General features: G+C 41.5%; 1 protein-coding gene across 1 annotated transcript; it reads left to right on the top strand.

Moving 5' to 3' along the window:
• The first annotated feature begins 19,160 nt into the window (after positions 1-19,160).
• Positions 19,161-234,049, top strand: MUSK (muscle associated receptor tyrosine kinase). The gene is made up of 17 exons (XM_089674715.1): positions 19,161-19,368; positions 78,125-78,251; positions 87,803-87,954; positions 106,928-107,055; positions 111,038-111,179; positions 140,500-140,624; positions 140,890-141,049; positions 147,688-147,694; positions 148,994-149,257; positions 158,410-158,585; positions 162,570-162,593; positions 167,723-167,811; positions 169,843-169,993; positions 171,610-171,805; positions 185,991-186,182; positions 212,230-212,378; positions 230,974-234,049. Exons 1-17 carry the CDS (start codon positions 19,290-19,292, stop codon positions 231,651-231,653), a joined length of 2,841 nt encoding a protein of 946 aa, XP_089530841.1. The 5' UTR covers positions 19,161-19,289; the 3' UTR covers positions 231,654-234,049.
• The last annotated feature ends 54,309 nt before the right edge of the window (positions 234,050-288,358 follow it).

Here is a 288,358-nt window from a genome sequence, read left to right on the forward strand (position 1 = left end):
TTAGCCTTAATGTGTTCTCTGCAATAAGGTAAAAAACCTTCTGTATGCAGCTCACAAGATTGGGAGTGAGGTTTGGTGATGTCACCACTGTATTGCTTGTTGGAGAGGAATCTGTACTTCATGCAGGGGCGGACTGACAACTCATGGGGCCCCCGGGCAATAGGGGATCATGGGGCCCCTGTGTCCTTGCCCAAACTCAAAAAAGCCTATGAAAAAGGTACCAGGGGCATCTCATGGGGCCCCCTACTGAGTTTCCAAATGGTTAGTCCGCCCCTGACTTCATGCATCTTCCTGCATTTGCTTGATTTGCTCTGTGGATCTGAACTTCTCATGAACCTCTTGTGATACTTTTTGCATATTCAACCAACAGTTATCTGCTCACCTGTTGTCAAGAGGTGCAGCTATGAAATGAGGAAGCAACACATTGCCTGTAACAATATTGCTGCCTTAGAACATGGATACAAAAGCAGCACAAGACGCAGTAAGTCGTAATGTGAAAAAGACCAGCTATAATGATACCACGGGCAAGTTGGTGACTAGTCCTCTGCTCATTGCCTGCCTTTTTTGACACAATTTCTGCAATTTAGATCCTGTTCATCTTTTATTAAATATGTATTGTATAATCTATATCACATACCGAACTCTATTGACTGCTACACTGAAAACCAAGGGAGTACTTTCATAATCAAGAACACTTCTTTCAACATCTGCTGTTGCTCTTCTCTTGTTAGCTAAGCCATTCAGAGCTCAGAGGTGATTTAAGAAAACATCATTGCTATTTAAACAAAATTAAAGTGAGTCTTCTTTTACTATAAATTGAAATTCTGACCTAATTCTTCTTAAAGTTGTTCATGCTGAAAGCATACTTATTGGTTCAAAGTGATTCCCAGTTTCAAGGCCTAAACTAGGATGAACCTATTTATTTGCTCAAAGGGAACATTTGCAAATGTATTAGCTTGAAACAAAGTTTTGCACCATTTCTATGTTCTAATGTTATGTAACAGAGAGCCCCATGTAAGCTTGCATGCTCTCCTCTCTTTGGAGTTGATTTACTCAGGCTCCATGCACACCAGCTTAAATAAAATACTGCTCCTAGAGGAGTTTGGCATTTTGCTTGTTGAAGCAACTAATGTTATCCTATGCTTCCATGCACATTAGGTAGTCTAGAGGCGTTTTTAATGCTCAACGTTTTGAGGAAGAAAAAAGAAACCTTCTGTTTTGCAATTTTGAGAGTGTTTTCCTGGCAGAAAAAAACCCTAACTTTTTCTAAAAACTGCTAAATTCTCCTAAATACTTCTAAACACTAGTACAAAAAAACACTCACAATTAGCATTTTATTTCTGCCAAAAGCACTGGTGTTTTTTAAGCCAATGTGCATAGAACCTAAAACCGGAGCATGCAGAATCTAATGCAGTGCTGCATAGAAACCAATCAGCTTCCAGATTTTTTTTTGCAGGTGTTCCTTCCATATAATGAGGTTGAGAAAGGCTGTAATATACTGGTCACTGATGTAGAAGATACTGTCAATCTTCTACTTCAATGTTCTCCAAACTATGGCCGGTGAGCCAGATGCGGCCCTTTGCCTGCCCTTATCCAGCCCTTGGGGCACTGATACAAGACACTATTTCTCTCACTGACACTACCAAGGGGGCATAATTCCTGCTACAGACATCAACATGCACTATTCCCCCAATTGACACCTACAATGGGGCACTATTCCTCATGTTTACCCCAACAATTGGGCCCTATTCCTCTCACTGAAACAAACCATGAGCCACTAATCCTCCCACTGACACTAACAATGAGGCACTATACTTCCCACTGACACCAACAATGGGGCACTATTTCTCAACTTACACCAAGAATAGGGCACTATTCCTCTCCCTAATGCTAAAGATGTATTGTTTACTCCCAATGACGCAGGACAATATCTACTCCCAGTGGCCGCAGTCCAGCCCCCCTAAAGTCTAAAAGCCAGTAAACTGGCACTTTGTTTAGAAAGTTTGGAGACCCCTGTTCTACACGCAGATCAGAAACTCAGTTGTTAAACTGACAGTGTGGTCAAGTGACTTCGCACGGAAAAGAGTAAGAACATTGTAGGATGTACAAGGTAGGAGCTTAATTCAAGTCCTGAAGGGTGGACCTATATAGGGAGATTTAATAAAACTGGTGCACTAAGAATCGGGTGCAGCTGTGCATAGCATCGGCTTCCAGGTTTTATTGTCAAAGCTTAATTGAACAAGCTGAAGTAAGAAGCTGATTGGCTACCATGCACAGCTGCACCAAATTTTGCAATCTCCAGTTTTAGTAAATCAATCCCTTTGTCTTTTCCCCATCTATTCCTATCAGGAAGGGTTGTGTCCAAGGATTCATATCAAAGCATAGGAGAATTATTTGAGAACCTAACTGTAAGTAAAATTTCTCTAAAGTTGCATGATAAAAATAACTTTCTAAAATCCTCCAAACAGCAAGATATGTAAAATATGTCTTCAAAACAGACCAGGGTAAAACTGAATCCTTGCAAGATCCTTTTGACGAGGTTCTCTTGTGAGTTACTAACTACAAAAAGTACAATTTTTTTTTTTTTCTTTTTCTTTTTTGTTCTCTGTTAATGTGATTTTGTTTTATTTGAATGTTAGACTGAATACTTTTAGAGCAACTAGTCAACAGTGGCACTTCAGTCACTTTGCACTATGAATTGAATACATATTTGTAATAGTAAAATAATCTCTCAAAAATCTCACAAAGAGAACAGATGGATATGTAACATATAACTTGTAAATCCAGGCCTAAGACTCTGATTTTAAACTCCACAACTTGCAGAGGATTGTGAAGAGGATGTATCACATCTCGGGGCACTCCCTGAATCTAACAACACTATGGTTCATTAGTACATAACTGGGGTTCTAGTGCCAGCTGTCTATTGTGGAACTTGGAGAATGGATGCTCTAGTCAAGGAAATACAACCGTTGTAAAGCAGTTTTAATTAATACAACCTGTATCTAAAATATTTTTTTTCTTTTACAATCCCTGTCCTTTATTACATCAGTGTCATTCATCCAGTATGAATGCTTTACCCTGGGTGACTTCTATTCTTTAAAGCTACAGTTATATCTTTAGATGTTCTAAACTCTTAAAAGTGAACTCCACTTTTGCGAAAAATGAAAAATGGCTTTTCAAAATGGGCTTGGTCCAGGGCCCTTTGTGCAGTCGATGCTACAGGGAACATGGAGATTGTATACATCTATTGTGGTACTGTCTCAAACTTCATCTCTACTGGGAGGGAGTAGTGAATACCTTAAACAGAGCATTCACATCCAATATACAGGTTGACCCAAAATAGTGTATCCTGGGGATATCGGACTCTATTGCAGTGCAAGAACACCCTAGAGGGGCTATTTCTAGAGCCCTATTTCAGGCCGGTAAGCTCATTTTAATACATTGGAAATCCAAAAACCCACACACTAACTGAATGGATGCTGGTGATGCCCTTCAGCTAGAGCGCTATATATTCCAGCACAGAGGCTGCCTAGACATTGGCATCCCCCATTGGCTCCTGTGGGGTGAGGTCAAGCCATGCTATGTGTCTATAGACACATACAGCCCTGCTGGGAACCAAACCCGCAATCAGTTTGCTATGGGAGCAGACACAGAAAAGGGAGTCTTTATCTGATTATTTATTAATAAGCATGCAGGGCCAATTGTTTCAAAATGTTGTTTTTTTTTCTGTTCATATGTTATACATTATTACCTGCTGATCTTGCCAGTTTTTTCATTGCATCTGACTTTTTGTTAGAAGGTGACAACGGTAAATCACCAACTCCCAATGTAATGTAAGGTTGTCACCCTTGTGTGTATGCTCCTGCACTAAAGCTACAGCAGATGTACCCCAGTCCCACAGTCCATGCCCCTTGCAGTGTCCATCAGTGCTTAAGTGACAACGGCTGGCCAATGTGTATAGGGATTGACTGAATATTAGAAGAGGAGCCTGCTGACATGATTTTTAAATTGTCAGCCTTACCTTAACATTTTCATCAAAACTTAAAAATAGGAATGTGAATGGAGATTATAATTTTAAAGGGATAAAGCAGCATGCACATAAGGATAGTCTGGAAAACACATTTAAATATTTCAAGTATACAGGTGTACCTTGGTTTACAAATGCCTCAGTTAACATAATTTTTGGTTTACGAATGAAAATCCATTGAAAATAATGCAACGGTTTACAAATGTTTTAAGAATTTTTTTTGCAATACGAAGTGCATGTTGGTGCTGATTTTTAAATGCAATTGCCGGCTTTTTTTTTTTTTTTTCTTCACTATAGCTCACAGAATTAGCTGTCACTTTCCCTGGAGTTAAAGGAAATTTTTGTTTCTTTTAACTTGGGGAAATAAACTAAAAGGAAACGTTCTTTCTTTTAGCTGGGGGAAAATGACAGCTGAATCTCTGAGCTATAGTGAAGAAAACAAAAGCAGTAATTACATTTAAAAACCAGCACCATAATAAATAAAAAAAAAAAAAATGGCATGGGGTTCCCCCTCCTATCCATGCCAAGCCCTTCGGGTCTGGAATGAATTTTGAGGGAAACTCCCATGCCAAAATTAAAAAAAAAAAATGGTGTGGGTTTTCCCCCCAAAACCATACCAGACCCTTCTCCGAGCATGCAGGTCAGCCCCTCCCGAACCATGCCAGGCCACATGCCCTCAACAGGGGGGAGTGCTTTGGGGCAGGGGGGCTCCCCCCTAGCACCTTGTCCTCATGTTGATGGGGACAAGGGCCTCTTCCCCACAGCCCTGGCTGGTGGTTGTGGGGGCCTGCGGGCAGGGGGCTTATCGGAATTTGGATGCCCCCTTTAGCAAGGGTGCCCCCAGATCCCGCCCCCCCCATGTGAATGAGTATGAGGTACGATGTCCTCATATCTAAGTGGAAATACAGATGACCCCACTCCTGATGCATGAAGGTAGTGATGTTCTTTAGGGCATTTGTTAAACAGTGCTGTATAGCACATGGAAATGGGAGTTGTTTTCATATTGGCTTTTAATAAAGTTTCAAAAGGTTTTAATGCTATGCAAGCGTCTTCTTCCTTATATTTTCTTAGTTTCTACCAAAGTGAGAGCCTGTACACTGGAAGAGGATAAAAGAGTAAAATGAGAGTGGATCCAACTATAACGTGAATTTTAACCAACTTAGAGATAAGTGATCAATACTATCTGGTAAGTGCTTATCTCTAAAGCCAGCCATAGAGCAGCAGTGACCGGTTGAGATTCAATCCAGCTACAGTATGGGCAGTCCATCCATCAATCAACTTGGGTACAACCAGCTTTTCTGTCCCGCATCTAAATGTGTCCCATCCTTTTATCTGCAAACTCCACCCCTTCCTCTTTAGGCCCCACCTCTTCCTATTAGAGCTCCGCCCGCTGACAACGATGGGGCGCTATTCCTCCCACTGACACCAATGATGGGGCACTATTCCTCCCACTGACACCAATGATGGGGCACTATTCATCCCACTGATACCAATGATGGGGCACTATTCCTCCCACTGACACCAATGATGGGACACTATTCCTCCCACTGACACCAATGATGGTGTCCCATCATTAGTGTCAGTGTGTGAGGAATAGTGCCCCATCATTGGTGTCAGTGGGAGGAATAGTGCCCCATCATTGGTGTCAGTGGGAGGAATAGTGCCCCATCATTGGTGTCAGTGGGAGGAATAGTGCCCCATCATTGGTGTCAGTGGGAGGAATAGTGCCCCATCATTGGTGTCAGTGGGAGGAATAGTGCCCCATCATTGGTGTCAGTGGGAGGAATAGTGCCCCATCATTGGTGTCAGTGGGAGGCCCGGAGGCCCACTTGGGACAAGTGAGGGGCAGTGGGACAGGAGGAGCGCAGAAGGATAGGTGAGGGGAAGTGGGACAGGAGGAGCACAAAGGGACAGGTGGGGGGCAGCATGACAGGGGTCATGGGACAAAATCGGGGCAGCGGGACAGGAGGAGTGCAGAGGGACAGGATTGGGGCAGTCGAACATGAGGAGCACAAAGGGACAGGTGAGGGGCAGTGGGACAGGAGGAGCACAGAGGGACAGGTGAGGGGCAGTGGGACAGGAGTGTAGAGGGAGAGATGGGGGGCAGCGTGACGGGGGGGCATGGGACAGGATCGGGGCAGCGGGACAGGAGTAGCGCAGTGGGACAGGTGAGGGACAGTGGAACAGGTGAGGGGCAGTGGGACAGGAGGAGCGCAGAGGGACAGATGGGGGGCAGCATGACGGGGGGGAATGGGACAGGATCAGGGCAGTGGGACAGGAGGAGCACAAAGGGACAGGATCAGGGCAGTGGGACAGGAAGAGCACAGAGGGACAGGATCGGGGCAGTGGGACATGAGGAGCGCAAAGGGACAGGTGAGGGGCAGTGGGATAGGAGGAGCACAGAGGGACAGGTGTGGGACAGGAGGAGCATAGAGGGACAGATGGGGAGCAGCGTGATGGGGGGGGGCATGGGACAGGATCAGGGCAGTGGGACAGGAGGAGCGCAGAGGGACAGGATCGGGACAGTGGGACAGGAGGAGCACAGAGGGACATTATCAGGGCAGTGGGACATGAGGAGCGCAGAGGGGCAGGATCGGGGCAGTGGGACAGGAGGAGCGCAGAGGGACAGGATCGGGGCAGTGGGACAGGAGGAGCACAAAGGGACAGGATCGGGGCACTGGGACATGAGGAGCACAGAGGGACAGGATCGGGGCAGTGGGACATGAGGAGCGCTAAGGGACAGGTGACGGGCAGTGGGACAGGAGGAGCACAGAGGGACAGGTGAGGGACAGTGGGACAGGAGGAGCGTAGAGGGACAGATGGGGAGCAGCGTGACGGGGGGGGGGGCATGGGACAGGATCGGGGCAGCGGGACAGGAGTAGCGCAGTGGGACAGGTGAGGGGCAGTGGGACAGGAGGAGTGCAGTGGAACAGGTGAGGGGTAGTGGGACAGGAGGAGCACAGAGGGACAGATGGGGGGGCAGCATGACGGGGGGGCATAGGACAGGATCAGGGCAGCGGGATAGGAGGAGCGCAGAGGGACAGGTGGGGGGCAGTGAGGTCAGACGGGTGGTAGTGGAGACAGGTGGGACAATGTGGGGGACAGGAGGGGGAAGTGGAACAGGTGTGGGGCAGGGTGACATGTGGGGGCAGGGGGCAGTGTGATGGATGGGGGGGGGTGTATCAGGGGATAGTGAGACAGGACCGAGGGAGCACCAGTCCTCCAAACACTTACCTGTCCAGCAACGGCTCCTCCAGATAGTGTCAGGATCTCCAGGTGCCTGTGTCCCTTCTCCCCCAGGATCTGCGGCGGCGGCTGCAAAGGAGCGGGCGGGCTCCCCCCCCCCTGACCTTATCCTCTTTTGCTTCCTCCTTCTGGCCTTCCGGCACATCCTGGCACTTACAGCGGGCCCCGCCCCTCACGCGCTCCGAGCGCACACCGGGAATCCACCCACCACTCCGCTCTCCTCTGTAGCCGGTGACATGCGTAGATGCGTCAGGGGGACAGATCTTCATGGGGGGACAGATCTTGCTGCTACACCAGTCCCTCAGCCATGGTGGCCCTGCCCCTGTCCCTTTCCTATGGAAGTATCCCTTCCGTGGGAAAGGGGGGAGCGACACTGCCGCCATGCCGCCCCCCTGAAAAGTGCTGCTACAGGCAAATGCCTAGTTTGCCTCGAGGCAAATATGCCCCTGCCAGCAGCTATAGCTGCTAACAATAAACATTGTGTTCTCCCGGCAGGGATGGATCCCCACTCCCCCGCAGGAAGGATTCCCCCCTCAAAACTGATTGTGAGTGTTTTTCTTCCCTGCAACCCAGGAAAGAAAATTGTATAACCACTTGCCTACTGGGCACCTATACCCCCTTCCTGCCCAGGCCAATGTCCAGCTTTCAGTGCTCTCACACTTAATGACAATTACTCATTCATTCAACACTGTACCCATATGAAATGTACACCATTTTTTTCACACAAATAGACCTTTCTTTTGGTTATATTTAATCACCACTAAGGTATTTTGCGCTTAAAAAAAAAAACTTGTTGTTTTAAATGCGCTTTTCTTAGTTTCTGTTAAAAAAAATTTGAAATTAGTACTTTTTCTTCATAAATGTTAACAAAATGTATACTGATCCATTTCTTTGGTAAAAATAACCCAAATCGGTGTATATTATTTGGTCTGTGTGAAAGCTATAGAGTCTACAAGCTATGGTACCAATCACTGAAAATCGATCACACCCCATCACACCTGATGTATTGATGGCCTATCTCATTTCTTGAGACCCTAACATGCCATGACAGTTCAAATACCCACCGCACAACCCCTTTTTGGAAAGTAGACATTCCAAAGTATTTAGTAAGAGGCATGATGAGTTTTTGAAGTTTTATTTTTTCCCAAAATCCTTTGGAAAATGAAGAATTTTTTTTCACAATTCTCATATTAACAGGTTATTCATCACACACGGCATAGGCATAATTGCAACTACACCCCAAAACACATTCTGTTACTCCTGCTGAGTATGGTGATAAAACATGTGTGAGACGTTTCCACAGCCTGACCACATAGAAAGTCCCAACATGCAAGGAGCACCATCAGGTGTTCTAGGGACATAAATTGCACAGCAATATCTTGACTACCTATTACAAGTTTGAAGGCTCTGAAGCACCAGGTTAATGGAATTCCCCACAACATATATTCCTCAACATATATTCTATGAGGCATAATGAATCTTATAAACACATCATTTATTTCCCCACATGTGTTCGGAAAAAGTGGAAATCAAATGAAAACATTTTTTTGTACACAAAGTTGTCCATTTGTAAGATATTTCTAGCACAGCATGTAAATGCCAAAAAATACACCCCAAAAAACATTCTGCTACACCTTCTGAGTATGGTGTTACCACATGTGTGAGATTTTTTCACAGCCTGGCTACATACAGAGGCCCAGCATCCGAGTAGTACCTGGGTGCTGATGAGGGTGCACTGGTGGGTGCTGATGAGGGTGCACTGGTGGGTGCTGATGAGGGTGCACTGGTGGGTGCTGATGAGGGTGCACTGGTGGGTGCTGATGAGGGTGCACTGGTGGGAGCTGATGAGGGTGCACTGATGGGAGCTGATAAGGGTGCACTGATGGGTGCCGAAGAGGCTGCACTGGTGGGTGCTGATGATGGTGCACTGGTGGGTGCTGATGAGCGTGCACTGGTGGGTGCTGACAAGGCTGCTCTGATGTGCACTGATGAGGCTGCACTAATGGTCACTAATGAGGTTGCACTGTTGAGGTTGCACTGATGTGCACTAATGCACTTCACTGATAAGCTGGCACTGATGTGCACTGATGAGGAGCACTGACAGGGTGCTGATGTGGATCCACTGATAGGGTGGCACAGATGTACACTAATAAGATGCAGTGATGAGGAAGCACTGATGGGCACTGATGGACACTGTAGGGCACTGATGCACACTGTAGTGCACTGATATGCACTGATAAGCACTCAATGATGAGCACTATAGGGCACTGATAAGGCACTGCTGTATACTGATAAGCTGCAGCGATAAGGCAGCACTGATAGTCACTGATGAGCACTGCAGGGCACTGGTGGACACTTATTAGCTCTCACTGATGACCACTATAGGGCACTGATGACCACTATAGGGCACTGATGAGGCACTGATGAGCACTGGGGAGGCGCTGATGGGCACTACAGGGCACTGATGGGCACTATAGGGCACTGATGAGGCACTGATGGGCACTATAGGGAACTGGTGAGGTGCTGATGGGCACTATAGGGCACTGATGAGGCAATAATGAGCACTGTAGGGCACAGTACAGAAGAAAAGCTCACTGTGTAGCAACCGAGGAGAGAGCCACCCGGGGCGTGACCCTGCTTTATTTACAAAGTGATCACTCATCCATTGGACAGAGCGATCACATGGTAAAGGGCTGTGATCGTGATTGGCCATTTACCTCACTCTGTGATGTTTTTATTTAGCATATTAAGTAGGAAGCAGACCTTATACATCTTCCACTTGTGTCTACTCTCAGCCTTTCAATTAATTGCTTATATGACTCTTTTTCCAGTCTTGTCTTGAAGTGTAAAAATGTATGTACACATGTTCCAATCACTTTAGTTTACTGCCCTAGGGTTCCGCTACTTAATGGTTATTTTTTTTTTAACTTACATGTATTGGGTATGTATTTCCTGCATGAAAGCCTTTAATGGTTTAGAAGCTGTCTCTATTACTCACAAGTAGTTTTTATTATTATTATTATTATTATAATACAGGATTTGTGTAACGCTAACCATCTGCATAGTGCTTTACAATGTAAATGGGGACAGTACAGTTAAAGTTTATAAAAAAAAAAAAAAACTAAGTGGAACTTCTAATAACAGTAATAGTTATTTTTATCATATTCTTTCAAGTTTTTTTAATCTATTAAACCATCAGCATTTCTTGATCTTAACACACTGAGCACAGTAAATAACCATTATGAAACTATATGGTAAAATTCTTACCCCAGCTCTTGCAGTTTATAGCTCTCAATGTTGCTGGATTGTGCTCTCTGTGTTGCTTTCCTGAACTTCTGGTCTTCACAGCAAAGAGTTAACAGTGTCAGTCTGGTAGCTAATGGAGAAGGAAGAAGAGGATCAGGGAAGTGCCTTGCCATTCTAGGCTATGGGACTATGTGTTTCTATTGATGCACACAGTGTAGAAGACACAACTCTAGTTCCTGTACGCAAGATGGCTCCATAGGATGCTGCAATGAAAGGAAACACTCTGAAACAGGAGACCTTGAAAGACAATTATGGCAGCAGCTTAAACAAGAAAATAGCAAGGAATAAAGACACAAAAGATGCATCCAAAGTAAGTGATTAAATCAGCTGCTGAAAGTGTTTAAAAAACTGCTTTTATATAGCCACTATCATGATTTTATTGACTGCACAATTAACCACTTTGGGGAAAATGGGGCAGGTAAATCTTCCCAGTGAAAATGTGTTCATATACAGTGAATAGATCACCACCATAGAATGTTTGGTAAATATCACATGCACTAATTTATAAATGTATCCCTTTAGATTGCTAAGAGAAAATCATGCATGATCTCTCTTAAGCCCAGGGGCAGACTGACCATTTGGAAACTCGGGCACTGCCCGAGGGCCCGGGGTCAGTAGGGGGCCCCATGAGATGCCCCTGGTACCTTTTTCATAGGCTTTTTTGAGTTTGGGCAAGCACACAGGGGCCCCATGATCCCCTATTGCCCGGGGGCCCCATGAGTTGTCAGTCCGCCCCTGCTTAAGCTGTCTCTATTTTGTATTACAGATGACTTTAAGCCTGGGTTCACACTGATGCAGTGCGGAATTTGCAGCATTTTCTGTGCAAGTTCCGCACCGCATCACAATCGCACCTCCTTCATGCGAACCGCTGCAGGTGTGTATGTTAAGTTAACAACATCCTGAAATTGGTCCGCAAAATGCGGTGCGATGTGCAGAATTGTATTGCATAGGTGTGAATACCCATGCTATCTGATTCTAGTGCGGACCAAAAAAGGGTCCTGCACCTTTATGGTGTGGATGAGGTGCAATTTGAGCCATACAAAATATATGGCTCCAATCGCACCGCGCACAATTTGCATATAATTTGCACAGGGATGTGGTGCAGTTCCTGAGCGAATCACATGCAATACACCGCATCGCACAAGTGTGAACCCAGTCTGAGTGCACTCATACTCTGAATTAGTCCATAAAAATTGCAGTGATTTTGTTTAACCTCCCTAGCGGTATGATTATTTCAGATTTTTGGTGCTGAAAGCGGTACCATTATTTTGCAAGGAAATATGTCCTTTTTTTTATTGTAGGCCTGTAATTTTTAGGAATAACTCACTGAAATCTGTCCGAACAAGAGTCTAGTAAACATTCCGGATATGATAAAACTTGAAACACGAAATCATAAATTATAATTTAATAAATAATAATATAATAATTTAATTCAATAATATAATCAAACCAAAAACACTGAAATTTGAAATACAGCGCCAAGTTCGCACATCACTGAGCAAAGTCGCAGAATCGTTTTCAGTGTCTGATGGCAAATTTCCCCACGAATCATTATCACTCAATTCTGCAAGTGGTTCTGATTTACTATCGCTGTTCTCTAGCTGGTCTAAAACCGATTTTGACCTAAAGGGACGCTTTTTGGACGCCATGGACTTTTCCCAGTTTCCAGGCAGAAAGAACAGTAAAAATGAAGGCAGGGCACAGGACAAAGCACTAGGGACAAAATGTATGTGGAATGCTTTGAAACAGCAATGTTTTGCTATGTAATAATCATTTTTTAAAACTTTCAAATTTGCCGCCGCTGCCGGGGCCCGTACCTTCTGACGGCACAGGGACCAGAACACGGAAGCTGGATGCCGGCATTGGCCTGAGGAGATGGCCGGGGACGCTGCAGGGGGGAGTGAAGGACAAGGTAAGCGCTGCAAGGAATTCCTGAGCAACGCTGCATGGTAAGCCGGAGTGTAGCTCGGGGATACCGCTTGTGGTTCTGAAATTTTACCCCGAGCTACACTCGGGAATACCACCAGGGAGGTTAAAATATGTTTAAATGTATTATATATATGGCATGGGAATTGTACACATGGATATTTCAAGCATTCAGTTACCATAGATTAATAGCAGTGTACTTTACCCCTCTCCACCCCACAGCTTATACATATATATCACCTTTACTCCTACCCTCTCCCTATTACTGCACCCATCACCTCCTGCAAATACTAAATCCACATGCTGACCCAAACACCAGGACAGTGAGGTCTGTGCACTGATATACATCCCACTCCCATCTTACCATCCTCACCCTCCTTCTCCTAATCTCTGGGGACATTTCCCCCAATCCTGGCCCTCCATTTTCAAACTACAACAGGGGTTTGGAATTCTTTAAAAAAACTACTTGTCCAAGGACTAAATCGGGGTTCCAATCAACTTTTCCCTCATGACAATCTACTTGTCCTGATAAAAAAATTAATTAACCAAAAATGTATTTAAACCTTGAAATGTCTTTGCCGGGATGGAAAATACAAAGGGTTGATGTTTGTTATTAGCCAGAGGTGCTTTTAGAAATGTATGGGACTTTTAAAATTGAAAGGGGCTTTATAGTGACTTAAACTTTTAATATTCAACATTGTGATGTTTATCTCCTCCTCCCCTCCCAGCCTGGCTCTAGCACCGACCCCGGGGACGAACAGGGAGGGGAGAGCCCTTGCAGTATAATGAGCACCAATTGGGTACTCCTCAGGGAAGGGGAATGTCGGTGTCTCTTAACACTTAGCAGAAGTGCATCTTCTGAGTGAGTAAAGTACCCTCGCACATGGAGGCACTTGGGTGTTCAGTACAAGCGCATGCTGAGCAGAGCCGGACGGCAGCAGTGCAGGAGCGGGTTGCCGTTCATAAACGGTGCCAGCATTTTCAAGCTGTGCGCACTCCCTGGGAGCGTGCAGCACCACGATTCGGTGCCCGCTGTGTCCTCCAGACACAGCGGAACACTAATCGCTGTACAGGACCTCTGTGACACTATGGTGACACTGTACAGCTAGGGTGACAGTATGTTAAAAAAAAAAAAAATAATAATATTAAAGTTACTTTTTTTTTTTTTAATTTAGAAAAAGTATAATTTTTGGTTATTCTTTTTTTACTAAAAAGATAACCGAATAAATTTTGGCCAAGATTTATGAAGAAAGATTATTTATTTGCAAAATGTTATAAGAAAAACACTATTTCTCAACATTTTTGGACTTTTTCATTTATATAGCAAAAAAAAAAATCCCAGTGGTGAATAAATACCACCAAAATAAAGTTTTATCTGTCTCAAAAAATGCTAAATTCATATGGTACAGTGTTGCATAACCGCGCAATTGTAATTCAAAGTGTGATAGCACTGAAAGCTGAAAAGTGGCCTGGACAGGAAGGGGATAAAAGTGTCCAGACTTGAAGTGGTTAAAGAAGAATTTCATTAATATCAGCAACTCTTGGGACAATGAACATCTTAGACAGGTCTATGTACAGTATAGAGTACAGGGGTCAGGAGCAAGTAAAAAAACAAAACAACATATGGGATGCAGCAGTTAGGATTGGCACCATGTTCACACATGCTCGCCTCCAGGACTTCTCCAGAGCCTCTCCCATCCTCTGAAACTCCCTACCACAGCATGTCCGGTCATCCCCCACCCTGTCTGCCTTTAGGCAATCTTTGAAAACGCACTTCTTCAGGGAAGCCTACCCCACCTCCCACCTAAGAACTGTACTTGAATCACCTCCGCCAGATCATCCCCCGCAGCTATCACCTTTCATATCACCTCCCCCTTCCTTTAGATTGTAAGCTCCACGAGCAGGGCCCTCACATTCCTTCTGTACTGAAATGTATTGTAATTGCACTGTCTCCCTTATATTGTAAAGCGCTGCACAAACTGTTGGCGCTATATAAATCCTGTATAATAATAATGTTCACATCAGAGTCCTCCCTTGCATCAAAGTCCCCAGCATTACCTCTATACATTTGAGTGCGCCTTTACACCAGACCATGGCAGAGTGCGCCCTCACAGTTCAGTTTCTAACTGGACATGCAATGGTTAAGTGTCTGAAGCTCCTGGAAGAACAGGGGGAGGGAGATAGATGGGGAGAGAAGGGAGGAAGATAAGCTCAATTAGTGTAGATATCATTCACTCCAGGCTGCTCTCTGCAGGCTCAGACAGCGACATTAATGTTACAGCCAGATCGATCTTCAAAGTTCCCGCACACACATCCCCTTCCTAAGCAATCAGTGGCCAGGGTTAGAGTTTGGGTGGGCAGACACAGATAAGAGGGGCAGGAAGAGGTGGAGCACGACAATACCTCTCTCCTTTCCTCTCCCGTTTCTGTACAGGGAGGGAGAGGGAGGGACACTCACCGTGCACAGCTGCAGTTATTTTGCCCATGTTTACCAACAGCCTTGCTGCTTGCCCACAGCAGGACTAAGTGAAAGATGTCTGCCATCCCTCTCTTCCAATCCCTCCACTGACTTCCGATTGCCAAGAAAATTAAATAAAAATTACTAGCAACAACATAGAAAGACGTCCACAACTCTGCCCTGAGCTACATCACCAATCTGGTCTCCAAATATCACCCACACCATCCTCTTCACTCCTCCCTACACTTCCTATTCTCAAGCTCTCTTGCATCCTTCACCCATGCTCATCTCCAGAGCTTTTCCAGAACCTCTTCTATCCTCTGGAACTCTCTACCTCAATCTATCTAGCTATTTGCTATTCTGGACACGAGCCCTGAAAACTTGTCTCTTCAGGGAAGACTATCCCTCCCCAATTAACATCTGTACTTTTAACTCTTTCATCAGCTCATCCCTCACTGTTATAACCTTTTGTACCACTTGCCCCACCCTATTAGATGGTAAGCTCTCATGAGCAGTGCTCTCTTAACCCTTGTATTTTATTTTATTGTAACTGTATTGTCTCTCTTTATATTGTAAAATGCTGTGCAAACTGTAGGCGCTATATAAATCCTGTATAATAATATACAGCTATTACTTTAAGTATTCCTAAAGTCAAACATTTTATTTTAAATTGGGATTTTCAGATACAGTAGAAAATTGTTAAAGCCCCTGTAGGGTTTGTTGCCATCTTTGTGTCACTGGGGGGATTTCCCTTTACTTCCTGTCCTGTAGGAACAATAGAAAGTGAGGAGAAATCTCTCCAAAGTTAGTAAAATCTCAAAGAGTTGTTGTCATAAGAACGTTTCCCTTCTCCTTCTGTTCTGGTGAAAACTCAAAATTTGAAATTTTTCCTTACTTGTAGTCCCAGTGAGAGAGATAACCGCCTTCTGTCCACAAACTTTTACCATAAAGCTCAATGCAATTATTTTAAAAGCTGTACAAGCTTTTAATAAATCTTAATATAATCACCTGATTCAAGAACATGTTATCATGTTCCAATTCCTTCAATCCATTCTAAGAATAGATTTACAAATGTGGTGTAAGAATCACATTGCATGGATCAGCGGTCACTTTACAAGATAATAGCTTTTTAATACCTTGTACAGATTAACATTTCTTGTGGTCACCTGACAGATTTCCCTCATTGTCCCTCTTACATAGCCAGGATTGTGGTTGGGATAAGTCGAAATGTCACTTCTAGTGACATAATATTCCTATACTGGATTTCCAACCCAATTCCTTTACGACAGTGCTCACTGCCACAAGTGGAGCTTGTTGGAATACTGCTTCCGATTTCTGATGTTAGAAAAGATGATGAGGAGGGGCAGAGTTAGCAGTGACTGACAAGCTGTAAGTGATACACTGGATGCACTGGAGAAGGCGCTGGAGAGGATTATGACAATGCTGCAGGAATTAATATTGCCACCTTGCAGAGTTGTCAGCCCTCAGAAGGAAATGACCTTTTAGCTGAAATACTGGCAGGATCACCAGGTATGTTTATTAGAAAATAAAGGGGGCAGATTTTTTTGTGGGTTCACTGTTTAATTTCCAAAATATTGTTTACATTTTAACTTGTGGATGGAAGTTAGCATCATTCACAATTTTTTAGTCTTTTTCAGAGTACAACCTTATTCAATAAAAAGGCTTGGACTCTATTACATTCCTAAAACAGTGTCAGTAATTAAAGTCTATATAAAAACCTTAATAATAAGCTTCTCTTTTGTTTGCTTCTTTTCGGTTTGTTAAAATGGCCAAATTCTTTTACCATACTTTTATTTATTTTTATTTATTTCAGGTACTTATATAGCACCGTCAATTTATGCAGAGCTTTTACATATATATTATTCATTCACATCAGTCCTCTTGTGGGTCACAGTAGTGCACTTAGCTTTGCTCTTCTGTGACCCAGAATCAACAGACGTTACAGACCTACTCCAGGCTCTGGAACGATCCTTACCATATTGTCATCTTAGACTACAGGCTACGGGCTGGGCCTGCCCCTCTCCATTCTGGCGCACCAGTGAGTGCTGGAAGGGGCAGAGCGTAGAGCCGTGACTCTGACAGTCACCACTCTCTGCTTTAAGTAGACTTAGAAGCTGAGCAATCAGCGATCATGTGATTGCTCAGTTCTTTGGACGATGTTGTAGCATGGAGGTATGTTTGCAAACCATTGAAATCTTTCTGCCTGCCTCTCTCTAATTGATACTTGATAAACAGCTGTAAAAATTAAGGAAAGAAAAGAGCTATCCCTTCTGTTTATGTCATCTGTGTGCTCTGAATAAAACAGAATGTTCAAACAGTAGAAAAGCAAATTGCCTTGAATTCTGAAGCCTAGAATTAAACATCGCCAGACAACCCATTTCACTTCCCCTACACTGGACATTAAACCATATTTAATGGAGTCTATATACAACAGCATACAGCAATAACGTGTCCACCTGTTCAGTTTCCTGAATCCAGCATATGTAGGTCCTGTAACCTAATCCTTGGTCTGGTCTTTACTTCTCCTTTTCATCTTTGGCGAAAGACTGACATAAGATGTGAGATCCTTCACTGACAGGCCTTAGTGGCGCTCCTCTTTTGGCCGCTCTTGGGAGCAGTTAGAGCAGCATTTTTCTACGTGATCCTGTCTGGCAGAATATGGGAGATTTTAAAAATTGTGGCATTTTTTTCTATCAATAATCCTACACAGGGTATCTAATCTTATGTTTAGGCACTTCTGAAGAAGAGACTGTATGTGTCTTGAAACACGTCAAGTGCCCTTCCACAGATTGAACCCCACTTTCAAACTGTATATAATGAAATTTATGATTGATGTAAAATGTTTAACCACCTCCTTTTATTATTGAATTTTAAAATGTTTTTGTAATAATAAAATGTAAAAAATTTTTTTGATATATAGGAATTTTGCTTTTTTTCTTTATGTGCCTTTAAAATCCCACAAAATCCCAAAATGTTATGTACAACCCTGATGACATTTCATGAGATGAAATCACATCCCACACCAAGACTGGTATCTCCTCAATTACCCAGTTATATCCCTCCTCCCCCACCTCTCCACCAAAACCCCCCTAACTCCCCAAACTCCTCACCAAGGTTCATCAAATGCACACGAATACCTCTGATGATATTGCTAAACAAGACCAACACCTCATCTGTCCAAGGGGCGGAACCACAACAAAAATGATCAACCATATTTTGTCTATTGCAATATTGTATGATTGAACCATATCTCTTTTCCCTGTTTTTCCCTGTTTATCTTTGAAAAACTCAATAAAAATATTGAAACATAAAATCCCACAAAAAAGAGGGCCTATTTCACATGTTGTTGTCTAGGGATGATGGCACTACTTACTACCACACCAACAATGATTAAACAAAGTGCTTGTAGTCCTGTATGTGGTAAATAAGAAAACAAAATATGTGCAAAAACACCATACACTCATAAAATGTTCCCTCTCGAATTAAGAATATAAACATTAGCATAAAATAAAAAAAAGACTAGCTTTGTGTTGTAGATACATTGCAGGACTTCTCCAGGACTTCCCCCATCCTCTGGAACTCCCTACCCCAATCCATCAGACTGCCACCTACCCTCCTCACCTTCAGGCGCACCCCAAAAACCCATCTCTTCAGGGAAGCCTACCCCACCCTCACCTAACAATCTGATCTCCTCCACTTCTCCCACCACTCCATCCTCCACAGCCACTTCCTCCTGTACCACTATCCCCTCCCTCCTAGATTGTAAACTCGAAAGAGCAGGGCCCTCGAACCCCTTGTGTATTGAATTGTTACCGTCTTGTCTCATGTTCTGTCCCCCGTGCTACTGTACAGCGCTGAGCAAACCCTTTGGCGCTATATAAATACTGTATAATAATAATAAAAATCTAGTACACATTTTCTTAAATATAATACAAATTTAATACATTTATGATGAGCTTATTAATAAATTACCTTACTGGTGGTCGGTCATAATCAGGACTGTAAATCCTGTTATCATTAGCCTGCCAGTTTGGTATATTTCTATTTTCCACTAAAAAGGATTCTAGGCAGATTTGCTTCCTCTTGTTTTCTGAGCCCTGCGTACTTGCATTGACCTAAGTAGATGTACACCAGCTGGCCATGTCCATCACTCGAGCCAAGTCACAGAATTCCTGAATATACTTAGATCCGGCAGGGCCTGTTGCACAAACAGTCATTAGTTTGCAGGACCTGAGCAAACCAGGGCTTAAAATGAAACAAGCTTGGAATTTTTCCTGAAGAAGTCAGCTTTTTTGTGAATTAATCATGAAAGATTTACCACACATTCCACTTCTCTCTATCTTCACGGTGGCTGCTTTTGGCTATGCGGAGAGACTCACCAAAGGTTTGTTTCAACTGCTTCATTTTGTCGCTTGGTCATGGCTATGCATTTTAACTGCTGTGAAAGAGAGTGCAAATTTAAACATATAACCATTGTATATTTTAAAGTGAAATTCAATAAGCTTGACACGCTTTTGATTTTTCTTTTCTTTACATGCCTAACATATACATTGTTAAAAATTACATCTTATATTTACTAAAATTATAATGACTTTGAAATAGATTTTATTTTGTTTTACAAGCATTATACATTGATTAGAACTAGTTTCTTTTCTTTATGTTTCACGCTTATCCTGTAAAAAATTAGTAATGATAACAGCTATCTCATTGATCGCTGTTTCATATACAACATTGTAATTTTTTGTAATCGATTAATAAGTTATCAATAAAAATAAATATATATATATATATATACTGTACTGTATATCCAGAAATCTGTAAATGGTTTTATCGTGTGTACATACTGTACACGTGTATGTGTATAGGTAATAGGTAGCTAAGCTACATATGTGTATATGGGAAATTTGTAAGAAGAATGGAGGCTTCAGTCCTTTGTCTGTGAATTGTATGTATTGTGTAATTATACAAATTTGAAGTTTGGCCATATATGGCCTAATACGCACTAGGGATGAAATAAAGTACTCTAGTTGTAATTGGTAGGATGGGGGGTAACAAATGAAGAGGGTTGCTTGGGTCATTCCACATAAGAGATGCATTAATGTAATGCAATCAAGTCATAACATACAAATCACACAATAGAGAGTATAATATTTTGATGTGATTGGTGTAGATAGTCTAGATAGCTAAAATTAAGGTGAACTCTGCCTACGTATGAACAACCTTATTTTAAGGAATAACATCAATTAAAATAGAGAATTTTCATAATTATTTGTAAATGTCCCTCCGAAGTTATATAAAAGGGTACTTTTGTTTTATCCCATTACTTTTTTTATAAACAATGGCATCTTTGATTTATGTTTACCATTTTCTGATTGTAAAAACTGAACTCTAGAGAAAGATTCCTTTGATTAAATGATGGCCAGAAAGTAGTATTTTGTTCATTAGCCTATTGACAAATCAGAGATTTTCCTCTGTCCATATGATTGATGCGACTGTAAAAAAAAGTTACCTAGAAGTGTTCAGTGACAGATTTGTAACGTCACAAACTGGCAAATTTTCCTCATTAAATCTTCTGGGTTTGGTTGTTGCATTCTATGTGATTTTTTTTTATAGAATTTTATTCTTATTAATTGTTTTAGTACATGCTTATTTTAAACAATTTATATGTAAGATGAGCTTTGTTTGTAAAATGCACCTATCATTGTAAGTTTAAAAAAATGCAATTGTTTTATCCCACAGCTATATAGAAACATCAGTTAATAAATATGCAAACATTTGCTTGAGCCCTGAAATACAGCACTTCATAGTTGTTCTGACTCGTTTTAGTCACTGTGTACATTACAAATGTGAAGGATACAGGTCAAGGTAAGGTATGGGATCACCTGTAAATCTGTATTTTCTCTTTGCCACCAAGTCTCAGGCCTACCAAAATTTGCAAGTCATTGAACATGGCATGGAAAGGTTGTAAAGTAGTTGATGGCTTGCTCCCCTGGTGCTCTACAGAGCCAACGATACATACTTCAAAGAGGAAATGCTTTTGATTTCTTTGGAAATATTAAAAATATGAAGCAAAATTTAATTTAGTAATAGAGGAGCACTGGATAAATTAATTGTAGTCCTCAGTCCTGCCCCAAAGTTTTTTCCCTGACACTGTGACAATATTAGGGATGCAGTTTTGCAGATCCTGCCACCATATTATAATCTGTCTTCTTTCTGGATCACAGGAGGTGAAACAGCTTGCAAGGTGCACACCTATCCCAGAGCTTTCCATTGATGTAATTTTAGTGCTTAAATTATTATTACGGCTTCAGGAATTCTTCATTCTTGAATCTGACAGATGCTGAAAATTAGTACAGAGTGCATGTGCTGTACACTGGTGGCAGTTAAAATTGTCCATATGTAGGATGTCAAAAACAGAGGAATTAAATTTAAGCAGAATTATAAGAAAGAGATTTACATGGCAAGACACAATTTTATATTAATGTTCTGCTCTAAACCCTGAAATGTATTTAGGAATCACAGCCTACCTGCTCAGTACTTTAGTTTTCAACAGATACTGCTGCAATGCATAGGTCCATGTCATTCCCTTTTATCAGTAATGTGGTGATGTGAGAACCCCTGCTGGGGATGCAGCAGAGGAATTCCCAAACACACCCACTGCAGATTCCTTATGTCGCTCATACACAGAAATCTTGGTGTCAAAAATATAATTAAGTTTCTGCATAGTCACTAATGAAATTCTAACCTGCTTTGGAAGTTTGCTTTGGATGTTATTGGTGACAGGAGAAGTAGAGAGAGGAAGTTACTTAGCATAGGCCTCAAGAAGTAAACTCCCAGTGAACACTGAAGGTGACCACTGGTTGTAGTGAAAATGTAAGTTTGTGATTGAATGAACTGTGTGATTTTAGCACAGGTACAGAGTCTCTCAATTATTCACTCAATGGGGTTGATTTACTAAAGGCAAATAGGCTGTTCACATAGCAAGGTTTTTTCCCCTCAAAGATTAGTGAAATTTCACTTTTCAAAAAATACCCAATCACATGCATATTGGAAAAAAAAGCATTTTTGCTTGCATGTGATTGGATGAAGGAAGTTAGCAGAGCTTCATCCCATCTAGTGCTGAAAGGTGATCTACAGACATTGCTAGTCTGAAGCAAAACATACTTCTGCCATATCATGCACAGTTTCCAGGAAGCCTCTTCCAATGGATAGGAGCCACGGCTGTGACAGGTAAAAGTCATCTGGACAGGTTATCTTTGCTATATTTTACAAGCCATTCCTGAATGTAAATTATTCATTTTGTTAACCTGCACTTTTACATTATTATTATACAGGATTTATATAGCGCCAACAGTTTCCTCAGCGCTGTACATTATAACATTATAATGGGAGACAGTACAGTAACAATACGATTCAATACACGAGGGGTTTGAGGGCCCTGCTCCTTGGAGCTTACATTATTTTAAATAGTTGTCTATATCAAAGGTCAGCCTTAGTAATGCAATGTGTCAAGTGGTCCCTGATATGCATGGACCGCTAAGTTCTTGCAATGTACTGCTTGCATTATTACAGTAGTCCGGATGGAGAAGGTAGATTAGTATTTATTGAAAATGCTAGTATAGTCTGCACTCCTAATCTAACCAACGCTAACCCCTAGCAGTATGAGTGTACCTATACAGTGTATATATATATATATATCATTAAAAAATTACATAGAAAATGTGTCAGTCAGGATTGTGCCATATTATGTGTGACATAAATCATTAAAATATGCCAATAAATGTGCAAAAAGCTACTGCAAACACGTACATATCTCACTCTAGTGTGACTAAATACACTTTGGGGTTGATTTACTAAAGGCAATTAGACTGTACACTTTGCAAAGTGCAATTGCACTCTGCAAGTGCAGTTACTTTAGAGCCTAGTAAATGAGGTAAAGCTTCTCTTTGCCAAGAATACCCAATCACATGCAAGGAAAATAAAAAAAACTGTATTTTTGCTTGCACATGATTGAATGATGAAAGTCAGCAGAGTTTCTGCTCATTTATTAAGCTCTGGAGCAACAGCACTTACAGAGTGCAATTGCACTTTACAAAGTGCACAGTCTAATCACCTTTAGTAAATCAAACCCTATATTGATTTGGAGGGGTATTGGGACACCCCTCCTAATCATTGGATTCAGGTGTTCCAATCACCTCCATTGCCAAAGGTGTATAAAATCATGCACTTAGGCATGCAGACTTCTACAAACATTTGTGAAAGAATGGGTCTCTCTCAGGAGCTCAGTGACTGTGATAGGTTGCCACCTGTGCAATAAGTCCATCTGTGAAATTTCCTTGCTACTAAATATTCCACGGTCAACTGTTAGTGGTATTATAACAAAGTGGAAGCTACTGGGAACAAAAGCCACAAAGTGTTAGGCCATGTATTATGACAGAGCGGGGTCAGCGCATGCTGAAGCGTACAGTGCGCAGAAGTAGACAACTGTCTGCAGAGTCAATAGCTAAAAACCTCCAAACTTCATGTGGCCTTCAGATTAGCACAACAGTGAGTAGAGAGCTTCATGAAATGGGTTTCCATGGCTGAACAGCTGCATCAAAGCCTTACATCACCAAGTGCAATGCACAGTGTTGGATGCAGTGCGGTGAAGCAAGCCACCACAGGACTCTAGAGCAGTGGAGATATGTTCTCTGGAGTGACTGATCACGCTTCTCTGTCTGGCAATCCAATGGACGTGTCTGGGTTTGGCAGTTGCCAGGAGAACGGTATTTGCCTGACTTCATTGTGCCAAGTGTAAAGTTTGGTGGAGGGGGATTATGATGTGGGGTAGTTTTTCAGGGGTTGGGCTTGGCCCCTTAGTTCCAGTGAAGGGAACTCTTAAGGCATCAGCATACCAAGACATTTTGGACAATTTCATGCTCTCAACATTGTAGGAACAGTTTGGGGATGGCCCCTTCCTGTTCCAACATGATTGCGCACCAGTGCCCAAAGCAAGGTTCATAAAGACATGGATGAGCGAGTTTGGAGTGGAGGAACTTTATAGTCCTTACCTCAACCTGATAGAGAATCATTGCGATGAATTAAAGTGGAGACTGTGAGCCAGACCTTTTTGTCCGACATCAGTGCCTGACCTCACAAATGCGCTTCTGGAAGAATAGTCAAACATTCACATAGACACAATCCTATACCTTGTGGACATCCTTCCCAGAAGAGTTGAAGCTGTTATAGCTGCAAAGGGTGGGCCAACTCATTATTGAACCCTACGGACTAAGACTGGGATGCCATTAAAGTTCATGTGTGTGTACAGGCAGGAGTCCCAATACATTTAGCATTATAGTGTGTCTGATAAAAGATTGCTTCTAGATTATGTTTATTTCCTTAATATTTATTTGCTGTTATTTAGAATAAAGGTTATATTGTGGTAATTATGGGGTCAATGTGGAAAGTTTGTGTAGGAATATAGAAGCAATCTTTACCAGGCTGCATAGGGTTAATGAAGTATGGAGACTATGATAAACATGGTAATGGACATGAATGTCATGGTCCTCTAAAGGTTAATGTGTCTATTTAATCCTACGTACACCATGGTGTCTTGAGCATGGAGATGTCTACAATGAAATGATGTCACAACACTGGCTTGATGCACAAGGAGAGCTTGGTGTGGTGCACAGCTCACTAATGCTATAGAGCAATTGATTCCAGTAGTGCTGGCTGATACACTTGTGTCATGTAAGTGTTATTTCTAAGTGTTTTAGTAATAGAGATGTCTGCACTATGAAAGTCACTGTCTATAAGGGGTCACTTCTAATCAGCGAGTCTTTTTCTTTTAGGGGGGTTGTCCGTGGTGGAGGAATGAATTTCCAGCAAACACACTGTGTGCAACACAGGAGAACAGTTTATAATATAGAAAATCACTTTATTTGCACATTGGACTCTTGGAGCACTTTATCATAAAGGAGTTGATTTTGTATCACTCTTTGGATATATTATTTCTGGTATTTTATGTTCGTGAGATCTACGGTCACACTAGTGTCAGATACTGTATGTTTGTGACAGCTTTTTGCACATCTATTGAAACACTCAGGGGTGGACTGACAACTCATGGGGCCCCCGGGCAATAGGGGATCATGGGGCCCCTGTGTCCTTGCCCAAACTCAAAAAATCCTATGAAAAAGGTTCCAGGGGCATCTCATGGAGCCCCCTACTGACCCCGGGCACACTTGGTCAGTCCGCCCCTGGGCACACTTTTAATTATTTATTTCTGTCACACATATTATCGGACCATTCTGACTTATCTTTTTTTTTAGGACTGTATACATATCAGATTAGGATTCATGCGCAAATAATAGAGAGAAGGAAAACTAGAAATCCTAGCCCCAGCAATTAATAATAGCATCCTTTAATGTTTGACAATAAATGTGTATTTGGCGCTTCTACCCTCTACTTACAGCTGCAGTGCTATAAAAAGCTGACAGTGTTTAACCCTTTAATGCATGATCGCACTGTAGGATTAAAGGCTGTCATATAGCAGACCCGCTCGTCCTCTTCTCAGGTACCCCGCCATTTGCTCCTGGACCCTCCCCCCTGCTGATTTGCTTGCTCTGAGGGCACTTGTGTGTGCTCGCTCCCGAGCCGCCTCATCACACACAGAGCGTGGCTCAGTCCCACCCCCGCCCCAATCAAATGTAAGGAAAAAATACTCTTTGCTTAATCCTTCCATTTCTACTTTTTCAATAAAAAAACTGACAGCATTTAACCCTTTAAAAACTGACAGCATTTAACCATTTAGTGCATGGCGCTGAAGGATCAAAGGCTATCATGTAGCAGCCCCGACCGTCTTCTTCTTGGGTTCCCCACTGCTGCTGAGTGCCCCATAGTCTGATGGCACTTGCGCGTGCTTGCTCCCAAGCCATCTCAGCACACACAGAGCATGGCTCAGTCCTGCCCCCCACTCCCTCCGCACTGGCTGTGAGTGACAGCAGTGGTAGCCAATGGCTATGTCTCAGCCAATTAGGAGGCAGAAACCCGGGAGATCTTCTGCTCTCATGCATATTGCTGGATCAGAATAGGGCTCAGGTGAGTATAAGGGGGGGGGGGCTGAAGGGGAAGCTGCACACTAAAGTTTTTTTACCTTCATGCATTGAAGGTAAAAAACCTTCAGCCTTTAGAACCATCTTAAATATTGAAGACTATATTAAGATTTGGCTGAAACATCTACAATAGCTGCATTTATGGCAATATATGTTTATCTGTATACGGCTTAAAGCTGCAGTTTCAAATTGGCCTTATAATTCGCTAATCCAAATATTTTCTTTAAAATGTAGAAATCTCCTATTACATTTTTAACACATTTTGTGATAAACTCAGCTGTGAAATTGAATTACTTGATTATTTTTGCAAACCTTCAGCTTTTTGAACCATCTTAAATATTGAAGATCATATTAGGATTTGGCTGAAACATCTAAAATAGCTGCATTTATGGCAATATATGTTTATCTGTATACGGCTTACAGTTGCAGTTTCAAATTGACCTTTTAATTCACTGATCCAAATACAGCATTTTCTTTCAAATGTAGAAATCTCCTCCTATTATATTTTTAACACATTTTGTGATAAACTCAGCTGAAATTTAATTACTTGATTGTTTTTGCAAACTTTAAAGAATGTCAACACACATGGAGTATTTATAGGTGGCAAAGGGACCCAAAGGAGGATGTACAAATGATTCCCAAGGTTAACCATTTTCCAGATAGAACAATGAGGTTGATTTATGTAAAGAATAAAGGTTAGTCACCTAAGATTGTAAACTCAGTTTCATCTTGAATACCCAATCATGTACAGGCAAAAATCCTGTTTTTTTTTATTATACTCACACTTGAATAAGTATTCAAAGGGAAATACAGTTTCACACGTTTTCACTAGCATTAACTTTGTTAGGTAAAAAAAACCCAATTCCTCTAGTACAATGTAAATCAATCTGAAAACAGCAGGGATTAGATGATAATTTTCACTTAAAATAGCGAATGCTTATGTAGTTTAGATTATAAAATGACGTTTTATTTATATTCAATCAAATGTAAGGAAAAAATCCTGTCTGCTTAATCCTTCCATTTCTACTTTTTCAATAAATCAAAGGTACAGAGAAATAACTATACTGTCTACTTATAAAAACATTTGCAGTGTGGATGTCTCAGCATTTGTGCAATAGTCACAAATAATACTCGTAATGTTTGTAATATGCGTGAAATGTCAGTTTGCAGTTGTTACCTTTCGCAGGTGGAATGTTCGTAAAGCTATTTGCTCCTAGAAATAAATGTTAGGGAATGTTACATTAGCCCTGCGAAAGGCAACAGATCTGACCTTTCATACAAACTCTAAAACTTTTTTTTATGCATAAACCCCAAAGTGTAAGCAATATTGTAAAATTTAAGATTTAAAGTGTATGTATAGCTAACACTTTTTATTTTAGTTTTGGATTGAGCAGGGTATGGCTAAAACCCTTTTCCATTAATTTTCTGCTGTCTATGTCTCATTAGTGAGATATCCCTTTACTATTTGTCCCAAAGATGCAATAGGAAGTATATGGAAATTTCTGTAAAGTGAGGAGAATTCCCTTCTTAGGTAGCCGTCACCAAAACAGGCATTCCTATTGGAAGATTTATCTTCATGTCCAGTGCTGGTGACAACTGTAAAATGTTGGATTTCCCATGGCTTATTGCTTGACAAAAAGACAGCAGGATTGATTTACTAAAACTGGAGAGTGCAAAATCTTTTTCACCATTGGAACATTACCCCTTAACTCTGTCTGTCATGACAACTCTACAAATTATTACTTCTACAAATAGAGGGGTGAATCTTCCCAACAGGGATACAAACACCAATAAAAAGTTTAAATTGTGATAACACTGTGCCCACTAATGTGCCATTTGCATAAAAAAAATCAAACATAAAAGTACAGTGCCTTGAAAAAGTATTCATACTGCTTGAAATTTTCCATCTTTTGTCATGTTAAAACTAAAAATATAAATGTATTTTATTGGGATTCTATGTGATAGACAACACAAAGTGGTATATAATTGTGAAATAGAAGGAAAATGATAAATGGTTTTCAAAATTGTTTAAAAATAAATATCTGAAAAGCGTGGCATGCATTTGTATTCAGCCCCCTTTACTCTGATACCCCTAACTAAAATATAGTGGAACCAATTGCCTTCAGAAGCCACCTAATTACTAAATAGAGTCCACCTGTGTGTAATTTAATCTCAGTATAAATACAGCTGCTTTGTGAAGCCCGCAGAGGTTTGTTAGAGAACATTAGTGAACAAACAGCACCATGAAGGCCAAGGAACACACTAGGCAGGTCAGGGATTACGTTGTGGATAAGTTTAAAGCTAGGTTAGGTTATAAAAAAATATCCCAGGCTTGGAACATCTCACGGAGCACTGTTCAGTCCATCATCCAAAAATGGAGAGAGTATGGCCGTCTACCTAAACTGACAGGCTGGGCAAGGACAGCATTAATCAGAGAAGCATCCAGGAGGACCATGGTAACTCTGGAGTAGCTGCAGAGATCCACAGCTCAGGTGGGGAAATCTGTCCACAGGACAACTATTACTATGTTGTGCACTCCACAAATCTGGCCTATATGGAAGTGTGGCAAGAAGAAAATCATTCTTGAAAGAAAGCCATAGGAAGTCCCGTTTGCAGTTTGTGAGAAGCCATGTGTGGGACACAGCAAACATGTAGAAGAAGGTGCTCTGGTCAGATGAGACCAAAATTTAGGCCTAAAAGCAAAAAGCTATGTGTGGCAGAAAACTAACATTGCACATCACCCTGAACACACCATCCCCACCCTGAAACATGGTGATGGCAGCATCATGTTGTGGGGATGCTTTTCCTAAGTAGGGACAGGGAAGTTGGTCAGAGTTGATGGAAAGATGAATGGAGTCAAATAGAGGGCAATCTTAACCTCCCTAGCGGTCTGATTATGTCAATATTTCTGTGCTCAAAGCGGTACATTTTTTTGCATGGAAATATGTTGTTTTTATATTGTATGCCTGTAATTCTTAGGAATAATTCAATTAAATTCTGTCCGTACAAGAGTCTAGTAAACATCCCGGGGATGATGAAATTAGAAACACGAAATCATAAATTATAATATAATAAATAATCATAAAAAATAATAATATAATAATAATAAATTTAATTCAATAATGTAATCAAACCAAAAACACTGAAATTTGAAATAGAACGCCATGTTCGCACATCACTGAGCTTAGTCGCAAAATCGTTTTCAGTGTCTGATGACGAATTTCCCCATGAATCATTGTCACTCAATTCTGCAAGTGGTTCTAATTTTCTATCACTGTTCTCTAGCTTTTGACCTAAAGAGACGCTTTTTGGACGCCATGCACTTTTCTCAGTTTCCAGGCAAAAAGAACAGTAAAACTGCAGGCAGGACACAGGACAAAGCACTAGGGACAAAATGTATGTGAAATGGTTTGATACAGTAATGTTATACTATGTGATTTTAGTGTATTGAGTGAATGTCACTTTTAAAATTTTAAATTTCCCGCTGTTTCCGTCCCCCGTACGTCCTGTACGTCCCAACGCTCGCAGGGAACAGAACCCGGAAGACGGATGCCGGCATCGGCCGGAGCAGATGGCCGGGGGTGCTGCAGGGGGGACATTGGGGGAGCGCAGGACAAGGTAAGTGATCAAGGGAATCCCTTAACAACGCTGTAGTGTAATCTTGAGTGTAGTTCAGGATTACCCCTTTTGGTACTGAAGAGTCTGCAAAAGACTTGAGAATGGGATGGAGGTTCACCTTCCAGCAGGACAACAACCCTAAACATACAGCCCGAGCTACAGTGGAATGGTTTAGATCAAAGTATATTCATGTGTTAAAATGGCCCAGTCAAAGTCCAGACCTAAATCCAATCGAGAATCTGTGGCAAGACTTGAAAATTCCTGTTCACAGACGCTCTCCATCCAATCTGACAGAGCTTGAGCTATTTTGCAAAGAAGAATGAGCAAAAATGCCGCCCTCTAGATGTGCAAAGCTGGTAGAGACATCCCCAAAAAGATTTGCAGCTGTAATTGCAGAGAAAGGTGGTTCTACAAAAGTATGGACTCAGGGGCTCAATACAAATGCACGCCACACTTTTCAGATATTTATTTGTAAAAAATTGTGAAAACCATTTATCATTTTCCTTTCACTTCACAATTATGTGCCACTTTGTGTTGGTCTATCACATAAAATCCCAATAAAATACATTTACATTTTTGGTTGTAACTTGACAAAATGTGGAAAATTTCAAGGGATATGAATACTTTTTCAAGGCACTGTAAATATGAATAAACAGTAGTTTTTCAAAAAATCAACTGACATCAATCCAATCACAAGAGCAGCACTTATGAGTGGCCATCCAAAATGGTCACTATAAACAAAAAAAGTCTATTTATAAACATTAAGTGACCAAATGTGATGAGGTGTAGAGATTTGATTCTTGAAATAACAATCACCACTGGTTTATCACCTCATGGAAAAACACTCCCCAAATATGGCCTTCTAGATCAAAGGAAGGTCAAAGAAGCGTATATTGTTAGTCAAACTCATAAAGACTCCTATACATCATCCAACTCAATCAAGCCAATCATATACATTGCAAGTGATGTATTTTTAAAAGTGGCAGGTAATATATCAGCTCTGCTTCAAGACTTGGATTTGTGAACCGAGAAAAAAAAAACTCCCTTACAGTAATGACGTTGATATTAGGGCAGAACATCTGAATGAAAACCACTCACATTTATTAAGTGCATCAATAGCTTGTAATTCCCAATAAACGCATGCAGACTCTCATTCACCAGTTAGTCTAATTGGACCAATCTTATATATTGCTGGTACTGACTCCTCAGATGTCATGACCAATAAAGTTGTCCTGGCTCACAATAATGAATACACCCCCCAAAAAAATTAAAAATCTTCCATATAGAAGAAACGTTACTGTTAAGGCAGAAGAATCTAAAATAAACCACTCACATATATAAAGTACATTAGTTGCACTATACTTCTAAAAGCTTTGAGATATAACCATTGGATAGCAGTGATGGGCCGAACACCCCCCCCCCATTCAGTTCATGGTCGAACATTTGAACCTACCGAAAGTTTGAGCGCAAACTTCGAACATGGACATCTAAGTATGCAGTAAGATACCACACAGCTACTAAAATACTGCATGAGTTATATTATTAGGTCATGCGGTATCTTAGTAGTGAAAACATTCTTTGATGTTTCAGCTGTCAGTGGGGTTCCCTGCTGACAGCTGGATGTAAAAGAATCGCAGGCATTGCCCGGAAATTATTTTTTTTCCTTTTTAAAATGTGTGGGCCCTTCCCATCCAAAGCAATGGCTGAGACCTTAACAAGATGGCTTTCGCCTACAACTTCCATGTACCTATTGCTCACAATCATTACAACGCTCAGCTCTAGACGCTCCCGTCATCTGACAGCTGCACTGGGATGTCAGTTCCTAAATAGTGTGATGATGTCACAAGGGGGTGGGGTCACTCCTGCCCCCTTGTGATATCATCATGCACTGTGATTGGCCAAAGCATTGCACCTGACCTGTAGTCAGGTGTATTGCTTTAGCCAATTACAATGCACTGTCAGGGCGCAGTGCATTGTGGGGCACAGCAGGCGAACAGCCTGCCAAACGTCCTTACTGTTCATGTGTTTGCTGAACACACGAACTGCCCATGTTCGAGGCCAACTTATGTTCAACTCAAACATGAAGCCCAACCCTATTGAATAGCTTCTGAATGTGTACTTATACTGTACATTGGAGGAGAGCCACAGCTTTCACCAACTTGCATACAGTGAGGAGAATTCCTTTCTTACACAGTTGTCCCCAGAACAGGCAATACCATTGGACGAGTTATCTTTACTTCTTGTTCTTCTGAAAACTGTAAAATTTTAGATTTAACATTGATTTGTATTTGACAATTGTGCCAGCTCCCCAAAAAGAGACAGTGATTTTCCGTGGCAGCATCACAGGAAGCAAATCCGGGAGGGATGGTGTTGTCACCCTGTAAAATGTGTGTGTGGCCAAATCTTTTCTTTATTCTTTTAGTTTTGGATAGAATAGGGAAAGGTTGAAACCCATTTTAGTTTTTTTTTTTTTTTTTTTTAGCTTTGTGTGCCTTTGGGAAACTTTTGCTTCCAATCTAGGAGACACAACAGGTAATCTTTATATAATGAGGGCAGTTCTGATCTTAGACAAGTAATAATTGGGATGTTTTTCCCCATTGGAAGATTTCCCTTTGCCTCTTGCTGTCATGACAACTCTAAAAATTAGTACTTTATACGGTACTTTCTGTTCTGATGACAATGGTCACCAGGACAAATAGAGGGATGAATCTGCCCAACAGGGATACAAACAGCAATAAAAACTTGGCAAGGGGTCTAACTCTACTAACCCTACTTTTCCAAAGTGAATGAAAATAAAAATTTAACCTTGTATTTACTTTGAAGGAAGTTGAAAATAACAGATCTACTGGCCAAATCAATAGGTAATAAAACTATGTTACAGTGAGACTTAAATAAAACTGATGTGTTAATGCTAGTGACAGACTATCATTTATGGAATGTTTTCAATTCCATGTTAAAAATGTTTTAAACAAAACACCCTACATTGTTTGTGTCTGTTTCTGCTCTGGTTATAATTCATCGTGAGTCATAGGAAGCCATGCTGAATCTGTTCTGTACCCCTACTAATGACAGGCATCATGAGCAAGGGTCACACACAGCTCATAATATTTTGAATTCTTCTTCCAAATATTTCGGATGTGTCAATTGTCAAAGGCATGAGGACACTGTATTTAGAAAGTGCCCTTCAAAGAAAATGGTCTTTCTGAAGCCACATTTGGATTCTATAAAGTTACAATTTTAGATTTCAATGTATATGTAAATGCATATTCTCATATACATTTTCCTATGTTAGTGCTATTTCAAAAGTTATTTTCAGTGTTTTTTTAAAATAGGGTGACAACGCTGTCCATGCCTTCCAGTTATTCTCCCATGTTATCTTTTCTATTATGTAGGCATGGCCCACTGTTGTTAAACCAGAATGTCATGCAAAAGGGGAAGTTCTGCTTGTTTGCTTCGTCCCCCACTCCTGTTTAACTATTACCAATTTTTTTCGAGAACTTGGTTTTGACAGGTACCTGCTCCCAATTCTACTCAGGTTGCTGTAGTGATCTGAGCAGATGTTCACCCTCCCCTTTCTTCCCCTGCGGCCTTCTGGGACACATCACAGGTCCCAGAAGACTGCAGGACCATTTACAAAGCACTGCGTGGCTCACGCATGCACAGCGCGAACCAGCTGTGAAGGAGCAAGGCTTCACTGCTGGTTTCCCTTACTTAATATGCTGGCGCCAGGGACCTGAAGCCGATTGAAGAATCAGCTTGGTTGAGGACAACACTGGATCCCTGAACAAATAAATCTTTAACATTAGAGAACCTACCATGAAAAAATCCCATGTGGCCATCCCTGGAGTGCATTCATGTAGACAGGAAGGGACCTCAAAGAGGCTGCAGGAGTTCATTAGCACTAAGATAGACCAAGGCATAAAAAAATGGTGAAAATAAGTATTTTACAAAAAAACAAAAATTACAACTGTTTTATGCTATATAGTGCTTTAACAAGCTGAATGTCATTTGGTTAGGGATTACATTTACTTTACTAATAGTAAGAAAACTTTGCAACTTTACTAATTAGAAAAGTCCTTTAAGTGGTTGTTTGTTGCATTATTATTATACAGGATTAGATATTGCAAACAGTTTGCGCAGCACTTTACAACATGAGGGCAGACAGTACAACTACAATACAATTCAATACAGAAAGAATCAGACGGCTCTGCTCGTTAGAGCTTACAATCTAGGAAGGCGTTTCTTAAAGTACTAGTGATTACTATTTTACATGAAGCTATTGTAGGTAGAAATCAATTGTAGTTGAACCTCATACTGTATATATGAACATACCTTTCAAAGGATTTGTAAGTCTGTTCAGCCAGTCTTATGACTGAAAAACCCTTGCCATGCAACACCCAACTCTACTGCATTTATGGAATACACTTTGGTTAAACACTCAACCCAGTTTGTTGATCGCACAATGATGGAGCTGCAGCACTTAGAAGAGGATATATCTACAGTAAGAATGTTCTAATGGCTCGTTCACACAAGCCTTGTAATCTAATGCAGATTTTAAGGAGCATTCACACACCTATAGCATTGATGACCATTTTGGGCATGTTGCACATGAGTTTACGTTATGTCAAGAGATGCTCCTCAAACATAAGATATGTTTTTTGTTTTTTTTAGAAGTGATAGCTTTAGATGTGTTACAACCACAGCTTAACAACTTTGAGTGGATTTGATAGGCGGTTGTGAAGCAGTAAAAATGTCACCCAACCACCTCTTTTCAATGCCTGCATGAAAGAACCCCCAGTGTTAGACTGACGCACTGTGCAAAGAAATAGTATTTAAAAAATGATGGCCATGGTGGTTATTTACTAAAACTACATGATTCAAAATCTGGTGCAGCTCTGCATAGAAACCAATCAGCATCCAGGTTTTATTGTCAAGGCTTAATTGAGCAAGCTGAAGTTAGAAGCTGATTGGCCACCATTCACAGCTGCACGGGATTCCGAGCGCACCAGTTTTGGTAAATCTCTCCCATGCCTCTTCCAGAGTGTAGTTCATTTAATTATTGGAAGCTAACACTGACCTTGGCCCCTGTTACAGTGATCTTCACTGTGCTCCATCCAGAACCACACAGACTTTCTGGAGAAATCATCCCCACATGTCCCCAACAATACTAAAATAATGTACTCTGTATAAAAAAAAGTGTCTGTATTTTTAAGTTTGTGTTACTATGACCTGGGATCAGTGATGTCAATGGTTGACTAAGAATAGTGTTTGCTATTACATTTTGGGAGTGATAGTAGTCTCTGGTTTCTTTTACTGTGAGTGAATATGGGTTCATGAGTGATGCTAAACATTTTTATTAGGTCTGGTGCAGCTGAAGGCACCATTTTGCTATGTTAGGTTCCTGAAGCCTTCAGTAAAACATGTCACTAAAGTTCTAGTTTCATGGTCTTTCCTGTAATCTAGTTCATGTTTCCAAACCCTCATGTTTCCGAAGATTCGTGATTTAGTAAGCATGCATGGGAGTTACAGTATTTACTAAAGTAATAGGGAACTTTGCCTTAGCAAAGTAAAGGCTCGGTGAATGTAGTATATTTGAATAAAATGTATTCATTGAAATACCCAATCATATGCAAGTGAATAAAAAAGTAGCATTCATGCTTGCATAGATGAATAGAAGACAACTTGAAGTCAAAGTGGTTTATACAACTCTGTTCCTGGAAGCTGCAGAGAATTATTTAACAGTGCTGTGCTGTGACGGAATTTTTTATTAATCTGAAATCTTCATTGTACCTATACCCTATGCTGCATGTAAAAAAATTATTTTTGATATACAAATTTCTTTGATGCTAACGTCATAACTCCTCACAGTGTTGTGTGGGGTATTGAGTACAGTAAGGGCACTACTTACCTCAAAGTGAAAGGGATTTGCACTAGTGAAACAATGGAAGTATCACTTGACCTTGGATGTCAGAATTATTGCTGGATATACTGTATATACAGAAGATCTTTATATTGGTGGACCTTGTATAGAAATTGAAACTGTCATTTGTCACTTGGTTCACACTTTTTATTTGCTCATAAGTTGGAGTGTGAAGGATCACTTTGTTAATTTATTTTGTTTCGATATTATTTATATAGTATAAGATGTTAATCATATGAGTAATTTTTATTGTTCATGGGATATATCACATTTATTTTGGTGCTACAAATATTTATATACATTTCTTTAAAGAATTACTTTTATTATTCCTTTTGTTAGCAGCCTTTCCTGAAGTTTTTTACTGAGCGTAGACTAGTTTTATATATATTTTATAATATTCATATGGCTTATTTAAAAAATTCCATGAACAGTGCTTGCTCTACTTATGAGGGATAAGATGCACTATATAGCCAAACATTGAACACTTGACCATGACACTTATATGGGCTTAGTGGACATGCAATATCAAAATTATGGGCCATGTAGTCCATCCCCTCAGTTGGCCCATGGCCTTCAAACCTGCGATAATGCTTTCCACAAGATAGAGACCTGTGGCCTGTTTACTGTTTTTTTTTTCCCCCCATTTCAGCAAGAACACCTGTAATCTCACAAGATGATATTGGAAGAGAAGACCTGGCTCACAATCAGCTTCCAGTTTATCCCAAAAGTGTTCAACAGAATTTAGGCTGGGGTTACTGTTGCCACATGGCTGAAAGCTCAAAAGTGTCCTAAATATCTTTGTACAGTATACTGTACCTGTCATTGGAAACAACTCTGATCATTCATTTGATTGATCAAACTTTCACAAACTTTTGCCAAATAGTGTAGCAGAATGTTGGCAAATTGCTCATGGATTACACCTGTAATACACACATTCCACATTAGCTGTTCTCATAAAATACTTATATTCTTCAGAAGGCATTGTTCAGTTATGTAGGACATAGTGTTAATAAATAAATCTGAAGCTATGTATAAAAAGGAGAATAGCATTACAGTTTGCTTACAGCTGCCATTCTTCTAGCAGACGATGAAAAATCAAAGCTGGCATCTGCAAGCTGTTTTATCTGCAAGTCCAAATGTGTACACTCAAATATTAAAGGTTGTGTTTCCCAGTTATTTGATTCTTTTGTATCTGCTGTAGCTTTCTGATAGCTAAGGTCACAGCACTTCTTTGGTTTTGATAGCAATTATTGGTGTTCCTAGCATGTTATCTATTTCACCTAGAAGTTTCAGTGTCTGTTTGGGCAAAATTAAACAAAAAAAAAAAACACATATGCAGTACATTACTGCAATACATGCACCCTTTCTCATGTTATGTCACTTTAAAAACTGTAGTACAGAAAAATACCTGTTGATCTTGTCAGAAATCCAGTGTGCTTTTAATTTCCTCTTAATGGCTAACAGCATTACCTCTGTTGCACTGAAATCCCAAGCAGTGTTTTCAGTTTTACTGAGCACTCATTTTTTGGACAACAATATTATTTCCCCATCCCTCATCTCCATAACAAAAGGGGAGGTGTTCTGTAGACCAGTAAGGGATAACCCCATTGGTCTACCATACCGCATGGCTTGTTGAGGACGGACGGCGGCCATTTTTATTACTCTGTAAGTGCTTGTTTCATATGTGCATTACCATTATTAAAGGCTACTACACTATCAGAGGCTTTGTCTGGGGCTCTTTTTTGTATGGGAGCCCCTACGTCTTGAAGGTTTGCCTGACTCCTGCCTATCTGACGTCTGATTTTTGGGATGACCCCCCTGGTGGCTGTAATTGGCATATCTGGAGGCCTTCTATGGATCCCTAATGTGTGACACCTGGTGGCTGCAGTTTAGATGACTACTACCTATTCCAGCGTTCCATATCCAGAGTACCAGGAGTAGGTCTTATATACTCCATGAGCAAACACTTCTTCTATCTGGTTAGTGTAATCTATACTCAGTTTCACCAGCACAGGAGTCACGAATATTCTGCTTCATTACTCGATTGACTTTTCTGTAGTGTTCACTCTTTACCTTGCACCTTATAACTTACAGACTTATAAGAGTTGAATTATATGTTTTATACTGTTTTTTACTCATATGTGAGTTTAGAAACACCTGTTTGCTCCTAGGAACAGCTGGAATGTGTTGTTAGGGAAAGCAAGCTGTCTGTTTTAAATTCACATGTACTTTAATCTATACATACCAGGAACCAAAACAAAGGAGAGATGGTTTCATGTTTATAAAACTATAGTGAGTCTTCAGACTCCTCTCAACAACATCTGTGAATACTTCCACCTTTAGTTAATTTGCTTTAAAAAAGAAACACACTATGACAACTTGTAAAATTTGAGGCGTGGTGTCTGCTGCCATAGGCACTACCCCACAAATGAGTTAAATATAGCCTTTAGAGCATAATGATCAAAAGTTGATAAATAGAATTTTGTGTGTGGCCTTTAACATTTAGGTGTTGATTTACAAAAGGCAAATGTTTACTTTTTATAGTAATGTTCGCTTTACAGGGAAATTTTCCCTTAGCTTGGTGAATGAGGAAAAGCTATCCTACCTTCCATCATGGAATCACATGCCAGCAAAAATACTGTATTCTTTATATTCCTTGCACTTACCACATTCACCAAGCTAAGGGAAAATGCATATCTGTCTCTAGTATCTGTCTGAGCCCCATTGCTGCAATCACTGGCTTTATTATTCATTAGCAAGTCTTAAGTATATGACATTATTAATATTATTATTATTATTATTAATAATAATGATAACACTAATAATAATAATTTTATATCCATCAGATCTGCATGTACAGGAACATTGTTTCTTCATATGTATTTTTAAAATCATAGCAGTGTATTAAAGCTAATGCTGGACATAGACAAGTTTGCTTTGAGCCAATTAAACTAGGATCCAATAAATGATAGATAATAAAAAATGTCTGAAAAATAAAATCTTGCATTATTTAAATTTGTCTTCAATACTACATAAAGCAACCTCTGATTCAAGTAAATTACTATGCTGCAAATATCAGAGCATTTGTTAGTCAGCCAAATAAATCAAACATCTATGGCAAGTATAATACCAGATGTAACAGATGGAATTCTGATATAGAAAACTAATCAGCTCTGGAAGAGGACCTGCGTACTCTATATGCATAGTTACAAGCATAGCACTGTCTGACCTGGTTTATCTCATAGGTTTATTTTTTTTAGTAGTACAGCTCTGTAGCAACAATTTAAATAAATAAATGAATATATATATATATATATATATATATATATATACACTACCCCCCTAGGGGTTGCTGTTGATTTGTATAGTCCTGCACAGCCAGGAAATCTACATTTCCACACAAGCTTGCATTCAGAGTCAGTCCTTTTGTTTTGTTGTTTATTGAGGGGATTTAGAACTGGGGTAGGGTAAGGGGGTATAGGATGCCCAAGGGAACCAACAACTGAAGACAAACTTCCTGTAACTATTCACAAGCTTCTCTTCTGCAACACAGTCTCTGTTGGATAGCTAGCCAGCATCTCTTTGGTGTGCCACCCCAGACCGTAGATGAAATTCTCCTCTTCACCCAGTGATCTGAATGTTGTCTTGAGCAGGGGATCCTGTTCCTGTCCCTTTAAATGGATGAACAGCCACTAGTAGAGGGCTAATCTGGTTTCCCACCAGAGAGCTTCTTCCGCTACCTGTCCAGGGGGTGAAGGTGTACTCACTCAGATTCTCTCCTGTACCGCTTGTGGGTCAGCTGCTGCTACCAGCTGGGCTGCTCCTTCCCTCCCATATAGGGGGTCCTTGCTTAGGGGACCAGTGAGCGCCAAGTTTTCCTTCTTTTCCAGCTCCAGGCTCACAAGCAGGCCCTATCCCACTAGGCCTCCTGGCAGCCTTCTTCCTCCAGCCTCACATCTTCCTCCAACTCTCCACACTCCTCACTCCTCTCCTGCCAGTGAGCAGGCTCCAATACTTTGGACATTTTCACTTAGGGGTGTACTCACTTTTGTTGCCAGCGGTTTAGACATTAATGGCTGTGTGTTGAGTTATATTGAGGGGACAGCAAATTTACACTGTTATACAAGTTGTACACTCACTACTTTACATTGTAGCAAAGTGTAATTTCTTCAGTGTTGTCACATGAAAAGATATAAAATATTTACAAAAATGTGAGGGGTGTACTCACTTCTGTGAGATACTGTATACAGCAGGCATGTCCAAAGTCCGGCCCGCGGGCCATTTACGGCCCGGGGGTCGGTTTAATACGGCCATCCAACAGCCCTCCCTGCTCTGTGTAATGTGGCCCTCCCTTCTATGGCAGACAGTCTTCTGCTTGAGAGCAGAGGGCAGTGCGCATGCCTGACTGCGGCGCGTTCTCCCTGGTCTGTGTAAATGCGGCTGTCGCACGGCCCTCCCTTCTGTGGCAGACAGTCTTCTCCTTGAGAGCAGTGCACATGCGTGACTGCACCGCGCTGGGAGCGACAGAGGGCGGTGACGTCAGGGCCGGGCTTCCAGCGTGAAGTGTGTTTCTCTTCCCCTCCCGGCTGCCGAGCAGAGACTTCAGCTCCAGCTACCTTTTTCACCCTTCACATTAGTGCAGGTAAGTTTTTTTTAAATTTATTTTCAATACATTGTGAAAACTCAGCTGTCAATTGATCTTAATGTTATGAAATGAAAAGTATGTCGTTTGCAATTAACTTGGCATAAAATAATTTATTTGCATTTAATTGTAATGGTTCAAAGAATGTTCGGAAAAATGTTCGGCCCTCCACCATGTTCATTTCATCCAATCTGGCCCTCTTTGAAAAAAGTTTGGCCACCCCTGGTATACAGGCATACCTCGGTTTATGAATGCGGGACTTTTCTTATAGCGAAAAATTTGTAAACTGAAACACCATTCCCCATAAGAATGCATTGAAAACCAATTAATCCATTCCTGAGGTCAGAAAAAAGTAAACGCTACTAAAATACCGCATGAGTTATTTTATCAAGTCATGTGATATTTTAGTAGTAACAACCATGTGTTACTGTTTCAGCTGTCAGTGGGGTTCCCCACTGACAGCTGTATGTAAAAAAATTGCCGGTAATTAAAAAAATAAATAAAAAACGGCGTGGGGTTCCCCCTCCCATCCATACCAAGGCCCTTGGGTCTGGTATGGATTTTGAAGGGAACTCCCATGCCAAAATTAAAAAAAAATGCCATGGGGGTGTCCCCCAAAATCCATACCAGACTCTTATCTGAGCATACAGCCCGGCAGGTCAGGAAAGGGGGGGGGGGACGAGCGAGCACCCCCCCTCCTGAACCATACCAGGCCAAATGCCCTCAACATGGGGGGTGCTTTGGAGCAGGGGGCTCCCCCCCTCAAGTTCCGGTTCCATCCATCCACCTCCTTTGGGTCTTAGAGCGCAGGAGAGTTTGTTTTTATCCAGTGGTTCTGGGGGCCTGCGTGCAGGGGTCTTATTGGAATCTGGAAGCCCCCTTTAACAGATCATGGCCCCCCATGTGAATGAATATGGGGTACATGGTCCCGCTACTCATTCACAAAAAACAAAAACTGTAGTGTGAAAAAAGACAGGACACGGTCTTTGACAAGTCCTTTATTAACAAACTAACAAACTAAAACAATGTCCCCCGCAGTAGATCTAATGTCAATCCCAAAGCCAGCCACCACCGCCGCCTCGAAAAAAAAGAATTAAAAAAAAAGGCTCCACTTCTGATGATGGCTCCCACCGTCTGCCTGCTCCCGTGGTTTGACAATTCTTAAATAAGTAAGTGGCGGGGCCACCCCAGGACATAACCAGAGTGATCCCGCCCCATGTGACATCATTGATATTATGGTGCCGGTTTTTAAATGTAATTACCGCTCTTTTTTTTTTCTTCACTATATCTCAGAGATTCAGCTGTCACTTTCCCCCAGCTAAAAGAGAAAGTTTCTTTTTAGTTTATTTCCCCAAATTAAAAGAAACAAGGTCTCCTTTTAGTTTCTTAAAAGAAACAAAGCTTCTTTTAACTCTGGGGAAAGTGTCAGCTCTGTGAGCTTTAGTGAAGAAAAAAATAAGCCGGCAATTGTGTTTAAAAATCTGCACCGACATACACTTTGTATTACGAAATTTATTTTCAATATATATATATATATATATATATACACACACACACACACACCTGTTAAGTCATCAGGTTTTTGTGATGTAAAAAAATTAGACAAAGATAAATCATTTCAGAACTTTTTTCACCTTTAATGTTACCTATAAACTGTACAACTTAATTGAAAAACAAACTGAAATCTTTTAGGTGGAGAAAAGTAAAAATAAAAAAACTAAAGTAATATGGTTGCACAAGTCTGCTCACCCTTAAACTAATACTTTGTTGAAGAACCTTCTGCAGCGTTTCCATTGAAGTCTATAGAACCAAAAACACAACTTTTTGCATTAAAAAAATTCCCTGACCCTTCCAAAAAAACACACCTGGTGAAAACGCACAGATGTGAACATGTCCCATAGAAAATCATGTTAAATGAACTGTACTGTGTTTCTGCAAAATGCTGCGAAAAACTCTTAGGTGTGAACCTAGGGTAAGGGTGGCTTTATAACTTACCCCCAGGTTGGGGATCCTTGAAACCCTGAACTTGCAGAAAGTGATTTGAAAACCCCTGGGAAATATTCCTCCCAGAACAAAACCAATTTTGGGGCTTGAAACAGTGATTATAGTGGGGGCACCACTGGAAAGTGAATATTGTAACAAGAGCTACATTTCTATTTTAAACATTGCTGGCTAGTTGATTTTCTTTATTGTTATTATAAATTCAAGAATATATTTTAAAATGAACCCATTATGATGTAAATATGGTAGCTGCCATTGCCAACTTACTTTGTAAGGTGCAAGCTACTGAGCCATTATTTTACTGTCTAGTAAAGTATTATTGTGCATCATGCAGAATGGAGGTTAAAGTCAAGCTCTGGCCAAAAGTTTCTAAATTAGGGCACAGACAGAGATAAAAAGTTCACAAAAGCTTAAACCTCATCAAAACTGTCCAAAACCAAAGGGATCTTTTTGCATTTGAGCTTTAAAGTTTTACCGAACCCACAACAGTAAACTCAGTCTGTATATGCAGTAACACATGCTTGTTACTGTGGAACCAGAAGGTTAATCCTCTGCACTGTAAAATGGCTGTTTGATCCTGTCTTCTCCGATCTTCCCCTTCTTCCACAGTCCCCCAATCCATCTGCGTATAGTACAGAGCCCTAGGAGGCACTCTGTACATGATCAGATTGGTGTGTATTGCTAGAGAGTTTTTGTTTCTTTTTGAGAGGGCGCATATGATCAGCACAGGGCCAAGCAGCACTGTCCGGAAAGAGGTCTTGCAGCCTCATAGGACAAAGGTATTTAGCAGTTTATATTTACCAGAATAATCTCAATTCCATGTTCTGTGTACTGTGGAAGACTGGATATAGTGAATAGTGATCATTTACATGATCTGGCATTTCCGCATAGGGGGTGTGACCGCGCACCTCCCCAGTTGTGTTGTCATTTGCTACAGCACAAGCCAATCATCAGGTCCCAGGACAATGACCTGCTGTGCTGCCTATCCACAGTAAAAGTATTGTTGGCAGTCCACAAGGGAACTTCTGCTAACCAATATTTGGATATAAAATGGAAATGTAATGCGATCTCATGTAGCATAAAATTATAATACATTTAGAAAATATACAACTGTTTTTGTTTTTGAAAAACCAATGGCTGTGCTATAAAAATTTTGCAGTAATATTCCATCGTCTACACCTTCAAAGTCCTATCAGAAAAATTATGTAAAAATACAATAAATTGTAGCCAAACATTTGTGCAGGAAGTCAGTCTTCTGTAAATCCAGTATACTCAACTGTGGTAATGCTATAGACAGAATATTCATCCAAATATGGTAGGAATGCCCAGCAGAGCAATGCAGTGTTAATTAAAACAAACTGCAAACCATCTGCGGATAGCCTAACATACCAGGTTGTCATTATCACCTTGGATAGGCTGATGCAGCTGCACAACAGAAAGGGCATTTGTATCTGTCTCTATATACTTCATAGGTCCTGCACACTTTAAAATTTTACTAGCATAATCTCTGCTGGCATTTTGAAGTACACAAAACAGTGTAATTTATTTTCCATAACAAAACAATATCATGCTGTAATAACTAATTTAAACATTGCATCTATGAAAAATACTGAAACAGCAAGCAAAGCGTTTCAGATATATTTTATCTACATAGTTGTATAACATAAAGGGGGAGATTTACTAAAACTGGTGCACTCAGAATCTGGTGCAGCTGTGCATAGTAAACATATAAATACAATGTGAATATGGTATCAAATCAAAAAAACCCCTAAACCTACACTAATATCAAATTGGAAAAAAACTTTCAACCTCTGAAAGCTTGAAATCAAATAAATTAATCCAAAAAAGAATCTTCCCTCTTTTAACAAATGCTCTACCTATATATACAAAGCAAAACTTTCCCCATATAATTATATACGTGAACTACCACAAAATCATAAATTCCAGTGTCTCAGTGATCAAAACCAAAACATAAAAGTCCAGTGTCTCGATAATCAAAATAGTAGAGCTAAAAAAGATGTGTTTCTTGCAGCGTTGATTGTGTTCAATAATTTTTGTGAAAAACCTCAAAAATAAAGAAACTCACAATAGTGCATTACCATAACAAAATTACAAACAAAAACACACAAATAAAATAAATAAAAAAAAAAAAAAATATGGAAATATATATATATATATATATATATATACACACCTATATATACACATACATGCACACACAAATGTGTATCATAAGATTGTGCAACACTAAGTGATATAAATAGTGAAACACTTGTGAAAAAACCTTCCAAAAAGGATAATAAACACTCGTGCTCAAAAAATATAAAATCCTGAAGTGATTCACTCAGTGAAACTCCTACCCACACGTGACACTTCTAGTGAGTAAGGCAAATATACCCTTACCAACAGTAGAAAAAACCCACGCCTTTATAATATAATTTGTAGAGATCCTCCAAAGGAACTTTTCTCCTCCTCTCCTCCTTCACTTATTGTTAGGGTAATGTTGTAATGCCATCCACATTCACAGGTCTATGGTCATGGATTTACCAGGCTCCAGTATAATGGAAATTAACCATGACGTACCTCCATGTATATTCAGAGTAGTAACATTTTAATGAATCTGCTTACATTTAAAACTTGCGATTAGGAACAAAACCCCACTTTATGGGAATTACCAGGCAGTTCTCACAGTTTCCCAGGCAGTTCACACATGAGTATCCAGCGATTCCCCAACAAAGATGACCGCTGTAACACTTCCGGTTCCTTGCTCCTTACGTATGACGTCACTTCCTCTTGACGCGTTTCGTCACATCCGGGACTTAATCATAAGAGAGAGAGACGTCCTGACACCTGGCCGCAATAAATACCGCTCCTCAATTGACTGACGATACTCCGATCGCCATATTGGAACAGGGAAACATTGCCCTTACTAAACCGCACAGCCGACTAACAGGAAATATACTCCCTATACACTCACAAAATGGGAGCATCCCCAGTGGGACCGCATTCAGTATGGCAGCTATATCCAATAATCCAAATCAAGAAGATTACATTAATATATATCTCAACTAATCATGATTTCACATTGAATACAACTATTAAATTAAAGCATTGATAAAACCATTATTTAATTTAATATCCCCTACTTTGTGTATATCCTAGCAAACATCTCATATAGTAAACTATATCTAGACTAATATCTACTGTCTAAATGCCCCCTACTGGTCATGATAAATATTACCATCTCATCTAAAATATAAATATCCTAATAAAATACACATACAGTTATAATTAATTTTAAATATAAATTATTTCTTTTTTAACCTAAAAAGCCAGAAGAACATTTATTTTAAAATATTTATATAATTAACTAAGTTAGAACAAAAATAAAATAAAAATAAAACTACAACCAGACATTTATATTATTTAAAAATTAGAAATAAAACAATTAAGGTCTAAATCCACATTTAATCCTCTGGGTCTAAGTGTTCTTAATTGGAATATCCAAAATGTTTCATTTTGTGACAAAATTTTAATTTTATCACTACCTCTCCAGTGAGCTTCTATAGAGTCAATCCCACAGAATTTCAGGGTCCCCGGATCGCAATTATGGATATCCCTGAAGTGTCTGGAGAGACAGTGATTGTCAGGGATCACGGCGCCGGAATCCTGCATCACGGCGCCGTCCCCCCGCGCATGCGCACTGGCGGCGAGCCGCGGCTGACAGGACGCCGCGCATGCGCAGTAGAGAGTCGAGGGCGCGCCTCAGGCGTCCAATGACAGCCGGGGGCGCGTCCCAGCCAGCCAATGACAGTGCAGGGCGCACTATTTAAAGATGCCCTGCACTGTCACCCATTGCCGCAAGGTCTTATGTGATCCTGGATACCTGCTCCTGTTCTGTGACCCTGTTTTCGACCCTGACTACGCTGCCTGCCCCTGTGTTTGACCCGGCTTGTCCTGACTACTCTGCCTGCCCCTGTGTTTGACCCGGCTTGTCCTGACTACTCTGCCTGCTCCTGCGTTTTGACTCGGATATCCTGACTATTCTACGGACTGATTTACCTGGCTGACCCTGCATGTGACCTGACTACTCCTTGCCCGCTGATTTGGTACCCCGCTTACCCCCCACGGAACCACTATCCGTGCCACCCTGCTGGGGCCGTCATCCGCCTCATATCTGGCTCTCCCGGTACCTACACGCATCCCCGGAGGCCTTCCCAGCCGCTGGTGGGCCCGCCCAGAGGTCGTGACCTGGCCCGGGACTGTTTCAAGTCCATCCCCACCATCAGGGGCCCTGGTGAAGGCACAGCCCGGGCTTAGATCCCACGCTCTGGGTTGGTCTATCAGTTGGCAGCCGGAAGGCTCCGCCTGGCGGATCATAACAGTACCTTGCGGCCATGACAGAGCCAGGAGGTGGACCGGCGTCCCTAGAGGATATTTGCCAGCACCTGGCAACTTTGACCCAGGCCTTCCAGAACTTCCACAGTCGCTGCGCCCGACTGGAAGACGGCATGGAGACATTAGCCCCCCAGACTCCCCCTGCTCAGAGTCCCCCGTCTGTGGAACCTCCCGCTACCCCGACATCCGGAGCAGTTGCCACACCCTTAGCTCCTGAGCCCCGCGTTCCCCTGCCGGAACGGTTCCGTGGTGACCGGAGCCGCTTCCGAGCCTTCCGGAATGCTTGCACACTATATTTTGACTTGCAGCCCCGCACATTCTCCTCCGAGACCGTCAGGGTGGGGTTTATAGTCTCTCTCCTTCAGGATGAGCCCCAGGATTGGGCTCACCGTCTGATGGAGAGGCGTGACCCCCAGCTTGACTCCGTGACCAAGTTCTTTCAGGCCATGGCAGTATTGTATGACGACCCTCAGCGGGCTGCCTCCGCAGAGGCTACCCTATACTCTCTGCGGCAAGGCCGCCGGGCAGCCGAAGAATACGCGTCCGACTTTAGGCGATGCATGGGAGACACCAGATGGAACGATGCGGCCTTATGTCACCAGTTCCGCATCGGGCTGTCTGAGTCTCTCAAGGACGAACTAGCACGAGTAGGCCTACCAGACTCCCTGGAAAGACTGATTGAGTTGGCCATCCAGATTGACCGTAGGTTAAGGGAACGTCGGCTGGAAAGGAGCAGCCAGGGTCAAAGGGTGGCATGGATCCCACCGAGAGACACAGCTCCAACCCCGGGGAACCATCCCCGAGGCACGGAATCGGGGGACAACCCGGAACCCATGCAGCTGGGACTGGCCCGTTCCCACTTGTCGGTCGAGGAACGTCAAAGGAGACGATCGCTGAACCTATGCCTGTACTGCGGGGAAGCTGGTCACCAGGTGCGCTCCTGTCCTGCAAAGATGAGTAAGTCCGCTTCCTTTTCTTTTACCTTACCCGCAGGAAGGGATGATCAGTCCAATTACCTGGCCATACCTGTGTCTTTGCAGCTCCCGGGAAGAACACTATCGGTGACCGCAATCGTTGACTCTGGAGCTTGTAGTTGCTTTGTCGACCTGACTTTTGCCCACCGGCAAAAAATACCACTGCAGACCAAAGAAAGGGGGTTCAACATCTTCTTGGCAGACGGCTCCAGTATAAAATCAGGGGTGGTGGACCAGGAGACACCACCCATTTTTACCACAATAGCAGACCATCACCAGGAGTTCCTCCGTTTGGATGCCATCGCATCACCCCTATTTCCAGTCATTCTGGGGCTCCCTTGGCTGCGGGCCCATAACCCCCAGGTTGACTGGGAAAGGGGGACGATTCAATTTAGGTCACCCTACTGTTTGAATCACTGCCAGGTCACGGGATCCGTGGGTCCCCGGTTCCTCCTGTGCTTGGACGGTGATGCCAATCTATCCCAGACTATTCCCCCGGCCTACCATGACTTCTTGGACGTTTTCAGTAAGCGAGGGGCTGACGTTCTTCCCCCACACCGTTCTTACGATTGTCCTATAGACCTCCTACCCGGATCTGAGATCTCGTTCGGCCGGATCTTTCCCTTGTCAGAAACGGAATCGGGTGTACTGAGGGAATATATTGACGAGAACCTGCGGAAGGGGTTTATTCGTCCTTCCACATCCCCAGCCGGGGCCGGGCTGTTCTTCGTAGAGAAGAAGGACAAATCGTTACGGCCCTGCATAGACTACCGTGATCTAAACAAGATAACGGTAAAGAACCGTTATCCCTTACCGTTAGTCCCCGAGCTCCTCCAGAGATTAAAATCGGCAATGATATTCACTAAACTAGACCTGCGGGGGGCCTATAACCTTGTCCGTATCAGGGAGGGGGATGAGTGGAAGACGGCCTTCCGTACGAGATTCGGTCACTACGAATATCTAGTGATGCCATTCGGGCTCTGTAATGCACCGGCAACCTTCCAGCATTTCATCAACGATGTTTTTCGTGATTTCCTCGATGTCTTTGTAGTAGTTTATTTGGATGACATCCTAATTTTCTCCCCTTCACTGGAGGTTCATCGAGGTCACGTAGTACGGGTATTAGAACGGTTGCGTCAACACGGGCTATACGCCAAGGCAGAAAAGTGCTGTTTCGAACAGCGCGAAATCACGTTCTTGGGACTGGTTCTCTCTTCCGCGGGGGTCGCGATGGATCCCCAGAAAGTCACGGCGATCTTAGATTGGCCAATACCCGCCGACAAAAAGGGGGTACAGCGTTTCATCGGCTTTTCCAATTTTTATAGAAAGTTTGTTAGGAACTTCTCCGGTCTGGTCTCCCCGATCACGCAACTGACGAAACAAGGGGTCCGTTTTAAGTGGACTTCCGAAGCCCAGACGGCATTCGAGAAGCTCAAAAAATTATTCACGTCTGCGCCCATCCTCTGCCATCCGGATACTTCCCTCCCATATGTCTTGGAAGTGGATGCCTCTGAGAACGCGGTAGGAGCGGTTCTGTCTCAAAGAAATGGAACCAAGGAACTACTGCACCCCGTGGCGTTCTTCTCCAGGAAGTTGACGCCGGCTGAACGTAACTATGACATTGGAGATCGGGAGCTCCTGGCCATCAAATCCGCTCTAGAAGAATGGAGGTACTTACTGGAAGGAGCCACACACCCAATCCTAGTCTTCACAGATCACAAGAACCTGGAATATTTAAGAACAGCGAAACGACTGAGACCTCGCCAGGCAAGATGGGCTCTTTTCTTCTCGCGATTCACTCTCCATATTACGTACCGACCCGGTACTAAGAACACAAAACCAGACGCTCTGTCCCGCATTTTTGAGGACCCCGATGACACAGTGGTACCTGACACCATCTTACCTTCCGGAAGTTTCCTTGCTCTACAAACAGAACTTCGTTCCAGACTCCTCGACGCTTCTACAGGACTACCAGTTCCGTCGGGGTCACCCCTCCTGAACCACGGCGGGCTGTTTTGGAAGGAAGACCGGATCATGGTCCCAGAAGAGGTGCGAACCCTGGTCCTAGGGCACTGCCACGACCATCGAATGGCAGGTCACTTCGGGGTTGCGAAAACTCTGGAACTACTACGGCGCTCGTTCTGGTGGCCGAACATGAATAAGGACTGCGAGCGTTACGTCCAGACCTGCTCCACCTGTCAAAGGAACAAGCCCTCCAGGAGCCGGGCATGGGGATTGTTACGTCCATTACCAATACCCAAGCGGGCCTGGCAAATGATTGCCATGGACTTTGTGGTCGAACTCCCACCATCCCAAGGCTACACAGCAATAATGGTGGTCGTGGACCGCTTCTCAAAGATGGCACATTTTATACCCCTGGAGAAAACCCCATCGGCACCTGAAACGGCACGGATCTTCATTAAGGAAGTAGTCAGGCTTCATGGGGTCCCCGAAGATATAGTGTCAGATCGGGGAGTCCAATTCACCTCCAGGTTCTGGAACTCCTTGTGTAAAGCACTAGGAATCAAGCTGTCGCTTTCATCCGCCTACCACCCACAGACCAACGGCCAAACCGAGAGGACCAACCAAACGCTGGAACAATACCTGCGATGTTACACGTCCTACCTTCAGGATGACTGGTTGACGTTGTTGCCGTCCGCAGAATTCGCGTACAACAACTCGAGTCACTCTGCAACGGGGCAATCCCCGTTCTTCGCCAATTACGGGTATCATCCCACATTTCTCCCTGACCTGATGCCTGAAAACCCGGTACCGGCATCTCAGGACGTCTTAAACTTCTTCTCTGTCAATAACAAGACAATTCAGGAAGCCATCGCCAAAGCCCAAGGGGACAGTAAGAGGGCGTTCGACAGGAAAAGAAGAGGAGAATTACTGCTTCAACCAGGGGATCGGGTATGGCTGTCAACGACCAACTTGAAGATGCTGCATCCTTCGAGGAAGCTGGGACCCAAGTACATTGGCCCATTTCCGGTAAAGCGTGTAGTCAACAAGGTGGCCTACGAGCTTGAGCTTCCACAGACCTTCAGGGTACATCCTGTGTTCCATGTGTCTCTCCTGAAACCATCCAGACCGGATCCTTTCCCGGACCGTGAGTCCAGACCTCCCGAGGCAATCTCCGTAGATGACCAGGAGGAATACGAAGTGGAGACTATCCTCAGTTGCCGACGGAGGGGGAACCAGACCCAGTTCCTGATAAAATGGAAGGGTTATGGCCCTGAGGAGAACTCATGGGAACCCGCCCAGAACATTCACGCTCCCCGGCTCATCCGGGAATTTTTTCGTGGACTCCCGCGGTGGAGAGATCAGTGGGGCTCCCGGAGGGTGCCCATTGGGGGGGCAGTGTCAGGGATCACGGCGCCGGAATCCTGCATCACGGCGCCGTCCCCCCGCGCATGCGCACTGGCGGCGAGCCGCGGCTGACAGGACGCCGCGCATGCGCAGTAGAGAGTCGAGGGCGCGCCTCAGGCGTCCAATGACAGCCGGGGGCGCGTCCCAGCCAGCCAATGACAGTGCAGGGCGCACTATTTAAAGATGCCCTGCACTGTCACCCATTGCCGCAAGGTCTTATGTGATCCTGGATACCTGCTCCTGTTCTGTGACCCTGTTTTCGACCCTGACTACGCTGCCTGCCCCTGTGTTTGACCCGGCTTGTCCTGACTACTCTGCCTGCCCCTGTGTTTGACCCGGCTTGTCCTGACTACTCTGCCTGCTCCTGCGTTTTGACTCGGATATCCTGACTATTCTACGGACTGATTTACCTGGCTGACCCTGCATGTGACCTGACTACTCCTTGCCCGCTGATTTGGTACCCCGCTTACCCCCCACGGAACCACTATCCGTGCCACCCTGCTGGGGCCGTCATCCGCCTCATATCTGGCTCTCCCGGTACCTACACGCATCCCCGGAGGCCTTCCCAGCCGCTGGTGGGCCCGCCCAGAGGTCGTGACCTGGCCCGGGACTGTTTCAAGTCCATCCCCACCATCAGGGGCCCTGGGGAAGGCACAGCCCGGGCTTAGACCCCACGCTCTGGGTTGGTCTATCAGTTGGCAGCCGGAAGGCTCCGCCTGGCGGATCATAACAGTGATCTTTTTTACCTTTTCTAATATTATTAACATGTTCGCTCAATCTTTTATGAAGGGGTCTTGACGTTCTGCCCACATATTGTAAGTGGCATGAGCATTCTAATAGATATGTGACAAATGTCGAATTGCACGAAATGAACTTTTTTATTTCAACACTCTTTCCTGTATTTTGGGAAGTAAAATCTTTAATAGATCTGCTATTAATACCTGTTGTTTTACATATGGAACATTTTTTACAGGGGTAAAAACCTTTAAGATTAAACATATTTATCTTCTTTTTCCTGGGGGGAGAAATGACATTTTTTACTAAGATATCCCTTAAGTTGTTTGTTCTCCTATAAATAAAAGTAGGTTTTTCCGGTATTACCTGGCCCAAGATTCTATCCTTTTTGATAATTGGCCAGTGTTTGTTAAAAATAGATTCTATCTCTTTGTATTGACAATTATATCTAGATATAAACGCATAGTCCACCCTTTTATTTTTCTCTTTTATTTGTTTAGATTGATAACTAACTTTTTGATCTCCAATGTAATTCTTGCTAATTTCAAACCTAATTTTTTCTAACTTGGTAGAGTCATATCCTTTCTGGACAAACCTGTCCTTGATTATCTCTGATTGTTCTATATAATCCTTCAGTCTCGAACAATTCCGCATGATTCTAACAAACTGACTCTTAGGTATATCATTTATCCAAATAGGGTGGTGGCAGCTATTGGTCGGTATGAAGCCATTTCTGTCTGTTTCCTTAAAATATGTTTTAGTAAAAAGAGAATCATTTTCTTTAAAAATATTAAGATCTAAAAAATTGATCGACATAAAATCCACCATAAACGGAAAACCTAAATTATATTCGTTATTCTCTAAAATTGAAAAGAACTCTTTCAATGATTGTAGGGAACCCTTCCACATTACACTACAACAGGTATTAATAGCAGATCTATTAAAGATTTTACTTCCCAAAATACAGGAAAGAGTTTTGAAATAAAAAAGTTCATTTCGTGCAATTCGACATTTGTCACATATCTATTAGAATGCTCATGCCACTTACAATATGTGGGCAGAACGTCAAGACCCCTTCATAAAAGATTGAGCGAACATGTTAATAATATTAGAAAAGGTAAAAAAGATCACTGTATCTCCAGACACTTCAGGGATATCCATAATTGCAATCCGGGGACCCTGAAATTCTGTGGGATTGACTCTATAGAAGCTCACTGGAGAGGTAGTGATAAAATTAAAATTTTGTCACAAAATGAAACATTTTGGATATTCCAATTAAGAACACTTAGACCCAGAGGATTAAATGTGGATTTAGACCTTAATTGTTTTATTTCTAATTTTTAAATAATACTAAATGTCTGGTTGTAGTTTTATTTTTATTTTATTTTTGTTCTAACTTAGTTAATTATATAAATATTTTAAAATAAATGTTCTTCTGGCTTTTTAGGTTAAAAAAGAAATAATTTATATTTAAAATTAATTATAACTGTATGTGTATTTTATTAGGATATTTATATTTTAGATGAGATGGTAATATTTATCATGACCAGTAGGGGGCGTTTAGACAGTAGATATTAGTCTAGATATAGTTTACTATATGAGATGTTTGCTAGGATATACACAAAGTAGGGGATATTAAATTAAATAATGGTTTTATCAATGCTTTAATTTAATAGTTGTATTCAATGTGAAATCATGATTAGTTGAGATATATATTAATGTAATCTTCTTGATTTGGATTATTGAATATAGCTGCCATACTGAATGCGGTCCCACTGGGGATGCTCCCATTTTGTGAGTGTATAGGGAGTATATTTCCTGTTAGTCGGCTGTGCGGTTTAGTAAGGGCAATGTTTCCCTGTTCCAATATGGCGATCGGAGTATCGTCAGTCAATTGAGGAGCGGTATTTATTGCGGCCAGGTGTCAGGACGTCTCTCTCTCTTATGATTAAGTCCCGGATGTGACGAAACGCGTCAAGAGGAAGTGACGTCATACGCAAGGAGCAGGAACCGGAAGTGTTACAGCGGTCATCTTTGTTGGGGAATCGCTGGATACTCATGTGTGAACTGCCTGGGAAACTGTGAGAACTGCCTGGTAATTCCCATAAAGTGGGGTTTTGTTCCTAATCGCAAGTTTTAAATGTAAGCAGATTCATTAAAATGTTACTACTCTGAATATACATGGAGGTACGTCATGGTTAATTTCCATTATACTGGAGCCTGGTAAATCCATGACCATAGACCTGTGAATGTGGATGGCATTACAACATTACCCTAACAATAAGTGAAGGAGGAGAGGAGGAGAAAAGTTCCTTTGGAGGATCTCTACAAATTATATTATAAAGGCGTGGGTTTTTTCTACTGTTGGTAAGGGTATATTTGCCTTACTCACTAGAAGTGTCACGTGTGGGTAGGAGTTTCACTGAGTGAATCACTTCAGGATTTTATATTTTTTGAGCACGAGTGTTTATTATCCTTTTTGGAAGGTTTTTTCACAAGTGTTTCACTATTTATATCACTTAGTGTTGCACAATCTTATGATACACATTTGTGTGTGCATGTATGTGTATATATAGGTGTGTATATATGTATATATATATATATATATATATATTTCCATATTTTTTTTTTTTTAATTTATTTTATTTGTGTGTTTTTGTTTGTGATTTTGTTATGGTAATGCACTATTGTGAGTTTCTTAATTTTTGAGGTTTTTCACAAAAATTATTGAACACAATCAACGCTGCAAGAAACACATCTTTTTTAGCTCTACTATTTTGATTATCGAGACACTGGACTTTTATGTTTTGGTTTTGATCACTGAGACACTGGAATTTATGATTTTGTGGTAGTTCACGTATATAATTATATGGGGAAAGTTTTGCTTTGTATATATAGGTAGAGTATTTGTTAAAAGAGGGAAGATTCTTTTTTGGATTAATTTATTTGATTGTGCATAGTAACCAATCAGCTTGTAACTTCTGTTTGTTCAGTTACATTTTATTGATAAAATCTGTGTGGAGCAGTTTTAGTAAATTTACCTCAAAGTACACAGTCAGGGATTTGTTTTCTAAAAAAAAAGGTGCAGTAACATCCCCCTTCTGAATTATTTCTTTTCTATGCCCCCCTATCGACCTCCAAGAACCATCCCTTGCTTCCACCCCCTACCCACCTCCCAGCACTGTTCCTTTTAGAGAATATAGAACCAAGTATCATTTTGAGGTGCTAAACAATATGTATAGAATTTGTTAATGATAACAATAAAAGCAGTAAAATAGATCCCTTGCAGCCAGCAGCAATAGACCCCCCTGCAGCAAACAATAGATTCCCCCAAAAAAATGGAACTCCACAGCAACAACCCAGAAGATCTCCCAGCATCAATAAACCCCTCCTTCAACAGTAGATCCTTTGCAGCAACACAATACCTCCCCAGAAACAATAGATCCTTTCCAGAGGCATTGGCTATCATAGTGATCAGTCACTGTGCAGCCCTGCCCCTTGTTTTTTCTCTCTCCATTAATTGTAGAAGAGAGATACATTGTATCTCTCTAACTCCTGCCATAGGTGTCCGTTTTTATGACACAGAGAATAGCTGCGATTCAGAGGATCACAGCTATTCTCTGGTCATTCACAGTTTATGACACTCAGGAGATCAGCGGAGAACATGTTCAGCCCTTCACTGGAGATCTGTGTTCTCCCTCCAGATTCTCCAGCCCAGAGCTGGAGAATCGGAGGGACCGCAAACTAAGCAGAGATAATTTACCTCTGCTTAGTAAACTGATCTTTTACTGTAATCTCGCGAGATTATAGTAAAATCAGCCGTTTGTAGACCGTTATCCAGCATTTGTAGACCATTCTCCCTTCGCTCGGAGAACTGCTTCATAAAAGGCATTCACAGGAGAACGCCGGAGAACTGAGCAGCGATCATTTACCACTGGTTCATAAACGAACACCATAGAGAGATAAAAAAATGTTTGTAAAAAAAAAAAAAAGAAGATAAATAAATAAATATTAAAAAATAAAATAAAAAAATAAAGAAAAATACCTAGATCAAGGTTTGATCTAGTTCAGTACCAGGATTAGTACCAGGATTAGTGTTTGGGTTAAGGTTAGGGTCAAAGGTCAAGGTCAAAGGTCAGGATTTAAAGAAATTGGTATCAGTGTCTGTTAGCGTTAGTGTCAGTGTGTTTTAGGTAAAAAAAAAGATAAAAACAAAATGCGCACTATTCTTTCTGGGCTGTACTACGGGTACAAACAACAAATAACATACACATATATGGTATCGCTGCGATCGCCAAGAGCTGGAGAATTGATTTTGGGTTCTATGGAGGTAGGTTATGGTCGTAACAAGAAACACACAGCTAAATAAAAAAAAAACTTTTTTTTTTTACTATTGGGCCAGTTTTCCTTTGATAATGAAAAAAAAATAAGGCGATATCCATTATCATTTACCACCAAATGAAAGCCCAATTTGTCCTGAAAAAAACAAGGTATAATCCACCTGGACGTACAAAGTAGTTGTGATGATATGTACGGTTTTACTAACACATATCAACGTTGCAGAATTGTGCTTCGGCATTTAGATTTGTTTTACCCTTAGGCGTGAAGGGGTTAAGTATATCTATAGCCCAAATTTATTTTTTTCTTTAGTTTTTAGTAGTTTTTTCTTTTTGCTGCAACAGTTGTCAACAGAACAGGTGTCCGTGACGACGCCTTGTAGGAGGGGCGAAACACCTTGACGCAATTTCTGGTTCCGACCTATGATGTGTGAAGTCACTTCTGGTGAGTGGAATGCACGCTGTTGCGGCATTCTGCTGCCATCTTTTGTGTGGGGAGGATAGTTCTATCTCCCTACTGCTGCTAGTTCATTTCTGCCTATGCTGCTGTGATAGTAAAATATATTATTGGGAAGTCTCAGATGGGATCTTCTGTCTGCCCAAGGAGTTTGATCTATTAAAAGGCTTGTTTTTTATTCTCATGTCAACGCAATATGGGCATCATTTTTTAACATTAAAAAATATACACATTATCACTCTATTGGCTCTCCCTTTTTTTTGCATTGCCATCCATCCATGAGCGAGAGCTTGGAGGTCGCCAAGGAAGGATCACTGGAGACTATTTGGGAGGCTTTTATGTCCATTTAAGCTGGCTACAATTTCATTTAATGTGACTGCAATGATGGACATGTTTTTGTTCTTTGGGTTTCATGCAGTATTACACTATTGGTGTTTCTGTTTTTTTTTTGCATTTTCATCGATTCGTGAGAGATTGTTCTGGAAGGTTATTCAGTAAAGATTTGCTAAATAAGATACACCTGTGCAGGGGCGGACTGACAACTCATGGGGCCCCCGGGTAATAGAGGATCATGGGGCCCCTGTGTCCTTGCCCAAACTCAAAAGAGCCTATGAAAAAGGTACCAGGGGCATCTCATGGGGCCCCCTTTTAACCCCGGGCCCTCGGGCAGTGCCCGAGTTGCCAAATGGTCAGTCCGCCCCTGCATCTGTGCTGACTATTTCCCACCTTTAAGCCTGTTTTGATTATTAAGCCATATCAGCTTGAGAATCCACTTTATCTGGTGAGTGAGGGTGAAATTGAATATCACGAATGATGTGAGCATGCTGGAAAATTTATAACTTCTTTTCTATCATGTTTTTCTGCATTGGAGCACAAGACTTTATTTGGGACTTTTGGAATTTTGTATATGTTTTTTAATTTTTTTGTGCTGTGTTTTATTATAGAGCAGGTGTTCTGAATGGAAAGATTCCCCTGTATTTCTGTACTAGAGATGACTGTCAAAGTTTGGATTCTCATCACTTACCCCTGGTTCACATCTGTGCGGGTGGTGCCACTGCGGGACCCGCACAAATACCTGCGGCCACACCACCCACACAGAAGAACGCGGGACCCACAGATGGGTGCCATTACTTCTAATGGCACGCCGCCCGCACTGGAAATCGCAACCATACTGGGAACCGAGGTTCCCGTGCAATCTGCAGTTTCCAAAGTAGTGCAGGGACTTCTTCCCTGCATGTCCTGGGGTACGGGAGTCCATTCAAGTGAATGAGCTCTCGTGCCTGCGCAAATCGCAGCTGCATGATCGCACAGATGTGAATCAGGGCTTAAGTTGAGTTCATGCTGTTGCAGTGTGTTAATGCATGCACATTAACATGGATCACATTAAGGCAACCTGTCTTAGACACCAAAGTGCACCAAAACAGGTCCATGCACCATTGTTTGTATCAAAGCCACCACGATGAACATTAGTGAGTTACTGTGAGTTTTGGTCTGCTGCAATGCAGGTGCATTGGGGTGCAATTAACAATAAATGGCACCGCAGTGCATCAATGTGCATAACATGAGCAGCAGAGTTTTGCGGAGTGTTGCAGTAATGTGCACATTAACAAATTCAACAGTGTGAGCTCGGCTTTAATTCATTTTTAACATTTTTCGCAATCTTTCCAAAAACTAAAACAAAACAAAAACAGAGCAATAAAAGAATTTCAGCTTTAAATGCACTTCATATAATGTTATACATTTGCTTTCTGGTCCAATAATCTTTGGTAATGTTGTAGGGTAATTTACTTAGATTTAGAGCTGAGCTCTAAAAAGCTGAGTTCAGTGCCCCAATCATGTGTATAGGAGGTTTTTTGTCTTTTAAATATGTATCTACATAATTGTGTATTAAGGTTGAACACAGGTTTAAAATATATACTCTTTTTTTAGATTGGAAATTAAGTGCAGAAACATTTACGAAAGATAAAAACTTATCATCAGGTTGGGCGCTACCACTACGCAAACTAGGCAGCCTCCTGGGGCCGCCGATAGGGCAGTACAACCGGCCCTGCTGTAACATTGTAACCCAATACGCTGCAAAGACACTGCCACCATAGTATAGCAATAATGGCAGGGTGTTGTGTAAAACCCCCCATTGACGTACTACGGTGGCAGTGCCTTTGCATCATAATGGGGAGTGGTTGGGGGGCTGAGTCGCACATTTTTAATGTCCCTGAAACACAAGTGTAAATAAGAACTAACAGGAAGGTGGAAATTATCCAATAGCTGTGCAGTCACCAGATCGCTTCCACACCCCCCATGTGCCCTGGCATGCTTCCCAGGCTCTGTGCTTTCATCAGCGGACCTGGGACCTGCATGGTGGGTGCCACTGGTAGAAGGGAGGGAGATCAACGAACACCTGTTCACTGATCTCCCCTTCCTGTTTATGACCCGGAAGCAACATGTAAAATGTCACTTTTGGGACCTGGTGTCACTGTCCCCAGACAGGACTGGATGATGCTAGCTGGAGACAAAGACGTCTCCTGCAAATTTCAGCGAATCCGTGAAGAAGAGGTATCCAGCCAATGAGGTGCTGTGCAAGCCGTGCTGCACGCAACATCACTTTCTCCCAGATCCCTAGTCAATCCAATACAGAAGTATTGGGACACCTGCCTTTACACGCACATGAACTTTAATGGCATCCCAGTCTTAGTCTGTAGGGTTCAATATTAAGTTGGCCCACCCCTTGGCAGCTGTAACAGCTTCAACTCTTCGGAGAAGGCTGTCCACAAGGTTTAGGAGTGTGTCTATGGGAAGGTTCGACCATTCTTCCAGAAGCACATTTGTGAGGTCAGGCACTGATGTCGGACAGGAAGGCCTGGCTCGAAGTCTCTGCTCTAATTCATCCCAAAGGTGTTCTATCGGGTTGAGGTCAGGACTCTGTGCAGGTCAGTCAATTTCCTCCACTCCAAACTTGCTCATCCATGTCTTTATGGACCTTGCTTTGTGCACTGGTGCGCATTCATGTAGGAACAGGAAGGGGCAATCTCCAAACTGTTCCCACAATGTTGGGACCATGAAATGGTCCAAAATGTCTTGGTATGCTGACACCTTAAGAGTTCCCTTCGCTGGAACTAAGAGGCCAAACCCCTGAAAAACAACCTCACACCGTAATCCCCCCCTCCACCAAACTTTACACTTGGCACAATGCAGTCAGACAAGTATCATTCTCCTGGCAACCACCAAACCCAGACACGTCCATCGGATTGCTAGACAAAGAAGCATGACTCATCACTCCAGAGAACACATCACCACTGCTCTAGAGTCCAGTGGCGGCGTGCTTTACACCACTGCATCCCACACTTTGCATTGCACTTGGTGATGCAAGGCTTGGATGTAGCTGCTTGGCCATGGAAACCCATTCCATGAAGCTCTCTATGCACTGTTGCTAATCTGAAGGCCACACAAAGTTTGGACGTCTTTAGATATTGACTCTGCAGACAGTAAGTGACTTCTGCACACTGTGTATTTCAGCATGCGCTGACCCCGTTCTGTCATTTTACATGGTCTACCACTTCATGGCTGAGTTGCTGTTGAACCCAGTTGCTTCCACTTTGTTATAATACCACTAACAGTTGACCGTTTAACAGCTAATTTAGTAGCAAGGAAATTTCATGGATTGACTTATTGCACAGGTGGCAACCTATCATGTACCACACTTGAATTCACTGAGCTCCTGAGAGCGAGCCATTCTTTAACAAATGTTTGTAGAAGAAATCTGCCTGCCTAGGTGCTTGATTTTATACACCTGTGGCCAATGAGGAGATTAGAACACCTGAATCCAATGATTTGGAGGGGTGTCCCAATGCTTTTGGCAATATAGTGTACTTTGCTGTCTGCAAGCAGTGAAACTTGTACTGACTCTGCCTCCTGAAACTCCTCCTCTCAGCACCTCTGTAGTTCAGAAGGCAGGCTCTGTGAAATATGTGACACAGCAGTGCCTAATCCAACAGTAACCAGAAACCGGCGCTCAAATCTCTCTTGCTCCACTCAAAATGGAATCCTGCACTTGCTGAGGTGCCGCCTTTGGTAGATCGGGGAATCTTGATACTAGCAGAAAAGAACAAAACATTGCGCACTCTCCTTGTGCATTACCGTGATAATATGAAATTTATTATACAAATACAAAAACATACTCACAAGCCAAAAAGGTCATAAAAACAGAAACAAGGAGTCAAAAGATGCTAGTGGTGGACAGCATAAGTCCTCGGATAAAGTACTAACGTATTTCGGGAGTTGAACTCCCTTCCTCAGAGCAATAGATGAAACTCTATTTCATCTATTGCTCTGAGGAAGGGAGTTTGACTCCCAAAACACGTTAGCACTTTACCCGAGGACCTATGCTGTCCATGACTGGCATCTTTTGACTCCTTGTCTCTGTTTTTATGACCTTTTTAGCTTGTGAGTATGTTTTTGTATTTTTATAATAAATTTAATATTATCACGGTAATGCACGAGGAGAGTACGCCCTGTTTTGTTCTTTTCTAACAACAGTGCCTATTCACAAGGTATAATGAATATGTGTTACAGATTTAAAGGAAGTAAATGTGTGGGAATCTTCACAAAGTAAATTTACAGACTTCGAGAACATTCAGACTATTAGGAGTTGGCCAGAAATAATTGAAATACAATGTGGAAATGAATATATGATATTCCATATCTGCTTTAGATAAATCTGTATTGATTATATATTGATATGTCTCTATTAGTAATATTCATTTTGAATGAAATTCTACCAGTATATGGCCAGCTTAAGTCACATATATTCAAGTGGACCTAACAATTATTAAAAGTTATGGCTAGAAATACTCATTGATAACTTTTTTAAAGTTAAATGATCTGTATAAAAACTTTGAAACAACTATATTTCATTTATAATGGCATGGATTTATGTAAGAATAAAGTACTGCAGATCTAAGATGTCACAGAGCCAGCTAGCTTTGGGCCTTATTTATAAGTATGTCTCAAAAAAAATTTATTTACCAGTGTTCAAATGTGATTGGTCACTATGGGGCAATAAAAACAAACCTTGTTGAAGACACAATGATAAGTAAGGGACCTATTTTATCAAGGGATTTGGCTTAGATATAGAGGCACTTCTACTAAGTTGTATAAGGGCTGTTAACTACAGGAAGCATTTTCCCTCTGTTACATTCTTTCCATGGGACTTTCAGAGGACTAAGCCAAAAAGTAATTTGATTTCTGTTCAGATTACAACATGACTATTTTATCTCTGTAATGCTATTAAAGCATTCAAAGGAAAGTAAACTGCTTGTTCAAATGTATAGTGAAATCTGGTTATAGACAGAAAAGAGCAGTCAGTGCAATGCAGTTATATGCACCAACTGCTAAATAAACAGTACATTACTAAGATACAATAAGCAACATAAACACAAATGGGATACTGCAATATTCAAAGTGTAGTCAGTTCATAAAAGTGTTCCCTGCCCTTATAAGTCCAGGAGCAGTTGCACCATCCTAAACCCCTACTGTCATGCTCTAGGTCCCTTTTTTTTTCTTTTTATGCCATTCACTTGATTAGTTCAGCATAATTAAATTGGTTTCTTAACTGTAAGGTACCATTTACACCTGAGCGTTTTATAGCACAAAGCTTGAAGCTCCAAAATGCTCAGGGAGAATGAAAATCAATATTACTCTATAGGAATGTTTCACATCTCCACACGCAAAAATTTGCACAAAAATGCTATGCTCAGGTGTGAATGGGGCCTTAGGGGCCACACTAGTCCAGTGCGTTTTTCTTCTGCATCAAAAATGCATGCACAGTGTTTTCCATGTATTCCAATGACCCTAGTTCACACCAGTGCAGTCAGTTCCAGTCAGTTTCCGGTACAGAAAAAAAAAAGTAGAATATGTTGCATTTTTTTCTGCACAGAACCATACTGGAACATAGCAAACTGCATCAGAACTGCGGTGTGAACTGTAAGCAAAAATGTATCCGGAATGCATCCGGAGTGCATTTTTGAGGTGTGAACTGGCCCTTAACCTCCTTAGCGGTAATCCCGAGTGTAGCTCGGGGTAAAATTTCTATACCAAGAGCGGTAACCCCGAGCTACACTCGGGCTTACCATGCGGCGCTGCTCTGGGGGTCCCTGCAGCACTTACCTTGTCCTTCGCTCCCACGATGTGTCCCCTGCAGCGTCCCCGGCCATCTCCTCCGGCCGATGCCGGCATCTGGCTTCTGTGTTCCGGTCCCTGTGACGTCGGGACGTACGGGCGCCGGAACCGGTGGGAAATTTGAAATTTTTAAAAAATGTCATTTTTGCTGTCATTGCTGTTTCAATGCATTTCACATATATTTTGTCCCTACTGCTTTGTCCTGTGCCCTGCCTGCATTTTGAATGTTCTTTCTGCCTGGAAACTTAGAAAAGTCCATGGCGTCCAAAAAGCATCCCTTTACGTCAAAAGCGGTTTTAGAACAGCGATAGTAAATCAGAACCACTTGCAGAATTGAGTGATAATGATTCGTGGGGAAATTTGTCATTAGACACTGAAAACGATTTTGCGACTTTGCTCAACGATGTGAGAATTTGCCTCTGTATTTCAAATTTCAGTGTTTTTGGTTTGATTATATTATTGAATTAAATTTATTATTATTATATTATTATTTTTTATGATTATTTATTAAATTATAATTTATGATTTTGTGTTTCAAATTTTATCATATCCGGAATGTTTAATAGACTCTTGTTTGTACAGATTTCAGTGAGTTATTCCTAAAAATTACAGCCTACAATAAAAAACTACATATTTCCATGCAAAATAATGGTACCGCTTTCAGCACAAAAAATCGGAAAGAATCATACCGCCGAGGAGGTTAAAGAGGAACTTTCCCCTTATGATAAATTTTACAACAAAAGCAACTTTTTCCACCTCAATACTGGACACTTTCACCCCCTTCCTTCCCAAGCCAATCTTCAGCTGTCAGCGCTCTCACACTTGGAATGACACTTACACAGTCATGCAACACTGTAACCAAATTACATTTTTATATGCATATGGAGGCGGTGTAGCGTTAGATTTGCCCTGTCTTCTTTGTGTTCCCCTCTGACTAATGTCATATTTAATCCCAATCTCCCTGATAGTTTGGCTTTGGCTTGAGTGAGTCCCTGGGCCAAGGCCGAACAATTTCAATTGTGACACTTGGTCCACCCAGTGACTCGTAAGCTTAAACCCTTTTCTGAGATTCAAAAAGCTACCCTTGTGTCATCTCACCAGTATTATGTTTATCTACAGATATGTCACTTTTTCTCCTCCGAAGCCCCATCTCTAACTCTTGAGAAGCCTCTCTTCGAACACATCTGCATTCAGGGTTCATACCAATGGGGCATAATATCCTCTACTTATAAGCTGCTTCAAGACGCCTGCCCCCTTTCTTTTGATACACACCTTTATATGCGCAAATGGCCCCAAATCCTTCAACGTGATACTGCCTTGGATCAATGGAGTAGGATTTGGGAAGCTGCCTCCAGGCCTTCTATTTGTGTAGTATATAAAGAAAACACTTACACTTACACTTACTTTGGTATAAGACTCCTGATGTTCTCCATGCCCGCAGTCTGAGTGTTTCTCCTGTCTGCTGATGAAATAGGCACCCTTTTCCATATTTTTTGGACTTGCCAATACATTGCACCCTCTGGAGAGAGGTCCTTAACCTTTTGCAGCTCCTTTTACAGGCTCCGATTCCATTTGAGCCCATACACTTTTTGCTGGGCCTACCTATTCAAGACTTCTCTAAATTTGCCAGGAAACTTTCCTCCCATGTTTTAACAGTGCCCAGGAGAACCATTCCCATGCATTGGCTTTCTACTATGCCTCCTACACATTAGGAATTGGTGAAGGTTATAGTAGAGATCAGATGAATGGAGTACCTCACTGCCTTACATGCTATCTCTGTCACCATCTTTGAAGCAGTTTGGGAACCGTGGGATCTTTCCGTTTACGATTTGTCTATTCAACTGTCTGAAAATGACGGCTAATTCACTGCAATGCACTGACATTGTATGTACCTATATGCATATCATCGATGAGCCTGTTTCTTTGTTCGTTCATTGCCTTACGATTGTTATTCCATAATTCTATGCAACTTTTCTGATGTACTTTCTTTAAAAAATTAATAAAAAGTAAATTATAAAAAAAATGACATTTTTATCATTGTTTTGAGACAAATAAAGCTTTCTTTGGATGGTATTTAATCACCACTGGGTTTTTTACTTTTTGCTATATAAATGGAAAAAGACCAAAAACTGTGACAAAAAATAAATGTAGCACTACTCCCGTAAGGGTTGCTTAGTAAATTTTGGGTTCCCTGACAATCTGGACCTCTCGTTGAAAGCCCTGCTGACACCACCGTGCTCTTGTGAGCCAAATAAATCACACCTGTAAAATGGACTCACACACAGAGTAGTATAAACCAAATTGAAGTTTAAATTGGAATTGGAGGTAACTGAGTCAAGAATAACAAAATAACACAGACAGCAAATCTGACCACTCTTGGCAATTGTGAGCAAAAGTAACGACATTCACAATGAAGCAACAGTGACTATTAGCAGGCCTGCTTTCAGAAATAATCCACTGCCTCCAGTTTGTGGAGACAGTTGAATCCCCAGTGTGTAGGAATGACTATCAATAACAGATAAGCTCACTGAGGGTCCTCAGAGCTAGGTATTAAGGATTAGATGTGAAATAAAAAGAATTCCTATCAGTGAAGGAGAAAAATTATCTGTTTGCAAAATTTTATAATAGAAACCAAAAAAAACTTTTTTTTTTTTTTGCTCTTTGTTTGTTTAAAGTGCAGAAAAAGAAAACACCCAGTGGTGATTAAATACCACCAAAAGAAAGCTCAATTTGTGTGAAAAAAAGATAACATTTCATATGGGTATAGTGTTGCATGACTGCGCAATTGTCATTCAAAGTGCAACATCACTGAAATCTGAAAATTGGCCTGAGCAGGAAGGGGGTGAAAGTGCTGGTAGGCAAGTGGTTAAAGTAGAACTTTCTCATTTTGGATAGAGTAAGGAAGGGTTATAACCCCTGTCAGATTTTGTTCCGCCATCTGTGTCCTATTACAGATATTTTCCTTCACTTTCTGTCCAATAGCCAAACAGGAAGTGAGTGGAAATAGGAGAATTCCTTGGGGACTCCCAGGTTCCCAGAACTAGTATCCCCAATGGAAGATTTCCCCTGTATTACTTTTCTGGGGACATTTTCATCAATTTACGCAGTGCTTTACATATATATGGTGCATTCACATCAGTCCTTTACCCTCAAGGGGCGTACAATCTAAGGTCTTAGCACAGTGGCTAAATGGTTTGTACTTCTGCTTGACAGTACTAGGGTTGTTGGTTCAAATCCCAACCATGGCACCATCTGCCTAGAGTTTGCATGCTCTGCCTGTGTCTGCCTGGGATTCCTCCAGATACTCTGGTTTCCTCTCATACTTCAAAGACATGCTGGTAGGTTAATTGGATTCTGTCTAAATTGTCCCTAGTATGTGTATGTATGAATGTAAGTTAGGGGCCTTAGATTGTATGCCCCTTGAGGGTTAGGGACTGATGTGAATGTACAATATATGCATGTAAAGCACCATGTAAAATTGACAGTGCTATCTAAGTACCTATATTTAAATAAAATAACTTGCATTCATACATACACATACTAGGGCCTATTTAGACAGGATCCAATTAACCTACCAGCATGTCTTTGGAGAGTGGGAGGAAACCTGCACAGGGAGAACATGCAAACTCCAGGCAGGTGGTACTGTGGCTGGGATTTAAACCAACAACCCTAGTACTGCCCAGCAGGAGTGCTAACCATTTAGCCACTGTGAGATTTTCTTTTACTTTCACATAATGGAAAACAGGACAAATAGAGAGGATGAATGTCCTTAACAGGGGCACAGACAGCAATAATAACTGACAAGAGTTCTAATCACTCTACACTCTATCAAAAACGAAAAACAACGTTTTGCCTTTAGTTATCTTTTAGGAATATATACTTGATTTTCTTTTTAAACTAGAGATTAGTGTCACTTCAAGTTCATGTCATATGAAGTGACCAGGACATTGCATTTCTGGTACGATCAACAGATGTTTTTTGTACTTGCTTAGCCTGAACAATTGGAACTAATGCAGTTACCACATCTAAGGACTTGGGTTTAGTTATCCTTTGAACAGGAAGGATTTAATTGTGTTAATTTTTCCTAAGTGTACTTGTGAACATTTGTATTGAAGATTCGGGGTTTGTACAGCAGCAAAGTAATGTTGTTTCTTCTCTGAAAATGAAAGTAGAAAATTGTTAAAAAGATTGATCTGTTTTACATTTGAATCCATTACAGCTGGATAAGATCTTGGTTATGCAACAAACAGATTAGAGATAGATGAATCAATGCAGTGTGGATGCTTATTGAGGTGTTAAAATTGATTCTTCTAGGTTTTTCCCCTTGCCTATGCAATAACAATAAATCTTGCAAATCGCATAACAAATATATATTTACCCATTTCCAGATGCACAGTATAAGTCCTCTTATATAGCTGGTCCAGACTCAAAAATCTTTCTCTTTAAACAGATGTAATGTTTAAACTTCTAGTAAATTGATTTTAGAAGCAGAGATTACTCAAAGAGAGTATATAATGCATAAAAATATTTTGTTCCTGTTTTCTCCATTCTTGGAGGAAGCCAAATGGGATGTGGCCATAAAACTCAGAAGCGCACATAATGGGGTGATACTCTTTTTTTTTTTTTATATTAACAATTTTTATTGATTTTCACATATATATACAAAGAACACATTAAAAGAGAACAAAATAGAAAGATGAAGCACATCGATGGTGAAATCTGCATGGTTACAAACATTGGGGTGATACTCTTGATCACAAAAGTGTGTGTTTCTGTCCTTATCCCACCTTGCTTTCAGAAAGTGGGTACAAGGGAATTCTCCAGGGATCGCTAATCTTATCATTAGGAAAGGCATATGCCACTTTTACAGACTGCCCCAGCTTGGCACTAAATAGCCCTAGCCTCATATAATACTGCCCTAGCTTGCCACTTTACTGCCATGGTCTGACACTATACTACCCTAGCCTGACACTATAGAGCCCTGGACTTCCATTATACTGCACTAACCTGACAATATATTGCCCTAGCTGGATACTATACATCCCTAGCCTGACACTAAACTCTTCTAGCCTGACATTATACTGCTCTAGACTGCCACTATACTCCCCTAGCCTACCACTATACTTCCCTAGCCTGACACTATATAGCCCTAGTCTAACACCAAACTGCCCTAACCTGAAACTATACTGATCTAATCTGACCCTATACTGCCCAAGCAGTAAAATTCCACCACTGCCACCATATACTTGTTGGGCATATTGTGACTGTATAAGCAATCGCAGTGTGTGTAAAACAAAAATCCTGACCCCCCCCCCTTAGAGTGATACAGCGTTACAGTGTTACTATGGTGATATTGTATTGCTGTGAAGGTGACCTAGTACAATGGCTGGCTGCTCTGATATCACTGTATGTCAGTGCCATCAGCCATTGTCTTTGCTCCCCACCACAGCAGTACAATGTCACCAGACCAGTGCTGTCAGTCAGTGTTCCTAATTACTGCCAAACCAGTCACTGTCCCTAATCACTGCCGCCAATTCACAGTGTCCCTGATCACTGCCATACTAGTTACAGTGTCCCTGATCACTGCCCCACCAATCCTAATGTCCCTGATCACTGCCACACCAATCCTAGTGTCCTTGATTGCCACCACACCAGCTATAGTATCACCATAAGGACTGGTTCATATGTGCAATGCTCTCTGTGGAGCTATTTGTGTTCGATGCAAAGCATCACAGCCCCAGCATGTGTACATTCCTGGTGATTGCCTCTGCAACTAACAAGGTAGTGTTTGAGAGGCAGCAAAACCACAGCTCAACAACACGGTTTTAGTACCCCCCAACCTCATGTGTGAATGAACCCCACTAGTGCAGCCAGTGCTTCCGATCTCCACAACACCAGTCACAGTTTCACCAGAACAATGCATCAAACAACAGTTTTCCTGATAATCATGATGCTAGTCTAAGTGTCACCAGACCAGTGCATGCCAGCAATGGTGTCCCTGATTGTGCCACACAATTTTGTCACCAGATCAGTGTAAGCCAGCAACAGTGTTCCTGATCTCTACTACACAATTCTGTCATCAGATAGTTGTAAGCCAGCAACAGTGTTTCTGATCTCTGCTACACAATTCTGTCATCAGATAGTTGTAAGCCAGCAACAGTGTTCCTAATCTCTGCTACAAACATTTGTCACCAGATCGGTGTAAGTCAGCAACAGTGTCCCTGATCTCTGCTACAAAATTTTGTCACCAGATCAGTATAAGCCAGCAACAGTGTTTCTGATCTCTGCTACACAATTCTGTCACCAGATCGGTGTAAGCCAGCAAGTGTTCCTGATCTCTGCTACACAATTCTGTCACCAGATCGGTGTAAGCCAGCAACAGTGTTCCTGATCTCTGCTACACAAATCTGTCACCAGATTGGTGTAAGCCAGCAAGAGTGTTCCTAATCTCTGCTACAAAATTTTGTCACCAGATCGGTGTAAGCCAGCAACAGTGTTCCTGATCTCTGCTACACAATTCTGTCACCAGATCAGTGTAAGCCAGCAACAGTGTTCCTGATCTCTGCTACACAATTTTGTCACCAGATCAGTGTAAGCCAGCAACAGTGTTCCTGATCTCTGCTACACAATTCTGTCACCAGATCAGTGTAAGCCAGCAACAGTGTTCCTGATCTCTGCTACACAATTCTGTCATCAGATAGTTGTAAGCCAGCAACAGTGTTCCTAATCTCTGCTACAAACATTTGTCACCAGATCGGTGTAAGCCAGCAACAGTGTTCCTGATCTCTGCTACACAATTTTGTCACCAGATCGGTGTAAGTCAGCAACAGTGTCCCTGATCTCTGCTACAAAATTTTGTCACCAGATCGGTGTAAGCCAGCAACAGTGTTCCTGATCTCTGCTACACAATTCTGTCACTAGATCAGTGTAAGCCAGAAACAGTGTTTCTGATCTCTGCTACACAATTCTGTCATCAGATAGTTGTAAGCCAGCAACAGTGTTCCTGATCTCTGCTACACAATTTTGTCACCAGATCGGTGTAAGCCAGCAAGTGTTCCTGATCTCTGCTACACAATTCTGTCACCAGACCGGTGTAAGCCAGCAACAGTGTTCCTGATCTCTGCTACACAATTCTGTCACCAGACTGGTGTAAGCCAGCAACAGTGTTTCTGATCTCTGCTACACAATTCTGTCACCAGATCGGTGTAAGCCAGCAACAGTGTTCCTGATCTCTGCTACACAATTCTGTCACCAGATCAGTGTAAGCCAGCAACAGTGTTCCTGATCTCTGCTACACAATTCTGTCATCAGATAGTTGTAAGCCAGCAACAGCGTTCCTAATCTCTGCTACAAACTTTTGTCACCAGATCGGTGTAAGCCAGCAACAGTGTTCCTGATCTCTGCTACACAATTTTGTCACCAGATCGGTGTAAGTCAGCAACAGTGTTCCTGATCTCTGCTACACAATTTTGTCACCAGATCGGTGTAAGTCAGCAACAGTGTCCCTGATCTCTGCTACAAAAGTTTGTCACCAGATCGGTGTAAGCCAGCAACAGTGTTTCTGATCTCTGCTACACAATTCTGTCACCAGATAGTTGTAAGCCAGCAACAGTGTTCCTGTCAGGGACCCCACTGCGGTAGCCTCTAGCACTCCACAGACTGGATTCCCCCAAGGCACGGAATCTAAGCTCCGACCTGCTTGTTCACCAGGGCCCCTGATGGTGGGGATGGACTTGGAGCAGGCCGAGACCAGGTCGCGGCCCCTGGGTTCACCCAGCTGTGGTAGAAGCACCGTTGGAGGTGTATAGCAGGTGAGAGTCTGATGTGAGGAGGTAACAGGAGCAGCGTCAGGCAAGCCGGGTCGGTAACAGTGGTGGCGGCGTAGTACAAAATCAGCAGGCAGAGGGATAAACAGGTCACAAGCCGGGTTCGTTAGCAGGAGGTCAGAACGTACAGGGTTAAGCAGGAGAATGGTCAGACAAAGCCAGGGATCAGAGCAGGAGACGGACAGCAAATCAGGGTCAGGCAACAAACAATCTACTCACAGGAACTCAGGAACACAGATAAGACCATACGGCACTTGAGCATTGCAAGAGCCGGGTTTAAATAGTCCACCCGACTCCTGACAGGCACTCCTGGGTCCTAGTGCTTGCCTAGCCCGTCATTTGTGACAGGCACGCCTGGGTCCTAGTGCCTGCCTGCCTGTACGTTTTGTCAGGATTCTACGCATGTGCAGATTCGATCGCAGCGGCGATCTTCCCATTCCCTGACATTGCCCCCCCCTTACGGGCAGCCTCCGGATGCCCACCCGATTCCTCCTTTGAGGCTGATTACGTAGGAATTCCCGCATCAATCTGGGGGCATGGACGTTCTGGGCAGGTTCCCACGAGTTTTCCTCCGGCCCATAGCCTTTCCACTTAATTAAATATTGTACCTGACCACCCCTCCTCCTACAATCCAAAATTGCTTCCACCTCAAATTCCTCCTCCCCATTGATGTCTATGGCTTCTGGAGGTCTAGACCTGCGGTCTAAAAAGGGGTCTGCAACCACAGGCTTCAACAACGATACATGGAAGACTGGGTGTATCTTGAGGGATTCAGGGAGAGTCAATTTAAACGCTACTTTGTTAACCTTACGTTCTACCTGGAAGGGCCCCACAAACTTGGGTGCCAATTTTCTGGACGGTCAAGTCAGTTTCAGGTTGACCGTTGACAACCAAACCCGATCCCCAGGATGTATAGCCAATTCTCCCTTTCTCCTCCTGTCACAGAACCTTTTACTGTCCTCTTGGGCCTTAGCCATTGTCTCTTGTAGTAGCTTGTTATTGGCAGTGAAGAATTCTAAGGTGTCCTGGGCCGCTGGGACTGAGTTCTCAGGAACCAGGTCTGGCAGGAAGGTAGGGTGAAACCCATAATTAGCGAAAAACGGGGATTGGTTGGTGGCAGAATGATTCGCATTGTTATATGCAAATTCTGCCATTGGTAGAAGTGTCAGCCAGTCATCCTGCAGGAAAGATGTATAGCATCTCAGGTATTGCTCAAGCGTTTGATTAGTTCGTTCTGTCTGCCCGTTTGTCTGGGGGTGATATGCTGACGAGAAAGATAACTTAATCGCCAGCCCCTCACATAATGCTTTCCAGAATCTGGAAGTAAACTGTACTCCACGGTCCGAGACAATCTCTTTTGGCACTCCGTGCAGCCTCACAATCTCTTTGATAAATACTTGGGCTGTTTCGGAAGCTGATGGTGTCTTGGCTAGTGGCAGAAAATGGGCCATTTTAGACAGGCGGTCCACAACAACAAAGATCACAGTGTGGTCTCGTGAGGGTGGCAAGTCAACAATAAAATCTAACGAGATCATACTCCAAGGTCGGTCAGGTATTGGCAGTGGTTTCAATAGGCCCCAGGCCTTGTCTCTGGTGGGTTTGTTTCGGTTACAGACGGGGCAAGATTTCACATATGCTTCACAGTCCTTGGCCATGTTTGGCCACCAAAATGTGCGTCGTGTCAGCTCTAACGTCTTATGTATCCCGAAGTGTCCTGCTAGGGGATGGTCATGACAAAACCCCAACACCAGGGATTGGACCTCCTTGGGTACCACGACCTGTTCCCCTCTCCAAAAGAGACCCTCCTTGTTCAGCAGGGAGACCCCAGGCAGGTCAGGAAATCGGTTGGAGGCCGCCTGCAATTTAGACAGTAGTTCTGACTGTAGCAATAGAAAGCTACCTGCCGGCAGGATGGTGTCTGGCTGGGGCGTCTCCCTAGGATCCTCGAACATCCGAGAAAGGGCATCAGGCTTAGTGTTCTTTGACCCAGGACGATACGGTATGTGAAGACTAAATCTCGCGAAAAACAGTGCCCATCTGGCCTGGCGTGGACGGAGGCGTTTGGCTGTTTTTAAATACTCCAGGTTTTTGTGGTCAGTATAGACCAGAATGGGGTGTAGGGCCCCCTCTAGCAGATAACGCCATTCCTCCAGAGCTGTCTTAATGGCTAGTAACTCCCTATCCCCAATATCGTAGTTCCTTTCAGAAGGGGATAGCTTCCTGGAGAAAAAAGCCACTGGATGCATTAGCTCCTTGGCCCCTACCCTCTGTGACAATACTGCTCCAACAGCCACTTCTGATGCGTCTACCTCTAGTATGTAGGGTAGGGATGCGTCAGGGTGGCTCAGAATGGGAGCCGTTGTAAATAGTTTTTTCAATGCGTCAAAAGCTACCTTTGCAGCTGGAGTCCATTGGAAACGAACTCCTACCTTGGTGAGCTGGGTAATGGGCGCTACCAGGCCTGAGAAGTTCTTTATGAACTTTCTATAAAAATTGGCGAATCCAATAAATCTCTGAACTCCCTTCTTATCCGTGGGGGCAGGCCATTCCAGGATAGCTGAGATTTTTTGTGGGTCCATAGCGATCCCCGTAGTGGAGATTATTAAACCAAGAAATGAAATGCTTTCCTGTTCAAAGCAGCATTTCTCGGCTTTCGCATAAAGGCCATGCTGACGGAGATGTTCCAGCACACTCTTAACATGTCCCCGATGTGCTTCCAGGGAAGAGGAAAATATCAGGATATCGTCCAAATAGACAATGACAAAGATATCCAGAAAGTCCCTGAAAATGTCATTGACAAAGTGCTGGAAGGTGGCCGGTGCATTACATAGCCCAAAAGGCATGACAAGACATTCAAAATGTCCGAACCGAGTGCGAAACGCTGTTTTCCACTCGTCTCCCTCACGTATCCGAACCAAGTTATAGGCACCCCTGAGGTCCAACTTGGAGAAGATGGATGCCGTCCTTAATCTCTGAAATAATTCTGGGACCAAAGGAAGGGGGTAGCGGTTTTTGACAGTAATCTTATTGAGGTCTCTGTAATCAACACACGGTCTTAGGGATCCGTCCTTCTTTTCAACAAAGAAAATCCCTGCCCCGGCCGGGGATGTGGAAGGGCGGATAAATCCCTTCCGGAGGCTCTCATCAATATATTCTCTTAAAGCCCCTAGTTCCCGCTCAGATAAGGGAAAAATGCGGCCAAAAGGAATCTCGGAGCCCGGGAGCAGATCGATGGGGCAATCATAGGCCCGATGTGGGGGAAGAACCTCTGCCCCCCGTGGACTAAACACGTCTACGAATTTGTGGTAAGCTGCAGGTACCATCTGAGTTAACTTGGCCTCGGAGCTTACAGTTAATAAGGCCGGGGTATCTAGTGATGCCCTAGGTAGGCAATGTTCCTGACAGTATCGTGAGTGGAACTGGATTGACCCGGTCTTCCAGTCAATTTGGGGGTCGTGAGCTCGTAGCCAAGGGAGCCCCAGAATAACTGGAAATAGGGGGGACGCAATGGCGTCCAAGCGGAGAAACTCCTGGTGATAACCCGCCACTGTGGTATGTATAGGAGGGGTTTCCCGGTCTACCGTCCCCGATTTTATCCGAGACCCATCCGCCAGAAAAATATTCACCCTGTGTTCTTTGGCGAGCAACGGTATTTGGTGCTGGGTAGCGAAACCGAGATCGACAAAGCAACTACAGGCCCCAGAATCAATGATAGCCATCACCTGTGTGCTTCCTCCGGGAAGCTGAAAGGACACAGGTACAGCCAAGTGAGTGGGGTTGCCTTCACATACAGCAGATATATTAAAAGGAATAGAAGAGAACTTACAGTCTTTCTTCGGACAGGAACGCACCATATGACCCGCTGCTCCGCAGTAAAGACACAGGTTATTGGCTCGACGCCTCTGTCGTTCCTCAGTAGAAAGAGTAGGCCGCATCAGGCCGAGTTGCATAGGCTCGGCCCCCTCGGACGGTTCAGAGCTCCGACTGCTGACACTGACCCTTGGCATGACTGGTACTCTGGGCATCATCCATGAAGTTCTCTGCCCCTGGCTGGACCTCTCCTGTCTCCTTTCCCGCAGTCGGCGATCGATCTGTATGGCCCGATCGATTAAACCTTCCAAGGAGTCTGGAATTTCTGTTCTCGCTAACTCGTCCTTCAATGGTTCTGACAGTCCCAACCAGAACTGGTGGCGTAAAGCTGCATCATTCCACTGTGTGTCTCCACTCCATTGCCTCAACTCAGCGGCATAGTCCTCCGCTGCCCGGCGTCCCTGTTGTAATGAATAGAGAGCTGCTTCGGCCGAGGCGGCTCGATGCGGGTCATCGTACAGTTGTGCCATCGCCTTAAAGAATGTGGTGACAGTATTTAAATGTGGGTGGTGGGCCTCCATCAGGCGATGAGCCCATCCCTGGGGCTCCCCCTGCAGCAAGGATATGACAAATCCTACCTTCACCGATTCAGAAGAGAAGGTCCGGGGTTGCAGGTCAAAGTACAGCTGGCAGGAATTTTGGAAGGCCCTGAACTTCCCTCGGTCCCCACTGAACCGCTCAGGGGTCGGCACTCTTGGCTCTGGCGGGGGGATGGTAAATGCTGCTCCAACTGCAGACCCCGCTGCACCCATGGTCAGAGGCGCACCCACTGGGCCTGGAGTTGTGGGTGTTGGTGCGGCCAGGCTCTGGACCTGTCCCTCCAGGTGCTTGTATCCCTCTTCCAGGGTCTTCACTGCCTGTGTGAGTGCCGCCAGATGTTGGCACATCTCTTCCCAGGGTGAAGGTCCTCCTCCAGACTCTGACATGGCCGTATGGTTCTGTCAGGGACCCCACTGCGGTAGCCTCTAGCACTCCACAGACTGGATTCCCCCAAGGCGCGGAATCTAAGCTCCGACCTGCTTGTTCACCAGGGCCCCTGATGGTGGGGATGGACTTGGAGCAGGCCGAGACCAGGTCGCGGCCCCTGGGTTCACCCAGCTGTGGTAGAAGCACCGTTGGAGGTGTATAGCAGGTGAGAGTCTGATGTGAGGAGGTAACAGGAGCAGCGTCAGGCAAGCCGGGTCGGTAACAGTGGTGGCGGCGTAGTACAAAATCAGCAGGCAGAGGGATAAACAGGTCACAAGCCGGGTTCGTTAGCAGGAGGTCAGAACGTACAGGGTTAAGCAGGAGAATGGTCAGACAAAGCCAGGGATCAGAGCAGGAGACGGACAGCAAATCAGGGTCAGGCAGGTTCGGCAACAAACAATCTACTCACAGGAACTCAGGAACACAGATAAGACCATACGGTACTTGAGCATTGCAAGAGCCGGGTTTAAATAGTCCACCCGACTCCTGACAGGCACTCCTGGGTCCTAGTGCTTGCCTAGCCCGTCATTTGTGACAGGCACGCCTGGGTCCTAGTGCCTGCCTGCCTGTACGTTTTGTCAGGATTCTACGCATGTGCAGATTCGATCGCAGCGGCGATCTTCCCATTCCCTGACAGTTCCTGATCTCTGCTACACAATTCTGTCACCAGACCGGTGTAAGCCAGCAATAGTGTTCCTGATCTCTGCTACACAATTCTGTCACCAGACCGGTGTAAGCCAGCAACAGTGTTCCTGATCTCTGCTACACAATTCTGTCACCAGACCGGTGTAAGCCAGCAACAGTGTTTCTGATCTCTGCTACACAAATCTGTCACCAGATCGGTGTAAGCCAGCAACAGTGTTCCTGATCTCTGCTACACAAATCGGTCACCAGACCGGTGTAAGCCATCAACAGTGTTCCTGATCTCTGCTACACAATTCTAACTGTCACCAGATCAGTGTAAGCCAGCAACAGTGTTCCTGATCTCTGCTACACAATTCTAACTGTCACCAGACCACTACAGCCAGAAACAGGGTTCCTGATCACTGCCACTGTTCTATCTATCTATGAAGTGTTGCATAACTCTCATTCAAAGTGTGACAGCACTGAAAACTTTAATATGGCCTGGCAGGAAGAAGGGGAAACAGTTTGGTCATGAAGTGGTTTATATATAGTTTGTTCCACACTCATGTGGCTCAATATTCTTTATGTCCATCAGATAAAAGGTAATTCTATTCTGTCAGATTTAGATGTAAAGGGGAACTCTATGGATTCAGATGTAAATGGGGAACTTTGTGGACTCCAAGGAAATTATGGAGTTATTTACCAAAAAAAATAGGTTGTTTTACAAAGCATAGTGAATGTTCACGCAATCATATAATAGATAAAATATTTTTCTTTTATTTCCTTGATTTGATATTCAAAGGGTTACACAGGTTCACTTTATTTATTGTTGTCAGCTGCACAATCTGTAGTGAAAATAAAGTCTCATAACCCTGCTCTTCAAGACTGCTAAGGACTTGAGTGACTGCATTGCATCTTCAGTTATTATTATATGTAATATAAGGCACTGCTATTGCTTTAACCTCACATTTAGCCTGGGTTCACACATATGTGTGGGTTTCCTCTGGGTATTCCGGTTTCCTTCCACACTCCAAAGACATGCTGGTAGGTAAATTGGATCCTGTCTAAATTGTCCCTAGTATGTGTATGTATGAATGTGAGTTAGGGACCTTAGATTGTACACCCCTTGAGGGTTAGGGACTGATGTGAATGTATAATATATATGTAGAGCGCTGCGTAAATTGACGGCGCTATATAAGTACCTGAAATAAATAATAAATAAATAAATATGTGGTGCGGTATATCATATGTGATTTGCAAAGGAACCGCACTGCATTCCTGTGCAAATCACATGCGATTTGTGTGCGGTGCGATTGGAGCCATACATTTTATATGGATCTAATCGCACCACACCCGCACCAACAAGGTGCAGGACCCTTTTTTGGGTCCACACTAGAATCGGATCACATAGGTATTCACACCTATGCGATCCGATTCTGCACACTGCACTGTATTTTGCTGACCTCTTTCGGGGTGTTGTTAGCTTAACATACACACCCGCAGCGGTTCGCATGAACAGGGTGCGATTCTGATGCGGTACAGAAACACTGTGAATTCCGCACCGCATCAGTGTGAACCAGGGCTCAGTGTTTGAGTGTTTTAGCTCGAAGCTGCTCAACAAGCTAGTAAATAGTCCCTGTTCATATTTGAGCATTCAGGTGCACGTAGCTTAATGCCTGAATATGAAAAAGATACGTGAGTTACTTTTGAAGCAGAATGGGATGTTTTGGGCTCCAAATACTTCAATGGGAGCTCACAAAAAATTAGCAAGAACATGTGTTATGCTAATTTTTCAGGTGCTCCCATAAAAACGTCCATGGGGCAAAAAATACATGATCCTGCGCCAATAAAGCTCCTGTATAGCACTTTGCATGAAAAAGAAAGAAAAAAGAAAAAACTTAACATAGCCTACCTACGCTTTTGCTCAAGGGTGAACAGTGGCCAACGTATTTAAGTCTTTGGTGTACTGTTTTTATGCTCATTAGGTCAGTATCTTCTAGTTTGGTGTTCATGCAAGTGTGGTTATCAACAGAGTATCTGAATGACAATTATTCATATCTCTGCGTTTTACTGATACTGGATGTTTCTAGATATCTGCTTGAGTATGTGGTAATTGATTGTTATGTGTTTCTAATTTAGCTCCTTTCATCACTACTCCTCTGGAGACACTTGATGGATTAGTGGAAGATGTTGCCACTTTTATATGTGCAGTTGATTCATATCCGCCGCCAGAAATAACATGGACACGTAATAACATTCCTATAAGGTATGTAAAAAAGATTGTGCGCCTAAAATGTGTTTTTATATTGTGTAATATTTTACATGCACATAATATAATATGTTCTGTAACAATAAACAAGTAAAAGAGAATGAGTGGCAGCAATGGAATTCGTTTGCATAATATTAATAGGAAGGACTCATTTTCATTAATTAGCATGGATTACATCTCATCATTGCTATTAAATAAGTACATTTCATGCTTTTCAACACTTCAGTCAATACTGAACATCACATTTTCACAGCTTTCACCATAGTTACATCACAGAAATTAGCCTTGTCAGACTTAAAGTGATTTTAAAAGCTGAAGGTTTTTTACATTAATGCAATCTATGCATGAAGGTAAAAAAAACCTTAATTGTGCAGCTTCCGCCTCAGCCCCCCTAATACTCACCTGAGCCCCATCTCGATCCAGCAATGTGCATGAGAGCAGCGGCTCTCCTGGTTCTCTTCCTCCTCACTGGCTGAAACATAACAGCGGGAGTCATTGGCGCCCGCCGCTGTCAATCACAGCCAGTGAGGAGTGGGGCTGAGCCACTCTTTGTGTGCCTTATAGATACACAGAGATGGCTCAGGAGCAAGCATGCATGAGTGCTCCCAGAGCAAGCAGCTCAGGGAGGAGAAGCCAGGAGCACCTGCGGGGTCCCCGAGAAGAGTAGCATCGGGGCTGCTCTGAGCAAAACCATTGCACAGAGCAGGTAAGTATGACATATTGGTTATGAAAAAAAAGAACCCCTTTAGTATCACTTTAACCACTTGCCCTCCAGAGGATTTATCCCCCTTCCTGACCAGGCCACTTTTTGCGATACGGCGCTGAATTACTTTAACTGACAATTGCACGGTCATGCAGCGCTGCACCCAAATGAAATTTATGTACTTTTTTCCCCATGTATAGAAATTTCTTTTGGTGGTATTTGATCGTCTGTGCGTTTTTATTTTTTGTGCTATAAACAAGAAAATAACCGACAATTTTGAAAAAAAAATGTTTTTGACTTTTTGCTATTAAACATGTCCAGTAAAAAGTAAAAGTAAAAAAATCCCAATACATGTAAATTAATTGGTTTATGTGATAGTTATAGCGTTTACAAATGGTGGTATATATACTGGAAATTTTTTTTCTTAATACTAGTAATGGTGGCGATCAGCGACTTATTGCAGGACTGCGGTGGGCATTCTGCCACGGGGGGGAACTGACTTAGTGTCACCGACATCTCCAGTGGCACCAATAGAGTGATCAGTGCTAATAAAAAAACACTGACACTGTACTAATGGCACTGGGCAGGCTATGAAACATGTGGGGCGATCAAAGGGTTAACTGTGTGCCGTTTTACTATGGGGGCTGTGTGTGTGTTTCATTGTAAGCACACTGCTTTGTATGGCTCTGCTATGCAGAGCCATACAAATCAGTGTGCAGGACCTGACAGGGGAGAGATCTGTATTGTTTACATACAGGTTTCTCCCCAGTTGGAAACCCTCGGAGATTTCCGGGTGCCTGATTGACAGACAAAGCCTCAAACGGAGGTCTGGATAGGGCGCACATGCGCTCCCTACCTGGAACTGCAAAATCACGTATATATATATATATGTGATTTTGCACATCCATGCTGCCCTGTAGCAGTATGTCTGCTATAAGGTGGTGCGGATGCCGTTAAAGATGTGTCCAGACTATGAGCTTTGAAAAGTGTTTACATATTTTTAAGAATAAGTAATATGGGATATCATTTTTGACAAGAGCACACACACACCCACATAGGATGCACTGGATGGACTGGTGACTGTATTCCAACTATGTAACTATGCGTAAGAAGTATAGTTAGAAGAGTTTATAAATAAACCATCACTGGCCTCTCTAGCTATTTGTACTCTGAAGCAGGGGCGGACTGACCATTTGAGCACTCGGGCACTGCCCGAGGGCCCGGGGTCAGTAGGGGGCCCCATGAAATGCCCCTGGTACCTTTTTTACAGGCTTTTTTGAGTGTGGGCAAGGACACAGGGGCCCCATGATCCCCTATTGCCTGGGAGCCCATGGGTTGTCAGTCCACCCCTGCTCTGAAGTAATTTATCCTCAAAGATCACAACAAAGCCTCTAAAGTCAGGTTTTGGTCTGTTTATAACAGCTTTGCAGCGCCTGCTGTGTGTTATCATAAAAAGGCTGACATGCTACCAGGGGCGGACTGATCATTTGAGGCTTTTTTGAGTTTGGGCAAGGACACAGGGGCCCCATGATCCTCTATTGCCCGGGGGCCCCATGAGTTGTCATTCCCCCCTGCATGCTACCAATATGCTGCTTTGAAAGTATATTCACCGGAAGCCACTTATTAGATTGATCCATTTTAGCATGTGGCTGTTGTCTGCTGTGTAGGAGCAGTAATGAGAAGTGCCTTGGTACTGTCAACTTTTTTTTTTAGCAGTGATCAGGCTACGAAGTGCGGGGAGGAAAGATGCAGCATGTCTGCATTCCTCTACACCACACATCACTCCAGCATTGGAATGTGAATGGAGCACATAGAAACATATGTTTTCTGTGGGCCCTAGCAGTCTCCTGCGTTGATCCAGTGGATAAAAATGCAAGTCACCGCAGTAAGTGTGAATGGGCCCTAGTGGTAAATGAAGTGGAGAGGATTTGTGATTTATGTACCTCTATGTGAGCTTTAAAGATGAATTTCTCAACAATGCCTATAAATACAGAAGTGACTGGTGCTAGTTTTAATGTGCTCTTTTTGCTTATTCAATACATGTAAATACTTTAATGTGCATTGTGTGAGCACAGGTTAGCCCAACCTAAATACAGTAGATAAGCAGTCAAAAAGATAAAGTACTAAAAACCTCTATTTTCATAGTTTTATCCACTTTTCTGCAATAGACGTTGTGCCATGTGTCTAAATATGACTGCACAATCCAGGAGGCACAAGAGTTTGTATTTTAAGGTATTTCCAAAATTGGTTTAAAATTATAATATGAGGTAGTTCTGCACTACAAAGAGACTTCAGCTGAGCATTTTAATAGTAAATCTCCAGCATCAGTCCACAAATACAATGGACCTTAGCCCAGAACCCTATATTTAACTATACTTACTCTAGTGAATATAACTAGAGATGAGCGAATCGAACTTGGCGAAGTGGAATTCGTTTCGAATATTAGGAAAAATTCGATTCGCACCGAATCCGAAAATTAGCAAACTTCGGATGCACGAATCGAATTTTTCCCGATCGGCCGATTTTCATCCCTTCTACAGCCGGCAAAAAGTGTCCCTGCAGAGAGCTCCACTATTTCTGACAGTTCTCTGACAGTTCCTTCACATTTACAGCGGTTGAAACATTGTATCTATTTGTTTCCATTTAGGATACAGATGTTTTTATTCAGAAACAAATAGATACAATGTTTCAACCGCTGTAAATGTGAAGGAACTGTCAGAGAACTGTCAGAAATAGCGGAGCTCTCTGCAGATACACTTTTTGCTGTACTGGAATTCTTCTTATTTTCATCCTACTTCTTCTTCTTCTTCTTCATCCTCATCCTCATCCTCTTCTTCTTCTTCATCCTCTTCTTCATCCTCATCCTCTTCCTCTTCTTCTTCTTCTTCTTCATCATCATCCTCTTCTTCATCCTCATTCTCTTCTTCTTCTTCTTCTTCTTCTTCTTCTTCTTCATCCTCATCTTCTTCTTCTTCATCCTCATCTTCTTCTTCTTCTTCTTCATCCTCATCTTCTTCTTCATCCTCATCTTCTTCTTCTTCTTCTTCATCCTCATCTTCTTCTTCTTCTTCTTCTTCTTCCTCATCCTCTTCTTCTTCTTCCTCATCCTCATCTTCTTCTTCTTCTTCTTCTTCATCTTCTTCTTCTTCATCATCTTCTTCTTCTTCTTCTTCTTCTTCTTCTTCTTCTTCATCTTCTTCTTCTTCATCTTCTTCTTCTTCTTCATCTTCTTCTTCTTCATCATCTTCTTCTTCATCATCTTCTTCTTCATCATCTTCTTCATCATCATCTTCTTCATCATCTTCTTCTTCATCTTCTTCTTCTTCTTCATCCTCATCTTCTTCTTCTTCTTCTTCATCCTCATCCTCTTCTTCTTCTTCTTCTTCATCTTCTTCATCATCTTCTTCTGCTTCTTCTTCTTCTTCTTCATCTTCTTCTTCTTCATCTTCTTCTTCTTCTTCTTCATCTTCTTCTTCTTCTTCATCTTCTTCTTCATCTTCTTCTTCTTCTTCATCTTCTTCTTCTTCTTCTTCATCTTCTTCTTCTTCTTCTTCATCTTCTTCTTCTTCATCTTCTTCTTCTTCATCATCTTCTTCTTCATCATCTTCTTCTTCATCATCTTCTTCATCATCATCTTCTTCATCATCTTCTTCTTCATCTTCTTCTTCTTCTTCATCCTCATCTTCTTCTTCTTCTTCTTCTTCTTCTGCATCCTCATCCTCTTCTTCTTCTTCCTCATCCTCTTCTTCTTCTTCTTCTTCTTCTTCATCTTCTTCTTCTTCTTCATCTTCTTCTTCTTCATCTTCTTCATCTTCTTCTTCTTCATCATCTTCTTCTTCATCATCTTCTTCATCATCATCTTCTTCATCATCTTCTTCTTCATCTTCTTCTTCTTCTTCATCTTCTTCTTCTTCTTCATCTTCTTCATCTTCTTCTTCTTCTTCATCTTCTTCTTCTTCTTCATCTTCTTCTTCATCTTCTTCGTCGTGCCCCGTGACTGCCCAAATGAGTGAAGTGTGCGGTGATTCTAAGATCGACGGCACTCATCTGCATGTCATACTGACTGACAGTATTATTTCTCTTCCCCAGCAGACTCCAAGGGCATTTAAATTAAAGGTACAGTGTTCTGCACTAATACAAAGGCTCTCTGAAGCCTAGAAACCCTTTTAATAAGTTAAATTCGCAGCGAATAAATTCGCATCGAATCAAATTTATTCCGCAAATTCGGCGAATCAGCCGAATCGAATTTTTGAATAATTCGCTCATCTCTAAATATAACATTCTATTGGGGTTATTTCCAAATGTGACTGTAAAACTCCTTACTAACCCATCCAGTTACATATATCTATTGTGTGTGGGAACTATTGTGCGTGAAGTTTAAAATACAATTTCTTTCCCATTCCTGACCTAAGGTAAATAAATAGATTTTTGGGATTATAACTTATTACATTCCCAAACAGCCAAAACCATTTTATTAGCCAAGTGAGGACAAGTGACACACAGAAGGGGAGGTTTACTAAAACTGGAGCGTACAAATCTGGGGTGCTGTGTGCAGCTGTGCATGGCACCCAATCAGCTTCTAGCTTGAGCTTGTTCAATTAGGCTTTGACAATAAGCCCTGGTTCACATTGGTGTGACTTGTCATGCGATTTGACAGTTCCAAATCGCATTATGAGTTGCACCCTATTTGTGCCTTTGGAACCGTTCAAGTCAGTGTGACTCCAACTTTGTGGTGCTTCATCAATTTAGAAAAAAGGCTCCTGCTCTATTTTTTGCAATTTCATTTGCAACTTGCATAAACATCTGTGCATGAAGTCACACAGAGGTAAGTTGCACATGAAATCGCACTGACCTGCGGATTTGAAATTGCGCTACTTCAAGTGAATATATCATAATCCTGTTCTTACATCAGTGTCCTCAGTCCCCCACACATCGCAGTCCCTCACTTCACATCAGTTTCTACTTCACATTAATGTATAAATGATACCGGATTCATTAGATCCATAGTCATGACCTTTGACCCATAACATTTTTTTTTAATGGGTATATGTATATATGTGTTATTTTCATTAATTAAAGTTTATTAATGCAGTCCATGACCTCTGTCAGTGCTTAAATCATAGAGAGTTTTCTTGATACTCTAATTGTTTGAGTCTGAGATGTTGAGCCAAAGCCATTCTTTTTTATGTGAGGAATATTTTTGATATCTAATAAAGATGTGCTATGCTTTCCTATTTGGTGCTAGCCAACTGCCATTCTATCTTGTCAGGAGTGATCTGGTAAGTCCTTCGCAGCAACTGTTAGTTGCAGGGAGCCGCTTGGATGCAAACTTGATTTGGTTGTCCTTAATAGTGAATGCACACATCTCTAGTACAACCCTGTTCTCTTGTATAGTCCACAAATGTCAAACAAGGTAACTGTTTCTGATCTAGTCCACTAAATTACAACCGCTATAGCCTGCCATTCTATTTATACGTTTCCCAACAATAGATATTACTCCCATGGATTACACTAAGCAGCCACTGAACTATGCTAGCAGGGGATGAATATTTGGCAAAAGCCTACTCAAAGCCTGCACTCGGCTGTGTAATGCTGCAGCAATTAACACAGATCTATAATGAATCACACATTGGTTGGTTCTGGGAAACTGGAGATCTTAACATTTTCTTATTTGAAAGAAATTTGCTTTATAATTTCTGGTAATACAGTATAATTCCAAGAATGGGCTTCATGTCACAGTCTTGAGAATGCAAATGTACTTTATAAAGGAACATGTTTTTACATTTGTTGAAGAGATAGAAGAAATACTGGTGTCACCTCTGCAAGGAGGTGAAGCGAGTAAATTACATGACTGCCTAAACAGAGTTACAACTTTTTTGGCAGGTAATATGTTTATCTGTTAGCCTGGAATTATAATAAAGCTGAGATTCTTACAGCCAATGGTGTTCTCCTTAGGGGAATGCTTGTTGCCTGGCTATCAATTTAACAGCTTCACTGCAAGAGTTCCTGATCTGCATGCTTGTTCCAGTTTAGTAACTTGTTGTGTTAGCATGCCAGCTTGACAACCAGAAACTGAGGTCAGAAATGGCAGCTTCCATAGTTCTCACAGCACAGTATCAGATACAACTTCTCAAAGCCTTTCTATTTGTTAATGTAGAATAACTTTCTGCCAGGAGCTTTTCATCATAGTAATATTTCATGGAGTCCACTTTGAAATCATTGAGTAGTAGTATTCATTAGCGGAACATAGATAAAAGTGTAATAACAGAGTACATTTTGCTCCACTACCATGGTGCATTTCTCAGGCTTTTCCTAGAATGGAAAAATGAAATGAAATAAGGTCATCAAACACATTTTTGGCACTCGTCAGCACGTAGATGTGTTTCCAATGAGTTTATCTAAATTGTGCTTGCACAGAACAGTTAAGCATAACATTTTCCGTTTGCTTACCTTCTACTTGTCTAAACAGTTGAGTAGAAGTGTTCATATCGCTAGGAGCTGAGGGATGTGTGTAAATGTAAAGATGTCCCCTCATATTGTACTGTTTCCAATCATGATATATGCTCAGATCAAGCATCATATGTGTGTCAGTGAAACTTCCGTTAACCTAACCAACCAAACAGGTGAAAAAAGTGTTCAGCCTACTGGAGCATCAGTATACTTACAAAATATATAAATATATAACTAAACAGAACACATACATCCTCATTCTTACATCAGTTCCAGTGAACTCTTAGTTCTTTTAGAATTATAGATATGTCTTGCATGGTGAAACTGCCCATGATTAACTCCACCCACACACACTCTTTTGTCTATTTCCCAGCTCATACAGTTGTGCTCAAAAGTTTGCATTTGCATACCCTGGCAGAAATTGTGAAATCTTGGCATTGATATTGAAAATATGACTGATCAAAAGTGAGGCGTATCAAGGTCTTGTCAGGCATATTCTAACCAGGATTTTTTAAGGCATCAGTGCAGTAAAGGCTTCTTTGTGGTAATTCGACCATGCAGCTCATTTTTGTTCAAGTATTGTTGTATTGTGCTCCTTGAGACAACCATACCATTTTTTTCCAGAGCAGCCTGTATTTCTTTTGAGGTTACCTGTGGGTTTTTCTTTGAATCCGGAACAATTTATCTGGCAGTTGTTGCCACAATCTTTCTTGGATCTACCTGACCTTGGCTTTGGTATCAAGAGATCCCCAAATTTTCCACTTCTTAATACGTGATTGAACAGTACTGACTGGCATATTCAAGACTTGGAATATCTTTAAGCAGGTCTTTTGACAGTTCTTTTCTGATCCCCACGGTTCAGTATCTAGCCTGCTCAGTGCATCCACGTGAGCGCTAACAAACGTATTGAATTTTTACCGGTATACACAGACACTAATTGCAAATTAAAAAGATACAGATGTGGAAAAGTAACCTTTAATTGCCTTTATAACCTGTGTGTCACCTTGTGTGTCTGTACCAAGTCCAAACATTTCAGGGTATGTAAACGTTCGATCAGAGTAATTTGGGTGATTTCTGTTATTATGATTTAAAAAGGAGCCAAACAACCGTGTGGTCATAAATGACTTCACATGATCATTGTCATTAAATAAAAGACAGTTTTTTTGTATGATCAGTCATATATTCAATATCAATGCTGGAATTTCATAATTTCTGCCAGGATAGGCAAATTTTTTAGCACAGCTGTATATTTCCTTATGTGCTGTTTTTACTGTTCTATAGCCACTGTATAGATGCATAAATCCCCCCAAAAATAAATGTAAGACTGAACTGGAGACAAAACATTTTTCTATTTTGGATAAGGGGGAGTTATAATTTTACTTTCTGTCCCATGGGCACAACAGGAATTGAGAGGAAATCTCTACAAAGTGAGGTTGTTACCACGGACAGCAGAACTAGTGGGGATACAGACAGCGATAAAATCTAATCACATGGCAACTGGAAGTGACATTAGAGATAGATCTGGAAGCAACTCACTGGATGTGGCGCGTTAGAGGTCTGTATGAGGCGTCAATTACTCAGCCTGTACACAACAAGTAACGGCATTGATGGAGTTTGTGATTGCCTTACTGGGATCTTTTGGAATACACTTTGTTTTATATGACTGTGAGTAGGTTTTTATCCATTTTAAATAAAACGTTTATCTAGTATTACGCTATGGAAGTTCCCTCTTTTTCTTTGATATATGGCTGTTGAGCAATATGAGCAGAAGAGGAACTGGAGGTTTGTGTTTCTGAAGAAAGGTGGGGGATCCCACATTAACAAAAGCACTGCATGATGATTATTGCTATGAGACATGGTGAGCTGGTGAGTATCTTACCAGAAAAGAGTGGATGTGCACAATATACTTGTGAAGGTTTGCTTGGTGGAAGACAAAAAAAATAAGTGAATAACATGGACATTATTTATGGACATTATTTATGGACTTTATATGGCATCACCTTTTTTGTACATTTTGATGACACTGGGTGATTTAGTTTATTTACATAGATATTTTTGGTTGATTGTATTTGTTTTTGCTTCACTGCACCTCCTTAAATTGCGATTTGAATTCTAGTTTGATATAAGAACATTACCTTCAACTGTGTAGTTCAAGGGCCTGTTTTGGTTTGACCTCATATTATATGGTTTTGGTACATCTAATGCAAAATTGTACAAGAAAAGTGTATAAGCCTTAGCTAGATAACTTTACAAAGGGAAAACAGCTAAGTAACATTCACTGTACAAAGTAAAAGCTCCCTGTTCCTTTGGTAAATCACCCTCACTGAGTACATATTTGATGTTAGTATGCTAGCTTGAAAAATAAATGGTAGTAAATCTAACATTTTGCCCACAGGTTGTTTGACACACGCTACAGCATTCGAGAAAATGGACAACTCCTGACCATTCTCAGTGTGGAGGAAGGCGACGATGGTGTATATTGCTGTGTGGCTAAAAATGGTGTGGGAGACCCTGCCGAAAGCTGTGGAGCTTTACAAGTGAAAATGAGTAAGTGTCAATGATAATAAAAATGAGTTCACTTTGTGCCAACAGTTGTTCTCTCCTTTAAACCCAGTTAAGCAGGCCTGTCAATTTTTTTTCAGATGCTTTTAAAACAACTGATATAAATCCAGCATGTCAAGAGATAACCTTTGTTTAAAAATATGGGATCCTTATAATCAGTTATCAACATTGCTTGCATGTTGTCTATATAATTCCTTCTCCTAGAAGAAAAGCCTAAATCTATTAAAGGAAATATAAACATAAAGAAGAACTTCTGGAAGGCAAAAAAAATCACCCATTAGTAGACTCCCCTATACAAAACAAAAGCACAAAACAATAATTAAAATTTTGAAAATCCTTACCATTTAGGAGAAAAGTCTCATTAAATTTTCATGACCTCACCTCTGTAATTCAAAAGATTACAGCATCTGCTCTGCCAAGGAGAAGGTGTAACAGAGGGATTGCATCATATCCTCTCCTCTCTCTGCAGTAAAAGGAAACTATAGTTCCCATCAACCACAGAGAATTTGAGTGAATGTGGGCAGGTACACTAGGCCTGTACATGTTGAATTTGTCTGAGAGTCTCGGTCTGCCCACCATTGCAAGTGGGGCGGAATTACATCACTGTTTCCTGAAGAAAGAACTACAGAAGGAATGTGCCAAGACCAGAGGCTGGGGTAATATGAGGCATAGGAGCCACTGGCCTTACAAATAGGAAACTAAAGAGAATTAACAGTTTGATTTGAAAATGAATAGGCTATTTCAGCACAACTACTGAGCGAACCAAAAGATGAATGGCATATTCAGTGAAGGTAATAAATCAGCAACAAAGACATGTAAAGAAGTGTTTGCCCAGAGTTCTGCTTTAAAATGCATCTACAACAAGAACATAAAATTAATATACTGCAGCTTACCAGTTTTCAGATGTGGTGCATTCATTTTCCTTTTTTTCACCTGGTGATCCTGCCAGTAACACACTGCCTGTTTTAGGGTGTCAATGCTTACATACTATGAAGTACATAAGGATGAGCAGTGTTGCACTAGGCTGCTCTCCTGATTTAGCTACGAACACCTAATAGGACCCCCTCTCCTATTATCCATAACATTGAGGGGAGGGTTTCGGAATCCACAAAAAATTGTGAACAATGCTATCCAATAAAAGTGTAGCAGAAATAAAGTTAAAACTCACTAGGTAAAATTCAAGCAGCTCACTAGATATCTGGGAGGATCAGCGGCTATGTTTTGACAGATATAACAAAACACTGGTATATTTAACAGATCAAAAAGGAGCAAATAAGAAAAAGTCATTTATAGAGTTTACATACATTCTGTTGTTGTTTTTGGGCCATGGTACTGTGTTCACTCTAGATGGTGCTACCCAGGGGCGGACTGACAACTCATGGGGCCCCCGGGCAATAGAGGATCATGGGGCCCCTGTGGCCTTGCCCAAACTCAAAAAAGCCTATGAAAAAGGTACCAGGGGCATCTCATGGGGCCCCCTACTGACCCCGGGCCCTCGGGCAGTGCCCGAGTTTTCAAATGGTCGGACCGCCCCTGCTGCTACCTTAAACTCTAAGAAGAGTTCATAGCCTGACCTTATAGTATGTGTATTTAACTGCCATTTGTTTTCACTAAACTGCCACCTTGCAGATTTTTTATATAATTAAAGCATGAGCAGCCTACATAAGAAGAAGCTTAAAGTGATTCTAAAGGTTTTTTTTTTTTTTCTTAAGAAAAAATAACAAACATGTCATACTTACCTGCCGTGTGCAGTGGTTCTGCACAGAGCAGCCCTCTTCTTCTCAGGTTCTCCTTTCCCCTCCCTCCTGTTGGGTGCCCCCACAGTAAGCATCTTGCTAAGGGGGCACCCGCTGCTCCATGTGTCCGTTCACACACGGAGATGCTGCTCGGCTCTGTCCCCTCTCTCTTCTCATTGGCTCACTGGTTGTGATTGACAGCAGCAGGAGGCAATGGTTCCCACTTCTGGCTCAGCCAATGAGAAGTGGGAGTCCTGGGATAGCTCAGACTCCAGTGCACATTGCTGGATCGAGAGGGGGCTTAGGTAAGTATTAGGGGGGCTGGGGGGATGCTGCACACAAAAGATTGTTTACATTTATGCATAGAATGCATGAAGATAAAAAACCTTAAGCCTTTAGAACCACTTTAATGGTCACCTGCCCAGTGGGCGGCAAGTCAAGTCTTCAATCATTTTCATGAAATACAGACACGTGTTTATGTAGCAACGTAGTGACTGCATGGAGGAACCACAACAGAGCAGAGGAGGGTCAAACTATCCAACACACCCAAAAAGTGTTGAATGGCAATGGTGTATTTTCTTGAAGAATGGAAGAATTGACTCACTACCCACCAGTAATATAAGACTTGCTTTTCAAATGATTGATTAACAGAATGTATATTCACATGTGTGAATATTCTGAACTACTTTAGAAAACCAGCCTCACTTTGCAGCATAACCCAAAGACAAGACTAAAAAGACAGCAACCCAACTTTAAAAAAGTACCTACTCCTCCAAAGCTCTTAGAACAACGTGGTGGTGGTGGTAATAACAATCCAGTTTACCTCTCAGTGATTTCCAGTGATCTTAAAGCTATATGAGCACAACAATTTAATGAGTCTGTCTAGCCTGAGGTCTAATTTTTCACTTTTGTAAGTTAAGCCATCCATACACTATGCAAATGTTGGCCAGTTCCTGGTGAGAAGGCTGAAACAATTGAGTACTGTCCGTGATACTTTTTTTATTTGCACTAACATACAATTTTGAGGACAAGCTTTCGGGGAATGTCCTCTTCTTCAGGTCAAAGCAGTACTGATCACAATGTTTTAGCAGAATGTCGAAAGAGATGTAGGGGATGGGAAAAAAAAAGAGAACAGAGATAAGGCTGAAATTCATTATGACAGTGGCTCTGTCAGCCCCCTCTTTCCAAACATTTTCTAATAAAAAGACCTGGACTTTTTCGGCTGAACAGCTGCTGTCTGGGTATTCTGGCAGCTGCTAAAGGTGGCTGCATCTGAAATAGTTGTAGCAGGAGATTCATTCATCCATGCTGTATAGCATGGAAGGAGTAATTTGTTATTTTTTTTTTTTATTCAGTCCATAGGGTGCGTTCAACTTTAGACCCCAAAATCTGACCCTTACATTAGCATTGCATCTTCAGAAGCTAATACAAAGTTGATAACATGTTATAATTAAAGCTTTCCCATAAATCCCTTTGCAAAACCATTTCATTTAGACCGAAGCTCTATAAATTCTCTTTTAAAATTAAGAAAATCACTAAATGTTTAAATCCCTAAACCGGCATACAGAATGGTAATATCAAATAAACCCAAATGCAACGCTCATAAAACAAAAAATGCATATCAGTCCAGTATACTGTACAGTATGGGTGAGATTTACTAAAGCTGGTTCACTAAGAATTTGGTGCAGCTGTGCATGGTAACCAATCAGCTTCTAATGTCAGCTTGTTCAATTAAGTATTAGCAATAAAACCTGGAAGCTGATTGGTTTCCATGCAGAAGTGCACCAGATTTTGAGTGAACCAGCTTTAGTAAATAAACCCCTATGTGTCTATAGTAGAATGTCCATGTAAACAAAGGAACTCCACCGTGAATTGGATTCCTGGAAAATATAATTTTTAATAAAATATGTAGGGCTGAGCCCACACTCGTGACAACATGTATTACAAAATCCAGACGCGATCTGTGTATTCCCCAGGGGAGTTTGATTTGCACAGCACAGTCTTGGATTCTATTGATTTTATACTATGTGCAGCATTCTCATTTTAACTTGTACATTCCCCTGAGTGGCTGCTAATATATATGGTGGAGAACAAAGAACCCAAAGTTACCAAGCGGCTCTTTAGGGGTTTGGAAATGTCCCCTTCCTGTTCCAACATGACTGCGCACCAGTGCACAAAGCAAGGTTCATAAAGACATGGATGAGCAAGCTTGGGGTGAAGAAAATTGACTGGCCTGCACAAAGTCCTGACCTCAACCCGATAGAACACCATTGGGATGAATTAGAGTGGAGAGTGCAAGCCAGGCCTTCTCGTCCAACATCAGTGCCTGACCTCACAAATGCTCTTCTGGAAGAATGGTCAAACATTCCCATAGACACACTCCTAAACCTTGTGGACAGCCTTCCCAGAAGAGTTGAAGCTGTTATACCTGCAAAGGGTGGGCCAACTCAATATTGAACCCTACGGACTAAGACTGGGATGCCATTAAAGTTCATGTGTGTGTAAAGGCAAGTATCCCAATACTTTTGGCAATATAGTGTGTGTATATATATATATTACATTACATTACATTACATTGAGTTTATATAGCGCCAAAGGGTTTGCTCAGCGCTGTACAATAGAGGGGGGGACAATACATGAAACATTACAGCAGCTACGAACAGCACACGAGGGGTAAGAGGGCCCTACTCTTTCGAGCTTACAATCTGGGAGGGAGGGGGTAGTGGTACAGGAGGAAGTGGCTGTGGGGGATGGAGTGGTAGGAGGAATGAAGGAGAGCAGCAGTTAGGTGAGGGTGGGGTAGGCTTCCCTGAAGAGGTGGGTTTTCAGGGAGCGCCTGAAGGTGAGGAGGGAAGGTGACAGTCTGATGGATTGGGGTAGTGAGTTCCAGAGGATGGGGGAGGACCTGGAGAAGTCTTGCAGACGTGCGTGTGAGGAGGAGACCAGGGAGCAAGATAGAAGGAGGTCCTGTGAAGAGCGAAGGGTACGGGTAGGGTGGTACTTGGGAATCAGGTCGGTGAGGTAGTTAGGGGCAGTGTTGTGAATGGCTTTGTAGGTCAGAGTGAGTAGTTTGAATTTGATGCGTTGGGCGATAGGGAGCCAGTGGAGGGAGAGGCAGAGGGGGGTGGCAGAGGTGGAGCGGCTGGTGAGGTGGATGAGTCTGGCAGCTGAGTTCAGGATGGTCTGAAGCGGGGAGAGTTTGCACTGGGGTAGGCCGGTGAGGAGGGAGTTGCAGTAGTCAAGGCGTGAGATAATCAGGGAGTGCACAAGTAGTTTAGCGGTGTCTGGGGTAAGGAAGGTGCGTATTTTGGCGATATTGCGGAGGTGGAGCCTGCATGTGTTTGTCAGTGATTTGACATGAGGTTGGAAGGAGAGGTTAGAGTCCAGAATGACCCCAAGGACTTTGGCTTGCGGGGCGGGATTGATGGTGGTGATGTTAGTAGTGATGGATAGGATGGGGGGGGGGGCGCGGGCAGGAGGGAAGACGAGAAGCTCGGTTTTGGAGAGGTTGAGTTTGAGGAAATGGAGCGACATCCAGTCAGAGATGTCGTTTAGGAGGTGAGTGATGCGGGCGGAGAAAGTGGAGGTGAGGTGAGGGGTGGAGAGGTAAATTTGAGTGTCATCAGCATAGAGATGGTAGTTGAAGCCGTGGGAGTGTATGAGTTTGCCAAGGGAGGAGGTGTAGATGGAGAAGAGAAGGGGTCCAAGGACAGAGCCCTGGGGGACCCCAACAGAGAGGGGGAGGGAAGGGGAGGTGGCACCATTGTAGGAAACGCTGAAGGAGCGTCGGGATAGGTAAGAGGAGAACCAGGAGAGAGCGGTGTCTCTGACGCCAAGGGAGAATAGTTTATTAAGGAGGAGGGGGTGGTCAACTGTGTCAAAGGCCGCGGAGAGGTCCAGGAGGAGGAGGACAGAGTAGTCGCCTTTGGCTTTGGCGGTAAGTAGGTCGTTGGTGATTTTGAGGAGGGCGGTTTCGGTGGAGTGTAGGGGACGGAAGCCGGACTGTAGTGGATCAAGGAGGTTGTTGTCAGTTAGGTGGGCGCTTAGGCGGTTGTAGACTAAGCACTCCAGGAGTTTGGAAGTGAGTGGCAGCAGGGAGATGGGTCTGAGGTTGTTTGGGTCAGAGGGGTCCAGGGAGGGCTTTTTGAGTATGGGGGTGATGTGCGCATGCTTTAGGGGGGAGGGGAATACGCCGGTAGAGAGGGAGAGATTGAAGATGTGGGTGAGGGAGCAGATGAGGGAAGAGGGGGGTGACTGGAGGAGTCGAGAGGGGATAGGGTCTAGGGGGCAGGTAGTGAGGCGGGCTTCAGAGAAGACCCTGGTGACTTCCTCAGTGGTAGCGGGGCTGAAGGAGTGCAGAGCTGGTGGGGTTACGGTAAGCGGGGTCTTGGGTGTGGAGGGGGGCAGTGCGGTTGCGAGGTCAGAGGAGGGAAGAGATGAGGGGGAGATAGGGGGGGGGAGGCTAGGTGGGGAGGTAGATTGCGAGTTGACTATGTCCTGACGGATAGCATCAATTTTATTGTGGAAATGAGTGGCAATCTCGTGGGCGGTGAGTGAGGTACTGAGTGGAGGAGGGGGGGGAGAGAGCAGGGAGTTGAAGGTGGAGAAGAGTCGGCGAGGGCAGGAGGAGAGGGTGTTAATCAGGTTTACGAAGTAAGCCTGCTTGGCGGCGTGGAGGGAGGAGGTGTAAGTGAGGAAGGCAGATTTGTAGAGGGAGAATGAACGGGGGGACCTGGTTTTGCGCCATAGTCTCTCCAGCGCACGACTGCGACGTTTGAGGCATTTAGTGTGGTCGTTCTGCCATGGTTGGAGCGGTCTGGGTTTGATGTAGCGTGTGGTTAGGGGTGCCAGAGAGTCTAGGGTAGCTGATAGTGAGTCGTTGTACGTGTTAGTGGCTAGGTCAGGACAAGACAGTGGAAGGATTCTGTCGTGTAGGCGGTCGGCAGCTGAGTGGAGGGGGGCCGGGTTCAGGTTGCGAAGGTTGCGGCTGGTGATGGTTTGGCGCTCTGGGGGGGGGGAGTTAGGGGAAGGGGAGATGGAGAACGTGAGGAGGTGGTGGTCGGAGAGAGGGAAGGGGGTGTTAGAGAACTGGTTGAGGGTACAGAGGTGGGAGAAGACGAGGTCCAGGGTGTTCCCAATGATGTGGGTGGAGGATTGAGTGTGCTGTGTGAGCGCGAAGGAGGAGGTTAGGTGGAGGAATTGGGAAGTAGCCGGGCTGTTGTCATTGATGGGGATATTGAAGTCCCCGAGGATGATGGTTGGTAGCTCAGAGGAGAGGAAGAAGGGAAGCCAGGCAGCGAAGTCATCCAGGAAGCGGGGTATGGATCCGGGAGGCCTGTAGATCACTGCGATCCTTAGGGGGGTGGGTGAGAAGAGCCGGATGCAGTGAGCCTCGAAGGAGGAGAAAGTTAGGGAGGGAGGATTAGGGAGGACCTGGAAGGTGCTCAGCGGTGATAGGAGCAGGCCGACCCCACCACCTTTGTGACCGCTCAGTCTTGGTGAATGGGACCAGACGAGACCTCCATAGGAGAGTGCCGCAGGGGAGGTGGAGTCAGTGGCCTGTACCCAGGTTTCGGTGATGGCTAGGAGGTTAAGGGAGCGGGAGATAAAGAGGTCATGGATGGCAGTAAGTTTGTTGCAGACCGAGCGGGCGTTCAGGAGTGCAACCGAGAGAGGGGGGATGGATGCGGGGAAAAGGGGCACAGATATGAGGTTGAGGGGGTTACGGCAGCTGGCGGGAGCAGGGGGGTCCCTAGAGGAGGGGTGAGGTGGCGAGGGGCCAGGGTTCGGGGAGATGTCCCCAGCAGATAGGAGAAGGAGAAGGGTGAGGAAGGTGGCATGGGAATGGGAAGTGTAGGAGCGTGTGGGTCTGATAGTGGTGGCACGTGGGTCGACGGGGGAGTGGAGTAGCAGGAGGAGGTGGTGAGTGCCGTAGTGGGGAGAGGGGAGTAGTGAAGGGGCAATGTAGAGCTGTTTTGGGGGGGTAGGCGGGTAGAGGGAGGCGATTTTTGGGATGGTGGAGAGGAAAATGAGGAGGAGTGCAGGAGGCATGTTGGGGTGGGTGCGGTGACAGTTGGGTCAGGGGAGGTGAAGGGATACAGGTCAGGGCAAGGTGTGTGGGGAATCTGTGTTACCATGGGAGAGTCATTTGAGTCCTTCTGTAGGGGTAGAGTGAGGGTGGAGGGCGGCAGCTGGTTGGCAGCAGTCTGTGGGTGCAGTAAGCTGGCGACCATGGGTGCTGTGGCATGTCTTCAGTGGGTACGGTGGTTCGGCTAGTGGAGGGGTCGTAGGGTGCGATGGCTGGGGGTGATGGTAGGCACGGCGACTGGTGATGCTGGCGGCTCGGTGACTGGGGTTGTTGAGGCCAGGCGTCGGGTGCTGAGGGCTCGGCGTCGTGAGGCGCTGAAGGTGTTGAAGGATCGTCATCAGAGTCGAGCGGGGCGTTGCGGTAGCGATCGTCGGCCCTGCGTGGTTTGTGCTCAACCGTGATCTGTTGCGGCCGGTAGGAGAGACCGCAGCTTCAAGGGTCGTGGTGGGCCATTAGTCGCCGGGGCGTCGCCAGAGGGAATAGCGTGCCGGAAATCAGGGTGCTGGGCGAGCGTTCCCTGGTGTGGTGGCTGGCTGGTAATCCCAGGTGGGGTGGTGGGCAGGGGATCCCCGGTGGGATTGTGGCCGTGCTATCCCTGGTGGGGTAGTAGCGATCCCTGGAGGGATAGTGGCTTAGGGTCCCTGGTGGTTTGGGGTTTCAGGTGGATGGTGGGATCCCTGAGTGAGTGAGTCCCTGGAGGCTGGCGGTGTGATGGTGGTTGGGCTCCCTGGTGGGTAGTGGGCGCCCCTGGTGAAGTACCTGGTGTCCTGGAGCGTCGGTGGATCCCTCCTGGGTTAGCAGGACCGTTGGTGGTGGTGGTAGCTTCCCGGAGCAGCGGAGGCGTCCCGCCGCGGCCGCAATTCCCGCCGCGATTCCAGCCACGGCTGGCAGGAAACACCGCGGCTTCGGGTGCCGCGGTAGGCCTCAGGCTGCTGCGAACCGCCGGAGCTCCGCTGGAGGGACGGAGTGACTGTGGGTGTTGGTGGGGACCTCGGCAGCAGACACAGGGGCCCGGATGGGCCCTGATGGCAGCGGTAGGGGCGCAGGGGTGATCCCCTGATCGGCGGGGACCGAGGAGCGGAGTGGCAGTAGTCCGGGCTGATGTCCGGCGATCCTGGTCGGCCGCGCCAGAAATCGAGGCCGCGGCTTCAGGTGCCGGGTAGGCCGCAAGTCCCGGAGCTCCGGGAGAAAGGTCCAGTGGCCTTCCCTGGCTGGCGAACAGGGACCGGAGGGTCGTGGGGCCCCCGTCAGGGTCCGCTGCCGCCCAGATGGCAGCGGATTGGGGCCGGGGGAGCAGGAGCTCGCCGAGACACGTCCGTCTCGCCGGACGTCCGGATGTTTATTAATATATATATATATTATTATATTTATTTATTATTTATATAATAATATATATATTATATATATATATTATTATATTATTTATTAATATAATATATATATATATATATATATATATATATACATATCCCTCAAGGAGCTCAAAATCTAAGGTCCCTAACTCACATTCATATACTAAGACAAATTTAGACATGAGACAATTAACCTACCAGTATGTCTTTGGAGTGTGGGAAGAAGTTGGGGTACCCCGAGGAAACCCACGCAGGCCCAGAGAGAACATGCAAACTCCAGGCAGGTACTGCCATGGCTGGGATTATGAACTAATGACCCTAGTGCTGCTAGGTGGTAGTACTAACCACTTAGCCACTGTGCTGCTCTACATAAGTAGTATTTTTTTTTTGAAGATTAGTTTTTTGTTAGCTGATGATGAAAATAGCCATAGGTGGACAAAAGTAATAGCAAAAAATATGTTTCTTGCCTAAAAGACGTGAATGGGCGAAATCTGCTCGTACATTGCGGTTCGTTCTGATTTCATTGGAAAAACTGACAGATGGTTCCAGACCGAATGCCACTATGACAGGGCCCTAAAACTCCTAAAAACCTCATAAGCAAAGCTAATTTTGAGTGTGCCATAGTGTTGCAAGATTACTGAGTGTGTCCAGGACTACAGTAGCAGCAGATAAGGATGATATGTAACCAGGGCCAGTGCTAGACTATTTTGTGCCCCAGTCAAGACCATCTACTTGCAGCCCCCCCCCCCCCCCCTAAAAAAAAAAAATATTAAAAAAAAAAAACAGTAGAACATAATAGATCAACAAAACATGAAACTGCTAGATTTCTTTTAATTTGCAAAAATAAATGCCATAAGATGCCACCAGCACCAATATTAAAGACAAAATCAGTGTCATGGACAGACTGTATCTGTGGCTGGGTGACAGTTGCAGTGCGTGGAGGATGATGGATCCACACTCTGACAGATCCAAGGCTGGAGGTCCCCTGGCAATGGGGGAAGATAAAACTCTGTGACAGCAGGCAACTGAACTGAGTGATCCCACACAGTGACAGATTCAACACAACACACCACCACCAACACTGATACAGATCAGCAGGCCCAGCAGGCACTAGAGCAGGCTGTGGGATCATGATGATGTCATCACTCACCGACACATTGCACATGTGATGGATGTCCGGCCGGCCAAGTCACACTCACACAGACACTAGACATCCTCCGCTAATGAATGGGAAGAGAAGGGCTGGAACTTCACAGTGATCAGCAGCCACCAGCGGGCTTGCAGTAAGGGACTGAGTCTGAGAGGAATACTGGAAGGAGCGGCAGCTCAGCTTCTACACTGGCCCCAGACAGCCGGCATCTTCCTCTGTCCTTTCTTCCTCCCCTCTGCTGCCCTTCCTCTCAGCTGAAGGATTATTCATGACATGGCAGCATCCCACACAGAGAGAGTGCCGGGCTCTGCAGTGCCCAGATGCTCCTAGGTGGCAGTGCACGCTACGTGGCCGTCTGGTATGCCTAGTGCAAGCACCGGCCATGTATGTAACAAGCTGAGGAGTCCTTATGTCACATGAAGGCTTTTAGATTATACAGAGATGAACACTGATGATTGCTTTTCTGCTAAACAAAATGCAGACACATGTAAATGGCTATTCTCATGACTTACTTATTACTGACAGGATTCTTTTACCAGAAATTCTCCTTTAAACTAGATTGAACAATCAATTTCATGCATACTTGATTCTGTGTTTTGCACTAATTAGTAACTAAATCCCATTTCAACCATATAACATTTTTGTATTACCAGCGAAACAGCTGGCACAAGAACTATATGAGAGCAGAGCATTTCAGCTCATAAAAATACCGTAAATTCATCCATGAAGTGTAAAGAAGGACTTCAGTCAAGATTAAAGAATATGTAAACCCAACATTTCATATTCCTGATATGTGCCTGCTGTACCAAGTACTTGTATGAAAGAGTATCCTCTTCTCTTTGTATTTCTTCCTGTGTGAAATCCCTGGTGTTCCAGTCAGTCCCTCTGCTTTCCTATTAAAAATTGACCACACTAAGCAGAAGAGCACAGCTTGATCAGTTTTCTAGCTGTGCAGAGATCTCAGCCTGCTCTTCTCTAATCATCAGAATTGTCCTGACAGCACCCCCCCCCCCCAAGCTTTCCACTGGGAAGACCAGTGTTCTGCTGTTTCTCCTCTACTAGCTTCTGAGAACAGAGGGAACATGATCACTCATGAAAAAGAAAAAAAAGGTATTTATAATGTTTTTTATGTCTATACACAAATGTTTTTCCTTTCATTTCTATCTCAATCTGAATTGGAGTTGAGAGTTTACTGTACATATAATCTAAAGCCACCAGTGAATGTAGAAAGAAAATATGATCAATTTTATTTTTAAGTGTATAAGTGTTTAAAGAGACCCTGTCACTGGATTGCACTGGCTAAAACATTTGACAGGACACAGCTGATTACGGCTTATAAGGCTAATTATGTGGATTGAACACTTCATACAGCCCTGTTTGAACAGAGTAAACAGGGAGTGTGAATGTGGGCAAATGTGTCACTTCCCTGTTTCAGTTCCATTCCATTGTATATGTAAATGTTATGTTAAAATAAAAAATGATGCTACTGTGTGAAATCCAGCAGCTAGTACACCATTAGATACAAAATGGTAATATCGAGTAAACTCAAACAAAAGTGCAGTGCTGATAAAACAACAGCAAACAAAACTAAAATCAGTCCGGTGTGTGTCTATAGCACAATGTCCATACAAACAAAATAGCTTCACCATGAATTACTGATGAAAAAGGTAACACACTCAGAATGGTATACCCCTCAAACTGAGAAATCATTAAGAGCTTAAAATAGATCAGCTCAAATCCTTGATATACAGTTGCAAGAAAAAGTATGTGAACCCCTTGGGATTACGTGGAGTTTTGCATGAATTGGGCATAAAATGTGCTCTGAACATCATCTAAGTCACAACAATAGAAGAACACAGTCTGCTGAACATAATACTACACAAACATTAGATGTTGCCATGGTTTAATTGCACATAACATGTAAACATTCACAGTGCAGGGAAGAAAAAGTATGTGAGGCCCTAGCTTAATGACTTCTCCCAGAGCTAATTGGAGCCAGGAGTGAGCCAACCTTGACTCCAATCAGTGTGATGATATTGGATGTGTTGCTGACAGCTGTCCTGCCCTTAAAAAACACACACCTGTTTTGGGTTTACTGGTTTCAAGAAGCACTGTCTGATGTGAACCATGCCTCGCAGAAAAGAGCTCTCAGAAGACCCACGATCAAGAATTGTTGACTTGCATGAAGCTGGAAAGGGTTACAAAAGTATCTCCAAAAGCCTTGATGTTCATGTGTCCACGGTAAGACAGACTGTCTACAAATGGAGAAAGTTTAGCACTGTTGCTACTCTCCCTAGGCGTGGTCGTCCTGTAAAAATGACTGCAAGAGCACAGCGCAGAATGCTGCATGAGGTAAAGAAGAATCCCAGAGTGTCAGCTAAAGACCTACAAAAATCTCTGGCACATGCTAACATTTTTGTTGACACATCTACAATAAGGAAAACATTAAACAAGAATGGAATACATGGGAGGACACCACGGAGGAAGCCATTGCTGTCCAAAAAGAATATTGCAGCACGTTTGAAGTTTGCAAAAGAGCACCTGGATGTTCCACAGCACTACTGGCAAAATATACTGTGGACAGATGAAACCAAAATTGAGTTGTTTGGGAAGAACACACAACACTATGTGTGGAGAAAAAAAGGCACAGCACACCAACATCAAAACCTCATCCCCACTGTAAAACATGGCGGAGGGAGCATCATGGTTTGGGGCTGCTTTGCTGCCTCAGGGCCTGGACGGATTGTTGTCATTGATGGGAAAATGAATTCCAGAGTTTATCAAGACATTTTGCAGGAAAACGTACGGCCATCTGTCCGCCAACTGAAGCTCCACAGAGGATGGGTGATGCAACAGGACAATGACCCAAAGCATACAAGTAATTCAACAAAACAATGGCTGCAACAGCACAGAATACGCCTTCTGGAGTGGCCCAGTCAGAGTCCTGACCTCAACCCGATTGAAATGCTGTGGCATGACCTTAAGAGAGCGATTCACACCAGACATCCCAAGAATATTGCTACACTGAAACAGTTTTGTGAAGAGGAGTGGTCCAAAATTACTCCAGATCGTTGTGCAGGTCTGATCTGCAACTACAGGAAACGTTTGGTTGAGGTTATTGCTGCCAAAGGAGGGTCAACCAGTTATTATGTCCAAAGGTTCACATACTTTTTCCTCCCTGCACTGTGAATGTTTACATGTTATGTGCAATTAAACCATGGCAACATCTAATGCTTGTGTAGTATTATGTTCAGCAGACTGTGTTCTTCTATTGTTGTGACTTAGATGACGTTCAGAGCACATTTTATGCCCAATTCATGCAAAACTCCACGTAATCCCAAGGGGTTCACATACTTTTTCTTGCAACTGTATAAAGTCCCTACTGGATCCATTAGGTGTATAGTATTCAGGACTGGCTAATGCTCCCCCCCCCGGCTCTCTCGCCTCCTCCATTAGTGTCTTCAAAGACCTGGTTCTTAAGGATTTGGAAAATATGCCAGTAAAAAGGCCCTTTGAGGATAAGAGCAGGGCTGCTGTTAGAAACCACAGGGACCTGTACAGCCAACATGACAGCCCCCCCCCCCCCCTCCCCAAACAAAGGCACAATGTACTAGGCTTCAGTTAGGAATGAACACAGTGAGTAATTGGTACCAATCACTCATTTTGTTCATTCAGGAAAGGAAGGGGCTGGTAAATCCTGTATAATAAATGTAACGTATTTATCAGAACCTTCCCTCACTGTCCATGCTGAAGGATCCTATTTTGTGCTTGCAGCTGCCAGTGGGAAGGAGAGGAGAAAAGCTGGGGTGAGGCCACACAAGGGGGCCAGGGCAACAACAGGGGGAAAAGGTATTGTACACAGGGAGGGTGATGGGTGCAGTTTGGGGGGGGTCAATTACTGGAACCGATCCCCTGTATAGCTGTCTCTGCAGCAGCTGAAAGCCAGTGGGAGGAAGAAGAGAAGAAGTCTGATCTCAACTGCTGAAGAGGGAACCATACAAGGGATCAGTTCCAGTAATTGACCTCCCCCCCACCATGCCGATCACCCTCCCTCCCACATCTAAATAACCCAGCTGCCTGGGCCCCCCTGCTGGCCTGGGCCTCGTACAGTAGGACAGGTGGTACCCCCTTATCCACAGCCCTGGACCAGAGGATCAGTCAAGGTGTGAAATCATTATGTGAAACTAAGAATTTGGTTAGTCACTCTGGCAACGAGGATTGGGGGGGGGGGGTAATTTTCCTGCTTGCTAAAGAAGATTATGCTTGTGGAATGGGTAAGATTTTGAGTGATTGGGAAACCTATGTTCCTCTGAATGGTAATCCTATTGTGCCCTATAGTTACATAAACTAATCAACAAGAGTTACAGTGATGGCAAGGCTGCTGTCAGAAAACATAGGGCTCATACAGCCCACCTGGCAGCCCCTTTCCCCCTAAAATACACTAAAATCATTATTATAGTAGCGGACACTAACATAACTTATAAACAAATTCCTGCTCAATTTAAAAGATAAAACTGTATTGAGTTAATAAATAAAGTTCTGTGCATAAATGAGGTCTTTTAGACTCATTCACATAGGTGCTGTGGCCTGTACAGTGTTATTCACTGTTTTGTTTTGTTTTTTTATGTGGCTAATGCTGTTTGCAGGCAGCCTATGTTAGGCTGGTTTTATACTGATCCTAGAAAAAACACCTATGCGTTTTTACCACGATTTTTGCTGCAGTTTTGCCATGTTTTTGCAGGGACATGTGACTCAAAAACGCACCATGGGTGCGTTTTTGATGCGTTTTTGCCACGCTTTTCATTGATTTCAATGGGGAGGTGCATTTTTTATGCTTTTTTTTACTGCACCAAACCTGCACCAAAAATGCAGCCAGTAGCATTTTAAAAACCGCACGTGACCTGCAACGGATCAGTGTGAAGAGTGCCATACGAATACATGGTCACATGTTTTTCTTCCACTTTTTTTAAGGCAAAAGCGGAAGAAAAATGGATCAGTGTGAAATCAGCCTTGCACTGTGGGGATATAGCAGCTGAACAAACACAGCTGCAGGTTCTAATCTGACAGGTGTGTGGATCAGTGGTATATTTAGGTTTTGTGCTACCCTTGAGACAAAATCCACAGGGCCCCTGATAAATTCCTGTCCACCAAGGTCTTCTCCAAAGGCACCCAAAGATTAGTAGAGGTGCCAGTTCAATATCCAAACTAGGGCCCTGGCCTTGTAATACATAGCTATCTTAGGTAGGCCCACCCCGCCTTCCTGTTTTTGTCTGCATAAGATAGCATAAGCGATTCTCAATGGTTTCCCATACCATATGAACTTCAAAAATGCCTGTTTGATTCGCCAAAAAATAAATTGTGGTACAGAGATCATAATAGTGTATAATAAGTATATGATATGAAGGAGGATAGTCATTTTGAGTATGTTTATTCATCCAAACCATGTTAAAGGGTAGTCATGCCAGGATATCAAGTCCCCCAAAGTTCTGTCCAATAATTTACTATAATTAAGGTCATATGAGGTGCGTTGGTTAGATGAGATATGGGTCTCCAAATAAGGCAGTGATTCCACCTGCCATTGGAACTGGAAAGTGTGGTGCAACAAAGTAGCCATTTCCAAAGGAACATAGATGGGCATCAATTCGGACTTAAATCATTTTAAAGTTAGAGATACTTCCAAACCTATGTTCTTCCATTAGCACAGGGAGAGAAAGGTCTGGGGGCGAGTAAAAAAGGAGTTCATCAGCATAGGCTGATAGTTTATGTTCGACCGAGTCTATGGTAAGTTGGTAACCCCAGCTTTGTCCCGGTTGCTGTGGACCTGTAAAGGTTCCAAGACCAAAGCGAACAGTAACGGGGACAGTGGAAACCCCTGTTTTGCCCCATTGTGGACTTGGAAATGCTCACACAACATCCCATGGACCTTTACCCTCACCCTAGGGCCAATTTAGAGGGCTAAAATCTAACCAAGTATCCAGTCACCCAAACCTAGCATACGCAACAAGACTGTCAGAAAGTCCAATTAACCCGATCAAAGGCCTTCTGGACAGGGCCTTCAATCAAGACCATGTTGACCCCAATGTAGGATATGTAAAGTGCATATGGTATTATCTCGAGCTTCACTGCCCACAATAAAGCCTGTCTGGTCAGGGTGCCATTATAGGATCTTGAAGGCGAATAGCAAGAAGCTTGGCCAGGATCTTAGTGTCCGAATTTAACAAGGAAATCGGTTTATAGTTAGTGCAATACTGGGGATCTTTCCCCAGCTTAAGTAAAACAGTATTGTAGGCCAAAAGGGCCTAGGGAAGCAGGGCCTTGTCAAGCTTAACAGAACTTAAATAATTACACAGTGGGTCTACTAAGAAGGAGAACAGCTTTTTATCATATTGGTTGGTGAACCTGCCTGGCCCGGGATTCCTACCCTTTAGGAGATCTTAGATAACTGCCCCCAATTCTTCAGGAGTTATCGGGCACTCCAGATACGCCAACACACCTGATGGCAAGCAGATTATAGCTGATTCTTGCAAATAAGCCTTCACCTGGTCAATGGTGTTTGTGGAGGAAGGACTCTGCTGTATATTGTAGAGAGCCTCATAAAAATTGGAACTCCCACACAATGGAAGTAATATCCAGGGCTCTTCCTGCACCGTTAGAAAATTAATATGGAGTGAGGCCTGCTGCTTCTTCAGCATGCCAGAAAACAAATGGCCACATTTGTTGCCATGTTCAGAAAAAATGGTGGGCATAAAATTGGAGCTTATCCTTCACCCTACGCTCTAAACCTTGAGATAAAGAGTGCCGATGGGCATCCATGACTTTGGCATCGGCTGGGTCAAAGTGTTGTTTGTGTTTAAGCTTAAGGCCATGTATTTTATCTAGCAGATCTAAAACCTCCTGTTGTTGCTCTTTCTTCACCGTAGCCCTGTGAGCGATCAATTCTCCCTTGCATTGACACCTCCTCAAAGTCATACAGAGTAGTTTCAAAGTAATACAGCATGGAACGGAAAACAGATTCCAGGATGGCAGGGTCATCCAAGAGAGTCTCATTAAGTCTCCAAGTTCTCTCTCTCTCTTGAGCTTTGGGAAGGGTCCTCCAACTATCAACAAGATGTAACTCACTGAGCAGTTTCTTAATATGTTTCAGGGCTCTATATGAGAAGGTGGTTTTATCAAAGAAGGAATACAAGCTAAGGTCCGACTTTACGTTAAAAACACCCCCCCTCCCCTCCCAGCAACACCATGCCATCTCAGAAAACTGAAAGTTGTTTCAGAGTGACAGATAAAAAATCAACTGTCCATGTATTCAGGGCATATATAGCAGAAATGGTATTCCTCTGGCCATGAATTCCTTTGAGGAACAAAAACCTACCCTCAGGGTCAGATCTAACAAATAACAGAAGAAATGGGCAGGTTTTATGTATGGCAATGGAGAACCCTCTAGCTTTAGGGATAGGTGTAAAACTGTGGTACCATTGGTCCAATACCATGAGTAGCGTTGTTTTTATTTTTTTAATAAATATTGGATGCCATTGATTTTACATTATGTGGAGCATTCTCATTTTTCTATACGCATTCCCCTATGTATAGAAAGAGAATGTCTGTAAATATGATGTGAAATGGCAACATCATAGATCCAGGATTTGAGCTAATCTCTTTCAAGCGCTATATGACTTCTCATGTTGAGGGTCATACTGTTTCGGTAAGCCTTTGATCTGGGCACTGGCGTGGAGATTGGTGTGGAGTGGTGTTTTTTTTTCCACCTGAAGGAGTTTTTACACTATATGAAGATTATTTAAGCTATAATTCATGGTGGAGTTCTTTTGTTTGCATGGACATTCTACTATAGACACACTTAGTGGACTGATATTACTTTTTGTTTTGTTTTATGAGTGTTACACTTTAGTTTGAGTTTTTATGTACATTTTAGAATGAATTCTGTAAACAACTGACTTTTTTCAACAAAGAAAATTAAGTGTCATTAAATTCTGGATTAAAAAATATTCTCCAAATTGCTTTGAATCCTCCAAATCTCCAACTGCCTTCTGTTAAAGGGTGGCTACATTCATTCTTCATGGCCTCACTGTACATAGGAACGTAGCCACCAGCTGTTTGCTTGTTTCCATAACTATGGACTATGGTATTTTTAGGGAGCACTGTAATTAATGAGCATTGTTTGTTCTAAACAAATGGGGGGAGGGAGGAGCGATTTGGGAGCTCATGTAAGACATTGAAGGGTAGCAGAAAAACACAGTAAGAAATGGTTTCATGAAAAATAGATTACAGGGCTAATAAATAATATGGATTATTTTTTAAATATAAGGATATTTATTGTCACTTTAAGAATAGACAGATACCGTGAAATGTCACCTACTGTATAGTGCTGTCTGCTGACTGGAAATGAAAATACAAAATATGTATATGTAATTTTTTTTTTTTTTTTTTCGTAATATAATAAATAAAGAAATTATTTAAACAATACGCATTCCCTTTAATGTACCTGCACCATGAAAGAAGTCAGACATCATAGATAGTCTTACAGATATTTTATGTTTCATTATTAGCTTTTAATATCTATCATTTAATCACAGGAATAATACATATTTGGTTAGAAATACTTTCTTTTTGTTTTTAGAACCAAAAATCACGCGTCCACCAATGAATGTAAAACTTATTGAAGGTGTGAAAGCTGTCCTCCCATGCAATACTTTGGGAAATCCGAAGCCTTCTGTTTCTTGGTTAAAGGGAGAAAATACCATTAAGGTAATAGAAAAATTAAAACCTTTTTTATTGCTATTCAACTATCCATTGGCTCAAAGCAGCCTAACAAAGAAGAAGAAAACAAACATTCAACATAATTATTAGAAAAGAAGGGACTTTACACATGACATAAAAATATATATGAACATAAGATAAAAATTGTACAAAATGTTATTGATTATTCCAGATAAAACTCAACATAATCGGTTCATCGAACTAAGTGCCTTGTATTCACAGCTCATGACAAGTTCATATACTGTACGACTATCTCACATATACAGTTGTGTTCAAAATAATAGCAGTGTGTTGAAAAAAGTGAATAAAACTCAAAATCCTTCTAATTGCTTTTATTTTTATACACACAAATGCATTGGGAACACTACACATTCTATTTCAAATCAAAACATGAAGAAAAATATATCAAATTTGTGTTGTTCCTCTAAAGAAAATGAAAAAAAGTGAATATTAGACTGTTCAAAAAAATAGCAGTGTTTGTATTCTTCTTTACAAACTCAAACATTCACTATATAAACTGAAAAAATGTTTGAAGATTTTGCTTTCCTTTGAATCACTTAATTAATATTTAGTTGTATAACCACCGTTTCTGAGAACTGCTGTACATCTGTGTTGCATGGAGTCAACCAACTTCTGGCACCTGTGAACAGGTATTCCAGCCCAGGATGATTGGACTACATTCCACAGTTCTTCTCTATTTCTTGGTTTTGCCTCAGAAACTGCATTTTTGATGTCACCCCACAAGTTTTCTATTGGATTAAGATCCGGAGACTGGGCTGGCCACTCCATAATGTCAATCTTGTTGGTCTGGAACCAAGATGTTGCACGTTTACTGGTGTGTTTGGGGTCGTTGTCTTGTTGGAACACCCATTTCAAGGGCATTTCCTCTTCAGCATAATGCAGCATGACCTCTTCAAGTATTCTGATGTATTCAAACTGATCCATGATCCCTATATGCGATAAATAGGCCCAACACCGTAGTATCAGAAACATCCCCATATCATGATGCTTGTGCAACCATGCTTCACTGTCTTCACAGTGTACTGTGGCTTGAATTCAGTGTTTGGGGGTCATCTGACAAACTGTCTCCAGTCACTAGACCCAAAAAGAACAATCTTACTTTCATCAGTCCACAAAATGTTGCGCCATTTCTCTTTAGGCCAGTCAATGTGCTCTTTGGCAAATTGTAACCTCTTCAGCACATCTTTTTTTCAACAGTGGGACTTTGAGGGGGCTTCTTGCAGATAGCTTGGCTTCACATAGGTGTCGTCTAATTATAACAGTACTCATAGGTAACTTTAGATCTTCTTTGATCTTCCTGGAGCTGATTGTTGGCTAAGTCCTTGCCATTTTGGCTATTCTTCTATCGATTTGAATGGTAGTTTTTCGCTTTCTTCCACGTCTTTCAGGTCTTGGTCACCATTTTAAAGCATTTGCGATCATTTTAGCTGAGCAGCCTATCATTTTCTGCACTTCTTTATATGTTTTTCCCTCTCCAATCAACTTTTTAATCAAGGTACGCTGTTCTTCTGAACCCATTTTCCTCAGAATTTCAGAGAGAAATGCACTGTAAGCAGCATGTTCAACATTTGCTGCCTTCCTTCCTTAAATAAGGGTAATAATTGCCACCTGTTTTTCAAAGAATGAATGACCTCACTAATAGAACTCCACACTGCTATTATTTTGAACATGCCCCTTTCAATTAGTGATTCAATTACACAGAATCAGCAGCATGCATGTCATGACTGTTGGGTCTGTTGGATTTCTATTACTCTACTACACCTGCTAGTAAATTATTTGCCATGTAGAAATATATAAAAGAACCCCTGCGCTTAGATGACCCTAATAATAAGCTGCTAGCACCTACTATGTACCAGTGTCACATAAATTAAAAACTATAAAATGGTGCAGCGCTATTAATAAATGACATATGGAGCAAATAACCACAGGTGAATGAACCCCCTTAAGTGACAGTATAAATCAATCACTGGTGTCAAGATGCCATTGACACGCACTTAACAAGTGACTATGGGGTGATAAAGTCCAATATGAGCACACAGGTGAGGAACTCTTCACACGTGGATGTGTCATACGTGCCACAGGAATCCCAAAACAATCTGAGTGCCCCCTCACCTCCTTGAAATGACCTCAAGGGCCAACCAGCTTTCCAATGATAGTCAGGCAATCTCCTGTTGATCCCTTCAGTCTGACTGGAATGACTAGAATGATGGTAACTTTCACCAGACCTCTTTCCACCGCTCTACCGACACCACTATCTTCCACTCAGAGACATAACCAAAACAGGCTCCATAGTGCAATATGTCCAATTTATTAAGATAAAAACATAAATACCCACTTACATGTAGGCAAACGATCATGCACAGTACTCGGCAGTCCTCCTGACATGCGGCTTCATGGAGTCCCAATATGGCGCGGACGCCGGAAGTGACGTCACCGCGTCCCGGAATAAACAATGAACGTACCAACGCGTTACGTCACGAATAACACGTGACTTCATCAGGGTCATGAAGTCACGTGTTATTCGTGACGTAACGCGTTGGTACGTTCATTGTTTATTCCGGGACGCGGTGACGTCACTTCCGGCGTCCGCGCCATATTGGGACTCCATGAAGCCGCATGTCAGGAGGACTGCCGAGTACTGTGCATGATCGTTTGCCTACATGTAAGTGGGTATTTATGTTTTTATCTTAATAAATTGGACATATTGCACTATGGAGCCTGTTTTGGTTATGTCTCTGAGTGGAAGATAGTGGTGTCGGTAGAGCGGTGGAAAGAGGTCTGGTGAAAGTTACCATCATTCCAGTCATTCCAGTCAGACTGAAGGGATCAACAGGAGATTGCCTGACTATCATTGGAAAGCTGGTTGGCCCTTGAGGTCATTTCAAGGAGGTGAGGGGGCACTCAGATTGTTTTGGGATTCCTGTGGCACGTATGACACATCCACGTGTGAAGAGTTCCTCACCTGTGTGCTCATATTGGACTTTATCACCCCGTAGTCACTTGTTAAGTGCGTGTCAATGGCATCTTGACACCAGTGATTGATTTATACTGTCACTTAAGGGGGTTCATTCACCTGTGGTTATTTGCTCCATATGTCATTTATTAATAGCGCTGCACCATTTTATAGTTTTTAATTCATGTAGAAATATAATTTCTACCAAAAACAGTGATTGATCAGGTTAGTGATGTCTGACTGCTATTATTTCGAACACAACTGTACATCATAGATACAGATCAATATCTATGGAATTGTTTCAATGCAATTGGCAGTCAGGTTTGCTTCTTCAGGACCGGGTTTCCAGTTGTAGATATTAGAGTTGTTATGTAATGGTCTGTATTCCATCTAAAATAAATGTATACTGCAATATGAATTATACACTTTGTATGAAACTGGAAACACTCAAAGCTGCCTTCGGGTTTGGCAGATCATGAGTTCAGTCCAAAGCTAAGCCAAATCTAAGTTCATCCCTATTCACCAGCATTGCCTGTTGTCCCCATGCAGCTAATCTTTTTCCAATTACTGACATATCATGCCTTGTTCTACACGTGTTTCTTTGGGCTGGACATCTTGATAGGGATTTACTTCCTCATGTCAGAGCCTTCAGCTAGGAGAACAATGAGCAACATGGTACTAAGGTTACACAACCTCACTCAAGATCTCATGAGACTAACAGTCAGAGGCAGTAGTGCCTTAGGTCTCACACTGCAGTTACCTTCTATAGCTATGAGGCTTTACACACAGAAGTGCCTAGGCACATTCACATACCAAGAAGAGCACTGCTACTTTTCAGGAGGAATGCCAGATAAAAAGTACATTTTTAGGATACTGCTTAGGGACAAAATAGCAGTATAACAAATCTTCTGTTTTTTGAGTTTAGGTCCAATTTTCCACATAACAGTGTAAAATTTGACTGCTGTTCACAGACATGATTTATTTCTGTAATTAAAGGAGAATGCTCGCATCTCCATCTTGGAATCTGGAAGCCTTAGAATACAGAAAGCACAAAGGGAGGATGTTGGTCAGTACCGTTGTGTAGCCAAGAACAGCGTTGGTACTGCAATTTCCAAACCTGCACTGTTAGAAGTAGAAGGTAAGATTCTATTCAACTCTATATGTCTATGAAATCACATAATAAAGATGGGACCTAATCACTATTATTCATAACATATTATGCTCTATGCTTTGTAGTGTTTGTAATGTTTCTGTGATCCATATTGCTTCACTGGTATTTCAAATTTATAAAAATAAAAAAGGCAGCTTTCTAGTACCAGACCAGTGTTGCATGATGAGAATGGGTTTTATTATTTTTTTTTTTATTTCAGCATTTTACAAATTGCTGTCAGAATTGTAATCACTGATATACTATAGAATAGATTTGTAAAAGCGCTGAGCAAACTGTTGGTGCTATATAAATCCTGTATAATAATAAAAATAATTTGCACACTAAATATTTTCTGAAAATTTTAAGCTGAAGTTAAAGCGGAGCTTCAACCTAAAGGATAAGTTTCGCTTTAAGGACTGCTCCCCCGCTCCCCATTAAGGATTGGCACCTTTGGGGGGCGGGGGGGAGCGGGTACCCGAATTTGACAGGTACCCGCTCCCAGTTCCAGTTCGATCGCCTAGGCGACTGAAAGCGGAAGGTGTCCTCCCTCCCTCCCTGTAGTATTTTGGGACACGTGACAGGTCCCAGAAGACTACAGGACCATTCATGAAGTGCAGGGCTGCTCACTCATGCGCAGTGGGTACCATGCTGTCACAGTCGGGTGCCCACACTGAAGATGCTGGCCTCCTGGAATACAGGACGGCTGGTGAAACGGGCTGCGGGGCCACACCGTGGGATCGAGGGACAGGTAAGTGGCTGTTTTTTAAAAATCAGCAGCTACAGTTTTTGTAGCTGCTGACTTTTATTTTTTGACAGAGTGAGTGGAACTCCGCTTTGAAAAAATACCTATAATGTGAACTTGGGCTTTGTTTGTTTGTCTGATGTTTGGCGTTATGGGATAGGGTTAGGCTAAAGCTGGCCATACACTGATCAAAATTCATTTAATTTACCAGTGACCAGCCAAATTGAGATTTTTAATCAGGTTGTTTTTTTATTTTTCTCAATGCTGTCGCAGCTGTCAGAATACAATGTCCTTGCAGTAAGCAATCCTTCATCCACCTTGTTTGTAAGGATGGAGGAATCTGCTATTAAAAAAACAGTGTATGGCCAGATTTAGAATAAGATTTGTTTTCTGACACTTTGTTTGTACTGCATCTTCAATCAAGCCTAATGACCGTCCTTGCCTGAAATTCCCTGTTATACATTGACTTAAGGGGAATATAAACTCAGAAACAAAAATTTATATATTATAGCTTACTAGTCCATAGATGGGATGGCTGCATTAAGTTTCTTTTTTCAATCATATTCCTTTATTTTTATCTGATGATCCTGCCAGAGGAATTTATGAATGCTGGAGCAGTCACAATCTGGAGCAGTTGTGTATGGCAACCAATCAGCTTCTATCTTTCATTTTCAAAGCCTAACTGAACAAGCTGAAGATAAAAGCTGTATATTTAATGTGAAACTTTAGTCCTGACAGAGTACTTCATGTGGGCCCTACTTGCAGGTATAGTTAAGTAAATGCATGCTGACAGCCTAAAGATTTACTGCTGCTCATGAGTTATGGGCTTCAGCAAATGGCAGCCTCCTGCAAGAAGGAACAGGAACAATGCTGGAGGCAATTTACAGCACACGCTAATTTCAGTAGCATAATTATTAATGTGAAATGCATGTTCCTTGCTCCTTTTTTCAGTTGGAAGGAGCAGGTAAGAGTTAGAAGTAGAACACTGATTGCTTAAAGATGCAGCTGTGTGGGCATTACGCATACATGCTAAAGATGACTGACAAGCTAGCCTCATGATGGCTTCTGCACATGTTGAAGTGCCTTACATAGAAAGACAGTGCATGAGTGTTGCCTGCAACTTTGAAAATTCCTAAATAAATGGTTGAGAGCTATCCTGGCTATACTGTATATTCATGAGCCTGCAGGAGAAAAGAGTTTGGTGCAATAAATGTTCTGTGCAATATATATGAAATATGAATTTAATATATTGCTCTGTTGCTAAACACGCATAATATATCCATGTAATATACAATGTGAAATGTATGTATGATTCTTAATTGTGAGAAACAAATTCCAGTTCACTTTGAATACCCAGTCATGCTTGCCGCATAGTTGGATAATTGAAGTGAATATTCACACTCTTGTATGAGTGAAGACTCTTAACTCCTTTAGTAAATCAACCCATTTGCTTTAATTGTGCAGTAAACATGGAGGGGAAATAGTATAGGTTTAGAAGGTCAAGAACTGTTTGTATAAGTCTGTATTCACCAATGTCAATATATTTGCTTTGCAAAACAATTGACTTTATTCTGTCTATAGTTTGTGTTGTGGAAAACTCACCTTGCACAGCCACATCTTTCCCTTTTCTTTAATTCTTGTAATTTAATGCTCAATTCAGGGGTGGACTGACAACTCATGGGGTCCCCGGGCAATAGGGGATCATGGGGCCCCTGTGTCCTTGCCCAAACTCAAAAAAGCCTATGAAAAAGGTACCATGGGCATCTCATGGGGCCCCCTACTGACCCCGGGCCCTCAGGCAGTGCCCGAGTTTCCAAATGGTCAGTCCGCCCCTGGCTCATTTCCAGGTAACCTAAAAATTCCCTCTTGCATTGTTTCTTCACCCACATTCCAAGGGCTAACTGCTCGTTTAGTGTAGAGAACACTTACCACACACAGCACTTTTACTAATCCTCTGCTCTCCCAGAAAAAGTGGACTCTTCCTCAATGTCCTCTTATTCAGTACAGGGCTGTGGACCCTGATCAAGTATTGATGATGTCAGAAGGCCTTAGACTGCAAAAACATGGGGGAAAAGAGGCTGCAAGACCAGTCTAGTAGAAATGGAATTTTTAGGTTTCCTGGAGTTCAGCTTTATTCCACGCAAAGTTCTCTGTTTGTATATTGGGCTAATTGCTGTCTTTTATGCTACACTGTTTGTCAAAGATGTCAGACTGGAGTGGAGTTAAGTGTACCTTTCTTTCAACGGTCCTCGTCCCGCGTTTATATCTTCTGCTGGGTGCCAGTCTTCGGCAGTCTTCTATAGCCAATGCAGGATGGCAGCACAGGAGTCAATCATCCCGCAACACAGGGACTGTGCTAATGCGCAGCTCAGTTTACATGCTGGAGAAGACAGGGAGTAGGCAGGTAGCTGTGTTTTGTAGGAGAAGAGACATTAAATACTTCTTATGCAAAAAAAGCCCACCTGCTCACAGTTTGTTACAGTGGTACTTTAGTTCCACTTTAAAGCGGAATTAACACATTGATTTAACAATTTCCCAAAGCAGTTAAAGTCAACGTATGCCTTCAATATTAACTATCACATTTGCTTTTGCTCTCAACCAAACTGGCAAGCCATCAAATGGTTGGTGTCATAACTGATGACTTGTGTAGCACTATGGCAACTGCAGATCAAATAGAGGCTAAAATGGCAGCTTTCTTGGTTGTAAAGTATAGGAGGTTTAGTTCCGTTTTAATGTTAACTTTTAATGCTAAATGCCCTATCTTAGAGCACATCACCACCTGCTATGACCTTCATATAGCCAAAAAAAATCCAGGTCGCCCAGATTCTGGTTTCGCTTTGAGATTTCCATGCTAATCCTGAACTTTCGTCTAATGAGTGTCTCCTAGCAGCCATAGGGGTGAGTCTGGCTTAGCTTAAAGTCAGAGAAGTAAATTCTTAGTAACAAAGTGGAACCAGCCAACAAAGGCTAAAGCTTAACTAGCCCTAATGTAATAAAAAAAAAAAAAAAAACACTGATATGACCACTGCATTCACACAGGATATTGTTAATATTAACGTACTAACAATTCCTGTTATCACAAAGATATACAGTACAATGTTCTGCTATTCTATAACACAAAATAAAGTAACTTCAAAGTACTATGCCATTTTTAGCACATTTTATAGTCAGAACATTTTCTTAAACAAAATGTTCTGTTCCACTTTCAGCTGAATGTTTTCATCAGCAACAATAATGTTCGACAGTTAAAATGCACGTTAGTGAAAAGTGTTTTCTCTTATTATGGCATAAAAACTTTTCTCTTGTTATGGCATTAAAATATTTTTCTTGTGGCTGTCTGTAAACTCTTTGTTTTAATGATTTTTATAAGACGTTACGCTGCTTGCAGACATTGACAGCCAGAAAAAGGCTATGACATTTCCATAGAAGAATAATGTTTCAGTAAAGGTAGAACGGAAACAGACAGAAGATGCCACCCTGTCCTGGAATGACATGACCTTCCGCTTTGCATTGGAATCTCAGCATGCTGAATATAGCCCATGGGCCTTTATTTCTTCTGGATATAGAAGGGAGTTCTGTAGACGCTGGCTTCATAAAGGAGCTCCAGTATCAGCTATCTGTTTTCAATTTTCTCCTCACTTATTTGTAAAAAAAAATATCTATTTTTAGAAAAGTGACAAGGCAACTGTGATTGCAAACCATCATTACGAAGCAGATACTTTTGTAAATATGAAAAGCCAGTCTATGCCTAATTTGCATTGGTGATAAAAATATCATGAACGCCAACAAGCAAACTCTCCCCTCCCGTTTCTTGTTTCTCAATTTGACAGGCTTGAATAAATTAAAGTCTTTTTAGGAAGGTCTGGCTGAAACTTGATGAGAACATAGTACAGAGTATTTTTATCTAGATTCAATTGGTATAATTGGCAGACATGCTGACGTCCTACCACATGTCCAATGTGAGTGTTGACAATAAAATCATTATCACTTCAAATGCGTATTAAGTTACCATTGCTAGTAGTTTAAGGAGGCCCCTTTGATTCTGCTGCCCCAGCCCTGGACCTCTATGCAGTATGTATCTACTTTGTTTACAGCCTTGTCTATCATGACTTGACCTAGCTGTCCAAATAACATATTTCACCTTGAGACTTACTTGGACTACTTGATACATACAGTACAACCTATACTTATCAGAGTAACAGTAAAAGTGCAACAGCTGCCTGGACTGACTGGACCAATGTGAGCTGTATAGAAATTAGGAGAGATACTATCAAAATGTGAGATCTACCCTGCCAATATTAGTGCAGCCAAGTGGGCATGAAAAATGAATATGTATACTAATTATACTAATACATGCATGATATTTTTGGAGGACATCTATCTGGAATGAGATCTTTCTATTCTAAAATACTAGGGGTCCTGAAAAAGCTGTAGCACCAATTGAATAATACTTTAGTTAGGTGATGATACACATTGTGAATGTGAATGTAAAATGATAATTCTTTTAATGCTTCTAAAAAATCTTTTTTAATAATTTCATACCCATGTACAATGAATTGCTCATTGATACTCTCTTGGAGTATGGCTTTTAAAAAATTCCTTCTTGTTTGTTTCTTTTCGGTATAAGTAAAAAGTGAAATATAATCAATCATGTGAAAGCAAAATTTGTTTTAGTTTCTCTAAAAACTGTAGTTCCTCTACTGAAGTAACTCAAAGACGACTGTATAGTGTATAAAAAAGCATACATGATGAGAAAATATAATTAACATTTGCATATGTTTTTTTATTCTGCTTACAATGCTGTTTAATGCTGCGTGAGACTTAAAGACCAAATTCATTAGAAAAGAAAATTTAAACCCTAACTACAGAGAGCCTAAAAAAATTAATACTGCCTACCCTAGCTCAAAAGCAATCTGTATGTATTTTGCAATAAATTTTCTAACATATACTAAGCGGTGTATTTATAACAAATTTGACACGTACTAACCAGAGGCCAAATTGATGAGAGGACCATATACCTCCTGTCCTGTTTGTGCTCCATTGATGTCAGGGTTGGGCAGGACACAGAGTGGCATGGGCACCTATCTTAACTCCTAGCCAGCCAAAAGAACTGGGTCTTGCAATAAAGTAGAAGTTGATGAACAGGAACTCTTGCCAAATATCATCACAGGGCTTGCAGAAGCAGGAGGCAGCAAAGTGGTCAGACAAGCAGAAGTTGGCAATGTGTGTGCAGCAGAGGTACAGATTCAAAAGTTACAGTGTAAACAGGAGCCAGACCAAGGTCTGTATCACACAGGTTGAAGTTGAAGAGATAAGCATGTTTAGGAGTCAAGAAACAAGTAGTGGAGGGATTAAGATCAGGTATAGTAAGGGAGGGGCCTGAGTATGGCACCAGATGCCAAGGGAGAGGATCAGCTGCTGCCTTCTAAGGGCTCGTTCACACTAGGCTGTTTTGCCAACGCTTGCCAAACGCCCCTATAGCGTTTGGCAAGCGTTGGTCCGGTGTTTGCGGAGCGTTTTTAACGCTCGGCAAACGCTCCGCAAACGCCGCATGCGCGGTTTAGCGGCGGTTGCTAGGCGTTTGCCGAGCGTTAATAACGCCCCACAAACGCCTATAATGCATTTGAGTGGTGTTACCGCTCCGCAAACACCCCGCAACCGCGTCGCAACTGCACCGCAAACGCCAGCCGGGCGTTTGCGGAGCGGCACCATAGACGAGAATAGGAGGCTTCAAAGCCTCCTGACTCGACCAGAGGCGTCTGTTTTGCCGCGACGCGACGCAAACGCTCCTGTTAGAACAGCACCATGTGCTGTAATGTGCAGAATTGGCAGAGGCGTTTGGGAAGCGGTAAAAACGCTTCCCAAACGCCTCTCTGCCGCCTGCACACAAGGCTAGTGTGAACATAGCCTAAGAGGGATATCTGTCAGACCTTACCTCATGGCCGGGCATTGGTCTCTTCTCTGGATCCAGATCGGAAGGCTGTGAGAGGGGAGGAGAGGTGTTGATTTCCCCCCGTGGTGGAGCAGAGATGCAATGGTGAAAGGAGCCGGCAGGTGCCCACCTGACAGGCTCGGGAAAATCCCAGGGAGGTCCCCCCGTAGTGCTGGGGACGGAACGTCTGGGCTGCCTGTGTGTAAGACAGGCTGCAGAGTGACAGGTGAAGTCACTAATGAGTCACTGCAGAGTGACAGTGCTGGATATCCTGGAGGATAGGAGTGAGCCCTGTAGGTATAGAGTGGCTGAAGCTCTCAGCCTTGTGGTCCTGGAACGGATTGTTGGTCCCTGGAGCTACAGGAGGGAACGAAGAGAGTCTTTTGGAAGATCCTTGAGGAATCGCTGTGTAAAGGTCCTGTTACTATGAGGAAAAGACCTTGAGACACCTGATAAAGGGACTTGGAATTGACCGACTTCCCACCCAGAACATCCATCCATCCAACAAGGACTGGGTGAGTTGCCATGGACAACGGTTTAATACATATATCAATAGGGCCTGATTGTCATTGTAGGAAATTGGACAGTTGTGAGGTGGACTGAGCAGGTAAAAGAAGAAGGTGTTGGGTGTTCTCAGAAGGTCAAGTGTAAGCCAGAGAAACAGGAAACGTAACCATACCCTATTTCCATAACATATTTAAATCTGCATATATGATTCAAACTAACTTTCTCTATATTATGTGCGAATAATTCCATTTATTATGAGGAATAGAGCCACCAAAGGAGGAGGGGTAAAGACCCCTCAATCAAATAATAATAATTTGAGTACCATTAAGAGATACAGTATATGCCAATACAAGAAAAGAGCCCTGAGAGATAAGGTCCTGAAAATCAAAAGGAAACAAAGAGAAAGTCAGAGGGAGAACACTCTAGAATGTCATTTGGAATGCGAGCTGGCAATCAACCAGATGAATCTATAATTAATGAGAGTATAATAGAACAAAGTACAACGGAACATCAGAGAGTTATATCTCAAATGCCTATGAAAAAAGAGATGGAAGAAATGTTCTCAAAATTAGAATGCTCTATGAAATGGCCGTGATTCATAAGGACTGGGGTCAAATGTTATCTAGAGTTGAAGAAATAGAGGAAAAAATGGAGACCCAAGGGCAGGAAATTATAAATTTGGAAAAGAGAGTAGAAGAGATGGAAAAAGAACAGAGGAAGTTATCATATAAACTGGAAGATCAAGAGAACAGAGGAAGGAGAAATAATTTGAGGATTCGGGGACTACCAGAGGATAGAGGAGAAGAGGATTTGCCAGGAAAAATAAAAAATGTACTTAACCCTCTATTAGGAAGAACAGGCACTGACTTTAAAAATAGAGAAAGTACATAGAATTAAACGCCCGCCGGGAAGATCATTAGAGACCCCAAGAGATGTGATTGTGCGTTTTCATAATTATGAAGAAAGAGAGAGTATGGAAAAAGTTACGTGAAGTTACTGAAATAAACTTTGGAAAAACTAATTTGCAAATCTTCGCAGACATAGCTCCCGAGACTCTTTCCAGAAGACGAGTTTTGAGGCCATTGCTGGATCAGATGAAGTGAGTTCAGTATAATTGGGGATTCCCGGCATGCTTGATTGGGTGAAGAAATGGGAAAACGGCAAGTTTGAGATTCCGGAGGATTTAAGAGACTTCTATGAAAAATTAAAACTGCAGCATGTGGATACAGTAGGGTGGTCAGTGGAGACCAATGAGAGGTCAATTAGAAGTGAGAATTTGCAGCAAGTTAATAGAAGGAAAAGGTAGTTAGATGTGGAGTTTGGGGAATGGGGGGGGGAGGGAGAGGTGGAACGGGGTTATTTTTTAAAATTTTTCTTCTCTCTCTTCCTCCGCTCTCGCCACTCCGCCTGTCGGCCATTCCCGAGATCCTCCATCAGAATTTTGAGAAGTACAAGTAAGAATTGTAGTAGCAGAGGGCATCTGGAGCTCCCTTAGGCCTCGATATAGCTGAAAAGAAAGAAAAACACCCAATGTTGTGAATAGGGGACAAAAAATGGTGTACATACTCAAAGTCATACCCCAAAATAAGAATCGCCAGTGGGGGGGCCCCACGCCAGATTCTAGGGCAATACATAGGCCAGGAGGGGAGGGATGGGATAGGGAGGTAGGGAAGGCGTAGGGAATTGGGGAGGTGGTGGGTAGAGTGGGGGGCGGAACTGTCCATGAGTCAAATAGTTATGGTTTTCCTAAGTGTAAAAGTAGATTTAAGAGAGAACTAGATATCAGATATGAGTATGATTAATATTTTGATATATAATGTGAAAGGTCTCAATGCCCTGGCCAAAAGACACCAAGATACTGAGGGAAGTGTATCAACACTCTGTAGACGTGGCCTTTCTACAGGAGACACATCTTTCATATGACACCAACATTAAGTTATACTAGAGGTACTACCCAACATGGTATTATGCAGATTAACCTATAAAGAGGGCCAAGGGAGTGGCAATAGGGTTTGCAAAAAATTTGCATTTTGAGGTTGAGGAAAAACTGGTGGATCCATAGGGTCTGTACATAGGATTAAGAGGGAAATTGCAGGGGCAAAGATACACATTGGTAAATATTTATTGCCCAAATAAGAACCCTGAGGACTTCCTTATAAATCCAATGGGGAAATTATGGAATTTATGAGAGGTAGTCTAATTATGATGAGATTTTAACTGTTGTTTGTACCCACGCATGGATACGTCTTCATGTGCGCAGAAGGAAGGAGGGAAAAAATTAAGAAAGTTAAAAAAACAATTATACCAAAATCAATTAATAGATACTTGGAGAGTAAAACATCCTAGAGAAAGGGATTATACCTTCTTCTCTTCTGCACACAGATCATATTCAAGATTGGATGTACTAATAGAGCACAGGCATTTGGAATGTTTGGTGAAATCTAACATTGGGGTTATGTCCATATCTGATCATGCTCCTGTCATGGTTAAACTACAAATGGGAGGGGAGGGAAACAAGAGGGCCACGTGGAAATTAAATGACACTTTTTATCACATACCTGGTGTTAGAGGCCAATGGAGAGAGGGCTTCCCTTGAGGCTACGTTCCAGACTCCCCTGGATATGGGACAGCAGGAGTCGGGCCCAAAGTAGCACAGGTCGCCTGTAGGAGTGCTTGTCAGAGGTACACCCAGGAGCACAGCTGATGCACTGGAATGGAGTCTGCAGACAGGTGGTGCCTGTGAGAGGTATGCAAGCCTTCATGGAAACAGTGGACCACAGGATAGTCGGTTCAAAGCCAAGGTCAGGTGCCAGGTAGAGATTGGAGCAGACGTAGTCAATAGGATAGCCAGGGTCATACACAGAAGAGCAAGGGAGAATATCCATTAGCCAAGCCAGGGTCAGGAGTCAGGCAGAGAAGATAGGTCCAAGAGCAAGCCAAATCGGTAACAGGAAATCACAATAGCAAAGGAACACGGACAAAGGTACTGGGGAGCCAGAGATCAACCAGCAATTTGAGGGAGGGATAGGCCTCCTTATAAAGGCCGTCTGGTGCCAAACTGAGCCAATGCGTGCGCAACTATGCGCCAGTACGCATGCGTTTTTCCCGGCTCGCGTCCGTGTGCCAATGCGCATAGATTTTTGCCAACGTGCAGCCATGCAAGGTACTGGCAGGAGTGCCAGGTCTCCTAGTACCTCTGCTGTGGACAGAGCCCTGACACGTTTGCAGGACCCTGATATAGAAAAGAGGCTTGGGGAAGAGTTAGAGCAATTTTTTCTTATGAATGAAACAAAGGAACTATCGGAGGAGACTATATGGGAAGCTCATAAGGTCTATATGAGGGGAAAGTTGATATTTCAGTTATATCCCAAGATGAAATCAGGATGGCTATAAATGAACACGATGGGGGGAAAGCCCGGGCCCAGATTGGTATTCGGTGGGATATTATAAAAAGTTTAAAGAGATATTGATCGCTAAATTATGTAGATACAGTTGTGTTCAAAATAATAGCAGTGTGTTGAAAAAAAGTGAATAAAGCTCAAAATCCTTCTAATTGCTTTTATTTCCATACACACAAATGCATTGGGAACACTACACATTCTATTTCAAATCAAAACATGAAGTAAAATATATCAAATTTGTGTTGTTCCTCTAAAAAAATTTAAGAAAAGTGAATATTAGACTGTTCAAAAAAATAGCAGTTTTGTATTCTTCTTTACAAACTCAAACATTCACTATATAAACTGAAAAATGTTTGAAGATTTTGCTTTCCTTTGAATCACTTAATTAAAATTTAAATCTTCCTGGAGCTGATTGTTGGCTGAGTCCTTGTCATTTTAGCTATTCTTCTATTCATTTGAATGGTAGTGTTTCGCTTTTTTCCACGTCTTTCAGGTTTTGGTTGCCATTTTAAAGCATTTGCGATCATTTTAGCTAAGCAGCCTATCATTTTCTGCACTTCTTTATATGTTTTCCCCTCTCCAAACAACTTTTTAATCAAGGTACGCTGTTCTTCTGAACAGTGTCTGGAAGGACCCATTTTCCTCAGAATTTCAGAGAGAAATGCACTGTAACCAGCATGTACAACATTTGCTGCCTTCCTTCCTTAAATAAGGGCAATAATTGCCACCTGTTTTTCAAAGAATGAATGGCCTCACTAATAGAACTCCACACTGCTATTATTTTGAACATGCCCCTTTCAATTAGTGATTCAATTACACAGAATCAGCAGCATGCTCTCATGCCTGTTGGGTCTGTTGGATTTCTATTACTCTACTACCCCTGCTAGTAAATTATTTGCCATGTAGAAATATAATTTCTACCAAAAACAGTGATTGATGAGGTTAGTGATGTCTGACTGCTATTATTTTGAACACAACTGTATATGAATGCATTGGGTGAAGGAACAGAAATGAGAGGAGAATCATTGCACGCACATATAACAATTATTCTTAAGGAAGGGAAAGATAGCTATAGACCTATTTATTTACTAAATATGGATACCAAGTTGTTTGTGAAAGTACTGGCTAACAGGTTGAAGGAGGTGATGCCTGAATGGGTACATTTAGATCAGGTAGGTTTTGTTCCAGGAAGGGAAGGAAGAGATAACAGCTTGAGGAAATTACTTCTTCCACAGAAAGCAAAGAGAGGAAGGCAGTCAACAATAATTTTGTCGATAGATGCAGAAAAGGCCTTTGATAGGGTAGATTGGGGGTTTATGTTAAATACGCTGGAGGCTCTTTTACCCATTTCAAAAAATGTTGAAATGGGTAAAAGAGTTTTATAATGGCCCTTCAGCAGTGGTGAAGGTTAATGGGACTCTGTCTGGGACTTTTGGAATGCATAATGGAACTAGACAGGGATGCCCTTTATCCCCGTTATTGGTTATGTTATCTTTGGAACCTCTTTTGGTGGCAGTAAGAAAAAATATAGATATCACAGGAATTAAGATAGGAGCAGTAGAACATAAGGTAGCCACATACGCAGATGACATGCTGTTTTATATAGTGAATCCTAGAGTGGCATTACCTAACTTAATGGCACTGCTGAAACAGTGTGGAGAGTTATCTAATTTAAAAAGAAACCCTACAAAATCTGAGATCTTGAATATTAATGTGTTGAAGGTGGAAAGCAACAACTTACAAGAACAGTTTCCATTTGCGTGGAGGGAAAGAGATTTAAAGTATCTGGGAATAAAAATAACCCCTGCAACAAAGGACCTATATCAGGCTAATTATATCCCACTAATAAATGAAATTAAAGAGGAATTGAGGAGACTCTCAGGAGGGTGGGCTTCATGGATTGGGCGGATGGTAATAGTCCCAAAAATCCTATATAAGTTTCAGATGCTCCCTATAAACTTACCTGGATCCTTTTTTAGGATAATAAAAAAATTTATATCAAGGTTTATTTGGGTTAACAAGAAACCAAGAATTAAGTATGAAACTTTATGTTATCAATGAATGGAGGACTAAACTTGCCAAATATGAGGAAATATTTTTTGTCTGTGCTATTATCAAGAGTGGTGGATTGGACACATAATTCACAAGAAAAAAGTAAAACACAGTTGGAGAGGATCACATGGATACCACAAGAGTTTTGGGCATTAGATGAAAATAGTACCACATTGACACGGGATGTATTGAGAGTTTGGGATGGTTTACACATGGGATGGAAATATAATTCACTACAGATACCGTTGGTAGACATTTCGGGAAAATGGATTAAAGATAGAAATGCACGGTTTGGAGATACTGTATAGTAGATAAAGGGAAGTTATGTACTTTTCAAGAATTAAAGAATAAAAAGGATTTCTTTTTTGTTTTAGACAAATTGAGATATTGGCAATTGAGACATTTTTTCTCAATGCTCCCTCAGCCTCTGAGGACAGGAGGGGACATGCTCCCATTTGAAAAACTTTTGCATTCTAGGACGGAATGTGGACATATAATCTCTAAGATTTATAAGATCCTGGTTGAATTGGGGGAGCTGGATTCCCGTCGTTCTTGGAGGTTTGGGAAAAAAAATTGGGAAAAAAAATTAATGATCAGCAGAAGAGGAAAATGTTCAAGTTAATGCATGGGGTGATGAACACGAATATAGTTGAGATGAACTATAAATGATTATCTAGATGGTATTGTACACCGAGTGTGGCACATAAACAGCGAGAAGAAGTATGTTGGAGAGGGTGTGGGGCAATAGGGACAATGGCTCATATATGGTGGGAATGCCCAAAAATGCAGTTATTTTGGCAGGAGATAATACATCATATACAGGAGATTTGGGGGATGCCTATACAAAAGGACCTGTGGGTGTGTCTTTTCTTTAAAACAGAGATGCCAGTAAAACAATAAAAACAGTTTAGTATTGTAGCAAACGTGCACACAGAGATGGATGTGAACCTCCATTTTGGCAAATGCCTCCATCTTCTATAATTTTCTACTCCCAAATCAGATTCCTCTGATATCCCCCCTCCCTCTCTGTTGAGTGACATGTGGTCTGTTTGATGCAGAGATCAAAGGCATCAAGGCCCAGTGGGAGAGCTCATGGCTATAAACCCCAATTAGCCTGGCCCCCAGATGTCTGCGGGACTCTGCTTGGAGAAGGATTGTAAAACCAAGTCCTTCACTGAGCTCAAAGACATTCTAGGTAGTCATAAAACGGACTCACATTTAAACATCCCCTTTTCCCCTGTGATTACATATCTTGGACTATGAAAGACGTACATAAAAACCAGGCATATATTCAGATCGGTCTCGTTAATACAAGTTGTCTGATATATTACATCCCCTAGCTGGCATCAACAGGAGAGCAGAAAATATGTCATATTTCATATCTAGATGTTCAGCAGATGATTCTGCGTATTAATTTACTAGTGGCAAGGCTGCTAAATGCACCAAGAGTAAATTATGGACCATAGTATAATTTGTTAGTGCTTTGGTCAGAGACTGAGCTCCCCGCCTACAACTCCCTCCCCAAATGAGGCAATTGGTTCTCTGCTTTAGGGAGACACCCTGCTGAGATCCTAGAAAAAAGGCTGTTATGCTTGAAGCTAAGCTAAGCTGAGTTGAAGTTGAAGAAGCTCCCTTTTAACATTTGAATTAACTTTGGGAGATAAGGCCCTTTTGCTCAGAAAACTTTTGGCAAGTACTTTATCTCTCTAAACTTCTTTCTGTTATCTCTTTGCTGTGTTATTGCTCTCTGTATATTTATATATATATATATATATTGGCTACATCTTTTTCTGTAAATATTTTTATTGCACCTTTTTGACCTTTTAGTATTAAATCTTACTTTCTGAAAGTGTTGAACTGTTTCCAAAGCTCTTTAATGCAAACTAAGAATCCCCGCTTCTGAAGAGCGCTACTGTGTGTGTTTAAACCTCTATATATCCCTGCCTGCGGTGACAGTGGTATACAGACGATTATTCAAACATCATAGTGTTATTGCTAATATTGCCGAGTTTCCTCTTTCTCTGTACAAAAAGGAGGTGGTGGCAGTGTGAAGGGTTAATTGCGTAATTAACCTGACCCAGTAACAATCGCTCTCAGGCTGCAGGCACACAGATTGTGGTCCATTAGCTGGAAAATCTTTGTGCAGGGTGCAGCTGGGCGTGGCATTGTTATGCACGTGACAGCGTGGTTTTAGATTGGCTAGTCCTTCGGTCACAAGCTTGGTGAGAAGGGCTGGGGTCTGACGCCACGATCGTCACAGGTATACCATCTGATTAGAGCAGCTAAGGGTTTAATCGCTAAGTTTTGGAAAAGCCCAGGATCCACCAACAATGAGGGATTGGATAGACAGAATATAATATATTAACAGGATGGAGGAACTTTGTTTCATGGAGAAAGATGAAATGGAAAAATTCTGAAAGATTTTGGGTAGATGGAATGAGTTTAAAACATCAGAAAAATACTTAAAAATGAAAGGTCCCCCCGGTAGTAGAATAGGAGAATTTAAAGAGCTAAAATGATCTAAATATATGACTAGATCAATAGGAGCAGAAGAAAGGATAATGATGAAATTGGAGAGGGTCATTTTAGTGTGGGGGGGGGTGTCACGGATTCACCCACACGCCACGCCCACAGCGACTAGCTAAACGAGGCGCGCACGTGCGGCTCTGACTTGGGGTAAGAGGGGATAAGGGGGACTTAACTTTGAATATATAAAACCATATATAAGACCAGCCGTGATATACTTTCACAGCCCGCACTACCTCTTGGCCACCACTGGAGGGAGACTCCACTCCAATCCAGCTGGTCGACCCCACACACTGGTAGATACAAATCTTATATACAATCTGGTGCACTAATTAGAGTTGAGGAGCAGCTTAGCAATGACACACCCTTCTAGGATCCCTCCAGCTATCCTACAAGCCAGAACCCCAGTGCCCCACTCTTTCACTGTCCACACACCCCCACAGCAGACACACCACAAACGGTAGCTTGCCACCACCCAACAGCTTTACTGGCCTGCTGGGACATCACATACACACAAATCTCCATCTGGCAGACCTGTTACCTTTACAATCTGTGTACAATCTGCCAACACACAGTGCAATTGCATACAGACAGGCAATGAGCTTGACCGAGCATATAAAGGCACTAAAATACAATACAATCTAATCTCTCCGAAGATATGAGCCCGTGCTTAAATACCCAGAAGTCACTTATTAATTTTAAGATTTAATATCCCGAAAGTGGGCAGTGCATAAAATATGTACAAAGTATTAAAAGTTACAAAAAATATAAAAAATACAAGAAGACACACATAGACTATTCACTATAATATAAAAGGGAATAAAAAACAGAGATACAACTTTTACCAAGATTTACCCTGCGACTGGAGCAAGTCAGAGAGTCCGTAATCCGTTAGTCGATCAAAACAGCTCCATACGAATCACAATGTCCCAATGTCAGGGTCCTCAATTTATGGGATATGGACGTAGGTGGGACATTAGTTCTTGGCCAATTGACTCTGGGGGTGTGTTCCTGTACCCGCCCACAGGCTGTTCTGGGTGCTGAACTGCCCAAAGTCAATTGGACCAAGGCTATCTTGAATCACCAAGTCGGGGATTGAATTTCCAACACCAGCGCATCAGTCCGATCGCGACAGTACCAATCACTGTTCCGCTATCGCACTCCAGCACCACATAACCATTTCCTGCACTTTCCTGGCATTCTACATAATCCACAAATATAGTTTTTATATGCGATGTAGCCTACAGAGTGCCCAATCAGAAGGAAGTATTTTCATCTCTGCAACTAATATTTCAGCTCTTATGAGGGATGAAACATACTCCTTTGATGTATGTATATACTTTTAGAGCTCTCTAGACGGATCGAAGCCCCACTGGTGTCATGAAGCCGAAACGTCTGCGTTTCTCTCTTAAGCTTCAGGAAGATGGCAAAGCCTGATTACATATAGGTGACAAAATCTTATTAGCACCCAGGTGCCACTTCCAGCCTGAGGAAGCTCTGTCTCTTTTCAGATGCTAATTGATGACCATATGCCTCTGCCTTTGATTGAATATTTCTTTCATGATAAGGACTGAACTAAATTTACGATTACATTTTTCTACAGGTCACTTTTCAGGTACTCAAATCTGTACATTTATGTCACGGGGGGGTTTGGGGGAGGGATGGGGATTAAGGGAATATGTATGATGTAATAAGAATTTATGATGGTTTTGTAATGTATTTTTTTTTTTTTGAAAGAAAATTCAATAAAATATCGTATAATAAAAAAAAAGATCAGGTTTAGTCAAAAGGAAAACCAGGTATATCACAGAAACAAGTAGGGTTTGGTCACGGGTCACAAATGCTGATGACCGCTCAGCAATAAATCGAGTTTTACAGTGCTTTAAATAGGTCACTGGCTGGCAAAGTCCCAGACCTGATTCTGTGAAGATCTATGGACTATTCTGTGTGCATATGTTACAGTCTCTATTCTAGATACTCTATAAAGGTAGATGAAAAAAACAGGGAATCCATCCACGTGATACCTTCATAACTGTCTTTGGTGGGGACAACACAAATCTCTCTCCTTCTTAGAGTTCCTAAGAAGCCAGCAAGTGATTCAGCCCACTAGCACCATAACACCACTAGCATTTATAACAAAAATATCTCTTTTGGGTGGATTTGGGATTTGGGTTTTAAAGCTTACAGTAATATTATTATTATTATAATTATTTAGGCAATACCATGATACTAAGTCAATAGTGTATTTTAAGTACCGCTGAAGTATCAAATATAGATAGTGTCAATATAGATATTCAGTTAGATAGGCATTATACTAACAATCAGGAATATCCAAAGGGACCTTTAGGGGTACATCACTATTCATTCAATGATCTTATATGAATAATATTATTCTTACATTTTATTACTACAAAAAAAATGATCAAAAACTTTCCTCACAGAGAATAATAATAAAACATATGGCTGATTTAACATAATTCATGTTGTGTTGCAGACTAACAGATTAGACATCCAAAAACCAGTTAACCAAATCAAGTATTCTTTACAGCAGATGTATTGTAAGTCCTCCTGCGCTTCTATGGACCACCCTCCCCTTTCCCTAGTTTACAGCTGCTTACACTCCTACTGATACCAAAAAACAGTGCTCAAATAAATATTAAAATAGTGTAGCGCTAAATAACATAATCAAAGCAATCTATATAAAAGTGATAAATAAAATGTATTGACCTTGTGAGAAATCTCACAGTGCCTAAAGTATTCTAAGTGCTCATCACACGTGTTACTAAACTCATGAATAATAAGCCACATATATCATAATAGTGCTATATAAAACCATTAAACATAATTTTGTGTTAGTGCCACTTCAAATAAATATATAACATGTGATCGTGCCAAATCACTATAAATAAATATATCGTCCAATGTCCAAAAAACCAATATAAAACAGTATAATCCAAGTGATGCTTAGATGCACATGCAGTGTGTTATCATAGTGTCACTCGTGAAAAACACACTCTTCCACTTTGTCTGCAATGCCTCCTCACCTCCTTTCAGCGACCCCTAGGGGCCAACAAGCCTCTAGGATCACCTTGGATCCTCAACACTCCTGGATGGTACCTCTCAGGCTATCCTCCTGTTTGGCCTCCTCCACACCTTAACGCCTTATGGAGTCCTCTACAACGATCCTCTGTGAATTCTCACTCTCACAATAGTGAGTTCAAAAAAAGAGATCCTCCATAGTGTAGTAGTTTTCAAATCCAGCATTTATTTATAAGGCAAATTAGAAGTAACTCACATTTGTGTACAGCGTACAGCATGCAGTTTACCCATGCAGGGGAGAAGAAAAACGCTGTACACAAATGTGAGTTACTTCTGATTTGCCTTATAAATAAATGCTGGATTTGAAAACTACTACACTATGGAGGATCTCTTTTTTTGAACTCACTATTGTGAGAGTGAGAATTCACAGAGGATGGTTGTAGAGGACTCCATAAGGCGTTAAGGTGTGGAGGAGGCCAAACAGGAGGATAGCCTGAGAGGTACCATCCAGGAGTGTTGAGGATCCAAGGTGATCCTAGAGGCTTGTTGGCCCCTAGGGGTCGCTGAAAGGAGGTGAGGAGGCATTGCAGACAAAGTGGAAGAGTGTGTTTTTCACGAGTGACACTATGATAACACACTGCATGTGCATCTAAGCATCACTTGGATTATACTGTTTTATATTGGTTTTTTGGACATTGGACGATATATTTATTTATAGTGATTTGGCACGATCACATGTTATATATTTATTTGAAGTGGCACTAACACAAAATTATGTTTAATGGTTTTATATAGCACTATTATGATATATGTGGCTTATTATTCATGAGTTTAGTAACACGTGTGATGAGCACTTAGAATACTTTAGGCACTGTGAGATTTCTCACAAGGTCAATACATTTTATTTATCACTTTTATATAGATTGCTTTGATTATGTTATTTAGCGCTACACTATTTTAATATTTATTCTTTACAGCAGGTTGACTGAAGAGATGTTCTCTTTAAATTTTTTAATGCGTTTAGTGAATTTTGATTCACTTCATCAGGAGAAGATCCTGTTGACAGGGTGTCTACAAAATTAAAAAAATAAATAAAATCACGTGATAAAAATAGTATGTACTCTATATTTATTATTTAACTGTCCATGCCTACTTTTCTTAATATATAAGATAGTCATGGTATCACTTCAGTATCAGTCCAAATGAGAAATGGAAAAATCCAAGAGGAATAACACCAAGGCCATCTACCCTGAGAGCTATGGAGGGACCAGAGCCCCAAAACAGGAAGGCAGAACAAAAAATAAATAAATCTAAACATAATAGTTTGTATACAATAGTGTTATAAGGTCCAAAGTGTAAGCAATATGATCCCAAAATACTATATTGCATAAACATAATAGTAAATTAAAGACTAGGCAGGATAGCTCAAACATTATACTTTAAAACTTGTTCATCTTTACTGGTTCTTCTAAATAATTTTTACAATTAATGCTAAAAACATAAACTGCAACACATTTATCTTGAGGGAAGGGATGGTGTTAAATTACAAATTGCCTGCATTGCTGACTTTAATTATAATAGCACAGCAGATGTTTTATTTATTTACCTTGCAGGAAATGACTTGGGACAGCTACATAGAACTAAGTGACCTCATGGAACAGTTAGAAAGCTCTTTGGCACACACTAGTTGCACTGCTGCACAAGTTAATGAGCTCAGAAGTGTGTTATACAGAACATAACAGCATAACAATAACAGAAATTTTGACTTAAGCAGGATGTAAGATAAACTATTTAATATGTGTACACTAAATAACATATGTTGACAAGTAGTCTTGCTCATGCTAAGACATTTGCTTTGTCAGCTTTAAATAATAAGAATAAAATGGATTCTTGTTAATAAGTTGTAAATTTGCTGTAATATGAGCCTTTCACTTTGTATACATAATAGACACTTCCTTTTTATATTTGATCTGTTAGCTGCTTAGCCTCATTAATTTGTAACATATAAAGTTCCCACATCTTTGGTTTTCACTGTAAAAATGTTTCTTTGATAAGCATTCACAGAATTAAATTATAATTTTATATGTAACAAGGTGTCAATTTAAACAACTGGAAAAACTCTAGGTTATAGAGATGATTGGATGACCATCTGTATACCCATATATAGTTTCACATTTCTGAACATTACAGTCTCATTTAGCTATATATAATATTGTTACCTCTGGGGGCCCGTAACCTAATGTCCACACAGTTCTGCATTCCTCTGTAGGGATCCTGCCTTTACTGGAGCGTCTCTAACTAAATCTGTTTATGTTTTCTGTGTTTGTTGGGTTTTTCCTGAAGTCATGACATTGAATATTTCCGCTTGCTGATGTATAGTTGACTCCAATAGTTAGTGTGAGAGGTAAAATTGTATTGAGCTATGAATATTTATTTGCTTTGGCCAATTACTGAGGATTTTATACCAGTGATGTGAGCCAGGGGAGGAGGAAAAATATTTGGAGCAACCTTCTCAAAGAGTTTACTGTGCTTTCTGGGCTTTGGCCTGGTGTGAATACTACAGTGACAAGGTCTTTTATTGGGGGCTAGACCCAGCCGGGGGCTTGAGCCAAGGCTCAACAAATCTAAGTTGAGCTGTGTTAAGACCTAGAGAATTAAGCAGATGGCTACCAGTCTGGAGCATCTTTAAAGGAGTCTGCTATCTTGAAGTATGTTCAGGAGAACTTTGGGGAAACTACTGCCAGAGGGACTTGTGACTGAGCCACCAATTACTGTTTTTAAGGATCTGTCATTACTGGAAGGCTATTAGTGCCACTATCAACTTTGTTATTACTGGGAGGTTGGTACTTAAGAAATTAAAGCCACCATCAAATTTTTTGCTGACATTAGAAGGCCTGGGATATTTTGATGTTTTGTGGTTATTGTGTACACCTAACTCTCTCTCCACAAGTTTAAACTGATTAACAATAAAAAATTAATGTGGCTGGAACCCAATTGTTTGTTGCCCTCAAGAAAAAACAGAGACCCACCCTAAGATGTTAAAATGCTGGCTATACATGCTTTACTATTTATTTATATTTAAAACAAGCAAGAGTCATCAAGCATATTTTTTTTTCTGTCAATGTTTATTGCATTGTATTTCTCCATTTGGGAGAATTATCCTTATGGCCAAAATTTTCCCACTTCCTGTCTACTTGACTTGTGTCAGACACAACATAAAGTGACAGGAAATCCCACCAACCGGTATACAGATAGAAATAAAATACATATTCTAGTAGAATGAGTAAACATTAAAAATTATTGTTGCCTGTAGCCCCATGGGGGTGATTTCCTTTCACTTCCAACACTGATGAAAGGTGTCAGACAGAACAGGAAGAGAAAATAAACTTTCTAAATGAAGAAAGAAGCACTAAAAATTTAAAGTGGAACATCACCCAAAAGGGGAAGTTCCACTATTCCTCCTTACCCCCCCCTCCTCTGTCAAAATTGGCATTTTTTGGGGAAGGAGGGGGGGCCAGGTACCTGGTTTTGACAGGTACCCGCTCCCACTTCTGCTCAGACTGTCTAAGCAATCCACGTGGAAGTTTGCATCCCCCCTCTTCGCTCCACAGTCTCTTGGGACACATTACAGATCCCAAGAGACTGCGGGACAATTCAGAAGGTGCAGCGTAGCTCACGCATCTGCAGTGGCAATGCGGCTGTGAAACCACAAGCAGTCACAGTCAGATGCCCACAGTTTAAGTGGTAGTAAACTCCTTTTTTTGCTTTGTACCTACAGGGAAGCCTATAATAAGGCTTCCCTGTAGGTAATATGTATATCTTCTAAATGTGCACCATTTACATGTGAAGCAGCTGGTGACATCACCGGCCCATGTGCACTGTGCTCTCAATGGATGGCATGCTGTCCATTGAGAAAGCTGTGTGACGGTCGTGGCTCCTGCGAACATGCATGGAATTGACGTCATGGCAGCTTGTCCATTCAAGCAGCCAGAGCCAACAAACCCTGAAGACAGATTCCCTGTCAGCAGTGACAGGGCATCGCTGGAGGGATCTGTTTCAGAGGTAAGTCTGTCATAATGTGGTAGTATGAGGTGCATACTAGCACATTATGACATTAATTTTTGGGGGAGGACCAGTTTTTTTTTAAAAATGCGGTTTACTACCGCTTTAAGACACCAGCATCAGGGACCAAAGAGCGGTAAAGAAATCAGCTCAAGAGAGGACAGCGCTGGATACCTGAACAGGTGAGTGGTTGGTTTTTAAAAGTCAGCAGCTACAGTTTTTGTATCTGCTGACTTTTAATATTCACACATATGACTGAAGAACCGCTTTAACAGGAAATCTAAATCCCCACTTCTTAAAGTTTTGGCTGGAGTTGACAACTGCTCTTCTTCTTCCTTGTGTTGGAAGAATTTTGACTGTTTTGGCAAATAAAGTCCAAATGGCTAATTGCAGCTTAGAAGTCAATGTGGGTTACTAATTATAAAATGCTGAAATTGCTCACAGTTGTGTTTATCATTTGGCCATCCTTGTTTTGAATGAATGATGATTGTAGTAGCTGAAGAATATTTTTTTCAAGCAAAATAAGGTCTGGAAAGTTAATTGCAATTCTCAGGGCCTGTTTATAAAAGCGATAACCATATACTTCCATAGGAAGTATGAGTTCCAACTGTTTCTTCTGTTTGTAAAGCTACTTTTGGCAAAGCTCTACTAATTTTTTTTGCATTTCATGTCATTAACAGGCTCTCAGAAGCACAGTTTATTCATGGTTACTACCACATTCATTTGAAATTTGCTGCTTCAGTTGAATTAAACAAAACAGAGTAAATGATTGTGGTAATCTTCTTGGGTCTTTTCCTTCATGTATGCAGCCTGGACTCAATAATAGAGGCCGACTGGGCTAAGTTAAGCCATAGATTATGCGATTTTTTTGCTAGATCCCATGCAGCAAGACTGACTGTATTGATGGGGGAATCCCTCCTGTGGAGCTATTGTTTTCTCACGGTGGGGGGCACAGGGAGCTATCCCTGCCAGGAAATCACAGTGATTATTGCTAGCGGCTATAGCCACTAGAAATAATCACAAGCTAAAAATCTGACATGCTGGTTGTACTCAAGTCGATGGTCAACTCTGGTACAATCGCCTGCCATCGCCTACAATCGCCATAGATGATCCAAATCTCAGCCACTCACTGCTGAATCGGCCAAAATTTGAATCATGTATGGCCGGCTGGAGATAAGAAAACATTTGTATAGCTATTAATGCAAATCCAAAGCCAAGAAACATGAAAAAAGTGCAGAGCTCCACCTTTACTTCACAATGTGCATAAACATATAAATAACTTAAATATATACATATATAGACATAGATGCAAGCAACACCGGGCAATTTCAAACGAACGTCCAATTATTGATACAAAGAAAAGACTGCACTACTCCAAGTCCAATGCACATTCCTCTTGTCTCCCTCTACATTGGGTGCTAGTTTTGTAAATGTGCTCAACACATATGCAAAGTAGTAAATATGAAGGACAAAGCCACCCTTCCATGCCAAGCCCTACCATGAAGTTTAATTAAAGCAGTTGGCCTCTGATGTTCCCACAAACCATGCCCCTATGACACATTTCACCTTGATAACTTCCTAGAGGGCACAGAAGTCTACAATGGAGCCCAACTGGTGTGAAATACATCAGAGGGTGTGGCTCAACTCTAGTGCTCCAAAATGTTGTAAATACTGTAACCTCTGAGTGAAAAACATGAGACTACCCTCCATAAGACCCTTCACTTCCAAATGACCGGGACTCACCTTGTTTAGTGCTTCAAAATGCTTTGTATAGGATTTAAATGTTGTATACTGAGGGAATATGTAAAATCAAAGACTATCACTAAATGGATTTTTGTTTGAAATTGTCTGTTATTGATTACGTTTATGTCTATGTATGTACAGTCATGGCCGAAATTGTTGGCACCCTTGATATTTCTCCAGGAAATCATGTATTTCTCACGAAACGTATTGCATTAACACATGTTTTGCTATACACATGTTTATTCCCTTTGTGTGTATTGGGACAAAACAAAAAAAGGGAGGAAAGAAAGCAAATTCGACATAATGTCACACAAACCTCCAAAAATGGGCTGGACAAAAGTATTGGCACCCTTTCACAACTGCGGATAAATAAGAATGTTACAAGCATGTGATGCTCCTGTAAACTCACCTGGGGCAAGTAACAGGTGTGGGCAATATAGAAATCACACCTGAAAGCAGATAAAAAGGAGAGACGTTCACTTAACCTTTGCATTGTGTGTCTGTCTGTGCCACACTAAGCATGGACAACAGAAAGAGGAGACGAGAACTGTCTGAGGACCTGAGAACCAAAATTGTGGCAAAATATCAACAATCTCAAGGTTACAAGTCCATCTCCAGAGAACTAGATTTGCCTTTGTCCACAGTGCGCAACATTATCAAGAAGTTTGCAACCCATGGCACTGTAGCTAATCTCCCTGGTCGTGGACGGATGAGGAAAATTGATGAAAGATTGCAACGCAGAATAGTCCGGATGGTGGATAAGCAGCCCCAAACATGTTCCAAAGACATTCAAGCTGTCCTGCAGGCTCAGGGAGCATCAGTGTCAGCGCGAACTATCCGTCGACATTTAAATGAAATGAAACGCTATGGCAGGAGACCCAGGAGGACCCCACTGCTGACACAGAGACATAAAAAAGCAAGACTACAGTTTGCCAAAATGTACTTGAGTAAGCCAAAAGCCTTCTGGGAAAACGTCTTGTGGACAGATGAGACCAAGATAGAGCTTTTCGGTAAAGCACATCATTCTACTGTTTACCGAAAACGGAATGAGGCCTACAAAGAACAAAACACAGTACCTACGGTAAAATATGGTGGAGGTTCAATGATGTTTTGGGGTTGTTTTGCTGCCTCTGGCACTGGGTGCCTTGACTGTGTGCAAGGCATCATGAAATCTGAGGATTACCAAAGGATTTTGGGTCGCACTGTAGGGCCCAGTGTCAGAAAGCTGGGTTTGCGTCCAAGATCCTGGGTCTTCCAGCAGGACAATGACCCCAAACATACGTCAAAAAGCACTCAGAAATGGATGGCAAAGAAGCGCTGGAGAGTTCTGAAGTGGCCAGCAATGAGCCCAGATCTAAATCCCATTGAACACCTGTGGAGAGATCTTAAAATTGCTGTTGGGAAAAGGTGTCCTTCCAATAAGAGAGACCTGGAGCTGTTTGCAAAGGAAGAGTGGTCCAAAATTCCGGGTGAGAGGTGTCAGAAGCTTATTGATGGTTATAGGAAGCGACTGATTTCAGTTATGTTTTCCAAAGGGTGTGCAACCAAATATTAAGTTAAGGGTGCCAATACTTTTGTCCAGCCCATTTTTGGGGTTTTGTGTGACATTATGTCATATTTGCTTTTCTGCCTCTGTTTTATATTTGTTCCAATACATACAAAGGGAATAAACATGTGTATAGCAAAACATGTGTTAATGCAATACCTTTTTTGTGTGAAATACTTGATTTTCAGGAAAAATATCAAGGGTGCCAACAATTTCGGCCATGACTGTATGTGTTTGGGTTATTTATATGTATATGCACACTGTATTGAGGAGGAGCGCTACAGTGTTTTCATGGTAAATGTTTCTTGGCTTTAGATATAGTGTGGTGATATCAACATCTATGCTGGGAGAAATGCTGTGAGGCTAAGTCGTCATGCACACTGGATGTTTTTACAGCTGTTGTTTTTGGCTTTTGGTGTTCTTTTCTACAGCCAGTAAACCAACCAGCATGTTATTCTATGTGTCCAAGCACACATAGACTGTAATCAGCGTTTTTTGGCAGGGCGTTTTTTTGGCTGGAAAAAACCCCAGAACTAGTGGGTTTCTAGAGGAGTTATTTACCTGTAAAAATGCTCTAAAGTGGCGAAAGGTAGTAAAACGTAGCAACCCAGCATTTTTGAATTTTTTTTGAGCAAAAAAAAATGCTAAAAATGCAAACACGAAAAAACGCAGCTAAATGCTAATACAAAAACGCTAACAAATGCTGCAAAACTCATGTTTTTAACATGACTTTACACAACTAATGTTACCAGCATTATTAAAATGCTCAGTGTGCATGGAGCCTAAGACTTGCTGGGATTGCTTTGGGCAGAGAGTCTTTTGTTCCGATCCAGAATTTTTAGTGCCTGCCTTGTGAGTTTATCGTATTGGTTTTTAAATAAAGAAAATTTTAAGCAGTTTACACTATATGTGGCTTTGTATTTACTTTTCAAGTGATGTAACACTGTGGATGAGCTAAACCTCCAAGAATGATTAACCTTATGGCTTTTCTAATGTATGTTAGTTAAGTCTGTGTTAAAAAGTGAGTCCAGGTCCATTGGATGTGGAGGGTTTTACTGAAGATGGTTACAAGTTGTTTTACATACAGATTGCAACATTTAGATATATGCTTTTTTGCATGTTTTAAAGCACTGAATTTGAATATTCATGTAATACCCTGCATTAATACTGGTTGCAGGATGTTAAGTGAACACAAGATGGCAGTGGTCTATGGTTCAGTTATGCAGATGCAAATGAAGAAAAGCCTTGTTAAACTTGTATGCTGGTAGCAGGACTTCTACTCTCAGATAGGAAGTGAACAGACTACATTTCTCAGAAGTGGTGGCAAAGGGGCGAGAGCATTTACTGTATATTGAGAAGCCCGGGAACTGTACAGGAAGGAAGTAGATGGTGAGAGGGAAGGATGGGGTTTGTGGAGAAGGCCATGCGGGTCTCTGGAGATCCGGGCTGGATCGGACCCATAAGCAGAGAAGTATCACTGACAAGCAGGACGGACAACCCTGCAGGCAGGCAGATCGTAGTGCTGTCATTGGCATCGCTCTTTATCAGAGGGGCCCCTTACAGAGAAACTAACTGTTAGGCTGCAGAGGCTACAGATCGGGTGAGAGGGTTCCATACCCAGATCTTCACAAGTTGCAAGTGACTGTGTTAAATTCAATTGCTATTTTTCAGTTCAGTACACTTTACGCCACAGTTTATCACACTGAGGCCCAGACCGTCCAACCTATCCTGTATTGCGGCCTACTGCTTTAGTGCTGCATTAGCATCCTGAAATTGCAGGATTTTGGCCACAGCATATGTACATATTAGTATCTCATTTCAAGTCTCTTTCAACCACAAAGGAACCTGCTTCACCAGACTAGTTCACCATCTTTAGGGGGGTCAACCTCTGCTGAAGTCTGCTTCCGCCCCTCTCTACAACCTTAGCCACTTTTTGCCTTTATCCTTTGTGTTAAAGAGATTACCCCAAATTCAACATCACACAAAGGAAGGATCCTTAATGGGCTCCAACTAGGACCCTATCAAGTGTGCAGAAGATTCAACACCCTTATTTAAAGAATTACTCAAGGAGGACTTTATTACTCATAACAAACGTATTCAACCCAAAAGTGAGTTAGCCTGACAGCTTGATAGTTCACTACAGAGCACTTGGGGAAAGATGCCCCAGAGGCCGGAATTGATGTTTAAATTCTGATCCTGCAGTACATTTGGGGTTGCTTAAAGTAATACTGTGCTTTATTACTATGTTGAAATATTTAGAGTGTTTAACTTTTCCTTTATGAACACCTACTGTCATTCTTGTTGTGCCTACACTTGTAATATTCTGATCTCAACATAACCAGAATATCTGTTCATTCTAAACTGCTTGTGTTTATTTTGTGATTCAAGGCCAGGGGGTCCACGGGTTCACGGTGGTGACAGCAGAGGCTGTGCTTTCAAAGCAGGCTCTGGACAGATCGGGTTCTCAAAAATATAAATATTAGGCACAGAGCATAAAACATGAAGCAAAATAATGATGTGTCAAAAAAATATACATACTGTATATCTCAGTGCAACCAATATAATAATAAGCAAGAAGTCCTTCCAGTATAAATCTGTATATCAGTGATGTGATACTAATAATCAAAGCATACTGTGTTCGCTTCCACACAGTGCTCTGGAGTTCAATGTGCAATCCACCACCACTATGCGCTCACCAGAGGGCTACCTGTTAGGTAGCAAATATAACAAGAGAACTGTATTATCCACTCTCCGACATCTGTTGGTCCCTTCATATCCTAAAAGGAAATGCTCACCACACGGAGCCCTGAAAATGGTGTATATAGTGTAGTATTTATTTAAAATTATGCATAAAAGCATTTCACATGGAAAACATTAAGTATGCCACATACCAAGATGACCGCTGTTCCGAAGCATGGATCCAGCGGCGTCAGCATGTAGGCTCCACCCCACGCGTTTCGTGCAGATGCACATCCTCAGGGGTACCGTGCTTCATAATGGCAGCCATCTTGGTATGTGGCAAAATTAATGTTTTACTGTTTTTCATGTGGAAGGCTTTTATGAATAATTTTAAATAAAGACTACATTATATACATCATTTTCCGGGCTCAGTGTGGTGAGCCTTTTAGGATGCAATGGGACCAACATTTTTTTTTTTTTTTGACATATCATTATTTTACTTCATATGTTTTATGCGCTGCACCTCATATATGTTTGTTCATTGAAATCTGTTGTTACTATCTCTGGTGCTAGCTGCTCCTACTTGTATAGCACCCACCATTTGCATGTTGATTACTCAAAAATACTCAGTGTCCCTCAAGGGGGTAGCACTACATTTAGACAGGGAGAAGGAGGTGTTTGCAGTCCAAATTAGGAGAACAGCCTAGGGTGATAATTCTAGTCCTCCATAGATACAGCACAGTAAGAGAGCATTGTTACACTAGGACAGGTAGTGGTGGTATTGGCAATATCACCAGGTGTGAATAATGAAAAGGAAATCTGAAGGGAAACTAATGCAGCAACTACATATAAGGTCTGGTAATATAAATTTTTTTTTCTTGAGTTTTGTACAGTTTGAGTAAATGTAATGTAGATATGAATTTGTATTGTTATTTCCAGCTAGATAATATAATGTTCAGCTCAAAAAATATAATTTCCCTTTAATAACAGAGTTGAGGAAGTCAGGAAATGTAATTATAAACATATTTAGGAAAAGCAATACATATTTTTTGTGACCTTGTCACATGATCTCTTCCCAGTGCTTGCCAAGATCATAAAGGCACCAGAATCAAAGAACGTAACATTTGGTACAGAGGTGTCCTTGAGGTGCGCGGCAACCGGCATTCCAGTCCCTTCCATCAGGTGGTTTGAAAATGGAAAAGCTGTGAGTTCTTTTCTGATGCTAAATATTATAGAGTACCCCATAGTTCTGTAATGTATCAAGTCATGTTGTTGCAATTTTATAAATGAGTGATTATTTTATCAATAAAACAAAAATGTTTTAGAATAGAGAGGATGCATCTACAAAATTCTCAAAGTGTATCTCTAGCCAAGTTTTAGTTTTGGACAGAGTGTTCACTCTATCCAAATGTCTACTTTCATGAAAAGCAGAAAATGACCTATAGAAACATATTTTTGTTTTGCACAAGGTTTCACCAGAGTCTGTGGAGGATTATGTCAAAGATGGTATGATCTACTCAAAGCTGCACGTTACAGCCACCAGGCCAGGACTGTTTACCTGCATGGCGGACAATAAACACACTGGTAGTTTTGGTCCTGCCAAAGCTGCAGCAGCAATCAGCATATCAGGTTTGTAAAAAAAAAAATGTTGATCTGTGTGTAACGATAACTGTATACTAATAAACTGACTAGTATCTAATAGTTTTCAATGCGCTATACTATTACTGTATATTAACACTATTTACTTGTTCTAAGTCTGAACTCAAAAAATTAAGATTTGCTGACTTAGAGGTAAAATCTAGAAATGTTAATTGTGCCTAAGTAGTATGCCAAAAGATTTAAAAGATTTAACTTTGTCTTGAATTCTTCATCAAAACTAGCAGTGCACTTTCTAACAGTGCCCAGCCCTTGTTCTCTAGCCTAATGGCTGTAGATCTGCAGTGTTATCTCATGTAAGGCATCTAAGAAACTGCTCTCAATACATGCTAGTTTTCTGGCTTTTGGAGTGAGATTTGGTGATATTGTTGCGCTGCTCATCGTTCTTGCTGGAGAGAAAGCTGCACCCAGGGACCTGCAGTGGAAAGATAATGCTGTTCCTACTTCATTCATTCTGTGGATTTGTGGTGGCTATACCTTCCCTGCTGCTTCTTGAATATTATCCCATCAGTCATCAGATCAACAGAAATCAGGGGAGCAACACTAACATGAGAAAGCAAAGCCCTGTCTCTATCAAGATGGTTGCCTCCACACAGATACACAGTGTAGAAAAAGACATGGTAAGTCAGTAACAGGGAAAAGATCAGCCACAGGAAGACCTCAGGCAATACTATTGACTAGAGATTGATTGATTTTTTTTTTTTAGGACAACTTACACAGAATAAGTCCTGTTTAAGTGCTTATCTTTAAGGGGACATTGGAGATATTGGAAAGGAGACAAACAGAAATTGTATTATTTGCTTACACCAGTGGTGGGCAACCTTTTTTTTCAACTGAGCCAAATCTCGCCAAAACCACGATTGAAATTTATTTTGAGAGCCACATTTTTAAAACTGAAAATACATCTCCCATATAGTAATGCATCCCCCATAGTAATTCATCCCCCATATAGTAATTCATCCCCCATAGTAATTCATCCCCCATATAGTAATTCATCCCCCATAGTAATTCATCCCCCATATAGTAATTCATCCCCCATAGTAATTCATCCCCCATATAGTAATTCATCCCCCATAGTAATTCATCCCCCATAGTAATTCATCCCCCATATAGTAATTCATCCCCATATAGTAATTCATTCCCCATATAGTAATTCATCCCCATATAGTAATTCATCCCCCATATAGTAATTCATCCCCCATAGTAATTCATCCCCCATAGTAATTCATCCCCATATAGTAATTCATCCCCCATATAGTAATTCATCCCCCATAGTAATTCATCCCCCATATAGTAATTCATCCCCCATAGTAATTCATCCCCCATATAGTAATTCATCCCCCATATAGTAATTCATCCCCCATAGTAATTCATCCCCATATAGTAATTCATCCCCCATATAGTAATTCATCCCCCATAGTAATTCATCCCCCATATAGTAATTCATTCCCCATATAGTAATTCATCCCCATATACAGTCAGGTCCATAAATATTGGGACATCAACACAATTCTAACATTTTTGGCTCTATACACCACCACAATGGATTTGAAATTAAACGAACAAGATGTGCTTTAACTGCAGACTGTCAGCTTTAATTTGAGGGTATTTACATCCAAATCAGGTGAACGGTGTAGGAATTACAACAGTTTGCATATTTGCCTCCCACTTGTTAAGGGACCAAAAGTAATGGGACAATTGGCTTCTCAGCTGTTCCATGGCCAGGTGTGTGTTGTTCCCTCATTATCCCAATTACAATGAGCAGATAAAAGGTCCAGAGTTCATTTCAAGTGTGCTATTTGCATTTGGAATCTGTTGCTGTCAACTCTCAAGATGAGATCCAAAGAGCTGTCACTATCAGTAAAGCAAGCCATCATTAGGCTGAAAAAACAAAACAAACCCATCAGAGAGATAGCAAAAACATTAGGCGTGGCCAAAACAACTGTTTGGAACTTTCTTAAAAAGAAGGAATGCACCGGTGAGCTCAGCAACACCAAAAGACCCGGAAGACCACGGAAAACAACTGTGGTGGATGATCGAAGAATTCTTTCCCTGGTGAAGAAAACACCCTTCACAACAGTTGGCCAGATCAAAAACACTCTCCAGGAGGTAGGTGTATGCGTGTCAAAGTCAACAATTAAGAGAAGACTTCACCAGAGTGAATACAGAGGGTTCACCACAAGATGTAAACCATTGGTGAGCCTCAAAAACAGGAAGGCCAGATTAGAGTTTGCCGAACAACATCTAAAAAAGCCTTCACAGTTCTGGAACAACATCCTATGGACAGATGAGACCAAGATCAACTTGTACCAGAGTGATGGGAAGAGAAGAGTATGGAGAAGGAAAGGAACTGCTCATGATCCTAAGCATACCACCTCATCAGTGAAGCATGGTGGTGGTAGTGTCATGGGGTGGGCATGTATGGCTGCCAATGGAACTGGTTCTCTTGTATTTATTGATGATGTGACTGCTGACAAAAGCAGCAGGATGAATTCTGAAGTGCTTCGGGCAATATTATCTGCTCATATTCAGCCAAATGATTCAGAACTCATTGGACGCCGCTTCACAGTGCAGATGGACAATGACCCAAAGCATACTGCAAAAGCAACCAAAGAGTTTTTTAAGGGAAAGAAGTGGAATGGTATGCAATGGCCAAGTCAATCACCTGACCTGAATCTGATTGAGCATGCATTTCACTTACTGAAGACAAAACTGAAGAGAAAATGCCCCAAGAACAAGCAGGAACTGAAGACAGTTGCAGTAGAGGCCTGACAGAGCATCACCAGGGATGAAACCCAGCATCTGGTGATGTCTGTGCATTCCAGACTTCAGGCTGTAATTGACTGCAAAGGATTTGCAACCAAGTATTAAAAAGTGAAAGTTTGATTTATGATTATTATTCTGTCCCATTACTTTTGGTCCCTTAACAAGTGGGAGAGACATATGCAAACTGTTGTAATTCCTACACCGTTCACCTGATTTGGATGTAAATACCCTCAAATTAAAGCTGACAGTCTGCAGTTAAAGCACATCTTGTTCGTTTCATTTCAAATCCATTGTGGTGGTGTATAGAGCCAAAAATGTTAGAATTGTGTTGATGTCCCAATATTTATGGACCTGACTGTAGTAATTCATCCCCCATATAGTAATTCATCCCCCATAGTAATTCATCCCCCATAGTAATTCATCCCCATATAGTAATTCATCCCCCATATAGTAATTCATCCCCCATAGTAATTCATCCCCATATAGTAATTCATCCCCCATATAGTAATTCATCCCCCATAGTAATTCATCCCCATATAGTAATTCATCCCCCATATAGTAATTCATCCCCCATAGTAATTCATCCCCCATATAGTAATTCATCCCCCATAGTAATTCATCCCCCATAGTAATTCATCCCCCATATAGTAATTCATTCCCCATAGTAATTCATCCCCCATATAGTAATTCATCCCCCATATAGTAATTCATCCCCCATATAGTAATTCATTCCCCATATAGTAATTCATCCCCCATATAGTAAGTCCCCCCTGTGTCAATTCACTTACCTTTGCTCCGCGCGTTCCTCTCGCCGTGTTCCCGCGCCGTTCTGGTCTTCAGGGCGGACTGTGAGAGGAGAGGAGTTCGTCACGCTGCCCCGCCTACATCCTGGCTGCCCCGCCTACATCCTGACAGCTGCATTGTCCTGACTTTTGGGGCGGCCGCCCGAGAGGAGGGAGGGGAGCGGGCGCCCGGCACACAGAAGAGCCGCATTTAAGTTTGTAAAGAGCCGCATGTGGCTCGCGAGCCGCAGCTTGCCGACCACTGGCTTACACCATATGATTCAGATTTACTTATATTTGAATATGACCAAGCATACACATTCATATATTTGGAAGCTGACCATGCAACAGTCATCATCAAATACATTTGCACGTATCACTAAATGAATTGTTTTCTGTCAAATGATCAATTTATGCATGGGCCTATTAATACCCTGTAGACAGCGGAATTAAAAGGTGATACTTGGAGTTCATTCTTCTAATTTTCACCAGACTCTCCATGATCCCAGGCACAAAATGATTTATTGAGCTCTGCTCTGGCAGAAATGTTTCCTGTAGGCCAATATGCATGACCTGAAGACTTCAGGCTGCTTCAGTTGCAGTGCTTTTTCAGAGGATATTCCCACTGGTAGAGTCATGTATTGCAAGAAACTGAATGGTGCAGAGAATAGAAATTAGCAAGGACCCCAGTCAAGTTGCTTTAAAATAAGAACGCAAACAACACATGAAGCCAAATACATTTTTTTTTACTTTAATTTAAATGAGAGTACATCTAATACATATTTCAGTATCTGACAACCTGTGGTGTATTGCAGTGCCAATCATTTTGAATGTTACACTAACGCATTTTGTCATTGCCTTTTGATGTACATGCGCTTCAACACATTATAATATACAAATGTGAACACTGCAGTGCTGTGTTGAAAAAATAAGGTGGCATTTTTTTGTGTATTGAGGTGCACTGCCAGCCCATTCAAAAACAATGGGCTGCTTTCAAACATATTTAAAAACAAGCATTTAATATATTGCAATTTTTCCTTAGATGGGGTGACTACATTATTTTTCTTTTTTCAGTTTTTATTTCCTTTTTTTTTGGGGGGGGGGATTAGTAGCTTAGATTAGGTTCCCACCATGCAGGTGTGATTGAGTGTTTCCACCCAACATGTGTAGGGCAGCCCATTCATTTCAAATATGGAAAAGAAGTCCCTGACCCTTTTCCAAAAACACGGCACATGCACAAAATGCATTCATTTACAGATGTGCGGGGGTGACAATAACAATTAGAGGAGAAGTAGAGCCAAAGCTCCTGTGACCCACTCCTGTCAGGCTGGGGGAAGATCACAACCATATGGTCAGGATCCACCCTGGATCCTGCAACGGCACCTAGCTCAGTCTCTCATCAAGCCGCTGAGAGCCTGAGCCAGCTGCTTCTGCACAGTCCAGTGCTCCAGTGAGCACTGGAGGGAGCGGAGCAGACAGAGGTGACTGACAGTCACCACTCAGAGTGGCAGGAAGAACTGAGCAATCAGTGGTGGCCCCTCAGTTCTCACCCTTAGAGCTAGCGGGGATAGATGCAGCATCAGATCAATGCTGCATCCACCTAGGTAACTATCATTTAAAAAAAACAAAGCCATATTTCTCTTTTAATGGCACCACCACATGTCTGCTAAAGGGCAGCACATTTTTGTGAGTGTCAGGAAAGCATGCTAATTTGTGTGCATTCCCAGAATGCACAAAGTGTGAATTTAGCCTTGCACAAGAGAGAGGATTGTTTTGCTTTTTGCTTTTTTGTGCCTGAGTTTACTCATTTAATAATGTATTCTAATTACTGTAGTACCCATTAGGAGTGAGTACAAGCATAATTTGATAGTTGAAATAAAGTGGGAATTATGGTGGTGTTATCTTAGCACTAGACTCCATGAGGTATTTAAGATACTGACATGTAAATCAATACAAACCTGAAATAACTAGAAGTGGAAGTAGTTGGCCTTGAAATTGAGCCATTCACTGAAAAACATTGTGGTATCAAACATCAAGAAATCTAAAATAAACATCATAGGGCACAAGTCTATTTGCTTTTAAATTCTACTATAGGAAAATACCCCTAGTAAGATAAAAGTTACTTAGAGATAAGAGTTCCATAGAGAAGCACTAGTGAGATAATTAAACAAATGGCTGCACTGCAATTCAGATCAGCTATCTTGTGGGGAAGGCAAAAGCAATTTTTATACTTTCGGATCTCATGCAACAAACCAAATAACGTATTAAAGCTGAAGTTTCATCTGCTTATATTTTGCCTTCCCTGGTTTCTCCCTCCCATGCTCATTATCATTCCAATGAAAATTTTTAAATAGAGCAATTCTTTTTTTTATTATATACCTTATCTTAGACCAATATAAAACATTCTGCTCTATAAAACAAAACATATGAGTTCTTTACACCATGGCCACCTTACAAAACAGAGAACCAGATTTGCGTTGCTCTTTGGAATCACAAGGATGTGCTGTCACTCAAAGTGCACCTACGTGGAAGTGCAATGCTACAGAGCTATGGTTTGCGTGCAGATAAGCCCCAAGCAACTGAAAAAAAAGATCAAATGAAAAATAGTCCTGCATGTATTCTTTTAGAAAAATCATAATGGAAATGAAACAGTTTGGTCCTTCTGGGCCATGTCTGCAGATATTTTTTTTACCTTAAGTGAAGTGATGCATAAAATATTTTTACAATTCATTAACAGCAATGAAATTCTGAGGTTTCTTGAACTTTCCTGAACCTTTGCATGACAAGGTATTGTTCTTGGCTTTCTTTCAGCTTTTCACACTTCATAAATAACAAAAGTACCCCCTTATCCCTCCTGGAATACCCTCATCACCTACCCATGCTGAGTTAACTGGAGCTTCTCATAATGAAGACAGAAATATTGCCAACTTGTTATGCAGCTATGTTTATAATAAGCTCTACAGGCGGGGAACTGATGGCAGCACAGATATGCCTTGGCTAATTTTTCTTCTTTTATTTCTTGTTTCTACATGTGTTCCTGGGCTGCATACAACTTCACTGTAGAATGGAGGTAGGATACTTTTACTTGTAAATATTTTAATCATTGTCAGCACAAAAAAAGAGCCTCATGCCTGAATAAAACAATATACTGAGTTATTGACGTCATGTAATGTAGTTTGTTGACTATGACACAAGCTGCATTTTCTCCGTTATGAGCCACCTGGTTCTATAATAGTCCTACTGAAAACTGCTTTCATTGGATCATTAATTACTAATACATGGCTTTGTTTTCTCCTTTTAACCAGTAAAACAGAGCTATCCCATGTTTGGTACAAATGTTCTTGTTTGGAAATATAACAATAGCAGCCTTATTCATTTTCATATAAATATTTGCCCAGTCGGTGACAAACAGCAAAGATGAAAAAAATAAGGCTTTGCCTACCAAAACTAAACTTGTGCAAAAAAAGAGCTAAAATATGGAATCTGAAAATTGCATTTTCTAAGCACTGTAGCTGTTTACATTGGCTTTATAGTAATATACTGTATATGTACATGTTTGAAGTTTTTCTTTTATTTTTAACAAATAGTACAACTCCTGCTGTACTTCTGATCACCATTGCAGTTCCACTGAACACCAGTGCTGGTGTCATGTCTCAACCCCCCTCTCTATTCACTTTCACAAAAAGCAGGTTGTGTTTTGTGAATGGACCAGTGGAGAAGAGAACTGACACATGACACCAATACCAGTGTCTGACATAGTTGCAGGAAGGAAGTACAGGGGGAGATATGTATCATAATGTAATGAAATTATTGTGCTTGCAGTTGGACTTTAACTTCTTCTTTTGAGAAAAATACTTTACAATTGTATGACTACATTGCCAAATATACACACTTCACAAAGCAATTCTTTATAGCACTCATCCATTCTGCCCTCAAAATATATAAACAGTTCTCCTGACACCTTACACCCCCAGCGGGGTACCTCATTCTATCACAACCCGGATATCTTGACAATTACTACAGAGTGCACTGCTCCTAATTATACTCACACTGTCAATATGTATTTTGCAAAGCTGTATAAATTATGTTTTAGTGCACTTCATCACCTGCTTGAGTAATGTACACAATGCACTATGCAAGATGTAATAAACAAACACTACAGTGTATGTGACTTGAGATTACACTGTACCAGGATGGCCTTTGTAATTAATATTCTAACCTTTAAATGCATTTACTAAAATACATGATTTTCAAGTGTTGATGTAGTTTTAAAATATGATTTCAAAGGTAAGAAAACAATCAAACAAAAAGTGATTAATTTTAGTTCTGCGTTTAAAAAAAGTTTTTCAATTGTAACTCCCTTTCTCAGGCTCTACAAAGGAGATTCTGGCTACTGCAGCACCTACAGAGGGGACATTTGTAATACAATGCTTGCAAAAGACTCTTTGGTTTTTTTCAATACGTCTAACAGTGAACCAGAAGAGAGCCAGGAGATGCTTGCTCAAACTGCCTGGACAGAGCTGAAGACAGTCAGCCCTCTTTGTCGCCCAGCTGCAGAAGTTCTGTTGTGTAACCTCTTTTTCCAAGAATGCAACCCAACAGGAGATGGTCCAGCATCAAACCCAATATGCAGGTAAGATGCACTTGAATAAATGAGGCAAACCAAAATTTTGTAGCTTATATGTTATTATGTGAGTCAGCCAATTATCAGGATGATCAGAAGAAGCCACTGAAAGAAAACACCATAGTGCGGTCATTTGCAAATGCTATGTTCATAAGAGAGTCAATGATTTCTAGAATTTCTCACAGTTCAGTTTTGGGCACCGGTTCACAAAAAGAATATCAGGGATCTGGAGAAAGTGCAGAGAAGGGCAACCAAACTGATAAGAGGCATGGAGGAGCTCAGCTATGAGGAAAGATTAGCTGAACTAAATGTATTCTCTCTTGAGAAGAGGAGATTAAGGGAGGTGGATATGATCAACATGTATAAATACATAAATTTAAGAGCTGGTTCTGGCCAGCTCAGTAGATTGTTTAAAAAGGACCTGGGTTATTTCCTAAATGCACAGAATATAACTGGACACTAACATTTATAGGTAAAGTTGATCCAGGGAATACCCGATTGCCTCTTGGGGGATCAGGACGTTTTTCATTTCTCCTGCTGGAACAAATTGGATCATGCTTTATTGGGTTTTTTTTGCCTTCATCTGGATCAACTATGGGGATAACAAGTGCATATGGAGATTTTCTATTTGTGTGTGTCTTTTTTTTCTGTTGGTTGAACTGAATGGACTGGTGTCTTTTTTCATCTAGATTAACTATGTAACTATGTAATTATTTGATTCTGGTTCAGGATGTTTATCATTCGGGTCGCCATTCAATATTACAATATTATTGAACCTTTAAGAACTCTATGTTGCTCTCCAAAGCATATATTTTTTTTCATCGTCACCACTGCCGTATTCTTTAGCATATAATTCCTTAACTATTTTAAAGGCATTTCGTAAAACATAAAGCATATTTTTTTAAGCAAAATAAACTCTGAGAGAAAAGAGTGAAAGGAGAAAAATCTGAAAATATAGGTTATAAGATTACTTGTTTTACTACTGTGCTATGCTTGATGTTTTCAAAGCCAGCAGATACATGTAGCTGTCATTAGGTAACATACAGTAAAGTTGCATTGAACTTTTTTCTCAGTTTTCCTCTGAGAAGCAACTCTTTAACCCTTTGAGGACCAAGGGACGCATTTGTCCCATGTTTTTAATTGCCTGTATCATCTGATTAAGAACTTAAGAACTAATATTTTGACTCAAACCAAAAAAAAAAAGTATTTTATCAACAAATGGATCTAGCTTTTTGCCAAATATTTCATGAAATGGCTTAGTTACAGCAACTGAAGTGTACGAACTTTAAAAACAAAAAATTGATTCTTTTGGCGTTCCGAAATCTTATGGTCCTCAAAGGGTTAATCAGTTCAGGAAGTTCTTCTAGTGCCATCAAAACAGCGATTTCAAATATCACTAGTAGCCAAAACAAGAAGCCTTTAAGAAGAATTATTGTAATGGTGAGGGCATTTATATTTTAATGTTGACAGCTGCTGTTTGACCTTCATGAAATGAAGTGTTGATGTCAGTCATCGGCACAGTGGGCTGATTTCCATGAGCTGTTCACCTAGCTGGTAAATAAAGCACAAATGGTTTATATAGCAAAATCATTTCACTCTAGAATGCTGAAATGAATGATTGTTTGAAGAAGTCCCCAGATACGAACTTCACCCTTTGTTTTATTCTTGTTTTCAGTGCCCCTTTCCTTTTTGGTTGGGTTATACTTAATAAATATATTGACATGTTCAGTGAATCCAGCATTGTTCTGTTGTGACCTGCCGCACACCAGGTCATGTGCCTCCATCTTCCTTTCTAAGTTGTTGGGAACCAGCTGCCTCTACCTGGTTCTTACAGCTAGCTCCTGATGACGTGGCTCTAAGTCCTTTTTCCAGCGCTGTGTGGAAGCTGATGCTTCAGATGATGCCTATCCCAGGACGCTGCAGAAGCAGGGTTCATGTAATTCTTGCCTAAGTGAAAAGAGAGGCAAGTGGACTGTGAAAGAAGAAATAAGAAAGATAAACACAAATGGAGGGAAGAGGATTTCAATGACATAAAGTGATATTTGTGTGTGACGGTTGACTTTAAGTTCCATGATAATATACGCATCTTAGTATAGCTGATATTATCACTGAACTCCAACTTTAACTTAGTAGTTAAGGAGATTACTTTTATAAACCAATGAACAGCCTATTCCCAGCTGTAAAAGGTAGGTTTCAGAGTGCTCTAATTTCGAGTTAGCTGATCAAATTAGGTGACTATAAACCTTATTGCTAGATCATGCAACCCAAAGCAGTCCTGCACATAACATGGAATTAGAATGGGGCCTGATTTTTAAAGCACATTTAAACATTATGGAGGATACTGAGTGGTATGAGCAGTAAATCATGCATGTAGCATGGTTAAGATCCCGGATACGATTATGCTTGCTGTCTACTAATGTCACAAGCATTAAAATGAGTGGTACAGACCTCTGAAATAAAACCAGGCACATAATTATTCCCAGACCTGGCAAGTGAGTGAGACAATAAGCCAGGTCAAGTCCTTAAAAGATGCATATAAGCTAGGATTTTGGGACAGACAGGAGTCTTGTTATGGAAACCTTAAATGTTTGTGTAGATAATGGTCCTCAAGATGTGGAGATGTCCATTCCTGTAACTCAGTTGATCAAGGCTCAAAGTTTCCCAGTGTATCCCTTGGATTTATCAAGAGCAATTAATCTGGGCTTTTACTGCTGTCTCTTTATCCAGTTGAGTGGTTTTTCTTTTAGAGGCCCTTAGAGGAGGTCCTTTTAGAGGAGTGTTAGGTGCTTTGTGTCTATAGCATAGATATGAACTGGAAGCTTACTGGGACAGGGAATAATGTAAACAGTGGTAGATACACTGTAAATTGATCTGCAATATTCTTGTGCAAAAAAAAAGTTGATAATTAAAATGCACTGCAGATTTGGAGTTCTGTGTTATACTGAGAGCAGTAGAGTAAATAGCATCAGACCTTGATGTATTCAGTTTTTAAGCAAGTCAAACTTTTTTTGATGTATTGCCAGCTATTATAATAGCGTGGTTTTGCTGTGAAGTTCACATAACTTTAATAACTAAACCTTTGGAATTGTAATACTGACTGAAGCTTTCTCTGTGCTAGATAAATCTTGGCTTAAGAGCCTTCCTTGGCAGTAACAACAAATTCAGACAGAAGCCATCAAAGCGCTGGAGATAAAATCCATCATGAAATCCATATTGCATGCTGTGAGAAGATCAATATTTTTTTCAGCGCATATTTTTAAGCAGAATTGAGGATGATTGATCCTGACCTCTGGGCCTTGTAATATACTTGGCATTGTGAACACTGGCTTTCCACAACCTTTACTAGGAATTCCATCAGTCACCTGCAGTTTCAGAATTACACTGCTTGCCACAGAAGCTGGCATGGCACAACACGTGCATTATTAATATCAACAAATCTTTATGTAACAGTTTATTCCTGTTGTCGCTGTGATGAGCCTAGTTTGCTGCTGTCACTCTATCTGGATTTTCCAGGGTGTGATAAATGTGGCTCTTGGGTGTGAATTATGTATGAGAGCAGTTTGTTCTGTACAAGATTAACAGGTTGAAGTTATTTCCTAGACTTTATCATACTGGAGAGAAATAAGGAAATGACCTAAAGTATTTCCCTTTGGTTGTGAAATAAAGAACTAAGTCCCTTCTAGCTTGTTTTATGCGTCAGCTAGGATTGGAGACCCACTGATTTTAAGCAAAGTAAAGGTAGAAAACTGAGTAAACTATATTTAAGTAGGGTTGATTATTTCTGTGGTCCCCATTATTGTGCAGCTTAGTTGGGGACTGGGAGCCCAGCTGGATTCAGATAATACATAATGGTAGGTAAACTGCAGGAAGATGTTACAGGCTGTTTTCTTGGGGATAATAAGCTCATTATTATGTCATAAACTTTAATTTTACACACTTAGTGAACACTTAGAAGATTTTAAACACTTGGTGACCTACAACTTATTAAGAGCCCTAATGTTTAAAACTTTAAAAAGGAACTGCCCAAAAAAAGGCAGGTTCAGGTCAAAGGACTACTCATGATTATTGTCCTTGGCCTCCCTGCAGCTGAACCTTTCCCTATCACTGACTTGTTCTTCACCATGTCTCTATGTTAAAGCAGAGTTCCACCTAAAAAAAAAAAAGTCAGCAGCTACAAAATCTGTAGCTGCTGACTTTTAAAATACAGCCACTTACCTGTCCCTCGGTCCAACAGTGTCCTCACCACCGCTGTCTTCTCTCCCTGGTGCCGGCATCTTCAGTGTGGGCACCCGGCTGTGACAGCTTGCGGCTTCACAGCCAGGTGCCCACTGCGCATGCACAAGAAGCGCTTCGCTTTGTAAATGACCCCGTAGTCTTCTGGGACCTGTCACGTGTTCCAGAAGACTATGAGGAGGAAAGGTAGGAGGACAACTTCCACTCCCGATCGCCAGTGGAACTGTGAAATTCAGGTAGCCGCTCCCCAAAGGTGCCAATCCTTAATGGAGAGCGGGGGACAAAAGCTTAAAACAGAACTTCCCTTTCTGGGTGGAGCTCTGCTTTAAGGTACCCATGAGACTGTAGCACCCGAGTGCCTAGACACACTCACTTACCAGACACTGCTATTTTTCAGGTTGAATTTAAGATGTAAAACATACTTTTTCAGAGTACTGTCCAGGCACAATTATGCACTCTTAGGCACAAAATGCACTTACGTTTGCTCACCTGTTACTCAGAATCAGCTGATGTCACAGAGTCGCTCCACATTATCAGGATCTAACCAGCTGTCTGATTGACAGCAGGCTCCCGCTCTCAGTGTGTGGATGAGAGCCGAATCCAGCTGAGTTTGCCCCCTCTCAGTAAATGCTGGAGGGTCAGAGCAGAGAGAGGTGACTGACTAGTCACTGTTCTCAGCTCCGTGAAGACAGAGAGCTAAATAATCAGTGGTCATGTGATTGCTCAGTTCTCGAGCCAGTGGGGAACAGCTGCAGCATCACAGCAATGCTGCAGCATGGGAGGTGAGTATGTATGTTTGTTTGTTTTTTAATACACCCCAAACATCACCTTTAAAACTATGCTTACTTTTGAAACTTACAACTAATATGTAACACTGTCAATGCAGCAATGCAAATATGTGCTACAAAATATCAACAATAAAAATAAAAAGAGAATTCAAAATTACTGACATTGAAATTTCTGCATTTAAATCAACTCTGATCCAGCCTAGACAAGTCCAGATAGCAGATGCTAAACGGGTTTTATAGCAATGGAGCTTAAAGAAAAAGTCTATAAAAATGTTTCATTTTATATTTCATGCCCCAAAGGATATTAAATATTCAGCAGACAGAAGCTATGATTGTGCAGTGATAAGTTCTGGCAAGATTGACCCTGAACAACATACCAGTTCTTCAGACTTGTGAGGACAGATATAAGTGTCTAATGTCTTTGACGTCATATGACATTTTCACTGCACACCCAAGGACTTTGCATATATTATGGTTATTTAATGATAAGGGGCATCACATACAGCATTGTTGTATACATCAAACACAAAAATAGTGAAGCGCTAAAGTGAATCCCTATATACACACACAGTGCATATAACATTAGACGAAAAACATACCTCATAAATAAAATAAATCTGTGGTATAAAATAATAAATAAATCAATAAAAAAATCAATAAAAAATATAGAAAAAATATAGAGAAAAAATCTTTCCTTGCCCTTAAATGTTTCTTCAAATCAATCAGTGATAAAAAATAGAAAATCCATAATAATGCGAATAAACAGTGATACAAAAATAAAATCTGTGTTAATTAATATTCAAAAAAGAATATATATATATAAGTGATAATTCCAATGATATATGTGACAACCTAACAGAATATAAATAAAAATTCATAAATTGTGATTCTCAATCAAATAAACGTGATTAATATTAATTGTGAAAAAACCAAACATTAAACTATTAAATAAATGATCCACTAAATCATGTGATGTTTAAATATGAAAATGTGTCCACAAATGAACAAAAACAGTCCATGCAATAAGGTGAAAACGACACTCAGTGTTCTTCACTTCTAGTGCTCAAAACAGAAGAAATCCTCCAATGGCAGCAATGCCTGCTCACCTCCCCAACTCGACCCGCAAAGGGCCACAAGGCTATAACTCTCCTCCAGGTAATCCTTTGCTTCCAAGCAGCTCAGTAAGGAATCACAGGACCTCCACTCCACCTCTGTGGAACCTAAGGGGTTAATCCTCCAAATTGTGTAAAAAGGTAGTTTGATCCTGATAGCTCTATTCCTCCCCTTGTTTAAGGGACTACCTCTGATCTCCTTTATGTCAGTGTCCAGATGACAGCCATCTGGACACTGACATAAAGGAGATCAGAGGTAGTCCCTTAAACAAGGGGAGGAATAGAGCTATCAGGATCAAACTACCTTTTTACACAATTTGGAGGATTAACCCCTTAGGTTCCACAGAGGTGGAGTGGAGGTCCTGTGATTCCTTACTGAGCTGCTTGGAAGCAAAGGATTACCTGGAGGAGAGTTATAGCCTTGTGGCCCTTTGCGGGTCGAGTTGGGGAGGTGAGCAGGCATTGCTGCCATTGGAGGATTTCTTCTGTTTTGAGCACTAGAAGTGAAGAACACTGAGTGTCGTTTTCACCTTATTGCATGGACTGTTTTTGTTCATTTGTGGACACATTTTCATATTTAAACATCACAAGATTTAGTGGATCATTTATTTAATAGTTTAATGTTTGGTTTTTTCACAATTAATATTAATCACGTTTATTTGATTGAGAATCACAATTTATGAATTTTTATTTATATTCTGTTAGGTTGTCACATATATCATTGGAATTATCACTTATATATATATATATTCTTTTTTGAATATTAATTAACACAGATTTTATTTTTGTATCACTGTTTATTCGCATTATTATGGATTTTCTATTTTTTATCACTGATTGATTTGAAGAAACATTTAAGGGCAAGGAAAGATTTTTTTCTCTATATTTTTTCTATATTTTTTATTGATTTTTTTATTGATTTATTTATTACTTTATACCACAGATTTATTTTATTTATGAGGTATGTTTTTCGTCTAATGTTATATGCACTGTGTGTGTATATAGGGATTCACTTTAGCGCTTCACTATTTTTGTGTTTGATACTTTAATACTTATTGGTTAAGGCAGAGTGATAGCAGCTGTTAGGATAGGGACTTATCCATATTAAGCGCAGGAGGATATTCCCATTCTTCATTGTTGTATACATAGTAATGTAAATACCATGCCTTGCTATGGAGATGTTACTTAATACACAGCTAGAGATCCATAGCATACCTAAACATATTCTAAGTATCCACTCATCCATCTGTTACCTTTTATCCTTGAAACTTGTTTTCCTCATAATCAATGCCAAATGGCTATATTCCTACAACACCCTAGTTTTAATATTTTCAATAATTTTAATAACCAATTGGACATAGAAAGCAATATTATTGCATGGTATGAACCAGTAGCCTCAGCTCTCTTGTACAACACATCATTCTGAGACCCAAATTAAAGATGTTCAGTAAACAGAATATATTTTTATTAGGAAAACTTTTAGAATTTTGTAATACATAATTCTTCAGCTTAAGAACCTTAGCATGTATCCATCTAGAAAATGCCTAATTATCAGTTTCATCAAGAAAAACATATTTCCAGAAAACAATTTTATTTGAGTGGAAGAAAGTTCAAGTGCTTAGAAATGGTTGATTATAGAAATGGAGCTCTTTATAATGCAGATGTTCTTTTGTTGTTGCTTTAAAATTACCATGAAATTTAACATGCTACCCTGCGCTATCAGTCCTGAGCTGATAGAAACCATAGTCTTACCCTGGGACACATTATTGAATTTACCCAGGAGTCATTTCTATTTTTGTAAAGGATCATTTGTACTGGATGGTTTTAACAGCAAACTACAGTAGCTTTTGTGTCTATTTTGTTTTACATTTTTGTTTATAGGCATTTTGAGATATATGCATTTGCATTAAGGATGCAGCGGCTGGCTTCCCCGCCCTCTCCTTAAAAACCAGCTATTCCTCACACATAATTTGAATCAATCGATACATTTTCAAAGGATGCAAATGTGAATCATTCTGAAAAATTGGAATTCATTAGAAAATGAATAAACAAATTTAAAAGGTTTTATTCCTTATATGAAGTGTAACATGGATTTTTGCTATTCGTAGATTCAGATGTATCCCAATTTCCAAATCACAGTAGTAACAATTTTCAACTAATCCAAATTAGGAAAGAAATTATCTGAATTTGAAAATTAATTTGAATTTGAAAAACATATTGCAATAAATACAGTAAGGTATAAAAGTGAAATAAGATGATTCCTACTTGGGCTGCTTTATAGAATAAAGTAGAACAGAGCAGAACAGAGGGCTGCAGAATACAAAAAAAACAGAGTCCAATAGAAAATAAAGTAATAGAATGGAATATGAAAGAATACAATAGAATAAAAAATAAAGGAACATAACAGAATATAAAAGAATAGAATAGAATAGAATAGAATAACATAGAATATAAAAGAAAAGATTTGAATAAAAGGGATTAGAATAGAAAAGTAAAAAAAAATAAAATAGAAAAGAATAAAATGGAATAAAATAGCATAAAAATAATAGGATAGAATAGAAAATAGAAGAGTAGAATAGAAGAGGAAATAACAGAATAGGAAAAAAATAGAATAGAATTGCATAGAATGGAGCAAATATAGCCATATTCTGAAATTTGAATTTTGAATTCGAATTTCAAACCGATTTGAAAATAACAAATATATGGAACTAATCTGAATATACAAAAAACAAATTCTGATATTGAATTATTCTAATATAACGAATATGACAAACAAAATTATTAACTTAATGAGGGAATCCAAAACGAAATGAAAAAAATATTTCCATCAGGCAGATCTCTGTTTGCAACCTACTTTATAACATACAACAGCGCTGATTTTAATAAATGGCTTCCAGCTGTCCTTTAGTGCTGATAATGAAACGCAGTGAAGTGGAGTAAGTACTAAAGTACCAGCTTATGTGGCTAGTAAGTCATACTTGCTTTTTTTTCTGTTTTGACTATGCACATAATATCTCCTGTTTTTCAGAGAACACTGTCTTGCTGTTAAAGATCTCTATTGCTTCAAAGAATGGCTCTCAATGGAGGAGAATTCACGCAAGGGAATTTATAAGCCTGGCTTAATGTTGCTGACACTTCCAGAGTGTGAGAAACTTCCCAGCATGCAGAAGAATCCTAGGTCTTGCATTAGGATTCCTTATTTTGGTAATGTCTTTTTGTAAAATTGTATAATGTATCATCCATCTTTTTGGTGGCATGCTGTTTTATCAATTATTTTGATGTACGTTTTATATTATGATTGGGGCAATAAATCTTTCTTAATGTACTACACTATGAGTATTTTCTTGTTTCTTGAATGGGCTTGTCCTCTATGAGGATAAATCTTTTCTGCATGTTTTTTTCTCTGTTCAGTTTTTGGAGTTAAAGTTTGGAGCTCTACCAGTGTCCGGATCATAGCTAATTTTTGGAATTATCCAGTGTGTGTTTTTATTCATCTACCATTGGGGGCTAGTTTGATCCTTTGATGTTATTAAGTGTCCAGGTCCGTGGCGTGCGTTTGGATTCTGTATTGCGCAATTTGACCCAACCTTAACTGGGGGTCAATTTCATCTGGTAAGAGGCAGTATTTTTGGGTGTTGGTGATGGTGGATTCTCTTCATCTTCTTGACCAGATTTTTGGTTATATGTAGCGTCACACTTTTATGTTTTATTACTTCTTGTAAAATTGCAGCATTTTTTTCATTTATTTTTATCTCTTGCCATTTTACCAAATAAGAATGCCAGAGAGCTACATTTAATAATTTTGCTGTCTATAGATTATATGTACAGTTGTGTCCAAAATTATTCAACCCCCAATGCTGTAAAGGGGTTTAGGGACTATAGTGTACATTTGGAATTGTATTCAGAATCAAATCCTACAAGGACGTTGTAACTACCCAAATGCAACTAAAATGACATCAATTGTTTATGTAATACAGTAGTAAATGGTTCTTATGTGGTTTCTTCATTGCCACAATTATTCAACCCCTTAAAGACTACCACTCTGAAGAACAGAGGTTCATACAGGTGCTTTCCATCAGGTATTGAAAACACCTGTGGATGTCACCGAGCAGCAATCAAGCATAATAAGCACCAATTAGGCAGCTTTAAAATGACTGTGATACTCAGCTCCTTCTAGACATTTACTGGTGTGGTTACAAACATGGTGAAGGCAAGAGAATGGTCCAGGAAGACAAGAGAAGAGGTGATTTCTCTTCACAGGAAGGGCAATGGCTATAAGAAGATTGCAAAGATGTTAAACATACCAAGAGACACCTTAGGAAGCATCATTCGCAAATTCAAGGCAAAGGGCACTGTTGAAACGCTACCTGGTCGTGGCAGAAAGAAGATGCTGACTTCGACTGCTGTGCGCTACCTGAAGCGTAGAGTGGAGAGAAGTCCCCGTGTGACTGCTGAGGAACTGAGAAAAGATTTGTCAGATGTGGGTACAGAAGTTTCAGCCCAGACAATAAGACGCACACTGCGTAATGAAGGCCTCCGTGCCAGAACTCCCAGGCGTACCCCCTTGCTGTCTCCAAAGAATAAGAAGAGTCGACTGCAGTATGCCAAAAGCCATGTGGACAAACCACAAAAGTTGTGGGATAGTGTTCTGTGGACTGATGAAACAAAATTAGAACTGTTTGGGCCCATGGATCAACGCTATGTTTGGAGGAGGAAGAACAAGGCCTATGATGAAAAGAACACCTTGCCTACTGTGAAGCATGGTGGAGGGTCAATCATGCTTTGGGGCTGTTTTGCTTCTGCAGGTACAGGGAAGCTTCAGCGTGTGCAAGGTACCATGAATTCTCTTCAGTACCAGGAGATATTGGATGGAAACGTGATGCAGTCCGTCACACACCTGAGGCTTGGGAGACGTTGGACCTTTCAACAGGACAATGATCCCAAGCATACCTCCAAGTCCACTAGAGCATGGTTGCAGAGGAAAGGCTGGAACATTTTGGAGTGGCCATCGCAGTCACCAGACTTAAATCCGATTGAGAACCTCTGGTGGGACTTAAAGAAAGCAGTTGCAGTGCGCAAGCCTAAGAATGTGACTGAACTGGAGGCCTTTGCCCATGAAGAATGGGCGAAGATACCCGTAGATCGCTGCAAGACACTTGTGTCAAGCTATGCTTCACGTTTAAAAGCTGTTATAACTGTAAAAGGATGCTGTACTAAGTACTAAGATTGAATGTCACTTGGGGGTTGAATAAAACTGATAATGCTGTGAGCACAGAAAAGACATTTGTGGTTATTTCATTATAACTGTTATGTTATATTTGTCTGACCTACAAGTGCCTCTTTAATGTAAATGTAAGCAAGATGACTGAATGATCAAAAGCAATGTCAAACTGGCCAAAACACTCAATTTCAGTGGGGGTTGAATAATTTTGGCCACAACTGTATTTATGTTGGCTATACAAAGCCAGATTTGTTCAATCACTAACAAACACACCATTTAAAGGCTGACAGATGATCTGTGCTTTTCCACTCAATCAACTCATAGTGGTTAATGGTTAAAACAAAACAGTATGCATGCGTTTACAGCAGTGAGCATTAAGCAGCAAATTCATGAGAAGCCATTAGCAATTACTCTCGAACATCTGACCATTTTAGGCCTGCTGGGGGTTAACCTGGTCAAAGATGAGTCAAAGATGGCACTTTTATCAGGGCAGCACAAACTCTCATAAGTGGCTTGGTTAAACAGAGGATTGTGTTTCAAAAAAGAGATTGTAGAAGATGCATTTTTTCCCAGAGCATAGATATGGCCTTTGTGGTAGGCTATGGGTAAGCCAATAAGGTTGGTTCCACATTAGTCCATTACCAATCCCTGTAAGCAGGATTTAGAAGACACATGTAGAGGAATCCCCAGTAGGTCCATCATATAGTGCACTACTTCCTGCCAAGTATGAAGTATAGAAGGGCAAGTCCAGAAGACATGGAAAGGTTGTCCGTCCACCTCCCCACATCTCCAAAAAGTAGGAATGCTGGATTAAGCCTGGAGGTTACATTTTTTTTAATGAAAATAATAAACATGTCATACTTACCTGCTCTGTGCAATCATTTTGCACAGAGTGGCCTCAATCCTCTTCTTCTGGTACCCCAGCGGGTGCTCCTCCCCCCACCAAATGCCCCCCATAAGAAGCTGATTGCTAGAGGGGTACTGCATACATGCTCAATCCTAAGCCGGGCTGATTGTGTCTATTCAGAACCACAGCCCGGTTCAGGTTTTGACTGACAACAGCAGGAGCTAATGACTCCCACTGCTCTCAGCCAAGCCTTTGAAAGTGTGGAGAGGGGAGAAGATCCACAGCAGATGTGCACAGTGATGGACTGGGGTCAGGCTCAGGACAGCATTTAGGGGGGTTGCAGAGGTGATATTGTTAAAAGGTTTTTTACCTTAATACAGAGAATGCATTAGGTAAAAAAAAACTTTTTACAATAATTTTAAAGTAAGCTGTTGATAGAAATTTAAACTGTAGTAGCTTGTGTTTTATTGAGACTAGGCTAAGAAAAGAATAGATCTGGGTGATGTACAGTATGTACATGGCAAGGATGGCCGAGTCCTACCTGTTTCTGTATGTTCCATCCATTATGTCTTTGGAATACTTACTCCTGAATGGCAGTGTCTGTGTTTACTCTAATCATTCAAAGAACTTGCAGTGTTCTACAGAGGAAAATTGCAGTGTCTGCATCCCTTTTGAAGTAATTATCCCTTAGAAAGTACAGTATCTCACCAAAATATAAATCCTGTCACAGAAGATGCCTAAAATTGTACTTGTATCTTAGTGCAGACTTCTGGGAAAATCACACTGGCAGAAAATTATATTTCTGTTGAAGTTCTGTACACCAACTGTGTACAGAAGGCATTGAATTGCATTGAATTTTACAGAAAATTACAGCGCTGCAGATTGAATAGAAAAGGTAATTTCTAATAAGATTCAAATACAATATGACTTGTGCAGCAATTGTATATGCTATATCATTTTTTTTATTTGCTATATTATATAAAGTGGAGATACCTTTTTTTTTGTGCATTTATTCCAAGGGCTCTGTTTTAGTTTAACTTTACTTGTGTCACATACTTTATAAATTCCACATAAAGAAGAGTACATTTGAAAATCAAATTTCTCTACTTTTGTCTTCCAGAGTTGCATAAGGAAACCATTACTAGTAAGTTGAATTGGAAAAATCATTTCATCATTGCAAAATGTGTTTCATTTTCTTTCAGTCACATTTATTACATACTTTGTGACCCAAATCTAAAATTGTTCGGATCACTGGAAAACATTAAAGTAAATGTTTTAAATTTAGGGAATAAAGATATATATGTGTCAGGTTCTTATTGCCATTCTTCCTAGTAAGTGATGCACCCCACAAAGTGATGGCAAAGCCAAAATTTTAAAGTAGTTACCAGAACAGGAGATGAAGTAAAATCTTTCAAATGAGGGCACCTGATTTCCCCCCACTGGAGAGTTTTCAACTCACTTTCTTCTATGTCTCTAGGACAAAAGTAAATTCAGCTTAAGGAGACCCTGTAAGCAACATAAAACAATTCCAGGCATAATAAGAGCTCATTCACATGGTCGTGTAAGGCCGAGCACTGTTAAGGACGAGTGTAGATACAGAATATGTGCCTGGGAGTCACAGCTATTTACATACAGCTGCTTCCTGTCATTGATTTGCACAGGCTGCTGGCTGCTGCTGTATGCAAGCAACTGTGACTATCGGTTGCACATATGCTATAGTTCTTGACAGTGTATAGCCGTGTGAATAATCCCTAAAATAAAGTATTTTAAAAGCTTCTTGTATGTTTTCCTCTCCATAAATTATTTTTCATTCACTTGTAATATCTTAAAATCTTCTGGAGATTTTGACCAGTCAATGCCCAAACATAGCCCCCTCCCTCCTTGCATGTCATAGTCCTCTCCACTTCTGGAAATGTCTAATGCTGGCCCAGCATCTCTGCCCCTCCTCTCACCTACAGTACTTACATAACCAGACAGGAAGAGAGATTTGATTATAGGGTGTCACTTGAGTGTCAGCAATGAGTCTACTGGGGCCGCTGGCATCACAACTTAGATGGTGTCAGCCAGCAGCAGTCTTAGGGCTTTTTGATGTCTACACAAGGGAAGTTTTTAAAGGTAAATAGCATGCATAAAAATAAGTTCAATGCATATACATAATCTTGTAGGAATAGTTTTGTTGAAAAGAATGGTCTAGTTACAGGGTCTCTGTAGGATATAGTTTAAACAGAGTTGGAATATTGGCTTATAGCACATATTACTACATAGTACCAAACATCTGTAAGAGGCAAATGCTTCATTGCTGAAAAATAATTCCAATTGATGTTTTAATGAAAATCAATTCTACAAAATTACAGAAACATACACAGCCTAGAGTACTAGTTAAAATTGATTTGAATGGTTCCCACATACAGTACTAGTTCTGTGGCAGCATGGCCGGATCTAGGGGTGGGTTGTGCCCCCCATATTTCCCTTGTTCCCCCCCAGGCAGGCCACCCCATAGCCACTGAGCTTCCCTTCCCTATACCCACATTCAGGACAAAGGGAGGGAAGCCTGCTGCACGAAACTAAAGTGAAGAGTCTGGAGAGAAGTCACAGAGGCTGTGGTGTTCTCCCCCCACTGTCAGAACAGCTTTCCTCCATACAGCAGATGACACAGGATCCATGGATTGGATTGTACATGGTATGATTACCGCCCCCCATCCACATCCTGCTGCCGGGAGATGGACAGTCCTTGGAGGACATGGGGGGGGCTAGTAATCAAACCATATGTGTGTACAGCCCAATGTATGGATCCTGTGTCATCTGCTACTTGGAGGAGCACTGTTCTGACAGGAGGGGGAGAGCACAGCCCATACCTCCTCCCTGCTCTGTAGTAATTCCCACCCAGGGGCGGACTGACAAATAATGGGGCCCCCGGGCAATAGGGGATCATGGGGCCCCTGTGTCCTTGCCCAAACTCAAAAAAGCCTATGAAAAAGGTACCAGGGGCATCTCATGGGGCCCCCTACTGACTCCAGGCCCTCGGGCAGTGCCCGAGTTTCCAAATGGTCAGTCCACCCCTGTTCCCACCTGTAAGTTTTGGGGTGGATGGAACTTACAGGTGGGGGAATTGTATAGGGACCACAGTGGGGGGGAGAGTATAGGAATCATTTGTGCTTGGAATGGGATAAAAGGTTTGTGGATGAGGGATGGGGGAAGGGGGCTATTTGTGCTGAGAAGAGGAATGTGCTAGAAGGGGTGGAGGGATTTTGGTTAAGAGGGGAATGGGGGGATATGACCCCCTATACACTGCCCTACTGACTCCCTGTACAGTGCCCTGCTGACCTCCTGTCATCTGCCCTGCTAACTCCCTGCACACTGCCCTGCTGACTCCCTGTCCTTTGCCCTGATGCACCCTGTACACTTCCCTACAAACTAATGGCCTCTGTACATTGCCCTACAAACTGCTAACCTTGTCCTCTGCCCTGCTGATCTTGTGCACACTGCCCTACTGATTCCCATACACTGCCCTGCTGACCTCACATTGTGTACCCCCCTGACATTTTTTACTGTAACCCCACATCAGATGGTCTGGATCTGGTCCTGTGTGGCAAAGAATTGCCTGTACAACTTTAATGCTACTAATGCATCTTACTAGTAAAACTGTCAGCAAGGATCAGAGCTGGTCAATGAAGGCCTCTTGATCAGACATTTTGAAACATTCCCTTTAAGTGGATGCTCAACCTTCCTTAAAGTGTATGTAAACCCTAACAATAGCCTTCTCTTCTTCGTCCCCTTTGGCCTGTTAATTATACCATTTGATGTCTTTTGATATACTGTATATAAGGGTAAATAATTCCTCTCGATTTTATCAGGAATTCAATTGATTTTCTATCTAAACATCCTGTTTTACCTCAAAGAGCCCTCCTAGACCTTATCTTGGACTACAGAATGATTATACTTCATGTTTTAAAAATCTGAGAGTGGGATTGGTTCAGTGGTTTAGCAAAAAATACACTGCAGTACTCTGTGTTGTCAATCCACAACAGAGGAGAAAGGTAGATCCCTGGAAGATTGAAAGATATTTTTCTGTAGGATCTTTTAAGGCATAAACATGAGGAAACTTGCATGTTTTACAAAGATGTATTGCTTTTTTCTTTATCTTAGGTATCTTACAGCAAAATGTTTTTCGAAATTAAACTGACAATATACTGTATAACCATAGTAAAATGTTGCATCCATATCACTATTACCTCTCTTCCATTCTACGAAGTTGGAATACGGAGAGCTTTCTAACATATTTGTAAAGCTGAACTCAAGGCAAATAGATAAATACTCATATAAAATACAAATGTGGTGGCAGATTTATCTGCCAAAGGATTTGTATTTCATGTCCATCCAGTCCTGAGATTTATATAACCCAGCACAGCATTGCCTGGAAATGAAATTTTTTTTCTTTGCATTGATAATTAACACTTACAGGTCTTGTCCACTCCCCCATCCTGTGACTGGATAGTGATCCCTGCTGTTCAGTCAATTGCTATAGGCTGATACAGTGTATATTTTAAATCTTTTTTATCTGCCTGGAGTTCAGCTTCAAGTTAATTACATTTTGTCTTATAAAAGAATGATATTGGTAATGTGCATGCATGTTTGTATTCTTTTAAAAATGTAACAAAATCAGTACACATAAAAGTTTTATTTTAGTTACAGATAAAGACTGCTGGGCTGAGTAAGCCCCTGTCTTCTTACATCTTATAAACTCAAACAGTAAAGTCTTCCTGCCATAACACCCAAACCTGTTTCTATCTACTTGAGAGTTTTGGTGTTTCCTTTCACATCTTGGTGCTCTCAGGGCCAGTGCTAGGCTATTCTGTGCCCTAGACAAGATCAACTACTTGCGCGCCCCCCCAAAAAAAAGAAAGAAAGTTTAAAAACAGTAGAAAATATTAAATCAACATAACATGAAACTGCTACATTTCTTTTAATTTGCAAAAATAAGTGCCATAAGATGCCACCAGCACTAATATTAAAGACAAAATATATATTAACCAAATATAAGTTAACTGTATTAACCAATCACACAGAGAAACAAAAAAAGAGACAGAGTTACAAAATTCCACAGTGATCAACAGTCTCCAGTTGTCTTGCAGTAAGGGACTGAGTCTGAGAGGAACACTGGAAGGAGTGGCAGCTCAGCTGCTACACTGGTCCCAGACCTCCGGCATCCTCCTCTGTCCTTTCTTCATTCCCCTCTGCCACCCCTTCCCTCAGCTGAAGGATCATTCATGACGTGACGGTGTCCCACGCGATCAATCTGCATCAGCTCCCCTCACCCCGACAATTGTTCATCCCCCTTCTCCTCCTGTCACCTCCATGACTCGCTATCCTCCTAGGCTCACCTCACCTTGGATGGATCTTGCCAGGGTGTGGAGTCCAGGCTGATGTTCTCAGTGAGGACAGGTGGCCTCCCAGCACTACATCGCTTCCCTCTCATACACATCGGGCCCCGATCATCCTACTCACATAGTTTTAACCATGCAACCAGAGCACACCCTGCCCTCCCAGTGGTGGACACGCCCCATTAATTCACTAGCAGGCTCTCTGTTACAGCTGGAGGATGTACCGGAGATGTACTGACCTATCCTCCGATCAGCGACTGTTGGTCGCCCAGTATACTGGGCTAATGTCACCGCTTCCCATCCTAGGGGGATCCGACACTTCACTGCTGCATGGAATACTGTCACATGTGTGTGTGTATATATATATGTATGTATACTGTATATATATATATATATATATATATATATATATATATATATATATATATATACTCAATGGATGTGTGTGGACAGGCTGCTAAAGATACCATCATTCCCTCATCATTCCCTGTGTATGAGGAGAGGGGGACTCAGCAGAGAGATGAAGCATTCATACAAGAGGTCCATAGACAACAAAGAGAATGTGCTCAGGCACCCCTAGGTGGCAGTGCACCCTAGGCAGCTGCCTAGTTTGCCTAGTGGAAGCACCTGCCCTGGGTGTTCTATCACATAATGTTTAATTCTTTATATAAAAAAAAATATCAATATGAAGAACAGAAGCTCCTAAAAAGGGCCACAGCAGACGTGCAGACCCCGGAACACAAGCATGGAGATCTCACCAACAGAGTGCCAAGAGATATAAGAAATTGGCAGATGGCTTAACTCACCAGCATTTACCAAAACTGCTATAATAATTTTGGGCGTACTGACCTTTTACTGTCCAAATAATTTAAAATCTTTTTATGTATCCTAGAAACATGTTATAGAGGCAATGGAAGACATTACCAAGGAAATGTCAACACTACAGCTTCAGGAACGCCATGCCAGAAATGGAGTCAGCAGGTAACATATCTTACATAATATTATACACATAACAGAAGCAAGGGCAGCCCAGTGTCTATGACTTGAGTATTTGTTGAATTTGAGTTCTCTTGTCTCAGGAAAAATGTCAAGATCCAGTATGTTATCTTAATATGGGAAAAGGGCTAATAAAATAAATTCTTATCCAGTTGAGACCTTTGAAAAATATTTGCTGTTCTGCACAAGCACCTGCATATTCCTCTGTTGCAACAGAATGGGATTTTCTAATGCTTTATTTGGTTTTAAAATAAGTAACCTAAGATATAAACACAGACTCTATAACAGTCCTAAGAAATGATAAGTGGCTGCAGCTGCAGTTGTAATTGCAGTTCAGTTTATAACACTTTACAAAGAAAATCAGTTAGTGGTGGCTAGTTTTTCATGTGTACATAACCGATAAGAAAGGAACATTTATTTGTTATCCTTTACAAAATTAAGCAGTTGAACTTAAAACTATTAACACATGGTAAATTAGGTAAATTGGTCAATTTAAATTCAATGATGTGTAACAGAATGTGTGAGTTGGGTATCAGCATCTCACCTTTCTGTGCCCATGACCTGATTTACAAAAATATACAGTAAATGTAAAGAGTCAATGAATGAAACATCCAAACATGGGAAGGGTAAGTAAGAACAAAATGAACTCTCAGTTGTGATCAGCTAAATACATTCTAGGTACATCTAAACAAAAGGTGTGCCAACTCTAAAACGACCTTTCTCAACCAAAGTTCTAGGGAACCTTAGGGGGTTGATTTACTAAAATACAGTAAATATTAGCAGGCCTTCCCTGAGATTGGGAAGTTATATCAAGGGTTCCTCCATGTTAAAAAGGCTGAAAAATGCTGGTCTATGGGCTTGTTTATACATGTGTCACCCTCAGAAGAGTGATTCACAGTGAAATGCTTTTCAGAAGACATTTGACAGGTGGCCAGGAGCCATTAGGTCTGTTAAATGGTCAGATGCCATGGTTGATACATATGTGTATTTGAAAAATGCAATGGTAACTGCCACTCAAATCTTGTGATAAAACTTTACAATGTCCCCTCCTCATTGCCTGTTTTAACCACTTGAACTTTCTCCTGTACAAGACAGCAGGGATAAGCAGTGGTTGGGGGATTGTAAACACTCAGCTCAATTGCCAGTGTAATCTAGGCCTTGTAGCTCAATTTCTTTAGAAAGCAGCCACCTAAAGTGACACTAAACTCTCATTCACTAAACTAAATTCTATTCAAGTATGTATTCTTAATGCATTTGTAAAGGCACATTTTTTAGAAATTAATATAGTTATCATTTTATACTCACCTGCTCTGCGCAATGGGTTTGCACAGAGAAGCCCCAACCTCCTCTTCTGGGGTCCTCTGCTGGAAATGTTGTCTCTTCCTCTACAGTCTCTGCCTCTATAGCAAGCACTTGCTATGGGACAGACATGTGGGCTTGATCCCAAGCTTTGTTGTGTGTGTCTATTGACACACACAGAGCAGCTCAGCCCCGCCCCCACCCCTCTTCCAAGATTTGACTGACAGCAGCAGCCAAGCTTGTGAGAGGGTGGGGAGAGGAAAGAAGACGGGCAGGCAGTTACAGTGCTGGATCAATACAGGCCCCAGGTAAGTATATGGGGGGAGGGCACAGCAAATAGCAAAACATACCAACAACAGTCTATTGTGTTGAAAAATGTTATGTGTATAATTATAGATACACTAGGTCAAATGCGTTACTTCTGAAGTGTTGCTTGTGGCAGTCATAGTTAAACTTCAAGCTATTATTTTTCTATTGCAAGTTGGAAACAGGAGAATCTGATAAAATGGAACGACTACCATTAAAATTTCAGCATACATGTTATATACAGATTATTTTATTATTATTATTATTATACAGGAATTATATAGCACCAACAGTTTGCTCAGCGCTTTACAATATAATTAATTTTCATGACTACACTGTTTGTTAAGGTCTTTCTTTACCAAAATGTGCAACCATTTAAAATGCTAAAAGAGATTTTTAATTTTCTTGCAGCTACCTCACCTACACAGAAGGATGGCAGATGTTTTCCAGGAGCTAGCCAATTCTGAGAATTATTGTAGAAACCCAGGAGGAGAACATAATCGTCCTTGGTGTTATACAGCAGATCCCAGTGTTCGATGGGAGTACTGCAACATTCCAATGTGTAAGATGGGAAATGTGCTTTCTGAATCTGGTTTATGCTGCTTACTTTGATTTGTACAAAACATTCAGATGTTGCATGATAAATGATTAGGGTTGAATGTAGGATCATGGTTATAAACCATCTTCCCTTTAATTTTACCTAAAGCGTCATTTGATTACCTAGATTTTTTTATTATTATTATTATTTAAGGAGAAGAGACATATTATTATGTCCCTTCTCCTTAATAAATAAATAAATAATAAATAAATTAAGACTGTCCTGCTTTAAAAAATACTTTATATGCTCCACCTAGGAGTGGGTGTTATAAACCTAAAAATCTAATTGGTTGCTATACTTTACATCAGTGGTCTCTAAACCGGATGTGGCCCTTGGTTTGCCTTACACTGGCCCTTGGGGCACAATTCCACCAACTGACAATGTTGATGGGGCACTATTCTTCCCAGTGATACCAACAATGGGGCACTATTCCTTACATTCAAATAAATGAACGGGCAATATTACTTCCTTTCATAGAGCAGTGTTTATGGCCACTGATGCTGGAGCATCTTCTACTCCCACTGGTCACAGTCCCAACCCCCTAAAGTCTGAAGGATTGTAGAATGTCCCTTTGCTTAGAAAGTTCGGAGACCCCTGCTCTACATCCTGCCTACTGCCTTAATGAATAAGGCTACAAAAGCTATATATGACTTACAGTACGTTTACAAAACACACACTGTTAGCACTATATAAAGCCTGTTTAACAATAATGATTACTCACTCCTGTACAACTGTATTGTGCAAATATATAAAAAATAAATTTAATTCAGAAGAAAATAATTATGTACTAAATATACCTATGTACTATATACAGCTAGTATACAAAGTAGACATTGCCTACCTTCCTAGGGCTTATGTTGTCCATTTATATGTAGCAATGAAAGCTAGCCCCTACTTCCCAGTAATCTAGCATTCCAGTTCTAGTTCCAGTCCTAGTTCTCAGTACCATTCCATGCCATTCAACAAACTATCTACAGTCTGCTAAGGCTCTGGGATTGGGCTTTTTAATGATGGGGGCAGGGCTTAATGTATTGTTAGGAATAGTTAAGATAATTTTTGTAAGTGTTGCTTTAAGTTAAAGCTTTATTAAACTTTGCTGTAAAATGCATGTTGAAAATAAAGGTTTCCCTACAAAGAAGATAATTAATACTGGCCTCCCTGCTACCTGTACCACCAATCTCTGCTGCAGTAAAGAGAAACCAATGGCTATATTCTGGTCCCCCACTGCACTGGCCCTATGTCACTACTGTGTCCTGAAATAATTTAGGGGCCTGCGGGAGGAACCAAAGAGCACAGTGGGGGACCAGGAAACTGCCACTCCTGGAAGTGTTGGTTTTAAAATATTCTGAACATTTTTTGCCACTACAGCATTGGTAGAGGAAGAGGTGAGCACTGATTATCTTCTTTGCAAGGCTAATTTTACTTTGAACATCTATTTTAGCAAAGGAATTGCTTTCAGATGGACTATTTCTTCTATCAGTGCCAAAAATTCTAAACTGCTAGTTCAGATGGCTATTTAAAACACAACACACTATTTTTTACATATCAGTCTTACACTTGTATTGTATTACTTTTCAAAGGTGTACCTCATTTACCGGCAACTATCAAAACAGCATTTGAAGCTCCAGCTATACCATCATTGTCTTCGTCCTTCTCTCCAGCACACTCCATGACAGTTATCATATCTGCCATCTCCAGCTTTGCTGCCTTGATATTGGTGATAGCTGTTGCCCTCGTTTGCTGTCGCAGACAGAAGAAAATGAAAAATATAAGCAGGTATTTACTAATTATTTATTATAATTCAAGTATGAACAAACTATGCCTCACATTCAGCACTTGAGACAGACTTGAGAAGAATCTTTCCATATAGAATTAACTAGCAAAAATGTTTTAGTTCCTCAACTGGCAAGGTTGGGGCAGCTGTGGTGGTGACAGCATGTGAAATGAGGTGGTGGCAAGTAAAGCAGTGCTGGTAAGTTTGAGAAGGGTGCATACAGGCATGGCCATGTGCTGTGGAGGTGGGGGGGGGTTAAAAAGTGCTGGTAGAGTGGTCAGAGTGTGGGAGCGCAGACTGGTGATGCTCAGAGTGTGGGAGTGCAGACTGGGGAGAGTGTGGGGGCTGGCTACAGAGTGGAAAGGGGGGGGTGGAGAGTGGTAAGAGTGTGGGGTCTACAGAGTGGTAAGGGGGAAGAGTGGTGAGAATGAGTGAGCAGAGCACAAAGAGAGGGGGCATCAGAGTGGTAAGAAAGCTGGAAAGAGAGAAGAGATGGGTTGTGGGAGCAACAGCAAAATGGTGAGTGAGGTTGGAAAGGGCTAGCAGAGTGGAGAGAAGGTAGGGCAGCATAATAGGAGTGGAAGAGGCTGCAGACTGGGGGGGATGGTAAGAGCAGGGGTGGGTGGGTAGAGTGGTGGTGGGGAATTCAGAGATCAGCAGCATTTTACTTGTCCAGCTATTTTTCCCTTTCTTTTTTTGTTTACAAACGATTTTATTGAATATAAGTAGACTGTAAAACAACAGCACACTTTCAAGTGTTATTTTCAACGAAAACAAGGCACTTTTGAAATGTACAATACAGAAAAGTATATTAACATAAGAAAGAGAGAAAAAAAAAAAAAAAGGAAAAAAGTAAATTACGAGTGCATGAAATACGTGAACAATAAGATAAGCTAAAAGATACATCCGTCAACAGTACATGTCAGGCAACTTTTACTGAGAATATTGTTAAACATGCAATAAGTGTCTACAATCTCTCCATGACTCCCATTTTTTATCATATAAGTGCATCTTATCCAGTAGGGTATAATGAATGCGGTCCATGAGCATTACAGTATCAATTCTGTGTAAAACGGAGTCCAAGGGTACAGCATTGGACCTCCAGTGTAAGGCAATAGACCATAAGGTGGCAATACATAATGTATGTATCAATCTCAGATTGGCATCAGAGACCCCTGGGATATTGGCCCCCAATAAACAGGTCTGTATGGATAATCGTATCGGGGTACCCGACAGTGAGGTAGCCACCTCAGATATCTTACACCAAATCAAAGATATGGTCGGGCAATCCCAGAATATATGAACCAAAGTACCTGTGAGTCCACAGCCCCGGAAACATAAAGGGGACGTTTGTGGGAACAATACATGTAGTCTTGATGGGGTGTAATACCATCTGGTTAAAACCTTAAGGGCTGTCTCACGAACCGAAAGAGATCTAGAACTCTTGCATATATTATCCACCATGGAATCCCAATCCTCCTCTGAAAAAGTGATACCACAATCCTCCTCCCATTTTTGTCGATAAGAGGGGGGTGTATGAAAAAGGCAGATCAAAAATTGGTGATAAAGATCTGAGATAAGACCCCTACCCCTAGGAGAGTCACGGCTGATACGTTCAAAAAAAGAAATCGGGGAAGATGGCATAAGGCCAAAGTGTGAATTAAAAAAATGTCTAATCTGTCGGTAGCGAAGGTACTCGCGAAGAGGAACATCAAACAACACACGTAGCATATCAAAGGTAATATAAGATCCTCCTCTTTGAAAATCCGATAATCTGATAAAGGATCGATCATACCACCAACGAAACTGTTGAGGGGAAGAAAAAGCTACAACAAAAGTGGGGTCACCAAAAAATGAAACACCTGGGGGGGTAAGAGAGACTAGATTCAATTTAGATTTGTATTTGGACCAGAGAGTCAGCGAATGAGTCACTATGGAGTTATGAAAAGTAAGCGAGCGGGGGGAAATTTTAGACCATAGAATTCCCGGTAAATAAAATGGGCGTATTGATTGAGACTCAAACTTGATCCATGGGATTTGAGAATTAATAGTAGCCCATTGTGATAATTGCGCAAAACGAGCAGAGAGGTAATATAGCCAAAAGTTGGGGAGGCCAAGACCTCCCGTCCGTTGTGAGCGGTACAAAATGGATGAAGCAAAACGTGGATGCTTATTTCCCCAAATAAAATTATTAACAGTCCACTGAAAGTGATCCAAAAACGTTTTTGAAACTGGAACTGGCAGTGATCTAAAAAGATAAAGCAGTTTGGGCAAAATATTCATTTTAACCGCCGTGACTCTACCCAGAAAGGAAATATGATAACCATGCCAAATCTTCAATAGAGTAGAGAGACGTGATACACATGATAGATAATTAGCAGTAAACATATCCGAGTATCTAGGGGTGAGATTAATCCCCAGATAGGAGATCCTGTCCTTGACCCAACGAAATGGGAAAGAGCTACGGAGAGATGCACTTAGGGAGTCAGGAACATTAACCGGCATAATCACCGATTTGGTAAAATTAACGGTGAGACCTGACACTAAGGCAAAATCGTTCAATACAGCACATAAATTAGGCAATGAAGTCAATGGGTTAGTAAGAAAAAGCATAACATCATCGGCATACATGCTCATTTTAAAATGTGAAACTAATAATGAGTAACCAGAAATATCCGAATGTGATCTGATCGCCAATGCCAAAGGTTCCAACACCAGCGCAAATAGAAGGGGTGAAAGAGGACAACCCTGGCGGGTGCCTCTACCCAATGTAAAAAAGTCAGAGTTACAACCAGGAAGCCTTATTCTTGTTTTAGGAGAGTCGTATAGGGCGTGCACGCCTGCCAAAAACCCGTCACTAAAGCCCATTTTCCCTAGCAGGGAGAATAAATATGGCCAAAGAACACTGTCAAAGGCCTTGTTTATATCTAAACTCATCAACAGAACCTCTTTGGAATGTAAATTAGCATCTTGAATAACATTTAGAGTGAGTTGAATGTTATCAGTAATAAATCTGTCGGGAATAAAACCCGACTGGTCTGGAGAAACCAAAGAGGAGATGATAGGGGCCAACCTGTTCGCCAAAATACGGCTAAATATCTTCAGATCGTTATTCATTACTGAGATTGGTCTATAGTTTTGTGGCAAACAGTGGTCTTTCTGTGGTTTAGGTATTAGGGACATATTAGCCAATAGCATCTCCTCAGGGAACCTACCCCCCTGCAAAACATCATTGAATAAAGTTATCAAATAGGGAGCCAGCGTGGGGGCAAAATGCTTATAATAACTAGCGGTAAATCCATCTGGACCCGGTGCAGTAGAGCGTTTTAGCGCACTAATCGCACAAGTTATTTCCTCCAAAGTGCAGGGGGCATTAAGGGAGGCAATCTGAGAAGGTGTAAGAGCAGGGAGGGATATAGAATCCAGCCATGAGTCTGATGGAGGAACAGAATCTGACTGCGGAGAAGCTAGTAGATTAGAATAAAAGTTTTCAAAAATACCTAAGACTTCCTGAGGTAGAGATGAGATAGTACCCGAATTAGTGCGTAGTTTATACACGTGTGGGGGGCGCAAAGAGTGGTTCAATTTCCTTGCAAACATGGTAGATGCTGAGTTGCTATGTAATAGGAACGAGGCCTTCGACCAGCGGAGGGCCTTTTCAGTCTTTTGAGAAAGCAGGGTATTCAGTTCTAAGCGTTTTTGGGACAATAACTGTTTATTGAGGAGAGATGGATTAGCAACATGACTTCTATAGTGTGCTTCTAATTCTCGGGTAAGAAGTAGTACTTGCTGCCAATGTTTTCTATTTCTGGATGAAGCCATGGAGATAAGTCGGCCTCGTAGGACCGCCTTATGGGCTACCCATAGTGTGGCCGAGGATATATCAGGGGTTGAATTAGATTGAAAATATTCCCGGATAGATGTAACCACCTCTTGACGAGAGTCAATATCAGTTAGCATAGAGTCATTAAGTCTCCAAGAGAAGGGAGTAGGTGCCAATCCTATAAATGTGATAGATAAAGCCAAGATATTGTGATCCGACCAGGGGCTCAAGTGAATACAAGCTGTCTTAGAATTAGCTAGTAAAATCGGGGTACAATAGATATAGTCTAATCTGGCATAAGAGTCATGTGGGTGAGAATAAAATGTGTAATCCCTGGCTCCCATGTTGTGCGCTCTCCAGGCATCCACCAACTGGAGGGCATCCAGTTTCTTGGTAAGGGATTTTGGGAAAGCTTGGGAAGAGTGTGAGGAGGAGCTACGATCCAAAAGAGGGTTTGCCACTAGATTAAAATCACCACCCACCAATAGATGAGGGGATAAAAACCTATCCAGAGCACCAAAAAATTTAGAAAAGAAGGAAGATTGTGCCGAGTTCGGTGCATAAAGATTAGCAATCGTAAGTTCTCGACCGGAAAGGGTGCCTTTAAGAATGATAAACCTACTGTCCGGATCACGATACACATGTTGAACCTCAAAGGGGAATGAGTTATGTAGAAAGATGGCTACTCCCCTACTCTTGGAGGAATGTAGGGTATAATACCCCTGCCTATAGGATTTATGAAAATATGTTGGGTGTTTTGCGGCTGCAAAATGTGTTTCCTGTAATAATATAATTTTAGCTCCTAGACGCTTATATTGAAGAAAGGCTGTTTTGCGCTTATTTGGCGAATTGAAACCCTGGACATTATGCAAGATACATTGAATTACCATAGTAAACAAAGTTTGACACTATCAGCGTAAAAATACACACTGGAGAGATATCTCCTAAAATTATTTGGCTAGACATGATGACCCACAGGTCCACATCAGACAGATCTACCTGCAGCAGTACCAGCCTAGGGGACCCCCAGACCCCAACATGGGGGTCGTGACGTCCACAGACCGGCACAATACCAACGTCATACACTAAAGTTTTGTGAAGAGAATGAGCAAAAAACAATAGAAACGAAGCTTTAATAGCTCCTACAGTTGAGAGGGTAACTAAAGAACATGGATCAGGCAGGAAATTTACCATACCCGATAAAAAAAAAAATTCAGACATTAACGGGCCAAATGGGCCCAGACCCTGTCTCCGTAAAACATGGAAAACGGAGCCGTCACCCCTCAATCGGGCGGCAACACCTCCGGCCATGTCAGGAGGCAGGGTGGGGAAACGAGTCCAAGAGTTGTGAGACCATGGTTTAATGGGCGTAATTAAGAGGGCCCGCAGACCCTTGTAAAACTTAACTCGTCCAGCTATTAATACAAGGCACACATAGTTCGCAGAACCACAAAGATATCAGAGCAGTGACCACAAAAATGCATATCCTGACAGTGTAAGAGATAAAGAGCAAAATCCCTGTGTCCCAGTTCCTGTCAAAGTCATAATATACAATAGGCAGGACCAAGGACCGTCAAAACAATGGGTATCAGGCATGTGAAAATGGTCCTGTCAGCCCGGTGCTTGTCTGACTCTCCTTCTATCCCTTCGTGGAGATGGAGTATGCCAAATGGGAGAAACACGAGGGGTGGAGGGTGGACGCCGAGGTGACGGGGCATCCGCCAGGCCCAATTTGGCCAAAATTTCCCTACCTTCAAGAAGGGATGTGGCTATATATGTGCTCCCATTATGTGGAACTATCAGCTTAAAAGGGAAGCCCCACTTGTAGCGGATACGAGCTGAGAACAGGGCAGTGGTAACTTCCTTCATTTTTCTACGTTTCTCCAACGTGGCCGGGGAAACATCTGGAAAGATTTGTAGAACCGAGCCATCGAAGGAGATTGTTGGGGTATTACGAGCAGCTCTAAGTATGTCTTCTTTGGTCAGGAAATCCTTCATACACAGGACAATATCCCTAGGCGGCTTGTCATTAGGAGGTTTAGGGCGCAGGGCTCTATGGATGCGGTCACAGGCAAAAGACCCAGGGTCGCGATCCGGAAGGAGTGACTTGAATAACTTGGTTGTGGTTAATGAGAGGTCAGATATAGACTCCGGAATTCCCCCGATTCGCAAATTATTCCTGCGGTTGCGATTATCTAGGTCCTCTACCTGCGCCTGCAATTGTAAAAAAGCCATTTGTAGATGGTCATGCTCTCTGGAAAGTTCACCATAGGCTAAGCTAAGTTCATCGTGTTTGGTTTCTAAGCGGTCGGTCCTGGAGCCCAATGTGGCTATTTCCTGAGAGAGAACATTAGTGCTTTTATGCAATTCTGATTGGAATTTGGTGGCCAACTTGGTGTACATAGATTCCAGACAAGACTCCAGATCCCCCTTTGTGAGTTGCTGTGTATTTTCACTGACGAGGGCTAAGGAAGGAGCTATGGTATCCTGCGTGGGATCGGACAGGGATGCTCGTTCTGTAGTCACTGGAGACATGCTGCAAAGCTCTTGTGCCTTAAGTAGGTATGTCGTGAGGGACTTTTGAGCTTGTCCCTTTTTTTTCTTGGTGGACGGCATACAGGGAGTCTCCTGGGGGTGATCAGCTGAAAATTGGATAAGAAATGGAGAAAATAACCCCAGGAGACCTATAACGCCCAAAATAGATTAAAAGTTGTAGTTACATGAATGCTGTCGGGGTCATCCGCGAAGACGTTATATTGTAAAAATATTTAGCAGGCCGTGAAAAGGCAGAGAGGACACAGGCCGCAGTAACCACTTTATATCTTGCAGGAGCAGGGTCACAGCACCAGGTCCCACCCCAGGGCCTGAGAGGGATGCAGAGCGTGGAGCAGAGGGCCTCCAATATCAAGCACAGGGCCCTCCAGGGCAAATCCAAAAAAACACCCCTCGGAGCAGTATCAGGGCTCCAGTAGGCCACGGAGCCCGACAGGGGCCGCTGCAACGGAGGCAGATGGCGTCTGGGGCCGCAGCTGTGAAACCCAGTCCCCAAATCGCAATGGGGGGACCTGAGGACTGTCAGCCCGTCCCCCCTTACTCACTGTGACCGGATGAGAGGAAGGCCCCGTCAGATGGTGCAGGCCACAGCTGCCCGCCGCAGTGGGGAGTGGCAACACTGAGCGGCGACCCTCTCACAGATCCAGCTGATGCAGAGGGCGCCTCGGATGTCCCTGGACGATCCCCCACCACCCGGATGGCAGCGGGTGTGGATGTGAGGCGCCGGAGCCCCGGCCCAAGCGGCCGCACCAGGCCGCAGATATCCACCGCCACGGAGGGCAGAAATATTACCCGGAGCCCCTCTCCCAGGTCTGGGAGATGTCCCCAGGGATCTCCGCTGCCTCTCCGTGATTATTTTTCCCTTTCTCAGTGATGTATTACTCAATTTCAGTTTCCACAGGTTTATCTCTAAAATATAGCATTGAGTAGTTTTTGGTCTCAAACATTTTGTAATCTGGAGCGTCACTTGTTGTAGCTAGGATCGGCAAATAGTCTGAAAGTGATTCAGTTAGGGAAGAATGAGAAGTGTAGGGTCTGGATCCAGTGATTGGACAGAGGAGGAGAGTGAAGAGGGAGGAAAGGTAAAATTATTATGCTAATAGGAGTAGGAGAGTTATGCATGGTTGTGTCCATTTGTGATTGTGACCAGTTGAAAAGTGAAATCCCTCACACTTAATTCTCTAAGCAAATTTGTTTTGTTTTTTGGATAGAGTGGGGAAGAGTTAGAATGTCTAGCTTTGTGTTGCTGTCTGTAGCCCAGCTGGAGAGATTTACCATTTTATTTATCTTGGTGACCATTGCCACCAGGAATGAAATTAAGGAAAATCCAGACAAGAGGTAACTAGAAATCTTACAATGGGGACACTGTCCAGGGACCTTTCCCACTCCCCTCCCCCAATACATACACTTTAAATAGCTATAGGATGTTAAACCAGTTGTAGTCACTGGATGGCTACATAAGCCCCCCCCAAATTGTTCAAAGTACATAGAGCATATGTATAAATACAGCAGCTGTCAAAAAATAGTTATTCTGGCACAATAATAATATACAAAGAGTTTTAGAAACAATGATCTGATGCAAGATAGCATTCTTACTTTTGTATATATTCTGTGTCATTCATCTGAAGATCAAAGAGATGAGTTTTGATTTGCATATTATGTTAGTTAGGGACTCAATCACACCTGCCCTCACACATTTGCCCTCATTTGATGCTGAGCTTCTGTGGTTGAAAAAACTGAAATCCAGAAAATAAAGGGGGCTAGCCATGGACAATAAGGCTGGGAAAGAAATGTCTAGAGGATGCTGGACATCCATCAGCCAGGAATTGAGGTGAACTCTGTCTGACTTGCTGCAATTTCTATTGCATGATGTGAGAAGTTTACAGTGTGCTGTATAATCAGAGTAAGCAATTTCAATACAGGAGAGGAGACTGTACAACTATGCATGACTAAAGGTAATGTTGGAGTTCTGCTTTACGAATAAAAAAATGAAAGAGATGTGTGGGGATGTTCACTAGTCTCACTGGGCAACAATGGAAGCCATGGAGTCCCTACATATTACATCTATGGACAACTATACCCTGGCATGGACTCCCCTCTGGATCATCAGTAGAATGCAGCACCTCTCACCTCCTCCTTAAATGGCTCTGTGGGTGGTAGGCATCCGTATCTGTGCCACAGCTCAGAGATCACTTCCGGGGCGGGAGGTTTGTTCGCGGCATCTTCCCAGGAAATGTGTACGGATGCCTACCACCCACAGAGCCATTTAAGGACGTGAGAAGTGCTGTATTCTACTGATGATCCAGAGGGGAATCCATGCCAGGATATAGATGTCCATAAGAGGATCCAGCTGACCTACTGAGAAATTGTGTTCTCAAATGCGTAACGTTATTGCGCATCTGGTGAGTGCGCAATTTTATTATTTATATATCACTAGAAGATAGAAAGAGGATCACCTCTAAGATCTTATATTGGAACTTCACGTTTATTATCATTTATACATATGGCCTTTGTCACTTTATCAGTACTAGTAATCACTTTAAAGAGGATTATTTACACTGTGTCACTTTATATATCTATCAGTATTGATTTACCTGTCACTTTAATTAGCACTATCTTCACTTTAAAGACAAAAGTTGAAGAGTAACATCATTATTGTTTCTCGCTGGTTTTTGAATGTATTGCACTTTATTGCATTGTAGAGTTCATATTGATTTCAGCGCTGCCACCTATAGCACTCACTTCTGTGTTTTATGCCCAGTCCCTACATATTACTTTCTGAGCTTTGAGCTTTCATTAGGAATGTTAGTCATTTCATGCTGCAGGTCAAAGTAGGTGAAGCAGGTAGGACCCTTGTGTGTAATTCAAATCATTGCTCCTGACAGTTTTAGTGAGTTATTAGCACATATATTATATTTGGGCAGTTCTGCCATATCTATATTTCATAAAAAGAGTATTGTGTAAGCCTGAATACCTCTTTAAGATTTATTACTATCTGAATAGTTACTATACATTTGAGAAAAACAATTTTGATCATTCATAAGACATAGCAAATGCTGGCCATATAAGTGCTGTAATTACCGTAAATGACAGGAATGTCTGTTCCCAACTGCTTCACAACAAATCCGAGTCATTCAGTGAGCAGCTGGACTAAGCCCTTCTATGTGTGTGGTACATTAAAAGACGTGTGGCTCTGAAGTGTGATCCTGATATTACATAGGAGGAACAATATGTTTTTGTGTTTTTTTCTAGGACAAATAAAGTATCAGTCAGTTTAGGTGGTCATAGATTAATCAAATTTCTGCCAGTTCAGCAGGGAATGGCCTAGTTTTAATCAGTGTGTGGCCAGCCCTGTTCAACAGAATAACCAATTGGAAAACCTTTGTTGATCAGTGATTGCAGCCAATCGGCTTCAGCTGCTGATCCATGTATTTTGACAGTACCACTGTCAGCATACAATGTCCAGGCAGGGGGGATTCCTCCATCTACCATGTTTGTGTAAATGGAGAAATTTTCTTTTATTTTTTCATTCGGTCCACTGAAAAAAAAAAATCACCTATGGCCAGCATTAGTAACTGAAAAAAGGTTGCATTATTCCTAAATGTTTTTAGGTGTTTTAACCTTGATTTATAATCAATAAAGAGTTGTACGTTGCAACTCATTGCAAGTTTCTCCTTATCTTGAGGGTGAACATACGAGGGTTCTTCAAAAAGTTTCTGCACTTTTTTTAATTCTATTATATATATATATATAAAAGTGTGGAAACTTTTTAAAGACCTCTCATATTAGATAGATTAATTAAAAATATATTTATAAATTTATGAATACGTATTTTTGAGCTGTTGTAGTCACACAGTGATGCGTGGTGCATTCTTCTGTAATTGTGTCATTACCCAGAATCTCCATTGAGATGTTGTTCATAGTAATAAACTCATTGTTGGATGGGAATTATTGCTGATTATGTAATTCTTTACTGTCAGTACAGAAAAACATACAGTAGCATAATTATAAAGGGGTCATTTGTTTGTCATTTATTTATTGCCAGGTCTCCATCAGATCTTTTGTTATAATTTTGAGGTATGTTTGCAGGATTCCTTCATGTGGCAAATGCTACCATTTGGCACTCATCTGGATTTCCCATTTATTAGAAAACTGTATTTTGGTAGCTACAGTGGATATAAAAAGTCTACTCACATTTGTTAAAATATCAGGTTTCTGTGATGTAAAAAATGAGACAAAGATAAATTATTTTAGAACTTTTCCCACCCTTAATGTGACCTATAAACTGCATGACTCAATTGAAAAACAAACTGAAATCCTTTAGGGGGGAGTAAACATAAAAAACTAAAATAATGTGGTTGCATAAGTGTGAACACTTTCTTATAAATGGGGATGTAACTGTGTTCAGAATTAAGTAATCACATTCAAAATCATGTTAAATAGGAGTCAATGCACATCTGCCATCATTAAAGTGCATCTAATTAACCCAAATAAAGTTCAGCTGTTCTAGTAGGTCTTTCCTGACATTTTCTTAGTCGCATCCTACAGCAAAAGCAATGGTCCGCAGAGAGCTTCCAAAGCATTAGAGGGATCTCATTGTTAAAAGGTATCAGTCAGGAGAAGGGTACAAAAGAATTTCCAAGGCATTAGATATACCATGGAACACAGTGAAGACAGTCATCATCAAGTGGAGAAAATACGGTGCAACAGTGACATTAGCAAGAACTGGACATCCCTCCAAAATTGATGAAAAGATTAGAAGAAAACTGGTCTAGGAGGCTGCCAAGAGACTTACAGCAACATTAAAGGAGCAGCAGGAATATCTGGCACGTACTGGCTGTGTAGTACATGTGACAACAATCTCCAGTATTCTTTATATGTCTGGGCTATGGGGTACAGTGACAAGACAGAAGCCTTTTCTTACAAAGAAAAACATCCAAGCCGGGCTAAATTTTGCAAAAACACATCTGAAGTCTCCCAAAAGCATGTGGGAAAATGTGATATGGTCTGATGAAACCAAGGTTGAACTTTTTGGCCATAATTCCAAAAGATATGTTTGGCGCAAAAACAACACTGCACATCACCAAAAGAGCACCATACCAACAGTGAAGCATGGTGGTGGCAGCATCATGCTTTGGGGATGTTTTTCGTCAGCTGGAACTGGGGCCTTAGTCAAGGTAGAGGGAATTATGAACAGTTTCAAATACCAGTCAATATTGACTCAAAACCTTCAGGCTTCTGCTAGAAAGATGAAGAGGAACTTCATCTTTCAGCATGACTCAAAGCATACATCCAAATCAACAAAGGCTTCACCAGAAGAAGATTAAAGTTTTGGAATGGCCCTGCCAGAACCCAGACCTGAATCCGATCGAAAATCTGTGGGGTGATCTGAAGAGAGTTGTGTACGGGAGATGCCCTTGCAATCTGACATATTTGGAGTGTTTTTGCACGGAAGAATGGGCAAATATTGCCAAGTCAAGATGTGCCATGCTGATAGACTCATACCCAAAAAGACTAAGTGATGTAATAAAATCAAAAGGTGCCTCAACAAAATATAAGTTTATGGGTGTGCACACTTATGCAACCATATTATCTTAGTTTTTTATTTTTACTTTCCTCCACCTATAAGATTTCAGTTTGTTGTTCAACTGAGTTGCACAGTTTATAGGTTATTATTATTAATATACAGGATTTATATAGCGCCAACAGTTTGCTCAGCGCTTTACAAAATAAAGGGAGACAATACAGCGATGATACAGTTCAATACAAGAGGGTTAGGAGGGCCCTGCTCCTTGGAGCTCTAAGAGGGAGGGGCTGCTCCTTGGAGCTCTAAGAGGGAGGGGCTGGTGGTACAAAAGGTAATAACTGTGGGGGATGAAATGATAGGAGGAATAGAAGATTCCGGTATTAGATGAAGAAAGGATAGGCTTCCCTGAAGAGATAAGTTTTCAGAGATTGCCTAAAAGTGGGCGATAGTTGGATACATTGGGGTAGAGAGTTCCAGAGGATGGGAGAGGCTCTGGAGAAGTGCTAGAGACGAGCATGGGAGGAGTGGAGAGGACGGTTTGGGTGATATTTGGAGACAAAATTGATGATGTAATTTGGGGCAGCATTATAAATGGCTTTATATGTTATTGTTAATGTTTTGAATTTTATTCATTGGGCAATGAGAAGCCATTGGAGGGATTGGCAGAGAGGGATGGCAGATATGGAATGGTCAGTAAGGTGGATGAGTCTGGCAGCAGCATTCATGATAGACTAAAGAGGGGAGAGCCTGCGATTAGGTACGCCAATGAGGAGGGAGTTACAATAGGTTACATTAAAGGTGGAAAAAGTTCTGAAATGATTTATCTTTGTCTAATTTTTTTACTCCACAGAAACCTGACATTTTAACAGAGGTGTATACACTTTTTATATCCACTGTATCTCAGCATATAAAATATAATGAACATTAAGGCTGCTAGCATCAATATGTTTTTAACATTTGCTTTATTCCGATTATTAATTGTTGACTTTATCAGTAATTTGTGAAGATCCTGCTTGCGCTTGCTCATTCACCACTATATACACTGCACCGGAAGTGAACATTTTAATCTGAAATATTTGTTTGCCTATGCCAGCATTTGCATTTGCTAACAAGAAAATGCAAATCTTCTTTGAATGTATAGAGCAACTGCAGACTGCAAATGAACCCAGGCAAAAATAATAAGCCTAAATGTGCCTGCTATTAATAAACATGCCCTATGGGTATAAATCCACACTATGCAATAGTATATCTATTGGCAAAGGGGCTTACATGGACCCAGAAACTCTAATTTAAACTGAATTTGCACTTTACCCATGAAGTGCAAAACATCAGGCTCACTTTGATGACACCCCTGTAGTTACTTACTCACCTTTTCTTTGCTTCATCATCACTCCCTTTGCCTGGGGAAGCAAAAAAAAAAAACAATACCCAGTATTTTCTGCCATGACAGCACTGATGCTTGGTGATTTGGTGCACCCAGCATTGTTACAAGGAAAAAAGAATATGTCCTCAGCCCTATATGACCATCTTCTTGCTTCAACAGGTGAAGAGATTGGTGCAGAGTAAAGTGTAGGTAAGTATAGGTAGCAGAGTGGACTGGCACTAATGTGAAATGTTGCTCTGCATAACCAAACACACAGGTTCACTATAAAGAGCTATTATTTTTGCAATACTGCAAATGCTAGCAAAATTTTAACACTTGCAGTTTCCATGTATCGTGAACTTTTGGGCAACAGTCAACAGATTCCTTTGTTAGATATGAGTTCATTTGAAGGAAACCTTTCCTGAGAGAACATTAAAAGCTTGATGTCATCTCATTCTGCAAATGCTAGATGTCTGGATATCATGCTAAACCTCTGACCTAACCCAGAACAAGTAAGCAGTTAAGGACTGCTGAATTTACTATACATTTCTGGAACTGTATACTTTATCCGGATCATTGTTTCAAAGTACTGAAACTAAAGGGTCAGCATAACAGTCAGGCAAGTAGCATGGTCAGAAGCTCAGAAAAGGCAGCCTCCATATTTATTTTAGTAGTTTAAGTTTAGTTAAAGTTTACTTAGAACAAAACTTTAGATTGAAGATCACATCAGAGGTCTGCTACATATTTAAAAGCCTGTGCGGCCTTGTGTTTTATACAGCCACAAATCCTCTTGATTGCTGATATCTCAATACTTTGCAGGATGTGAAGATTTCTTCTAGAATTATTTTGTTCCTCTAGCTACACATGAAAATTTGAATAAATGGTTCTTTGTTAATGACAGTAAATTTCATTTATTTTTAGGGAATCCGCTGTCCCAACTCTAACAGCCCTTCCTTCTGAGCTCGTCCTGGACAGATTACATCCAAACCCAATGTACCAGAGAATGCCTTTGCTTCTTAACCATAAACTCATAAGCCTTGAATATCCTAGGAACAATATAGAATATGTCAGAGACATAGGAGAAGGAGCATTTGGGAGAGTCTTTCAAGCCAGGTAACTATGCATTCATTGTTCAGTACCTATGTATCATGTGTTTCCATACTCTATCCCTTTGAATGAAGTGGATTTTATACAGGGCATCACCTACTGTTCCCAACCACAAGGATACTTAGCAAAAACTTGACTTATTGGAAAATAAGTGGTTTAGGATACACTTTTTCAGATGTTTTCTTTTTGTTACCATTTATGTAAAATATATAACAGAAAGCAAGTTTTTTTTTTTGTTTAATAGTAAAAATTCTTATTGTGTAAGCAAGACAGTAAATCTCACAGCAAAAAAATAGGAATACCGAACACAGAGGTACAACTCACATTACAGTTTTTGTAGTGAAGAGTTACAGCACATTGTACGTACCAAACAGCAAATAAGGAAAAATCATACCTGGCATGAGATAAAGAATAAAATGAGATTGAGACTGCCTACCCAGAGGGAGGGGGGAATCCCTCTGAGAGAGTAGCCTGGTATAGCTGTGCACATTGATATTATGATGTAATGTAACCTCTTGGTCAAGGTCCTGTCTATGCACTTTTTTTCTTTTCATTTTCCAAAACAGAACTTTAGCATAACTAGAAAAAAAGGATAACCTGGTTTCACGACAGTGATCCAGGTACTAGTAGTAAATAGCTATCTGACTCATGCCAAGTGTTACATCCTACCATATATATGTAAAAGTTGCAAAGAAGTAAAGCAGGGTGGAAGAAGGAGAAAAAAATGGGGGGATGGAGGAAGGAAGGGGAGTTAAAAAAAATTCTGCAGCTGGGTCCCCTGTGCCTGGGCCACCACGCCACAGCCCATATAGTCCACTCCAGCTGCTCAGAGCCAATGCAGTCCCTGATGGCTGTTGCTAAGGAAGTGCAGAGGACACATAGACATTGTAGTCACTGGAATATTGGAATTTGTGCCAATAATACAGTACAGAAATTTTACAGAACTTTTCTACTTTTTGCTAAGTTCATTCACCACAGTGATCCACAGAGTTTTGCAGCATTTAGTAAGTGTATCAGAAGAGATTTCTTGTATCTACGCTGCGAGAGCGAGGTCAAATGGAGTACACAGTTCTCGGGTTTGTCTTCCAAGCATATATTGGTCAATTTGAAGATAAGGTCCCGAATCGAGTCCCAGAAGTGGAGGATGTGGGGACACATTCAGAAAGTATGTAGCATGGTTCCATTATCTTGTTGGCAACACCAACAGTTCGGAGAGACTGTGTAAAAGGGTAGGTACCCTGTACCATCGAGTTAGCACTTTATACCTTGACCCTTGGGGGTTTATTTACTAAAGCTGGAGAGTCCAAAATTAGACTCCCTTCTGCATAGAAAGCAATCAGCTTCCAGGTTTCATTGCCAAAGCTTCATTGAACAAGCTGAGGTTAGAACAGGGGTGGGCAAACTTTTTGACTTGAGGGCCGCAATGGGTTCATATATTGGACCCGGGGGCCGGACCAAGAGTAGATGAATGATGTGTATGTGTCATCCATAGTAAGTATAGTAATATTCCCCCATAGTAAGCATAGTAATTAATCTCCCATATAGTAATTCATCCCCCATAGTAATTCATCCCCCATAGTAATTCATCCCCCATATAGTAATTCATCCCCCATAGTAATTCATCCCCCATAGTAATTCATCCCCCATATAGTAATTCATCCCCCATAGTAATTCATCCCCCATATAGTAATTCATCCCCCATAGTAATTCATCCCCCATATAGTAATTCATCCCCCCTATAGTAATTCATCCCCCATATTAATTCATCCCCCATATTAAGTCCCCAAGTCCCCCCTGTGTCAATTCACTTACCTTTGCTCCGCGCGTTCCTCTCGCCGTGTTCCCGCGCCGTTCCGGTGTAGCATGAAAATCTGTCTCCTATGAGGATCTGTCCCCCTCGACGTATCTGCACATGTGCCAGTTTCAGGCATTAGCAGCCGATCGGCGATCTCCGGCACATGCGCAGATACGTCGAGGGGGACAGATCCTCATAGGAGACAGATTTTCACGCTACACCGGTCTTCAGGGCGGACTGTGAGAGGAGCCTAGCGGGAGCCTAGCTCCGTGGGCCGGATTAAAAGGTCCTCTGGGCCGTATACGGCCCGTGGGCCATAGTTTGCCCATTGCTGGGTTAGAAGCTGATTGGTTTCTATGCAGAAGGGAGTCTGATTTTGGACTCTCCAGCTTTAGTAAATAAACCCCTTGGAGTCTACTGGTGATTGAGGAGCAATGTGCAAAGTCACAAGATCCGTTTTCTCTGTGGATTTGTAAACGACAGATCTAAGTCCCTTTCCCATCTTTGTATGAAAGGTGTACATAGCCTTCTGGTGGTTTACACAGAGTGGAATAAGTTTTGGAGAGAGCATGGTGCAGAAAGGATGGGTCCAGACAGTAACCCTCAAAGGTTGTGACTGAGTATCTAAGTGTTTTCCCACCAGGAGGGGATGTTAGAAAACTGGGTCACAAAAAATGGGCTCAGATGCGCAATAGTTATACGCATTAAGTATCACATCCAGGGTTTCCTCATCAGATATGGGTCTGGTCAGGGTTAAGGTACTCCTCCCTCAGGATAGTAGTCAGCAAATGCCCAGTAACAAATTACTCGGATCCAGGTAACCAGAGGTCCCTTTAAGGGATGGGTAGAAGAGGCTGCCTGCTTACAGGATAACTTCCTTCTCTGGATAAGACTGATGGATAGGCAACTGGATCACAAAAAACGGGCTCTCAGGAGATACCAGCACTCAGCGCCCGTTTTTTGTGATCCAGTTGCCTATCCATCAGTCTTATCCAGAGAAAGAAGTTATCCTGTAAGCAGGCAGCCTCTTCTACCCATCCCTTAAAGGGACTTCTGGTTACCTGGATCCGAGTAATTTGTTACTGGGCATTTGCTGACTACTACCCTGAGGGAGGACCACCTTAACCCTGACCAGACCCATATCTGATGAGGAAACCCTGGATGTGATACTTAATGCATATAACTATTGCGCATCTGGTGAGTGCGTAATTCTGCCATTTTTCATGGAGCACCACCACTGAATTTAACCAGTCACCTGGCACCTTAGAATCACACAGACTGTCATTTATACTGAACTTTTATTACCAGTTTATCGTCATTTTTATTTATTTATTTATTTCTTTGATTGGAATTATAATTTTAGCGCTGCACTAACTTATCTATTCTATTGTAAGGTCTATGTTGGTTGCCTTAAGTGCTTAGCTGCTGATTGGATAGCGCTCACTTTTACTATTTTACTATAGAGTTTACAGTACAGCCCGTGTTTGTTTTCTAGTAAACCAAGTGATAGACAGAGGAACGGAAGAATACTCTTTTTCTGACTTTCTTTTTACACACAAGAAGGGTGTTAGTGGGCCAGTGATAGACACAACTTCCCTTGCTTTTTGCTACAGTAAATTTTTAGAAGGAAGAAGGACCTTTGAAAAATCTTACCAACGCTGCCTGATAGTGAAATCTAATATCATCTAATCTAACATCATAATGTCACTTATGCTCCATGGGCAGGGTCAAGAGGAGACCTCAGGATGTGATGCACCTTTCTGTAATAATTTGGAATCTTCTAAATCAAGCAACCCCCTTTAATATGGAACTCAAACTTTAAATAGCTCTCCTAGTATATAAAACATCTGGTGTATTATTTAAACGATGGCAAGACATACATTTTACATTTTTCTCTTACATATGCACTATGTCTATCTCAGATTTACATTTTAATACCATTTGACCATATGTTCATGTCTATAAAGTACAACATCTATCAGCATAAGTCAAATCATCTCCTTCTGCTCCTATTAAAATATTTGTCTTGTCTTACTTTAAACACATTCTTGTTGCTAAAGTTAGCAACCTCCTTCTCTCCTCTAGTGCAGCATTTTGCCTCCTGAGACGTAATTCTGAGTTAAGTGCCAATAATATGTCATCCAGCAGCATTCTGTTAATGCTGTTTGCAGCCTGCATATAGTCAAGAAGCTTGTCAATGCAGGAAATAAGGGTCATCCCATTTATTAAATCTCTGAAGGGGAAGTACTAATTGGCCAACATGCAGCTGATAAACATATACTGCTTAAAGGCTCAGTCACAATTGCCTGTTCCCATGTATTGTGTTAAAGTGTTACTAAACCCAGGAACCTGCATTCACTCTATCTGGTCTGTAGGAGAAGTTTTCTTTCTGCTCTAGGAGGATGCAAAACCCCTGACCCTCTGTCTGGACAGTGCTGATTGGCCTTGTGCTGATCACATGCACTCTCCCCAGTAAAAAAATAACCCCTCTAGCAATACACACTAAACTGAGCATGTGCATGTGGCTACGGGTTCAGTCCAGGAACGGACTGGCCATTCTAGCACATGGGCACTGCCCGAGGGCCCTGGGTCAGTAGGGGGCCCCATGAAATGCCCCTGGTACATTTTATAGGCTTTTTTTGAGTGTGGGTGAGGACATAGGGGCCCCATGATCCCCTATTGCCCGAGGGCCCCATAAGTTGTCAGTCCGCCCCTGCATGTGTCTCTCTGTATTTAAGGAGGGGCGAGGACATAGGGGCTCCATGATCCCCTATTGCCCGGGGGCCCCATGAGTTGTCAGTCCACCCCTGGTCCAATCTGTCTTATCAAGTGGACATTTGAACAAGAGAAGGGGTAGAGAATCAAAACCAAACAGCCTTTTTACACAATGCAGAGGATTAACCCCTTAGGTTCCACAGTGAGTATAACAAGCATGCTTTACTGCATATACAGACTGCATTTACTGTTGTTGGTTTAGTAACACTTTAATGCATGTACGTTAACACACAATATGTCATTTGCTAACATGCATTGTGTTAGGGAATCATTTTGAATTAGCTTCCAACACATATAAATTGTCTAAAAAATGGAAATTCTTCATTTTTTTTGGTGCAGCACACCATGTAGTGATATTGTGTTACCATGCGTTATGCTGTAGTGCTGTGTTGCCTTAAAAATGAATGGCAATGCAACATGCTAACACCCATAACATGTGTTATTACTATTATGTTTTAAGTCCAGGCTTGTAAAATCCATGACTCTCTCCATAGATACACTAGAGAAATGAATGTAGACACAAAGGGACAGGAAGTGTGTTATTTGAAAGATTACCATGTATAGATGAAGGGAAAAGTCCGAAAAATGAAAATGTATGTAGCCACTACACTTTAGTATTAATGGCTTTATTTGCTGTTCATTTTTTAGAAATAGGATGAAAATAATTGATCTTGAATAGTACCATCCCAGCACACCAGCCATAATGACTGATATTCTATGGCAGAGGTTCTGCCATATTGAAACCAGCCCTAATGCCTTTCATATTTGGGCAGATTGGTGTCCTTTTTCACAACACCATCCCAATGTTGATGCAGGCTTGGCTTCTAGCCAGTTCCTTTGCAGGTAGTGTGAGAATCCTGGGCAGAAAGATAACTCAGTATTCCTTTCTCTGATCCATAACATACATGTATACAGGTTTAGGGTTCTTTCACACGGGCGTTCCGTATGTCTGTTTTTCATCTGTCCGTTTTCGGATGAAAAATGGACCCCCATGTATTTCTATGGACTTGCGAATATAAACAGATGAACATCTTTTTACATCTCTTAATGTCTGTATCCGTCAACATCTGTTTTTTTGAATGGAAGAGAACCCTATTTTTCTTCTGAAAAAAAAAAAAACCGTAACGGACGAAAAACGTATGTCAACGGATGTAAACGGACCAAAAATGGATGTAAATGGATGAAAACCGATGAAAAACAGATCTAAACGGATTAAAAATGGATGGAAACCAATTTAAATGGATGAAAAACGGATGAAAAAATGGAAGAAAAATGGATGAAAAAATGGATGAAAAACGGATGAAAAAACGGATGAAAAAATGGATGTAAACGGATGAAAAAACAGATGTAAACTCATCAGTTTTTTCTTTGAAAAAATGTGACTGAACTGATGAAAAAAAAAACGGAACGCCCGTGTGCAAGGACCATTATAGTACAAAGTCTTTAGTAAAAACAAACCAAACCTTTAGACACTACAGTAGCACAGTAAGGGCACTCTGCTTTATTAGTCCCATGGTTGACCTCCTCTTCCTCCAGAAACTCTGACAAGGATATCAGTTGGGAGAACAAGCCTCTGTATCAATTCCAACATTAGGATGACTATCTAAAATAAATTTGCTGTGATAACTGGACCCTTGAACACGTTTCATTTAATCTTATTTTATGCTTTGGGCTGGAAGTGAAATTACTTTAAAATTCCATATGATTTTCACAGTATAAATGTCAAATCTGAAATAGAAGTTACCTCTATTTTTTCTGCACTCTCCATAACATTTTTCCCAACGCCTTAAAGACTAGAGATAAGTGAATATATCTGGGTTGGATTTGCAGGGGTTCATCAAACCCAACTTGCAGTCCAAAAATTGAGAATCCTGTGTAGAAAGATAACTCATTATTCCTTTCTCTGATCTATAACATACATGTATACAGGTTTAGGGTCCTTTCACACAGGCGTTCCGTATGTCTGTTTTTCATCTGTCCATTTACGGATGAAAAATGGACCCCTGTGCATTTCTATGGACTTGCAGATGTAAACAGATGAACATCTTTTTACTTCCATTAATGTCCGCATCCGTTAACATCCTTTTTTTTGAATGGAAGAAAACCCTATTTTTCTTCCGCCAAAAAAACCTGGAATGGACGAAAAACAGAGGTTAACAGATGTAAAAGGCCCAAAAGGGATGTAAACAGATGAAAACGGACATTAACGAATGAAAAACTGATGTAAACAGATCTAAACAAATGAAAAACGGACGTAAACCAATGTAAATGGATAAAAAACGGACGTAAACAATACTGAGCTCAGTCGGGTTACAGTGCACACCAGTCGCTGGTGTGAACAAGCACTAAACCAAATACTGCTGAAGTCTTTGGAGGCAAATCCTAAAGCGTATGTAAGGCTTAAAATTAATACGTAAGTACTTGTTATTTTTTTTTAATATAAACTAACTACTACATGTATCACCTTATGCATCTACACTCTCTTTTGCTAGGAAATACCTGGTGTCCATTCCCCTCCCTCCCTGTTGCTTTCTGACTACACTTCGCACAGAAACAGATCTGTCCTAACATGGTCAGTTTTCCCCTTTCAATGTGAGAGCTTCAAGATGGTGTGGTAAGGGAAAATGGGGGAGGGAAATGCACCAGGGGTGTGTGGATGTGATTGGGCAGTGTACACCTGATTGCTTCCATTTGACAGATGACAGTCAGCTTGTCAGATTTACACACTGTACATCTGCTGCTGCCTACTTATGCCATGTCAGTGGCAGTGAAAGGGTTAAACCGTTTGTGATGTTATAGAAAAGTACAATTCTCATGGAGAGCATCAGTGACACCGTATTCTAGCATCAGATAGTTTGGATGTGTACATTTGGTTTAAATGCAGCAGTGGCAGCGCCCCTATATGATTAATTACAACGGATTGACTTATTTAGGTTTATTTAGATTTAAATTGAGTTTTGGCTATGATACCTGATTAATTATTTAGCGGTAATAGGCCTGAATTGAATGGTGGAATTGGGAGCAACAACAGATCTAAAAGCTAAAGAAAATTTTACTCTTAAAAAGAAAAAGCTAAAGCCCTTAACTTCATACAAATTGGACAATGCACAACAGGTTTTTTTTCTTTTTTCCCAAGCAAAGTGCTGCTAATGAGCACTTTTTCTCCTTCTCAAGTGCTCATAGCAGCCCTTTTTTTCATTTCTTTGCTCTGTATCCCCTCCTATATAATCTAATAGAATGTTTCTTGCCCTTTTCCTCTTACTGCTCCTCAACACAAAGCAGTCACATTTTTTGTGCTGCTCATGTGCCTTTTTCCTCCTTCTCTTCCTTAAGGCTAGGTTTACACCTATGCAGTTTGCGTTTGATCCATTTCTGCAGTGCTTATTTGCAGTGCGTTTTGCAGTTTTGCACATGTGTTTTTGATGCGTTTTGTGTTTTTTTTCCAACTTGTTGCTGGGCAGATTAAAACGCAAAACACATCAAAAACATGTCAAAAACGCACTACATGCTTATCTGCAACATCTTCATTGAAGTCTATTGAACCAAAAACGTCCCTGACCCTTTCCAAAAAACGTACCGGGTGAAAACACGGAGGTTTGAACCTGTCTCATAGAAAATCATGTTAAATGGACTGCTGTGCGTTTCTGAAAAATGCAAAACACAACCGAAAACGCATAGGTGTGAACCTAGACTCAAAAGGAGCTATAATATTAATAATAATACTCACATTCTCTCCAGCACTGCGATGTCCCAGAGCTACCTGCCAGCTGCTGACATCTTCAGCCTGGTGGTTTCCGGGTATTAATCCCTGGTTGTTTCCATTGGTAGGAGCAAGATGACATCACACTGATGTTCAGTCATCTTGACATTATCAAAATTCTACACTGAGCTGCGCACAGTGTATAGTGCAGACAGGCAGGTAAGTTTAATGCATGGTATGTCTTTTCAATTTTTTTTAAGTTAAAGTTCCACTTTAAGGGTTCATATCAATCCTTTTTTTTTTAGTTAAAGTTCCACTTTAAGGGTTCATATCAACCCTTTTTTTTAAACTGTTAATGCACTCTTTCCAGGGAGCATAGCAACTTTTTTTTGGACTGCAAAAGCACCCCTTTTTTTGTGACCTGTGCTACACCACAGTGGCAGGTGCCCAGCTGTCATTATCTTGACCAGGTCAAAGTCAACACCATTATTATACACAGAAGGCCATAACCTGCCCTCCCCCAACATGTAGATTGCCCTATGACTGCAAGAGGTAAGGCAAATGAGGAGAAGGGTTGGGGTGCTAGCAGTGAGGAGGGGGAGGAAATATTTAGAGATGCTTCAAGGGGGATGTCTCACTCCTCCCTGATACAAGGTGAAAAGTGAAGCCTTGCAGCTAAAAAAAAAAGTGGCTAAATGCCTTGTACATGAGAGTAGAGAGAAAAATGTCTTTCCTAGATGATGGATCTTCTGAGTTGTCTGTATGTTGATTAGGGTCTGAGACCTTAAAGATTAATTAAAAAAAGAACAGTCTTATATATTTTAATGTGAAAATACTTTTCTTTACCTCTCTAGTAAAAAGCTAATTTGTAGGCATTACCATTGTTGAGCTCAAGCAATCATCAGCTGCTCTATTCAGTTGTTCATTGACATTGACTTACAATTACCTTAAATTGTTCACGGCCTGATGCACATGACTGTATAACCAGCACCCAGTTCTCCTTTTCCACCTTCTTTCTGTCTCTTTAGGCAGTGACAGACTCGGTGATCCAATACCATTGGTTTCTAGGATGCAGGTGACCAGACAACACATCATGCATGCCATTGTGTGGGAGGGATGGCCAAACAACATTATTGGTTCTTATGGTGCTGGTGGCTGTGCCACTCACACCGTGGAAACACATAAGGCTGCGTGGCTTAGCTATATGCATCCTACCAACCAATGACGCTGAATCACCAGGTGATGGATCTAACTGAGCCTGTCACTGCTTTGAAAAGACAAATAGGGGGTGTAACAAAGGAAATGACTGCAAGTCATGTCTTTGTGTCTGGGGTCCAATGGGGAGGATGCAGTGGCCCATTACACTGTAGAGGCAGGAAGGGGGGATGAATTGTGTCACTGGGAGTAATCCCTACATGCCTGAGTGAGTGAGTACTTGATTTGAATTGAGTGAGGAACACAGGCACAGCTTTGCTGTGTGGGTGCCTGCCTTTGATAGATTATTTTTCCTTCCTAGAAGTCTAGCTGACATGCCTTCTCTCCTTGCATGCCTAGTGATGCCACTTGTCATGGATATGTGCCTAGGGCCAAAGACAAGTGCTTTCAACCAGTGTTCATTTCCTATTTGTCCCCTTGTAAGCAGTGTGGTTGAAAAGCCTTTGAGGGGGCATGCTACCAACCTTAACTCAACATCCACAGCACCTAGGAAAATGAGACAGTGTTGCATGCACTTTGGCCCCTGGAGGATAGGCACTTAGAAAATGTTTAATGGAACCAGGCGGTACACAGTTGACGGGCTATATCAGAAAGAGGGACAGGCAAAAGGTCAGAGCAGGATGTGAACAAGCGTAGTCAGATACAACATGGATTTGAGCCTGGTGCTAGATAATGGACCTATTACTCGAGCAACAGGTGTACCTATTGAATGACCTGACAATGACTCTGCATCAATAACTCAAACCAAACTGAGCTCCAGATTTTAAGAGATGTGAAGGCCAAAGCAAGCATATTTCTTTCCAGCTTATCACATGGAGCCCAAATAGATCAAAGCTCAAAAGTATTTTCTAATTGCCAAAGCAGAAATTACTTCTTTGACTGAGAAAGATAAATAATTTGATGAGAATACACCAGCTGACTTTGCTTAATCAATCCAATGCTTTTTGGCAGAGACACACTTTTTTCAACAAAAAAAGAAGGAAAAAATATGTTATCTATTTATGCAGTTTATTGTATAAGGCCTAAGCGTGTTGAGGCAGCTACTCAGTAACATACTGTTTAGTGAACGATTTATACCTAGTTACATAATTTTCTATCTTGTCTTGTGAAGTCCTACTCACTGTTTTCATTTACTTCTTAGTAATTGCATAAAGATTTTAAAATAAAAATATAAATAAATATAAATATAAAAGAGAGAACATAGCAATGTAAAATTGGCCAACGGCAGGAAAGTTTTAATAAGGATAATGTGAGTGATATAATATAAAAAAATAAGGGAAAAAGATACCAATACAAAAAGGTAGCCTAGGGGTTGACAAAATAATATATAGCTGTCAATTGGTTACTGCAGACAGATACTGGTCTCTAAAAATATTTTTGGGTGTACAGATCTATGTGCACAGTCCAGGCACATAAGAAAATGTACCCAGTTTACCCAAAGAACATAGTTTGTTAAACTAGGTATAAAACCAACAGCTAAAAATCTCACATAAGCCTTAAAGTGGTTCTAAAGGCTCAAGGTTTTTTACCTTCATGCATTCTATGAAGCGCCCCCCCCCCCCCAGCCCCCCAATCCTTACTTGAGCCCCCTCCAATCCAGCGATAGTCACAATGGCAGTATGGGGACTCTTGAGTCTCATTGGCTGAGATAGAATTGGTAGTCCATTTGCTCCCGCTACTGTCAATCATAGTCAGTGAGCCAATGAGAGAGTGGGGGGGGGGTGAGCCGTGGCTCTATGTGTCTTATAGACGCATAGAGCAGTGGCTCAGGAGCTAGTAGGCAGCGATGCCCCAGGGCAAGACAATTTATCTGGGGCACTGCTTGAGGGGGAGGAACCAGTAGTGTCAGCTGGGGAGCCGAAGAGGAGTGGGGCTGCTCTGTGCAAATCTACTGCACAGGGCAACTAAGTATGATGTTTGTAGTTTTGAAAAAAAAATAAAGCTTTAGTGTCACTTTAACTGTTCGTGATACTGGTCATTGTTTAGGCACTTTAGGAGTTATTTACTAAAACTGAAGAGTGCAAAATCTGGTGCAGCTCTGCATAGAAATCAATCAGTTTCTAGGTTTTATTGCCAAAGCTTAGTTGAACACAGGGCTGTAGATATTTTTTTTCTGGGGGGGAGTTCAGCTCGCAGCTGAGATGCATTGTTATTGCCCCCCCAACTTCTCCCCCTTGAAAGAATGAATAGAGGGGTGGAAGGAAGGGGTGGGTGGAAGGAATGAAGGAAAGGGTGGATGGTAGGAAGGAAGAAAGGGGTGGGTGGAAGGAAGGCAGGGATAGGTGAAGGGAGGGGTGAATGGAAGGAAGGGTGGGTGGAATGTAGGAAGGGGTGGGTGGAAGGAAGGAAGGAAGAGAGGAAGGGGTGGGTGGAAGGAAGGAAGGGGTGGGTGGAAGGAAGGAAAGAAGGAAGGGGTGCGTGGAAGGAAGGAAGGGGTGGGTGGAAGGAAGGAAGGGTGGAAGGAAGGAAGGAAGGGGAGGGTGGAAGGTAGGAAGGAAAGAAGGAAAGAAGGAAGGAGGGAGGAAAGGTTACATGGGTAGAAGGAAGGGGTGGGTAGAAGGAAGGAAAGGGTGGGAGGAAGGAAGGAAGGAAGGGTGGAAGGAAGGAGTGGATTGAAGGAAGAAAAGGAGGGGTGGGTGGGTGGAAGGCAGGAAGGAAGGGATGGATGGAAGGAAGGGGTGGGTGGATGGAAGGAAGGGAGGGGTGGGTGGAAGGAAGGGGTCGAATGAAGGGAGAGGTGGATGGGTGGAAGGAAGGAAGGAAGGAAGGAAGGGAGGGAGGGGGTGGAAGGATGGAAGGAATGGAGGGGGGTGGTGGAAGGAAGGGAGGGGGGGTGGAAGGATGGATGGAAGAAAGGGAGGGGGGATGAAAGGGGGGGGGTGGAAGGATGGAAGGAAGGGAGGGGGAAAGGAAGGGAGGGAAGTGGTGGAAGGATGAAAAAAGGAAGGGGGTGGAAGGATGGAAGGAAGGGAGGGAGGGGGTGTAAGGAAGGGGGGGTGTAAGGAAGGGAGGTCAGACTCACCATGACTCCTTCAGAAGCATTAGAGCTGTCAGCTGCTGTGTTCAGTTTCCCGCCCACACATCCTCTGAAGCTGCACAGACTGGAGTGTGGGCGGGCACAGGGGGAGGCAAAGCAGATCCAGCCTCTCTCCCCTCTTCTCCTATTGGTGCAGATGATGGAGGGAGGGGCTTGGCACTGAGAAGAACACAGTGGCAGTGGGAGGGGGGGGGCAGAAAAAAAACTGAACCGTTCTGTGCAGTGGTAGGGGCGACAAGCAATGCCGGGACTAGGGGTGTGTAGGAGGGGTGCCGACAAGCAGTGATCTCCTTTATGGCTTTCAATAAAGCAGCTGGAAGCCGCATCTCCTCCACTCCCTCCTGCGGCTTTCAGCTGCTTCATTGAAAGCCATACAGGAGATTGCTGCTTTTCACCACCCCCACCGCCACCCCTCCCACACACCCCTTGTTCCGGTGCTGCTTGACACCTCCACCTTTGCCCATGACTGGAAATTTCGAGGACTGCAGCCTGCAGGGATAGTTGACAACTCTCCTCTGGGTGGGGGGTTTCATACCCCCCCCCCGATTCTCCTCCCTATCTACGACCCTGATTGAACAAGCTAAAGTTAGAAGCTGATTGGGTACCATACACACCTGCACCAGAATCTGAGTGCTCCTGTTTTAGTAATTTTTCCCCTTTATGTTGTGGGGTGACAAACCTCTGCTGCTGTCTGCTCAATGATCTCTTGCCTGCAGATCATCCAATCACATGCCTTACCAAAGGTAAAATAAGCTTCTGTGCACATTGCCAAGGAATATTACACCGTTTTAACAAATGAAAACGTTCTTTAAAAAATTGTAGTCAGTTGCAGTTAAGAAATATGCCCTGTGAAAAACACATGCAGCTGTTTCTCAGTCAAGTGCATGTGGACAGAAACAGACTGTGAGAAAAAAAAATTGCAGCCAGCAAAAATGTAGAAATACAGTATGTCCTGTGAAAAAACAGCCTGCTACAACTGCTGTGCCTGTGGACAGGGACAAGCATGTGGAGAGGCTGTAATGACGCTGCCAGACATATTTACATCTTTCTTCTCCTTGCCATCAAATTTCCATAAATACATTTTTATATTTAAAGGACATTCAGTAAGGGCTTGCAAGCCCTACACAAATCTTTTTGCATGCACTTTATCAGCAGCACTCCCTATGCTTTCCCCAACCCAACTCAGCACACGGTCAGTATGGCTGCTGGGAACCCACCCTTTTTATAGTGAGGGAATTGCCACGCAACAAAGCCCCCATTATTGATGATTCTTGTACTTGGTTGCTATAGCAGTGAATGGTCGCATTAGTTTGCCATTTTCCTGAACTGCAAATGAGTTGGATTCCCCTCAAACCCATACTCGACCCAAATCTAAGCTCCTCCCTATTAATAACTGTCTGTCTCTACTTACATTTAATTATTCTATAAGGACATACTCTGCTCAATTTTTGTTGCAAGTTGGTAGCCTTAACAATAGTAATTTTCATCCATATGACTGACTTTCCAGTCTGATTGGTTGCCATTGCTGAAAATAACATCTATTACAGCAAATAATTGCTGTTGCTTTCTAACTTGAGTTAGAATATTAGTGTGTGGAAAACCATTGCAAATGGGCCTTTTCAGAAAATTAACCACATATAGAATGAATGAAACTGGAAACTGAGACTGCAAGAAATATAAGCTGTATGGATATTATATGAATTGTCTATTAATGATAAGATGGATCAAAGATCTGAGAAAAACTTTCCAGGAAATTTCAACAAAATCTAGAACAGTCACTTTCCCTTTGCTGGTTTTGACTTTGGACTTGGACAAATGATAAGCTTCTGGTTCATTACACGTGTGCTAAGCAAACATGTCTAGTGGTCTATAAGTTTACTTTCCACGTTTCCGCAATTCATGCTCTTAGCATATTTCTTGCTGTGTGATTCCGGAACCATATTTGTCTTGTCTGTTCCCATTTCTAAGAAACAGAATTATGCTGGGGGTTGAAAGTTGTTGCCTCATTGACATTCAATTTGTATATCACCATATTATTTTCAGAAAGAGTTTATATAAGTATTTGTTTTAAAAATCAGTGCCTAAAAAGAACATTATATGAGTACAAAGAATCAGGATTTGCAAACACTTGCACCTGTTAATAATTGAGTTATAAATTGTTATGATTGAGCACCATCATGTTGCTTAGCAGCTTTGCGCGAACAGTAAACACACATATGGTATTAACAATTAGGGCTGAGCTGCATGTAGCTGGGTTCAGTTTGAAGCAGGTTTGACAAACATTACAAAATTTGAGGTGTCAAATCTGAATCCCATTGAAGTCAAAGGAAGCCAGCTGTTAAAAATCAGTTCTGACCATTTTATAGGCTAATGGAAAAGAATTTGTCAAACAAATGACTTTGATAGATGAGCACTGCCCTGGGGAACATGTACCATAGCAAAAAAAATGTAATTACATTTGACATGGTGCAGCAATTTTAATAATGCTTAAAATGAAATACTACAATTACAAAATTCCTTCATATAACAGCCCTTAACCTGCCTGTGAAGTGGTGCATGTGTACAATGTATACAACTTATTGCAGCAAAACTGACATTTACAAAGAAAAATAGCTATTTAAATTGCCAGCAATTGGCAAATCAGCAGCTTTAATTATGCCTGTAAAGAAACAGCCAGGAATTCAATCCATCTATTCCAGACCCTTGTCCTAGATTTGAGTCTGTTATAGATGTTAATTGGAGACCTCAAAAAAGGGCTTGTGATTCCCACATAGCTCATGCCAGGTTCTTCATATTTGATAAAAAAACAGGCTACTTTCACACTGATATGCCGCAAAAAAAACAGCAAAAATGTGCAGGCCGCACTTTGGTCGCACTTTCTGAGCATTTTTTAAAGGGCACCTGACTTAAAAACTGTACCAAAAGTGCTTCTCAGAGGTGTTTTTGAGGCACAGGTGTTTTCTATTGATTTCAATGGAAAGAGGTGTTTTTGGGGCATTTTTTTAACTGAACAAACATGCTCCAAAGATTCTGCAAGCAGGAGTTTTTACACTGCCTCAGTGTGAAAGCATACATAGGGAAGCATTTTTGTTGAGATTTTCAGGTGCTTTTTTTAACACAAAATCGCTTTTAAAAACTCCTCAGTGTGAAAGTAGCCTTAGAGGTACCCAACTCACAAAAACAAAACAAATTGTGTGGGTCCCCCTCCCAAATGTTCTTGCACAAAAAAATGATTAAAAGAACATTGGGATGCCTCACCAGGATAATCCCCAAAATGTGGGAAAATCTCAAATATTATAAATAGAGATGAGCGAATCGAACCAGGCGAACCGGAATTCGAGTCGAATTTCAGGAAATATTCGATTCGCGGCGAAACCGAAATTTTGCCTACTTCGGGTGCGCGAATCGAACATTTCCCGATCAGCCGGCAAAAGTGTCCCTGCAGTGAGCTCCGCTATTTCTGACAGTTCTCTGACAGAAGGAACACATGTTTAGCGGTTGAAACATTGTATCTATTAGTTTACATTTAGGATACAGATGTTTCAACCACTGTACATGTGAAGAAGCTGTGAGAGAACTGTCAGAAATAGAGGAACTCTGCACATACACTTTTTGCCGGCTTGGAATTATTCTTCTTTTCATCCTACTTCTTCTTCTTCTTCATCTTCATCCTCAGAAGAAGAGGATGAGGATGAGGATGAAGAAGAAGAAGAAGAAGTAGGATGAAAAGAAGAATAATTCCAAGCCGGCAAAAAGTGTATGTGCAGAGTTCCTCTATTTCTGACAGTTCTCTCACAGCTTCTTCACATGTACAGCGGTTGAAACATCTGTATCCTAAATGGAAACTAATAGATACAATTTGTATCTATTAGTTTCCATTTAGGATACAGATGTTTCAACCGCTGTACATGTGAAGAAGCTGTGAGAGAACTGTCAGAAATAGAGGAACTCTGCACATACACTTTTTGCCGGCTTGGCATTATTCTTCTTTTCATCCTACTTCTTCTTCTTCTTCTTCATCCTCATCCTCATCCTCTTCTTCTGAGGATGAGGATGAAGAAGAAGAAGAAGAAGTAGGATGAAAATAAGAATAATTCCAAGCCGGCAAAAAGTGTATGTGCAGAGTTCCTCTATTCTGCAGATACACTTAGAGGAGCTCTGCAGATACACTTAGAGGAGCTCTGCACATACACTTTTTGCCTGTTTGGAATTAATCTTATTTTCATCCTACTTCTTCTTCTTCTTCTTCTTCTTTATCCTCATCCTCAGAAGAAGAAGAAGAGGATGAAGAAGAAGAAGAAGAAGAAGAAGAAGAAGAAGAAGTAGGATGAAAATAAGAATAATTGCAAGCCGGCAAAAAGTGTATGTGCAGAGTTCCTCTATTCTGCAGATACACTTAGAGGAGCTCTGCAGATACACTTAGAGGAGCTCTGCACATACACTTTTTGCCGGCTTGGAATTAATCTTATTTTCATCCTACTTCTTCTTCTTCTTCTTCATCCTCATCCTCATCCTCAGAAGAAGAAGAAGAGGATGAGGATGAGGATGAAGAAGAAGAAGAAGAAGAAGAAGAAGAAGTAGGATGAAAATAAGAATAATTCCAAGCCGGCAAAAAGTGTATGTGCAGAGCTCCTCTAAGTGTATCTGCAGAGCTCCTCTAAGTGTATCTGCAGAATAGAGGAACTCTGCACATACACTTTTTGCCGGAAACCGCTGTATGGAGGGAATGTCCCAGAACTGTCATAAATAGTCTATTTCTGACAGTTCTGGGACATTCACTCCATACAGCTGTTTCAACCGCTGTATGGAGGGAATGTCATAGAACTGTCAGAAATAGACTATTAATGACAGTTCTGGGACTGTCCTTCCATACAGCGGTTGAAACATTGTATCTATTTGTTTCCATAAATGGATCCATTTATGGAAACAAATAGATACAATGTTTCAACCGCTGTATGGAAGGACAGTCCCAGAACTGTCATTAATAGTCTATTTCTGACAGTTCTATGACATTCCCTCCATACAGCGGTTGAAACAGCTGTATGGAGTGAATGTCCCAGAACTGTCAGAAATAGACTATTTATGGCAGTTCTGGGACATTCACTCCATACAGCGGTTGAAACATTGTATCTATTTTTTTCCATAAATGACATTCTGCAAATACACTTAGAGGAGCGCTGCAGATACACTTTTTGCCGGCTTGGAATTAATCTTATTTTCATCCTACTTCTTCTTCTTCATCCTCATCCTCATCCTCATAAGAAGAAAAAGAAGAAGTAGGATGAAAATAAGAATAATTCCAAGCCGGCAAAAAGTGTATCTGCAGCGCTCCTCTAAGTGTATCTGCAGAATGTCATTTATGGAAAAAAATAGATACAATGTTTCAACCGCTGTATGGAGTGAATGTCCCAGAACTGTCATAAATAGTCTATTTCTGACAGTTCTGGGACATTCACTCCATACAGCTGTTTCAACCGCTGTATGGAGGGAATGTCATGGAACTGTCAGAAATAGACTATTAATGACAGTTCTGGGACTCTGACAGTTCCATGACATTCCCTCCATACAGCGGTTGAAACAGCTGTATGGAGTGAATGTCCCAGAACTGTCAGAAATAGACTATTTCTGACAGTTCTGGGACAATCACTCCATACAGCTGTTTCAACCGCTGTATGGAGGGAATGTCATGGAACTGTCAGAAATAGACTATTAATGACAGTTCTGGGATTGAAGCGGTTGAAACATTGTATGTATTTGTTTCCATAAATGGATCCATTTATGGAAACAAATACATACAATGTTTCAACCGCTGCATGGAAGGACAGTCCCAGAACTGTCATTAATAGTCTATTTCTGACAGTTCCATGACATTCCCTCCATACAGCGGTTGAAACAGCTGTATGGAGTGAATGTCCCAGAACTGTCAGAAATAGACAGAAACTGTCACAGAACTGTCCTTCTTCTCATCCTTCTCCTTCTTCTCATCCTTCTTCTCATCCTTCTTCTCATCCTTCTTCTCATCCTTCTCCTTCTTCTCATCCTTCTCATCCTTCTCCTTCTCCTTCTTCTCATCCTTCTCCTTCTTCTCATCCTTCTTCTCATCCTTCTCCTTCTTCTCATCCTTCTCCTTCTCCTTCTTCTCATCATCCTTCTCCTTCTCCTTCTTCTCATCCTTCTCCTTCTCCTTCTTCTCATCCTTCTCCTTCTTCTCATCCTTCTCCTTCTCCATCTTCTCATCCTTCTCCTTCTTCTCATCCTTCTCCTTCTCCTTCTTCTCATCCTTCTCCTTCTCCATCTTCTCATCCTTCTCCTTTTCCTTCTTCTCATCCTTCTCCTTCTGCTTCTCCTTCTCCTTCTCCTTCTTCTCATCCTTCTCCTTCTTCTCATCCTTCTCCTTCTTCTCATCCTTCTCCTTCTTCTCATCCTTCTCCTTCTTCTCATCCTTCTCCTTCTCCTCATCCTTCTCCTTCTTCTCATCCTTCTCCTTCTCCTTCTTCTCATCCTTCTCCTTCTTCTCATCCTTCTCCTTCTCCATCTTCTCATCCTTCTCCTTCTTCTCATCCTTCTCCTTCTTCTCATCCTTCTCCTTCTTCTCATCCTTCTCCTTCTTCTCATCCTTCTCCTTCTCCTCATCCTTCTCCTTCTCCTTCTTCTCATCCTTCTCCTTCTCCTTCTTCTCATCCTTCTCCTTCTTCTCATCCTTCTCCTTCTCCTCATCCTTCTCCTTCTCCTTCTTCTCATCCTTCTCCTTCTTCTCATCCTTCTCCTTCTTCTCATCCTTCTCCTTCTTCTCATCCTTCTCCTTCTCCTTCTTCTCATCCTTCTCCTTCTTCTCATCCTTCTCCTTCTTCTCATCCTTCTCCTTCTTCTTCTCATCCTTCTCCTTCTTCTCATCCTTCTCCTTCTTCTCATCCTTCTCCTTCTTCTCATCCTTCTTCTCATCCTTCTCCTTCTTCTCATCCTTCTCCTTCTTCTCATCCTTCTCCTTCTCCTTCTTCTCATCCTTCTCCTTCTCCTTCTTCTCATCCTTCTCCTTCTCCATCTTCTCATCCTTCTCCTTTTCCTTCTTCTCATCCTTCTCCTTCTGCTTCTCCTTCTCCTTTTCCTTCTTCTCATCCTTCTCCTTCTGCTTCTCCTTCTCCTTCTCCTTCTTCTCATCCTTCTCCTTCTCATCCTTCTCCTTCTTCTCATCCTTCTCCTTCTTCTCATCCTTCTCATCCTTCTTCTCATCCTTCTCCTTCTTCTCATCCTTCTCCTTCTTCTCATCCTTCTCCTTCTCCTTCTTCTCATCCTTCTCCTTCTTCTCATCCTTCTTCTCATCCTTCTCCTTCCTCTCATCCTTCTCCTTCTTCTCATCCTTCTCCTTCTCCTTCTTCTCATCCTTCTCCTTCTCCTTCTTCTCATCCTTCTCCTTCTTCTCATCCTTCTTCTCCTCATCCTTCTCCTTCTCCTTCTTCTCATCCTTCTCCTTCTTCTCATCCTTCTCCTTCTCCTTCTTCTCATCCTTCTCCTTCTCATCCTTCTCTTTCTTCTCATCCTTCTTCTCATCCTTCTCCTTCTCCTCCTTCTCATCCTTCTTCTCCTCATCCTTCTCCTTCTTCTCATCCTTCTCCTTCTCCTTCTTCTCATCCTTCTCCTTCTCATCCTTCTCCTTCTCCTTCTTCTCATCCTTCTCCTTCTCCTTCTTCTCATCCTTCTCCTTCTCCTTCTTCTCATCCTTCTCCTTCTTCTCATCCTTCTCCTTCTCCTTCTCTTTCCTCATCTCCAAGGGCATTTAAATTAAAGGTACAGTGTTCTGCACTAATTTAAAGGCTCTCTGAAGCCTAGAAACCCTGTTTATAAGTCATCTTCGTAGCGAAGAAATTCGCATCGAATCAAATTTCACACTGGAATTCGCCGAATCAGCCGAATCGAATTTTTGAGAAATTCGCTCATCTCTAATTATAAATATTAATAATGATTAGGCCGACTCACCAAATCTTGCGGTGGTGTCCTCAGGACCAGAGAACATGCAATATAAAGGAAAGAAACTAGGGGAATAGATGGAAAGAGACCCACTGGCACAGAAGTCCTAATGAAAACAAACAGCGGCTGAAAATATAATATAATGTTTACTAACAAAATAGAACAAATTGGAAAAAACACAGATGGCCTCCACCAAACACAGAACTAAAATTTAAAATTAAAATGACAACGTTGTCATATGAAGGACAGCCCACTTTCCGGGATCCTGGCCACTTTGAAATACACACATGCACACAGCTTTCACTGAGAAATAGAATAATGGACTCAGATGGAAAGGATGGAACAATGAAAAATGAGAACAGGAATAGGCCAGGAGAGAAATAGAATGAATATAGTGGAAAAATAAATGAAGAAGGAACATGTGCAGCAAATTCAGTACATAACATTGGCTCTGAATATGAGATATGATGCAAGGTCTCACAGAGTCAGACAAAATTGTCCAGTGGTAGAGGTAAGATGGATATAGTGCACTTTGACTATCCAGTTGGTGGTACCAGATACCTACCAGATACCATAACTAGAGATGAGCGAATTTCTCAAAAATTCGATTCGGCTGATTCGGCGAATTCCAGTGTGAAATTCGATTCGATGCGAATTTCTTCGCTACGAAGATGACTTATAAACAGGGTTTCTAGGCTTCAGAGAGCCTTTAAATTAGTGCAGAACACTGTACCTTTAATTTAAATGCCCTTGGAGATGAGGAAAGAGAAGGAGAAGGAGAAGGAGAAGGATGAGAAGAAGGAGAAGGATGAGAAGAAGGAGAAGGAGAAGGATGAGAAGTAGGAGAAGGAGAAGGATGAGAAGGAGAAGGATGAGAAGAAGGAGAAGGATGAGAAGAAGGAGAAGGATGAGGAGAAGAAGGATGAGAAGAAGGAGAAGGAGAAGGATGAGAAGAAGGAGAAGGATGAGAAGAAAGAGAAGGATGAGAAGGAGAAGGATGAGAAGAAGGAGAAGGAGAAGGATGAGAAGAAGGAGAAGGAGAAGGATGAGAAGAAGGAGAAGGAGAAGGATGAGGAGAAGAAGGATGAGAAGAAGGAGAAGGATGAGAAGAAGGAGAAGGAGAAGGATGAGAAGAAGGAGAAGAAGAAGGATGAGAAGAAGGAGAAGGATGAGAAGAAGGAGAAGGATGAGAAGAAGGAGAAGGAGAAGGATGAGAAGAAGGAGAAGGATGAGAAGAAGGAGAAGGATGAGAAGAAGGATGAGAAGAAGGAGAAGGATGAGAAGAAGGAGAAGGATGAGAAGGAGAAGGATGAGAAGAAGGAGAAGGAGAAGCAGAAGGAGAAGGATGAGAAGAAGGAAAAGGAGAAGGATGAGAAGATGGAGAAGGAGAAGGATGAGAAGAAGGAGAAGGATGAGAAGAAGGAGAAGGATGAGAAGAAGGAGAAGGAGAAGGATGAGAAGAAGGAGAAGAATGAGAAGAAGGATGAGAAGAAGGAGAAGGATGAGAAGAAGGAGAAGGATGAGAAGAAGAAGAAGGATGAGAAGAAGGAGAAGGATGAGAAGAAGGAGAAGGAGAAGGATGAGAAGAAGGAGAAGGATGAGAAGAAGGAGAAGGATGAGAAGAAGGAGAAGGATGAGAAGAAGGAGAAGGAGAAGGATGAGGAGAAGGAGAAGGATGAGAAGAAGGAGAAGGATGAGAAGAAGGAGAAGGAGAAGGATGAGAAGAAGGAGAAGGAGAAGGATGAGGAGAAGGAGAAGGATGAGAAGAAGGAGAAGGATGAGAAGAAGGAGAAGGAGAAGGATGAGAAGAAGGAGAAGGATGAGAAGAAGGAGAAGGATGAGAAGATGGAGAAGGAGAAGGATGAGAAGAAGGAGAAGGAGAAGGACGAGAAGAAGGAGAAGGATGAGGAGAAGGAGAAGGATGAGAAGAAGGAGAAGGATGAGAAGAAGGAGAAGGATGAGAAGAAGGAGAAGGATGAGAAGAAGGAGAAGGAGAAGGATGAGAAGAAGGAGAAGGATGAGAAGAAGGAGAAGGAGAAGGACGAGAAGAAGGAGAAGGAGAAGGATGAGAAGAAGGAGAAGGATGAGGAGAAGGAGAAGGATGAGAAGAAGGAGAAGGATGAGAAGAAGGAGAAGGATGAGAAGAAGGAGAAGGAGAAGGATGAGAAGAAGGAGAAGGATGAGAAGAAGGAGAAGGATGAGAAGAAGGAGAAGGAGAAGCAGAAGGAGAAGGATGAGAAGAAGGAAAAGGAGAAGGATGAGAAGATGGAGAAGGAGAAGGATGAGAAGAAGGAGAAGGAGAAGGATGAGAAGAAGGAGAAGGAGAAGGATGAGAAGATGGAGAAGGAGAAGGATGAGAAGAAGGAGAAGGAGAAGGATGAGAAGAAGGAGAAGGAGAAGGATGAGAAGAAGGAGAAGGAGAAGGATGATGAGAAGAAGGAGAAGGAGAAGGATGAGAAGAAGAAGGATGAGAAGAAGGATGAGAAGAAGGAGAAGGATGAGAAGAAGGAGAAGGAGAAGGATGAGAAGAAGGAGAAGGATGAGAAGAAGGAGAAGGATGAGAAGAAGGATGAGAAGAAGGATGAGAAGAAGGAGAAGGATGAGAAGAAGGACAGTTCTGTGACAGTTTCTGTCTATTTCTGACAGTTCTGGGACATTCACTCCATACAGCTGTTTCAACCGCTGTATGGAGGGAATGTCATGGAACTGTCAGAAATAGACTATTAATGACAGTTCTGGGACTGTCCTTCCATGCAGCGGTTGAAAACATTGTATGTATTTGTTTCCATAAATACATAGAGCTCCTCTAAGTGTATCTGCAGAATAGAGGAACTCTGCACATACACTTTTTGCCGGCTTGCAATTATTCTTATTTTCATCCTACTTCTTCTTCTTCTTCTTCTTCTTCTTCTTCTTCTTCTTCTTCATCCTCTTCTTCTTCTTCTGAGGATGAGGATAAAGAAGAAGAAGAAGAAGAAGAAGTAGGATGAAAATAAGATTAATTCCAAACAGGCAAAAAGTGTATGTGCAGAGCTCCTCTAAGTGTATCTGCAGAGCTCCTCTAAGTGTATCTGCAGAATAGAGGAACTCTGCACATACACTTTTTGTATCTATTAGTTTCCATTTAGGATACAGATGTTTCAACCGCTGTACATGTGAAGAAGCTGTGAGAGAACTGTCAGAAATAGAGGAACTCTGCACATACACTTTTTGCCGGCTTGGAATTATTCTTCTTTTCATCCTACTTCTTCTTCTTCATCCTCATCCTCATCCTCTTCTTCTGACACAGCTTCTTCACATGTACAGTGGTTAAAACATCTGTATCCTAAATGTAAACTAATAGATACAATGTTTCCACCGCTAAACATGTGTTCCTTCTGTCAGAGAACTGTCAGAAATAGCGGAGCTCACTGCAGGGACACTTTTGCCGGCTGATCGGGAAATGTTCGATTCGCGCACCCGAAGTAGGCAAAATTTCGGTTTCGCCACGAATCGAATATTTCCTGAAATTCGACTCGAATTCCGGTTCGCCTGGTTCGATTCGCTCATCTCTAACCATAACACCAACAGTAAATATAAACACACACACTGTTTTTGATGAGTACTTTAATACTAAAAAAAAGGCCCCTAATGTAATTCACCTTATCCAGTGATGCAGATCCATGCCAATCATGATGAATGCCACATGCCAACCTGTCATAAGAGAAAACCTGAAGACCGCTGACACAATTTGATCCTGTTCACTGTCTACCTACTAATTATAGTTCCAGCAGATGGCAGCTCATATAAACCAAAAAGTTGGGTCTTCTGGGTGACATGTTTGAGCAAATATGGACATGTCCCCCCCCTAGTGTGGGTGTTAGTGGATACCTAAGGGTCTAGTGTGGATGTTAGTGGATACCTCTTGTTTTGTTTAGAATTTGGAGAGACTCCAAGCTTTTTTGTTTTTGTAGTGTGGGGGTCCCTCTTGAAATGCATACCTAACCTAAAGGTTCTGGTATGAATTGGGGGGGACCCTACATCACTTTTTAAACTATTCAGCTTCATTATTTATATAGCTGTGGATTCCCAGTCAGTAAATTAATTGGGCCAGTGACACCACTGGTTGCTAAGGACATGGCGGGTGCCATCTTCCCCTGCTACCTTAACAACCTTAGCAGCTGTAAAATGAAGCTGTCACATATAGTAGCAGGAGAAAAGCCTACTCCTATATATAAGGTTCAGCTAAACAGTACAGGAAATGTGATATGAGGGCCCTTCTAATTAGATCTTAATAGGATTTGAGAGTCAAAACACTAAAAAAGGAAATCAGACTGATAAAAATTCCATATAAAAGGCAGCCTACTAAAGAGAAAAGCAATCCAAAAAAATAATGGCACAAAGAAAAAAACAAATCAATATGCATAAACAGTAAGGTGCTGTCCCTTTAAATAAATCCACCGTCTATTAAATAAACATCAATACACATAAATATATAAAGATCAATAATTTGTTATCCAGTGTATATTATATGAAAGTGGCCATCTAACAAGTGCATAAGAATAGGTCCCTTATCACCAAGGTTCTGTGTATACAAATCAAGAATAAGTGACTGGTTCTTTTCCACGAAAGAAAGGACCCACAACAAATGACAAAGTGCTCCACCACATGATCAGCTAAAATGCTAACTTACCGAAACAACTTGGCCACTAAAACAGTAGCCTAACCAGCAATGAGGATAAATTCCTGGTTTTATGCAGTTTTCTTTTCTTCATATGAGGTATCCATGCTTCATATGTAAATGCTGATAATCTTTCATTCACCTTTTCAGCTTGAGATGAAAGTGTCATCCCTTTCCGGGGTAGCCTTCTTCTCACGAACACCTTCATGAACACAGGAGCATCGCACAGTTTCACAGCTCCTACATTGGCTTAAAATTGATTGGATGGGATTGATGGGAATATACTCACCTTTGTGAAATGATTTCTATAAATATATATAAATAGTTCTTACAGAAAATTTAGAGGACAGCTGTAGACATTAGATAAACACAAAGGTCACTAGGGAACGTCTTGCGACTGGAAGAAAATAAATTTAGTCTTTGCAAATGAAAAGGTTCTTTTCTGTAAAAGCTGTAAAAATGTGTGGTCATTTTCTTCAGAATCTGTTTCTAGCAAAATAATTAAACTGCTTGATAAAAAGAGCTGGATACTTTTCTAAAAAAAAACACATAATAGTAAAATTATCTGTATTCATTCTAGTTTGCCATCTCTACTGCGCTATATTGTATGATTATCAGTTTTATTATTTTTACATAGGAATCATTATGATCTTAATTCTATACTGCAACCTCAAAAATGGGATATAGAGATGAACAGAGTATAAACACTGAGAATATACTGGGGCTATAGTAACAGTACACAAAAATAAACAGGAGATTCATTGTGAAAAGGAAAAGATACTTTGCTCAGCCTAAGAGATGTTTGTTAAAATGCATTCAGCTATTTGTTCCTGCTAATTTATGTGATACCTAAAAAAAGCAAAACAAAAACAAAAAAACTGTAACATATTATTTAATGTCCTTCAGGGCTCCAGGACTGCTTCCATATGAACCCTTCACCATGGTGGCAGTAAAGATGCTGAAAGAAGAGGCGTCAGCTGACATGCAGGCAGACTTCCAGAGGGAGGCAGCACTCATGGCAGAATTTGATAACCCACACATTGTAAAACTTCTAGGTAAGGTGTTCTTCCATAAAGAAACCAGACAGTTCTGAGCTGCTTTGCTTTTTTTACATAGCATGATACCAAATTGAAATGCTCCAAGGATTTCTTATTACTAAACGTATGTTTTATAAAAAAAAAATACTGGGAATCTACAAACACACTAGTTACACTATGAATTACATAACCTTTCTTTAACCACTTGCCTACTGGGCACTTATACCCACTTCATGCCTGGCCAATTTTCAGCTTTCAGCACTGTTGCACTTTGAATGACAATTGCACGCTCATGCAACACTGTACCAATATGAAATGTTTATAATTTTTTTCACACAAATAGAGCTTTTTTGCAAATTTTTCAAACAGGTAATTTTTCTCCTTCACTGATATGCGTTGATGAGGCTGCACTGATAGACAATGATAGGCAGCACTGATGGGCACTGATAGGCGGAACTGATGAGGTGGCACGGATAGGCAACACCGATGGGCACTAATAGGCAGCACTGATAGGCGGCACTGATGAGCTGGCACTGATGAGGTGGCACTGATGATGCTGCACTGATATGCAACAATGATGGGCACTGATAGGCAGCACTAATGGGCAGTACTGAAGGGCACTGATGGGTGGCACTGTCTGATGGCACTGACAAGAAACAAACCGTGATTCTGCGTGTAACCTGTTGTTTAGTAGTCTCTTTCTTTGGGCACGAAATGGTAGAGGTGCTACCAACTGTTGGACTCATCTTGGTAGAACTCTTTACTCATGGTTTTCAAGAATTCTTTGTCTTCTATGGTAGCTGCTAACTCATTGTCTTTAGTATTTACTAGAGATGAGCGAATCGAACCTGGCGAAGTGGAATTCGTTTCGAATATCAGGAAAAATTCGATTCGCATCGAATCCGAATTTTAGCAAACTTCGGGTGCACGAATCGAATTTTTCCCGATCAGCCGGCAAAAGTGTCACTGCAGAGAGCTCCGCTATTTCTGACAGTTCTGACAGTTCATTTACAGCGGTTGAAACATTGTATCTATTTGTTTCCATTTAGGATACAGATGTTTTTATTCGGAAATAAATAGATACAATGTTTCAACCGCTGTAAATGTGAAGGAACTGTCAGAGAACTGTCAGAAATAGCGGAGCTCTCTGCAGATACACTTTTTGCTGTACTTTAATTCTTCTTCTTTTCATTCTTCTTCTTCTTTTCATTCTTCTTCTTCTTCTTCTTTTCATTCTTCTTTTCATTCTTCTTCTTCTTCTTTTCATTCTTCTTCTTCTTCTTTTCATTCTTCTTTTCATTCTTCTTCTTCTTCTTTTCATTCTTCTTCTTCTTCTTTTCATTCTTTTTTCATTCCTCTTCTTCTTCTTTTCATTCTTCTTCTTCTTCTTTTCATTCTTCTTTTCATTCTTCTTCTTCTTCTTTTCATTCTTCTTCTTCTTCTTTTCATTCTTCTTCTTCTTTTCATTCTTCTTCTTTTCATTCTTTTTTTCATTCTTCTTCTTCTTCTTTTCATTCTTCTTCTTCTTCTTTTCATTCTTCTTTTCATTCTTCTTCTTCTTCTTTTCATTCTTCTTCTTCTTCTTTTCATTCTTCTTCTTTTCATTCTTATTTTCATTCTTCTTCTTCTTCTTTTCATTCTTCTTTTCATTCTTCTTCTTCTTCTTTTCATTCTTCTTCTTCTTCTTTTCATTCTTCTTTTCATTCTTCTCATTCTTTTTTTCATTCTTCTTTTCATTCTTCTTCTCATTCTTCTTTTCATTCTTCTTCTTCTTCTTTTCATTCTTCTTTTCATTCTTCTCATTCTTCTTTTCATTCTTCTTTTCATTCTTCTTCTCATTCTTCTTTTCATTCTTCTTCTTCTTCTTTTCATTCTTCTTCTTCTTTTCATTCTTCTTTTCATTCTTCTTTTCATTCTTCTTCTTCTTCTTTTCATTCTTCTTCTTCTTCTTTTCATTCTTCTTTTCATTCTTCTTCTTCTTCTTTTCATTCTTCTTCTTCTTCTTTTCATTCTTCTTTTCATTCTTCTTCTGCTTCTTCTTCTTTTCATTCTTCTTCTTCTTCTTTTCATTCTTCTTCTTCTTTTTTTCATTCTTCTTCTTCTTCTTTTCATTCTTCTTCTTCTTCTTCTTTTCATTCTTCTTCTTCTTCTTTTCATTCTTCTTTTCATTCTTCTTCTTCTTTTCATTCTTCTTCTTCTTCTTTTCATTCTTCTTTTCATTCTTCTTCTTCTTCTTTTCATTCTTCTTCTTCTTTTCATTCTTCTTTTCATTCTTCTTCTTTTCATTCTTCTTCTTCTTCTTTTCATTCTTCTTTTCATTCTTCTTCTTCTTCTTTTCATTCTTCTTCTTCTTTTCATTCTTCTTTTCATTCTTCTCATTCTTCTTTTCATTCTTCTTCTCATTCTTCTTTTCATTCTTCTTCTTCTTCTTTTCATTCTTCTTTTCATTCTTCTTCTTCTTCTTCTTTTCATTCTTCTTCTTCTTCTTTTCATTCTTCTTCTTCTTCTTTTCATTCTTCTTTTCATTCTTCTTCTTCTTCTTTTCATTCTTCTTCTTCTTCTTTTCATTCTTCTTTTCATTCTTCTTCTTCTTTTCATTCTTCTTCTTTTTCTTTTCATTCTTCTTCTTCTTCTTTTCATTCTTCTTTTCATTCTTCTTCTTCTTCTTTTCATTCTTCTTTTCATTCTTCTTCTTCTTCTTCTTCTTCTTCTTCTTCGTCGTGCCCCGTGACTGCCCAAATGAGTGAAGTGTGCGGTGATTCTAAGATCGACGGCACTCATCTGCATGTCATACTGACTGACAGTATTACTTCTCTTCCCCAGCAGACTCCAAGGGCATTTAAATTAAAGGTACAGTGTTCTGCACTAATATAAAGGCTCTCTGAAGCCTAGAAACCCTTTTAATAAGTTAAATTCGCGGCGAATAAATTTGCATCGAATCGAATTTCTCCCGCAAATTCGGCGAATCAGCCGAATCGAATTTTTGAATAATTCGCTCATCTCTAGTATTTACCTCGAACACTGTGTTGCCTATGTTGTCATCCCAGAGATTAAGAGCTTTCTTATTGTCTTGTATGATGTGCTGTTGTGCACCTTTTTCAAACAGGCTTTCGTTCACAATATATTTATGTGATGATTGTGCAGAACAAGTTGTTGGTCCATTTGACAGGAAATGTGTTTTAAAGGAAGAGACTGAGTAGGACCTCCTGTCCTTGTCTAGACAGACATTGCCTATGATGACTCATCCTAGATCCAGACGCTGAGCATATGGTGCATTGTGTGGACCGTTGATTTGATGACGAATTTTGTGCACCCTTAGGATGTCTCGACCAAGTAACAGCAGGATATCGGCACTTTCATCGAGGGCTGGTATTTGGTTGGCTGTGTGCTTTAAGTGAGAATGGTGAAAAGCAGCTTCAGGAGTAGGGATCTCCTCTTTGATGCTTGGAATCTGGTTGCACTCAGTGATAGTGGGCAAAGATATTTCCACATTGTCGCTCAGAGGAGCAACTACAAGATCATTGGCTCTACTACCTAAGACTTCTGTAGTGGCGGAACAAGTGCTTAGAGTATAAGGCAGAGCATCTCCAGTTACTGTATGTTCAACAGTTCAAAAAACTGTGTTCTTACAAGAGATCTGTTACTCTGATCATCCAGAATAGTATACAGTCTTATGGCCTTTTCAGGTTGACCTTTGGGGTATACACAGACCAAGCATATCTTTGCACAGGATTTGTCGCAGAATCCTTCTCCACAGACCTCTGTACGTGTAGAGAACACTGGGGTGGTAGGTGCTGCTTGATCTAGGCGCTCCCCGCCTTGCTTTGCCTCAGGAAGATTGGTTGTGAGCGTAGTAGAGTTGTGCGAATATTGATGAAGAGCTTGCACATGGTCATCACTGTCACACTCTATACATTTGATGATTGCTTTACAGTCCTTTGCAAAGTGTTCTGTGAAAGTACAGCATTTGTAGCAAACCCCAAATTTCTTGAAAAGTTCCTTACGTTCTTGGAGGGTTTTCTTTCTGAAGCCGATACATTTCTTAAGTGGATGTGGTTTGTTATGTATTGGACACTGGCGATTTGGGTCCTCAATTCTCTTATTTTGATCAGTCTTTTCAAGAACTGTAGCAGGTGCAGGTAGAACATTAATCCTGTTCACTAATGCTGGACCTCTACGGTCTGCGAAATACGTGTGTTCGTAGGTCTTGGAGAGAGTGTACTGAGAATGTTACAGTCCCCTTATGAGAAATTTGGGTCATTCTTAGTGTCTGCAATTCTTTTGATGAACTCGCAGAAGTAGGAAAAAGGAGGAAAGGCAACTCTATGTTCTTCCTTATACTTTGATCCAAGCGCTGCCCATCTTTCTTGAATTCCATATGGTAGCTTGAGAACAATAGATTTGATGCCATGAGAGGTGTCAAGATAACTGAGACCAGGTAAGTTGATGTCATCCTTAGCAACTTGAAGCTCTAATAGAACATTCCTGAGTTCTTGAAACTTTAGATTGTCGCTAGCAGAAATCCTTAGGAAGCTTTGCAACCTTTTGAATAAAGCATCTTCAATGGCCTCTGGGCTGCCAAAGGTATGTTCAAGTCTGCCCCAAGCAGAATTAAGGCCTGCAGCAGGGTTGTCAATATGAACTGCTTTGAGTCTCTTGATGCGTTCAGTAGACTGGGGACCTAGCCATCTGATGAGTAGATCTAATTCCTCTGTGGCATTGATGTCTAGGTTACTCATTGTGGCCTTAAAAGTGGATTTCCAGCCTCTGTAATTTTCAGGCTTGTCATCAAACTTGGTGAGGCCTGTCTTAACAAGCTCTGTGCGGAGCATGTATTTAGCAAACTGTGACAGGTCCGTGTTTTCAGATTTTAGGTGCATGAATGCAGGTGGAACAGAGTTGGTTGTGACGGTTGGTGGACTTACGTGGAGTGATTTGGGAACATATGTTGCTGCCAAGGCATTCAATGCCGGAGCTGGCTTAAAATTATTTAGCATGTTGGTTTGTAGAGTAGTGCGTTTGCTAGGAGGTACTCTGTTGGTGCCAAAGTAAGATGGACGGTCTGTTAAATACATACCAGTGTCTGTGGCTAGCTGAGATGTTGCAGTCTGATCTATTGGAGGATATAAGGGCAAATTGTCTTGAGGTACAGTATGTGCAAAGAAGAGACTTTGATTGAGTACTTTGGCTGTTGTGACAGGGAGTTGATGTTCTGGAGAGATGTGTAAAGAATCTAAGACATAAGATACAACTGAGTGTCTGGAACTGTTGTCTCTTTTGTTTCCACTAGCTGCTTGCTCTAAGACCCTTAACCTTGCCATGGCTGTGACATGCTCACATTGTTTTTCCAAAACTTCAATTTCTGCCTTTTGGCATGTGGCTTCAGCTTCTTTTTCTGCTTTCTTTTGGGCGAAAGCTGCCTGCATTTTAGAAGTTTCAGCATCAGCACGGGCCTTTATTAGTTGTTGACTGAGTGTAGAAGACCTTGATTGTAGGGATTTGGAAGATCTTGAGGAGCGTCTAGTAGATGCAGAGCGATAAGATCTAGATTCATGGAGCTGTGTTATTCTCACTTCTGCCTTTGTCTTTGTTTGCACCACTAAATTGTTTCTTTCAAGACTGAGCTCCTCAAAACTCCTTAATTCTTCCAATGACCCTTGAGTGTTGTTCCGCTTTAACATAGAAATATATTTAACACACAGTCTTTGATAATTCTCATAAGCAACATTCAATTGCTGGATAGCGCCCTCTAGTTGTATTGGCTCATGAGATTGTTGGGAGAGAGCAGACATGCATTTAACAGTATTAGACCATAAGTCATTAATATTAGTCAGCAATTCTTCTTTATCAGTATTAGAATTTTCTTGCACTCTCTAGGTTGGAATTCTTAAGCGTTTTTCTCTTTTATCTAAATCCTGCTCTGGATGAAGCTCTGATTGTGGTTATGTATTAGTTTCCCCAGACTGTATATTACTTTCCTGAAACATCATGTTAGCAAGAAGAGGGGTTGATAAAAGGTTTACAGAGAAATGTGTCACTTTTCCTGTGGGTTAGCAGGTTTCCTAGGCAATGGCTGCAGGAAGATTTTCTTTTTCTTTCTTATAAGTTCACAGGCAAGCTATGTGCTAATGTATACAGATGCAGGGTATAAACTTGCAGTTGTAAAACATTCACATCAATAATTTATCCTGACACTGATGAGTGTTATGCTGGGAAATACTTGGAGACATGTACAGACTTGTGTAGAGGTGGCTGCTCTTGATATAGCTGTTATATCCAGTATCCATGTAACATCTCACTGTGTATTCTGACTAGCAAGGATTGTTATAAAAACATTTCACTGACCCTTTGATTGGCCAGGTTCATATGAAGCATTCCACAGATCTTTTGACTGTTCTGTCTCTCCAATCTAAGCATTGATAGTGTGATCTCTGTAACTTACAGTTGTGATGAGATAGCGATAACGTCAACCTCAGCTGGATACCACAGTCAGTGACTCAATCGATAAGACATCTAGTAGTTCTTGTGAAGTTTATTTCATAAACTGAGAGAATCTCACAACAATGAACATTCGATAGGTCAAAAGATCATAATGTTTCTGCTCTATGCCATGAGGCTTGCTGCAATGCATTCCTGGGAAAGGGGGTGGGATATCTATACAGCATTAACTAAACCAAAGGAAAGGGAGGGGCAGAGATAAGATATAGAAAACACTTAAAGGCATATGACAGTCAATATGGCAGTCATGTGAAACATGACAGACCTGTCATCCCTTATATCTATCATAAGGCATGTTTACATTCCTTGTCATACGAATAAGGCCTCATGCACATAAGGCATTTTTGCAGCCACTTTTTAGGAGCGTCACATTTTTTTTTTTTACTGCTTCCAAACGGTCCTCTATGTTATCCTAAGTGTCCATGCACACATAGGGGTTCATTTACTGAAGGCAAATAAGCTGTGCACTTGGAAGTGCACTGCAAGTGTACTGAAAGTACAGTTGCTCTAGATCTGAGGGGAACATGCAAGGAAAATTAAAAAAACAGCATTGTTGCTTGCACATGATCGGATTAAAGAAATCAGCAGAGCTGTGTAAATCCCATAGACTTTTAGTATTAGTAGCGTTTGCCAGCAGGAAAAAACCCAAGGCCAGAGCATCCAGGAGCAGCAGTGTTTTGGCAGAAAAAACACTTGACGCGTCTAATCGCTAGGCACGTTTAGCACTTGAGTGTTTATTCATTTTATTGGCCAGAATGATAATTTATTCTGGTCATTGAAATGAATTAACACTCAAGCACTTGACGCTTGTAAAGGTGCCTAAACGCATGTAAAAGTGTCATATGCTTTTACAAACGTAAGGCGTTTTTTCTGCAAAAACGCTGCTGCCCGGAGGTCAGCTTCTAGGAGAGTTTTTTTTTTATGTCCTGTGTGCATGAAGCCTAAAAGTGATGAAAAAAATTAAAAGGATGGTGCAAGAATAATAAATAAATAAAAGAAAAAAAAATTAAAGTGCCTCCATCCCTCCATGCTCACATGCAGAAGCGAACACATACTTAAGTTGCCCGCGTATATATATAAACAGTGTTTGCACCACAAATGTGAGCTATCACCGTGAACGTTAGGGGGGGGGCAATAATTCTAGTGCTAGACCTCCTCTGTAACTCTAAACAGGTAATCTATAAAACATATTTGAGTGTTGCCTATAGAGATTTTTAAGTATCGCCATTCCACAAGATTGTGCATTTTAATGCGTGACATATTAGGTATGTATGTTCTAGGTGTAACATCATCTTTCATATTTTATAAAATAATTGGATTAGTTATTGTGTTTTGATTTTTTTTTTTTTTTTTTAGTCATTAAAGTATATTTTTCTCCCCAAAACAATTGTGTTTGAAAAACCTCTGTGCAAATACCATGTAACATAAAACAAATACCATTTTATTCTCTAGGGTCTCTGCTTCAAAAAAAAAAAAAAAAAAATATATATATATATATAAAATATTTTGGAGTTCTAAGTAGTTAATACTGATTTTTACTTGTAAACAAAAAGTGCCAGAAAAGGCTTGGTGTTCTGGGACTGTAGCAGCTATTGCTACTATACTATGACATTTGCCATAGTACACCATAATAACATAATAAACTTTGTTGGGGACCCAAAGAATCATAGTATGCTGGTCTGTGTGCTCAGGCTTTAATTAAAGAGTATGACCAAATGATGCCCTTTCCAATTATAATACGAGAGGTACAAATTGGTCCTGCAACAATTGCTGAACTTTCTCCCACTATATTCCAGAGACTGCCTTTAGCTTGTTCAATTAAGCCTTGGCTAAAAAATCTGAAAGCTGATTGGTTTCTATGCAGAGCTGCACCAGATTTTGCACTCATCAGTTTTAGGGCTCTTGTACACTACCGGTTAGGAGCTGTTCAGCATTTTTTTCAGCAGCCCCTGAACTCACCCTAAAGTTTTCCTATGTGTCCATGTACACATCTTCGTTTACAGTTGTTTACCGGCAGTTGAGTTTACAGTCGTTTTTTTAACGCAACAAACTTGCACTCAGACGTCAATTTTATCAGCGTTTCAACCGCAAAATGCTTGTAAACGTGGCTAAACACGGCTAAATGCGGCAAATCACGTTTATAAGCGTTTGCGTTTGAAATTTCTTTTAACTCTTCCAGTTCCCAATGCTGTCCAGAGCCTTTTTTAATCATGAAAAATGCATGAAAAGAGTTTTCAAGGTGATCAAATGGACAAAACACCGAACACAGGATGTTCCTGCCAAGCTTGTCACGCATTGTAATGACCAATTCACACTTCAGACCTTTCCCACCCTTGGAAACAAAAGATATGTTAATGACCATTCACACCTCAAATTCCTCATGAAGACCCCCTACCAGGTGACCTTAATGACTCACTCCAACAGTCATCTACCCACCCTTGGTAACAAAAGAAATGTTAATGAGCAACTCACACCTAATTATCTCAACACATACTGCTGTCTCTGCTTCTACTCTGTGTATTTCTCTAAACCAGTCTGAAATAGTTCATAATTTGCCACTTTTCAGTGCATTCTGTGCTTATCTTTAAAAAACGCTTCTAAACGCAAACACACATAAACGCGTTATGAAAACGCGGCTAAACAGACGTTTTTTAACCTACCTTTTCCAGCAGTCAAGTTTCCATCGTTCAGAAACGTCCTGTGTATATAGTGCCTTAGTAAATCAACCCCAAAATGTTTTGTCTAAAGTCAATGTAAGTTTGTTGCAATTACTAATCCAGTGTTTTATAAACTTTTGGTAATACTAAATCTGCCATTAGCAGTGTTTCTGAATGCTGGTAAAGTGTTACTAAACCCACAACAGTAAAATAAGCCTGTATATGCAGTAAAGCATGCTTGTTATACTCACTGTGCAACCTAAGGGGTTAATCCTTGTGTAAAAACGCTGCTTGATCCTGTCTTTTCTGATCCTCCCCCTCTTCCAAAGTCCTCAATCCACCTGCTGGTAGAACAGAGCCTTGGGGGCAAGCTGCACATGCTCAGTTTGGTGTGTATTGCTAGAGTTTTTAGTTTTTCTTGAGAGGGTGCGTGTGATCGGCACAGGGCCAATCAACACTGTCCAGACAGGGGGTCCATCAAAGGAGAGTGAAAACTCTGTCTACGAGCTTTAACCAGTGCTCTGCTGGACACTGATAGAAGTCATAAGACTGCTCTAACTGCCGATGAGAAAAGGTATTTAGCAGTTTATATTTACTAAAATAATTGCATTTCCATGTTCCGTGTACTGTGGGAGACCAGAGTTAGTGAATGCAGGGTCTTGGGTTTAGTAACACTTTAAATGTTGTGATATGTTTCAACTGTAATGTTTTATTGTAGTCTGTATGAGGCTTGGCATCCAGAGACAGGTCATAGGAGACATGCTTGGTATATCAAAACTATATATTAAACATCTAACAGAAGTAAAGGTACTTATTATTATTATTATTATTATTATTATTATTATTATTATAATACAGGATGTATATAGTGCCAACAGTTTGCTCAGCACTTTGCAATATAGATTATAGACTATCCAGATGCAGGGTCCAAGTCATTCATGATTCGGTTATCCATTTATCTTTATGACAGAAGATTGTACCACAAACATGCATGTTTGAATTGGGTGAACATGCTTGCTTGTACTATATATATTGTTCTTACTACTTTAGGAGCTATTGAATTATGGTGTTTGTTCACAGGGGCTAGAGGCTAAAGCGGGTCATAGATCAAAATCCCTCCATTTCAGCAGGAACTGGCCAAATTTTGATCCATCGATGAGCAAGCTGATTGTACTGAAGTCATCTGCCGAGTAACTTCAGTACAATCAGCTTGTCAATTTTTTTTCATGCGATCACTGCCAGTGGCTAGAACTGCCAGCAGTGATCATTGTGTTCTGCTGCTGGGGAAAGCTCCCTGCACTCCCCGCTGGGAGAGCACAAAAGCACTGCGGGAAGAATTCTCCCATCAACGCTCACTGTTTTGATGAGAGAATCAAGCAATTTTATTTTTCACCTTCCATGACTGCCTTTCACCCATGGTGAAAGGAAAGAAAATTGCATAATCTATGGGCTGCTTAAGTGTCAGGGTTTGTAGATTAAAAATTAGGATATAGAGGTTGGGTTAGGGCCAGAATGCATTCTATTCACTACTGAGCTATCAGTGTATATTTGTACACAAGAGAGAGCTTTGAGACTAGTGAGATTTCAGCAGTGTCATGAACACACACCAGAAAAAACAAGCAGCAATCCATTCTAAACACCCATAGCTAAATGCATCATTACTTAAGAGTTATGCTTTAAAGCTACTATAGATTGAGTCTACATTTGTATATTCTTATTATAAACCAGTTTAGTGGGTTAAACGGGAAGTGTGATCCACAAGCTTGCCTTTTGTTTGTGCTTTCTTCATGCGTGTTTTTTTACTGCTTTGTAAGTGGTTGTACAGGCTCAAGTATTTTTACCTTCTCTGTGCAGCAGCCCCCCCAGCCCCCCTAATACTCACCTAAGCCCCCTCTCGATCCAGCAATGTGCAGTGGAGTCTAGCCCGGGACTCCCTCTCCTCATTGGCTGAGACAGCAGAGGGAGCCATTGGCTCTCGCTGCTGTCAATGACAGCCAGGGGGCAGGGCCAAACTGTGGCTCTGTGTGTGAATGGACACACGGAGCAGCAGGTGCCCCCATAGTAAGCTGCTTGCTGTGGGGGCACCCGGCAGGAGGTAGGGGCCAGAAGAGCCTGTGGGGGACCCAAGAAGAGGAGGATCCAGGCTGCTGTGTGCAAAACCACTGCATAGTGCAGGTAAGTATGACATGTTTTTCTATTTTTAGAAAAAAAATGTAAGCCTGTAGTATCACTTTAAAGGCATTATTGATAAAGCAATCACTGTTTTAAAATGGGCTTGGAGAGTAAATATCATGGCACTAAAAAAGAAAGGTCAGGGGTCTGATGATTACACACTCTCGGCCTTACCTTGTGCAGAGATTTTCCAGCTCATGGGACAGCAATATGAGCATCAGCAGACTGAATTTGGCCATCACTTGGACATGTCAGCTGAGCAGTTACACAGACGTGGTAGGCACCACCATGTGTTCCAACAGAATTGTCTGTTTCACTCACTGGTCTCATCAGACCAGAATATAACAAAGTTACAGCGGTAGCTGTTTCAGAGAGGCAGAGTTTTTAATTTTTAGTTAGAACATACAGAGATTCAGCTTAAAAATGAATTCCATGTCTGTTTTTTTTGCATAGCAAGTTGGACCAATGTAAGCATGCATTTTCCATATCTGACTGATTCCTGTAGAAGTGGAGGAAGACTATATTAACCTCCAGTACTATAGTGATAGTTATATTCTGGGTCCCATGCTGAGCATCTGCTATGCTTCATAGTAACCATAGAGGGGGCCCGCATGCTCACCACAGGTGCCATTCAGAGAATGCTTTGCATTTTCTCAAGTGGGTGACCCCGTGTGGTTACTATGCAGCAGGGAAATCGCTTAGAAGGGGATCCAGGGGATGAAATATGCATACTATATAGTTGGACCAATATAACATTGAAAAAATGGAATACAGCTTAAAGGTTTTTGTTTTAATTTTGTTTTAATGAAAAAGAAAAGAAAACTGTTCAAGAAATAATTACAGAAAAGATTTTACAAAACAGACACCAGCAACAGTAAAATATAAAAGTGAAGAAACATAGAAGTTGGGTCTGTCTGGTCTTGGTAAAGTTCGGAGTTCAGATCACCTAAAATGGTAATAAACCCAATATATTGCAGCTTACCAATCATCAGATGTGGTGACTGTATTAGTTTTCTTTTTTAGGCTTTTCCCCTGTTTTCCTCTAGTGATCTGGCCAGTAACACACCTCCTGTATTAGAGTGCCTCCACTTTGGATGAATGAGCACAGATGGCACATTTGGACATGTTGCAGGAGCCACTGGCCCTCTTAAAATGATCAACATTAATCTTTAATAGTTCTCATGGTAAACTATTGCAGCTGCTGGTACAGCCATCTTTTCTTGTTCCTAGAAAGGGACAAGAAATCAAAGGGTCTGAGGGGTGGATAAGTGTGCTAAAGCATTTATTATGCCCAGCAGGCACGCTTTTAATGCCTAGTGTCCTGAGTTCATTTATATTTCCATATGACAAGGCTTCACAATCCAAACACAAGCATATTATTTAGCAAAATTACATTATGATTGGTTAGACACCGAATACGACAGGTTTATGGTGTGTTTTCCTTTTAGAATGTCTGATGTGTTCTATTAGCCTTCTGAACCTTGTAATATAGGCATGTTTGGTATTTGAGTGGTATCTACTGCTACATTAGTGTAATATCGTATAACTACATTACAGCAGGAATGGAAGTTGAGAATTTGAGATGTATAGGAGTTCAGCTATAGCTCAATATACTGTATGTCCCTACCCTAGTCTCACAGATTCATAATACCTAAATTGCAGTTCATACCATTTACCACTTGACCATTTACAGTAGGGTCTCATCAGTCCTTTGAAGACCCTGTCTACTGTAGTTGAGGTTTACGATATCTCTGCATTTCATAGCTTAGACTGTGTTTTGTCAAATGTGTCACCTTCCATGACTGCCTACAATAGACAGGAGAAATTGATTTGAACATTTTGTTAACAAATTCTAAAATCTGAGGAAAATGAGGGTGACATTGTATTTAGTATCACTCCCCCATTCTCTCCAAACAGTTCTGGATTCATCAGACTTCACTATCATCATGAGGGAGTTCCTAATTTGTGTCTAAGTTGCAAACACACAGGTTCAGCATTTCATGCTCCACTAGGTTGTACTCTTTAATAAATCATCTAACTTTGTAGCCTGGGCATACACCGTTTTTCCTTTCAATGTCTCATGGCACATCTCTTTATGTACCTCTTAGATACACCAATGGACAGTGGGAGGGCAGAATGTGTGTCAAAGATGAGTGATCTTCCATGCTTTTCCATTGTTTAATCAGGGTGAACAAAGTCATGAGTTTATTTAGAGGATTGTCAGGTTGATTTTGCATGATGATTTTGTTGGTCTCAGAGAACTCCATGGTTGAATTGCTGCTATTTTAAAATGAGTAATGCTCCTTCAATGAGGGTGTTTAGGCACGCTATAATGAGGATGGTGGGTAAAATGTAACCCATTCTCTCCAGGTATTTGTAGAGCTCTTAATTTGTATGACTTATAACTAAGATCAATTCAACAATGTCACATTTCATGGTGCACATAAGAAGCAGAACAAATGAAAAAGTCATGCTGAAATTTGATGATTATGCAGCTGTCACTTTTATAATAACTCATCAACAAAGGTCAACAATAAGGATTACTACTCAATCTGATCAGGCACATGTTGTTTGTGGTCAGCTGTACTTTGTACTCATATAGTTATTCTTGTCAATCCCCTTGAGAACAGTAAAGAGTATCTAATGAGGTATGTCCTATACTTTGGCACCATCTCTGGTAATCACACAATTTGGAACAATGTAGCACAGTAAAATTCTACATATTAGTTAACTACTTTGGCCTTAGAACCTTTGCCCCCAGCTCCGTGGAAAGTTTTTCCATTCAGAATTGTGTTTTGCATTAAATAACTATGCTGACCCTACAACTCATACATTTTTGAAGGGGACAGAAAGAGCTTTTATTTGGTAGAACATCTGAATTTACAATATACAGTAGTTCTCCTAAACATAAAGTTGTATTATGCAAGTCTTTTTATGAAATGTAGCTTAGTCTTATAGAACAAACTTAAAGTGCAGTTCCAGTGAAAAAATAAAAGTTAAAAACTGCAGCTGCTGACTTTAAAAAACAGACACTTACCTTTCCCTCGATCCCATGGTGATCCCCCCCCCGCAGCTAGTTTCACCGACCTCTCTGTGTTCCCAGCGCCGGCATCTTCAGCGTGGACACCCGGCTGTGACAGCTTGCTGCTTCAACTTTGTTTCCGCAATTGCAGCACATTTGCCGTGGGGAAAGACGCACCACAATCATGGCAAAAACACCTGTGCATTTTCAGGTGCCACTGAAATGAATGGCACCTGAATACGCGATCACGCGTTTTCACACTTTCACATCACTTCACTTGAGTCCTGAACATTATAACCAAGAAGGCAACTTTCCTGATGTAATATGAGTGTCTTTGCTGTCTGTTTGATAGCCAGTCTTACTTTGTGTATCATTAGTGCTGTTTATTCCATTAAAATAATTTAACTACCTATTAACCCTAATTAGTTGTAATAACCTATTCCTCCCCTTTTTCCCTTAGCTATTTTGTTTTTACTTTTGGCATATAATGCTGGCCACAGATGACTCATTTGTTTCAGCAGGCTGATCGAAAAAAAAATGAACTGGGTGCTGAAATGCACATTCCACAGTACCATGCGATTTGGTGCGGCTCATTTTTCAAAACTGCTGCATGCCAAATTGCGCTGCAGGGGAACGCACAGGAATGCTGACCACATTCATGTGCGATTCTGGTGTGAACCGGCCTTAAAGAAAACTACAAAATATTTTTGAAAAGCTTTTATTTCATGTGTTAACTTCACTAGGTGCCAAAAACATACCTCAGTTACATACACCAATCAATATTATGCCCACTGACAGGTAAACTGAATAACAATGAGTATCTTGTTACAATGGTACCTGAGAGTTGGTGGGATATATTAGGCAGCAAGTGAATATGTTGTCCCTGAAGTTTAAAATGGGCAAGGATAAGGATTTGAGTGACTCTGACAGGGACCAAATTAAAATGGCTAGATGACTTGGTCAAAGCAACTCCAAAACTACAGTTCTTGTGGGATATTCCCAATCTGCAGTGGTCAGGACCAACCAAAAGTGTTCCAAGGAAGGAAAACCAGTGAACCAACAACAGGGTCATGGGTTACCAAGGCCCACTGATGTATGTAGGAAGCGAAAGCTGGCCCGTGTAGTTAAATCCACTAGAAGAGCTACTGTAGTTTAAATTGCTGAAAAACTTAATGCTGGTTCCAATGGTGTCAGAACACAGTGCATCACGGTTCGTTACGAATGGGGCTGCAAAGCTGCAGACCGGTCACAGTGCCCATGCTGACCCTTGTCCACAGCAAAAAGTGCCTACAACGGGTATGTGAGCATCAGAACTAGACCACAAAGCAATGAAAAAAGGTGACTGGTCTGAATCACATTTTCTTTTACATCACCCTCTTTCTGATAATCGCTCAGTTTTGTGCAAATACATTTAATATGTAAAAATTTACTGACTGGGATTACATCCTTTAACCATTCAGGATGGTGGCTGTTGGCTTGAAGTATGGTTTTGTCTGCTTTGTCCTTACGAAAAGTACGCATAACCAGTAAACCATCCTCAATCATTATCCACAAGTTCAAGAAAGAAATCTGTAGTTGGTCAAAAGCATAAGTGAGGTGTATATTGAGCTCGTTTTCATTCCATTGTCCTACGAACATAAGGAAGTCCTGAATATCTCCTTTCCACATGAGCAACCCGTCATCGATATATCTTAGCCACATATAAATGTGACCAAGGTACAACGGTGAAGTGTGAAAATCTTCTTCTTCTCAGAGTCCAAGATGGAGGCAAGTGTAGGCCAGAGCCCACAATGCCCCCATCAATGTACCCTTGATCTGTTGGTAATACTTAGTTGAAAATTGATAAAAGTTGTTCCTCAAAGCAAATTCCAACAGGTCAACCATATATTCACTCTGTGGGCCACATTCAGGGCAACGGTGGTCCAGAAAGAACTTAACTGCTTCCAAACCACAAGAATGCGGAATTGAAGTGTAAAGGGATTCCACATCTACCCCTATTAACCATACATCTCTCACCACCTTTATTTCTGATACCTTGGCCAATACATTACGTGTATCTTGCAAAAAGATTTAAATTTTGTTACCGTCTCTTTGAGTGAAGAATCAAGATACTGATCCTTTTTTGACCCCCTTTAGTACAGACGATTTTAGTTACTATATATGTTTGTTTGTTTGTTTGTCATACATGCACTTTCTGCGCAGTCTTTTAGATCTGGTGATTTCTTTTTTAGCTAGTAAATTATGATATGATATATTATAGATTTTGTAAGAGATCACTTTTTGTACTCAATAAAGCATATTTTCTGATTAAACCCAGCCACAATTATTGCTAGTGTATGAGCCTTTTATTCTGGCAACTATTTTCCCAGGAACCATTTCTCTAGTTGTGTCCATGCATCGATAGGTTAGGGCTGTTTTGGCAGAAAAGGGGGACCTACTCGTTGGGTAGTCATAATGTTATGGCTGATTGGTGTATTTAAAAAAGACAAATCACAGAATACAATTTGCAGTTTGGATTAGTTATTGTATAGACAATCTTACCCCCATATAGAAGATGAAATTTTGGTTATCATAATGTTAAGGAATCTTTGAGCTGTGTTTCACTATATTTATTATGATTTAATCACATTGATTCCACCCCATAACAAATCCCTCCAGCACAGTTAGTTTTTCATTGATCAAATTAATGGCTGGCGGTTAGTGATTGTCATTTCTGCTGCCAGCCCAGCCATTGCACATGCTTAATATATCTCAGCTTGGGGAGAGGATTGCACATAACAGCTTTGTATTAGTTGCTAAATGACCTTGTCTTGTCACTTGCACAATCCTCTTAAAGTAACTTTGCCACAGTGATGCTGACATTGATCTAGGGATGGTCTCAGCTAAATGAATGAGCTGTAGATATGGAGAAGTTTATTAACCAATTTAAAACATCTTTTTTTCTGTCTGATTTTTCCAAAGTGGTATTGCTCTGGATTTTGTAAACACCATACAATACAAGCTCTTTTTTTTTTAAGAAGATTCTTTCTTCCAGAATGAATATGAGTATCATACATATCTGTGTAAATAGTAGATTTCATGCATATTTGTGAACATGGATTTCACACATATTTCTGCTAGGTTGCAGACAGATTAGGCAAGTAGGGTGTTCTGTCTCTACATTCCTAAACTAAGTCATCACACTAAAAGTCTGAGGTCACATATTTGTTCCTCGTTAGCACACTTTGTAATTTTTCTGTTAAAACCACAGTGGAATGCAAATAGCAAAATATGCCTCTGATAAATTCATTCATAATGTAATATATTTAAAGGAAACTTAAAATACTAAAATAATATAGAGGCTGCCATTGTTGCAATCTCCTCCTGGAAGTGCTAGTAATAATGTAAATTTATTTGGGGGAATTCATAAGGGGTGTTGTAAGCACCCTTTAGAATTTAGTCGGGTTACAGTACCAAAAGTGTCGATGCTTGCAGTCAGTTCTTGTACTTGTCACAGACAGGTACATGAATTTGTCTATGTCTGCATCGGGGAAGGAGTGTCCACACTGGACAATTCTTCCTTGGTGCAGTCACTCCTGCCTTCCTCCCATGCCCACTGGGATGGTACATGGCAGAGGAGTTCTATACTAGGGGCGGGCGAAGTCTGATGGGGAACTGAGAGACTAGTTCACCATCAGGTCCACTCTACTTTTGATTGACAGCTCATGGGAGTGTGTGGATCCGTTGCCAGTATTCAGTGCAATAGTAGCTTTTGAATCCACCAACTGCTGTTCACTGTTGCTCAAAAGTGAAGTGGACCTGACGGGGAAATTGTCTCCCAGTTCCCCACAAGGCTCTGCCCACTCAGTGACAAGTAATTTCCCTAAAGTGGGCACTGCCCATATTTGGGTAATGGCATCACGTGCATCAGCTGTATCCTTAGCCCTTTTGATTACATTTAGTTTTAAGCCAGGGAATCTCCCGGCCAACAGTTAAATGTCATACTGACCTATGTGATTTGATCACATACTGTGTATATACAGTTGAAAGCTGATCTCTGGTTGCTATGGCCCACTCCACACAATTATATTTTGTTTTACATTTTAAAAAATGTATAATACATTTATAGCATTTTCAAGTAGTGTTTGCTTTCTTTTTTTATCTAGTTAAAATGTCTACAAGAAGTCTATACCTTTATTTTACTATACCAAGAAATAAGTTATAAAAAAGTTGCAAAAATTTGGTATGAAGACATTACTAATAACTTGCTTTTTTTACTTTTCAGGTGTGTGTGCTGTTGGCAAACCAATGTGCCTTCTTTTTGAATACATGGCCCATGGAGACTTAAATGAGTACTTGCGTCATAGATCCCCTAGAGCTTTAAGCAGCTTAAGTTATAGCAGCCTTGCTACAAAAGTTCGACTTTCAGACATGAATCCATCTCCATTATCTTGCACAGATCAACTACACATTGCCCGTCAGGTATCAGCAGGAATGGCCTACCTATCAGAACGGAAGTTTGTCCATCGAGACTTAGCCACTAGAAATTGCTTGGTTGGCGAAAGCATGGTAGTTAAAATTGCAGACTTTGGTCTTTCAAGGAACATATATTCAGCTGATTATTATAAGGCCAATGAAAATGATGCTATACCTATCCGATGGATGCCTCCAGAGTCCATATTTTACAACCGTTATACAACTGAATCAGATGTCTGGGCATATGGTGTTGTCTTGTGGGAAATATTCTCATATGGTATGCAACCATACTATGGCATGGCTCATGAAGAAGTCATCTACTATGTAAGAGATGGAAATATTTTGTCATGCCCTGAAAACTGTCCATTGGAGTTGTATAATCTAATGCGTCTCTGCTGGAGTAAGATGCCTGCCGATCGCCCAAGTTTTGCTTCTATCCATCGTATCTTAGAGCGCATGTATGACAGAGCAGTTTCTGCTGAAGTGTGAAAGACACATGTAAATTACCACCTAAATTTACTCTTGCATAGTGTATCTTGGTCTCCTGTGACCTGCCGTGATATGTGTAATTACAGTGGTACCCAGCACATACATGAGTAGGCACCAGAAGGGAGGAAAAGGCTCCTGTACTTATATCATAACTGAATAACAAATAAAAGCACTCAGTGAGGTCAATGTATATTCTATTTGAATAAAAAACATAAAGTGAAAATGGCAAAAGCTTAATTTTTAATATCACAGTGTAAACTTGCAACATATGCGAATGAACATTGTGGACATTTCAAGCTAGCACTCATTTAGAAAAGAACAATACTCAGTTATAGTGCATTTTCACAATAACAAAAATATGTCATATACCTTCTAAATCACCCAATTCATTCCTGTTATTTCAAGGACAACACAGTGTTTTCCTGAAAATACCCAAGTGCAGGATATAAGTACTTATTTACATAACTATAGCAATGTAATTGTATGTTTCAGTCATCAAAATACTAGAATTTACACATGTCAAAGAATTATTGTTACACGCAAAGTGAATGTTTAAAGTCAGACAATCTTTGGGACCCACTCACCTCCTCTTGGAAGTCTATATTGCGGATCTTGGTATCTCAACTTTTTTACAATCTGCTAGCTGGAGGTCTGAAGAATTCTTGGAATTTTCTGGGTCCAACATTGTGGGATGCATTTGTGAGATGAGTGAGTGAAATGCAAAATGGAAATTCTAAGAATTGTCATCAAGAACATATTTGCATCTTACTACTGCCAAAGACACAGGTGGTCCAATATCCAAAAGGGTGACTGTTGTTTGATGAATGATTTAATAAAGCAAAGATAATATTTACAGACAGTACAGAAACGCAACCAAAATGTAAAAAATCTGTGATTTTGAACACTAAATTAAACTAAATTTAAACACTAGATGAATGTGGACAAAATGAGAATGTCCTTTTGTTCTGGAGTGCACAGATCCTGGTGGCAGGAATGGAGATGGACCAGGCCCTGTAAACATAGCATTTACTGGTCCATTCCTACACTGAATTACACTGGCTGTCTCTTTCTTGGAACTTTTGATCCACATTTAATTGACAAACATTAGGAAGTACCGTTCTAATGCTCCTATCACTGATATCAGCCAACATGACACAAAATGAACTGTTGGAGATTGTATAAAACAGCTTGTCAGGCTACAATGTGCTACAGAAAAATGGCAGCAGTCTCAACGATTAGGCTCACTATGGAGCTAAATGCATCTGAGGGACCTGTTCAGTGGATAGAGAGAAGATCTGATGCCATCCTACACAACCTGATTCAGTTTTGGTCACAGCGAGTCAGTGTCCTGAGTGCAGTCAGTTGCCATTATTATGTAACACATTTAATTGAGCTTCATATCGTTGGAGTTTCCAATGATGTAGACTCTGAAGCAAGGGCTCAGGATTTACATATAGAAAATGTCCAAACACAATACCAAGAAAGAAATCCTATGTAACAGGGGCGGACTGACAACTCATGGTGCCCCCGGGCAATAGGGGATCATGGGGCCCCTGTGTCCTTGCCCAAACTCAAAAAAGCCTATGAAAAAGGTACCAGGGGCATCTCATGGGGCCCCTTACTGACCCCGGACCCTCGGGCAGTGCCCGAGTTTCCAAATGGTCAGTCCGCCTCTGCTATGTAAACATAATGCCTAAAGCAGATTTAAATCCTGACTGAACGTATGTTAGTTTGCCAAAAGAATTGCATATCACAATTGCCATGTTGTAGAAAAGATTTGTTTTTCTTTTTTCTTTGATTGCGGGTTTCCTGATGGTGAAAACAAAGGAACATAAAGGCGCATGTTAAGGGGCAAAAGAATGGCTTATAGTCCCCACTACAAGTGCATCTGATAACAATGCAGGAGAGTGGTTAGGAGAGTGTTGTCACGCTATAACAGTACGTTCCTAAACAAGGATAACCAGGTATTATTTTAACAAAAACTGAAAACTTAAAAGATAATAAAAATGACTTTTGAAATTACATTAACATTTTAAAGCTTATATGAGGTTTTGTGATTGGGTTTACATCTACTTTAAGGCTTTTTTCACATGCTTTCTCAATGGCATGCATTGCATATCTTTACAGTGGTACTATTGATTCATAGCAATGTGCAATTTGTACTTCCATTAACAGTGGATTCTGTTGTAATAAAATAGTACATACAGTAAATCTAATGAAATAAAACTTTCAAGTCAATTTCATGGCACCTACCAATTTTGTTGATTTCTTCAAGAGCAAACATTTTTTTTTATTAACATTTTATTTTACTTTTTTATTTCAGCCAAATGCAAACGTATGTCACTTTCAAATGTATTTTTTTTATTGTTATAAATAAACAGTGGATATTTAATGAATTATCTGTAGTATTTTTGTTTGGAATGAAGCCATCATAATCAATCACAAAAGCATTAGTCTACGTATAACTGGTATTGTTAGTTTTTGGTAAATGCTGAGGAGGAAAATCACCTTTCTTACATTTCTACAATCTTGTGTCTATGGCTTTTTAAAGGAGAATACTCAGCATGCATTCCTTATATCCTTCAAGTGCCACATTGTTTTTAGGGAGAAAGACTGCATTCAGCACACAGCTTAGTACACACCAGTAACTAGGGAGGAGTTTGTGTAGCTCCATGTTGCGTCACACTACCATAAACATTGCTTATTTCAGATATTGTTGACATTTCAGTTCTGTCTCAATAGTCAGCACCAACATATAAAGTCACTCAAAGGTATGCAAGTTAATCCAAACCTATGTGAACTAATCTATAAAATTATAGTGGTGAGATCTGTGAGTCTGAGGTCTGTAAACCTGCAATGGCAATTACGGTATATAAAGCAGAATTTAGTGACCTTTTTTAAATCCACTTCACAGACAATTCACCAAGTTGGCCTTTTAACCATTTCAATACCGGGCAATTTTACACCTTCCTGCCCAGGCCATTTTTCACGTTTCACCCCTCTCACACTTTGAATGACAATTGCGCGGTCATACAACATTGTACCCAAACTAAAATTTTATCATTTTCTTCACACAACTAGAGCTTTCTTTTGGTGGTATTTAATCACCGCTGGGGTTTTTATTTTTTGCTAAATTAACAAAAAAAGACCAAAAATTTTGAAAAAAAACACGTTTTTCTTTGTTTCTGTTATAAAAGTTTGCAAATAAATAATTGTTCTTCATAAATTTAGGCCAAGATGTATTTTGCTACATGTCTTTGGTGAAAATAACCCAAATTAGGATGTATTTTTTAGTTTGTAGGAAAGTTATAGAGTTCACAAACTATGGTATAGATCTGAAAATTGATCAATCCTGAAGTACTGACAGCCAATCTAATTTCTTGAGGTCCAAGAATGTCAGAACAGTACAGATATCCCCAAATGACCCCTTTTTGCAAAGTAGACAGTACAACGTATTTCATAAGAGGCATGGCGCGTTTTTTGAAGTTGTATTTTTTTTGTCATCATTTTTCGGAAAATTAAAAAATTAAAAAAATTGTTTTCACTATTTTTTTTTTACATACTGTCACCAATGCAGTGCAGCATCATCATATAACTGGCATGGCGGTGAACAGGGACACTGACTGGTGACAGTCTGAAAAAATATATATATATTTTTTTTTTAATTTATTTTTATTTTTTTATTATTTTAAATTTTTTATTACATTTTTTTATTTTTTTTAAGATTTTTTTTTTTCATATTTTACTATGACCAAAGTAGTACAATGTTACCATAGTAACATTGTACTACTTTGGGGAAGTGATCAGAATTTTTTTTTTTTACACAATTTGCTTATAGCAAAGAATTACTTTGCTATAAGCAAGCATTTACCAGAATGAAATCGATTCATTCAGGTTTTTTTTTTTTTTTTTTTTTTGTGCTTAGCTGTGATTTGGCCACAGCTAATTACATGACATGTGCATGTGACCTGCTGTGACCATTCACAGCTAGGCACTAGTATACATTGGATGGCATGAATGAAGCCATCCATTGTATACAACTGTCATGTGACCTGCTGTGATTGGCAACGGGGGCCGGTACTCAGATCTGTCATCGGCCGTGTCCGAGGTACACGGCCGGTGACAGATCGCGCCGCTGCGCGGCTCTGCAACCGCGCAAACTGCGCATGTGCGGGAGCACGCCAAATGGCGTGCACCCGGAAAGGTGAAGCATTTTTGCCGCCGCCAAACGGCTATAGGCCGGGCGGCTAATGGTTAAATTCAATTTACTGCATAAAAATCTTCTGAATAATTTGTCCATATGATAATTTTATATGGTGAAAACTGTTGTTATTATTATTATTATTATACAAGATTTCTATAGTGCTGTTTGCTCAGCACTTTACAATATAAAAGGAGATAATACAGAAACTGTGTTTTAGTACTTTTTTCTAAATACTTTTACTTTTTGTATTGTAAATATCAAACATGTAAAGCTGGCCATACACTTGTAGACTTTCAGACGAACATTCAAACAAAAATTCACACGAACATTCTCAGTACGTCTTGATGACTTGACGAATGTCATTCGAAAGTAATAAACATTTTTTTTGCTTTTAACATTGGATTTTAGAAGGAATATACTTTCCTGAATGAAAACCACATACACTGTTAAAAAAATGTTTTGTTTGAGAAACATTTTTCATTCTGCTCCTTGTATTCAAGTATGGTACTGTGATACGTTGCCACCTGTGCAATAAGTCCATCCGTGAAATTTCCTTGCTACTAAATATTCTACGCTCAACTGTTAGTGGTAATATAATAAAATGGAAGCAAATAGGAACAGCAACTCAGCCACGAAGTGGTAGGCCACATAAAATGACAGAGCGGGGTCAGCGCATGCTGAAGCGCACAGTCCACAGAAGTCACCAACTGTCTGCAGCTAAAGACCTCCAAACTTCATGTGGCCTTCAGATTAGCACAACAACAGTGCGTAGAGAGCTTCATGGAATGGGTTTCCATGGCCAAACAGCTGCTTCCAAGCCTTACATCACCAAGTGCAATGAAAAGTGTCGGATGAGTGGTGTAAAGCACACCCCCACTGGACTCTAGAGCAATTGATACGTGTTCTCTGGAGTGACGAATCATGCTTCTCTCTCTAGCAATCTGATGGATGTGTCTGGGTATGGTGGTTGCCAGAAGAACAGTACTTGCCTGACTACATTGTGCCAAGTATAAAGTTTGGGGGTTTATGGTGCGGGGTTTGTTATTCAGAGGTTGGGCTTGGCCCCTTAGTTCCAGTGAAGGGAACTCTTAAGGCATCAGCATACCAAAACATTTTGGACAATTTCATGCTCCCAACTTTGTGGGTAGAGTTTGGGGATGACCCCTTCCTGTTCCAACATGACCGCGCACCAGTGCACAAAGCAAGGTCCATAAAGACATGGATGAGCGAGTTTGGGGTGGAGGAACTTGACTGGCCTGCGCAGAGTCCTGACCTCAACCCTAGAACACCTTTGGGATGAATTAGAGAGGAGACTGCAAGCCAGGCCTTCTCATCCGGCATCAGTGCCTGACCTCACAAAGGCGCTTCTGGAAGAATGGTCAAACATTCCCATAGACACACTGCTAAACCTTTTGGACAGCCTTCCCAGAAGCGTTGAAGCTGGTATACCTGCAAAGGGTGGGCCAACTCAATATTGAACTCTACGTACTAAGACTGGGATGCCATTAAAGTTCATGTGTGTGTAAATGCAGGTGTCCCAATACTTTTGGCAATTTAGTGCATATGAGCTGTGTAGCCTACCAAAGAATTTGCATTTCTGCCCACCCAGTTCTAATTTATACATACTTTTGACAGACAGCAAAGCTAGAATGGTGACCTAGCTTTTCTCTAGTGCAGGCATGCAATACAGTTTGGTCACCTCTCTGCCCTTGGCCTGTCATTGGACAGTGAAGCAGATGGTCATCCTGTCAGCATGTTCCAGGTGCTACTCAGAGAATTACAAGAGACTGAAAGCAAGGCAGATTCTTGTAAATACTCTAAATTGCATTTAAAAATATTTAATGACTGTTTAATAAATACTGTCTATAATTGCTTGTATTATTTTTGTTATATCTTCTCCTTTATTACAGCACAATTTCTGAGAGTTTCCTTGGTTGCAGCTGTCCTTTGAAGAGTATGTATTGATCTAGGCTTAGGGCATGCCAGTGCATTTCCTGAAAATAAGTACTATATGGCAGGTGCCAGCTTTATTTACATGATTAGTTCTTTGAAAAGCCCCAGTCTTGTCATAAGAAATATTACACCTACCCCTGCCATCCTTTTAGAGGTTTTAGATTCTTTACAAGTATCTCACTAAAGATGACTGCAGAACATCAATGAGGACGTAGTGTGTCATCAAGTGCCTCACCAGGTTTAGAAAACAGCTGCAGACTAAGATGGAATGGCTTTTGTAGAAATGATGTATATCTCCATTTGTTATAGTTTATGTATATCTAAATTCAGATTAAAAAAAATAGATTGGGTACAATGGGGAAGGGTTTAAACCATGTCAGGATGTCAGGTTTTGTTTTGTCCTTTGTTTCAATGTGAGATTTTCCTTCACTTTCAGTCTTGCAAACACATCAGGAAGTATGAAAACCCCTTGCTCAAAAGGTGAAACAACGTTTCCCTTTTATTACTATTCCAGCGATATCTTAAATTTTTTGGATTTTTCCATAATTTTCAGTAACAATCGTAGCTAGAACAAATACAGTGAATATGTCACAGACAAACAGGTGAAGAAATAAATAATCTAAACAGTTTATAACCCGCGCTAAGTTAAGTTAAGGTGAATGTGAAATGAATCCCAAATAATTTATGTATTATTTATTTATTTATTTCAGGTACTTCTATAAATAATTGACTAGCATCAAAAAAACAGACATGAATTATAACCAAATGTAAATTGTAAATGATAACAAAGCAGCTGTTTTAAATATTAATGTATATAAGGTTGTATGAGTATAACTGATCATCCTCATAAACAGCACTCAGTGCTAAATGACATTGATGACATAAACATAAATAAATATAGAAATTCATAAATAAATAAAATAAATTAATCAAATTAATTGAATGGAGAATAAAGAGAAAACGAGAGTTCCACCACAGGGATTCAGTGTGAATGTAAATACAGTCCAGTCCACCTGATACATTTGATAATTCTTATATTAGGAAATCCAATACACCTCCTTTGTGATCCTACAGTGATTAATACCCCATCAAATTGGACACTCACCAGATACTGGTGAATAACCAGCAATGGAAAATAAATCCTCCTTAAGGATAGGTAATGCTGAGGAACCAGCAGTGGAAAACCTCCTCCTCAATACCAGAAACCATGGTCACCATCCAATAAGGAAAAACCATTAACCACTCTCCTTCTGGACTCCGCAACACAACAACTCTCAATCATAATGATCCAATTCCATAGGTGTGTAAAAACATGAAAGAAGCCACATAGTGTAATTCAATTTAAGCCTCATTTATTAATTCAAAACCCCTTTAAAATGCACTCACATTGGATTAAAAGATAATGCACAAAAAACAGGCAAACTCCCGGTAATGATACTACCGCATCAGCGGTGAGTAGCAGTAGTATGAAGCAGCAGTATCATTACCGGGAGTTTGCTTGTTTTTTGTGCATTATCTTTTAATCCAATGTGAGTGCATTTTAAAGGGGTGGAAGTCTCGTCTTCTCTTCGTTCTCCATTCAATTCATTTATTTTATTTATTTATGTATTTATATATTTCTTTATGTTTATTTCATCAATGTCATTTAGCACTGAGCGCTGTTTATGAAGATCGTCAGTTATACTCATACAACCTTATATGTCACAGACAAACACAGATGTCAGTGAGAACCTGACCCTGATTATCTATCTACTGAATCTTGCTGTATCCAAAACAAAATAAAGGTTTGGCTTTAGTGACCTAAAAGGTATTTCATTCATAACCAGATGAAGAATAAATAAATGAATGAATTAATTAAAATTACATTTATTCTTAAAGTATGTCTTAAGGAAATAATACAATTTCCAATGTATAATTGTTTATTTTAGTATTTGAAAAAATTGGAAAGCTAAACATTTCCAACTACTTTTTCAAATTTCTTTCTATTTACTAAAACAGGAAAAAGAAGACTGAGCAGGATTAGGATCAGCTGTGTGATAACATTAACACACTGGAAATGAAAAAAGGAAAAAATGAACACCACAGTGCACCAGAACGCATAACACGTTACCTCAACCAGTAGTGTGAATCCAGCCCTAATGTTTGCATGGACAAATAGTTCAACAAGAAAGATTGCTTAGAATTACTGTTTCTGTCTTTTGACAAAAAAAAACAAAAACTGAACTTTGCAGTAAAAACCAAGGTCCCATAAATATATCAGCACCCCCTATCTTGTAGTAACCCAGATGGAAGAAAAATATATTTGAAATATATTTTAAAAATATTCTTCCCAAATATATTTCCATATATTTGAAATGCTACAATTTTGGCCATATTCAATGTATTTCAATAAAAAATGTATTTATGTATTTTTATATATATATATATATATATATATATATATATATATATATATACTGCATGTTGAAATGCGTTTTTATCACAAAGTATATGAAAAATATTTTTAAAAATACATTTCAAATATACTGTATGGCTTTAAAAATATAAATCTACATTTTTGGAATGCATTTACAAATATATGTAAAAGTATATGTTAAAATGAATTTTTATGTTAAAAAAAATTATTTTTAAATACATTCTTCAGATTTTTTTAACATATAAAAAAGCCATTTTAAGTAATGGAGCGAAAAATACTGTATATTTGATATATACTTATAAGCATAAGAGAGGGTTTTTTCATGTATTTTTGGAACTTTTGGAACTTTGTGGTGTGGTTAATTGACCACTGTACTTGGTGAACATTGTTGTTATCTCCTAAGCGGCCATAGTTCAGAAGAATGTATTTTTGTGTATTCAAGGCTTGCACCAGGGGCGGACTGACCATTTGGAAACTCGGGCATTGTCCGAGGGCCCGGGGTCAGTAGGGGGCCTCATGAGATGCCCCTGGTACCTTTTTCATAGGCTTTTTTGAGTTTGGGCAAGGACACAGGGGCCCCATGGTCCCCTATTGCCCGGGGGCCCCACGAGTTGTCAGTCCGTCCCTGCCTTGCACATATATGCCTCTATAGATCTGAAGGTATTTGTGTAGCCATAGTGGAGGCATCTGCTACCTCTTGTCTTGCTGTACAGAAGAATTGTTTTACTTTGCAAAGCTAATATCTTCATGTCATGCACCTTTGTTTGGAGGCCGAGTTGATGAGAGGGCTTCCCTTGCGGCTCTGGTCCAAGTACAACTGAATGTGGTGACAGAGGTACAAGGCTCAAAGAAGCAGGGGTGTCAGTAGCTTGATAGCAGAAATTCCCCTACATGTCAATGTACGCTGGCTATTAGCCTGAGCTTGTCTGTGTGCTGGTACAACCTGCACGAGCATTAGTTGCACAGGAATGAGCAGTAGCCTCATGAGCTGTAGAAGATTTAGTGTGAGCTGTAGAAGAATTAGCATGAGCTGTACTAGTTTCCTGACATTTCATTTGTTACGAGGCAGAGTTGGTTGGTATACAAGCTGTTTTCTGCAACTAGAGGCCATTCTGTTCCTAAACAGCCTACCAGCAATGCTGTTTAACTTACTTTAGACTACCCCAAAATGGCTGCCACAAGTCAACTCTATGGAACAGCTTCTGAAAAGGGAAACACATGTGTCAGCCTGAATAAAGAGTTATCTATGATAGAGGACTGTCATATTTGGTCAGTGGCATCACCCAGGATCCTTCCCTGGCTTGTTTACATACAGAAGCCAGCAGGCATCTGTTGTTTGTGAAAGGAGTAGCAGTGGGTGAAGACTATCAGGTGCAGTGGATAAATGTGGTGGTGGCTCAACATCATTGGGCAGTGCTCATTATGAATCATTGTAGATCTGCATCACTTACCAACTTGATTGCTGGTGGATTGACATTGTGGGACTTTTTTTTTTAGTATAGGAATTTTTCAATAATGTGTTTTTTTTTTATTTAATTTTTAATTTTGCTTATGTAAATGAGTAACAAGGGGTACTATGCACCCTGTATTAATTCACATAGGAGAGGCTCCTTATTCTAAAGGATGCTTCCTTCTGATAAGTTCCTCCCCACAGAACCCCCGGGAATGAGGCATTTGTCTCCATCAACATGAGAACAAAATGACTTCCTAGGAGGAAGGATTCTCCTCCACCCATCACCCTTGGAAGGTATCTTCCCAATGTTAAGTCCACTGTTTCCCCCCTTCCCTGGCCACTCAGGCTGCATGTCTTGATAAGTGACTTCCATGAATCTTTAGGAGCTCCACTGACCCAGCACAGCATATAAAAACATGGGCAAACCATGTTGATGAAGACAATGGCCTCAACCATACTTCTTGCCCCTATAAAGGATGTGGAGGAAATTGAGGAATATCTGGAAGCTCCCTTTAGAACAAACCTTAACCTATTTGGTTGTGTTTTAGTCATATCTAGCCTCTATCTTCATAACTAGAGGCTAAATAGGCTAACAGTGATAGATGCTACAAAAAGATCTTGATAAATGGATGTTATAAAAAGATCTAAAATAATAACATGGATAGTTGAAAGGCTCACTGGCCAATGAACATAATCGCTGAACTTGGGAGTATTGGTAAGCATACAGTAAGTTTAGCAGTAATATTCTATGCCAAAGAGCATCTGCAAAACCAGTTAAAAACTTAGGATGTGCACAAAATAGTATACACCGATATAATTAGTAAATGTTCATATTTTGATTTGGGGAATTAGTTCAATTGCCTTTGCTTAGTTGGTCCCTCACCATTCTGTAGACTTACACTGCTGTAACTTGTAGAAAAATTAACAATATGTATTTTTTCAAACAATTTGTATATGAAAAATAACAGAATTTTTACATGTATCAACATTTGATTACATGAAATTTAACATTGTACAATTGTGTAACAGGTTTCTATTGGGTAATGCACATTATGTACCTATTCAATGCATTATGGTTGACGCTGGCATATTTCATTCCTGGGTAGCAAGAGAATGGAAAACAAATTATTACTGGAGCTGAGAAAGCCTCATGACCCTACACCTCAAAATGCATGAGCAGAGACATTCACACTTAATCACTTGTGTATCTGTGACGTTTTATAAGATGTTTTTTCCATTAACTCACTGGAGAGTGATCTGGATTTTATGCTCAGGGAGGTGGAAGGAACAAGACTCAGTTTTCAAAAACCTATCCAAAAAAAGCCTGCGATCACTAAAATCATAATAGTATTTATGGGCTTCCTTGGTATGAGTTATTGCTGCATAGTATCATGAATTATCAACAGATGGTAAAATGTATTGGACAAGCTTAACAACTGTATATTTAACTATTTCCTTTAATATTGTAACAAAAAGCAGAACATGATTACTATGTGTTTACTGTAATAGTTTGTCATTAGCGTGTTGAATTGTATTGTTTTTAATGTAATTACTCATGTAACAGATAACATTTGTTCTGTAGCAATACATTTAGCCTGCCTGCACTGTAATATCTTGAGGAAATTGTCTTGTCTAGTAAGCGCCCTGGGTGAATGAAGGATATTTGGTTCAAGTACTAGTGAAAACAACTCAGAACTGCCAATCAGCAAATGCATGTTAGAGGATGGATGAGCTCCTTGTACACTCTCAAAGTACATGGGTGAAAATGTGAAAAATACAGATGTTGGCTTTTATAAAAGTTAGTAATGAGCAGCACCCCGAGAGCTCCATGCAAAGCAGGGCATCAATGATACACTGAGAGCCATCTGTGTTGCATTGTGGGTTAGGGCCCCAGTAGCTTTGCCATTTCTAATAACAGGAAATGGCATATGTCAGTTTCCCTCAGATTTTGGGGGCCTCTAATGTGCCCTGCAGTAATAGTCTTTACAGAGCGCATAGCTGTGGGAAGGAGCCAGCAGGCTCCACCCAATACAGGCTGCCTGCAGTGAACTATAGGAAGGATGGAGACCAGTCACACTGCACAAAGAAGGAGAGCAGCAGTGACCAGTCTTTCTTACAGGAAGCTCATGCACAGAGGCAAAATTTGCAACTAAATTACTGCATAGATAATTACATAGTTACATAGTTAGTCTGGCTGAAAAAAGACAAAAATCCATCCAGTTTAACCATTACAAAAAAAAATAAATAAATAATCCTCTTGTAACGGAACCGACCCAGACTGCGCTTGAGTACTTCTGTTAGAATACCGCTTCCCTGTCTGAACACCGACAACAGACACCACAGCCGACCATACAAGACTAGATGACACCAGTCTTGAAGTAAGCCAGGAGGTAAAGTAGTTTATTTGAACACAGATACAAGATATATACACTCAGGGGACAATCCCCCCTCCCTGTATAATGACACAGGGCAGGGCAATCTACATTTAGTAACAAGAGACATACAGGTATTCAAACTTCACACCAGCAGACAGTCCCATCAGGAGAGAGGGCTGCTGGAGACCCCCCCACTTAGCTAATACACATAACATTAAACAATCAACATCCCCCACCTATCTCCTAAACATGTCTACACAGTCTGAGACAAAGCCCACACAATATTAGGATAGATCACTTGTACCTCTAACAGGCACAGGGTGATTTACACATAAGAGGGATATGGGGAGCTGAGACAGGGGTCTCCCCACTTCTCCAAAGTGAGCTGGGTTCCATGGGCCCCCCACCCAATGTGACTCCTGTCACATCTATACCTACAGTTGATCCAGAGGAAGGCAAAAAAAACCCCAGCAAAGCATAATCAAATTTGCTCTTGCAGGGTAAAATAATCCTTCCTGATCCCCCGAGAGGCAATCAGATATTCCCTGGATCAACTTTACCTATAAATGTTAGTATCCAGTTATATTCTGTAGATCTATAGATCTGTAAGAAATTCACAAATCACACCAAGATTTAATAATAATACAAATGCCTCTTTTATTTAGACAATGTTGCAGAACTGGAAATAAGCTTTAATTATTTTTAGGTACTTTTATTCTTCAAGAACATTTTTCAGCAAGTACAGAAAACACGTTTGTCTTGCCAGAAATTCATTGTCCTTTCCATTTCATGTGAGCTGAAATGGAAGCACTAACCATGACTTCCTTCATACATATAATGGAAGGACAGGAAGTGTGCTATGTACAGGAGTAACAAATAAAACAAATGAAAAACTGAAAAAAAACTAATGCAGCCACCTCATCTAAAGAAAAGTAAGCTGCGATATATTCCATTTTTGTTTTGGGGTTGAAATACACTTTGGGGAAGATTTACTAAAACTGGAGAATGAAAAATCTGGTGCAGCTCTGCAAAGAAGCCAATCAGCTTCTGTTTTTTATTGCCAAAGCCTAATTGAGCAAGCTGTAATTAGAAGCTGATTGGCTACCATGTACAGCTGCACCATTTTCTGAGTGTTTGGGTTTTAGTAAATCTCCCCCTTTATGTTCAGTTGTGGAGGTGCCACGTTTGCTTCCTTGGACACTACATAACAGACACATTTAACAACTAAAAAGGGCCTACATACCAATGTGAAAGCAGCGAGCATCAATTCCTCTTCCATTCTGGAAGCATATTTATACACAGATAGAATAATGATGACATTTGGAATGTTTGGAATGCTTTTTCTTTCTCTAAATATCTTAATACAACAAAAAAAAAGGCAAAGAAAAACTTCCACGCATAGCTTCTATGCTGCATCCTTTACAGTTATCAGTAAGATACTAATTCTATATAAAAAATACACAAATTTTACTTTTTGTAAACACATTTAATTAAAAAGCTCTCGTAAATGTATTTTAATAAACAGGTACAGTTCTAAGCACTGCCATATTCTCTCTTCTTCTTTTATCTTTTATCTTCTTTTATCTCCTTTCTACAGTTGACATCTATCTCCATACTGTATACAAAAGGATGATCAGGTTAATAGCACAGTTTAGTAATAGTCATAACTGCTTTTAAGACATTTTGAAGTTCATGTCTATTGTAAAGCTTGCCACAGACTAGTAGACGTTTGTACAAAAATTCATATGAAAATTCTTGTCAGGACATTCTTTCAACCTTCTTTCTTGCCATCATTGAGTCAACTAATTTCTTTCAATAGCTCTTACAATTTGGTCCAGATTTGCTATTTGAATGCAATCCCAGACAAAAGGTTTCATTATAATACGTGCAATGTTTTATTTATATCAGGTACTTATATAGTGCCGTCAACTTATGCAGCACTTTACATATATATTGTACATTCACATCAGTCACTAACTCACATTCATACATACACGGGACAATCTAGACAGGAGCCAATTGCCTACCAGCATGTCTTTGGAGTGAGGGAGGAAACTAGAGTACCCCCATGCAGGCACAGTGAGAACATGCAAACTCCAGGCAGTTCGGTGCCATGGTTGGGATTTGAACTGATGACACTAGTACTGCCAGGCGGAAGTGCTAACCATTTAGCCACTGTGCTGGTAGATTGTAAGCTCCAAGGAGCAGGGCCCTCCTAACCCTCTTGTATTGAACTGTATTGTTGCTGTATTGTCTCCCTTTATATTCTAAAGCGCTGAGCAAACTATTGGCGCTATATAAATCCTGTATAATAATAATAATATTTTTTTTTAACCAAAGACATGTTGCAGAATACATTTTGGCCTAAATGTATGAGGAAATTTTTTTATATGATTTTTTCCTGATTAGACATGCGTGTTTCGTTTTGTTCCGAATTGCAGTTCGTACAAAATTCCAAATACAACAGTAATGAATTTCAATGAATCCGAATTAAACATTAACAAAATTAATTTATTAAATTTGGATGTTACAAGCATCCGAATGAAATTAATTATTTGAATTCAGCAAGTGACCGCCCCCACTCCCCCCTCTTGAACGATACCAGGCCACATGTCCTCAACATGAGGAGATGCTTTGAGCAGGGGGCTCCCTCTCCAAAGCACCTTGTCCCCATGTTGATGGGGACAAGGGTCTCTTCTGCACAACCCTGGGCAGTGGTTGTGTGGTTCGGCGGGTAAGGGGCTTATCAGAATCTGGAAGCCCCTTTAACAAGGGGGCCTCCAGATCCCACCCCCCCATGTAAAAACAAAAACCACAGAGACAGTTTTTGACAAGCTCTTTAATAACAAAAAAACGCACAGAAAAACAATTTTGCCCAAAGAAAATCCAGTGTCCATCACGATGAATGCCGCCACTGCCCAGAAAAAATTTAAATAAACAGGTCCGCACTCGTTCTTTGCCTTCTGGTGTCTGACATCTCCAACGCTATATAAACAAAGAGGTGTGGTCACTGGTGACAGTGGGTGACCCAGCCCATTTGTTTATTTAGTGTCACTAGGCATCCGCCAACTGAAAGTTCCGGTACCCAGTGCAGACAATAAATAAAAAAGGGGCGGGGCCACTAGTCATCTTGGGACCCTACCCCTTTGTTTACTTACCATCAGTGGGAACCGGAGATTTCAGATGTCGGGAGGCAAGAGACAAGTGCGGACCTGGGTTTTTTTCCAGTCAGCGATGGTGGCATTCATCGTGATTGACACTAGATTTACTTCTTGTCCCATTTTATTTTATCCTATTTATTTATTAAATAAATGACTTTTCAAAAACTGTATCTTTGTTTTTATTTAGTTTTGACACTTTTTTTGTGAATGAACAGGGGTACACTGTACCCCATATTCATTCACATGGAGGGCCAGGATCTGGGTGCCCCCTTATCCCCCCACCCCAAAGCCTCCCATGTTGAGGGTATGTAGCCTTGTATGGTTGAGGAGGGGGGTGCTCACTCATTCCCCCTTTTCTTGACCTGCCAGGCCGCATTCTCGGATAAGGGTCTGGTATGGATTTTGAGGGGGGACCCCACGTGCTTTTTTTTAATATTGCCATAGAGTACCCCTTAAAATCAACAGCCTTTTTTAACTTGGGTTGCTGAATCCAATTATCAATGGGGTCACACTGCAAACATGAGCCAAATGTTTAGCTTGCAATTGCAGCACAGTCCCCCAATGTAAAATGATAAACAAAATAAGAAAAAGCAAATGAAAAAAACAGGAGGCAGGAATATAATAAAAATGGGAGCTGCTGCTTTGCCTCTCTCTGAAAAGAAGTCGACCACGGATTGCTTTTCAGAGGACACTAAGCGTACCGCCTGTATGAAAGAATTCTTAGTGCTTAGTTCACTTCTTAGTTCACGCTGCCCCCGCTGAGCAGTGGATCAGTAGGAAGTGTATAAAAATGCAATAGAGAAAAATCTGTAGCCCTAATTAAGGCTGGGTAGACACTTGGTTCAAATGTATGTGTTGCGTGTTGGTGGGATGATGTGCCATACATTCTTAATGACACTTCGACAATGCCTGCATTGCGGATAATGGACTACCGGGCTTTGTAGTGTGCTGTGTTACAAAAATAGTACATGCATCATTTTCGGTGTGATTTGGTGCTTTAACGCAAGGCAATAGTGTGAGCCCAGCTGAAGAGATTCATTTCAAATAATTTTGTGGTGATCATTCCCTTAAGGCAGCCCCTTCTTTACTAGCTGTGTGTGCACATGTAAATCTACACGTGTAAGATATTTTTGCAGACTTTCCTGGCTTTTTGGTTCCATCTGGATTAGGCAGAGAACAGCTTTGTCGTAAACGTATTTTTACTTGCTTGTTTTCTGATACAGACTTGTCCTCCAAACTCTCTTGATGAAGCAGAATTCCCTGATCAGTACTTTATTGGCACCTGCACTACACAGATGCTATTCTTACTATTCCACCATCTGTAAGAAATAAAGTTCAGGCAGCCTCTGAAAAGGAAAGAAAGGATAGGTCAACAAAATTGGCAATAGCTATTCATGGATTTCAATAAATCTCACTACTATTTAGGCTCATAGAAAAAATGTGTTTTGTTGACATCAGTAGTATGTTTGAATTATTCAATGCTTTAATTAAATCATTAACCTCCTTAGCGGTATTCCCAAGTGTAGCTCGGGGTAACATTTCAGTACCAAGAGCGGTAACCCCGAGCTACACTCGGGAATACCATGCGGCACTGCTCCGGCATTTGTTCTTCACCTACCTTACCCTGAGCTCCCGCGATGTGTCCCCTGCAGCGTCTCTGGCCATCTCCTCCGGCCGATGCCAGCATCCGGCTTCTGTGTCCTGTCCCTGTGACGTCGGGACGTACGGGCTGGCGGCGGCGGGAAATTTAAAAATTTTAAAAAATGTCATTTTTTTATTTTTACATTTTACATAGTAAAACATTGCTGTCTCAACCAATTTCACATACATTTTGTCCCGAGTGCTTTGTCCGGCGCCCTGCCTGCATTTTGTCTGTTCTTTCTGCCTGGAAACTGAGAAACGTCCATGGCGTCCAAAAAGTGTCCCTTTAGGTCAAAAGCGGTTTAGATCAGCTAGAGAACAGCGATAGTAAATCAGAACCACTTGCAGAATTGAGTGATAATGATTTGTGGGGGAAATTCGTCATCAGACACTGAAAACGATTTTGCGACTGAGCTCAGCAATGTGCGAACTTGGCGCTATATTTCAAATTTCAGTGTTTTTGGTTTGATTATATTATTGAATTAAATTTTTTATTATTTTTATATTATTTTTATGATTATTTATTAAATTATAATTTATGATTTTATGTTTCAAATTTTATCATACCCGGGATATTTACTAGACTCTTGTTCGGACAGATTTCAGTGAGTTTTTCCTAAAAATTACAGGCCTACAATTAAAAAAATACATATTTCCATGCAAAAAAATGGTACCGCTTTCAGCACCAAAAATCTGAAATAATCATACCGCCAGGGAGGTTAAACCACTGGAGTTCTTTTCCAGGAGTTTTTCAGCAACCACGGATGTGTTTGGATGCTAGAGTAGCATGTAAAAAGTGTTTGTATTTAAAGTAGTTCTAAAGCTAGGCTCACAATCGTGTTTGTGCAGGCACAGGAGCCCATTCATTTGAATGGGCAGCTGTACCTGCGGGAAACATGACCCTTTTTTAAAAATGCAGCACCATACACCACTGGAAACGTGTCATGTTTTCCAATGTGTATGGGTGCCATCAACAATAATGACATAAAGAGGGCGTGGCTAGGATGTGAGCAAGGAAGGACATGTGGGAAGAGAGCTCCGTATTTACCCTGCTTTATTGATCCTTCTACTGGGCGCTGTATTGATCCTGTGGGCACTGACTGTCTCCCCAGTCATCCCTGAACCCACTGCAGTGGCTATTATGTCGGCTTAGGCTAAGGCAAAACCTCAGCATGATTCAAAGCCTTGGGGCTCTGAGAAAGGGCAGGTCACATGTTTGTCCGTTGCTATCTTACCTGCTCCACAGTCATCCAGAATGGAGTATGGTCCCTCTGCCTCTTCTCCTGCGATGAACTCTGCCCCTCCAGCTTCCGACAGGCCTGGGTCTCCTCCGCTGGCTGCTCAGGATGCAGACACCATCACAAAGTCTATCCTGGATGTCCTTGTGGGATGTAAGTCATCCCTCATGCATAGAACCACATTGACCACCTGCCCTTGGAGTGTACATTGATCCGCCATGATTTAGGTAAGATAAGAAGGAGGATATCTGAGGCGGAGGACTGTGTTGGCCCAGTGGAGGATATACAGGTCTCCCACACAGCACAACTCTCTGACCTACAGACTATGGTACAGTCTCTGACAAATAAAGTGGAACATGCTGAAAATAGGCAGAGAAGGAATATTATCAGAGTGGTGGGTCTACCAGAGGGTGTGGAGGGTTCACACCCTGCTACTTTTGGTGAATCCTTCTTAAAAAGGTTGCTTGGTATGGGGGGGATGCCTCCAATGTATGTTGTAGAGAGTGCTCAAAGAGTCCCCATGGGCAATCGTCCTTCAGGAGCACCACCAAGGGCCTTTCTAGTCCGCTTTCTCAATTATAGAAATAGAGATTTGATCCTTGCTGAAGCTAGGAAATGGGCTGAATTGCCATAGGAAAATACAAAAATTATGCTCTTTTCAGATATTACAGCTAAAACGCAAAAGCGACATCATTCATTCATTCAATGAGATCCGCCAATGACTGAGGGAGAACATCACCTATAGTATGCTGTACCCCAGGACGGTGGCTCTGAGGAAGAGGCAAGTCCTCGAAACGCGTCAGCCTTTTGGATGTCTATACTCCCTATTACGGACTGTTACTCAGCACGGTGTTGACCCAGCTGTTCTTTATGATGTGCCTTGACTATATTGTCGTTTGTGAGTACAACACATACTTTATTTTTTATTAAACATTTTTTATGGTAATGCACTAGGCCTGTGTGCCCTCTGTTTTTTCTTTCCTCATTCAGTATATTTGGATTTCCCCGGTCCATTTGAGGGCAGCAAGGTGTGCATGTTCCAGGACATTCCTTATGTGGTTGTAGCCTGCATCGAGTCCATCCCCAAGCACAGGAGCTTTTTTGTTTGCTGGTTCTATAAAACCTCACTAGCTGGGTGCCTCTCTGTCTAAGAAACTGTGATATCTGGGAGATTGTAAAAGCGTAAACCAAGCCCTTCACTGAGTTCAAAGACATTCCAGAGAAGTAATAAACTAGACACCACATTCAAAATCCATTTTCCCCCTATGATTTCATATCTTGGAATATGAGGGACTTACACAAAACACGGGCATATCTTCAGATTGGTCACGTTGAGACAAATTGTTTGGTATATTACCTTCGCTAGCTGAGATCAACAGGAGAGCAGAAAATAAAATCTCCTTAATCATCCCAGCAGGTATGTTATATTTCATATGTAGATCTTCAGCAGACAATTTTACATATTGATCTACCCATGGGTGGAATGTTACATGTACCTAGGAAAAGCTATGGGCCAAAATATAAGCTAGGAGAGTTTCTGGTTATAACTTAGGTCTCCACCCAACACCCCTCCCCAAATAAGGCAATTGGTTCTCTGATTGTAAGGAGACACCCTGCTGAGATCCTAGAAAAGGCTGTTATGCTTGGAGTGAGAGAGAAGATCTCCCTGCCTTAACATCAAAACTAGCAGTGGGAGATCAAAGCATCCTTTTGGTCATTAAACTTGAAGCTGCTTAAAACCACAGCTGACTGGCAAGTACTTTAACCCTTTAAACTCCTTTCTGTTATCTCTTTGCTGTGCTGTTTTTCTCTGTATATTTATATATATATATATATATTGGCTACATCTGTTTCTGTAAATATTTTTATTGCACCCTTTTGACCTTTTAGTAATAAATCTTTCTTTCTGAAAGTGTTGAACTGTTTGTAAAGCTCTTTAATGCAACTTACGAATTCCTGCCCCTGAACAGCTCTACTATGTGTGTTTAACCCTCTGTATAACCTGCCTGCGGTGACAGTAGTATACAGATGATTATTTCACCCATCATAGTGTTATTGCTGATATTGCTGAGTTTCCTCTTTCTCTGTACAAAAAGAAGGTGGTTGCAGTGTGAAGGGTTAATTGCGTAATTAACCTGACCCAGTAACAATCACTTCCAGGCTGCCGGTACACAGACTGTGGTCCATTAGCTGGAAACTCTGTGTGCAGGGTGCAGCTGGGTGTGGCATTGTTACGCACGTGACATCGCGGATTTAGATTGGCTAGTCCTTCGGTCATGAATTTGGTGAGAAGGACAGGGGTCTGATGTCGCAATCATCACAGTTAGCTCTACCGGTTGCAGAACAGAAGGCTCAGACTAACATACCCTGCATGAGGACCTCACAAGGGATTCTAGTTACCTCTCCTTCTGATATTCTGAACACGTTTGTAAGTTATTATGAAGCATTATATGCCCCACTCACTTCTTCCAATGAGAGAGATCTAAAGCAGCTGCTTAACATGCTCACCATACTCACTTTATCGGTAGTGGATAGAGACAGTCTGGAAGTAGACATTACGGAGGAGGAAATAAAACTAGCCATTAGGAGTGTCCCTCCCCACAAGTCACCTGAGCCAGATGGGTTCTCTATTGAATGGTACAGGTTGAACATGGAAACCCATATTCCTAGGCTTAGATCCCTTATCATCATTGTTTGGATAATCAAGTATTACTCTCCTCATTACTTCAGGCCCATGTAGTATTATTGCCAAAACTGGGCAAGGATCCCATGGAGTGCTCCTTCTATCGGACTATGGCCCTTCTGAATCAGGATTTAAAAATCCTTACTAAAATTTTGGCCACTAGGCTATCAAAGGTACTTGCCACTCTGGTGGATGTGGATCAAACAGGATTCACCCCTGCAAAATCCACTGACACCAACTTGAGAAGGCAGTTCACACACCAGCAGGTAGAGCAGGTAGAGCATACTACTCAGGGGTCAAGGGTAGTATTTTCTCTAGATATGGAAAAGGCTTTTGACTCAGTAGACTGGACATACATGGCCACTGTATTATGCCACATGGAGTTCAGGCCACGTTTTTTGACATGGATTACAATGTTGTGCAGTAGTCTGGTTGCGGCTCTTCATATAGGCACGGTGGTCTCCCCTTTTTCCCAGTAGGCAGAGGTACATGGCAGGGCTGCCCCCTATCTCTTTTCCTCTTTGCGCTTATGATTGAGCCAAACTCTATGTGGACGTCTCCAGTGGAGAATGCTCTTGAGGTGGGAGGTATTCGTGAGTGCACGGCTCTATATGCTGATGATTGGCTATTTTTTCTACAGGACCCAGGCCTGTCTTTGTGTGCTGTTTTCCAATTTTAGCTGATTGTGCCACGTTTTTGGGCCTTAGGGTCTATTGGGCGTAGTCTAGTATTATGCCAATCGATGCTGGGGCTCAGGTACATGCTGACTCAGGCACACCACCCACTCCTTTGGGTGTCTAAATTTACTAACCTTGGGGTTCAAATATCTGCTAGGGTTGGTGATTACCTGCATCTAAATGTATTACCTCTGCTCTCTATGGTGAAACATAGGCTGGAAGCATCATGACATTTACCCTTATCCTTGATAGGTAGAGTCAACCTCCCATTTGTTTGTATTTTCTTAGAAACTCACCAATTTGGGTACCCTGGGCATTTTTCAAATGAGTGGACAGTCTTTTTAGTTCTTTTTTGTGGCTCTTCACACCCTAGGATAGGTATACAACAGGAATCATCAGGTCAGGGTGGGTCGGCGCTGCCGGATCTTTATAAATATTTCTTAGTGGGTCAGATGGTGTTTGTAACTTGGAACGTAGTTCAGACTGTAGGGTGAGAAAGTTTCCTGTAGACAGAATGGTGTCTGGTTTATGAACCTCTTCAGGGTCCTCAAACATGCGCGAAAGCGCATCAGGCTTTGTGTTCTTCGATCCAGGTCTGTAGGTTATGTGGAACACGAACCTTGAAAAAGAAAGCGCCCATCTGGCCTGACGTGGTCTCAGGCGTTTGACTGTCCTCAAATACTCCAAGTTTTTGTGGTCTGTAAAAATTAAGATTGGGTGCGTGGCCCCCTTCAGCAGGTATCTCCACTCCTCCAGTGCCGTCTTGATGGCCAGGAGTTCCCGATCTCCTATATCGTAATTCCTCCCTGCTGATGTGAGTTTCCTAGAGAAAAAATCCACCGGGTGCATGAGTTCCTTGATGCCCTTCCTTTGGGATAGGACTGCCCCTACCGCATTCTCGGATGCGTCCAACTCCAGTATATAGGGTAAGGCAGAATCTGGGTGACGGTAAACAGTCTCTTCAAAGACTCGAATGCCACCTGCGCCTCAGGTGTCCACCCCCTGTTTAGTGAGTTGGTGGAAAAGTTCTTAATGAACTTCCTATAGAAGTTGGCGAAGCCAATGAATCGTTGAATCCCTTTTTTATCGGTGGGTACTGGCCACTCTAAGATTGCAGAGATCTTCTGGGGGTCCATGGCAACTACTGTAGTGGAGATAATCAGTCCTAAGAAGGAAATGCTGTGCTGTTCAAAACTGCATTTGTCTGCCTTGGCATACAACCCATGTTGGCGAAGCCGCCCTAACATGCTCCTGACATGGCCTCTATGTACCTCCAGGGATGAAGAGAAAATCAAGATGTCATCTAAATAGATGACGACAAAGATGTCTAAGAAATCTCTGAACACGTCATTAACAAAATGTTGGAATGTGGCTGGTGCGTTGCAGAGCCCGAAGGGCATGACCAGGTACTCAAAGTGCCCGAACCTGGTGCGGAAAGCTGTCTTCCACTCGTCTCCTTCCCTTATGCGGACTAAATTATACGCACCCCTCAACTCCAACTTAGTAAAGACAGATGCCGATTTCAGCCTTTGGAATAGCTCAGGAACTAAAGGAAGCAGGTAGCGATTTTTCTCCGTTATTTTGTTTAGTTCCCTAAAATCCACGCAGGGCCTTAGGGACTTGTCTTTCTTTTCCACGAAAAAGATTCCAGCTGGCGACTTGGACGGACGGATGAACCCCTCCTGGAGGTTCTCATCTATATATTCCTTTAAAACTCCCAGCTCCCGTTCAGATAAAGGAAATATTCGGCCAAAAGGGACCTCAGAGCCCAAGAGAAGGTCAATTGGGCAGTTATAGGCTCGGTGTGGAGGAAGCCTGTCTGCTTCTCGCTTACTAAACACATCGAGGAAACTGTGGTAGGCCGGGGGAATAACTTGGGTCAGTACAGCATCCGTGTCCATGCATAATACGAACTGAGAAGCTGGGGAAGTCTTGGGATATCAATGCTCTTGGCAGTAGGCTGACCTGAACTGAATTGACCCTGTCTTCCAATTAATCTGGGGGTCGTGTGCCCGTAGCCAAGGGAGCCCCAGGATAATTGGAAATAGAGGGGATGTGATGGCATCCAGGCGTAGGATTTCCCAATGGTGGCCAGCCACTGTAGTGCAGATAGGTGGGGTCTTCCAGTCTACCACCCCTGACTTAATGCGGGACCCATCGGCTAGGAAAATATTCAACCCACACTCCCTGGTCTGTAGGGGGATCTGCTGCTGAGCTGCAAAGTCTCGGTCTACAAAGCACCTGAAAGCTCCTGAATCAACGATTGCCGTCGCTGACACGGTCCTTCCGGGGAGCTATGGGCATGGCTAAGTAATTTGAATTATTGAGATAGGTGGGAGATGTAGCAGAAAAAACAGAGGCACACTTACTTCGTTTTGCTGGGCAGGAGCGTACCACATGATCTGCTTCCCTGCAGTAAAGACAGAGATTGTTCAGTCGACATCTCTGGCGTTCTTCAAACGTCAATGAAGGTCGCGTTAATCCCAATTGCATGGGTTCAGGCATGTCGGCAGTTTCTGAGTTCCGATTTCCAGCAAAAGGAGACAACTGGATTGGAACACGAGGGAACACCCATGTAGGCCTTTGACCCTGGCTGGACCTCTCCATCCTGCGTTCCCGCAATCTGCGGTCAATCTTGATGGCCAGAGAAATTAAATCTTCCAAAGTATCGGGTAAGCCCACTCTGGCTAGCTCGTCTTTGAGCGACTCGGATAAATCCATGTGGAACTGGTGACGCAAGGCCGCATCATTCCATTGTGTGTCCCCCATCCAGCGTCTAAAAATCAGAGGCGTATTCTTCCGCTGCCCGGCGACCTTGTCTGAGTGCCTGCAATGCCGATTCGGCCGAAGCTGCCCACTGCGGGTCATCATATAACAATGCCATTGCCTTAAAGAATGTCGTTACTGAGCTCAGATGTGAATGGTGGGCCTCAAATAGTCGGTGGGCCTAGCCCTGGGGTTCATCTTGTAGTAGGGATATAATGAACCCCACCTTCACGGATTCTGTAGAGAATGTTCGTGGCTGGAGATCAAAAAATAATTGGCATGCATTGCGGAATGCCCTGAATTTCCCCCGATCCCCATTGAACCGTTCTGGCATCGGCATGCGGGGTTCCGGTGGAGGTATGGAGACCACTGCCCCGACAGGAGGTTCTGAGGGGTTCCCAGCTGAAGATGTAGTACCTGGGTCCTGAGATGTAGATGCTGGTGAGGCTAGCGCCTGTACTCAACCCTCCAGGTGCGTGTAACCTTCCTGTAGCGTTTTAACCGCTTGGGTAAGCGCCGCCAGATGTTGGCATATGTCGTCCAACGGGGACGGTCCTCTTCCAGACTCATCCATGGCCGTATGGTACTGTCATAAACCGCCTGGTGGTATCTCTAGCAACCCGCAGTGTGGGGTTCCCCAGGGCGCGGAGTCCCAATCTGCTTGTTCACCAGATCCCCTGATGGTGGGGATGGACTTGGAGCAGACTGAGACCAGGTCGCGACCCCTGAGTACGCCCGACTGTGGTAGAGGTAACCGCCAGAGGTGCGTAGAAGAAGAGAGTCTGACGTGAAGAGGCTAGCAGACCTGGGCAGCAGGGACTGGATCCGTGCGGGATGGATGGATGACCGTGAAGGTATAGCGTAGTCAGACAGGTCAGATCAGCAACTAACGGGCAGGTAGGTACAGGAGGAGCAGGCAGAGAGTAGTCAGGTAACAAGCCAACAGGATATCCAGTAACAAGGAGCAGACAGGAGAGTGGTCAGGACAGGCCAGGGGTCAGTCAACAGGATCAGGATCAAAGCAGGGTCAGCAACAAAGGGTATTTCACAGAACAGAGGAGCAGGAACAGGTAATGAGACCATACTGCAATTTGCACATACCTGTGGCTGGTTTAAATAGCGCGCCCTGCGCTGTCATTGAGGAAAAAATGTCACCAGCACACCGAGGATCACCAATATGGGTCCAAAGGTTTTAATAAATCATCACATAGTTACAGCAAGGCAACATTTCGGAGTCTTGCAGGACCCCTTCATCAGGCATGTGACTGTCACATGCCTGATGAAGGGGTCCTGCAAAACTCCGAAACGTTGCCTTGCTGTAACTATGTGATGGTTTATTAAAACCTTTGGACCCATATTGGTGATCCTCGGTGTGCTGGTGACATTTTTTCCTTGCTGATTTTGTTCGGTTCCAGCCGACGGTCACTGCAGCACCCACTTTTACACACAGCCATTTTTAACGCAGGAACGTGTGCGTTTGGATCATACACCTGCGCTGTCATTGGTGACAGGCGCGCATCCACGATTGCGAGTGCGCATTCGCGGCCACAGTTGACCATGTCCTAGTGCCCGCCGGTTAACACGCATCGGCGTTCTGCGCATGCGCCGTCCCGTGTGCCGCCGTGAGCCCTGGACTTACACTCATCCAATTTAAGCTCATCACAGGATTTTTTATACTCCAGCTAGGTTAGCCAGGATTTATGGGACCTCTTCAGCAGAGTGTTAGAGGTGTACAGCGTCACCTACGGACTTCGATCATATCTTTTGGCACTATCCATTAATACAAAATTTCTGACCAGCGGTTACCCACACTATACAGGAGCTTACGCTTTTACAGGTCCCATCAACAAAGTCAGTATGCCTCTTGGGGCTGGTTGAGGAAATAGCATCACTAAGAGCACAGCGGACATTCTTGTCCATTACTCTCTTTTATGCCTGTGAATCTATATTACTCTATTGGAAAAAGCCTGAAGCCCCATCTCTGTCATTTTGGAAGGGTATCATTAACAAATCTATGCCCTTACATACTTACACGGGGATGCCTAAGGAAATTTGATAAGGTTTCGCAGTGCTGGTTGGTGGACACGTCTACTGTGGGATGAGACTTTCCTATTGACTTATAAATACATTGAGGTGATTTTCATGTCCCTAAGTAATGTACTTTTGATTGTCTGCTTTACTAAGGAAGGATCCTACTGGGGTTACAATCCGGTCATATGATTTTCTGCTGGAAGGGTATCTTGTGGCCTATATAGGCTTCAATCCTGTATTTTCTTTCATTTCACAGTGAACTGTTTATGTTATTGTCTGTAAATAAAGGGTAGTTGCACTGGGGGAAGGGAGGGATGGTGGGTCACAGTTAGGTTGTTTTTGTATAGATAGGCTGGGTTTTGGACCCCGGGCTTTCTTTGTATGTTTTTTATACTGAATAACAAAAAAGACAATAAACAGTATTATCCAAACAATAACGACACGGTTTGTCAGTGGGTTGGGATTGCATGTGATTATGTATGGGTTTCTGACCTGCGCAAGTGTGAACCTATTCTAAGCACTAATTGGATGACATTTAGTTTGCTCGACCACTTAACTAATTGCCGACCGCAGATAGCCGAATGACGGCTGCACTGCGGCCGGCCAGTTCTGGGTGGACGTCATATGACGTCCTCCCAGAATGTGCTCTCCTGCGCGCCCCCCGGGGCGCGCACCTGGCGATCTCCGTGATCGTTGTGTCCTACGGACACAGCTGATCACGTGACGTGGTAAAAGGCCAATCACAGCGGCCTTTTACCACGTGATCAGCCGTGTCCAATGACACGCTGATCACCAGGAAAATGCAAATGCCGGTTCTCGGCTGCACTTTCCTCACACTGTCAGATCGTGAGGAAAGTACTGCCGAAAACCGGCAGTTGTCAGAGCGGGGATCGGCACCGATCATCAGGTTCACTGATCACCAGTGCCCTGATGATCGGTGCCCAGCAGTGCCACACACAAGTTCTGCCCACCTGTGCCCAGCAATGCACCGACCTGTGCCCAGCAGTGCGCCCACCTGTGCCACCCAGCAGTGTCACCACCTGTGCCACCCAGCAGTGTCACCACCTGTGCCCAGAAGTGCCACCTACCTGTGTCCAGTAGTGCCACCCACCTGTGCCCACCCACCTGTGCCCATCAGTGCCACCCACCAGTGCCCATCAGTGCAGCCCAGCAGTGCTGCCAGTCAGTGCCACCAGTCAGTGCCCAGCGGTTGTGCCAGTCAGTGCCCAGCAGTGCCGCCAGTCAGTGCCCAGCAGTGATGTCAGTCAGTGCTACCTATCAGTGCTGTCTATCAGTACCCATTATCAGTGTCGCCTATCAGTGCCACCAATCAGTGCCGCATATCAGTGCCACCTATCTGTGACACCTCATTAGTGCTGCCTATCAAAGCCGCCTATCCGTGCCACCTCATTAGTGCCGCCTATCCGTGCCGCCTATCAGTGCCCTTCAGTGCTGCCTATCAGTGCCCATCAGTGACGCCTATCAGTGCCCATCAGTGCTGCCTCATCAACGCACATCAGTGAAGGAGAAAAATCGCTGCCTGCTTTAGAGTATAAAGCACGTACATGCGTGCCCTTACCCCCTCGCTGACACCTGCTGTGATTGTACACTGCGGGAGTCTGTCATCAAGTCTCGGCGAATGATTCATGGCCAAGGCCTGCTGATTAACTGTGTCCAATCACAGCCCAGAGCTCTGTGTTGATAATCAACACAGGGCTTTGTACAGAGGGTATGATCTCACTGTTTCTTATTCCTGCAAAGCAGTAAAAGCAGCACACAATAACAGTGTATAGTATTATCACTGATCACTGTATTAACCTCTTCCGGTCCGCCCTATAGCAGTGATTTTGCATTTCTGGGTAGAGGGCGCACGCCCTACCCGCTGCCTCAGCTGTCAATCACCAGGTCCTGTGCTGGCAGTGATTACTTGCCGGCACCTGGTGATCTAGGAGCATTACTGACGGATAGAGAGAACTGTATATAAACAATACAGTTCCCTCCCCTGTCAGCTCCTGCACACTGTTGCCATGCAAAGCTGTGTGCTGACAGTTGAAAACACACATACAGCACACAGTAAAACAGCACACAGTAAACCCTTTGATCACCCCACATGTTAACCCCTTCCTTCCCAGTGCCATTAGTACAGTGTCAGTGCTTTTTATTAGCACTGATTACTGTATTGGTGTCACGGGGGGTGTCTTTGACACCAAGTCAGTTGTCAGAATGTCTGCCACAGTCCTCCAGTCCCACTATAAGTCGCTGATCACCACCAGTACTAGTAAAATAAAAAAAAAGCCCAGTATATATACCACCATTTGTAAATGCTATAGCTTTCACGTAAACCAATTAATTTACATGTATTGGGATTTTTTTTTAGCAAAGAAACGTAGCAGAATGCATTTTGGCCTAAATTTATGACGAAGTTTTATTTTTTTTATTTTTTTACTGGACATGTTTAATAGCAAAAGTCAAAAATATTGTTTTATTCTCAAAATTGTCTTTTTTTTTATAGCGCAAAAAATTAAAAAACGCACAGGCGATCAAATACCACCTAAAGAAAGCTCTATTCATGGGAAAAATGACATACATTTCATTTGGGTACAGTGTTGCATGACCGCACAATTGTCAGTTAAAGTAACGCAGTGCCATAACGCAAAAAATTGCCTGGTCAGGGAGGCGGGGTAAATCCTCTGGAGGGCAAGTGATTAATGTCACTGGTGATTTCAGTAGCTGTTAGTCAGTCCCCCCCAAGTCAGTTAGTGTCAGATTGCCATCCGCACTATTGCAGTCCCATTATAAGTGGCTGATCAGTGCCATTAGTAGTGTAAATACAATAAAAATTCCAGTATATATACCATAGGTTTTATACTTTCACTTAAACCCAATGGTAATCAAATACCACCAAAAGAAATCTCTATTTGTCAGAAAAAAATGATTTAAATCTTGCTTGGGTACAGCTTTGCATGACTAAGCAATTATCAGTTAAAGTAGCACAGTGCAGAACGGCAAAAACTGCCTGGTCATGAAAGGGGATAAAACCTTCCAGAGCAGAAGTGGTTAACGCTGAACTCTGGGATAAGCAAATTTTGGCATGTGTGTTAGTACTACAGTCTTGGTGTGCTTTGTGTATTTTTCCAGATCTGTGCAGTAATGCATTGTTAACCTCTGTGCAGGAGTTTCCTGTAATAAAAACCGGTCACTGCTGCTCTTTATCCTTGCGCAGGGTGACTGGTCTTGTATCTTCCCCCTTCTGTAGTTTTCTGCAGTCTGTAGTGGATGGACCTGCTGGGATCCTCCTACAACTTTGCAGAGCAATAATGATATCACCACCACTTTGTAAAGGTAATATTTGGGTTGTAAAGGAATTTGGAGTACAGAAAAGTATATTTCTACCCCTTGAGGCTATTGAGAAAAATTTTAGGACCTGCATAAATAATTGCTATGGTTTCTGTTTCATCAACTATGATTTTCACCTTTTTTTATTCTTTGTCTACATGCACTCATTCTAGCTTCAACAGCACACACTATAGGTCCAAAGGTACATGGTAAGTTCAGCGCTCTGTAAGTCAGTTTTCAAAAGGAAAGTCAAGGAAACTCTTGTGGAAGTGGGTCAGGTGAACACCAGGATCCTGCTACTCCTATCTTAGATTTGGAATAGATCCATCCATGTACATGAAAAAGGGTAAAGTAGCAAGGGCGCAGGATCAGTGTATAGCATCATTTGTTAAAGAAAAGAAATAGCACACTTACATATAGGTAACCTATCAATGGCCCGAGAAACAGGAGGGGTACACTGTGCAACAGACAGCAAGGATGGCAGATGGGCTGCTGAGATGGTAAGCCTCTGTGCAGTGGAGCCAGACCCTCCAATAATGGGGAAAGCCGTCCTTCCTTATATCCCTTAACCACATTCTGTAACCTGGAAGGGATGTACCAGTGCAGGAACAGAAAGTGCAAAATGTGCAGTTTTGTTAACCATCAAGAAATGTCCTTTCAAAATGACAGTGGATAAACATACTGTATACTATTATATCTTTTTTCATTGTGCCAACAGCTCCATGGTGTACTGTTTCTCATGCCCTTGTGCAGAGGCATCCCCTGAAGGTTGTGGGCCTTAATGAAAAAGTTGACCTGGGGTCCCACTCTACCGCCCGCAGCTTCGAATGCGCACCAAGACACTGCCACTGCGCGCCAAGATATTCCGAGTGGCTAAAGAGTTATTTCAGATCTTTATTTACATACTGAGAGGATAATTCAAAAAAGTATGGAGAAACTGTCCACATATTGATATATCTCTCTATCTCTGGAGCAAGGGGTAGGCAACCTTTGAGAGATGGAGATCTACCTGAACAACAGGAAAGAGATCAAAGATCACCGGGGATCAGTGCCCTTTTTTTTCTTAAAAAGAAATTAATAAGCAAGGCCTAACTGAATAGCAAGGAAAACTAAATGTCGCTGTAAAAATATAAACTTAGCCTGCAATAAAAAGAGAGTGTCAGTCTGCAGGGCAGTGGACAGTGTCAGTAGGGCAGAGGCTGGTGTCTGTAGAACAGTAGATAGTGTTTATTATTTTTTAATATTTTATTTAATTTTGTTTTGTTTTTATTTTTTTACATTTTTTTAGCAGCCCTGTTGGAGGGCTTTGGTGAAATATCGGGGTCTAAATAGACTTCTGATGTCTCACTTTTGAGACAGAGACAGGAGATTGAGGACTCAGCCCTCAACCTCTATCTCTGCAGCCTCAGCTACACTGATGAATGAATAAAAAGTGCTCTGAGGCTTCCTGCTCCTTCACAAACCAAAACATAGTAAACACAGATAACTATGCTTCAGTGATGAATGGACACAGGAGCGATCAGTACCAATCACTCGCTGTATTCATTCATGAAAGGAAGGGACTGGTAAATATAATATATTTACTGGCCCCTTCGCATACACTCCATCCTGAAATGGGAGGGGGGGGATAAGGGAGCACACAGGGGTCCAGGAGCAACAGAAATAAGAGAAACCAGACAAGAAGAGCGGCGGGAGCAGCATAAACAGGAATCGATCTCTTCCATTTTCCTACTGCAGCTGCTGAATGCCAGTGGGATGTAGAGGAGGAGAATCTGGCTTTCAGCGGCTGATTCTGAGTCCATGGAAGTCTCAGTCTTCCTCAATATGTAGAAGTCTTCCAGCCCTGTGTCCCGGACTGTAGAATGTTCTCAGTCCCTTCACATCTTCTCCTCCCCTATGCTCTGCTCTCACCTGATGAACTTGCTGCCCCATTGTGGCATCTACAGCATCTGGACCAGCTCCAGCTGGACAGCAATACCCCTGGCTGGGCCCCCCCATGACTGGCAGCAGATCGGGGGGTGGGAAGAAGGAGATGACCAGCGGGGACTGAAGTGGAAGGAGATGTGAGGGGAGGAGACAAGTTAGGAGGGGGAGGGACAAGCTCACAGAGTGGCATGGACAGAAAGGCTGGGAGGCAGTGGGGAAGAGTTGGGAATGAGAAGATCTGTGTACCACTCGCTACCACTATTTGCTGTGCTTGCTCCCACTACTCAGATATCTTTCCCCTCTGCACATAACCTAACTCCTCCTCCACTAAGTGACCCCATCATGCCTGTCACCTATGGGGAGGAGCGTGCTCTGTCCTGTCACATTCCTCACATACCGGCCTCTCAGGTGACCCCGCCTCCCCCACACAGGCACACTCTATGGGTGAAGCCTCTTGCGAGTGAGGGAGAGGCCCCATAGACCCCCTGGAGCATGGGCCCTGAGACCCCTGATGCTATGACTATGCCCCGTGGCCTTCTATAGGTGGGCCAATCTATTGCACTGCCCATGCGAGGTTTCATGAACATAGGAAGCAAATAGAAGATATGAATCACAGTGTACATTTTACGTTTAAACAAAATAAACCCACCAAAGGTCTCATGGTTTGAGTGGTTGAATCCATACCTGAAGGCCCGTGATTCACTAACAGATTCCAAAGGTTATATAGGCATGAAACCTTTTGAATTTTTACATTGATTATTCTAGCCCCAAAAGAACTAAATGAAGAAACAGAGATTCACACTATTTTATAGTCACATAAGGTACACTTGATAATTAATTAATTACACAGCCCTGCTGCCAGGACAATTAAGGTCCACAGCCACATTTTAGGCCCTTGTCTCTGTTTAAATCATGCTATACACTGATCCCATGCCCTTGCTGCTATGCTCACTCTAGCATCATCTGCACTTCATTGCTCTAGGCTGGTTTACTGACAGTGACAACAATGAACCTTGCCTGCAAATGTGTGTTGGTTTGGCTGCTTGCAGTCTCCAGGGAACACTTGTGACAAGGTGACAAGACAGGAGCAAACATACACTTACATGGTAAAGCTCTTATGAGATTTTAGGTCACAAATCTGGTGAATTCAAACTGAGTATATGATAAATGTATATTAAATGAAACGGTATATTCAGAAGTTACTTTAAGTTAAAACTGCCAATGCTATTAGTAGATCCAGAAAGATAGGCCACTAAAGTTCAATAAAGTAACCCTGCCCTGGGATCAAAAAAGTTATAAAGGCAAGTTATAAAGGCACTAACCTAACTGTTAAAACAGAGCTTCAGGAGCCAATCCAACTTGACTCTTCAGGCTGGCCAAATAGTGGGTTTCTCCTGCTGGTTGCTGTGGTTCTGCATGTTGACCCTTTGTCACTGTACGGCACAGTAGTGACAAGGGGGTGATCAGAAGGAATTGCACTAACCAGCAGGGGCCATATTCTTCTTACCCAGAAGTGTGCAATCTGATCCGTGCTGGAAACTCTGCTACAGAGCAAGGTTTTAGCAAAGGGCCAGCTTTTTTGGCCCCTCTGACAGGGTCACTTTAAATCTCTTCTTTACTCCAACATATACTATTTTGCCAAAAGTATTGGGACGCCTGCCTTTACACGCACATTAACTTTAACGGTGTCCCAGTCTTAGTCTGTAGGGTTCAATATTGAGTTGGCCCACCCTTTGCAGCTATAACAGCTTCAATTCTTCTGTGAAGGCTGTCCACAGGGTTTAGGAGTGTGTCTATGTGAATGTTTGACCATTCTTGCAGAAGTGCATTTGTGAGGTCAAGTACTAATGTTGGACGAGAAGGCCTGGCTTGCAGTCTCCACTCTAATTCATCCCAAAGGTGTTCTTTCGGGTTGAGGCAGGCCAGTCAAGTTCCTCCACCCCAAACTCACTCATCCATGTCTTTATGGACCTTGCTTTGTGCACTGGTGCACAGTCATGTTGGAACAGGTAGGGGTCATCCCTAAACTGTTCCCACAAAGTTGGGAGCATGAAATTGTCCAAAATGTCTTGGTAGTCTGACATCTTAAGAGCTCCCCTCACTGGAACTAAGAGGCCATGCCCAACCCCTGAAAAACAACCCCACACCATAATCCCCCCTCCACCAAACTTTACACTTGGCACAATGCAGTCAGGCAAATACCGTTCTCCTGGCAACCACCAAACTCAGACACGTCCATCTGATTGCTAGACAGAGAAGCGTGATTTGTCACTCCAGAGAACTTGTCTCCGCTGCTCTAGAGTCCAGTACCGGCGTGCTTTACAGCACTGCATTCAATGCTTTGCAAAGCACTTGATGATGTAAGGCTTGGATGCAGCTGCTTGGCCATGGAAACGCATTCCATGAAGCTATCTATGCACTGTTGTGATAATCTGAAGGTCACATGAAGTTTGGAGGTCTTTAGCTATTGACTCTGCAGACAGTTGGTGACATCTGCACACTGTGCTCTCCAGCATGCACTAACCTCACTCTGTCATTTTACGTGACCTACCACTTCGTGGCTGAGTTGCTGTTGTTCCCAGTTGCTTCCACTTTGTTATAATACCATTAACAGTTGACCGTGGAATATTTAGTAGCAAGGAAATTTCACAGATGGAGTTATTGAACAGGTGGCAACCTATCATGGTACCACGCTTGAATTCACTGAGCTTCTGACAGCGACCCATTCTTTCACAAATGTTTGTAGAAGCAGTCTGCATACCTAGGTGCTTGATTTTATACACCTGTGGCCATGGAGGTGATTGGAACACCTGAATCCAATGATTTGGAGGGGTGCCCCAATACGTTTGGCAATACAATGTATTTTGCCTTCCATTACTTTCTGCTTACTGGTAAAGAACCATTAGAACGATTTTAATAGTAGTGACTATTTTTAAAAGGTCCCAAAGCAGTAGTTCCATTTCATCATAAGATGTCAAAACATTGTACAGCCAGAATACTGAGGACATACTGTGAGTGCAGGGCATCATGGACACTCACCCTGAAGGGATGTCTCCACAGTTCCCTGCATCTTGGTATCATATCATGACCACACTTTGGTGATTGTCCACCGGTGAGTGATTTTTGGTTGTCTGTGTTCCAGTTAAGTAATCTAATCTCACTTCTTATACCCATGACAATTTGAAGTTTTTCCCTCCACCTTCTGTCTCAGCGTCCTGTTCAGTCGGATAAACAGTGAAGTGTTTTCCCTGCTAGGACAAAGACAGCAATAAAAATCAGACAGGATGTCTAACCCTTCCCTCATCTATCTAAACCAAAAAAAAGTTTGTCCTTTTAATAAGTTGGAACAAAAAGAAAGGAAAAAGTACAAAAATCAGATTCCTAACAGTAGTAAATACCTCAGCTTTAGGAACATGACAGCCGGGTGGGATCACTGTTATCCTGGGTGGACATCATAAAACGTCCTCCCAGGATTGCACCTCGTGCGTGCCCCGCAGGCCATGCTGTGTCCATTGGATGACAGATCAATGTACTGGGCCGCTGCCATTACCATGTGATCACTGTGACCAATCGCAGCAGATCACATGACAGTTGTACACAATGAATGGTTTTCATGCATACTATTCTTGTGTACTATTGTGCTGATCTCTGTGATTGGTCACAGTGATCACTTGGTACAGTACCAATCACAGCCCATCTGTACCATGTGGTTAACTGTGGCCAATCACAGTTAATCACAATAGTACACACTGAATGAATGGATTTAATTCATACAAATTGGCTGCTTATACTAGTGGTTATCACTGTTCTAAGCAATCGTAGTGTGTAAAAAACAAATCTTGATACCCCCCCTCGAGAGTAGTGCAGTGTTAATAGGATAACACTCTATTGCGTTGGTCACAGTATGTAAAAAGAAAAAAAATCATAAAAAAGAAAAAAATTGTAATACAAAAGTAAAAAAAAAGACCAGATTGAAAAAAATTTTTTTTTTTTTTTTACATACTGTCACCAGTCAATGTCCCTGATCACCACCACACCAGAAATATGTTGACGCTGTACTGCACTGGTGACAGCATTAAAAAAAGTGAAAAAAAACAAATTTTTTTAATTTCTTAATTTTCCAAAAAATAAAAAAAAAATACAACTTTTAAAAAACTGCCATGTCTCTTATTTTGAACTTCCTTCTTTACAAAAAGGGGTACTTTGTGGAGTATTTGTACTGTCCTGGGCCTGGCATTTTCAGGCCTCACGAAATGAGATAGGTCTTTGATACGTCAGGACTGACCAATTTTCAAATATATATACCATAGTTTGTGGACTTTATAACTTTTCTAGACTAAATAATATACACTAATTTGGGTTATTTTTACCAAGGAAACGTAGCACTATACATTTTGACCTAAATTTATAAAGAAATATTATTTGTTCACAAAATTTTATGACAGATATAAAGAAACGTGTTTTTTAATTTTTAGTCTTTTTTAATTTATTTAGCAAAACAAAAACAGTGGTGATTATCATCACTATACAGGTTTTATATAGCACCAAATGCAATAAAGTTCAGAGAGCAATGATTGCAAGAGCTTAGAATCTAAATGTGACAATGTGGAAAGTGCCTCTTGGTTGCTATAGGTTACTGCACTTTGACCACCTTTACTACTCTATGCATCTGCCTTATTAAATAAGCCTCTAGTATGACTGTACCATTTAAAATATATTATTTTTCTGACAATATTTTTCTTCTAGTTGTTTACATTAGAATTCTTAGAAGAGTTTCCTCAATAGGGTAAGATTTAATGGAAACATTCTCACACATCCTTGTTAAGGATTTGAACTTCCCCTGCAATGAATGGAGCAAACGGTTACGTATCAGATGTATCATACTTTCCAGATGTGTTACAAAGAGTACTGATGATGGCACATGGAAAGAATTCATTGAATTAAGTGATACTCCTAGAGCGCACACTCTATGTATACTTGTCATTTGCTTTGTCTTCCAACAAAAAAACTTAAACATCTGCCTTACTTTCATTGCCATGTATTTAAAACATCTGCCAGTGTAGTATTGTAATAGGCTGATCATTGTAGCTAGAGATGAGCGAAGAAATGAAAAATTCGATTCGGCTGATTCGGCGAATTCCAGTGTGAAATTCGATTCGATGCGAATTTCTCCGCTACGAAGATGACTTATTTAAAGGGTTTCTAGGCTTCAGAGAGCCTTTAAATTAGTGCAGAACACTGTACCTTTAATTTAAATGCCCTTGGAGATGAGGAAGGAGAAGGAGAAGGAGAAGGATGAGAAGAAGGAGAAGGAGAAGGATGAGAAGAAGGAGAAGGAGAAGGGTGAGAAGAAGGAGAAGGATGAGAAGAAGGAGAAGGATGAGAAGAAGGAGAAGGATGAGAAGAAGGAGAAGGAGAAGGATGAGAAGAAGGAGAAGGATGAGAAGAAGAAGGATGAGAAGAAGGATGAGAAGAAGGAGGAGAAGGATGAGAAGAAGAAGGATGAGAAGAAGGAGAAGGATGAGAAGAAGGAGAAGGAAGAGAAGAAGGAGAAGGAGAAGGATGAGAAGGAGAAGGATGAGAAGAAGGAGAAGGATGAGAAGAAGGAGAAGGATGAGAAGAAGGAGAAGGAGAAGGATGAGAAGAAGAAGGATGAGAAGAAGGATGAGAAGGATGAGAAGAAGGAGAAGGATGAGAAGAAGGAGAATGATGAGAAGAAGGAGAAGAAGGAGAAGGATGAGAAGAAGGAGAAGGATGAGAAGAAGGAGAAGGATGAGAAGAAGGAGAAGGAGAAGGATGAGAAGAAAAAGGATGAGGAGAAGGAGAAGGATGAGAAGAAGGAGAAGGAGAAGGATGAGAAGAAGGAGAAGGATGAGAAGAAGGAGAAGGATGAGAAGAAGGAGAAGGAGAAGGATGAGAAGAAGGAGAAGGAGAAGGATGAGAAGAAGGAGAAGGAGAAGGATGAGAAGAAGGAGAAGGATGAGAAGAAGGAGAAGGATGAGAAGGAGAAGGATGAGAAGGAGAAGGATGAGAAGAAGAAGGCTGAGAATAAGGAGAAGGATGAGAAGAAGGAGAAGGATGAGAAGAAGGAGAAGGATGAGAAGAAGGAGAAGGAGAAGGATGAGAAGAAAGAGAAGGATGAGAAGGAGAAGGATGAGAAGAAGAAGGATGAGAAGAAGAAGGATGAGAAGAAGGAAAAGGATGAGAAGAAGAAGGATGAGAAGAAGGAGAAGGATGAGAAGAAGGAGAATGATGAGAAGAAGGAGAAGGATGATAAGAAGGAGAATGAAGAGAAGAAGGAGAAGGAGAAGGATGAGAAGAAGGAGAAGGATGAGAAGAAGGAGAAGGATGAGAAGAAGGAGAAGGATGAGAAGAAGGAGAAGGATGAGAAGAAGGAGAAGGAGAAGGATGAGAAGAAAAAGGATGAGGAGAAGGAGAAGGATGAGAAGAAGGAGAAGGAGAAGGATGAGAAGAAGGAGAAGGATGAGAAGAAGGAGAAGGATGAGAAGAAGGAGAAGGAGAAGGATGAGAAGAAGGAGAAGGAGAAGGATGAGAAGAAGGAGAAGGAGAAGGATGAGAAGAAGGAGAAGGATGAGAAGAAGGAGAAGGATGAGAAGGAGAAGGATGAGAAGGAGAAGGATGAGAAGAAGAAGGCTGAGAATAAGGAGAAGGATGAGAAGAAGGAGAAGGAGAAGGATGAGAAGAAGGAGAAGGATGAGAAGAAGGAGAAGGAGAAGGATGAGAAGAAAGAGAAGGATGAGAAGGAGAAGGATGAGAAGAAGAAGGATGAGAAGAAGAAGGATGAGAAGAAGGAAAAGGATGAGAAGAAGAAGGATGAGAAGAAGGAGAAGGATGAGAAGAAGGAGAATGATGAGAAGAAGGAGAAGGATGATAAGAAGGAGAAGGAAGAGAAGAAGGAGAAGGAGAAGGATGAGAAGAAGGAGAAGGATGAGAAGAAGGAGAAGGATGAGAAGAAGGAGAAGGATGAGAAGAAGGAGAAGGATGAGAAGAAGGAGAAGGAGAAGGATGAGAAGAAGGAGAAGGATGAGAAGAAGAAGGATGAGAAGAAGGATGAGAAGAAGGAGGAGAAGGATGAGAAGAAGAAGGATGAGAAGAAGGAGAAGGATGAGAAGAAGGAGAAGGAAGAGAAGAAGGAGAAGGAGAAGGATGAGAAGGAGAAGGATGAGAAGAAGGAGAAGGATGAGAAGAAGGAGAAGGATGAGAAGAAGGAGAAGGAGAAGGATGAGAAGAAGGAGAAGGATGAGAAGAAGAAGGATGAGAAGAAGGATGAGAAGGATGAGAAGAAGGAGAAGGATGAGAAGAAGGAGAATGATGAGAAGAAGGAGAAGAAGGAGAAGGATGAGAAGAAGGAGAAGGATGAGAAGAAGGAGAAGGATGAGAAGAAGGAGAAGGATGAGAAGAAGGAGAAGGAGAAGGATGAGAAGAAAAAGGATGAGGAGAAGGAAAAGGATGAGAAGAAGGAGAAGGATGAGAAGGAGAAGGAGAAGGATGAGAAGAAGGAGAAGGAGAAGGATGAGAAGAAGGAGAAGGATGAGAAGAAGGAGAAGGATGAGAAGGAGAAGGAGAAGGATGAGAAGGAGAAGGATGAGAAGAAGGAGAAGGAGAAGGATGAGAAGAAGGAGAAGGAGAAGGATGAGAAGAAGGAGAAGGATGAGAAGAAGGATGAGCAGAAGGAGAAGGATGAGAAGAAGGAGAAGGATGAGAAGAAGGAGAAGGATGAGAAGAAGGATGAGAAGAAGGATGAGAAGAAGGAGAAGGATGAGAAGAAGGACAGTTCTGTGACAGTTTCTGTCTATTTCTGACAGTTCTGGGACATTCACTCCATACAGCGGTTTCAACCGCTGTATGGAGGGAATGTCATAGAACTGTCAGAAATAGACTATTAATGACAGTTCTGGGACTGTCCTTCCATGCAGCGGTTGAAACATTGTATGTATTTGTTTCCATAAATGGATCCATTTATGGAAACAAATACATACAATGTTTCAACCGCTGCATGGAAGGACAGTCCCAGAACTGTCATTAATAGTCTATTTCTGACAGTTCCATGACATTCCCTCCATACAGCGGTTAAAACAGCTGTATGCAGTGAATGTCCCAGAACTGTCATAAATAGTCTATTTCTGATAGATCTGGGACATTCACTCCATACAGCTGTTTTAACCGCTGTATGGAGGGAATGTCATGGAACTGTCAGAAATAGACTATTAATGACAGTTCTGGGACTGTCCTTCCATGCAGCGGTTGAAACATTGTATGTATTTGTTTCCATAAATGGATCCATTTATGGAAACAAATACATACAATGTTTCAACCGCTGCATTGAAGGACAGTCCCAGAACTGTCATTAATAGTCTATTTCTGACAGTTCCATGACATTCCCTCCATACAGCGGTTAAAACAGCTGTATGCAGTGAATGTCCCAGAACTGTCATAAATAGTCTATTTCTGATAGATCTGGGACATTCACTCCATACAGCTGTTTTAACCGCTGTATGGAGGGAATGTCATGGAACTGTCAGAAATAGACTATTAATGACAGTTCTGGGACTGTCCTTCCATGCAGCGGTTGAAACATTGTATGTATTTGTTTCCATAAATGGATCCATTTATGGAAACAAATACATACAATGTTTCAACCGCTGCATTGAAGGACAGTCCCAGAACTGTCATTAATAGTCTATTTCTGACAGTTCCATGACATTCCCTCCATACAGCGGTTAAAACAGCTGTATGCAGTGAATGTCCCAGAACTGTCATAAATAGTCTATTTCTGATAGATCTGGGACATTCACTCCATACAGCTGTTTTAACCGCTGTATGGAGGGAATGTCATGGAACTGTCAGAAATAGACTATTAATGACAGTTGTGGGACTGTCCTTCCATACAGCGGTTGAAACATTGTATGTATTTGTTTCCATAAATGGATCCATTTATGGAAACAAATACATACAATGTTTCAACCGCTGCATTGAAGGACAGTCCCAGAACTGTCATTAATAGTCTATTTCTGACAGTTCCATGACATTCCCTCCATACAGCGGTTAAAACAGCTGTATGCAGTGAATGTCCCAGAACTGTCATAAATAGTCTATTTCTGATAGATCTGGGACATTCACTCCATACAGCTGTTTTAACCGCTGTATGGAGGGAATGTCATGGAACTGTCAGAAATAGACTATTAATGACAGTTCTGGGACTGTCCTTCCATGCAGCGGTTGAAACATTGTATGTATTTGTTTCCATAAATGGATCCATTTATGGAAACAAATACATACAATGTTTCAACCGCTGCATTGAAGGACAGTCCCAGAACTGTCATTAATAGTCTATTTCTGACAGTTCCATGACATTCCCTCCATACAGCGGTTAAAACAGCTGTATGCAGTGAATGTCCCAGAACTGTCATAAATAGTCTATTTCTGATAGATCTGGGACATTCACTCCATACAGCTGTTTTAACCGCTGTATGGAGGGAATGTCATGGAACTGTCAGAAATAGACTATTAATGACAGTTCTGGGACTGTCCTTCCATGCAGCGGTTGAAACATTGTATGTATTTGTTTCCATAAATGGATCCATTTATGGAAACAAATACATACAATGTTTCAACCGCTGCATTGAAGGACAGTCCCAGAACTGTCATTAATAGTCTATTTCTGACAGTTCCATGACATTCCCTCCATACAGCGGTTAAAACAGCTGTATGGAGTGAATGTCCCAGAACTGTCATAAATAGTCTATTTCTGATAGATCTGGGACATTCACTCCATACAGCTGTTTTAACCGCTGTATGGAGGGAATGTCATGGAACTGTCAGAAATAGACTATTAATGACAGTTCTGGGACTGTCCTTCCATGCAGCGGTTGAAACATTGTATGTATTTGTTTCCATAAATGGATCCATTTATGGAAACAAATACATACAATGTTTCAACCGCTGCATTGAAGGACAGTCCCAGAACTGTCATTAATAGTCTATTTCTGACAGTTCCATGACATTCCCTCCATACAGCGGTTAAAACAGCTGTATGGAGTGAATGTCCCAGAACTGTCATAAATAGTCTATTTCTGATAGATCTGGGACATTCACTCCATACAGCTGTTTTAACCGCTGTATGGAGGGAATGTCATGGAACTGTCAGAAATAGACTATTAATGACAGTTGTGGGACTGTCCTTCCATACAGCGGTTGAAACATTGTATGTATTTGTTTCCATAAATGGATCCATTTATGGAAACAAATACATACAATGTTTCAACCGCTGCATGGAAGGACAGTCCCAGAACTGTCATTAATAGTCTATTTCTGACAGTTCCATGACATTCCCTCCATACAGCGGTTAAAACAGCTGTATGCAGTGAATGTCCCAGAACTGTCATAAATAGTCTATTTCTGATAGATCTGGGACATTCACTCCATACAGCTGTTTTAACCGCTGTATGGAGGGAATGTCATGGAACTGTCAGAAATAGACTATTAATGACAGTTGTGGGACTGTCCTTCCATACAGCGGTTGAAACATTGTATGTATTTGTTTCCATAAATGGATCCATTTATGGAAACAAATACATACAATGTTTCAACCGCTGCATTGAAGGACAGTCCCAGAACTGTCATTAATAGTCTATTTCTGACAGTTCCATGACATTCCCTCCATACAGCGGTTAAAACAGCTGTATGCAGTGAATGTCCCAGAACTGTCATAAATAGTCTATTTCTGACAGTTCTGGGACATTCACTCCATACAGCGGTTTCCGGCAAAAAGTGTATGTGCAGAGTTCCTCTATTCTGCAGATACACTTAGAGGAGCTCTGCAGATACACTTAGAGGAGCTCTGCACATACACTTTTTTCCGGTTTGGAATTATTCTTATTTTCATCCTACTTCTTCTTCTTCTTCTTCATCCTCATCCTCATCCTCTTCTTCTTCTGAGGATGAGGATGAAGAAGAAGAAGAAGAAGAAGTAGGATGAAAATAAGATTAATTCCAAGCCGGCAAAAAGTGTATGTGCAGAGCTCCTCTAAGTGTATCTGCAGAGCTCCTCTAAGTGTATCTGCAGAATAGAGGAACTCTGCACATACACTTTTTGCCGGCTTGGAATTATTCTTCTTTTCATCCTACTTCTTCTTCTTCTTCTTCTTCATCCTCATCCTCAGAAGAAGAGGATGAGGATGAGGATGAGGATGAGGAAGAAGAAGAAGAATGAAAAGAAGAATAATTCCAAGCCGGCAAAAAGTGTATGTGCAGAGTTCCTCTATTTCTGACAGTTCTCTCACAGCTTCTTCACATGTACAGCGGTTGAAATATCTGTATCCTAAATGGAAACTAATAGATACAAATTGTATCTATTAGTTTCCATTTAGGATACAGATGTTTCAACCGCTGTACATGTGAAGAAGCTGTGAGAGAACTGTCAGAAATAGAGGAACTCTGCACATACACTTTTTGCCGGCTTGGAATTATTCTTCTTTTCATCCTACTTCTTCTTCTTCTTCTTCTTCTTCTTCTTCTTCTTCTTCATCCTCATCCTCATCCTCTTCTTCTGAGGATGAAGAAGAAGAAGAAGTAGGATGAAAAGAAGAATAATTCCAAGCCGGCAAAAAGTGTATGTGCAGAGTTCCTCTATTTCTGACAGTTCTCTCACAACTTCTTCACATGTACAGTGGTTGAAACATCTGTATCCTAAATGTAAACTAATAGATACAATGTTTCAACCGCTAAACATGTGTTCCTTCTGTCAGAGAACTGTCAGAAATAGCGGAGCTCACTGCAGGGACACTTTTGCCGGCTGATCGGGAAATGTTCGATTCGCGCACCCGAAGTAGGCAAAATTTCGGTTTCGACACGAATCGAATATTTCCTGAAATTCGACTCGAATTCCGGTTCGCCTAGTTCGATTCGCTCATCTCTAATTGTAGCGATAATTTCAAGATAAACACATTAATAGCATACTTTTGAAAACAACTTTTGTAATTGAAATATCCCACATTTTTAAAAAAGGGGTGTCAAGTCTATTGCAGTCTAAGAACCGTTTGATGTTGCGTTGATATATAATGTGAGACACGATATATGCTTGTTATCTAGGGAATTGAAATTCCAGAGTCAACTGAGGAATTGCAAACTAATTCATGCAGGTAAAGACCTACCATAGCCATAATTAAAGTATATACTGTGAAGTTAAAGAAATGTCATGAAATTTTAGAGCTGCCATTGCCTTTTTTTTTCTTTTTTTTTCACTGGCTGTTATACTATTTCTTTAGCTTTTCTACTTAAAGCAGTAGTAAACCACCCAAAAAAAAAAATTCCCCTGCAATATAATGTCATAATTAGTGATGGGCCGAACACCCCCCTGTTCGGTTCACGGACATACATTGGAACCTAATGAAAGTTCGATCACAAACTTCGAGTATGGAAAATTCCTTAACCACCTCCCGCCCGCCATATAGTACAATGACGGGCGCAAGGTGGTTCTCTCGTTCTGGGACGATGTCATATGACGTCCTCCCATTCTAACCGCGCATGAGTGGCTCCGGGAGCATGCAGCGTGGCGATTGGCGGTGCGCTGTGTCCCTCGGACACAGCGGATCACCGATCAATGGAAAGAGCCGAAGATGTCGGCTCAGTCATGTGATCAGCTGTGTCCAATCACAGCTAATCACATGTAAACAGGGAAATGCCGGTTATCTGCATTTCTCTCCTCACGAGCTGTCACGCTGACAGCTCGAGAGGAGAGGAGAGCCGGTAATCGGCATTCCTCGGAGAGGGACATGTACACTGATCATCAGGGCACTGATGATCAGTGTGCCCTGATGATCTGTGTAGCCCCAGCAGTGCCACCTGTTAGTATCCATCAGTGCCAGCTGTCAGTGCTCATCCATGCCACCTGCCAGTGCCCATCAGTGCCACATCAATGCCACATATCAGTGCCTACCGGTGCACATCAATGCCACATATCAGTGCCTACCAGTGCACATTAATGCCACATATCAGTGCCCATCTGAGCTGCCTTTCAGTGTCACCCATCAGTACCAGTCAGTGCTGCCTATCAGTGCCAGTCAGTGCTGCCTATCAGAGTGCATCAGTGCCACCTATCAGTGTCTATCAGTGCCGCCTAACAGTGCCAGTCAGTGCCACCTAACAGTGCCAGTCAGTGCCGCCTATCAGTGCCAGTCAGTACCACCTACCATTCCGCCTATCAGTGCCATATATGAGTGCTGCCTTTCAGTGCCCATCAGTGATGCCTGTCAATGCCCATCAGTGCAACCTACCAGTGCCTCCTCATCAGTGCCACTTATTGGTGTCCATCAGTGCACCCATCAGTGCCCATCACTGCAGCCTCATTAGCGCACATCAATAAAGGAGAAAAATCACTTACCGTATTTTCCGGCATATAAGACAACTGGCCGTATAAGACGACCCCCTACTTTTCCTGTTAAAATATAGTGTTTAGGCTATACTCGCCATATAAGACTACCCCTCTTCCAATGCACACCAGTGGGAAGAATCGTGCCCCATCATTGGTGTCAGTGGGAGGAATAGTGTCCCATCATTGGTGTCAGTGGGAGGAATAGTGCCCCATCATTGGTATTAGTGGGAGGAATAGTGCCCCATTGTTGGTGTCAGTGGGAAGAATCGTGCCCCATCATTGGTGTCAGTGGGAGGAATAGTGTCCCATCATTGGTGTCAGTGGGAGGAATAGTGCCCCATCATTGGTATCAGTGGGAGGAATAGTGCCCCATCATTGGTATCAGTGGGAGGAATAGTGCCCCATCATTGGTATCAGTGGGAGGAATAGTGCCCCATCATTGGTGTCAGTAGGAGGAATAGTGCCCCATCATTGGTATCAGTGGGAGGAATAGTGCCCCATCATTGGTGTCAGTGGGAGGAATAGTGCCCCATCATTGGTGTCAGTGGGAGGAATCGTGCCCCATCATTGGTGTCAGTGGGAAGAATCGTGCCCCATCATTGGTATCAGTGGCAGGAATAGTGCCCCATCATTAGTAACAATGGGGGGAATCGTGCCCCATCATTGGTGTCAGTGTGAGGAATAGTGCCCCATCATTGGTGTCAGTGGGAGGAATAGTGCCCCATCATTGGTGTCAGTGGGAGGAATAGTATCCCATCATTGGTGTCAGTGGGGGGTGGAATAGTGCCCCATCATTGGTGTCAGTGGGGGAGAGGAAAAGTGCCCCATCGTTGGTGTCAGTGGGGGGGAGGAAAAGTGCCCCATCGTTGGTGTCAGTGGGGGGGGGGAGGAATAGTGCCCAATCATTGGTGTCAGTGGGGGGGGGAGGAATAGTGCCCCATTGTTGGTGTCAGTGGGGGGGAGGAAAAGTGCCCCATCGTTGGTGTCAGTGGGAGGAATAATGCCCCATCATTGGTATCAGTGACACTTGCTGGCCCCTGTTCTAGTATGGTGCTGCTGCAGCCAGCATATGTGGTTGCAGCAGCACCTCTGGATGGCACACTTACCGGCCGCTCCTTCACTCGATTTTCGCGGGGCCGGTCGGCTCCTCGCCGTATACCGGCATATAAGACGACCCCCGACTTTTGAGAAGATTTTCAAGGGGTAAAAAGTCGTCTTATACGCCGGAAAATACGGTATTTACAAAATTTTATAACAAAAACTAAGAAAAAACATTTTTTTTTCAAAATTTTCAGTGGTTTTTGGTTTGTTTAAAAAAAAATAAAAACCCAGAGGTGATTAAATACCACCAAAATAAAGCTCTATCTGTCACAAAAATATGATAAAAATGTCATATGGGTACAGTGTTGCATGACCGCGCAATTGTCATTCAAAGTGTGACAGCGCTGAAAGCTGGAAATTGGCCTGGGCAGGAAGGGGGTATAAGTGCCCTGTAAGCAAGCGGTTAAGCAGTATCTTACCACATCTGAGTATGCGGCAAAATACCACACACCTACTAAAATATTGCATGAGTTATATTATTAAATTATGTGGTATTTTAGTAGTGACAACATGTTTCAGCTGTCAGAAGGTTTCCCAGCTGACAGCTGAATGTAAAAAGAATTGCTGACAAATAAAAAATGTAAAAAAAAACGGCTTGAGGTCCCCCCCCCCATCCATACCAACCCCTTCGGGTCTGGTATTGATTTTGAGGGGAATCCCCACATCAAATCTTTTTCCAAAATGGTGTAGAGATCCCCACAAAATCTATCCCAAACCCTGCAGCCCGGCAGGTCAGGAAAGGGGAGAACGAGCAAATGCCCCTCCCTCCTCCTGAACCATACCAGGCCACATGCCCTCAACACGAAAGGTGCTCTGGGCCAGGGAGGCTCCCCCCCAAAGCACCTTTTCCCCTGTTGATGGGGAACAAGGGCTTATTCCCCACAACTATGGCCGGTGGTCGTTGGGGTCTGTGGGTGTGAGAACTTATCAAAATCTGAAAGCCCCCCCTTTAACAAGGGATCACCCAGCCCCCTTGTGACATCATCATGCGCTGTAATTGGCCAAAGCATTGTACTTGACCTCTGGTGCATATACACTGCTGAAAAAAAATTAAAGGAACACTTTTTAATCAGAGTATAGCATCAAGTCAATTAAACTCCTGGGATATTGATCTGGTCAGTTAAGTAGCAGAGGGGGTTGTTAATCAGTTTCAGCTGCTTTGGTGCTAATGAAATTACCAATAGGTGCACTAGATGGGCAACAATAAGATGACCCCGAAAACAGGAATGGTTTTACAGGCAGAGGTCACTGACATTTTTTTCATCTTTTCTGACTGTTTTTCACTAGTTTGTGTTTTGCTAGGGTCATTGTCACTACTGGTAGCATGAGGCAATACTTGGACCAAACAGAGGTTGCACAGGCAGTCCAACTTCTCCAGGATGGCACATCAATACGTGCCATTGTCAAAAGATTTGCTGTGTCTCCCAGCACAATCTCAAGAGCATGGAGGAGATTCCAGGAGACAGGCAGTTACTCTAGGAATGCTGAACAGGGAAGGTCTTTAACCCATCAGCAGTACTGGTATCTGCTCCTTTGTGAGAGGAGGAACAGGATGAGCACTGCCAGAGCCCTACAGAATGACCTCCAGCAGGCCACTGGTGTGAATGTCTCTGACCAGACAATCAGAAACAGATTTCATGAGAGTGGCCTGAAGGCCTGATGTCCTCTAGTGGGCTCGGTGTTCACTGCCCAGCACCAGAGAGCTCGATTGGCATTTGCCATTGAACACCAGAATTGGCAGGTCCACCACTGATGACATGTGCTTTTCACAGATGAGAGCAGGTTCACCCTGAGCACATGTAACAAGTGTGAAAGGGTCTGGAGAAGCCGTGGAGAATGTTATGCTGCCTGTAACATCGTTCAGCATGACCGTTTTGGTGGTGGGTCTGTGATGGTCTGCGGAGGCATATCCATGAAGGGACACACAGACCTTTACAGGCTAGACAATGGCACACTGACTGCCATTAGGTATAGGGATGAAATCCTTGGACCCATTGTCAGACCCTATGCTGGTGCAGTGGCTCCTGGGCTCCTCTTGGTGCACAACAATGCCCAGCCTCATGTGGTGAGAGTATGCAGGCAGTTCCTGGAGGATGAAGGAATTGATACCATTGAATGGCTCCATGCTCACCTGACCTAAATCCAATAGAACTCCTCTGGGCTATCATGTTTCAGTCCATCCAATGCCGCCAGGTTGCACCTCAGACTGTCCAAGAGCTCAGTGATGCCCTGGTCCAGATCTGGGAGGAAATACCCCAGGACACCATCCGTCCTCTCATTAGGAGTATGCCCCAACGTTGTCAGGCATGCATACAAGCACGTGGGGGCCATACAAACTACTGAGTGCCATTTTGAGTTGCTGCAATTAAATTTCAGCAAAATGGACTAGCCTGCTGCTGTTTAATTTTTTTCACTTTGATTTTTGGGTTGTCTTTGAATTCAGTCCTCTGTAGGTTGATAATTTTCATTTCCATCAAACGATGGGGCATCCTGATGTTCCTAACACTTTACCCAGTCCATATCAGTATAGATATCCAGCATTATCTTTTTCCCCATTGAGATCTGATGTGTTTTCAAAGTGTCCTTTAATTTTTTTGAGCAGTGTAGTTATTAATAGAGATACTTCCAGATGAATGTAGTGCAAAGTCCATAGCAGTGTCCCCTGAGGATAATTGTGATGCCTCATTCATCTTGGTGTAGGAGACCTGAAGAAAAGATCGGCACTGATAGGGAGATCCTCCAACCATTGTTCAACCAGCCAGGGAGCACAGCTTCTCAGCAGCAAAATCTATGGTGTGGCACTGGGACTTAGTAGATAGGAGTTATCTATCTATTCTGCCTTTTAGTCCCTAGTAGTTTCTAAACTGTCATGCAACTGGACAGCTAACTACCAAAAGTGGCCATTGGATGCCTAACCTGGCTCTAACCTATACTGGTTATTGAACCCTAAGCTAAAACTAGCTATAGAATCCCAGACCAGAAGGGTCAGGGTTAACTAAAACAACAAAAGCAGAGTATAAACCAGCAATGGGCAAACTACGACCCGCGGGCCGTATACGGCCCGGCGGACCTTTTAATCCGGACGGCGGAGCTAGGCTCCCGCTAGGCTCCTCTCACAGTCCGCCCTGAAGACCGGTGTAGTATGAAAATCTGTCTCCTATGAGGATCTGTCCCCCTCGACGTATCTGCGCATGTGCCGGAGATCGCCGATCGGCTGCTAATGCCTGAAACTGGCACATGCGCAGATATGTCGAGGGGGACAGATCCTCATAGGAGACAGATTTTCATGCTACACCGGAACGGCGAGGGAACACGGCGAGAGGAACGCGCGGAGCAAAGGTAAGTGAATTGACACAGGGGGGAATTAATATGGGGAATGAATTACTATGGGGGGATGAATTACTATGGGGGATGAATTACTATATGGGGTTTTGTATATTTTGTTCCTCCCCTCAATGTAGGCAGCTCTCTCAAACTTTCAGCGAGATCATCTGTTTCATCAGCTTTAATTATGAACTTGCATCTTGGAAGCGAAGGGTGAGAGCCAGAGGTGGTTCACCACATTCCAGCTGAAAAAGTCTCTGACCATGACTACCTCACTATGACTTTTATACCAAAATGTACTTGGACTACATTTCTGGTCACCCATTAAAATAATGGTAGGGGTTCCCCTCAAAAGACCCTTATTCAGGCATTCAGCCTAGGTTGTCAGAAAAGGGAGAGTACCAAGAGTGCACCCCCCCCCCCCCCACTTCCTATACCAGACCAGACTGCATGAGTTTCAACATTGGAGTTACCTTGCAAGGGAGACTTCCCCCTTGAAAAGTAATGCTGATGCAGCAAGAAGGAGGCAATATGGGGGGACTTGAATCTGGAAGCCCCTTTATAATGAGGCTTGCTGATGATTTCGGACCCCTCCTGGGTTAATAAGTACAGTGATATATTAGTACCCTTTACCTAGCCCACAATTGGTTAAAAGTAAATAAACACATGCACATTATGAAACTCCTTTAATTGAAATAAAACACAAACACATTTTTATTTAAAAAAGTGTATTAATGTCCAGCAATGTAGTCCATGTCAATCACAACATACAGCAATGTAGTCTTCCTGAGTTATGATGACCTAACACCCATTGATGTTTGCACACTGCATTTCCATCCCTCATAGAAAGCTCCCTAGCTGTGGTAATGTACACAAATAGCTGGGGATCCCAGACACTGTCATTGACTAAATTTGATCAATAATCCCCAGCTGTCTGTTTACATTACTGCAGCCACATCGTTGGACATTGTGATTGATGCTGATTTATATTGGGGACACTATTTAAAAAACCTTTGTGTTTTTTTTTCTATTGAAGTTTTTTCTAATGGTGTGTGTTTATTTAATTTTAACTCTTTGTGGGAATGATAAGGGGTACTAGTGTACTTATGTACCAGGGGTGGACTGACAACTCATGGGGCCCCCGGGCTATAGGGGATCATGGGGCCCCTGTGTCCTCAGCCACACCCAAAAAAGCCTATGAAAAAGCCAATGAAAGGTACCAGGGGCATCTCATGGGGCCCCCTGCTGACCTCGGGCCCTCGGGCAGTGTCCGAGTGCCCGAATGGTTAGTCCGCCCCTGTTATGTACTCATTCCTTTGAGAGGGAGCAGATATCAGAGATAAGTTTAGTTTGCAAAGGGGTAGGCTTTGCCACCCCACCATTTACAATCTACTCCCCAACAACCCATGTTCAAAGACACAAACTTGCTGCATGGGCCACCAAAGCTGCATGCCTGGATAATTGTCTGGATTAAAGTTCAAGGGAAATTCCATGTCCTTTCTTTCTTCTTTTTATTGCAATTCTCAAACTGAATGAATCTGATTGGGGTGCTGATGGCGTAATATGCCAAGCCTAATTCCCCAGCCAAACATGCACTGCCAGGATTGTTAGGGCAGTCTGTATAAATCACACTGTTGTGTAACACCACCTAGAACTTTAAGGCACCCCAAACAATAAAATTTAAAGGACCTGAGTGTTTCAATGCTGCACTCAAAAGCCACATGAAAAGACCTTCTCCCCACTGTACAGTATTTTAAAATGTGAAAATGAAAAATGTTTGCATTGGTTTGCATTGGCCCTTTCCTTCATGGCAATGCCCAACTCCACATGCCCTCTATTTGTCAATTGCTTGCTTATTAATATTGAAAATGGCCAGAAAAATATAGCCTCCCATAGACTTCCAAAGGGTTTAGCGCTAAGTTTGCAATTCACAGACTTATAGGAAGATTTGATGAACCCAACCTGAATCAAACACAGGCAGATTCGCTCATCCCTATCTACGAGGAAGAGGCACCTTTAGGGGATATATTTTACAGGGTTGATAGCAGGGCGTTTTTTCAGTGGAAACGATGGAGAATGCAGTTCCATCACCTCCAGCACTGAATGTATGTAATGGCAAGGGGAGCTGGAGGGTCTAAGGATGCTAGTCGCTGGGGGATCTATTGCTGCTGGGGAGTCTTATGTTGCTGGGGGTGGGGTCAATTGTTGCTGGGAGGGATCTACTGTTGAGGGGATGATCTATTGTTGCTGGCCGCTAGACGTTCTATCGGTGCTGGCTGCTGGAAGATCTATTGTTGCTGGTATTTTGTTGCAGTGGATCTATTGTTGCTGGTAAAGCCTATTATTCTGGGAGGTTTCTTGTTGCTGGGTGGGTCAATTGTTGCTGGGCTGGTCTGTTGCTGCTGGGGGGGTGGTGTCTATTGATGCTTGGAGGGTCTATTTTACTTTTTTTGTTATCATTAACAAATTCCATACAAATCACTTAGCACCAAAAATTATACCTGGTTCTGAATTCTCTAAAAGGGGTGGTATTGGTAGGTGAGTAGGGGGTGGGACCAAACGACAGTGCTCAGAGGTGGGTAAGGAGCGGAGTCAAGGTGTGACTCAGAGGGGGGGGGGGGTACCTGCAAAAAAGCCCTGGTTGTTAGTATACTGTTAGTATACCTCATCCACAGATACCGCCCAAATCGGCCACTCCGCTCCTCCCATGATATCCTCCTCTCTAGCTCCCGCATCAACTCCTCCCATGCTCGCCTTCAGGACTTCTCCAGAGCCTCTCCCATCCTCTGAAACTCCCTACCACAGCATGTCCGGTCAGCCCCCACCCTGTCTGCCTTTAGGTGATCTTTGAAAACTCACTTCTTCAGAGAAGCCTACCCCACCTCCACCTATCACCTCCGCCAGATCATCCCCCGCAGCTATCACCTTTTGTATCACCTCCCCCTTCCTTTAGATTGTAAGCTCCACGAGCAGGGCCCTCATATTCCTTCTGTACTGAAATGTATTGTAATTGTACTGTCTCCCTTATATTGTAAGGCGCTGCGCAAACTGTTGGCACTATATAAATCCTGTATAATGATAATACTTTTACTACTTGTATGCTCCAGGTAACTAGGTACTGCTCTCTGTCTTCCATATAGGGGTACATCTTTTCCCACCTTTAAAGTCATACATGTACAATTAGATGTAACAGCAGTGAGTAGTATGCTGCCTGACTTCTATGTCTGATGACAAATTGCATTATGCTCCATGTAAGGTCGTCATCTGAAATGACTTTAGATTTTTGTATTGTATTCAATTCACTAAATGATTTTTCTCATTGGCTGGAGCTATTTTTAAAGCTCAGACTTTACTTTATCTGTAAAGTTCCTTTACACCTTTGGAGTACAGTTTGCTCACTTTTGTATACACGCAAAAGCAACTTTTGTGTTGCATCTGGAGAACAGCTGCTATGAGATCCTTATATATATGGACCTATTAAGTTGCCCCCACTAGAAAGAGCACTGTAGTGACCCTGCTGTGACTCAGTCATATAAAGGGCCCATATTAGGGCCCATTTGGACCATTACAGTAATACATATGCTAAAATGTACTCTATCATAGATTGCTGCCTGCTATGTTACCACAGTCTATTCTTTTAGCCCAGTGTGATGCACTGTATTGCATCAGCATTCTGTAGATGCATTTGCTGCTATTTAAATTGAATTTCACCACAACACATTGCACCACAAGGTACTGTATTGTGCTCAGTGTGTTACAATGCTTTGCATGTTTTACTGAGGACCACAATGCATGGGCATAAGAGGACCCATGTAGAAAGCTTTCCGAGTAAGGCAGTGCAGCCATGTCCAGGGGAGCAGAGTGAAGATAATGGAATCAAGGTAAAATGTATGGATTTTTCCATGTAGGCTGCACTTTGGTGGGTGGGAAATTCTCTGATGTGTTTGTACACCCTAACAATAAATCCCCTATTCGTTCTGTTTTGGTCTGTTAAATACACCTTTAAAAGTGTTTTTTTTTTTTATAACTGTTCAATAAAAATAAATCTTATGAGCTGGTAACTCCCTGTAAACTCTGCCTTTGCTGCTCTGTTATCAATTATCATTGTGGTTAGTTATGTCTGAAGATTTCAGAACACCCCCTTTTGTTATGGAGAAGAGAGGGGGAGTTGTTCTGCAGTTTTAAATGTTGTCTTTGGTATTGACGCTGCTTTTCAATATACAGTTGCAAGAAAAAGTATGTGAACCCCTAGGGATTACATGGAGTTTTGCATGAATTGGGCATAAAATGTGCTCTGAACGCCATCTAAGTCACAACAATAGAAGAACACAGTCTGCTGAACATAATACTACACAAACATTAGATGTTGCCATGGTTTAATTGCACATAATATGTAAACATTCACAGTGCAGGGAGGAAAAAGTATGTGAACCTTTGGACTTAATAACTGGTTGACCCTCCTTTGGCAGCAATAACCTCAACCAAACATTTTCTGTAGTTGCAGATCAGACCTGCACAACGATCTGGAGTAATTTTGGACCACTCCTCTTCACAAAACTGTTTCAGTGTAGCAATATTCTTGGGATGTCTGGTGTGAATCGCTCTCTTAAGGTCATGCCACAGCATTTCAATTGGGTTGAGGTCAGGACTCTGACTGGGCCACTCCAGAAGGTGTATTCTGTGCTGTTGCAGCCATTGATTTGTTGAATTACTTGTATGCTTTAGGTCATTGTCCTGTTGCATCACCCATCCTCTGCGGAGCTTAAGTTGGCAGACAGATGGTCGTACGTTTTCCTGCAAAATGTCTTGATAATTCATGCGAAACTCCACGGAATCCCAAGGGGTTCACATACTTTTTCTCGCAACTGTATTTAGTACAGTGCGTGAGCGCTATCACCATACAATAGGAAGTGTATTACTGGTAGGATTACAAGATGAAAACAAAGGAAATAAACCTGACAATCTATATGCAACTGCTACATCTAATCTGGTAAACTGCAATATATGAATTTGGATACATTTTAGAAGAATAACTTGTACCAAATGTACTGTATTTTAAAAGGTACTAATCCTGGCCTAAAAGCTGGGTGTGTGAAAGCTGTCAGAGAGACTGAAGGGAGCTCCATCTGGAGAGTTAAATAGAGCGGTGGCTTTTGGTCAGCTTCTGATTGCAGTGATAACAGAGGAGAAATGGCAGCTTAGAGAGATGTGCTTTCATACCTCTTTTTTGTGAATAGTTTTGAAACCAAATAAATTAATCTATTTTATATGGAATTACACTGGTGAGCTGCTCTTTTTCTTTGAATATATATCTTTATCTGGATGAGAGCTGCGGTGTATTGAAGGGGGCTAAGAACTGGTTGGAAATGAGAGGTGGCCACCTAAAGGAGTTTATAAGCTGTCAATGTCAGTTGCTTTATCATCTCCCGTTATATTGTAAAGCACTGAGCAAACTGTTGGCGCTATATAAATCCTGTATAATAATGAATAATAATGCCCATCTGTTATTAGAGAGGCAAGGAGATTCAGTGAGTTACTCTCTGATGGCAGTGGGTCACAGAGCATGGCGTGAACACTGATTTAATTTGTGGAATGAAGACACAGCACTTTTTGAAAATTGAAGTTTAATTAATGAACACCTTAAAAATTGAACTTGATACTTATTTATACTTTCCGTTATTTGAGCACTTGGATTAAATCAACATTTGTTTCCTATATACAGTTGTGTTCAAAATAATAGCAGTCAGACATCACTAACCTGATCAATCACTGTTTTTGGTAGAAATGATATTTCTACATGGCAAATAATTTACTAGCAGGTGTAGTAGAGTAATAGAAATCCACCAGACCAACAGTCATGACATGCATGCTGCTGATTCTGTGTAATTGAATCACTAATTGAAAGGGGCATGTTCAAAATAATAGCAGTGTGGAGTTCTATTAGTGAGGTCATTCATTGTTTGAAAAACAGGTGGCAATTATTGCCCTTATTTAAGGAAGGAAGGCAGCAAATGTTGTACATGCTGGTTACAGTGCATTTCTCTCTGAAATTCTGAGGAAAATGGGTCGTTCCAGACATTGTTCAGAAGAACAGCGTACCTTGATTAAAAAATTGATTGGAGAGGGGAAAACATATAAAGAAGTGCAGAAAATTATAGGCTGCTCGGCTAAAATGATTGCAAATGCTTTAAAATAGCAATCAAAACCTGAAAGACGTGGAAGAAAGCGAAAAACTACCATTCAACTGGATAGAAGAATAGCCAAAATGGCAAGGACTCAGCCAACAATCAGCTCCAGGAAGATCAAAGAAAGTCTAAAGTTACCTGTGAGTACTGTTACAATTAGAAGACGCCTATGTGAAGCCAAGCTATCTACAAGAAGCCCCCGCAAAGTCCCACTGTTGAAAAAAAGACATGTACTGAACAGGTTACAATTTGCCAAAGAGCACATTGACTGGCCTAAAGAGAAATGGCGCAACATTTTGTGGACTGATGAAAGTAAGATTGTTCTTTTTGGGTCTAGTGGCCGGAGACAGTTTGTCAGATGACCCCCAAACACTGAATTCAAGCCACAGTACACTGTGAAGACAGTGAAGGATGGTTGTGCAAGCATCATGATATGGGTCAGTTTCTGAGGCAAAACCAAGAAATAGAGAAGAACTGTGGAATGTAGTCCAATCATCCTGGGCTGGAATACCTGTTCACAGGTGCCAGAAGTTGGTTGACTCCATGCAACACAGATGTACAGCAGTTCTCAGAAACAGTGCTTATACAACTAAATATTAATTGAGTGATTCAAAGGAAAGCAAAATCTTCAAACGTTTTTCAGTTTATATAGTGAATGTTTGAGTTTGTAAAGAAGAATACAGACACTGCTATTTTTTTGAAGTCTAATATTCACTTTTCTTCAATTTTTTTAGAGGAACAACACAAATGTGATATATTTTTCTTCATGTTTTGATTTGGAATACAATGTGTAGTGTTCCCAATGCATTTGTGTGTATGGAAATAAAAGCTATTAGAAGGAT

This window comes from Staurois parvus, unplaced genomic scaffold (genome assembly GCF_062004578.1).
Source record: "Staurois parvus isolate SC_StPar_1 unplaced genomic scaffold, SC_StPar_1.0 ptg000012l, whole genome shotgun sequence".
Lineage (NCBI taxonomy): Eukaryota > Metazoa > Chordata > Amphibia > Anura > Ranidae > Staurois > Staurois parvus.

Bases quoted from the DNA above. Each gene is read 5' to 3' on its own strand.
- MUSK (XM_089674715.1), top strand. From the start codon at position 19,290: ATGAAAGATTTACCACACATTCCACTTCTCTCTATCTTCACGGTGGCT. The intron at 171,806-185,990 runs GTATTTACTAAT...ATTTATTTTTAG, and splicing joins AAAATGAAAAATATAAGCAG to GGAATCCGCTGTCCCAACTC. The intron at 186,183-212,229 runs GTAACTATGCAT...AATGTCCTTCAG, and splicing joins GGGAGAGTCTTTCAAGCCAG to GGCTCCAGGACTGCTTCCAT.